Here is a 270959-nt window from a genome sequence, read left to right on the forward strand (position 1 = left end):
ATGGATTTCCTCTGGTACTATCACTTCATGGCAAATAGATGGAGAAACAATGGAGACAGTGACAGACTTTATTTTCTTGGGCCCCAAAATCACTGCAGATGGTGAGTGCAGCCATGAAATTAAAAGATGCTTGTTCCTTGGAAGAAAAACTATGACAAACCTAGACAGCATATTAAAAAGCAGAACCACCATTTTGCTGACAAAGTTCCATATGGTCAAAGCTATAGCTTTTCCAGTAGTTATGTACAGATGTGAGAATTGGACCATAAGGAAGCCTGAGCGCCAAAGAACTGATGCTTTCAAACTGTGGTGTGATTCTTGAGAGTCTCTTGGACTGCAAGAAAATCGAGCTAATCAATCCTAAAGGAAATCAACCCTGAATATTCATTGGAAGGACTTATCCTGAAGCTGAAGCTCCAATACTCTGGCCACCTGATTAAAGAGTCAAATTATTGGAAAAGACTGAATCTGGGAAAGATTGAGGGCAAGAGGAGAAGCAGGCAACAGAGGATGAGATGGTTGGATGACATCACTGACTCAATGAACATGAGTTTGAGCAAACTCTGGGAGACAGTGAAGGACTGAGAAGCCTGGCATGCTGCAGTCCTTGAGGTTGCAAACAGTTGACCATGACTGAGCAACTGAACAACAATAACGAAATGGATTTCCTCTATAAAAATGCAGGTACTAGACTTCCCTGGTGGTCCAGTGGTTAACAATCCACTTGTCAGTGCAGGGGACATGGGTTCAATCCCTGATCCAGGAGGATTCTACATGCCATGGGGCAACTAAGCCCACGCAATGCACTACTGAAGCCTGTGCTCCACAGCAAGAGAAGCCACCACAATGAGAAGCTTGTGCACCACAAGGAAGAACAGCCCCTGCTTGCTGTAACTAGAGAAAGCCTGTGCACAGCAACAAAGATCCAGGGCAGCCGTAAGTAAATAATTTCTTCATGCAAGTATTGATCCTCCATCCCTTTCCTCCATTTTTCTTCTCCCTTTTATTTTTGTCAGCAACACTTTACCAACAAAACTGTTAATATTTATAGTCCTTACTTCAACCACAAAAAATTCTTTCCTACTTTATCTATAGGTTGACTTTAGAAGTTAATAGTCTATATTCTTCCTTTCCAAGGGGACGGCATGAAACAGTGGGGGCAAGGGGAAATTTTACATTGGAGAAACCTGGCCAACATTACCTCAAACAGGTTGTCAAGGTCAGTAATAGTGATGTCATGTTGATAGTATATACCATTGATGTGATGTGACAGAAATGGCACTTGGCCTTTGTGGTCTTCACTACAAAGCCCATAACCCCAGTCTAATCATAAGAAGAACACAACATAAATCCTAAATGAGGGACATTGTACAAAATACCTGTCCAGTATTTTTCAGACTTGTCAAGGTCATCGAGAATAAGGAATGTCTGAGAAACTATTACAGCCACAAGGAGCCTAACGAGACTTGATGACTAAATGTAATGTGGCATCCTAGATTGGATCTTGGAACAGAAGAAGATGGTAGACCAAAACTAAAGAAATCTGCACAAGATATGGATTTTAGTTAATGATAATGTATCAATACTCATTAATTGTTAACAAATTGATGGTATATAAGATATTTGATAATAGGGGAACTCTGAAGTGTCTTTACAATTTTTCTGTAAATCTAAAACTCTTCTGAAACATAAATTTTATTAAAATATAATAAACAATGGAAGCAAGCCAATATACTGCATATATTTTATTGTAATCAATATAAACATTGTTCAATGTTAATATGCTAGGATGATATTTTCCATGGACCCATTGTTATAACCCTTGGGTCTCTCAAATGAAGCTTATTTCCAGCATCAAGGGCAAATAGATTGCTTTTTCTTACAGTCTATCAACTGCTTAGATTCATGCCTAGTTGCAGTTTACTTCATATGTGGTCTTGACTTTGTTGTTCTGAATTTCCTTATCTCTCAAGTTTCTAATTGTCATTTTATCTTATATATTCTAGACTGGGATTTTCAGCCAATTCAACCATTAATCTTCCCCCTTTCTCTTTTTATCTTTTAGAAGTTTGTTGAAATCTCCAGTCCATGAGTTTCTACTGATTTTAAACACCTACTTTGGGGTAGTACTTTTTACTTTTATTTCAGGAGAGTAATGGTGGGAAGTAGGTACATATAGGCTTACTCTCCTATCTTTAGAAAGAACCTTACATTTCATACAGTTTCATCAGTCCTTACTAAGAGCATACTAGCTAAGCTCTGGCTCAAAGAAATGAAAAGCATTTGGAATGGTACTCTGGCCAATATGCAGTCCTTTAGAAGAAATAAGTAACCTTCCCTTCACAAGATATTTCTAGAAGAATATTGCTATGATTAATCCAGTCCTCTTATATTTGTTTTTAAAGAAACATATGACTGTAGGAAAATGAGTTCTTTTAAAAGAAGGGTGCCAGGGTCTTTTTTTAAGAAGACCCCTAGAAAAAGCACATGCAGCTTTGCATTGTCTTAAATGGCGCAAGTATTACTAAAAGAATTACAGAAGAGACTCACAGTGGTCAAATCTTGAAAGGCATTGGAGATCATCTAGCTCCAATCCAAACCCCTGATTTTTCAGATGAGAACAAGGAGGCCTAATGAAGTTCAGGTACTTATCCAAGGTCACTCAGCTAATAAATAGAAGCAACAAGACTAGAAAACGAGTAAGTCTAATCCAAGGAGCTTTCTGACACACCCCTTACCCTGAGTCTTGAATAGCTGTTTTCCGATTGTTTCTCTGCAATCTCCCCACCTCCAACCACATCCTTTCAGGAACTCTAAAAAGAGGTACAGGGAGAAGGGCAGGATGGAGTGGGAGGAGAGGAGGATTACAGCTGGGAAGGGGATCTGTTCCTACTTTTTTCCCAGAAATCTACTTGCCCTGGCTGGGATCAGTGAACAAAACTCTGGGTATATGTTCTTTCCTTACCCCAGAACTGCCTGGGAGAGAGAAAGTACAAATGGCATGATCTGGCTCTAACTGTTTTAACAAAATATGTGCTCTAGGCCTGAGAATGAATGATCACTCTCACAGAGGTAATGGGAGTTCTATTTACATAGTACACCATTCTCCCCAAAGTTTTCTTATTGTCTATGTTCCTGCCGATATGAATGACTAAGGGAAGAAAGGTCACAATGTTATGACATTTAGTTTGGTAATTAATATGAGGTAAAAGGAATTTTTTTCATACCCTTTCATTTCTTTGATGTTTTTTGATTCAGGAAACTGGAGAGGAGAAAAAAATGTTCATAGTACATTCGAGTGTTTACTTAGTTTTTAAAGCACAAAGTGCTGAGAAAGAGGTCCTACAGCTGTCTGCTGTAACTCGACTCAGACACTTTCCCCCAGGGCAACTCTTAGAGAAGCTCAGGAGGATGGAACTGGAGAGCCTAATAGCAAAGCCATATTGGGCCATCAAAAACCATGACACTGATGTACTATCACCACCCCTCTGAATTCCACAGTGAAAATGCATTGCTCCTCAGTCGGAGCCAGCTCTGTGGGGCACTGAGACCTCACCTCCACATGCCTCCACTGATTCTCATTAACTTATCTGAAAATGAAGAACAACAGCTGTGACTCAGCAAACTCTCTTATTTATGAGGTACGGCCCTCGTCTCCCATAGCAACTTCTCTTTCCTTCCAGATTCTTGTCTTTTGAGCTGTACCTTGCCAGAGACATAGAACGGTCAATACTAGAATCTTCTAATTTTTTACTGAAGAATATTGGCAAATGTGACTTCAAAAATTAAGTTTCTACATTGAAAAAATTATTTTTGAGGTTGAAATGAAATATTTGAAAATCTCAAAAGTTTACCCTCAAAACTAATGAATACCAAAATAAGGATGATGACGCAGGTCATTGTCATATATAAAAGCTTTTATATGACATTATATAAAAGCTATTTAAAAATAAAGACTGTATGTTTGAGATGCAATAGCTGGTTATTATAAACCCATAAATAGCATGGAACATTAATGTTCTATGTGTTAAATATTGGCATTAAAAATATTGGGTGACGTATTAGGAAACCAGAGCATAGATTGGGTAGTGAATAATATTAGGGTGCAACAGTTTAGACACATGGTAAAATTAGTGTTATTGATGGTGTACAATACATCTCTTAATGCACAGAAGGAAACACAGAGAATGAATGAAATGTGGGCAGTAGTCAAGGTATACAGGCACATATCTGGGATTTGGGTCTGTAGTAAGTTGAACTTGAATTATTTCTTCATCTATAAAGAGGGAATAAAAATTATGACCAATTCATAGGGTCGTGGTTGTATTAAATGAAATAAGCCATTTAGCACAGTGACTGACATAGTAAGTACTCATTATATGTTTTCATTATTGCTCTTGACGTACTTTTGTAGGTTACTCACTGAGGGGAAAAAATAATTCTGATATAAATGTTCATCAGATATCTGATATATTCCTTTTTCCTTGCATTTCTCAAATAAGTCCCTTTTTTCAAAAAAGAATTTAAGATGGCATTTAAATTTCAGAGTCACTACATGAGGGCACCTAAATACAGCAAATTCTGTTACCCAAAGCAATAAGAAAAAGGGATGTTTTGATTAATACAATACTCTAATTAACATAGTTAGCCATTTCCAAGGAAATGAAATATTGTATGCACTCAGTACCAAAAACAACACTAACCACTATTTAATTTCTCTCACTCTCTCTGTCTCTGATGTTAAAAAAATAATTTGTAATTTGTGAACTTTATGTAAAGTTAAAAACTTTTGCTCTTGGACAACACCATTAAGAAAATTTAAAAAGGCAAGCCACAGGCTGGGAGTAAAAAAATTTCTGAAGCACACATCTAACAAAGGACATGTATTTAGAATATATAAGTAACTCTTACAATGAAGTAAGAAGATAACCTAGTTATTTTAAATGGGCAACATATTTCAAGAGTTGTAACATAAAATAAGATCTATAAATGATTAATGCTTGTGAAAAGATACTCAAAACCATTAGAAACCAGAGAAATGCAAATCATGACCATAATGATATACTATGACACTTCCAGTAGAATGGCTAAAATTAGAAAAAAAATAACAAGTCAAATATAGGCAAAAATATAGGTAGCTGAAACTCTACCACACTGCTGGTAAGAATCTAAAATGGTACAACCACTTTGAAAAAATTTGCAGTTTTTTTTAATAAAGTTCGTACCCTAAAAAAATGAAAACAAATGTCTACACTAGGACTTTTACATAGTTCATATAACTTTATTTTTAATATCCAAACATTGGAAGCAATTTGTTCATCAGCAAATGAATGGATAAGCAGATTGTGGTATATTCATATAATGAAATAATACTCAGCAATATAAAGAAAATAACTCATGATGCAGGCAACTACATGAATGAAACTCAAAAATATTATGCTAAGTGAAAGAAGCCAGATTCAAAAAAATACATAGTACACAAGCCCATCTATATAAAACTCTAGAAAATACAAGCTAATCTATAGCAACAGAAGGCAGAGCAACAATTGCCCAGAGCCAGGGTTAGAGGTGGAATGTGAGGAAGTTTTTTGAGGTGATAGAAGTGCTCCACAGTTTGATTGTAGTTTTGGTTACATAGGTGGATTCTTTCATAAAAATTCATGGAATTGTCCACTTTTAATGAGTTTATTGTATACAAATTGTATTTCAATAAAGTTAATTTTGGAAAGAAATGTTAATATAGTTTATCTCTAAAAAATAATCAGAGAACCACTAAGATGTCATTGCAGACTTTATAATCACAAAGAAAAGGAAGAAACTAAACATTAATCAACAGATATTTAGTAAAATCAAATGAAACTATAGTATAGGAACTGTGCAAGCATTAAAATATTGAGATAGTGCTGTCTTTTTGATATGGACATTTATGACTAGATGTGAAAAGGTAGGCTACTCAACGGTATGCAGAGTATGATCTGATTTCATTTCAGTTCAGTCGCTCAGTCGTGTCCGACTCTTTGTGACCCCATGAATCGCAGCACGCCAGGCCTCCCTGTCCATCACCAGCTCCCGGAGTTCACTCAGACTCATGTCCATCAAGGCAGTGATGCCATCCAGCCATCTCATCCTCTGTCGTCTCCTTTTCCTCCTGCCCCATCCCTCCCAAAATCAGAGTCTTTTCCAATGAGTCAACTCTTCACATGAGGTGGCCGAAGTACTGGCGTTTCAGCTTTAGTATCATTCCTTCCAAAGAAATCCCAGGGGGTGATCTCCTTCAGAATTACATAAATATATTCTATATACACACGTGTATTTGTATGTACGAAAATTTTCTAGGGAGTTACACTATTGAGTGTTTTACTAGGAGGTTAACTATGGGATGAGACATTTACAAAGGGGTTTTCCACTTTCCCATTTTTCAATGTTGAATCTTTATAGTAAGCTAGTTTTACATGCATAATCAGCAGAAACAACAGTGATACTTCCATTGGGAAAAGCAAAAGGCATTTGGGGATGGCCTGGAACTTTCAGGGCATCATTATGAACACCAATCATATTGTCTCCTCCAAGTAAGGAAATGCTGGCTAAAGGGGGATTTCTAGTTAACCGGATACCAATAAGCATGGATTTTACTATATGATTAGGAGGCAAAATATTCTGCTCTGTTCTTCCACCAATAAGCCAAATAAAACATGTCATTGAAATTGTGGAAGGGAAAATATGATGCCCAAACCTGGCAAAGTAAAATGTTTCCATCCTAATCACTTTCCTATTGCTCCAAAGGAATCAATCAGCTATGAGAGCCTCTGCCTCTACCACCCCTCATGATGACTCGCCCTGACAGCAAAACTGAAAAAGAGCTGAACACTGAGGCACAACTTTCTCTGCCGATCCTTGGACTCCTCTTGAGAAAACGAACATTTTAACAACTCTAAATGCTCAGACAAAACATCCAAGATTCCCCTTACATAACAGACAATGTCACGGCAATCCCGAAAAACACAGCTCAGCATAGCAGTGTTCTCAGAACAGGATTTCAAAACGCTACCGTCTTCATGTATCTTCTCAGCTCTGCAATTAAATATATTCTTGCTGCTCCCCATAGTTCCCCAGGTCTAGACACTATAATTATCATGACAATTTCTCCAATGTCCTAATTAACTGAGAACGAAAAACCCTGGAAGAAGAAAGCCAGGACCCCAGGACTTCGATTCAGCAGTCATATCCCCAATGCCAGTGAGGGAATTAGTCAAGTAGAGAACAGAATGATCCATCTGTTTCTTCTCTTCCATATCTCCCCTTGATTATCCTCCCTGTATTCTTCTTGAAAGAGCATGTCAAAACTTTGCTTCTGCTTTTGCTGCCCCCCTGTATAATCTTCCTACTCCCCGTGGCTTTGCACATACTACAGAATTCCACTGGACCAAAACATTCCACTTTGAGGTATGTTTTGGAAAATTGTCTTTATGACTATCTTATGTGTTTTTTTCAGTATGCTTCAGGACATTTCTTTCTTGACAACCTAAATGTGAGCAACCTGAGCCTACTCAAATAGGGCCCCCAGTGTCCAGTCTAGGACAGAAGGCCCAGGAAAAGAGGCCTCTGTGCAGCCACTCTTCCCCTCTCCTCCTGTGCTCCAGTGGGGCACCTGGTGAGCTCAGCAGCAGATTGCTGTCCTTGGCCCAGCGCCCCGCCCCTCATTCAGCTACCTCCGCAGTGAGTCAGGGAGTTCCAGGAGTGCCCTCATGAGGCTCTGCCAAGGTCAGGGCCATGTTTCACACAAAGAGCCTGATATTTGCCCACAGCCACAGGATGTTTAGTTAGGAGCCGAAATTCCCAGCAGTTCAGTTTTGTTGCCTGAACTGTCCAGCCCTTCTAGGCAACTCACACCCAATATCTCATTACTTCTGCTTACTCACTGCCACCTTTCTCTTTTCAACTCTTTTTTAAAAAATTTTATTTATTTTTACTTATCATTGTGTTATGTTTTGGGCTTCCCCGGTGGCTCAGTGGTAAAGAATCCGCCTGTAATGCAGGAGACGCTGGTTCAATCCATGGATCAGGAAGATCCCCTGAAGGAGGGCATGGCAACCCACTCCAGTATTCTTGACTGGAAAATCCCATGGACAGAGGAGCCTGGAGGGCTATAGTCCATGGGGTCACAAAGAGTTAGACAGGACAGAAGTGACTGAGCACTCACACATGTGTGTTATGTTTTGTCTTTTTTTAACTTTTTATATTGTACTGGGATATAGCTGATTACCAATGTTACGATAGTTCCAGGTGAACAGCAAAGTGACTCAGCCATAAGTAAACACGTATTCGTTTTTCCCCAAACTCCCCTCCCATACAGGCTGATGCAGAACATTGAGCAGATCAACATTTTTCCTAAAAAAAGGGTCCTGTCTACTTTTCTCTTTGTCTTTAAAGAAAGGTAAAGAGGTTAGTGGCCAAAGGGGGCCATCAGTAGAGGGGAGGAGAGATTCTGAACATGTAGAAGAGGGTTCCTGTGCTCTTGTTTACTCGTTTTACACGTATGCACGCACGTGCACACACACACAAAAACACACCCATGAGGCACCCAGAGCCTTATGTTTACAAAGCCCTTTCACGTACACATTATCCTGGTTAAGCCTCCCCACAACCCTGTGAAATAGGTTTAAGTATTATCCTGTTTACAGGTAAGGAAACCTGAGTACTGCTGGTCCGGCTAAGTATTCACATGATGAGACTGGACTCAGTCTAAATGCAAGTCCCAGAGTCTATGTTACTAACACATGATTCTGGTATAAACTACCCTGTCCATAGCCCCCCTGGATCAGACAGATTGTATTAGGCTGGTGTCTGTGCATCAGTAGCCACTGAGTGGACTGAGGTGGGCACCTGGCCTGAGGCAGCCTGTCCATTAGCTGCCCAATGGCTTGTGACGATGCCTTTGGCAAAGAACTCTACCCAAAGGGGCGATGTCAATGAGCAGTCATTTGGACTGCTCTTTCTGGCATTTGGATTGAGGAATTGGCCTGTTAATAAAGAGAGAAAAATAGAGCAGACATATCTTGGAAGAAAGGCAGAGAAATCATGAGAGATGGATGGGACAAATCATGAGAGAGACAAAAAGAACAGCCAGTTCCTGTAGCTGACTCGACCCTTGATCAGCTTTCTGGTTCCAGTTTTACATACGTGATAAATTCTCTCTTTCCAAGTTGCCCTCCATGTTTCTCTGCTCCTTGAAACCAAGGGAGCCTTTCCATTTTGCACCCTGCACTGATTTTTGCTGTCTTATCCCAAAGCAGTGACCCCTGTCAGGTACCCAAAAGGAGGAGAAGAGGGGAAATTGGGTCCTTCAAATCCCCCTATTAAAGGTGCTGTCCTTATTTCCAGACTGTCTGCCGTTCACAAGTCCAGGATCTGGCCAATCAAATAAACTCAGTTCACTGCAGTCTCTCCGGTCCAGCTGGTGAGGCAGGCAACACACAGGACAGATACTGAATCCAGGCTAGTCTGGTTCTTTGAAGATCACCTTCACAGAGATCGACATTTCTGAATCAGAGAAAGTAATCTATGATAAAGTCGATATGTAGCTTTGATGTACAAACTCTGGGATTGTATTCCAGCTGGCAAATAAAAGGGCAGATTTTTTCCAGGAAGAAAATCCTTTTGAAATTATACTGCAGAGGAATGCGAGTGCCTTAAAAAATCTGCTTTGTAAGTAGCTCCCTGTTAAAAAAAAAAAAAAAAAAAGCTCCCTGTAATTAAAAGACGTAATATTTGGACAAAGGGAAATATCTGGAGGAGTTTTCTATCTTAAAGAAAGAATTCCCTCAGAAGGATACGATTCCCACCTATGGAGATCTTACAAAAAGAAGTATAATCTGACGCAATACCTAAAACTTGTTTTTGCACTCTCACCTTTGTGTCCTCACTTTTTTTTTTCCTACTTTTCCTTCAGCTATTATTTTTTAAAGTTAATCTGCATCGTCTTTATTGTGTTCAGACTTCGGGGTGGAGCCACCACTCCCTGAATACTTTTTACCTGTTTTAACCTGAAGCCCTGGAATTCCAGAGCCCTAGGTGCTTAAATTGACATTTCAAAAGGCAAGCTGGCTCTGCAATCCCAAGTACCATAGTCTAAACTGTGATTCAGCTTGAATCACAGCTTAAACACATTGGAGGGATGTGGTTAGTAGCACAAATAAAAAGGAGAAATACCTGAAACACCTTAGTCTGAGAGAGTCCCTAGCTTCTCAGAACAGTTAACTCAGGGCACCGGCAGGGCCAATATAACAGCCTGACATGAGCCATGAGAGGAAACAGGCCCTTGCTTTACAATTCTGCATCCCTAGCAAGTGACTGGGATTTCCCGGGTGGCTCAGATGGTAAAGAATTTGCCTGCGATGCAGGAGACCTCTGTTCAATCCCTGGATTGGGAAGTTTCCTTTCAGAAAGGAATAGCAACTCACTCCAGTGTTCTTGCCTGTAGAATTCCAAGAACAGAGGAGCCTGGCAGGCTACAGTCCATGGAGTTGCAAAGCGCTGGACACAACTAAGTGACTAACACAAGTACAAGGAAGTGACTGGGGGTTTCCAGGTGGCACTAGTGGGAAAAAACCCACCTGCCAATGTAGGACACAGGAGAGGAAGGTTCAGTCCCTGGCTTGGGAAGATTCCCTGGAGAAGGGCATGGCAACTCACTCCAGTATTCCTGCCTGAAGAATCCCATGGACCAAAGAACCTGGCTGGCTATAGTCTGACAAAGAGTCAGATGCAATTGAAGTGACTTAGCAGGCACACATGAAACAGATGACTTTCCTCCCTATACTCACAAGATTGCTGCTGTGCTTCCAGTTCATTCATTTTGATTCAAGGCAAGAAAGAAGAGGACGTGGGGAAATGGGGGAAAAAAAAAACAATCTGTCCCTTTTAAAATGTTCTTCAGGAAAGCCCACCCAGTGATGTCTGCTTATTGGCCAGAACTGGACCATGTGACCAACCATTCCTGCAAAGGAGTCTGGGCAAAAACATATTGTGATTTTTATGGCGTTAGTAGTAGAAGGCAATAAGGAAAGAGGCTTTGAATAAGCCAACCTGCAGTGTCTGCCACAGAGTAGCAGGGAAGAGGAAGTGCCCTAAATGACCCACTGAGATAGGAAATTTTCAGGCTTATCCTCTCAAACGTACAAGTCCCATTCTAGATGAGAAAGTGTCGAAACGACTCTCCAGTTAGTGCTCAGAGTTCTAGCAAACAATTTGTTTATGACTGGACAGAGAAAATATGCCTTTAGAGAAAGAATCTACAAGGAAGAAGGCATTATCTGAACTGGAGATGGCCTGACTGAAGAGAGCTTTGTATACCTCTGCTCAGATGACTGCTACCTGATTCTTCAAGTCGCAGTAAGTATAGCAATTTCCCCAGAGGCCTACCCTAATTTCTTATACTAAATCATATCATTTAGATTTTTCTAAATGCTCCCAGGTAACCTTGAAGTTATTTCTCATAGTATCTTTCTGTCTTATTTGCAAGGCTTGTTTGAGACCTTTTCCCACTAGACATGGAAGTTTTAAGAGGGTAAAGTCCATATCTCTCTTGTTTGCCAATATTTCCTAAGCACTGAGCACAATGTCTAGCATGCAACAAGTGCTCAATAAAATTGTATTAAATGAAATTAAACTGATCTGGCTCTCCTACAAATATTATGCTCCTTCATAAGTTATCACATTTATGAGTATATAGTTATTTGTGTGGTTATCTGTTTAAAATTTGTTTTCTTCACTAAACTATTAGCCCCATGGGAGCAGTGAATGAGTCAGTTTGGTTCACTGATTTGTTGCCAACATCTTTTATACTACCTGTTATATAGGTGTGGTTTTGGATGTTTAATAAATTGTTGAATGAACAATTAGTTTTGTTAAGAAAGGTAACCTCTCTGACCCTCAGTTTCTTAATCTGTAATGATAACCCCTGTAAATTACCATGATGATTAATGGTATCTACAGATACCATGCCTGGTATCTGTAGAACTCAAAAGTAATCATTCCTTTCCTCCCCATTTTGAATCCATAGACTGAATCTCTGGGGTTTGCCAGAGAGATGAAAAAGTAGAACAGGGAATTCAAGGAACTTAACTGGGATTTGGGCCCAATGACTTTAATCTGCAAAAGGTCAGTGAAAAAAATAAGGAGGTGTATTAGTTTGCTAGGACTGCCGACTATAGACTGGGTGACTTAAATGCAGGAATTTATTTTCTCGCAGTTCGAGAGGTTAGAATTCCAAGATCAAGGTGTCAGCAGCATTTGTTTCTTCTGAAGCTTCTCTCCTCAGCTTCTTTCTCTGTCTTCACATAGTTTTCTCTCTGTGCGTGTCTCTGACCTAACCTCCTCTTCTCACAGGACACCAGTTATATTCAACTAGGGCTCCACTCTAGTACTTTTGCCTAGTAAATCCCATGGAGAGAGGAGCCTGGTAGGCTGCGGTCCATGGGATCGCTGAGTCAGAGACGAGTGAGTGACTTCCCTTTCACTTTTCGCTTTCATGCATTGGAGAAGGAAATGACAACCCACTCCCGTGTTCTTGCCTGGAGAATCCCAGGGAGGGGGGAGCCTGGTGGGCTGCCATCTATGGGGTTGCACAGAGTCGGACACGACTGAAGCAACTTAGCAGCAGCAGCAGCAGCAGCAGCAGGGCTTACCTCAATGACTTCATTTAACGTTAATTATCAGTTCTAAGACCCTATATGCAAGCACATTCACATTCTGAGGTACCAAGGCTTTGGGCTTTAACATATGTATTTTGGGAGGACACAATTAGTCCATAACAGGGGACACTGGAAAATCTGCTACCACTCTTCTCTCAGTTCAAAAAATATCTTAGGCACAACCCTCTGGTGGAGGTTGGTGGTGGTGGTTTAGTCGCTAAGTTGTACCCAACTCTTGGGACCCTGTGGACTCTAGCCTGCCAGGCTCCTCTGTCCATGGGATTTTCTAGGTAAGAATGTGTAATGGGTTGCCATTTCCTTCTCCGGAGGATCCTCCTGACCCAGGGATTGAATCCAGGTCTCCTGCATTAGCAGGCGGATTCTTTACCTCTGAGCCACCAGGGAAGCCCTCTGGTGAAGGATAATAAGCTTTAAAATGCAGGCAGCCTGCTAAAAGAGTGGTCTACTGATCATTCACACCTTAATATGAATTCCTTCATTAAGTGGAATGGTTCCCTACTAACAATAAGAAATCAGCGACACAGGTGAGAGAGGAGGTGCCAGTAATTTTGATTCATGCATCTCTACTAGGAAGGGCAGAACTGGGTGGGAAGCGCAGAGCTGGGGAGTCCTAGGAATAGTGATAAATAAAACTTATTAGACATATACCATGTGTCGTGCTAAGAATTAGTGATGTTAGCCCATTTCTTCCATTTCTTCCTGACATTAACTCTGTGAAGCAGAGGGACTATTATCATTATCACTTTACAGTGAAGGAAGCTTAGACACAGAATGATGAGGTCAGAACAAGGATCTGAATCCAAGTCTCACTGAGGTCAAAACCTACACTTCTATCCTTAGACTGGGGAAAATTTTCAGCAGAAGAATATAGGGAACATGAGAATAGGAGTGCCAAGAAAAGGTAAGAGTAAGTACAGCAAAAACAGAGTTCTCCTGCCTTATGATTTTCCAAAAATAAAAATTATAATTGAATGCATCAATTAGGCCTTTGTACTGGAAGCTGCTTGGGCTAGGAATAGAGATGTCAAATGCCCTGTGATTTACCTCCCTGCCCCAGGACACTAGCCCAGCTTCACAGGTGCAACTCTTATCTACGCAGGAAGGGCTGGACTCTCTGGGTGTTTCCCATTTTGGACAGCTTGTGGAACAAATCCTATGCTTAAACTACTCCGTGAGTCAGGACTTTCTCTAGGGCAGTGTTTCTCCACCCAGTCAGACCCCACACTTCTTTCTTACAATAAATATTTTGTAACATGTCCTTTGTGAACATGGAATTAAATTCTTACCTGATAAAACCCACCTACACATAATTTCAGAAAAAAAATAAAATAACACTCCCTAGGGTGACCAGCAATCCTGATTGGGATTGGGGTTTTCTAGGACACTAGATTTTTAGCACGAAGCCTTGTTTATGATATATAGGAAAAATAAAAGGTGAGGAATTAAAAATAAATTAACGTGCATTAGAAACCTTTGCCTGGACCACGTTACATTAGAAGACATACTGAAGTCGTCATTTGCTTTCACTTACTTACAGTGAATGAATTGAGAAACAAGAGAATGCATTTCCTATGTCTCCGCTAGGTTAGAAATGCTGGATTTTAAGTCTGCTGATAGGAATATCCAATCTTTTACATGTTTGCCCATGACAGTTACAAAGGCAGATTGATACAGCTGTGTCATTCCAGTGACTCAAATACCACGAGCAGCAAGCGTTAGAGTAGCTATTATAATTTTTCTGAAATGGTGAACATTTCTTGATAAAGTTCCAAATAAAACAGAATATGATATTCCCTCCATTTAGTTGGTGATTGAACTTCTAGTTGCTTCCCCATATCAATAAATTCTCTGACACCACCTGAGTACCTTGCAATTCAGCTCAATTCTGGCACTAACTGAAGTTAGCACAGACCCCACAGGTAAACAGCTCAGTCTGACAACACTGTCCTGACCCCAACTTGAGATGCCAGTTGGAAGTATTGGGTCCCAAGGTTGCAATAGAAGGTCCCAAGTTTACCCATACTTCTGTGTGACTTGGTTACAAATCAGAGGTTCTCAAGATCCTTTCCTTGGATTAGATCATCTGCTAGAACTGTTCACAGAATTTAGGAAAATACTTATGTTTCCTGGTTTCCTTTATAATAAAGGATATGATAAAGGATATTGTTGAACATCTAGATGAAGAGATACAGGGCAAGGTGTGTGAGAAGCGGTGTGGAGTATTCCATGCACTCTTGGGGTACACCACTCTACATGGCCCCTTCATGTGTTCACCAACCTAGATGTTCTCCAAACCCTGTACGTTGGGAATTTTTATGGAGGTTTAATCACATGTGTCTCATCACTCATTAATTCAATCTCCATTTTCTCTTCCCTTCTCGAAGGATGGGGGATGTGGCCAAAAGTTCTAAGTCTTTAAACATGGCTCAATCTTTCTAGTGACCAGTCACCATCCTGAAACTATCCAGAAGCCCACCAAGAGTCACCACATTAGAACAAAAGACACTCCTAGGACCTAGGAAATCCTAAAGGATTTCAGAGCTCTGTGTCAGGAATCATCAGGGTCAGTGACCAAGTATTAGAACCAAGAATGCTCCTAGTGCTTTTATCACTTAGGAAATTACAAGGGTCTTAGTCCCTTGGACTGCAAGGAGAGCCAACCAGTCCATTCTGAAGATCAGCCCTGGGATTTCTTTGGAAGGAATGATGCTAAAGCTGAAACTCCAGTACTTTGGACACCTCATGCGAAGAGTTGACTCATTGGAAAAGACTCTGATGCTGGGAGGGATTGGGGGCAGGAGGAGAAGGGGACGACAGAGGATGAGATGGCTGGATGGCATCACTGACTCGATGGACATGGGTTTGAGTGAACTCCGGGAGTTGGTGATGGACAGGGAGGCCTGGCGTGCTGCGATTCATGGGGTCGCAAAGAGTCAGACACGACTGAGCGACTGAACCGAACTGAACTGAACTAGGAGCTCTGTGCCAGGAGCTAAAACCAATTATATATTTGCTATTATTTCATGGCTTCATATGCATTTGTAAATAGAATTAAGTATTAGGTTCGGAGGTTATAAATAGCTTTTCACCATGTAAACCTTGATCTGGTAGGACATTTGAGAATTACCCATGATGAGGGGTGGTTCTTTGTAGTGTGAGACATCTCACCTATTGAAGCTTGTCTCTCCTCCTTGGTCCCCACCCACTGAATACCAGTAGAGCCCAATCACAAATTTCCAAAAAGTCCTAGTTGAGACCACTTCCCCTAGGGCATCAACACAGAGATGAGGGATCCCCAAGTGTTAATAAAACTGATGACCTACATGTTGTTATTCAGTCGCTAAGTCATATCCAACTCTTCGTGACCCCAAGGAACTGCAGCATGCCAGCCTTCTCTGTCCTTCACTATCTCCTGGAGTTTGTTCAAACCCATGTCCATTGAGTTGGTGATGCCATTCAACTATCTCATCCTCTGTTGCCTCCTTCTCCCCCTGCCCTAAATCTTTCCCAGCATCAGGGTCTTTTCCAAAGAGTTGCCTCTTCACATCAGGTGGCCAAATAATTGAAGCTTTGGCATCAGTCCTTCCAATGAATATTCAGGGTTGATTTCCTTTAGTATTGACTGTTTGATCTCTTTGCTGTCCAAAGGACTCTCTAGAGTTTTCTCTAGCACCACAGTTCAAAAGCATCGATTCTTTGATGCTCAGCCTTCTTTATGGTCCAACTCTCACATTCATACATGACTACCAGAAAAACCATAGCTTTGACTAGACAGACCTTTGTTGGAAAAGTGATGTCTCTGCTTTTTATGGTGCTGTCTAGGTTTGTCATAGCTTTTCTTCCAAGGAGTGGTGATGTAGGGTATTGTAATTAATTAATATGAAATAACATATGAAAATATCTAACAAGGCCCATAGTAATCAAATCAATGAATGGTAATATTGCAACTTTATTATGGTGCTTGTATATCCCCAAACCTACCCAATTCTGAGAACCAATGAGGCTTTCTATTCCCTCTGCCTGGAATGATCTTTCTCAGTCTGGTTCCTTATTATTGAAGTCTTACCTCAGAATGTCTCTTATTAGAGAAGACTTTCATCACCACCAACCTATAGTAACAGATCCCATCCCTTCTTGTACCCTGTCGCATGATCTAGTTTATTTCATTCACAGTGATGACCACAGTGCAATTACCATGTTCACTTGTTTCTCATCTCTTTCTTCCCACTCGAGTATAGATTTGGTTAGACCAGGGACTTGTCTGTCTCACTCCCCACTTTATCACCAACATCTAGAGGAGGGCGAGACTCAAAGCAAAGCCCTCAGTAAATACTGACTGAATGAGTGACCAGTATAATTGTTGAGCTAACACAGATATGGCTTCAGGTTGAAACTGATCTAGTTGAAAAGACCTTAGAAGTAAAAGGTGGCCCTGAAGATCTTTGGTTTAGTCTCTGGAATCTCCCCTTGATACAGATAAGGCAAGAAAGGAGAGTCCTTCATAGCATGGACAAGTTAAGACCTGATCACATCAAATCAACCTATGAGCAGCTGAGCATAAGGAGTATGGTAAACAACTGCTCACATATTTAGCCTTGGATACGGGATGAACTATGGACGGAGGTTCGTGACATTGTACAGGAGACAGTGATCAAGACCATTCCATTGTAAAAGAAATACAAAAAAGCAAAATGGCCGTCTGGGGAAGCCTTACAAATAGCTGTGAAAAGAAGAGAAGCAAAAAGCAAAGGAGAAAAGGAAAGATGTAAGCATCTGAATGCAGAGTTCCAAAGAATAGCAAGAAGAGATAAGAAAGCCTTCCTCAGCGATCAGTGCAAAGAAATAGAGGAAAACAACAGAATGGGAAAGACTAGAGATCTCTTCAAGAAAATTAGAGATACCAAGGGAATATTTCATGCAAAGATGGGCTCAATAAAGGACAGAAATGGGATGGACCTAACAGAAGCAGAAGATATTAAGAAGAGGTGGCAAGAATACACAGAAGAACTGTACAAAAAAGATCTTTGCGACCAAGATAATCATGATGGTGTGATCACTCACCTAGAGCCAGACATCCTGGAATGTGAAGTCAAGTGGGCTTTAGAAAGCATCACTACGAACAAAGCTAGGGGAGGTGATGAAATTCCAGTTGAGCTATTTCAAATCCTGAAAGATGATGCTGTGAAAGTGCTGCACTCAATATGCCAGCACATTTGGAAAACTCAGCAGTGGCCACAGGACTGGAAAAGGTCAGTTTTCATTCCAATCCCAAAGAAAGGCAATGCCAAAGAATGCTCAAACTACCACACAATTGCACTCATCTCACATGCTAGTAAAGTAATGCTTAAAATTCTCCAAGCCAGGCTTCAGCAATATGTGAACCGTGAACTTCCAGATGTTCAAGCTGGATTTAGAAAAGGCAGAAGATCCAGAGATCAAATAGCCAACATCCGCTGGATCATCAAAAAAGGAAGAGAGTTCCAGAAAAATATCTATTTCTGCTTTCTTGACTATGCCAAAGCCTTTGACTGTGTGGATCACAACAAACTGTGGAAAATTCTGAAAGAGATGGGAATACCAGATCACCTGACCTGCCTCTTGAAAAATCTATATGCAGGTCAGGAAGCAACACTTAGAACTGGACATGGAACAGACTGGTTCCAAATAGGAAAAGGAGTATGTCAAGGCTGTATATTATCATCCTGCTTATTTAACTTCTATGCAGAGTATATCATGAGAAATGGTGGGCTGGAAGAAACACAAGCTGGAATCAAAATTGCCAGGAGAAATATCAATAACCTCAGATATGCAGATGATACCAACCTTATGGTAGAAAGTGAAGAGGAACTAAAAAGCCTCTTGATGAAAGTGCAAGAGGAGAGTGAAAAAGTTGGCTTAAAGCTCAACATTCAGAAAACGAAGATCATGGCATCTGGTCCCATCACTTCATGGGAAATAGATGGGGAAACAGTGGAAACAGGGTCAGACTTTATTTTTGGGGGGGCTCCGAAATCACTGCAGATGGTGATTGCAGCCATGAAATTAAAAGATGCTTACTCTTTGGAAGGAAAATTATGATCAACCTAGATAGTATATTCAAAAGCAAAGACATTACTTTGCCAACAAAGGTCCATCTAGTCAAGGCTATGGTTTTTCCAGTTGTCATGTATGGATGTGAGAATTGGACTGTGAAGAAAGCTGAGCGCTGAAGAATTGATGCTTTTGAACTGTGGTGTTGGAGAAGACTCCTGAGAGTCCCTTGGACTACAAGGAGATCCAACGAGTCCATTCTGAAGGAGATCAGCCCTGGGATTTCTTTGGAAGGACTGATGCTAAAGCTGAAACTCCAGTACTTTGGCCACCTCATGTGAAGAGTTGACTCATTGGAAAGACCCTGATGCTGGGAGGGATCGAGGGCAGGAAGAGAAGGGGACGACAGAGGATGAGATGGTTGGACGGCACCACCAACTCAACGGACATGAGTTTGAGTGAACTCTGGGAGTTGGTGATGGACAGGGAGGCCTGGCATGCTGCAGTTCATGGGGTCGCAAAGTGCTGGACACGACTGAGCAACTGAACTGAACTGAACTGAACCTAGAAACATAACATCTTTTCATTCCTTACAGGAATCTGAGTAATTAATGTACAGGGAAGTGAAACAGGAGCAGAACTGGACCAAGAGCTAAGAAGTTGGTACCTAGTTCATGGTAGTGCAATAAATAAAAAAAGTGTTAAAAAGCTGACGGGAAAAGGCATAGGCTGGAAATGCCCATTTAGAGGACCAATTAAAACCCTGAGGCTGCAAGAGGTAAAACAAGCCTCATTTGTCTACCATTAACTTTGACAAACCCCTGGAGAATTGAAATTTATGAACGAATACAGAAAAGGGCAGTTTCTATATGCAAATCAAAGAATGGAAATTAACTGTTTCCAGCCGCTCTTACTCCTGGATTTACCCTGAGGTGCTTGGAGGGCCCTGTTCTTTCATGATGGTAGGATCTCTGGATCTTTGCAGACTCTGGGCTACCAAAAAGCTACTTCTTCTAGAGAAAAGCCCAACCAAACAGGAAGCTGCTGCTTCTGCTGCTAAGTCACTTCAGTCGTGTCCAACTCTGTGGGACCCCATAGATGGCAGCCCACCAGGCTCCCCCGTCCCTGGGGTTCTCCAGGCAAGAACACTGGAGTGGGTTGCCATTTCCTTCTCCAATGCATGAAAGTGAAAAGTGAAAGTGAAGTCGCTCAGTTGTGTCTGACTCCTCGCAACCCCATGGACTGCAGCCTACCAGGCTCCTCCGCCCATGGGATTTTCCAGGCAAGAGTGTTGGAGTAGGGTGCCATTGCCTTCTCCGAAACAGGAAGCAGGAAGTCTTAATCCTCTGCAATTCTGTTTTTATTTTTTTCCCTTAAGGATTTAGATACAGGGAATATTACTGTGGGAAAAGGCATGGGAATGAGCAAGAAGTTTGGAGTCAGGGGGACAAAGATTTGAAATCTACCCACCAATGATTATTAACTAAAACCTTAGACCATTTCCATAACATGCCTGTACTCACTTGTCCATTTTTAACTCAGACTCAATACTACTGAGAGAGAGTTCAGATAAGGACTAAAAAAAAAAAATTGCAAGGTATATAAAATGCTTAGCATACTTTTCAGGGGCTGCACACCAAGGATTTATTTCCTCACCATTTAGTGGGAGGGTGACAATTACCTCTAAGTGAGGGAACATGATGAAGGAGAGCTTCCCACAGCTCAGCTTCCAAAGGAAGATAGGAAAGCAAAGACAAGGGGGAGGATGCAAAAGTGACTAATACAGGAAGAGGTCACAGCTGAGCTCTAAAGTAAGCGAAAATTACCTTGGTTCATAATCAGTAAGAGGAGGCCCCAGTAGAGCTTAGTGAGGCTGCTTGGGTTTTATATTCAGAAAACCAGACTTCCTCTCCCAGCTCTGCTGCTTGCTGGGGAGCTGGGGCAAGTCATTTCCCTTCTCACTTCTTATAGGGAAAATGTAGTGAATAATACCTGCCTTTTAGGTTTATTATGAAAATGTACTGAGATGCAAGAGTTCCAGTAAGACTCTTAAACATAGTAGCTCTTCTCAACCGGTTGAGAGCAGCTGAGTCAGCAACTGATGAGCAGGACTGATGAACAGGAACTTCAGTTACTTAGCATTTCACAGGTTACATTAGGCTGTGTTACAAGTAGCTCTGTATTTTCAGTGACTTAAATTTTAAGATTTATTTCTTCATTCACCTGACTTTTTATCATAGCCAGAAGCTCCATCCCACACCACTGCATCTTCACGCCAGTTCCCAGGCTAACAGCAACCACCAGCAGGAATATGCTGGTTGTTGTGACAGGAAAAAAGAGAAAATGGCAAAGCATCCTGACTTTCAAAGCTTCTGCTCAACGTCATCAGTCAAAGCAAGTCACACAGTGATACCTTCAACTGGGTGGGAAAGTACAACCCATCATATGTCAGGAAGGAAAGAGAAGAGGAATATTTGTGAACAGCCCTAATGACTACCATAGCGAGAGAGCAAAAACTTCAGAAAGATTTAATTATCTCTTTTCCCAAAGAAAGACTTGCCACAAATTAGCTTGTTGAGAATTGGCATGTTTCCAAAGGTATGTTTCTCTTTTCTTGATGAAAATAAATTATCAGCAAATAGTCTTGCTGAGTTGTTGCACTTTTTACAAAATTTTCTGTTGCTATGCCTACTGCTGATTTAACTGCCCTAAATTAATAGCTATAGTCTTTTTTACTGTAATGGAGAAGACTATCTTTTCTTCACCCATGCATCTCTCTTCTCTCCCATTAGTAAAAGTATATCTATATTATACTCTTCCTAATCATGTTTTGAAACCCCAGATTTCTGGCGGCATCAAAAACATGGAACACTATCAGAAACCATGAGTTTGAAACAGTCAGTGTTTGTAGGTGCCTTTCCCACTCTGAGTTTGTTCTGTTTTCTTGTGACTCAGAAGTGCAGGAAAATGTTGCTTCCTTTCCAATTTACAATATACAGGTATGTATAAGATCTTTTTTCTGTAGGGAGCCTTCCTAAAACTCGGGAAGTGTATTTGTTTCTTATTGCTGCATAATAAATTACCCCAATACATACTGTGGAAAATTCTGAGAGAGATGGGAATACCAGACCACCTGACCTGCTTTTTGAAACATATATGCAGGTCAGGAAGCAACAGTTAGAACTGGACATGGAAAAACAGACTGGTTTCAAATAGGAAAAGGAGTACGTCAAGGCTGTATATTGTCACCCTGCTTATTTAACTTATATGCAGAGTACATCATGAGAAACGCTGGGCTGGAAGAAGCACAAGCTGGAATCAAGATTGCCGGGAGAAATATCAATAACCTCAGATATGCAGATGACACCACCCTTATGACAGAAAGTGAAGAGGAGCTAAAAAGCCTCTTGATGAAAGTGAAAGAGGAGAGTGAAAAAGTTGGCTTAAAGCTCAACATTCAGAAAACGAAGATCATGGCAACCGGTCCCATCACTTCATGGGAAATAGATGGGGAAACAGTGGAAACAGTGCCAGAGTTTATTTTTGGGGGCTCCAAAATCACTGCAGATGGTGACTGCCGCCATGAAATTAAAAGACACTTACTCCTTGGAAGAAAAGTTATGACCAACCTAGACAGCATATTCAAAAGCAGAGACATTACTTTGCCGACTAAAGTCCATCTAGTCAAGGCTATGGTTTTTCCAGTGGTCATGTATGGATGTGAGAGTTGGACTGTGAAGAAGGCTGAGCACTGAAGAATTGATGCTTTTGAACTGTGGTGTTGGAGAAGACTCTTGAGGGTCCCTTGGATTGCAAGGAGATCAAACCAGTCCATCCTAAAGGAGATCAGTCCTGGGTGTTCTTTGGAAGGACTGATGCTAAAGCTGAAACTCCAATATTCTGGCCACCTCATGCGAAGAGTTGACTCGTTGGAGAAGACTCTAATGCTGGGAGGGATTGGGGGCAGGAGGAGAAGGGGACGACAGAGGATAAGATGGCTGAATGACATCACCGACTCAATGGACATGAGTCTGAGTGAACTCCAGGAGTTGGTGATGGACAGGGAGGCCTGGCGTGCTGCAATTCATGAGGTTGCAAAGAGTCAGACACGACTGAGTGACTGAACTGAACTGAATACATAGTGATGTCAGAGAACAATGACATCTATATTTTCACAATCTCTATGAGTCTGAAATTTTGGAGCAACTTAGTTGGCAGTTTGGGCTAAAAGTCTTTCATGAGGCTGCAATCATCTGAAGACTTGACAGAGGTTGGCTGGTCTGCTTCCAAGATAGCACCAATGACTCACTTCCAAGTTACTTCCAAGACTCACTTATATAGCTAAAAAGTTGGTGGTGGCTCTTAATAGGAGGCCTTAATTCCTTCCTACATATGGCTTCTCCACATGACCCCCCTGAGCAAGTGATCCAAGGGAGATGAAGACAGAGGCTACCATGTTTTTTACGACTGAAAATCAAAGTCACTCACTGCCACTTCTGCAGTATTCTATTGTGCATACAGGACAGCAGAGAGGGCATTATACACAGGAGCAAATACTGGGAGACAGGAGTCACTGGAGGCTGGCTCCCACAGGAAGCAAGGCAAGCACTCTCTCAATTTACTTGAAGTCCACCACAAATATAAAAATAAAATTACAGGGTAAATGCTATGAAGATAAGGATTTTTTTTCTACTTGTGTTTACACCTTTAGATATTACCTAACACAATATACTGTCAATAAATATTTGTATAATGAATGCTTGTGTAAGAAAAAAAATTAGGGAAAAATTTTTTTTGAAGTGTCTTGGTAAACTTTACAAACACTCTATTTTTCTAGTTTCAATTAAGGCAGACAAATTCCTTGCATATGTGATCTGTGGTGCTTATCACAGTATCAATATGAAACATTGAAAGAAGAAAAAGTCTCATCAAATCCACTACAAGATGGCTCAAATGCATCAGCTTTTAGAAGCATGATTTCATCAGAGAAACCATGTAGCCCAGTGAATAGATTCTGGGTTAAAATCAGGAAAGCTCAGATGTTGTCTAGGTCCTGTCACTGTCTAGGTCCTGGTACTCTGGGCAAATCACTTCATGTCTCTGGGCCACTGTCTCCTTACTTAATAAGAGCAGAGGTTTGGACTAAATGATATCAAAGATAGTTCTAGAATCAACATTCTGACACTCAGTTCAGTTCAGTTCAGTTCAGTCGCTCAGTCATGTCCGACTCTTTGCCACCCCATGAATTGCAGCACGCCAGGCCCCCCTGTCCATCACCAACTCCCGGAGTTCACTCAAACTCATGTCCATCAAGTCGGTGATGCCGTCCAACCATCTCATCCTCTGTCGTCCCTTTCTCCTCCTGCCCCCAATCCCTCCCAGCATCGGAGTCTTCTCCAACGAGTCAACTCTTCTCATGAGGTGGCCAAAGTATTGGAGTTTCAGCTTTAGCATCAGTCCTTCCAAAGAACAGCCAGAGCTGATCTCCTTTAGGATGGACTGGTTTGATCTCCTTGCAGTCCAAGGGACCCTCAAGAGTCTTCTCCAACACCACAGTTCAAAAGCATCAATTCTTCAGTGCTCAGCTTTCTTCACAGTCCAACTCTCACATCCATACATGACCACTGGAAAAACCATAGCCTTGACTAGAAAGACCTTTGTTGGCAAAGGAATGTCTCTGCTTTTCAATATGCTATCTAGGTTGGTCATAATTTTCCTTCCAAGGAAGGAAACTAAAATCTTTTAATTTCATGGCTGCAGTCACCATCTGCAGTGATTTTGGAGCCCCCAAAAATAAACTCTGGCACTGTTTCCACTGTTTCCCCATCTATTTCCCATGAAGTGATGGGACCGGTTGCCATGATCTTCGTTTTCTGAATGTTGAGCTTTAAGCCAACTTTTTCGTTCTCCTCTTTCACTTTCATCAATAGGTTTTTTAGTTCCTCTCCACTTTCTGCCATAAGGGTGGTGTCATCTGCATATCTGAGGTTATTGATATTTCTCCCGGCAGTCTTGATTCCAGCTTGTGTTTCTTCCAGTCCAGTGTTTCTCATGATGTACTCTGCATATAAGTTAAATAAGCAGGGTGACAATATACAGCCTTGACGTACTCCTTTTCCTATTTGAAACCAGTCTGTTTTTCCATGTCCAGTTCTAACTGTTGCTTCCTGACCTGCATATAGGTTTCTCAAGAGGCAGGTCTTGCCATCTGGTATTCCCATCTCTTTCAGAATTTTCCAGTTTATTGTGATCCACACAGTCAAAGGCTTTGGCATAGTCAAGAAAGCAGAAATAGATGTTTTTCTGAAACTCTCTTGCTTTTTCCATGATCCAGCAGATGTTGGCAATTTGACCTCAACTTGAATTTCATCTTACATTTAAAACCAGGCCTTTAAGAAATTATTTCTGGTCAAATTTATTGATTAGATTGTTCTTCCATATGCACCAGGTTTGTCTGCTGGAGGAGGGCAAGGCAACCCACTCCAGTATTCTTGCCTGGAAAATGCCATGGACAGAGGAGCCTGGAAGGCTACAGTTCATAGCGTCACACAGAGTCAAACACTACTGATATGACTTAGCATGCATACATACATGAGGCCAAAATGTATACACAGGTCTGTGTTGGCTTAAGGTCTGTAGGATGAGTTAAGTTTATTTGTATAAAGATTCCAGAAGCCTCCTGGGAAAGAGTTTACTCTAGTGGAAGTGAGAGTTTGGTTCAAAAACAATGTCTTAAGAATTGGAAAGGGAAGGCAATTTTAAAGCAGCCCCATGTTTACCCATCAAATTATTTCCCAGTTCCTGTTTCCTCATGTCTGAGTACCCAAAAGATGGAGCTGGAAATAAAATGGATGCATTAAAGCCTGCAGTAGTTTGACACAGAGAGTTTTTTCATGTGTCACCGAGAACTGAACACAGGACTCCAAAAGTGGTCTGACCACAAAGGAAGCGAATGTAAACATCCCTTTATCTGGAGCACTATGAAGTTAGAATTTTATCATGGAAGAGTACATCAGGTCAACCCCTGATTCACAGTGAGTTGACAGTAATCACGACTTCACATTGTGTTGTAGTAACCACATCCTCACTTGAACTTCATATTAAACATGATCTTGCTAGAATCACTCCATTGTTCTTCCAGCCCAGGTCCTGTTGGATCCTGCTTTATGTTGCTTCTTCACTGGTGGTATTTCAGTTAGCATCCAAAAACTCCTCACTCTTCCCTCTCCTTGGTCTCCTGCTAGAGCTCCCCATGGCCAGACTCAAACAGAAGTCACAGGAGTCTATTGGAAAGTCCACACAAATCAGCCTCTACTGCGAGTAGAGTGGAGGGTGGAGAGTGGATCTGGAGAAGCAAGGGCAAGATATCTAGCACAAGTGGTCTTTTACTGGGTCACCCACGAAATGTAGCCCATCCGAGGAGCACGAATTTCCATTTTGTCCAGCCACTGGAGATTTTCCACTGCATGTGAATCTATTAGTCTGGTCGCTCACACAGTAAAGAGTCTGCCTGCAATGCAGGAGACCCAAGCTTGGTCCCGGGTTGGGAAGATCCCCTGGAGAAGGGAATGGCTATCCACTACAGTGTTCTTGCCTGGCGGGCTATAGTCCATGGGGCCACAGAGTCAGACACAACTGACTGACTAACACATTAGTCTGAAACATGCCATCCAAGTGATATATCTTAACCAGGAAAATGCCTGGTGGTGGTGATTTAGTTGCTAAGTCATGTCCAACTCTTGCGACCCCATGGACTGTAGCCTGCCAGGCTCCTCTGTCCATGGGATTCCTTTTCCAGGGGTTCTCCCTGACCCAGGGATCGAACCCAGGTCTCCTGCACGGCAGGCAGATTCTTTACTGACTAAGATACCAGGGAAGCCCAGGAAAATGCTTAATATACTGTTTTTTGCATGTGCTTTATTGAGATACAGTTCATACATCACACAATTCTCCCATTTACAGTGTATAAAATAAATAGATTTTGGTATATTCAAGAATTATACAACCATCACAATAATTGATTTTAGAACATTTCTACCACCCCAGAGGAACTCCATATTCAGTATCCTTCACACTTCATACCTCCTCAAACATCTCTGGAGCCTGTAAATCACTGATCTACCTTCTGTCTCTATGGATTTGCCTATTCTGGATATTTCATATAAGTAGAATTATACGCAATTTTTTAAATGTTTTGCTTCTTTCACCAAGTAGAATATTTTCAAGGCTCATCCATGTTGAGCATGTATCAGTGCGTCATCTCTTTTTTATTGCCAAATGATATTTCACTGTAGAGATAGACCATGTTCTCTTTACCCATTAATCATTGGATGGATATTTGGGATGTTTGGGACTTTTTGACTGTGTTATATAATGTGGCTATGAATATTCATGTATGAGTTTTTGTGTGGACATAAATTTTCATTTATCTTGCATATATAACAGAAATATATTTGCTGGGTCATATGGTAACTCTATGTTTGAGCTTCTCAGGAACTTCTAGACCATTTTCCAAAGTGGCTGCACCATTTTATATTCCCATAGGCAGTGTTTGTTTCAATTTCTCCATGTCCTCACCAGCACTTGCTGTTTATCATTTTCACTAAAGTTTTCCTAGTGTGTGTGTGAAGTAGTATCTCATTGTAGTTTTGATTTGCAAGTTTGCTAAAGATGTTGAATATCTTTTCATGTGTTTGTTAGTCATTGGTGTATCCTTTGCCCATTAAAAGAATTAGATTATACGTCATTTTATTATTGAATTATAAATATTCTTTAGAATTTTTTAGATGTATGCCTCTTACTGGATATACATGGTTTGCCAAGTTTCTCTCCCATTCTGTGAGATGTCTTTTCACTTTCTGGATGCTATCCTTTGAAGCACAAGTTTTAAATTTTGATGCTTTCCAATTTATCTATTTTCTTCTTCTGTTGCTTGTGCTCTGGAGTTATATTCTAGTGCCATTTTTGAAAGCTATTTTTTCCTAGCTTCCTGTTCATGTCTCCTTTCCTGCCCTGAATTACTTAGAAGAGTAGAAGCTAATATTTGCTAAGCACTTGCTATGTGCCAGATTTTCCTAAGAGTTCAGACACCTTGGGTAATGAGCCCAGAGCCTCCTCAACCCAGCCTGTCTGACTGAGGAGCCCATACTCTCAACCACTTCGCTGTCCTCCTGAATGTGTCTTCCTCGTTTCGATGGTGTTTCATTTTTCCAAAGGGAAAATGGTGTGTCTGCTGTTGGTGTTGGACAAGTTTACTCTGCCCGTGTTCTTTGTTCTCTTCCCTTCTCAGAGGTTAGTCCCCTGCCCTACCCCTTCTAGCACTGCCAGCATCTGCAAACTCTCCAACACACACACACACTCATCCAAAAAGGCAAAACAACCTTTCATGACACAGCATACTTAATGTCTTGATGGCATAACTGCAGTGACTCCCTGACCCTTGCCCCACCCTAACTATGCAGAGTCTTCTCTTTGGTTGTGATACTCTAAGGTTTGACATCCCCCCCCTTTCCTACTGTCTCCAATTTGTCTATCAAATCTACTTGAAACAACTTCAGAAACATCTCTCAGACTCAGCCTCCCTCTCCTATTCCATCCTTCTTGCCACTGCATCTGTTCAGATCCTTGTCATCTCTTAGGTGAATGAACTGGACTCTCTTTGCAGTGTTTTCTTCAACCTAATTGAATTGAAATGAATCATCTCTTCATGGTTGTCTTCCCCAGTAGATTATGAGATCACTAAGGTCAGAGACCAAAGAGAATTGATTAGCCCAGAACATAGATTAGAGTCTGCCATCTAAAGGGATTAAATTAGCATTTGTGAAGCAATATTCAGTGTCATACTATGCCTAGTATCTACAAATCCTTTAGGAGGAGGAAAAAAACCTTTGTAATAATAACAATTAAATGTTATGTGACCCAGATATCCCATGAACCCTTTCTGTCCAGCTATGTACCTGAACTGCTAGCACTTGTAGCGGGATCAAGACAAAGTAGGCACGTTGTCTTCCATTTTAGGGAGTCACCTGCTGGTCTATAAATTTCTGTTTATTTTAATCATGAAAGAGAGTCTGACCCATGTGTCTCTTAGACCTTATCTCCATCAGGACACACCAAGTGATCAGGTAGTTTGCTGTCTTTCTCAAACCCACCCACACCTGTTTCCCTGAGTCCCCTGAACACTGATGGATTAACTGAGACAGGGTGGAACCTGAGACCCTTTATTGCCAAATACAAAGGAACTATCGTTGTTGCTGTTCAGTCGTTTCTGATTCTGTGACCCCATGGATTGCAGCACTCCAGGCTTCCCTGTCCTCCACTATCTCCTGGAGTTTGCTCAGACTCATGTCTGTCAGTGATGCCATCCAACCATCTCATCCCCTGTTGTCCCCTTCTCCTCTTGCCCTCAATCTTTCCCCACATTAGGGTCATTTGCAGTGAGTCAGCTCTTCGCATCAGGTGGTCAAATTGTTGGAGCTTCAGCTTTAGCATCAGTCCTTCCAATGACTATTCAGGATTGATATCCTTTAGGATTTACTGGTTTGATCTCCTTGCTGTCCAAGGGACTCTCAAGAGTCTTCTCCAGCACCACAATTTGAAAGCAACAATTCTTCAGCTCTCAGCCTTCTTTATGATTCAACTCTCACATCCACACATGATGATTGGAAAAACCACAGCTTTGACTATATGGACCTTTGCTGGCAAAGTGATATCTTTGCTTTTTAATATGCTGTCTAGGTATACAGCACCAAAAATACCACAAGCATGGGCAGTTGGGACAAATTATGAAAAATAAGATACAAAAAGACCCAAAACTACCACTTCTGAGGAGCTGGGAACAAAAACAGGGAATTGTACATAAACACAACACCACCAAAGGGGTGGGCAAACCACCTCAGCCACCACTCCTTCCTGAGCCCTGGACTTTCCCCTACCCTCACCCCATAGGATCCAGCTCACCCTACTTGGGGAGTGAGTAAGGCAAGCTGACTTGTTTTCACTCCCTCCTGCTGCAGCAAGAGCTCTAATAAATCCTTCCCTGAATTTCTTGTCTGGCCTCTTGTCAATTTCTACTGATTAAGGAGGCCAAGAACCCAGGCCCATAACATAACCAAAAAATGATAAGTTAGGTAAGTACTGCGGGCTTCCCTGTAGCTCCGTTGGTAAAGAATCCACCTGCAATGCAGGAGACCTCGGTCCAATTGCTGGGTCGGGAAGATTCCCCTAGAGAAGGGATAGGCTACCCACGCCAGTATTCTTGGGCTTCCCTGGTAGCTCAGAGAGTAAAGAATCCACCTGCAATGTGTGAGACCATGTTCAACCCCTGGGTTGGGAAGATCCCCTGAAGGAGGGCATGGTAACCCACTCCAGTATTCTTGTCTGGAGAACCCCCATGGACAAAGGTGCCTGGTGGGTCCATTGGGTCACAAAGAGTTGGACATGACTGAGTGACTAAGCACAGGTATTACGAAATCATTCCTATTAGGAGAACTAGTAGTTACAATCCTACCTTCGTAACCTGCTCCCTACTAGCATCTGGGAATAGGCAGAGATGAGCAGTCGGGACAAGGATTCACAACTGAGGTCTTGGGCAACTATCCCAAATGGATGCTACGTCACTCTCTAGTTCTCTCTCCTCAGACCCCTTCTATCCTCCTTCTTATGTGCTCCCCTCAAGTTTCCCAGATAACATGTCCATCCTTCTATTCTGCCCTATTCTCCCCTAGAGGAAGTGGCTGCATGTCACTGCTGTCCCTTCTTTCTGAAGGCAAAAATTAATGCCGTGGGCTTCAGCTGGATGTTGATGGAAGTTTGCTCTGCCTGCAGCTCTCTCTGAAGCGGGAGGAACCTGGGCTGGTTTTGTAGCAGAACACAGACGTACCTTCCCTCTCAGGCAGTGGAGGCTGCTGGTGGGGGGCAAGTTTATTCATGAATTACCTAAGGACAAATATCTCCCCATGGTCAGAATTACTTTTCTTCCAAAGACAATGCCAGTCAGGAACAGAGGAGCAAAGTACTTTTCAGTGTATTAACGTGTTTTGGGCCTGACCCTTTTACTAAAATTTTGGCATTGTTGTGATAAACTAGTTTTTGTTTCCTTCCTGAATCTATTTCATTAGAAAGGTCCTTCATGAGTGGAGTATGTTTACTTCCTAGGATAGAATTTTTTGATCCCCAAGCTCTCCCCAGATGGAGTGGGAGGTGGGAAGGATCTCTGCTTACCCTGCCACAGCAGTAAATAGAAACTTTAAAGTTCATGTGTACAATTGGCAAGATCATTGTAAATGGAATGTTTACGGATTCGGGGCCTTGATCTATAAAGTGTCCTTAAGAAACTGAAGGTTTCGATTTCAAAGGAAACAGTGACGTTCCTAACCAACATGTGTCTTTTTGCCTAGAAGCTAGACTCTCCACTCCGCCCCCTCTACTTCCAGCTCCCTATCTGCAAGATGAAAGGGACCAATCTAAGATTTCTAGAAGATTCTTGGAACCCAGATGTAATTCAATGAACATCTTCTGAATGTCTGCATCTGCTATGTGCAGTACGGTGTGGTAAAAATGCTATTTCCTATTATCCAGGGAGGTGTTCCCATGGTTTCTACAATCTCGCTTTGAGAAATCAAGCTAAAACAAAGGCTGACACAAAGAGTATTATTTCTTTTGCTGTGTCTACCTAACGGCAAAGGAAGAAAACATTTGTCCAAAATGATTTAGCCTAAAAACCCTGAGCCCTACCGGGAATTCTTGAGGACTAGGTCACTGAGGTTGAGAGTTTATGGAAAGGCATTCCTTCTTCAGTACTTTTCTTCAGTACTTCAGTACTTTTCTTCAGTACTGACTTCACTTAAACTTTCCAGTGACAAAGAAACCAATTAAAGGAAAAACAACTTTAAAATAAAAAAGGGACTTGAACAATAATACTGAATTATTACTGAATATTGAATTATTACTGAACCATCCCTCCTGTTGGAAATATAATCATATTAGTGGTACTAGAAAAACATGTTAGAGGCTCAACTGGAGAAAAAAATGTAACTTTTTCTTAAACTCTTTCAAATGACAGAAATCACTTGTAGAAATCCAAAAGGAAGCAATCTTGAAACACTATGGTTTTTACTAGTGGGTCTTCAGAAATACCCTAACTTTCCATCCATCCCTGTTCTAAGAAATCATCTCCTTTCACTGGAAATTCCAGGCTTAGGCAAAAGAGTCTATTAAACTTGCATCATAATTAAAAATATTGTTTGCCAGAGAACTTCCATCATTTATAACACTTATCAGGATAGCTTCTTTTTTAACGATAATTACCAAATTATTCTAAATTCTCAGATACATTTTCCCTTCTACCTTTATTCTAATGTCAGCTTCTAAATGAAATTGCCTCAGCACACTTACAAACAGACACTTTAGAAGGAAGAGTCATTCTTGATAATTTTCTTTTTCTCATTTACCAAAAATACAAGTTTGGGTTTTTCTTGTTGTTGTTGTTTTTAGTTTCGTATCTGAGGAAATGGTGTTACCTGCTACTTATTGATCAAAACATAAGTCTAGTTGACATCCTTGAGATCTGTTTCCCACCTCCGCTATAGCCAACCCATCCATTTGTTCGGCTGGCTCTGCTGTTAAATCATAACCAAAGTCTTCTTCTCTTATCTCTATTGGTCCAAGCCACTGACATCTTGCACAAGGAGTACTACTCTGGTCTCCGAAAACTTCTTCTCCTTCCACTCTTGTTCCTCGAACATTCATTCTTCTCAGTTGGCAGTTTGGTCTTCAAGATCTTAAATTTGATCATGTTACTCCTTGTCCCAGGAAGCCGCATAGGTATTTGATAGATGAATGAATGTTAAAACACATACTTCATCTTAGTGATCAATGAGATGGTGGAATAGAACAAGGTTTTGATTTCTGATTATCTGGATTTGCTGACCTAACTACCAGCCCGAAAAACTATGAGTCAAATCAGTTATTTCAGCATAAATCACTTGCCATGCCCTAACTGAAGGAAGGCAGGAAAGAAAGAGAGAAGGCTGGGCTTGAAAGATGACATGGTAATGAATGAAATGGCACTGCACAGGAATGCCCAGGACAGGCTTGCACAGACAAGGGAAAGAAGAGCACATTTGGCTCCTTACATGGTATAGCTCAGTTGGTAAAGAAACTGCCTGCAATGCAGGAGACCTGGGTTCAATTCCTGGGTCGGGAAGATCCCCTGGAGAAGAGAATGGCAACCCACTCCAGTATTCTTGCCTGGAGAATCCCATGGACAGAGGAGTCTGGCAGGCTACAGTATATGGGCTCACGAGGGTCAGATATGACTGAGCAACTAAACCAGCACCGTAGTGTAAATTATGTTAGCTTCTCACTTTCTAGAGTTTGGAAAAGACTGAGGCTTGAAGGTCTATAGTCCTCTCTTTTTTCACTTGTTTCTAATGTGATTTATTTATTTGTTTGGCTGTGCTGGGTCTTCATTACTGTATGGGCTTTTCCCTAGGTGCAGTGGGCAGGCGCTACTCTCTGGTTGTGGTGTGCAGGCTTCCCCTGCAGTGTCTTCTCCTGTTGCAGTGCACAGGCTCCAGGCTCACAGGCTTCAGTAGTTGTGACTCCGCGGCTCTAACACACAGGCTCACTAGTTGTGGTGCGTGGGCTTTGCTGCTCTGCGGCACGTGGAATCTTCCTGGACCATGGATCGAACCTGTGTCTCCTGCATTGGCAGGCAGATTCTCTACCACTGAGTCACCAGGGAAGTCCCTGAATTCTTTTTTAAATTTTTTATTTTATATTAGAGTATAGTTGATTCACAATGTTGTATTAGTCTGTGTACAGCAAAGTAATTCAGTTACACATACACAAGTGTCTATTCTTTTCCCATTTAGGCTATTACAGAATATTATGGAGCTCAGTATTTCTTATCATTCTGTCTAGAATACATGACCAATTAGTTGGCCATTCAGAAGGAAAAGGTATTTTAACAATATCTGTGTAGTGACAAACCGCAATTCTGGTTTCTTCTTTACTCCAAACTACTGCTATGCTCGCAACAATTCTGATACAAGATGTGTGAGATTTGTGTGCTGGCTTTTCTCATCCCATGAATTCTATGACATCAGCTGGGTATCCTACAGTTTTATCCAATTTTGACAGTATCACCTGGAGATAGTATCAGAGTCCACAGGTGAAGGCCTCAGTCCCATGAGACCCTACTTCAAATACCAATTGTAAGTTCTAGGTCGCCAGGTAACTCACAACTTCTGTTCGACTTGGCTACAAATTGGAGGTTCTCATGATCTCTGGGAGAAGGCAATGGCATCCCACTCCAGTACTCTTCCTGGAAAATCCTGTGGATGGAGGGGCCTGGTAGGCTGCAGTCCCTGGGGTCCCTGCGAGTTGGACACAACTGAGCGGCTTCGCTTTCACTTTTCACTTTCATGCACTGGAGAGGGTAATGGCAACCCACTCCAGTGTTCTTGCCTGGAGAATCCCAGAGACGGGGGAGCCTGGTGGGCTGCCGTCTATGGGGTTGCACAGAGTCAGACACGACTGAAGCGACTTAGCAGCAGCAGCATGATCTCTGCCCCCTTGGATTCAGTTATTTGCTGGAATAGCTCGTAGACTTCAGGGGAATACTTCATACGTTTACCAGTTTATGAAAAGATATGATAAAGAATACTGATCAACAGCCAGATGAAGAGGTACATAGGGCAAGTTCTGGGAGGGTCCTGAGCGTAGGGAGCTTCTGTCCCAATGGATTTGGGGTGCATTATCTTCCCTGTAGCTTCCCTTGTAGCTCGGGTGGTAAAGAATCTGCCTGCAGTGCAGGAGACCCGGGTTTGATCCCTGGGTTGGTAAGATCCCCTGAGAAGGAAATGGCAACCCACTCTAGTATCCTTGCCTGGAAAATCTCATGGACAGAGGAGCCTGGAGGGCTGCAGTCCAAGGGGTCGCAAAGAGTCAGGCACGACTGAGCGACTAACTCTTACTATCTTCCCTGTAGGTGGATGTGTTGATCAACTGGAAGCTCCCCAAACCTGATGCTACTGGGATTTTATGGAGACTTTCTCAAGTACATGTGCACGCTCAGTAGCTCAGCTCTTTGCGGCCCCATGGACTATAGCCTGCCAGACTTCTCTGCCCATGGAATTTTCCAGGCAAGAATACTGGAGTGGGTTGCCATTCCCTTCTCCGGGGGATCTTCCGGAACCAGGGGTTGAGCCTAGGTCTCCAGCATCACAGGCAGATTCTATACTGTCTGAGCTACCATGGATTAACTCCATTTCCAGCCCTTCTCTCTTCTCTGGAGAATGGAAGGTTGAGCTGAAAATTCCAAACTTCTTACCATGGCTTGGTCTTTCTGGTGATTGGCCCCCATCCAGGAGCCTACCCAGAGGCCACCCAGAGTCATTATATTAAAAGATGCTCCTATTGGTCTTATCACTTAAGAGTTGATAAGGGATTTAGGAGACCTGTGTCAGGGACCAGAGGCAGAGACCAATATCCTTTCTATTATTACACAATACCCCATGAAGAAAGACAACTTAATGTAATGCATGACACTTGATTAGATCCTGGGTCAAAATAAAGTACATTTTGGGAACATTTGGGGAAAGTTTGAGTACAAATTGTCTATTAATTATTGCTGTGTAACCAGTCATTTCAAAATGTGGTGGCTTAAAAGACCAATAATCATTTAATTTCTCACAATTTCTTTGCTTAGGCATTTGGGAATGGGTTGGTTGGACAGATCGGGCTCAGGCCCTATTTTGAGGTTGTATTAAGAGGTTTAACTTGGGTTGCAGGATCCACTTACAAGGTGATTCACTCAAATGGTGTAAGTTAGTGCTGGCAAATTGGCTCCTCTTCATGCGGCTGCTTGGGCATCCTCATTATATGGTAAGCAGCTTCCCCCAGAATGAGCAAGCCAAGAGACCAAGGTGGAAATTGTAATACCCCTAGATTTAGAAATCACAAACCATCACCTCCATCATGTTGTATTCTATCTGTTACAAGAACCAGCCCTGATTCAAAGTACGAGAGAACTGCTGCTGCTGCTACTGCTGCTAAGTCGCTTTAGTCGTGTCCGACTCTGTGCAACCCCATAGACGGCAGCCCACCAGGCTCCCCTGTCCCTGGGATTCTCCAGGTAAGAACGCTGGAGTGGGTTGCCATTTCCTTCTCCAATGCATGAAAGTGAAAAGTGAAAGTGAAGTCTCTCAGAATACCGAGAGATGAAGATTGGGTGCCATCTTGGAGGCTGGCTGGTACAGATTTTATATTAGATGAAGCATTATATTAATTTAAATTTCCTGAATATTATCACTGTAATGTCCTTGTTCTTAAGAGAAATGTGCTAAGGTATTTAAGCTGAAATATCAAAATGTGAGCAATTCTCTCCCAAATGGTTGAGCAAAAGTAATCATAAATAAAAACAACTGAAAACACCCTATTTGGGCTTCCCTGGTGGCTCAGTGGTAAAGAATTTGCAGGAAGATGCAGGAGGCACAGGATTGACCCCTGACCTGGGAAGATCCCACGTTCATTTACGAACCACAGAAGACCAGCAAACTCTACAACTAGGACTCCTCCTCCCGACCTTGCCCCAGAGCCAGTTGTCAAACTTTTATCAGCACACACACACATTTACACACACACACATACATATATTTGCACACATATAGATAGAAAGAGACAAAGAGAGAAAAAGAGGGAAGAAACAAACGAGGCAAACAACAAAAACTGGGCAACCTAGGGGAAGAATACATGGGTGGATTCTTACACTATTACACTATTCTTGCAACTTTTCTATAGATTTAAATTTTTTTCAGATAAAAAGCTGGGGAAAAATTAGAAATATAATCAGGGAAGATACATAGAAATATATCATAGATGAAAAAATATTGGTCATTAGTTGATTTAGTTAAGTTGGATGAAGTGCTTTTATGATTTATTATAATATTCTTCCTGCTTTGGTATATTCTTAAAATTTTTCATGATAAAATATTAACAAAGTGTATACAAAACAAATTAATATACAAAGGTGGTTAACCAGCAAGAAACACTGCCAATACATGACAAATGTTAAGGGCAAAAATGTTCATTGAAATCTGCTAATTATGCTTAGGTGAAGCACTAACAAGAGAAAGTACATATTCAAGGACAAATGTTTGCAAGAAAATCTGAATGTTCAATAATCATACTAGGGATAGGTTGCCTCTACTTTTATAAGGCCTGAACCTTAATCCTTCATTCTACTTGACTTCTATTGAGAGTCAAATTGAACAACTGAACATCAGGAATTTTTGTTTTGTACACAGTAAGCAATTAACATCTATGCATTGCATGAATTAAGAGAAGAATGGGTCCCTGTCCTGCTCTCTTTCTAGATAGGTAACTCCATAAACAAGCACGAACACTCTCCCAGCCTAAGACAGAGAGAGACCAGGTAAAGAGAACTGTTGCTCAGTAGCTCAATCATGTCCGACTCTTTGCGACCCGAGGGACTGCAGCACACCAGGCTTCCCTGTCCTTCACATTCTCTTAGAGCTTGCTCAAACTCATGTCCTTTGAGTCAGCGATGTTATCCAACCATCTCATCCTCTGTCATCCCTTCTCCTTCTGCCTTCAATCTTTCCCAAAACAAGGGTCTTTTCTAATAAGTCAGCTCTACACATCAGGTAGCCAAAGTATTGGAGCTTCAGCTTCATCATCAGTCCTTCCAATGAATATTCAGGATTGATTTCTTTTAGGATTGACTGGTTTGATCTCCTTGCAGTTCAAGGGACCCTCAAGAGTCTACTCTAATACCACAGTTTGAAAGTAACAATTCTTTGGCGCTTAGCCCTTTTTAATGGTTCAGCTCTCACATCCATACATGACTACTGGAAAAACCATAGCTTTGACTATATGGAGCTTTGTCAGCAAAGTTTCTGCTCTTTAATATGCTATTTAGGTTTGTCATAAGTTTTCTTCCAAGGGCTGTCTTTTAATTTCATCACCGCAGTCACTGTCTGCAGTGATTTTGAAGCCCAAGAAAATGAAGAGAAAATAATGAGAACCATGGAGAGCCCAATTGGAAGGATGGGTATTACAGGTCCTGAAGAAACTCTTCTTTCCCACAGAGATGGAGCAAGGACCAAGTCCTGCTTTAAAGTCATGAGACCTGTATGGTCACACCACACTTGATTTAATGCTTTGTTGTTGCCATTCTGAAATTTTTAAACTGCTATTTATTATTATTCTTTCTTTTTGCCTGAGCTGTGCAGCATGTGGGATTTTCTTTGCCTGATCAGGGATCTAACTCATATCCTCTGCATTGGAAATGGAATCTTAACAGCTCCCATTAGACTGCCAGGGAAGTCCCCATTCTGAAGATTTTAATCATTTTATCTTTGGACTTGGATTTTGCAAGTCACACTGATGGAACAAGGGAACTTGTATGAGCAGAGGAGAGAGGTATAATATGAGTTTCTACTCTCTCTTGTTTGCATAAAACATTCTGGATGTCCCATGAGCACAGAGCTCCCACAGATTCTGTGATGCCTGGGAGCCCAGCAAGACCAAGGCAAGAATAAGGTAATTGAGTTCCACCTATTGGAGGGGGAGGGAGAGGCAGGGCACTCACAGTCTTGAGAGGCCCTGCTGTGTGAAGCAGAACTTGATTTGAATGCAGAAAGAAAGAAATGGTGCTCTAGATATCTAGATGTAGGGCAATGGTGCTCCCTGTCTTTATCTATATGTGCATATAGATATCTGTGAAGAAAAATGTTTGCTTGGTGATGCCTGGCTCAATCAGTGGATGGACAGTTGGACATACATATTGCAAAGGGAAAGAATAGAGTCTGTACACACATAGAGTCTATACACACATACATATATTGTTACTGTTCAGTCACTCAGTCATGTCCAACTACTTGATACCCCATGGACTGCAGCACACCAGGCTTTCCTGTCCTTCACCATCTCCTGGAGCTTGCTCAAACTCATGTCCATCAATTAGTGATACAATCCAACCATCTCATCCTCTGTTGTTCCCTTCTCCTCCTGCCTTCAATCTTGCCCATTATTAGGGTGTTTTCCAATGAGTTGACTCTTCACATCAGGTGACCAGAGTATTGGAGCTTCAGGTTTAGCATCAGTTCTTCCAGTGAATATTCAGAGTTGATTTCCTTTAGGATTGACTGGTTTGATCTCCTTGCAATCCAAGGGATTCTCAAGAGTCTTTTCCAGCACCAATTCCAAATCATCAATTCTTCAGTACTTGGCCTTTTTTCATGGTGCTCTAGATGTAAATGTAATTTAAACATTGAGTAAAGAACCCTTTGGATCCTTTCTTATTCATGTTACTTCCCTGAATTAGCTAACCACTATCGTGGAAAGCTATGACAGAGAAGGAAAGGGCAAAATGGCAACCCACAGTTTCTTTTCAAGTGTTTGCTTATTCACCAGTAAACTAAAGGTAGAGAGTTGGGAGAATGTGTGTGTATCGACACATGAAATAAAGCAGTTGAGCTAGTTTTATGCCATGTTTCTACTGTTTTATTTAGTAAGCACAAAATCTGTATGTATCTTTGAGCTACAAAATACAAATTGTGTAATTTCACTGTTCTCCATACACATTTAATGCTCTCAAATTTGTATTTAAAATGGACAATGCACAATAAAAAGATGAATGGTAAAATTGATGATAAGAATCTAAAACTTTTTTATTTACTTAGAATGATATTAAATAGTAAATTAAAAATACTGTTAAGTTGAAAGAATGCTGCAGAAAGCATAAAACTTCCTATTTTAAAAATGATCTCTTTCACCCCTAACTTGCTTCTAGCCCCGTCAGCAAGCGATCTCTCAAGGGGCTTTTCTGCAAGGGGACAAGTCTTTCAATACATTTTTAACATACAGAGTTGTATACTTTCTCCATCTGGTATCATTTCCCTGTGATATTAAGATTTGCTTATTAATCAAACCTCTCAGTGGAACAGCGACTCATTGCTTGAGAGGAGATTGTTTTCTGCTCCCTACAGGCTCAAGCCAAGGTTTATCCAGACCAGAACAGCCTGGCAACCGTGAGTTGGACACGTGGCTTTAAAGTTTAACTTTACACAAACAGTGCGCGCAACCCAGGGCAAGGTCCATAAAGACAGGTCCTGACAGCCTTCCCTTTTAGTGCCTTGATGGCTCTGGGTCATCGAGGCCTTTAAGTTTTGGTTTCTACAGGAGGGATTTCAGAGAGAGTTCTGCTTCTCTTGGCCCTGTGGCTTGTAGCCAGTTGGGTAACTGAAATTATTTACTCTTCATGCTCTCCAAGCATGAAGCCCTGAGGAGGGAAATAGAAGAGGCAGAAAGTACCTTTCACCTGAAAGTTTGCATGACAGTTTGCATGAAAGCCTGGGACTTGATGTCAGAAGCTCTGTTCGTCTCAGCTGTGACTTTGGGCAAGGCCCTCTTTCTGTCTATGCCTCAGATTCCTGATTTGCAAAGTGAGAGCAATGATACTGATCCTGCCTGTTTCTTGAAGTTGTTGTGAAAAGTAAAATGGGATAATTTTATCAGAAAGTTCTTTTTAACAGCAAAAGCACAACCAAAGTTATAAAAGCATTAAGGATGAAGGGTTCCAGAAAACAGCTTCAAATTAATGTCTTCAATGAACTCAACCAATGTTTATTAAGTTCCCACCATGCTAGGTTCCATTCTAAGTGATGGAGATACATCAGTGAACAAACACTTTTTGTGGAGAATTTGTAGTTTGTTATCCAAAGATAATAACTGTGCAAAAGAGGAAGAGTGGAATTGCAATTTTAAATCAGATCATGTGGCAGTTTGCGTTAATTATGAGCACTGACCAATCAGGCTGTCCTGGGTCCACATCCCCTTGCAATGGACTCTGCTGTTCCTGACTTGCTCATCAGGAGCCTGTGCCCTAAGGAGTCGGGAAGCTTCCACTCTTGCCTTTTTGAAATCTTCATGCTGTCATGTGAGGAAGCCTGGACTAGACCATAAAAGAATAAGATCCTCCATGAAGAGTGAAACCCTGCCTTCAGCAGCACTGAGCCCCAGCTGCACGGGTGAGGCAATTTATATGTTCTGGTCCTATTTGAGCTGCCAGATGATTGCACCTCAGGATTATCCTGATGAACCCAGCTGATCTACACAATTGAGAGAAATAACAAATCAGTGTTTTTATGAGGAGGCCAGAGAAAGGAGACGCTTCTCAGAGAAAGCATCTCTGAGATTAGGTGAAATGTAAATAGGAAGAGAAGAAGGAAGAAGCTGTTATGGCCTGAATGTATGTATCCTCCCCAAATCCCTATGTTGAGGCCCTAACCCTTGTGTGGCTGTACTCAAAGATGGGACCTTTCAGGGCGTATCTGAAGTTAAACTAGGTCATGAGGTTGCATGGAGGAAAGGCCATGCGTGGACATAGCAAGAAGATGGTTGTCTGCAAGCTAGGCAGAGAGTTCTCACCAGAAATCAAATTGGCTCAAATCTTGATGTGTGCTTCTGTCTTCCAGGCCTGTCAGAAAATAAATGTCTGTTGTTTAAACTGTCCTGTCTGGGGTATTCTGTCATGGTAACCCGAGTAGACTAAGACAGAAGCCAGGCAGGTATCTGGGGGAGAGCAGGGCCACAGAAGGAACGGCTGGTGCAAAGGCCCTGATGTGATGGCCCGCTCAAATGTTGATGCTGAGCACAGGAAATGGGTAGAACCGGCGGACACGAGATCAGAGAGCAAGGTGTGCAAATCATCAGACCGTTGCAAAGCTTGGCCTTTTACCCTCAGTTAAAAGGAAAGTCTGTGCAGTTTTTTTGGGGGTGTGTGATATGTTTTCAAAGGACATGCATTTCTGAAATATTTGACTTTTATGTAATGATGAACATGTGCTACTTTTGTAGTCAGAAAAAAAAAGACATTAGAACACTTAGAAGGCTACATAAGAATAAACAAGTACGAGCTATGTCCTTTAGTGCCAACTTATAGGTACAGAGGAAGGAGGGGAGGGAGAAAGAGGAAGAAAATGGTAGGAGGAGAGACTGCAGCTGATTAAAATGCTTGTCTTGCTGTACCACTGCCCTTGGATTCTCTGAGGACCTGTGTGTTCTTTGTCTTCCCACTGGCAATTGCATGCCTGTGCAACTGCTGCCTGGCAAGAGATGGGGGCAGAAGGTGGGGCAAGAAGAGAAAACAAAGCCTGGGTTGAATTTTTCTTGAGAGGAATCAAGTACATCTGATAATCCCAGCATTGCGCATACTGCCCAGCCTATGGGGTAGGAGCTAGGTTATTTCTTGAGGAAATGAATGAACAGACCTGAGAAGACTCCCTAAATTATTCTGCACCCCACTCTCCCCATTCTCTCCCCTTCTTTGTTGGTAAAACTGAATTATAAAAGGGATCTTTAAAACAAAGAATGGATGTAGTGGAGGGTTGATCTTTAACATAATAAAACAATATATAAGTCCTGTATACTTCATGACTGTTTCTGGTTTTAAAAATGTAATAAATTGGGCTGAACTTTCAGGATCTCAGAGGTTCTCAGATAACTCTTTACATTAAATCATTTATTTCTAAGTGTGGATTGAGACTGGTAGTGTTAAAAGTAAAGTCATCAAATATAAAAATAAGTTACACACATACATATATTGAAATGAATTCTTTAAAGGAAGCAATGACCAGCTATTTGTGATCACAGAGGTGATTTTTTCACCCTCTTGAATAAATCAGAAAAGGTTGAATAGTTTCAGCCCCAGTGACCAGTCTTAGGTACAAGTTTTAAGTTAATGAGAAGAAATACAAAATACTGATCAGCTTAGTGAAGGGTGACAGAATATGCCATCTCCAAATATGCTACTTTGGCCTGAGGATTATTTTGAGCCAAAGGAAACTGAGAAGAAGCAAATACAAGAAAAGCTCTCTGTCCACCCCTATTTGCCTAAAAGCGAGACTATACTTGCAAAGGTTCCCTGTCCCTCCTCTCTACTGATAAGGACAGAAGTTAATCCCTGGGGACAACTCTAGACCTCTACCAGCTCAGAGATAGCACCAGATGATCTATACAAGTCTGGCCTAACCTAGCCCTTATGTCATGGGCTTCCCAGGTGGTTTAGTGGTAAAGAATCTGCCTGCCAATGCAGGGAGATTCGGGTTTGATCCCTGGGTGGTGAAGATCCCCTGGAGGAGGAAACGGCAACCCACTCCAGTATTCTTGCTGGGATAATCCCATGGACAGAGGAGCCTGGCGGGCTAGAGTCCATGGGGTTCCAAAGAGTTGGACATGACTAAGTACGCACGCAGTAGCACACTAGCCCTTATTTATCATTAGATTCCCCATATATTTGCCTTCCCACAATTTGCCACCTTAGGAGCTCAAAGTCTTTTTCCATTGTCCAAGACTGTCACCTCTCTAAAATTTTATTGTTCTTTTGTTAAAATGCTATATAAGCCCAAGCTCTAACCACTCCTTTGAATTACTCATCTTTAGGTGTATCCATGATGCACTTATTAATAAACTTTGTTTGATTATCTCTTGTTGATATCTTTTCTCAGTCTGATTTACAGGGCCCTGCCAATGAACCTAAGATAAGTAGAGGGAATAAACATTTTTTCCTCCCTTATGCTGCTGCTGCTGCTGCTGCTAAGTCGCTTCAGTTGTTCCCACTCTGTGCGACCCCATAGACAGCAGCCCACCAGGCTCCCCTGTCCCTGGGATTCTCCAGGCAAGAACACTGGAGTGGGTTGCCATTTCCTTCTCCAATGCATGAAAGTGAAAAGTGAAAGTGAAGTCGCTCAGTCATGTCTGACTCCTAGCAACCCCATGGACTGCAGCCTACCAGGCTCCTCCATCCATGGGATTTTCCAGGCAAGAGTACTGGAGTAGGGTGCCATTGCCTTCTCCATTCCTCCCTTATACCAGCAACCAATTCCACATCCCCTGTACACATAAAATAGCCAACATGACTTACAAGGACCCAATAAATTAGCCCAAGACAGAGTTCCTTGCAGCTGTTCTTTGGAAGTCAGTCTTCAGGCCTTTGGCCAGATGGGTCATTGGGTCTGACCCAAGTTTAGAGAACTACTTAGAAACATTCATAACTAACCGAAGAGGATTCTTATTAACACAAAGTCTGGTTCCTCTGACTTGCTAAGTAAAATAAACAGATTAATAAATGTATGAGAAGCTTCTTGTGAGACATAAAGTCCCCAGTGACTTGTCTTTGTTGGCTTTTGAAAGGAGAGAAAGGCATGGTTAGTTCCTACTTGGGAAGTGTCCACTTCCTGAACTCTAGTATAATTCAAATAGCTTTAGTTTCCAGATTTTTGTTCTTTTTTTGCTTATGGACAGATCCTCCAAGTATTTTAGAAACATTATTAATAAAAACCACTAAAATATATTAAGCATTCAACGTGCTAGACATTGTCCTAAGTGCTTAATGTGTGTTAACTCATTGATTCTTCCACACAACTATGCTATGAGATAAATATATCATTAACCCCATTTCACAGATGAGGAAGCAAAAGCACACCCATGTCAAGTAACTTGCCTGTGAGACAGTTCCAGGCGCTTGAACCCTGGCCACTGGGCTGCAGTTTTCCCATTTCAGTGACAAAGAGCAGATCATTGAACTGTTGGCATGAGGCTCTGTCTGAGGCCAAGAAAATTAAACTCACACAATGAGATTTTAGCAACTAAGAAGTCAGTATCAGTAGGGTTAACTGACTCTGTAAGCTTCCCCAAAGCATCTGCAACAGGTCTGATTCACTGCAATTGAGCACACATGTTATTTACTATGTCTTTAGCTCTGGCTGGTGGAAGAACTGAGGCCATACTTAGACTGTGTCATTGGGCTAATTTTATTCTGTAAATAATAGAATAACTGTTTACAATATTTTAGAACATCCCCACCTTTTCGCAGGCCCACAGACTTATTGCTCCAGACACAGAGTTTCTTGGTTGGTACAGACTTGAAATTTAGTCCTAGAAATGACAAGATTCTTCTGCTTTTATTGGTTGTCTGGGAGTTATGTTAGCTCGTAAAAGCTCTACTCACTTTTTACAAGGAGTCCAAGTTATAAAGCATACATTAGTGTTTCTCAAATGGCAGTTCATGTTTTGGTGAAAATTTGTTCCATCAAACTGAGCTGACTTTAGGTAAGATATAAGAACAAATTTAAATGGATAAGGAAGGAAGGCCAAAAAAAAAAATCAAAATACAAATCTGGAGGTGGCAGTTGTAGATACAGGGATATCAGCAGTGGAGTCACGGGGGAGGGCAGTACCTGCTTTCTTCTCCTTAGATTCTTCCATGTGAAACTGGGTTCTTTCTCTACATGGACCACAGATATCCCATTTCTCTTCCAGCCCAGATAGTGGAGTATAGTGACTAACAGAAGAAATCCAGTAAAACTACATGTCAGGAGGATACAGGCACTGGGTGCCTCCTGGGTTAGTAACAGCTTGAGAATCTGGGTCTGAAATGCCAGGCTGCACAGGAAAGTCACATCTGCCCAGAGGGCCTGGCACCTGTTACTGCTTTTGTGCATCCACCTTTCTGGACCTATTGAATGTCTCTTTCTACCACATTTACTCTGCGTCACATAGCCCAGACAGAGCTTTCTCATTTCAGAGTAAATGACCATGAGTAAAGACAGTCATGCCTTGAACATTTAGTGAAGGTAACTAATTCCATTGCCTTGGGTGGAGCGCCCTTTCACAACTGCCAGGCAGCCTAACAGAGGAAAACAAGTCGTAAGGCTAAGGGCAGATGTTGAGACACATCAAAAACTTTTCTCTAGTACTAAAGAATGAAGGAAAATCCTAGCCTGGGGCAGATTTATGTAACCGGATGTCAACACAGATATCAAAACCTTTTTGAACTGCTGACAGAGCCCTAGACATCCGCCGTGTAGTTGGGTGGAAGAGCCGAGCTCTGGTTTGTGACCAGTATCTGCCATTTACAGGGTGGGACCAGAGACAAATCAGCCTCTCTGATACAGTCTCTTCACCCCCTAAATGGGGATAACGCCTTTGCTGTAGTGGTCTTGTGAGGCTTAAATGAGATCAGGTAAGTCACTGTCTGACTTAGCAGAGCTCCTGTCACCTGCTGGCGAGGTGACCTTGGGCAGATCACCTGTCTTCAGTTTCTTCATCTCCTGTTACTGTTGTTCAGTTCAGTCACTGTCATGTCTCTGCGACCCCATGGACTGCAGCACGCCAGGCTTCCCTGACCTTCACTACCTCTTGGATTTGCCCGAACTCACGTCCATTGAGTCAGTGATGCCATCCAACCATCTTATTCTGTGTCGCCTCCTTCTCCTCCTGCCCTCAATCTTTTCCCAGCACCAGAGTCTTCTTCATCTCTATCATAGGGATAATCCACACCTCCCAGGTCTGCATGACAAGTAGGCAATAAATCAGAGTGCGTTGTGTTCATCTAGCATAGAATCCGAGCTATGACCATTCCTACTTATATTGTCCAATCTACTTCCTGTCTTCTTCCACTTTCAGAAATGGAAACTTGAAACATAATCTCCCGAAGAATCTCCTAAAATAACAGCAGTTACTTAGAATTGAGAAGTGGAAGGTAGAAGCCTGATTATGCATCAGCTACTTGTTAGGCAGAGACGAAAGCACTGTCTTCAGCTGAATTTCCTGCCGACCATGATGATAAATTAATAGCGAACTATTTAGGCATTGTTTATCTCTAGGGAGCTCTAGTCATTGTGCTGACACAATCTTCACAACATCCTGGGGAAGAGAGGATGAGTGATTTAATCACCATCTTCAAGAAGATGGAGGGTTATCATCTGGCTGGTGACCAGCTGTTTTCACCACAAGGCTTAAATTGCTGTAAAGATCTGAGTTAAACCCTTCAAGATACGTCTTAAAGAGAGTTCCACTCAGGCAGTACTTCATTTCAAAGTACTGAATCATGAGGCTACTATTTACAGTTTTCCAGTGGCAAAGTGAAAAATGTATTTCTTTACAGTATCTACACAGTTTGGCTTAACACCTGGGTGACTCCTTTGGGCAGGTCTACCCTTGAAACTACTCCAGCCAATTTTCATGACAGGCTCCTTGGCAGTTTCCCAGGGACATTCAGAAAAGGCTCTGAGCAGGTTATCCCACGGCTGGGTGAGCTTCAAGCAGCTAAACCAGACCCAGTCTGAAGGTTAAACAATGAAATGGATTTAGCTACCTGAGCCTGTGAAGGGTATCCACGTGTTGAGCACGAGTGTGTATGTCACTAGAGTGGTTGTAGGACCTTCAAAACCTCAGGTTCTTGGGAGAATGATATGTAACTATAATTATAAGCAGTCAACTATCACCCTTCCTCTCTCTGGTTGCCATGGTGAATGAAAGGTACGGTTGCCTTTCTTCTTAAGGGACTGATTCAGAAATTGCATGTTCCACTTTCATTCCCACCTTCTGGGCTAGAATTAAGTCATTTGGCCACATCTAGTCTCAAGTAAGGTTGGGAAATAATTTATTTTACACAAATTTTATGTTTCCAGGTGTTCACTGAAAATCCCATGACTAAGGAAGTCGAGAATGTATATTAAGGAAGGCTAATTGTCTCTGTCATAGTTAGGGACAAAAATAATGCTAGCTGAATGTTATTGAGTACTTACTCTCTGCCAGGCAGAGTCCCTTAAATCATTCAGTCTTCACAAAAAAATGCCATTGGAAGGCATTATTATTTCCAGGCTTCCCAGGTGGCGCTAGAACCCCCCTGTCAATGCAGGAGATGCAAGATGCTCAGGTTCCATCCCTGGGTCAGGAAGATCCCCTGGAGGAGGACATGGTAACTCACTCCAGTATTCTTGCCTGGAGAATCCCATGGACGGAGGAGCCTGGCAGGCTACAATCCAAGGGGTCGCAATACTTGACTTTGAGTCACGACTGAAGCGATTGAGCACACATGGACACACATTATTATTCCTATTTACAGATAAAGCAACTGAGGCTTAGAGAGGTTAAGTTACTTGCTATGGTCACACAGCTGAGGCCGAGGCAGGATTCAAATCCAGACATTCTCACTCCAGAGCTTGACATCTTGGGAGTAAAGAAAGAACTAATTATAGAGACAGCAAGCAGGATGGGGGCAGTTTTTATCAGAGGTCCTGCACTGTGGGAGGGTGGTGAGTCACGAGTCAGAGATGAAGCCCTGTAGGACTGACCAAGCAAAACAGCTTGCTCATTTCCACCAGCAAGTTGTGGCTTACCTGGGGAAATTTAGCTACTGTATTTTCAGAAGTACGGGACCACTATTCCTCTTTGGAGTTTTAAGACTGGTGAGTTAAGGAGCTTTTCCCCCTGATGTTGGTGGTATGACCACCTCCCCAGCCTAGGCCAGACTTGAGGGGCGAGCGCTCTGGCCTTCTGCCTCCTCCCCACCAGCAGACACTGCTCTAAATATCTCATGTGCTGTCCCAGAGGGGCCACAGCTGGCTAGGCCAGATGGGGCCACTTCTTTGTGTCACAGTCACAAGTTAGAGGATGTTTGAAAACTGTTTTCCAGGTTTTTTTTTCTTTCTTCTTTTCATGAAAGGGGCTTTTTGTTAGTACAGTCTTTGTTTAAGGATGATAAAGGGACCATTTTATTAGAATGAATTACTGACGCAAGCGCTGCCAGAGGTCTGAGGGAGAGGACAGCCCTCTGGCTTCACTTCAGCAGGTGAATGAAAACAGCCAGTGGGCGCTGGTCTCAAGGGCACTTGGGAGCTTGCTCCATCAGCAACTTTGAGTTGAGCTGCTGGCTGAAGCTGAGTCCAGGAGAGGCAGTCAGAGAAAGTACTAGCAATAACACTAATAAGACTTTTTCCTTTGCACATGAAAAATGTCAAACGATCAGGAATGTTGTCCAGGGCTTACAGAGAATGAACTCTTTCTACCTATTATCAAATTGCTAAGAATCACCTGTAGTGCAACAGACCCAGGAGATGTGGGTTCAATCCCTGGGTCAGGAAAATCCCCTGGAGGAGGAAATGGCAACCCACTCCAGTATTCTCCCCTGCAGAATCCCATGGACAAAGGAGCCTGGTGGGCTGCGGTCCATGGCGTTGCAAAGAGTCAGACGCAACTTACAGACTAAACAACAAATCACTACTATGAATGGGGCCCCAGTAACAGTCTTAGCTCGTCTTTCTGAACCCCTGAAAAAGCCAATCCTCTCTGCTAAGCCAAAACTGAATATTGATGGGGAAAACGTCAAACAGCTGAAAATAAGCCAGGTTCTCAGGGATTCGCATATACGTGGAACATTTAAAGATACTTCAAAATAATTTTCTTCAAGTGGTGCTCAAGGAACTTTAGAAGATACAAAAATGCTAGTAAGCCAAACTTGTACATTTTAACTTGTGTTTTCCCCATGTCTAGAGCACGCAGTGCCAACATAAATTTGTGAAGACATATGGGTTGATGGTATATTTGGGCCCATAATCTCATCTGCTGTTTTATTGAAACTCCAAGACCCAGTGCATTTAAAATCTGTTGGATGAATCAGCATTTCTTAGGAAGCCTCTTTTAAAATATGGCTATTTGCAAACAGTGGCAAGGAATGCGGCATTTAAATCAATTGACCGTGAACTCTTCAGAGTTCAAGGAAATCATTAAGGGCTGATAAAGTCAATAGAAGTTTGGGTAAGAGCAAAGATACTCCTTGATATTGTTTGAAGGCATGTAATACTAATCAGTTCTAAGTGACTGAACCCCAAGTATTGATAGAGAAACAGGTGCCTAAGGGCAGCTGCCAGTGGTCAAGCTGTGTGAGGGTCAGATTCTGGGTTCCTCCAGGCCTCTCCTCTGACAAGCATGGTGAGCTGTGGGAAGGCTGTCACCTGCGCCTACAAGAACAACATGCACTTTTTAGAGAGGAAGACAAGCTTCCTAGTCCATAAAGCAAGGGTCCTAAGATCTGGCCTGTTTATCTCACAAGTGAGGCGTCCTTCTAAAGATGTTGTACCAATTTTGGGTGGTGGCCTTACTCTTTAGGGAGAACAGCGCCCTGCGGGGCTGGTGGGGAAGAAATGTTCAGGAGTGCTGACAGGCAGAGTTTCTAAGTGCAAACTTCCCTGAACCTCCACTTGAACCAAACGTGCTCCCTCCCAGCTGTTATTCATGCACAGGTTCTTTATGCCTTCTACATGACAACTATAACCAATTATTTGTATTAGTTGCCTAATTGATATGATCTCACACAGTCTGTTATAAACACAAGGCTGTGACTTATTCCAACAGTGAATCCTCAGTTCCTTGAATTTCCAAGGCACAAAGTAGGTACATGATCAATATCGGTGACTATATCAGTGAATGCTGAGAGAAATGGAAGATGCCTGCACCGGAGAGAACTTGCTTACACCAAAACTCAGTCACGGTCCTCTGATTTTCTAAACCTGGCCTTTTATGTTACTCTTCTACCTCAAGTCTTCTAGGAAGAGAGGGAGTGGCCAGGATGCTGACGATGGGGTCGGTTGCTCATTCAGCCACGGTGGCCACAGCTTCTCCTATCAGTGACAACGCCTCTGAAGGTAAATATTCAGAAGCTATATAGTAGGCAAAGACCACCACCATTTGCAACAGGCCAGCAGCCCCAGAGATCAATTTAGGGAAGGAAAAGCATGCATGCAAAGTCCATCTTTGCACATTCTCTGCAAAATCTTTCAGGCCATGCTAAGGTGTGATGAGAGACTATCCGAGTGTACAAAAGCCTATGAAATACCTGCCAACCTATACACAGACAGGTAGCAGGAAATTTTTTTGATTTTCTGAGATTGATTTAGCTACTTTCTAAGTTAGATAAAGAAGGAAAAATCATCACCCAAAAAGTACATTCTGCTAGCATTTCCCTGAACATGACCCTTCCTAGCTGCAGACAAACACAGGAAGTACAGCCTGTCACTAAAATGAATAGAAATAGTTTTCCAACTCAGTGAACTACAAATCTTACTTTTTCCCCCACAACAGTGCAAAGGGTAAGTAATTTAATGATATTTGCTTTGAATTTCTGTTATCTTCCAAACGGTGATAAACTGGAAAGATGTTAGTCATTAAAACATTAAAATTTTATTTTGGTTGTAATTAAATTTATTTTAAACTAACATTTTCTATTTATTGGCAGCTCTATAGTAGTGATAGAAAAGCATATCATATAATCAGAACTCCAGACTGTGAAAAACAACTATTAGTAAGGACAGAGTTCTTTTCTCTTTGATATTTATTCTTAAAAAAACAAACCGAACTCCCTCAACGATCTACACACTTTTGCTGCATTTCAGGCCTTCAAGAGTATAAAATCTATAAAATGGGATTCTCAGAAGTGGTAGCACCAGTTAAATATTATAAGAAGTGCTTATTTTAGGTGCTTGAAATTAAAACAAAAAAAGAAATCAGCATTTTAGCAAATCTAAATTTACCTGACGTGCCTTCAGTGGTCTGAATTAAAGCCTTATTATACCAATTAAACAAAGTAAATCAAGACACCTCAAAAAAAAGTGGTATAGTAAGAAAATGTCAATTTAATCATTTACTTTAGCAGGCAAGCAAATTTGTAAACATTCAGTAGCGGCAGCATCCAAGTTACAAACAATTTAAAAAGAAACCAAGATTAGTGATTATAATTTTTCCTTCCCTTTCCCCAGAAAAAAGAAAAAGAGAGAAAAGATTTGGAAGTAAATGACTTAAAACACTACAAACGCTGAACATTCAGTTATGTCTTCTATCAGCCTTCTATGCGTCCTCTCTCTGTGTTGTATTTTTAGAGGTGTATCTACTCCTAAAATGCATCATCTTGCAATAACTGGTACGTGAACATCTGCAATCTAGGAAGTGGTTCCTGCACACATATGTGCATGCAGGATCTCAGTTTAAATCCCATTTGCAAAGGGAATATTTATATCTTGATTCAACGCTTCTTTGACTTCCAGGGGAAGGGTGTCAAAAAGGTGATCTTCCACCACAAGCCCACTTTTCTTGAGCAGGCGACACTGGCCCAGCTGGGCTGGCAGGCGGTCCAAGCAGTTCCCCTTTAGCTCCAGCTGGGTGAGCTGTGACAGCTGACCGATCTTCTCTGGGAGGGATGTGATGCAGTTCTGCCCCAGATTCAAAGTCCTCAACTTTACACATTTAAACAGCTGTTTTGGCAGAACGTCCACTTTGTTCCCTGTGATATGCAAATGCTGCAGGTTCTGAAGCAATCCTATTTCTATTGGGATCATGGAAATGTTGTTGTAACTCACATCTAAGCATCTGAGTTTCTGTAAACTAAACACTGCCACCGGTAGGGATTCCAGCTTGTTGTTAGAGAAATAAAGTGACTCCAAGTTTTTGACGTGAGTGATGGAGGGTGGAATGGTGACAATTTTATTATGCCATAGTTTTAAACAAGTAAGTCGTTTTAAATGCTGGAAACTGATGATTTCTTCAATTGTGCGGATGTTATTTGACTTTAAATCCAGTTCCTGTAAGTTAGAGAGGCTGAAAATAGCATGTGGAATTCTCTCTAGCTCACAGTTTTGCAGTTCAAGCTCGGCAACATTCATCATTTTCTTAAGGCTGTTCAGTACCAGGAGTTTAGTGCCGTCATTATGAATGACTAACTTGGTGAGATGTGGGGCCACATCAGTAATGTTGGAGGGGACTTTGGTCAAATTGCTCTTCACGTGGAGGATCTTAAGGTGCCGCAACTCTCGGAGAGATTCGAGGCCTATCATCTTATTGTTTTCAGAGTTCAAATTGCCTATTAAGTACAGTTCGCGAAGGTTTTTGAGCAGATACACCCAGGCAGGAATTTCTGCCACATCAGTGAACTTCACGTGAAGGCATCTCAAGTGATCGCGGAGAAAGCTGAAAGCAGTCTGCTCCACTTTTGCAGGGCAGTGGCACAGGTGAAGCTCTTGGAGATTAGTCATCTGAGAAATCTTAGCAGGAAGTTTAGCTTCTGGAATCAGCTCAAGTTTTAGCACATCCAGGTCTGTGAGGTCAAAGACAGCATCGGGCACACCTGACAGCATAAACAAATGGAGCTCCTGCTTGTCCTGGGCGTTGCGTGACACGTGCTGCCTCAGTTTTTCAAATGTCCACTCGTGGTTCAAACTAATTTCCCGAAGCTTATTTTCACTGACTTCTGACAAGAACACCCCAAAACGCTTGGAATAGAGCTGGTCATACTGGTCTACCATGTGGAGAAGGAACGCAAAGTCATTTTTGACATCTGGAATGTCACTGAAACTGCTCTCTTCTCTGACTTTTTCAAAAGAATATTCCTTCAGAGGAATCCTGAATAACCAGAAGAGAGTGTAGAGGCAGATAAAACCATACACACAAATAATGGATATGTAACTGATAAGCAGCTTTTTCAGCATGTACGCCATGTTGTGGGTACACTCGAACACCTCATAACCAGTCAGGTGCTCCACTTTGGGCTTGCAGACATGCTCAAAGCTGATTGCGTTGACAAAGTTTGCTGTGTAGCAGAGAATAAAAATGAATTTGGCCGTTTTGATAACTGTTTGGACCACATAGAGTTTATAGATCAGGTCACTGTCTTCCACGTGAGCACGGAACTTCCGCACTTTCTCGAACAGGGCTTTGGCCTGTTCCCCGTCCTTTTTATCCAGGATGGTCATGCTGGGGACTTCGATCACGGGCTTCTCGGCTGAAAATTTGAACCCAGTCTTGTTGATCATCGGGGTGCTGGCGCTGGGGCTCCCTTCATCACTGCTGGTAGACACATGCTTTGGTAGAGTCTGGGCACCTGTTATTCTCTGCTTGTTTTCCTCCGAGTCTTCACACGCTGTCTCAGACAATGCTTTAGTAGTCCAAGGAGATTCAAAGCACTTTCCTAAGATCGAAACGAAATGCTCTACTTTTGAGCATGTTTTAGGATATTTGAACCAAAAGTTGCTACTGACCATGAGAATAATAGTATGTATAAGAGCAAGGTATGGAAAGTACTTGGAATACCACGGAAGGGCCAGATGGTAACACATCTGATTAATAAATACATATTGCTGGAAATCCAAGTTTGTTTTTCGGCCTGTTGGGTCTTTCTTCTCTTTCTTGGCCTCCTGATTTGGAGCCGTGGAATCTGCATGAGGATATGTGGCTCTGAGAGGTATGTCAGGTGTCACAGCAGATGCGCCAAAGGAAATCTCATTTGTCATCCGCCCATCTTGGTCTTGGTCTGTGGCTGATTCCGTCTTCGGGATGTTGGTGGTAATGTCGGCATTTCCTGGTGTAGCGTGTGCCTTTGAATTTATAGGAGCTGGCAATACTGGCAAGCAGACCACCTGATCTTTGGTAAGTTGCATGGTTCCTGCAAAGATGGCTACCATCAGCATAACAACAGCCAGGTAATCCATAAACACGTCCCACCATGGTTTCAGGATTCGGTAAGTTGGCTGAATGTCATTAAGTGAAGCAACTTCCGCAAGGGTAAACATTCCTAGAAAACAGGCAAACAAAAGACATTATGACACAGATGCAAATGAAAACATGAAGCGGCAAAATGCTTTCTATTTCTAGCCTCTTCTTCCAGCTTCTCCAGTTAGCCAACCTCCCTGGCACTCTACTCCTCCTCCACAGTTTTCTATGCGTGGAATACTTCCTCCCCACCTCCCTTCACGAGGCTATCAGTTTATGTTGCCTTTCCCAGGAAGCCCTCCCTGATTCCTAGTCTGGGTGAGGTGCTTCTCTGATGTGCTCTCACACAACTGTGTACCTCTATCCATCACAGCCCTTATTATATTAGTAGAACCAACTATTTACTTGTCTGATCCTCCCTAAGATTCTAGGTTCCACGGGATAAGGATCGTGTCCATCTTCCTTACTGTTATACAGCCAATGCTTGACACATAGTTGATGCTCAATCAATGAGACACTGTATTAGTTCTTGATCATCACCCTTCCTCACCATCATCACAATCATCAAAATTCCTCAAGAACATTTATTCATGGTCTACATATGGCACTGGCAGAAGAGCATTTTATTAAATTTAATTGCCACCACAAGCAACCTGGACCCACACGAGAATAAGAACTATTAGCCAGTCCTCAACATAAACGTAGTTAAAGGAACACACAGCAAAGAAGCTGTGGGATCCTTGTAACCACTGACATTTTGCAGCTATCAAAGCTTCAGTGGTGGTTTTCAAGCACCTTGTACTCGGGACAGGTTTTGATCCCGAGAGAGAGAAGAGAAGGCTGATTGACGAAGAAAATAAAAGATGTAGGGTGGAGAACACAGCAGCAGGGTACTGTAATGTCACACGGACCCCGAATGGTCACCAGCTCTGCCCCATGCATCCTAGCAAGGGTGACAACCCCTGAAAAACCAACACCAGCACACAATGATTCCAGCCTCAGATGGCTCTTCTCTTCTAGCATGCTGCCCACAGCAGCCACTCCCCACCAAGGGTTTTGTGCCCCTGCCATTTCCTTTTTTTTTTCCTGTTGAACTCTGACTTCTTCAAGTCCCAGCTCAAGCACTACCTCTTTCTCAAGTTCCTATTGTACCCTCTAAAAATAATCTATTTCCAGTGCTGGCCTCTTCAACTAGCTCTTGAGCTCCTATTGGGTAGAGACTATGTCTTATTCACCCTTGGATCTACCGTGTCCTACTCTCTCCTCTTAAGAGCAAAGAAGGCAGTGAGTAGTGATGATGATGATGTCAAGGAGGATGATAATGATAGCAGCTATCATTTGTCATCTTCCTTCCATATACCAAGCACCATAGCAGGAGCTTTGTATCTTCACAATCCCCTGCTTCTGTACACAGCACATTCCTGAAAATGAACGTATTAAAGTTGAAGCTTTGGGGGCCAAGGGAATGATTCCACTTCCAAAATGCTACACAGTCTTGTAAAATCCACCAGAACTCCTAAAATTAAAAATACAGATAATACTGAAGATGTGAGGATGTGGAGCAGTTAGAACTCAAACACTTCTGGTGGGAGTATGAATTTATACAAACATGCTGGGAAATTTTTTTTAATATCTACCCAAACTGAATATATGCACACTCTATGGCCCAGCATTCCCACTACTAAGTATACACCCATGAGAAATACATATACCCCTCAAAAGACATGAATAAGCAATCACAAGAGCAGTCCACAACACCCCTAAACTGTAGGTTATCCAAACGTCCATCAGCACTAGAACAGAAAAATCAAATGTGGTGCATTTACAAAGTGGAACATCGGGCAGTAATGAGAATGAATGATCTGGTTACGTGGGTGTGTTCAGTTAATAAAATGTGATCTGTACACTTAGGCTATGTACCTTTTTTGGTATGCATGCTTTAAATTCAATAAGGAGCTTCAAAAAGAAATGGTAAAAGAAGCTGCAGTAGAAACAGCTGCCCTAGGAATGTGCTGGGACACCACACTGAGGCTTTGCCTCATCCCTGTCCCAAGGCACACCCAGGCCAGCTGGGGTCACAGGCCGGGAGAGTCAGTAACTTCCTCCAGCAGCCTGCCCTTACTGTCCTCTCCCTGGCCTGAGAGGAAGGCCCTGCTCTCCCTGGGGTAAAATCTGCCACAGAAAAGAGGGTGCAGAGGTATGAATATACAATGTGCAAAAGCGCTGGTTGCTAACAGTTGGACACACACAGATGGACTATAAATGGAGTGTTGCCTGGATTCCATCTAACCTTCACAGCATTACTCTAAGCTGCCTAAGTGTTACTGCTTTCCTTTGACAAGCAAAGACATAGGCTCTCAGGAGTTAAGTTGTGCAAGTCAAATCATTAGTGGTGGAGTCTGGGCTTAAAATCTGATTTAAGGCCAAACCACCTGTTCTTTCTACCAGATTTGAAGGTCTCTTCTCATGTTTGCAAGCTACTTTTCCATAAAATGTCTCAACTGATTCTCACAATAACCCAGTGAACTAGGCATTACTATTTCCCAAGGATATGAGGAAACCTGAGGCACAAAAATCTTAAGCGACCTTTCTGAGCCACTTAAGTGACAGAGCTAACAGAATCTTTCATCTTGAAATCTCTTTCTCTATCACACTGTTATCCAGTGACTGTGCTCTTGGTTAAGCCTTGGCTGTTGAAGGAAGGACCTTCTCACTGTTGTCCTTGGCTTTGAGGAGACAGAGGAATGAAATTATGTAATCAACACCTTCTCTAGAACAACCTTTCATGACATTCACTCAGAATTCAAAATAAAACATGCGTCAGGCACCATGGAGGAGCAGATAGAAATGGTCCTTCAAGGAGCTCCTGCTCAAAAGGTAAATGACAAGCAATAAGTGTATTATTATGACATGGTAAGAAAATCACTCTTGCCTGGTTAATGCAAAGTATAGGGGAGGCACAGAACAGGGCAAACTTACAGCCACACTGGGCAAATGGGAGGACGGCAGAGATCTGGTTTTTCAGAGACCGGAAGGATGAGAACTTCCATGGGGTTGTGGGGAGTAGAGGAATATAATTTTGGCAGAACAAATAGCAAGTCAATGGCATAGACACATGGGAGAAATTATGTTACAGAAACTATAAGGGATTCTTGTTGTTCAGTCGTTAAGTCGTGTCCGACTCTTTGTGACCCTATGAACAGCCAGCACGCCAGGCTTCTCTGTCCTTCACTATCTCCCTGAGTTTGCTCAAACTCATGTCCACTGAGTCAGTGATGCCATCCAACCATCTCATTCTCTGTTGCCCTCTTCTCTTGCCCTCAATCTTTCCCAGCATCAGGGCCTTTCCCAGAGTCAGCTCTCATCAGGTGGGCAAATAATTGGAGCTTCAGCGTCAGTCCTTCCAATGAATATTCAGGGTTGATTTCCTTTAGGATTCACTGGTTTGATCTCCTTGCTGTCCAAGGGGCTCTCAAGAATCTTCTCTACCACCGCAGTTCAAAAGCATCAACTCTTTGGTGCTAAGCCTTCTTTATGGTCCAGTTCTCACATCTGTACATTCTAATGTTATTCTGTTATTAGTCTAGTATGTCTCTATACAGATATCACATTTAATGGGTAAGTCAAGAGATGGAAACCAAGGATGGTTTCAATGAAGTTATAAGGAAGTGCCTGGGCCATAGGCAGGAAACCAGTACTTTTTTGCAATGTCGACCATTGACTAGGTCTTATCTTGAACACAGGACTTAATTAATGTGTCCATTCTCCAATTTTACCTACCAAAAACTGGGTGGAAAACTGGAAGTGTTTCAACCACTACCCGAATTAAAGATGCAGTGGCACTTAGAAAATAAAAATTCCTCTTCATATATAGTATACATGAGTGTGTACAAAGTACATTAACTACATATTCATATAACATAGTTTATTAAGTCTCTTATGATCCTCAGGTGACTTTTTTCTAATCTAAAAGTCAAGTTAACGAGGGAAGAGACTGTATCTAGATATCTTGAGGCTTGATCTCCTTAGCCATTAGTCAGAAATGGCTATCAATGGTTATTAGAGGATTTTTTTTCTAAACCTGAAGAAGGCACATTAATAAATACTAATTACATACATGCTTTGGGTTCCCCTTTATATGTCTTCAAGAATTACATTATGAGGAAGTAGATGTCACATTCTAAGACTTCTCTATGGCACATATGAAAATCAGCTTAATATCCTATAAGCAAATATTTCTCATGGATGGTGACGAAGCTTTTTGTACTAAAGTTGAAAGAGGGAAGTTACTGGACTTTGGTTGGACAAAGATGAATCAGAAAACTATAGAGACTGGGTCTACATTATTTTATGATATATGATTCTATTTCTTATCTTACGGCCAATGATAGTAGAATAAACCAACAACAAACAGTCAGATTCAGAAATTAGAAATTACGATGGTTTGACCACCCTGTGACTATAACTAAATTAAGCACTGAACTGTACACCTTAAAGGGCTTCCCTGTTGCCTCAGACAGTAAATAACTTGCCTGCAATGTAAGAGACCTGGGTTCGATCCCTGGGTTGGGAAGATCCCCTGGAGAAAGAAATGGCAACCCACTCTAGTATTCTTGCCTGGGAAATTCCATGGACTGAGGAGCCTGGAGGGCTACAGTCCCTGGGGTCACAAAGAGTCAGACATGGCTGAGTGAATATCACTGTACACCTTAAATGGGTAAATTTTATAGTATATGAACTATATCCCAGTAAAACTATTAAAATTTAGAAGTTAAACCTCAATCTTTGTTATTTTACTCCCTAAACCAACTCTCCGGAGAAGGCAATGGCACCTTACTCCAGTACTCTTGCCTGGAAAATCCCATGGACAGAGGAGCCTGGTGGGCTTCAGTCCATGGGGTCGCTAAGAGTCAGACACAACTGAGCAACTTCACTTTCACTTTTTAGTTTCATGCATTGGAGAAGGAAATGGCAACCCACCCAGTGTTCTTGCCTGGAGAATCCCAGGGACGGGTGAGCCTGGTGGGCTGCCGTCTGTGGGGTCACACAGATTTGGACACGACTGAATCAACTTAGCAGCAGCAGCAGCAGCAGCAGCAAACCAACTCTCAGCAGAAAAAGGAAAGTGAAAGTAAATAGGAGTACAGCCTCATTGTTGGCTGCTGCTGCTGCTGCTAAGTTGCTTCAGTTGTGTCCGACTCTGTGCGACCCACAGACGGCAGCCCACCAGGCTCACCCGTCCCTGGGATTCTCCAGGCAAGAACACTGGGTGGGTTGCCATTTCCTTCTCCAATGCATGAAAGTGAAAAGTGGAAGTGGAGCCGCTCAGTCGTGTCTGACCCTCAGTGACCCCAGGGACTGCAGCCTTCTAGGCTCCTCCGTCCATGGGATTTTCCAGGCAAAAGTACTGGAGTGGGGTGCCATTGCCTTCTCTGCATTGTTGGCTGGACTACATATATTCTAAGTGCAAATATGTTTTTAAATGACTGCTAAGCTATTATGGTTGAACAGAACTGGTTCTGGAGAAATATCTTTAGCATTTTACTCATTTCTGAGCACCCATGCCTCACATATAAAATCTTGATATCAACATCTACCTCTCAGGGTCATGTGGGGCAGGTATTGGAAATGCCTAATTCAGGGTCTGACACAAAGTAAGACCCAAAGACACCAGCTAAATCAGAATGCAGAGCAGAAAGCAAGGCCATCTTAGTCTTTAATGAAAATGATTAGGCCAAATTCTTGAATTTTGAACTTAGCATGTAGCACTATGTACACAGAATTCATTCTAAAAAAAAAAGACAAAATTTTGCATTCAATTTCATTTATTCATTCAAAAAAATTTCATTTAAAATTATTTATATTGGGAGGTGGCAAATTATCCTAGAAAGAACACAACTTTTCTTATCCAAAGAGACCAGGGTTCAAATCCTGCTCTTTTTTCCTGTTTATTAGCATGTAAATGTGGCAGTGTTTGCTGGAAAACTTATATTAATGAGATTATTCTTACTAGCATAATAAGAAAAAGTCTAGCATTAAAACAGAAAAATATAATCATCTACTCTTATTAAAAAGAAAAAAAGTGGGAGAACGAGATGGCGGAGGAGTAGGTGGACGTGGAGTACATCTCTCCACATATACATCAGGAATACACCTTCAGACACAGAAGTGCATGCAGAACACCAGCTGGGAGCGGACAGGAGGACCTGACCAGTGAAAAGAATATATAGATCCACGCAAAATTCAGTAGGAGGAAGGAACTAGGGGAAAAAACATGAGTATTAACAGGACTGGACCTACCCTCAGCTAGTGGGGGAACTGAAGCAGGGGTCCAATCTGCACAGCGGGGCAATTGTCTGAGTCAGAGGAAAGCCATTTAAGGCTGATATTGAAACAGTTGATCTGTGGCAGCCTAAATGGAATGAGAATCAGACTGTACATGCTGCAATCATACATATGCCAGGCAGGAACGCAAGTGTCCTGGAAGGGGCAGCGGCTGGGAGCCGGAGTTTAGGGATTGTGGAGCAATCCCAGTGCGAGGGCTGCTGTTGACTGTGGAGAGACCGATCAAGGGGATGTGAGGGAGGAGATCATGGTGGGAAATGCCTGTGGAGGAAAGCCAGGCAGCCATGGAAGCAAGGCGATACTGCTGAGTCATGCGTAGTGGGCGAAACCATTACCATAGCCTCTCTCCCTCCACAGGCCAGCATCAACAGCTGAGCAATAGAGAGGCTGGGGCATCAAACACCTGACACACTGAATTACAGAGCAGGACCCCACCCAGGGGGCCCCTTTAAGTGCCTGATGTACCGATCTACAAGGCAAAAAGAAAGAAAGAACTTTGTGACCTCATAGACTGTAGCCTAACAGGCGCCTCTGTCCATGGGATTTTCCAGGCAAGAATACTGGAGTGGGTTGCCATTTCCTTCTCCAGGAGATCTTCCCAACCCAGGGATTGAACCCAGGTCTCCCACATTGTAGGCAGATGCTTTACTGTCTGAGCCACCAGAGAAGTCTTCAGGATCTACAGGGTGGGGCCCTCTATATGCCTGATGTGCCGAACAGCAGAGAAGGACCCCATGCAAAAGATCCCTCTAAGTGCCTGAACTGGCGGAGCTATGGAGAAAGACTGGCCAAAGAGGCCTTCTGATCGCCAGGTACAAGAGGCTCGGAAAAAAAGACTCTGATAGGGCCATAACTCCTGCCGTGGAGGCAGTTTGTGTTCCTGAACACTTAGCGCCGCCAGGGTCCCTGCAAGCCAAGCAGCTGCACCACCTTCACACTCAGCTCTCACTGGGGCAGAGCTGCCACAGGCAAAAAACCCCCCAAAATGTCTTGTTTATGTATGCAGGCTCGCATCAGTCCTGTCCAACTCTTTGTGACCCTGTAGATTGTGGCCTGCCAGGCTTCTGTTAGAGAGGGGGTTCTCCAGGCAAGAATACTGGAGCATATTGGCCAATACTGGTTGCCATACCCTTCTAGGGCACTCTATTTCCTGCTGCCCTAGCCACCCCCCTGAGTAGCTGGTGCTGCCAGAACCCCTGCGACCCAAGCAGCCGCACCACTTCCACAGCTGGCCCTCACAGGGGCAAACCTAAGTGCTCCAGGGCAGTCTTAGGAGCTAAACCCCAGGGGACAACCCACATGTAAACGTGGAAATAAAACCACAATTGAAACCCAGGGGCAGTGTGGCTAAGGAAGAAGACCCAAAACCTTCCTACAAGCTGTACAAGCTGCAGATTAAAATCACATGATCAACTAAGCAGATTCTGTGTCTATGGAATATATAAAAGGCCATTGAGAGCTCCCACAAAAGAAAACGCACTAGCTCTGATAGCTGTGGACACTGGAGGCAAGAACATACAGATGTAGGACCAGATTAGAATCTGAGCTGTCCAGAAATCAGTAATGTTGGAGGGCATCCGAGGGAGGTAAGTCCCAGCACAGGAAAGGACTCTGACAGCAAAGGCTCAGGAAAAACATTTATTATTCTTATTTTTTGACTTGTTTTTTGGATTTATTTTTTCTTTTTTTCCCCTCTCTGTTGTACTTGTCAATTTTATTGGCACTAAGAAATCCAATTAAACTTTTGAGTTTTTTTTTTTTCCTCAGTCACATTTTTAATTGTTGTCATAAACCTCTACGTTGGGCTTTTGCAGTTCTGTGGAGTTTTCCTTTTTTTCTTTCTCTTTTTTAATTTTTTAAACCTATTGTTATTTTTTCTACATTTATTTCTTTGTTTGCTTTTCCTACTGTTCTTTTCCCCTTGCAGTTAATCTTTAACGGATATACATCTTTTTTATCTACCTGTTTAACTTTGCATATCTATTCTTTCTTTCTTTTCTTTCTCTCCTTTCCTCTCAACATATTTGTTAGTTTTATTTCCATTGCTTTATTCCCCAGTTGGCACCTTGCTTTGTTTTCCAGTTTATGCTTTAATTAGTTTTGTTCTGGTAGATATAATTTTTGTTTTCCTTTGTTTGCTGGGTCAATCTACTGTACTTAATTTTTGTTGGAGTGTTTTGATTTTGCTTATGGGTGTATATGTATATGTGTTTATTCAGCCACACTTTCTATTGTTGTTATAAACCTCTGTCTCTACACTGGGCTTTTGCAGTTCTGTGGAGTTTTCCTTTTTTCTCCCCCTTTTTCTTTCTTCTTTCATTTTTTTTTTCTTTTCTCTTTTTTAAAATTTTAATTTTTAATTTTTTAAACCTATTATATTTTTTAGACATTTATTCTTTCATTTGCCTTTACTAATGTTCTTTTCCCTTGCAGTTAATCTTAAATGTATATAAATCTTCTTCATCTACCTCTATTTAACTTTGCATATCTATTCTTTCTTTCTTTCCTTTCCTCTCAATGTATTTGTTAGTTTTGTTTTCATTGCTTTATTCCCCACTTGGCACTTGGCTTTAGTTTTGTTTTCCAATTTGTGCTTAAGTTAGTTTTGTTCTTAACTGGTAAATATAATTTTTGATTTTCTTTGTTCACCGGATCAATCTACTGTACTTTATTTTTGTTGGACTGTTTTCACTTTGCTCATGGGGGTATATGTATATGTGTATATTCCATTAATTTAATTATTATTTACTTGATTTTGTAACTGCCATTTGTCTGGGGTTCATCTTTGGTTTCTCATTTTTGGATATTGGTTTTATTCTCCCTTAATGCCATAACAAACCACTTGTGGAATCTTGATTCCTGACCAGAGATCAAACCCTGAGCCTTTGGAGTAGGAACACTGACTCCAAGACCCTAGACTACCAGAGAACTAACTCTAGGGAGTATCAAATAGTGAGAACTCACATAAAGGACAGCACTTGGATACAAGACCCGGCATCACCCAACCACCAGTAGCAGCACCCTGTGCAGGACGCCTCATCTAAACAACAAACAAAACAAAAATACAAACCCAATCATCAACAGACAGGAGTACCACCTCACTCAGCCTTCCCATCAGAGGAAAAACAAAGAAAAACTCAGCACAAATCTCACCCTATACGAAGCTCACACAAACCACTGGACCAACCTTAGGAGGGCAGAAACCAAAAGGAAGAAAGAGTTCAACCTTCTTCAAGGAAAGAATTCAACTTTCCTTGAAGCATGGGAAAAGGAGACCTCAAATACAATAACTTAAAAAAAAAAAAATGAAAAGGCAGAGAAATACTGCACAAATGAAGGAAGAAACTAGAAACACAGAAGTCCAAATAAATGAAGAGGAAATAGGACAGTTACCTGAAAATAATTCAGAATAATGATAGTAAAGATGATCAAAAACCTTGAAAACAAATAGAGAAAATGCAAGAACCAATTAGCTAAGACCTAAAAGAATTAAAGAATAAGCACACAGAGACAACACAATTACAACATGAAACAACACAATTACTGAAATTAAAAATACTCTAAAGGAATCAACAGCAGAATATCTGAAGCAGAAGAACGAATCAATAAGCGGGAAGGTAAAATGGTGGAAATAACTTCTGAAGAGCAGAATACAGTAAAAAGAATGAAAAGAGCTGAGGACAGTCTCAGAGACTTCTGGGACCACATCAAATGCACCAACATTCAAATTATAGGGGTCCCAGAAGAAGAAGAGAGAGAGAAAGGGTATGAGAAAATTTTTGAAGAGATTATAGTTGAAAATTTCCCCAACATGGAAAAGGAAATAGCCAATCAAGTCCAAGAGGCACAAAGAGTACCATACAGAATAAACCCAAGGAGAAACACGCCAAGACTCACACTAATCAAACTAATAAAGACTAAACACAAAGAAAGAATATTAAAAGCAGCAAGGGAGAAGCAAGAAGTAACATACAAGGGAAACCCCTAACGATTAACAGCTGATCTTTCAGCAGAAGCTCTGCAGGCCAGAAGGGCATGGCAGGATATATTTAAAGTACTGAAAGGGAAAAATCTACAACCAAGATTACAGTACCCAACAATGACCTCATTCAAAATTGATGGAGAAATAAAAAGCTTTTCAGACAAGCAAAAGTTAAGAGAATTCAGTACTACCAAACTAGCTTCACAACAAATGTTAAATGGATTTATACAGTCAAGAAATACAACAGAAGAAAAAAGATCTACAAAATCAACCCCAAACAATTAGAAAATGGCAACAGGAACACATATATCAGTAATTACTTTAAATGTACATGGATTAAATGCTCCAACCAAAAGACACATACTGGTTGAATGGATACAAAAACAAGACTCATATATATGCTGTCTTCAAGAAACCCACTTCAGACCTCAAAACACACAAAGACTAAAAGTGAGAGGATGGAAAAATATATTCCATGCAAATGGGAAGCAAAAAAAAGCTGGAGTAGCAATCCTCATATCAGACAACATAGACCTTAAAATAAAGAAGATTATAAGAGATAAGGAAGGACACTACATAATGATCAAGGGATCAATCCAAGAGGAAGACATAACAATTGTAAATGTCTATGCACCCAACATAGGAGCAACTCAATACATAAGACAAAACTAAAAGACATAAAAGGAGAAACTGACAGTAACATAATAATAGTAGGAGACATTAACACCCCACTCACACCAATGGACAGAGCATCAAAAGAGAAAATCAATAAGGAAACACAAGTTGTAAATGGTACATTAGATGAGACGGATCTCATTGATACCTTCAGGACATTCAATCCAAATACAGAATACACAATCTTCTCAAGTGCATATGGAACATTCTCCAGGATAGACCACATGTTGGGTCACAAATCAAACCTCAGTAAATTTAAGAAAACTGAAACTGTATCAAGCATCTTCTCCGACCACAATGCTATGAGACTAGATATCAATTACAAGAAAAAAACTATAAGAAACACAAACACATGGAGATTAAACAACATGTTTCTAAATAACCAACAGGTTACTGAAGAAATCAAAGGGAAATAAAAAAATTTCTAGAAACAAATGACAATGAAAACATGACAACTCAAAACCTATGGGATGCAGCAAAAGCAGTTCTAAGAGGGAGGTTTATAACAACATAATCCTACCTCAAGAAACAAGAAAAACATCAAATAGACAACCTAACTTTACACCTAAAACAACTGGAAGAAGAAGAAAAAAACCCCCAAAATTAGTAGAAGGAAAGAAATCATAAAGATCTGAACAGAAATAAATGAAAAAGAAATGAAAGAAACAACAGTAAAGATTGATAAAACTAAAAGCTGGTTCTTTGAGAAGACAAGCAAAATTGACAAACCTTTAGCCAGACTCATCAAGAAAAAAAGAGAGAAGAATCAAGTCAACAAAATTAGAAATGAAAAGGAGAGGTTACAATAGACAATGCAGAAATACAAAGGATTATAAGAGACTACTATGAACAACTATATGGCAATAAAATAGATAACCTGGGAGAAATGGACAGATTCTTAGAAAAGTTCAATCTACCAAGACTGAACCAGGAAGAAACAGAAATTATGAACAACCCAATAACAAGCACTGAAATTGAAATTGTGATCAAAAATCTTCCAAAAAAACAAAAGCCTAGGACCAGATGGCTTCACAGGAGAATTCTATCAAACATTCAGAGAAGAGCTAATGCCTATCCTTACAAAACTCTTTCAAAAAACTGCAGAGGAAGGATCACTTCCAAACTCATTCTATGAGGCCACCATCACCCTGATACCAAAACCAGACAAAGACAATACAAAAAAAGAAAACTACAAGCCAATATCACTGATGAACATAGATGCAAAAATCCTCAACAAAATTTCAGCAGACAGAATTCAGCAACACATCAAAAAGCTCATACACCATGATCAAGTTGGGTTTATTCCAGGGATGCAAGGATTCTTCAGTATGCCCAAATCAATCAATGTGATACACCATATTAACAAGTTGAAAGATAAAAACCATATGATCATGTCAATAGATGCAAAAAAAGCCTTTGACAAAATTCAGCACTCATTTGTGATTAAAACTCTTCAAAAAAAGGGCACAGAAGGAATCTACCTCAACATAGTAAAAGCCATATATGATAAGCCTACAGCAAACATAATTCTCAATGGTGAAAATCTGAAAGCATTCCCCCTAAGATCAGGAACAAGACAAGGGTGTCCACTTTTGCCACTATTATTCAACATAGTTCTGGAAGTCCTAGCTACAGCAATCAGAGAAGAAAAAGAAATAAAGGACTCCAGATCGGATAAGAAGAAGTAAAGTTCTCATTGTTTACAGATGACATGATACTGTACATAGAAAACTCTAAAGATAGTATCAGAAAATTACTAGAGCTAATCAGTGAATTTAGAAAAGTTGCAGGATACAAAATCAATACACAGAAATCACTTGCATTTCTGTACACTAACAATGAAAAATTAGAAAGAGAAATGAAGGAATCAATTCCATTCATCATTGCAACAGAAAGAACTAAATATCTAGGAGTAAACTTACCTAAGGAGACAAAAGAACTGTACACAGAAAATTATAAGACACTAATGAAAAAAATCAAAGATGACATAAACAGATGGAGACATAGTCCTTGTTCCTGGGTAGGAAGAATCAATACTGTGAAAATGACTATACTACCAAATGCAGTCTACAGATTTAATGCAATTCCTATCAAATTACCAATGGCATTTTTCACAGAACTAGAACAAAAAATTTCACAATTCATATGGAAACACAAAAGACCCCAAATAGCCAAAGCAGTTTTGAGAAAGAAGAATGGAGCTGCAGGAATCAAGCTTCCTGACTTCAGATTATACTACAGAGCTACAGCTATCAAGGCAGCATTGTACTGGCACAAAAACAGAAATAGAGACCAATGGAACAAGATAGAAAGCCCAGAAATAAACCCATGCACCTAAGGGTACCTTACTTTTGACAAAGGAGGCAAAAATATACAATGGGGCAAAGACAGCCTCTTCAATAAATGGTGCTGGGAAAACTGGACAGCTACATGTAAAAGAATGAAATTAGAATACTTCCTAACACCATACACAAAGATAAACTCAACATAGATTAAAGACCTAAATGTAAGACCAGAAACTATAAAACTCTTAGAGGAAAACAGGCAGAACACCCAATAACATAAACCAAAGCAAGATCCTCTATGACCCACCTCCTAGAATAATGGAAATAAAAACAAAAGTAAACAAGTGGGACTTGATTAAACTTAAAAGATTTTGCACAGCAAAGGAAACTATAAGCAAGGTGAAAAGACAAACTTCAGAATGGGAGAAAATAATGGCAAATGAAACAATTGACAAAGGATTAATTTCTAAAATATATAAGCAGCTCATATAACTCAATACCAGAAAAACAAATAACCCGATCAAAAAGTGGGAAAAAGACCTCTACAGACATTTCTCCAAAGAAGAAATACAGATGGCTAACAAACACATGAAAAGATGGTCCACATAGTTCATTATTAGAGAAATGCAAATCAAAACTACAATGAGCTATCACCTCACACTGGTCAGAATGGCTCTCATCAAAAAGTCTACAAACAATAAATGCTGGAAAGAGTGTGGAGAAAAGAGAACACTCTTGCACTGTTGGTGGGAATGTAAATTGACACAGCCACTATGGAAGAAGGTATGGGAATTCCTTAAAAAACTAGGAATAAAGCCACCATATGACCCAGCAATCCCAATCCTAGGCATATGCCCTGAGGAAACCAAAATTGAAAGAGACACATGTACCCCATTGTTCACTGCAGCACTATTTACAATAACTACAACATGGAAGCAACCTAGATGCCCATCAACAGATGAATGGATAAAGAAGTTATGGTACATATACACGGTGGAATATTACTCAGCCATAAAAAGGAACACATTTGAGTTAGTTCTAATGAGGTAGATGAATCTAGAACCTATTATATCGAGTGAAGTGAGTCAGAAAGAGAAAGATAAACCATATTCTAACACATATATACAGAATCTAGAAAAATGGTACTGAAGAATTTACTTACAGGGCAACAGTGGAGAAACAGACATAGAAAATAGACTTATGGACATGGGGAGAGGGAAGGAGAGTGTGAGATGTATGGAAAGAGTAACATGGAAACTTACATTAGCATACGTAAAATAGACAGCCAACGGGAATTTGATGTATGGCTGAGGAAACTCAAACAGCCGCTCTGTATCAACCTAGAGGGGTGGGATGGGGAGGGGGATGGGAGGGAGTTTCAAAAGGGAGGGGATATATGTATACCTATGGCTGATTCCTGTTGAGGTTTGACAGAAAACAGCAAAATCCTGTAAAGCAATTATCTTTCAATACAAAATAAATTAAAAAAAAGAAAGAGCTTATCAAAAAAAGAAAAAAGTCAAATAGCCTTGAAATGTCATTTAATGAAAGAGTTTAATGTATGAAGAAGCAAATAGCTTAATTACTCAGCCTGATACATGTACTTTTCACTTAGGCATGAGTGCACTACCCAATCAAATACCAACTTTCATTTTCTTTCCACAATGTTCTGGGAGGCTCCCCTTGAGGCTCAGCTGGGATTCATGGTGAGGTTTGATAGAAAACAACAAAATTCTGTAAACCAATTATCCTTCAATTAAAAAATAAATTAATTAGAAAAAAAAAGAAATTACAAAAAAATAAATAAATAAAAAGTGGGACATGAATAAAAAGAAAAACAATCAGCCTTCTTAGTCAAACTGGGAAAATGGGAGAATACTCAAGAGACTGGTGAGGATAAAATTCTCAAACCGTTCACTGAAACAAGTCAAAGGAAAACAAATTAAAGTTCACAAGAGGTAATAAACTATAACTATCATTACTAATTACCCTTCTTCAACACCAAATATATACATGTGCATGGACGCACACATACCATACCCAATTCAGATCCCTAAAATTCATACGGTTAAAGAAAATAAGTGCTTCAGATACAGAATGAGAAAGAATGATTCAGTTTCTTTCCAACCGAGCTCTGTTTCACTGGTATGACATAAATGTTGCTTGAAATTTTATTTATTTAATTTTTTTAAATTTATTTTTTAATTGAAAGATAATTGCTTTACAGAAATTTGTTGTTTTCTTTACAAAGAATTTTAGAATGTTTTCTGTCAAACCATCCCCCTGCCCCATCCCACCCCTCTAGGTTGATACAGAGCCCCTGTTTAAGTTCCCTGAGTCATACAGCAAATTCCCATTGGCTATCTATTTTATATATGGTAATGTAAGTTTCCATGTTACTGTCTCCGTACATCTCACCCTCTCCTCCCCTCTCCCCACGTCCATAGTCTGTTTCCTATGTCTGTTTCTCCACTGCTGCCCTGCAAATAAATTCTTTGGTACCATCTTTCAAGATTATGTAAGTGTTAAGAGACATAGATTATAATGATACAAGATACTCTATAGCTGATATAATTCTATATACAAATAAAACAAATCACTAGTGTTACTCCCTCAAAGATTATGAAAATAAATTATGCTTTTAAGAATATTTTTCTTCTAATACTACCTTGGATTAGATGCCTCAAAAATAACTGAAAAGAGTATTCAAAAGAAAAAAATTCCAGATTTTTCAGAAAACTTCTTTTATAAACCCTATCAAAATCAGATTCCACATTGGGCAAAACCCATCCATTGAATACCTGAAAGAAGAGGATTAGAGAAAATTCAGAACTTGTGAACTATAAAAAAACTTTACACAAAGTATATTTTAGTATCTACTGGAATTTTTTCTCTAGAGTACTGCTATTCACAGAGAAAATTTACTTCAAAGCTCTTAAGCTGAGAAATATAACTCTAAATACATTTTAGCAGATCTAAAGCAAAATTTTTTAAAAAGTGTTAATACACTGTTGTGAATTGTTTTGCTTTCTCTTTCAGCTTTTAATTCTAAAAGTCAAGGTCCATGTTTGTGATCTTATTCATGAGATCTTACTCATGGAACAATTTTAAAAAAAGCCTCTAAACCAATGGCTTTCACATTTTATTCCACACAGCATCAGAGTCTCTTCTACAAGTTATCACTCGTGTTCCCTAAACCACAAACTCAGGCTAAAGGATTTCAGAAATGCTTCAGGACCTACAGGACTCCCTTAATGTACCTTCTACTAGAAGCTTCATTTCATTCAACAAATATTTTTGGAATACACTCTGCATGCTGGATATAAGTCCTAGAGATAAAAAGGGAAATAATCAAGCAGCTGTCCTGCCTAAGAAAGCAGCCTGGAGAAACACAAACAGAAAAAGAAATAATGGAAAAATGGTCTGATTAGCCCCTAAAAAAAAAGAGCCAGCAGGACATTAATAACTTATTGACCAGAGACACATTAATACATCTTGTTACCTGATCACTATTGACCAGACATTTCAACATACACTTACATAACAAATTGCCTGCCACAGGCGTCAGCTTGGGCAAAAACCTCCCAGATAATAATGTGCATAAGGGATCCAGAGAAAGCTATCCCAAGTTCAGAACTAAGCGTTTGGTCAAACCTCGATAATCATAACCCCATCCAGTTTACTAGGCAGCCAGTGGGACTCCTAAAGGGAGCTTTATTCGCACTTCTGCTGCTTCTTTCCATCTGTAAGATGGAAACTTAGACCCAAAATGATCTTTTTCCTTTTAAGGTCACTCACTTTCAATCTTGTTTCTCTAGAGTATGGCTGGCACATGCCTGAAACTGGGCTAAGTAAAGTGAACTAGGAGCTCCCTGAAGCCCTAGCAGCTTTCTATGGTCCTGGGAAATCTGCCACATTCTCTTCTAGCTGTGACTGAGACAGAAAGCCCTGCTGATGACAAACTCATGGATATCTGCTCTGGATGTGAACACCTAGGAGCCTAGCGGTTTTTAATTCCTGGTTTGGTAATAAAGACTGCTAGAAACCATCTGAGTACCTCACTCTACTTACCTCAAACACTTCTCAAAGTCAGGAAAAGATACTCAGATGTTGATACAGTGTACCTTGGATACGTAACTTATTTAGTTGAAAAAGGCTACTCTGCAGTTTATTAGGTGATCTCAACCATCAGTACTAAAAATATACACAGAATTAAGACAATGGTTGCTCATGGAGACATTTCAATATACACTCAAACCTTCTGTCTGTCCAGCTCCCTTTCTTCCTCCATCTGGGTTTGAATCCCTAACCTAAAGGGAGGAGAGTTTCTTTCATCTGCATTCCCCCAGGGGCATGGCACAGGACAGCCACCTGATAAAGGTCTGTAACTGAATGAATCATACAGCCCGTAACAGCATTCTAAGAGGGGGCTCAGAAGGCCCTGAACCTGGGAGCCAATGCTGCCACTATTAATTACAGAGACATAGAAGGTCACTATTAAGGATGCCAAAGTCAAAGTGAGCAGCTCTGACAGGCGTTCTTCAATGTCTAGATGGATGGCATGACCCAATTCTTTGGAACAAGTTGTTTTGAAGGTAATTCACTCTGATAGACCATCTGCAGGCAGTTTGGTTCATAATTAAACATTTTACAGGAAAACAAAAAGACAAAGGTTAAGTCTGGGCACACCCTGAGCAGGACAGAATCTGATTCCTGATGGAGTGTGACAAGTGAGTGTGAACTCTGGGCAGAGGCAAAGGAGCACCAGTTAAACACTCAGCCAGGTGATGTAAAAGGTCAGGAAGGAAGAAGCACAAGAGAGGCAGACTCCCTGAGATAATGAATCTGCCAGAGCCTCAGGCCTTCCTTCTCCTTGTCCTTATGGGGGTTCGCTGTCCTTCCCCACAGGCAATGGACACAGAAGTTCTGACTGTGTGTGCACAGTTTACTAGGGTCAATAAACATTTAAATAAAAAAAAACTGTGTCAAAGCACTAAGCAAGTGCCCAGAACAGAGTAATAAGTGCTTAATAAAATTAGCCTTTGTTATTATTCACTGTATTGAATAAGCTGCTTTATAGAAAGAACCCTATAAAAATATATCTTCGCTACTAGGTGCGAAAAGATTGTCTCTCATGATTACTGATATAAAGAGCTATGGAGGGACTTCCAAGGTGATCCAGTGACTAAGACTCTGCATTCCCAATGCAGGGGCCCTGGGTCCGATCCCTGATCAGGGAACTAGATTCCACATGCCACAGTGAATACTGAAGATCCCACGTGCTGCAATTAAGACCCAGCGCAGCTCCCCCAAAAAGAAAGAGAGCTGTGGAATGCATATGTTCTCCACTTAGCTTTGGCTTCCAAACAATTCGGCTAAATTTTATATATGCATTATATACATTAACTCTTAGCCTGAGCTTTTACTTAGCATTATACACATTAACTCTTAGCCTGAGCTTTTACTTACATTTACTCATACCTCCATCCATTAGAAACATACTGTAAACTCAAGTGTTAACATGACGCACATTCCTGGAGAAACCTTAGTGAGAAAATTCAGACCTACTTCCTTTGATAACATAATCTGTGTTATAGTGGAATTCATTATCAACACTAGAAACCATCCTAGAGTTGACTAAAAATTACCCCAAAGGGTTAGCCTTTTAGAGAAATGCAAACAAAGCCTTATTTTAGAATTAGTCGTGATAAACTGATAAGTTTGGCAGAATACCACTTTTTTCCTCTTTCAAAGAAATGCTTTAGTCATCTTCAGTTTGCTAAATCTTGTTTCTTAGATTTAGTCCTGTTTCTAAGGACTTACCATCTATTTGTGGAGCTCTTGTGAAAATTAATAACAATATTTAGAAAAGCAGGTAGGTAGGACATTTAACTGGAAAGTCCTTTCACTGGCCAAAATGTGCATGGAGTTCATGCTCCTCTCCTTTGCCCCCAATTATACAAACTAGTGGAGCTTTAACAGAGAGCCACAGTCATGAGGTTATGAAAGTGAAAGTGTTAGCTGCTCAGTCGTGTCCAACTCTTTGCAACCCTGTGGACTGCAGCCTGTCAGGCTATCTCCATGGAATTCTCCAGGCAGGAATACTAAAGTGGGTTGCCATTCCCTTCGCCAGAGGACCTTCCCAACCCAGGGATTGAATCTAGGTCTCCCATATTGCAAGCAGAATCTTTATCATCTGAGCCACTAGGGAAGCCCTATGATGTTATAATATTTATTTCCCCCAGTCATAAAAAAATTAGTGGAGCTATAAAATGAAATCACAATTGAGTAGTCCACCATCTGTAAAAATCCCTAAATGTTTTGAATTGGGAAGGTACATAGTTACTTTACTTATACATAATCACTTTAATTATAAAAAAATAATTTCTAATTCTGTATGCTGTAAGTTACCTCAGATGAGATGCTTCTTTGAAAATTACATGAAGACCTTTGACCTTGGAGATGTGGGGATATTTACTTTCTGCTAAAGAATGACATTAACTTAACTCTGGAAAAAATGGCTCAAGATAACATTTTTGAAAAACCATGTTACATACTTGAGTATCAATGGTAAGTATCTGCAATTCCATTGTAGAGATCACTAATGGTATTTCCCAACCTAGTTAATGTCATGGGCCAAGAGAAGAAGACGTTTTTACATGCCTTTGGGTAAACTAAAGAGGATGAACACAATCAGGCCTAAGGCTTTTGGCTCTGCCTGAATGAACTTACGTTTAACCCATCTGGTACCCATTCCTAGAACACCCACTGGGAATTCCAGACTAAAGTATCAGATATTGGATGTAAACTAAGGTCTAAATCTTTTAAGTGATAGAATTTATCCTTCTGAAGTATGGTCATTTTGGGAGTGATTAAGTATCATTTCCCTTTCTTTTCTCATGAGAGGCCAGAACAGTAAAAACAAATCATTATAACCAAGAAACAACTGGGTCATTTGTGTAATTTACATGCAACACATTAGAACTATAATCATAATGCCTTCTGTCTTGATGGGCCAATATCATGAGGTAGAGCGTGTCAGTGTTAAGACCGAGAGTAACTGTCAGTCATTCAGCGATTCATTCTCAAACACCAGACATTGTGTTAGGTAATAGGGATTTGTAGTTGAAGATAACTTATCTTACCCATCAGAGACCTTAGGAAACCTCTGTTGTCATGAAGTCATCAAGTCTGTACCATTTATATTTTCAATAAATATTTGGCTTAGGTGATGTGACAGTTGCTGAGAATATATACATCATGGAATAAGATAGATAGTCCTGTGTTCCTAGAGCTTAAAGATCTGTCGATGCCTACCTTACGTATTCTGCAAAAGATGAACCATGAACCACTACACCATTCTGTCCACAATTGTTTAGGGTAAACAGTCCTAAAAATGACATCAAAGTTAAGTACATGACCATCAAGGAAACTGCCAATAACTCAGACCAACTATAGGCAACAAAAGCAAACATATAATACACTCTCTGAACTGGACAACTCTTGATAGTGACAGATGCTAAACAAGGTGAGATGCCAGGATAGGTATAACTGGGATTTTTCCAGGAAAACCAGAAGTTGTTGTCATCCTAAGTACGGGCCACATGGCTAGATTTACATGATGCCACTTTGTAAGGCTGATGTATAAATAAATCTAGATCTTTTAGTCAAATAATCTGTAGACACATTCTATCTTAGGTATTTCACACTACAGCTAATTCAAAGTAGTTGATGTCTCACAGTAGTCTTTACTGCTTCATGAATGGAGACACCTTTTATCACGGGAGCATGTTACATATTACAATTACTGACTTGGCCAAAAAGTTAGTTTGAATTTTTCTAAAGACCCAAATGAATTTTCTGGCCAACGCGATATTTTCTAATAAGAAATCTAGAAACAAAAAAAAACTTTTAAGGGCAGAAATAGTCTGAATCTATCTAAACAGCATTTCTTACACTTTGCCCCAACAGGATATACAAAGAAAATGATAATATTTGTACTGTACAAAGTGGAAAAGTGCTGAAGTTGCTCCTTGCTGGAGTGCCCCAAACTGTGGGCTAAGAGGATTTGTATTTTGACCAACAGGTACTTAGGCTGTTACCTGTGTGCTATGTCATACCAGGTGAGAAGCTGATTCAATGTTGCAACACACTGATAGGGGACGTTTATAGACAGATCTGAGAGTGAAGAATACAAGACGGCAGGACAAATGATAACTCCACTGAGAAAGAGAACTTGTCAACATTACCTTTCAGAAAATGTTTTGAAGATAATGATAAAATGCTACCAAAAGCTGTACTGAATGCAGAAATATAAACGGAGAGTCTAGAATGAGATCCCAAGCCACCAACATTACTTTGTATGTACGCTCATGTTACCAAGTGCCACAAATTTTTACCACAAATGCATTAGTTGAAGTATTAGTTGAAGAAATGAGCAGCTGACATCTGCTCTTTTTGTTCATATATTCTTAACTTAGAGAAATATATTTTTTTTGGAAAGGGAAGGAAAAAAAGGTAAAAAGTGTTGAATGAATCCTGTAACTTGTATACTGCAGCTGCTGAAACCTTCCAGAGTAGATCTAACTGAGCTTTTTAAAAAACCATTCATTTTCTGCCCATTTGACTTTTTAATCAACTTAGTTTTTTTTGTTCCTGTGATAGAGGCAACTAAGTATCTTCCAGAAAAACCATTCTCCCTTTCCACTTTTTGGCAGTAGACAGGCAGCTTAGCTGGGTGCACTCCTGCCCAGCTAGAACATTCCCTAACCTCATCTGCAACCAGCGATGGCCAAGTGACTAAGCAGGGCAAACAGGCTTGGAGAAGTAACTGTACACTTCCTGGTCACCTCCACAAAGACAAGGCTACTGGACTTGGCCTTCCTTTTCCCCATTCCTGCAGGCTAGGAAACGGGGAACTGGGCACAGTCTTAGAACCCACATTATTTCATGGCAGAGCTGTCCTGCCAGCCTTGGGCAGCTGGCACTTGGGCTGTTACATGAGAAGGAAATATGGTATCTTACTTAAGCCATTCTATTTGGGGTCTCTGTTACAGCCATTTAACAGGTAACACAATTAAATTTCAAATTATTAAAAAATACCTCTTAAATAAAAGCATCTAGAAAGATCTGGATAGACTCACTTGTGAGCACTCCACTTTGTTGTTGCCCAGATCACAAAAGTGTGGGGGATTCTGCAGGACAAGGGCTCAGGGGAAGTGTCATCAGATCCAAAGTAGAAAGGGACAAAAAGGAACCCCTGAAGGGTCTGAACAAGGTAAGCAATGAGGTCAGCACTCAAGTTGAGAGAGAGTTCTATCCAGAGTAAGGGAGGGGGGCCAGAGGGAGGAAAGACTCAGGCAGGAAATGTATTAGAAAATTTACTAGTCAAGATGATTTCCAGATAAATTCAATTTTCCAGCTTGAATAGTTTGTCGTTGTTCAGTTGCTCAGTCATGTCTGATTCTTTGTGACCCCATGGAATACAGCTCACCAGGCTTTCCTGTCCTTCACTATCTCCCAGAGTTCACTCAAACTCATGTCCATTGAGTCAATGATGCCATTCAACCATCTCATCTTCTGTTGTCCCCTTCTCCTGCCCTCAATCTTTCCCAGCATCAGAGTCTTTTCCAATGAATGGGCACCTCACATAAGGTGGCCAAAGTATTGGAGTTTCAGCTTCAGCATCAGTCTTTCCAATGAATATTCAGGGTTGATTCTCTTTAGGATTGACTGATTTGATCTCCGTGCTGTCCAAGGGACACTCAAGAGTCTTCTCCATCACCACAGTTCAAAAGCATCAATTCTTCAGTGCTCAGCCTTATTTATGGTCCAACTCTCACATCCATACATGACTGCTGGAAAAACCACAGCTTTGACTATATAGACCTTTGTCAGCAAAGTGATGTCTCAGCTTTTTAATATGTCTTCTAGGTTTGTCATAGCTTTTCTTCCAAGAAGCAAGCATCTTTTAATTTTATGAAGAATTTCATTGAAGAGTTAGAATTGGTATAATATATTTAAGTAGAGATGACTAGTAGTCAGTGGGCCTGCATCTCAAGAGAAGGACCTGGGATGAAATTATATTTTATGATTAATTAGTATATGGTAGATGAGACTACCTTAGCAGAGTCCATTTAGAGCAAAATGCCAAAGAACACTGGAGATGAATAATATTGAGACAACAGGTAGAAGAAAAGAATTTAGCAAAGGAGTGTGAGAAGAAAGGCTCAGAGAAGGAGGAAGAGAACTCTGTCCTGGAAGCTGAAGGAGGCAAACACTCAGCGAATGAGAAGCAGTATCACTTATCACAAGCTAGTCAAGGAAGTTCAGGAGAGATAAAGAACGACTGCTGGATCTGGCAGCTCAGAGTCCCCTGAGACCTCGGCCCAAGCACTCTCCATGAAGTCTGGCCCACTGCAAGCAAGCAGTAAGTGGGAAAGGAACGTTCACTTCTCAAAAACTGGGGAGAAAAACAACAGGCTGGGCAAACAGCAAGAAGGGGAGGCTGGCTCGATAGAAGCATGTATTTTTTAGGATGAAGAGGAACAGGGAGATAGAAGTTAAAAATAACAAAGCAAGAAAGTACAGAGATATTTTCACATGTCTGTTTCTTATTTCAAGCATAAAGTTAAATCATATACAGTAAACATATTTCCACTTGGGAGCTCTCACCCAAGTTGGTAGCATGCTGTTATGGCTACATAAGGGTGTCAAGATAAAAGAATTCATAATTCTATGGACATTCTTAAACAGAGTTTGGATATATATTGTTTGCTTTTCCCTTCAGCAAGCTGGTAAACATTAACCTTGCTAACCACCCTATTACTTATCCGGTCATAAAACTTTAAAAGGTCCTTTTTGGGGAAAGTTTAAAGGAAAAAAAAAAAAAAAAAGCTGTCTCACAAAAATAATTCCACAACTCATATAACTCTGAAAAGAAAATACAACCTGTGGACATAGGACTGAGTAGCTCTGTATATGTTCAAGGAAGCCAAACAGTGTCAAGCTTTCTCACCCACTGAAACTCTCTTTGAAGGTCAAGCATTGAAAGAACCCAAGTCAGATTACACTGAAAGGAAGAAGGTGGGAAAATAAATATTTATTATTCCTAAGGAGAGTGTCAGTGACCTAAAGTGGCTTTATTTTCTTCTCATTTCCCTGGCCATAATATGGAGGGGGAAATATGAGGTGAGGGGGCCGCCTGGAGGTGGGACCCTTGGGCCACATCTCATCATGCAACACTGAGGCTTGTGCAAACATCTGAGAGGAGATGAGAACACCATCCTGGCTGAACGACCAAGCACTCGCACGCCAGACCTCGTGAAACTGTCACATCCTTTCTGAGCAGTCGCATTACTGCTCTAGTTTTATTGAGAGAAAACTGAGGTTTAGAAAAGCCGAGCTTGACCAACAACGTGCAGTTAAAATACTGTCAGTCAGGATTCAAACCTGGACCTGACTGACTCTACCAAGCCCACACCTGCCCACTTCAGCTTGTTTTAAATTCAAGATTGTTGCCTTTCATAGTCGCTAAGTTGTGTCTGACTCTTTTGACCCCATGAGCTATAGCCCGTCAGGCTCCTCTGTCCACGGAATTTCCCAGGCAAGTATACTGGAGTGGGTTGCCATTTCCTTCTCCAGGGAATCTTCCCAACCCAGGGATCAAACTCAAGTCCTGCATTGCAGGTGGACTCTATACCACTGAGCCACCAAAGAAGAAATTCGATATTAGCTCAAATTAAATTGACTCCTTTCCCCCCCCCCCCCATTCACAAGTTATTAGAAGGAACTCTTAAGCAAAGGAGACAAAACCCCGGTGTTCAAAGGCTGTCTCAGGATACAAGGAGCAAAGTCTGAAATGTGAAATTACAATTTACAACCCAAGTGACATTTATTAAGAGTATTACCTCATGTCCTTATCATCAACTCAGTTTTTAAAAGCATTTGCATGGATTCTAACTAATCTGATCTTTACAAACTACTAAGAGATGAAGAAATACTGTCAATTTCACTTTTGGGGCCAAGAAACTCATGCAACAAGGAAACAGCATAGCTGAGATTAGAACTGGAGTGTTCCATAGCATCAAGTGTACTCGAATGGGCCTCTAGCAAGTGTTGTGGGCTTCCCTGATGGCTCAGACAGTAAGAGTCTGCCTGCAATGGAGGAGACCCAGGTTCGATCCCTGAGTTGGGAAGATCCCCTGGAGAAGAGAATGGCAACTCACTCCAGTATTCTTGCCTGGAGAATTCCACGGACAGAGAAGCTTGGAGGGCTCCAGTCCATGAGGTCACAAAGAGTCAGATATGACTGAGCAACTAACAGCTTAACAGTTTTTTCTCACAATTTATCTTCAGAAGGAGATGTTAACAAAGCCAGACCAAATATCCTGTATAAACTTACCTTTAAATTTAACTCAGGAAGATTTTTTAATTCTAAATTCATTTAATATAAACTGTGACTCTAAAGGTATAAAGTGGTGACTTGGCCAGCTGGTTCCTAAAATGCAATATCTAGTAATTACCCATCATGAACACAGTACAGCCATAGCTAGGATTTTAGGACTATTAATGGAAGTGGGGGCTAAGGGCTTAAATAAGTGGTAATATCCTTACTCAATAAGGGGACTGGTTATATTTATTTATTCTTATAATTCTACTCTGCCAAATAAATTTCCTTCTCAAAAGATGTACCACAGTTGCTCCTATACACATTCTCTTTCTCTTAAATTAAAAAAAGAGACATTAGGGAAAATATTTCTATCTATTATTTTTAGTTATGGAGTCACTAGTTACACAGTCAAATCCACCAAGTTGCAGCCTGGTAATCTATACCAATCTAATGTCAACTTTCCATAAACTATGGCATATGAAGAGGCAGTATATTTCTTAAATGACTCAAGTCTTCATTCTCCAATAATACAACCACAAGCAGAAGAAAAACAAGACCTAAATTGCACAAGCATGACTGAGAGATAGTAATACCACTGATACAAATTACAGGCCTCCTCTAAATCCAGACTGTCATCATTCTCACATTGAGCTTCCTGCCCAGTAAAATCTGCCTTAATTGGTTTTCTTTCTGTTGTTGTTGAGAAACAGAGTCAGCCAGCTCAGGCAGTATCATGGGAATTTCAGACACACACACACACACACACACACACACACACACACACACAAATACACACATAAGCATACCCTTTAAAGCTCAAGTGAGTAAATCTAGTTTTTAAGGAAATACTAACAAGGAACAGGTTGAGGGTATTTTCCACTGATTTGAAAATAAAGCATTCTACCCATAAATAAATAAATAAGTAAATCTCAGAATGATAGGAACAGGAAGCAGCAGCTGGATTTATCATGCTTCATTTCCTGAGAGTGGTAGTAAGGAGCTCCCCGAGACCTAAGCGATGGCGGGGTTTAGCCTCCTCCTGCCCAGCCCACCCGCCTGTGCCACTGGCTTCAGTGCTGGCTGATCATTTCAGAATCACCCCGCTCACTGCATCTCACAAAGCTTTCTCTGCCCCAGCCCTGCATTTGAGACAACAAGAAATCTGACTGGAATTTAAGCACACATAGATAACTGTCCTAATTCTAGAACAGGCTGGCTCTCATCTCTCTAGGGCTCACTCACGGAGGCTTTCGTGGGCTTGCGGGGGTGGGGCACGCCACCCTCTGAGGGACTCTGAGCCTTCTGCAGGTGGCTGTGTTGGAAAGAGCAAGAGGGTTGGGTTCAGGCATCCTCCAGCCGCTCGTGATTGTAGCCCCAGGACTTCACTTTCCTCAGCTTCATTGTCTCACGTGAGAAACGAGACACCACCTGCTGTATTTCACAGGGGTGTGGTGAACAATAAAGGAGACTAGGCGTGTGAAGGTACTTTGTAAATTGCCTATGCATAATAATAGAGTCCTCACTCCTCTAAGTCCCTGTAGGAACGGTTGTGGGAGGGGGTTTAGGGGTTCCAAAGCTTTCACAGACATTACCGTTTTGTTTCATCCTCAAAATGATACCCGAAGATGCAGCGGCAGTGGAGGCATCCTCCTTGACACGGCCACTATTGTCTTATACGTGAGCTAGCCTAGAGAAGCACAATGGGAAAACTGTGTCCTCCCTCAGTCTGCACGTGAGCAGGCGAATCATCTGAAAACATTTCTGGCAGCACGTGAGTGGTAAGGCCTAGATGAGGAGTCACGAAAGGCCTTCACATTTCAGGTCGACTGGGCAAGTCCCTTAGCCTCTCCAGGCAACATGATTCATCCATTTGTCACCAGGCTGATGGGAGATGAAAACTAATTAGACCTGGTTCCAGCACTTGAAGCACTCACTTGGATACAAGGGCGGGGGGTGGAAAGAAGTGACATATAAACAGATTAATTACAAAATAGGATTTACTTAAAATATAGAGCACGAACAAAGTGCCTCAGGATCACAAAGCAGGAAATGACTAACTTTGTCTGGAGGGCTCATGGAAGAATTCCTCTCATTTATAAACTGGGAAAAGAAGGAAATCAGATGACATATTTATCAACGTCCCTTTTGTGGCTGAAACTCTGAAAAAACTAGGCCTAGAGAGATTGCCTGTAAAATTAATACAAAGCACAACTCCTGTCTGTTTTTGTATTGGAATGTAACTGCTTTACAAAGTTGCATTAGCTTCTGCTCTAACCAAGTGGACACAGTGTGGAAGGGGAGGTTAGGACAAATTGGGAGACTGCCATATATACACAGCACGACTCCTCTTACACGTTCACTCAGCCAACACATCAGTGAAAATAAGTTGGACAGCTTAAGCGCTAGATAACTGTATCCTAGAAAATGCTGAAAAACAAGGTTTTTCAGAATATTACTTAAACACAAATCACACTTGTAAGTCTGTGGACACTTGTGAAAGCTGGGTCTATAGTAGGCCCTACATGTAGTAATTAGATTAGATCCTAGAGTTAGACTATGTGGGTTAAACTCTTGACTTTATTAGGTACTAGTTGTGCTCTATGGGGTCACAAAGAGTCGGACGTGACTGAGCGACTGAACTGATACCGACAGCTGTGCCACAAGGCAAGTTACTGGATTTCTCTGTGCTTCAGTTTTCTCAGTTAAGAAATGGTAGTGCTGGCAGAAGTAGTGTGCTGAGAGGAGAAGGGAGAGTAATGGTGATGATGATGACGGTGATGACAGTGATGACGCCACTGCCTTCCTCACTGTTGTGAGGATTAAATGAGCTAATACACATAAGTACTCAGAATGGTTCTTGGCACAAAATAAGAGCTGCTTGAGTTAGCCGCTATTGTGATTTGCAAAAGTGTAATAACCAGCATTTTTGAACCGCTTCTCTAAAAACATTCTCTTAGGCCGGAAAATTTCCAATTTGATCTCAATCCACAATTTTCATTTTTTAGAACTGTATGGAAGATTCAATGAATCAGTGATGAAATGTAGGCTGTCTGCTTCAGAAACAGACAAGCAGAATTTGGGGAGATGTACACTAAGTATGATTCTGAATGATATTTTGGAAAGTACAGAAAAGCAGAAATAAAGAAGGTGGAAAGCTCATATTTTCACAAAATTTTTCCTATTGTTTTAGATTTATATTTAAAATATAATTTATGGTACTTGAAAATTATCAGCAATTGAAGTAATATTAAAGATGCAAACTTAGTCACCCACTGAAAATCATAAGCATTTAAACAACAAAATTATTTTTACTTATCTCATTGAATTCCCATAGAATTTTAGGAAATGATTTGGTTTGTTAACAGTATTTTAGAATCATCCTATAGTAACAGTCAAGTGAAATGGATTGTATCCAGATAAAATTAAACTTTGTAAATCAAATTGTATGTTTTAATTGGTAGCATTAGCAACACTCACCAAACCCAAAAATTCTGCCTTTAATATTTAATATATTAAACATCATTCATCCATTGGCTCTCAACCAACATCAATACGTACTGACTCTTGTGACCTATGGTTTTTATCTCAGTCATTAATGCCTAGGGGTTCAGGCCTTAAAATTAGTCATTACAATCTGCTGCAAAAAAAAAAAAAAAAAAATGTTCCCCAGAAATCCGAAAGAATAGAGAAAGGCAGGATATTTATCATATTCTTATTAATGTTCTGGAAAGAGTAGGACATTTTTTCTTAATACAAAACAAGTTTGCTCTGTTATAGTCATAGGAAATGAAGCAAAATAATTGAGCCATAGTTCAACGAGATTCAAGTATGTGCCAGGCACACTGGGGGAGGTGTTTTACAAAAACCACTTAATTTCATTAATACAACTCCTTGAGACAAATTATTTCCCTAATTTTACAGGTTAAAAAGAAAAGTTTAGAAACTTAGTTAACATCCATCATAAAGTTCATGAAGTCACAGATTTAAAAACCAGGAGGCAAAACTAAACACATACACCCTCTTACGCAGGTTGTCCAGGTAATCATTTTAGAGAAATACAAGGAAGGAAGGTGTTCAAATGATTCTTGATGAGGGTATTATACTAGACTATTTACTTCTACTAGTCAGGAATTGCAAATGATGTGAAAAATAAACTTATAAGTGCTTTGTGGATATATGGTCTAAAATTTAGAAATCAACTTTACAGGAACAGAAATTTTAAGCAGCCCTGAAGGTCAAAAAGCCACTCTCTCATCTAATCAGTCCTTATAATCAGAATCAGTTAAAACAAAAAGAAAAATAGTGGTATTTTAATAATTTTATAGAAATGGTTTATTTAAGATAGGATTCAACAGCCAAATAACTTGTTTAATTCATTAAATTTCTGGTATATTTGGTGCAATGATTTATAGCTCCTAGATTACCTGGGGGCCACAGACTATTCCTATTAGAAAGTTTCCAGACTTCCTTGCTTTTTACTGTTTTTGTAATAGAATGTTAAAATAATGCACCTGTACCAGGAAAACTGTTATTTTAGATTCATACAGTTACTTAATCAATCCTTCTAAGACAGCTTTTTGATAAATGTGACTTTAAAAACAATCAGTTGTTCCAGGAGAAACTATACTAAAAATCAATCCCATTTTCCCAAAACAATTATTTCCCTGGATACCTTGAGTTCTATTTCTAGAAGAAATAGTAAAGTTCTGGTGAAACTCTAGACACTGACTAGCTATTGTACCATGCTGCTGCTGCTGCTGCTAAGTTGCTTCAGTTCTGTCTGACTCTGTGCGACCCCATAGACGGCAGCCCACCAGGCTCCCCCATCCCTGGGATTCTCTAGGCAAGAACACTGGAGTGGGTTGCCATTTCCTTCTCCAATGCATGAAAGTGAAAAGTGAAAGTGAAGTCGCTCAGTCGTATCCGACTCTTAGCGACCCCAAGGACTGCAGCCCACCAGGCTCCTCCGTCCATGGGATTTTCCAGGCAAGAGTGCTGGAGTGGGGTGCCATTGCCTTCTCTGCTATTGTACCATAGCTATGGCAATTTGAATCTCTAGGTCTCCAGTTCCTTATCTGTAAAATGAGAAGATGGTACTAGATTGTCTCTTCCATCCTGATGTAAAATTCTAAGATTCAGTTCACACTTAAAATCCAAACTCCATTACATCCTTCAGTGCAAGTCATTTGTCTCCCATCTGTACTCCAAGGCTGAGTAAGCTACTCAGAGTAGCTGAGTCCCCACGCAACTTTATTTGCAGTTATTACAGTAATCATTAGGATATAATTATATGTCTACCTAATAGACTGTACTGTTCATACTGTTCATGGGGTTCTCAAGGCAAGAATACTGAAGTGGTTTGCCATTCCCTTCTCCAGTGGACCATGTTTTGTCAGAACCCTCCACCATGACCCATCCATCTTGGGTGGCCCTACAAGACATGGTTCATGGTTTCATTGAGTTAGATCAGGCTGTGGGTCCATGTGATCAGTTTGATTGGTTTTCTGTGATTGTGGTTTTCATTCTGTCGCCCTCTGACAGATAACGATAAGAGGCTTATGGAAGCTTCCTGATGGGAGAGACTGACTGGCAGGGTTGGGGGGCGGGGGTGTGGCGGTGGGGACTGGGTCTTGTTCTGATGGGCAGGGCCATGCTCAGTAAATATTTAATCTAATTTTCTGTTGATGGCCAGGGCTGTGTTCCCTCCCTGTTGTTTGACCTGAGACCAAACTATAATAGAGGTAATGAAGATAATGGTGACCTCTTTAAAAAGGTCCCATGCACGCACTGTGGCACTCAGTACCCCTGACCCTGAAGGAGGCCACTGCCGACTCACGCCTCTACCAGAGACTCCTGGACACTCACAGGCAAGTCTAGGTCAGTCTCTTGTGGGGTCACTACTCCTTTCTTCTGGGTCTTGGTGCATACGAGGTTTTTCTTGTGCCCTCCAAGAATTTGTTTCCCCAGTCCTGTGTAAGTTCTATAATCAAATCCCGCATAGGTCAAGGCTGTATATTATCACCCTGCTTATTTAACTTATATGCAGAGCGCATCATGCGAAATGCCAGGCTGGATGAAGCACAAGCTGGAATCAAGATTGCCAGGAGAAATATCAATAACCTCAGATACGCAGATGACAGAAAGTAAAGAGGAACTAAAGAGCCTCTTGATGAAAGTGAAAGTGAGAGGACAGTGAAAAAGCTGGCTTAAAGCTCAACATTCAAAATACTAAGATCGTGGCATCTGGTCCCATCACTCCATGGCAAATAGATGGAGAAACAATGGAAACAGTGACAGACTTTATTTTTTTAGGCTCCAAAATCACCGCAGATGGTGACTGCAGCCATGAAATTAAAAGACACATGCTCCTTGGAAGAAAAGCTATGACCAACCTAGACAGCATATTAAAAAGCAGAGACAAAGGTCTTTACCGACAAAGGTCCATCTAGTCAAAGCTATGGTTTTTCCAGTAGTCATGTATGGATGTGAGAGCTGGACTCTAAAGAAAGCTGAGTGCCGAAGAATTGATGCTTTTGAACTGTGGTGTTGGAGAAGACTCTTGAGAGTGCCTTGGACTGCAGGGAGATTCAACCAGTCAATCCTAAAGGAAATCAGTCCTGAATATTCATTGCAAGGACTGATGCTAAAGCTGAAACTCCAATACTTTGGCTATCTGATGTGAAAAACTGACTAACTCATTGGAAAAGACCCTGATGCTGGGAGGGATTGGGGGCAGGAGGAGAAGGGGACAACAGAGGATGAGATGGTTGGATGGCATCACTCACTCGATGGACATGGGTTTGAGCAAGCTCTGGGAGTCGGTGATGGACAGGGAAGCCTGGCATGCTGCAGTCCATGGGGTCACAAAGAGTTGGAGATGACTGAGCATCTGAACTGAACTGATCTGAATAGACTGTAAGTTATTTCAGAGGACAGACTGTCTTAATGATCTTTCTATATTTGTCATTTAACAGATAGATTCTAATTGCCTACTATACAAAAGAAATACAATAAATGTTTTTAGAATAAATTTTTCGAATTATCCTATCAAACAGTCATTGGATACTTTGCTTGCACCTAAAGCACATTCTGCAGATATACCAAAGTTCCCTCCCTTTTAAAGTATTTGCAATTTAGAAACAGGTCAATCACATGTGATGATAAATAATAACACAAATTTTATGCATTTTAATTCATTTTTGAGCTCTACAGGAAAAAACATTCTCGTGGCATTTAAGAACTCTAAGATCTTTGAGGCTTTACCATTTTGTGACTGGCTTGCAGGGCTTTACAACTTTTCCTCCCTCATGTTAGCAGCATGAATCTGTTCCATGCTTATTTTTAATGACTCAGTTTATGGAGAAGAAAGCGATCTCAAAAGAAGAAAGGCTGATTCAGAGGTAGAAAAGGCTAAAACACTTAAAGATCAGCAAGAGGAAAAACAGGTTAACAAAAATTTTTCATGGGGTGGTTTAAATTAAGAGTGAGGTTACATCAGGCCAGGGCAAGGGGAAAAAAAAAGAAAGACATATATTTTTTGGCCTGAGAGTGTTTAGCTTTCAAGTTCCAAGAGAAAATTTCATGCAGTACTTGTCTGTTCTTTGGTATTTATTTTTCTTGTCCATGCACATCCCTGGCGATCAGTAACAAAGGGAGTGAAGGCTGTTGGCACCTGTGCATAAAGGCTCAGTGGAAGACAGAAAGTCCAACACATGAATGGTGGCCAAGAAGCCCTTGGGGACCCTTTGTGTTCTGAATGCCCAATCATAGTAACCTATCTGCATGAGTAAATGCTGAAAGGTTTGTATGGAGGAACTGGAATTACCCTCTTCTCTGTGTTTCTTCTAAAGTAACACCTGAATCAAGATGAACGATTATAAATTTAGATTCCTTACACTCTAACTGGGGCTTCCCTGGTGGCTCAGAGGTTAAAGTGTCTGCCTGCAATGTGGCAATTTGATCCCTGGGTTGGGAAGATTCCCTGGAGAAGGAAATGGCAACCCACTCCAGTATTCTTGCCTGGAGAATCCCATGGATGGAGGAGCCTGGTAGGCTGCAGTCCATGGGGTCGCAAAGAGTTGGACATGACTGAGCGACTTCACTTCACTTCACTTCACACTCCACCTTGGGCTTCCCTGGTGGCTCAGCAGTAAAGAACCTGCCTCCTAACGCAGGAGAAGCAGGTTTGATGCCTGTATTGAGAAGATCCCCTGGAGAAGGAAATGGCAGCCCACTCCAGTATTCCTGCCTGGGAAAACTCTCAGACAGAAAGAGCCTGGCAGGCTAAAGTCCACGGGGTCACAAGAGTCAGACATGACCTAGCAACTAAACAACAAGAAAGATCCACCTGAACCTAATCTTTCTAAGGAGCCCCCACTGATCGGAAAAGAATTCTTGGCAGGTTGGAATGAAGTGAGCAGTAAAGCAAACCAATGCAGCTGGGGAGCCCTTGCCAGCCAGGCTGAGCCAAGATGACTCAGCAGGCTAGAGCCACGACCCTTATCTTCTGGAGTCATTATTCTGGCTCTTATTCAGTGGTTGCTACAAATGCACACGCACGGATCGGTCTTACTCCAGAGCCCATCTGAGAACACCATGCAGTGACTACCACAGCTGGGCACAATCCACAGGCAGGTTTTTTCACAGAAGTCAGTCCCAAGTCCTGGTTGACAACTGGGTTTGGCTGATAACACCAACAAAAAAATCCTGGTCTACCTTAAATTCTGTAAAACTCTGTTCTTTAGAAAGGGCACCGAAGTTGGGGAAAGGAGAAAAGAAAAGCTGGTTGTGATTGTGGGGTTCTGTTCAGTTCAGTACTACAAATTCAATTCCCAAGCTAGGAAAAGAATCACGGTAATAATAACGATGATGATGAATTCCCTTCAGCAATAATAGTGACTTCTTTTTTCTGTTCTTCAGCAGATTTAAGACACTTGCTTCCGTTTGAGCCCAGTGTCATCAGGCAGACTCTCTATCCTGCTTAGATTTAGGGTAAAATTAACCTTTGGGCTAAGTTACATATACCACCAGATGTTTGAAAGGCAGTACCTTATAAAGAGGATCTGTTCCTCTCATCATTTTTCAGTCAAGTAATGGATTTAATTTTTTTTAATCCTAAAGTGGTGACTGAAAGAAGCCTCAGACGTCAAAAGGGGGCCGGTTAACATGCCAGGGAGAAAGGCAGCAGCCACATAAAACAAGCTCTTACTCCACATGTAAAACTTTAGCCAGAGCTGTGCAGAATGGCAAAGAAGAGCCATCTCGGGTTCAATCACAGCTGAACCGATGCTCTGTCTCCCCTTCCAATCCCAAAGAAAGATGAGAGAAATGAGAGAAAGACCAGGACCAATCCACCTTTGAAGACCCCACTGCCGGTGTTACGAGAAGACTTTTTATTCCCTTTCTTCCAACCATCCCCTGGCGAGAATCCCCTACAATAACAGACCTGGCCTCTCTCCCCCTCCTCCTCCCTCCCTCTGCCTGCCTGCAGAAATGATGCATTCTAGACTTTTCTTCTGCTGGGTGCCAACTTTCATTGCTCTGAAGTGCCAGAAAAAGAGTGGGTAAACCTATCTAATTCAAGGATGAAATTTCAGAAGGCTCACTTGGCTGCAGATCCAAAGTCACATTCTCCAAAAAGCATTTTCAGTAATAAAGATGGCATTTTCCTGTCCATTTGCCTGGCTCCTTTAGCTCTCTCAAATGCTTTTAAATTCAGGCATGGAGGAGGGCTTATTTATGGGCCTCCTCAAATCTCAAGACACGGTGGGTCTCCTTGCCTTGGATGTCTATGACAGTTTTTAATGACTACTTACTGAATGCAAAAATGTGGTGAGAAGGAAACTAAATAATCTGATTAATCTTACTTGTTCCTGGGTGGCTACGGGACTATACCCCAAACCACCAAAAGCTGGGCTGCTGCTGCTGCTAAGTCGCTTCAGTCGTGTCCGACTCTGTGCGACCCCATAGACGGCAGCCCACCAGGCTCCCCCGTCCCTGGGATTCTCCAGGCAAGAACACTGGAGTGGGTTGCCATTTCCTTCTCCAAGGCATGAAAGTGAAAAGTGAAAGTGAAGTCGCTCAGTCGTATTCGACTCTTAGCGACCCCATGGACTGCAGCCTACCAGGCTCCTCCATCCATGGGGTTTTCCAGGCGAGAGTGCTGGAGTGCGGTGCCATTGCCTTCTACAAAAGCTGGGCAAGATAGTCTAAAACATGGTAGCCAATTTCTGTGTGAATTCTGAGAGGGAGATAATTCATCTGAAATATACTCAAAAGAGAAACAATCCTATCCAAATATTGCAGGCAGACTCTTTACCATCTGAGCCACCAGGGAAGCTTATTGATGGCTTAGCACATGGAAATACTTTTCTGGCCTATGGAAAGTGTTAACCACCTGGGAAGTTTCTTTCAAATTTCTTGTAAGCCAAATGACATAGGTGAACACTTAACCCTTGGGATGATTTCTTTGCGTGTGATGAAATAAATCTGAAGAGCACCATGAAATGTCTTCACAAGTTCTTCCTCATTTTCCAGGCAGGTATTTTACACTATCCATCCTTTATAAAAGTGTTATTTAAAACCTTCAAAATAAATGTTTCCATGTAAACATTCACGTAGTGAGCCACTGCCTGCAACTAGAAAAGGCAGCTCTGGGTAGGAAACATAACAGCAAGGATCAACAATTCGGTTGTTCAGTCATGTCCAACTCTTTGTGACCCCATGGACTGCAGCTTGCCAGGCCTCCCTGTTCATCACCAACTCCCGGAGTTTACTCAAATTAATGTTCACTGAGTCGGTGATGCCATCCAACCACCTCATCCTCTGTCATCCCCTTTTCCTCCTGCCTTCAATCTTTCCCAGCATCAGGGTCTCTTCCAATGAGCTGGCTCTTCACATCAGGTGGCCAAAGTATTGGAGTTTCAGCTTCAGCATCAGTCCTTGCAATGAATATTCAGGACTGATTTCCTTTAGAATAACTGGTTTAATCTCCTTGCTGTCCAAGGGACTCTCAAGAGTCTTCTCCAACAACCAAAAGCATCCATTCTTTGGTGATCAGCTTCCGTTTTAGTCCAACTCTCACATCCATATATGACTACTAGAAAAATCATAGCTTTGACTAGACAGACCTTCGTTGGCAAAGTAATGTCTCTGCTTTTTAATATGCTGTCTAGGTTGGTCATAACTTTTCTTCTAAAGAGCAAGCGTCTTTTAATTTCATGCCTGCAGTCACCATCTGCAGTGATTTTGGAGACCCCAAAAATAAAGTCTATCACTGTTTCCATTGTTTCCCCATCTATTTACCATGAAGTGATGGGGCCAGATGGCATGATCTTAAGTTTTCTGAATGTTGAGTTTTAAGCCAACTTTTTTACTCTCCTCTTTCACCGTCATCAACAGTCTCTTTAGTTTTTCTTCATTTTCTGCCATAAGGGTGGTGTCATCTGCATATCTGAGATTACTGATATATCTCCCAGCAATCTTGATTCCAGTGTGTGCTTCATCTAGTCCAGCATTTCTCATGATGTACTCTGCAGGTAAGTTAAATAAGGGTGACAATATACAGCCTTGACATACTCCTTTCCCGATTTGGAACCAGTCTGTTGTTCCATGTCCAGGTATAACTGTTGCTTCTTGACCTGCATATAGGTTTCTCAGGACACAGGTTAGGTGCTCTGGTATTCCCATCTCTTGAAGAATTTTCCATATTTGTGGTGATCCACACAGTCAAAGGCTTTGGCATAGTCAATAAAGCAGAAATAGATGTTTTTTTTAATTCTCTTGCTTTTTCGATGATCCGATGGATGTTGGCAATTTGATCTCTGGTTCCTCCACCTTTTCTAAAACCAGCTTGAACATCTGGAAGTTCACGGAAAGCTTGGCTTGGAGAATTTTGAGCATCACTTTGCTAGCAGGTGAGATGAGTGCAATTGTGCAGTAGTTTGAACATTCTTTGGCATTGTCTTTCTTTGGGATTGGAATGAAAACTGACATTTTCCAGTCCTGTGGCCACTGCTGTGTTTTCCAAATTTTCTGGCATACTGAGTGCAGTACTTTCACACCATCATCTTTTAGGATTTGAAATAGCTCAACTGGAATTCCATCACCTCTACTAGCTTTGTTCATAGTGATGCTTCCTAAGGCCCACTTGACTTCGCATTCCAGGATGTCTGGCCCTATATGAGTGATGACACGATAGGTGCCCAATATACTACTGCAGATCAGTGGAGAAATAATTCCAGAAAGAATGAAGAGATGGAGCCAAAGCAAAAACAACACCCAGTTGTGGATGAGACTGGTGATGGAAGTAAAGTCTGATGCTGTAAAGAGCAATATTACATAGGAACCTGGAATGTTAGGTCTATGAATCAAGGCAAATTAGAAGTGGTCAAACAGGAGATGGCAAGAGTGAACATTGACATTTTAGTAATCAGTGAACTAAAATGGACTGGATGGGTGAATTTAACAGCAAGGATACCAGGCAGCTAACAACGTGACTTTAATATATTTCATCATTTTAATTTATCCTGAGGCTACTCTGGGAAATAAGTGCTATTATCAACCTCAAATAGGGGAGAAAACTGTATTCAAGAGGTTCAGCTCCTTGCCCAAGTTTACTCGGCCACTTAACAGTGGTAGCACTGGGACTCAAACCCAGGTCTTGTGATAAAACAACATAAGTGCCTTCCATGCAGTCTTGATTAGAACTGGGATGGGCACTGCAGGATGGTAAACAAAGCTCCAGTAGAGCATGCCAGCAAAAACAGAGAGAAGGGCAAGCTAGCTCACTGAGTTCAGATTCCCCTTTTGCATCCCTGCAGAATCCTTTTAAGAAAGAAAAGGGAATGAATTTGTTTCATTTTATTTCCTTCCTTCCTTCCTTCCTTCCTTCCCAGGGGCCTGATCCACAGACACAGCCTAGGAACTAGCCCAGTGGCAGCTGACATCTCTAAAAACAGTTTCACATCTGTTAAACTATAGATGCTCCATTAACTCCAAAGAGAACCTGAAGGTCCAACTTCCCTGAATCCCCAGTGGTCAGATGTCATTTACAGCTTCAATGCACAGCTGAGGCTGGAGACTCCTAAGGGACCCAAAGTAAGGGTGAAAGGTCTTTGGCTTTGATGGAAACAGGAGGTGGGTGGGTAGTAGAGATCTTTCCAGAGTGCTCAGAACGATGTCTTTATTGTTAAGTTTTCATCCCACCTCCTTATTTTAATTCTTTAAACTCTACTTTCTCTGGTTTGTCCTTGGAGTACAGCAACAGTCTTGAGGTCTGAGTAGGGGGAATTTGGGTAGTCTCAGAATAAATTGGGAATTCCATAATGATTATTATTCTTTGGGGTGAAAACAATAAATAACTGGACTCCCTCAAGCCACTAAAACCATTTAAAAAAAAGTGACAAGTGGGCGGTAGATATCAGAACTATGAGAAGAATCTTAGAAGTGTACTTATGCTTTGGAAGAAATCAATTCAAAGCTAAATATAAGGTTTCTGGGCTCAGCTCAAGGCATCAAATTAGTCTTAAGAACTCTATTCAAGGGAAGTAGTAGCTGACTGAAATGTTCATAAAATGAGAGACACACTTTTTTATGAACCATGGTTATCACTGCATTTAGGAACATCAGTAAACACCCCCCATAATCAATGTGGTAAAAAAGCAGAGGCATTATTCTACAATTAGCCAAACAAAGAAAGAGAAACACATGGTATCACAATATGCAAGATCTAACGAGAAGTTGAACTCATAGAAAAATGGTTACCAGGGTCTGGGGGATGGAAGAAATAGGGAGATATTGGTAAAAAGGTACAAAAGGTGAATATGTTCTGAGTTCTCTATTGTATAACATGGTAAGGATGGTTCACAACACTGTATAGCATAACTGAAATTTGCTGAGAGAAAAGTTAAATATTCTCACTAGAAAAACTAAATATATGAGGAAATGGATGTGTTCATTAATTGGATGGGAAGAATCCCTTCACTATCTAACATATATGAAGTCATCACATTGCACACTTTAAATATCTTACAATGTTGCCAATTATACGTTAGGAAATAAATAAATCAAAATGTATTATGAAAATAAAGGAGCAGAGGAAATAATGTTTAACTTTCTGAAGGACCCCCTCCTTCTTAAACAAACCAGTCAACATCACCAGGATCCTGAAAAGACACACGTCCATGTACGAAACTGAGCTTGCTTGTTCAAGGAGAGATAAGACACCTAACGCCACTCTTTCTGACTAAAGATGCTGTTTCTCTCAGTGGTGAGAAATGTGTCACCTGAATGGAAATTACACTTGGCAATGTGATCCTGTGGACCTCATTAAAAAGGCATCCATATCAGATAACTTTTATTTTGATCAAATACTAGTAAAAAAAAAAAAAGATGAGGAGAATCAAAAAGATGGCATTACAGATACTAAAGATATCTAACATATTTAGAGGAGGCCCTTTCTGGAATTTCCTCTTTTTGAACAATTCAAATGCCTTTCAATTTGCTGGAAAGAAACCCAGAATGAGTTTCTCCTCCTTCATCCAAACATTCCCCAGCCCACCCTGCTGCCCAGTTGCTTGTCCTCTGAACACGTAGCACAATCAGAAGAGGCTGAGAGCAGGGGCTCAGAATCATAGTGCTAGAATAAGAATCCTGGCTCTGCCATCAGCTATGACCTGCAGGTATATCAACAGCATCCCCTTCTTTCCAAATCAGTAAGACAGACAAAGCAGCACTCATTTAAGAGGCTGTGATGAGGGTTTAATGAATCCACACGTGGACTGCCTTGAGCATGGTGCCTGGCACACAGTCCCACGAAACAATTAACAATGACAATGACCGTGACATGGGCTTAATCAGCCTGTGGTGAAAATGAGGGACTGGGGGCCACTTACTAAACTGAAAGTCTTTCAGTCCTGTCTGACTCTCTGCAACCCCGTGGACTATACAGTCCATGGAATTCTCTAGGCCAGAATACTGGAGTGGGCAGCCTTTCCCTTCTCCAGGGGATCTTCCCAACCCAGGGATCGAATCCAGGTCTCATGCACTGCAGGCAGATTCTTTACCAGCTGAGCCACCAGGGAAGCCCGAGGATCACTTAGGGTCTATGAAAAAGCCAAATGTTCTCCTAAGCAATGACACAGAGTCTACTAGAAAAAAAGCTCTCTCACCCTGTGGGCCCAAGGGACTCAGCTTGGCTATTCTTTTCAGTGGCTACAGCAGCTTATCTGAAGGGACAGGCTCAAAGGACCAAAGACAGGCCAGGAGAGATATGATGAAGGGACAGAGACAGACAGTCCGAGTCTGGGGGAAACCAGTTTGGAGCAGTTCCAAGAATGGGTAGCAGCCAACAGTCCACAAGCATGGGACTCAGAATTTAGAAATAAAGTAACAGGCCATTCAGATAGGCACATGTTGGTATTATGGTAAAACTCTCCACCACTTTTCCTTCAAGGTCCCTCCAGCAGGGAACATCTTTCAAAAACTGCTCTGCCTTTGAATTTCTGTAGCACTCCTTCAAATATTTACAAGCACATGTGGCATTTAATTGTTGCAGAGAATAACTTAGGTCTCAATTTGATGGAAAATTTTGGAGGGCATGTCTTACAGTCAGATGTCTCTCTTCCTGGCCCATCTCTGTCCCAGAGCTGAACTCCCCCCATGGAAATGTTCAACCAGAAAATACACAATAAAATGGAAAGCTCTGAGTAAGCCAGGGCTATAGAAATATTAATACATGCCACTGTACTAAAATAAGCGCACATGGCTTGTACAGAGAAGAGGGCACAAAGCAAAGCAACGTGCTTGTCCCTGTCTCTGCAAGGCTGTAACGAAAAGGCTGAGCCCAAGAAGTTTGCAGGCAGAAGGTGAAGCCTTGGGCAGCCCTAAGTACTGACTAGTTGATACCATTCCTTCGAACAGAAATTAAATTAACAAACCATAAAATAATAAGGAAGTCCAGTAAAAGTCTGCAATTTTTTTCCCCCCATGGTGACTGTTTGGATATTTTCTAAAGCAGTGAAGATTAAATTCTCCTGAAACCATTTTCTCAGGGTGCCTTTGCTTTGCAGGTGCCCTAAGCACACATTTAGTCTGTCTATCTGGTAATCTAGCCCTACTTGGGCACCAAAGGATTCCCTCTCGGTAGAAACAGGCAAGCATGAAAGAATGGAGTCAGGAGGGGGCAGCAGGTGGAGAGGGAAGTGAAGGAGGTGGTGAGAACCAAGGTGAGGGGCCAAGATGAGCAGAGTTGGAGGCCAGGCAGTGACGCAGTTAGAGTAAGGTTAGTGCCTTTGATTCCTGCCAGCTGAAGTCCAGAGAGAACTTCAGAGATGATCTAAACCCAATCTTCTCCTTTCACAGGGGAGAAATTATAACTCATGGATGATGACTCACTCAAGGCCAAAACTGCTGCTCTGAGGCCAGAACTGAAATCTGGGTCTCGTGACTGCCCGCTTAGAGCTCTTTCTACTCAGCACATCCCTGTTTTACACTCCCAGGGCCTGGGGAGATCAGGGTTCAGCAGATAGCTCAGAACTCAAGTAGCCATGAAAAAGCCCTCGCAGCCTCCCCAGCCTCAACACCACACGCTGGCAGAGTCAACAGAAGAGACGGGAGAGGTTAGGCCCCTCGTCATCACACTGCCTGCGATGAAGCCGCTTGGCCTTCTCGGAGGAGTCACTGGGCTAGGAATGCACGGGGACAGTCTGTTTCCCAGCCAGGAGGAAGTCTGGCTGGATCAGGCTTGACAGTTTGTGGCATGAAAGTGTACAAAAATTACGTACCTCTTACCTTCCCTGACCCCCCTTGCCCCCACCAATGGTTGCGGGAGAAAAGAAATCCCCCCCGGGGAGCTGACTTTCTTGCTTTCTGTGATTTCTTGATTCTGAAGAGAGCACAACTGTGGAGAACACAAAGGGTGGAGACAAGACACGTAACTGAGGTGGCTACTGTAAGACCACCCTTGAGGAGATGACACTGCGATTTTGCTGGCTGTAAAATCAGGGCAAACATGATATTACTCAACAGAAGCCCCTGCTCAGCATTCTGCATGGTTTGGGGACCATCTCTGGGTTTAATTACAATTCAGATCGCCTGAGCTATAAAGGCTTTCTTTATGAAAGAAAGTCTTCTAGCCCGCTGAGCTTCAATGCTTACCTCGAGTGTTCAACATATACTACGCCTGACCTGAGCGAAGTGTTCTTTTTAATCATGGGATTTTGGCGATGTATACAAATCACTCATCCTCCTTCCTGTTCCATATCCCTAACGCCTACACAAAATCAGGCAAATAAAGAGGAAAACAGATGACTGTTTTAACCTATAACCTTTGCCTCTCCTTCTCTGAATACTTGCCAATGTACCCTACTCAATGACAAGTCATTTCTCTCAAGGGAAAGCAAGCAAGCATTGAATAAAACACCTCTTAGCATGAGCGTCACAATATCCCTCCTCGGTGTTCTTACCCACAAGCCTTTGCCCACTGTGTTCCCTCATTCTCCAATTCGCCCTGTTAACCTCCACTTTGTCCTCCACTAGGATCCGTAGGAAGCCTTCCTGAAATCCCCATCTCAATAACCCAGTCCCTCTAGTTCTTCCTTAATGCCCCTAGAGGAAGTATCCTGGGCATTTCTGCCCCTCCACACTCTTTTTAAACAGTCACCTGATTTTGAGCCTATTCTACTAACCTGTCAAGTTCTCCAGGGCAGGAATCAAAACTTATTCATGTCAAGTTTCCCCAGGGTCAGTACAACACTTGGCACACAGCAGGAGTGCAACACTTATAAGTTGTAAGGCATAATCACACACGTTTCTCAAGCAGATTCTTAAACGGACACTTAGGCAGGAACTATCAGTCTCGTTTTACAATGAGGCTCAGAGAGGTGCCAAGGCTCTCCAAGGCCACCAATATCCATACCATCTGGCTCCCTGAATAGATTTTCACTGGACCACATTATAATCAGTTAACTATACAAGCTCCATATAGAAGATAAAACAGAAAGCACTGATGTTCTGATAGAGGCATATATGCAGTGACCCATATATACATGGGGTCATAAACAACTGAAGAAAAGATACACGAAAACTTTCAAATATAGGTAAAAACCACTATTCTGAAAGCAGAGCCCCCGATCAGATTTTGGGATGCAGCTGACACTGATTCTTTTCTCAAGGACCTTTGCATTCTAAAGGTCTGCAGAAATGTCTGTGGACATGACTTTAGATACAAACAAAGGTTTCGCTGGGCTGGTGACAGGTCATGAAACAAACCGCCTCCAGTTAAACTGCCAGCACTGCCTTGGATGTCTTGAAAGAGCTGGACGTGGGACAGCAGCAGCTGTTGCCCAACAAGAAGTGACTCGGATGTGGCTGATTCACCATCAGGGCGCAGAGAAGGAACAACATGCAGAAACCAAGGGCAGCTGGCAGGACGGGGTTGGTTTGGGTCTTTGACTCTTCATGACCCTCTGGGAGCGCTTGAGCCTTTCCACTGAGGAAGCAGCTTTCAGCACAGCTGCCTCTAGCAGGTATCTGACGCCGAGCCACACCCCGCAGGTGCTCACTTAGCTGGTTCTGGGGTGTGGCCCTCCAATCTGCCCCTGGAGTGTTCAAAATCTCCCTGTAATTCTAGCGTGCAGCCAAAGTTACAGTGACAGGCACAACTGGAGCATCTTCTGGGCCCTTCCACTGCCATGTATTCATCAAAGTTTAAAACACCTAAGTGAACAGCTGCTCAGCACTCTGGGGGTAGTGGCGCCACTTTTAAGTTATTTAAAACCAGCTTTTCTAGAGATGAAAGCAGGACGTTCCTCTTACTCTATCCTTGACTAAGAGATTTTCCAGCCTCTTCTACTTACGCAATTTCAACAATAGGAAACTGGCAACCTTAAAAGGCACTTTGGAATTGTTACTTAGAATATATGAATGTTATAGTTTATAAATTATATCTCAGTAAAGTTCTTTGTGTGTGTGTTTAAGGCACTTTGTTTTATTTGGGGAAGGCACAGTGCTTGTTATGAGAAAGTGTTTTGGATTAACCTGTGAAATTAACCTCATGCGTGCATGCCAAGTCACTTCAGTCACGTCTGACTTTTTGTGACCCCATAGGCTGTAGCCCTCCAGGCTCCTCTGTCCATTGGATTCTCCAGGCAAGAATACTGGAGTGGGTTGCCATGCCCTCCTTCAAGGGATCTTCCCAACCCTTGAATCAAACCCACATCTCTTGCATCTCCTGCATGGGCAAGTGGGTTCTTTGCCATTAGCACCACCTGGGAAGCCCACAAAATTGACCACATTATAGCATATACCTACTAGTTCTAGCTTTGTTGCTGAGGCCACTCAGGTTTAGTCTAACTCCTCTTTCACTTGGAGCGGGAAATGGCAACCCACTCCAGTATTATTCTTGCCTGGAGAATCCCATGGACAGAGGAGTCTGGAGGGCTATGGTCCATAGGGTCACAAAGAGCTGGACATGACTGAAGTGACTTAGCATGTACACACACCTCTTCCACTTGACTTTGGATTCAAGGACAACAGGGTTTGAATTCATTACTAGCTGAGTGGGGCTTCCTAGGTGGCTCAGTGGTAAAGAACTGCCTGCAATTCAGGAGACACAGGTTCAATCCCTGGGACGGGAAGATCCCCTGGAGAAGGAAATGGCAACCCACTCCAGTATTCACGCCTGGAAAATCTCACGGACAGAAGAGCCTGGTAGGCTATAATCCTAGCTTCACAAAAGAATCAGATACGACTTAGTGACTAAACAACAACAGCAATTAGCTAGGTGACCCACAGCAAATGATCTCCCTCCAAGCTTCAATTTCCTTATTTACAGGAAATGGGAGTGTTACCTCTGTGGGACTAGTGAGGATCAGAAAGCACCTAATATTTGGATCACTGTAAGATGCTCAGTGAATTCTTTCCTTCCCTTCCCCATAAAAGGAGACTACAGGTCTTCCCCCAAAGTTCTCCTTTTTCAGGCTAAACATCCATGAGGTGTAGCAACCCACAAATATTTAGTGAGTCCTCATCAAGGTAGGGTTTTTCCATTCTTCACCATCTCAGCTCTCCTCCTCTGAACAATTTAAAATTTAGCAATGTTTGTGGTCACCTTGCTTCCATAGCACCAGCGGATTTTGGTACAGTGAATGTGGTATACCATAAACTGCTTACTGGCTCATGTGAAATGTTTTACAAGTTCTAGGAGCCCAAGATTTTCCCTCCCAATTAACAGTTGCCTATGGGCACTAAACCATATACAGAGGTTCAGTCACATTTTGGAGGCAATGAGTCATTTTTATTTAGCTCCTCAGGGGTAAGTGTGAGAATTAGGTAGGAACTCCTTCTGTTAGCCACTGTGCAAGGAGAGGTGACCTTCATTTATTACAGCCCAGAAATGCTGTTCCTTTGCTGTACGCCTTCAGGACTGGGCACACACCAGGCTGTACTTCCGCCATGTCTAACCTGTCACGTTTGCCAAACCCTTCTTTGAAAAATCATTTACTTATTCATTTTTGGCTGTGCTGGGTCTTCATCGCTGCCAGGTTTTCCTCTAGCTGTGGAGAGTGGGGGCTACTCTTTAGCTGCAGTGTGCAGGCTTCTCGTTGCAGGGGCTTCTCTTGTTGCAGAGCACTGGCTCGAGGGCACACGGGCTTCAGTAGCAACACATGGGCTCAACAGTTGCGGCTCCCGGGCTCTGGAGCACAGGCTCAATAGCTGTGGCACATGAGCTCAGCTGCTCCGCTGCATGTGGAATCTTCCCAGATCGGGGATCGAACCCGTGTCTCCGACATGGGCAGGAGGATTCTTTACCACTGAGCCATCAGGGAAGCCCCATCCAGCCCTTTTTTATTTGTGATTCTGGCTTAGCAGAATTGAACTGCAGAAATCCAAGTGATCTGGCTAAGGTAGACAGGTTCAAATCATGGCATTCTCTCCCAGATGAGTTATGTGACCTTGCCCATGTCATTTAACTCTGAGTATCAGCACCCTCCTCTGTGAAAATGGGAACATACTGCCTTCCTACGGAAGTTACTATGAAAAATAATGTTACAATAAAATGCACAGCCCAACATCTAGCACATAATAGATAGCCAAAAAGTAAATGAGTAATTATTATCACTACCATGGTGTGGCAATTTTCCGTTCCTAGACTGGACTCAGTCCTATATGTTGATCTATTAATACCTGGTGAGGGTCCTGACCACCCTGCTTAGTTCCTGCCATCTCTGGCCTCCTGAAGAGGTAAAACCTGATCCTCATACAGGAGCTTGCCCCACCCCGTGTCCTTCTTCATAGCTCTCTCTCTCCAAGCCCCAGGGTGTGACTTTTCTATCAGCCTGCATGAAACAAGGGGGGAATTAGGAGACCTGGGCTTTAGGTCCTGCTCGGCCACTAGCCATGTGACTCAGGCTAGTCACACACATCTTCTGGATCTCTGCTTTCCCTTCTAATGATGGCATTAGACAACCTGATCTAAGATTATGCAGCTCAAACCTGTGCACATCAAAGTAAAATAAAAGATAGAAACTCAAGATAAGTCAAGGAAACAATGAAGAGATACAGCTTTATATAAAAATGTCAAGTCAGCAGATACGCTTCTTAGAAGATACATGTACTACATAAAAAAACTTTCTATATAATACATATATTTATATATAGTCTTCTGAGCTTGCTCATGGCTAACCTAAGTTGCCTTGGAAATTTAAAAGATATCTGGGATAAAACCATGTGGCTATGAATTTTTTCTAAGCTGTCTGCCTGTAATAATCACTTGAAGAAAATACACCAAGTCTGTCAAGTGGGTAAATACTCAGAGATTTAAAACTCTTGTCAAGTAAGAAAACAAAAAAAAAATGAAATTATCATCTAACAGACTTCATAATTTATGGATATAGTAGGCTTAGCTTTCAGGAGTAGGAATGTAAAAAGTCTACATATGCTCCCGAAGTATTTGGCTATCATTTTAGGTATATGTAATAATTTGGTTTCTTAAACATTTTCACTATACTATCACACATGTAGCTATTAATTATCCAGCATGCCTATCTGTCCTCAGACAAAGCAGGTGCAGGAGTCAGTTGACACTGTTCACTGAAAACCCACCTGTGCACTCACTGAGGATGGGTGGGCAGCGAGGAGGACATATTCGGGTCCTGGGGCTCACAGAGAAAGAATATGAGCTTGTAGCAGGGAATACGGCTGCTGTTTTTGCCAATGCAGGGTTCTTTTTTTTTTTGGTTGTGCTACACAGCATGTGGGATCTTAGTTCATGGACCAGGGATCCAACCCACACTCCCTGCATTGGAAACACGCTGTCTTAAACCACTGAACCACCAGGGAAGTCCTTGCAGGGTTCTTTCTGAGCTCGACAGAACCTTCCCTAACATGTAATCAAAGAGCTTCCTCAGCTATAATATAATACAATACACAGAACACCTTGTGTCCTGGAGAAAGGTAAGAGACAACTTTTTAAGCAGTGACTTGTGACTGCCTTTGTGAAAATACACTTAAGTCACTCGCATCCAAATAATGATTAAGTATAAACCATGTTTCTCTCATTCAGCTTACTTAATATTGTACTGAGGATGCACCTGAACTTTTTCAACTTGGCTTACCTTGTTCTCAATTCACTTTCAGCCCATCTATGCCATGTGCTTAGCTGCTCAGTTGTATCCTACTCTTTGTGACCCCCATGGACTGTAGCCCGCCAGGCTCCTCTGTCCATGAGGATTCTCCAGCCAAGAATACTGGAGTGGATTGCCATTTTCTTCTCCAGTAGATCCTTCCCAACCCAGGGATCAAACCCGGGTCTCCCACACTGCAGGTGGATTCTTTACTGTCTGAGCCACCAGGAAAGCATCATTAATTATACTAACTACCTCTGAACCCCAAAGAATCTGACTCTGTCCAATTGACTAAAAGCAATTAACTTACATCTCTTTAAATTTCTATCTACAAGAATGTTCAAGATAAGGGACTATTTGAATTTCCTATGTTCTGAAAGCTAACACTCAGAGATAAACAGGACCCAGACATTTTGGACTCCACACTCCATTCATCGTCTCAGTGTTTCCTCTCATACTTTTGGCCATCAGTGCTGAGAATGCTATATACTTGGCTTACTCTGGGACAAAGAGCGGATAAGTAGTGAGATGACATGGAGATACGGAACCCTCTGCTCCCCGCAAATACTGCTCTGCTGAGAGTTATGAAGGAACATTAAGCACATATTAATCTGAAGTTCATTTGGAAAGAATTTATCAAAAACTCAAAAAACCAATTATTTGCAAATATCAAAACACAACAATCCAAACCAAGAAATTACTGCAGATATATATCCAATAAAATTATTTTTTTCCATTATGCTCTACTGAAAAGACTAAGAAAACAACTTATATTACTTGATTTATATCAAGTCTGCAACCATCAAAACATCCACAGTCTAAAAGCCAAGTGCATATTTCTAGGCAGTATTTTACAACAGATATTAATACATCCAAAACAATAACCAATTATAGTCCAGTGGGTTTTCTGTTTAGGAAATGTCACTGTACCTACCCTAGGGAGAAATGTGCATTTGGAAAGATAGGAGCATTCTTCCCAACTCGCAAACATCTATAATTTCCAACATTTTGTTGTGTTTTTATTTTCAGATGATACTCTGTTCCTGGGGAAAGGCACTGATTCTCTTCTTGCAATTCTGTTCAAACTTTTTTCCAGTCTAGCTGAGCAAACAAGATTTTAAGCACAAAATTAGATGATTTCTAGGGGAAAAAAGGAGTAAATCTGTCTTTCAAGTAACTGGAAGTTGTAACATTGTTCTAGCTCACTGACTGACCTTCTGTGCTTTGAGTATGACAAAATCATCCATGCCTCAGGACTTCTGCACTTGCTCTTCCCTCTACACAACTATTTCCCCCCCAGATCTTCTCGTAGGTCCTTTCTCACCATTTAGATCCTGGCTCAACTATCAGCTCTTCACTGAGGCCTTTCCTGACAAGCTCCCAGTCTACTCTATCATCTTCATAGCTTTGACAACTATTTGAAATGTGTTCTTGCTTACATTTCTGTTTGCTTTTTATCCATAAACCAGGAACTCATATATTTTGTTCACATCAAAGTCTTATAAGTTAGAGCAGTGTCTGTCATATAGTAGATGTTCAATAAGTATATGTTTCATTAATGAATGAATGAAAAAAAAATTAAACAGACATCATGGAAAGATCATAAAAGACATGTACTTAAAATCAACTTGGTCTCATCAAATTTTACCTTTCTGCAGTAAGGAAAACCAGACAGTCTACTTTATTTTCAGAGAAGTCTTTCACTGTACCTGAAGAGTGTTATGTCAATGTCTCTGTATACTTGGTCCTATCTTATCTCACACTCTATCAATCATTCAGAAGGAGAAAAATGCTTAGACTGCACAAAGCTGAAAAGATAGCAAATGGGCTAGAGAACAGAATCAGGTATTAGAAAGATCTCCAGTGTTGAAAAGACAGGCTAAACAAACAAGATGGTATTTATAGGGATCAGCCCAAAGCCTTGAACTTAATTTAAAAATTCAAGAGTAGAGCGATGGAGTTCAGTATACCTGGCTTAACAGCAGCAGTGCCTGTAAAAAACGGTCCAATTTTTAATGGATTGTGAACTTTATATGGCTTAGCTACCAAACAGTCACTACAAGCATGTGAAACAGAACAATGTAACATGCCAGGGAGGATGAACCAGGGTTATAAAGGCTCTAAAACCACATTATATCATTCAAGTTTCTGAGCACTTACAATGTGACTGGTTATTACACACAGAACTGGGGATGCAAGGATAAGAGACCAAAGGTCTAGTGCTGGAGAAAGCCCAGAATTAGCACAGAGGGTGGGGAAGGATGGTGGCAGATGGGCAAACTGTTAAGTTATAGGAAAAAGAGAGTTATTCAGTCTACACAGAGAGGCTGGATAAGATTCTGCAGAAAAGACAACACTTGGGGACAAACTATCTAATCCAGAGGGTATTGTGAAAACGTGAACTTAAGAGCTTAGCACAGCACCAGGCATATAGCAATTCATAACAAGACTGGGCACTATGACTAACTCTACCCAATTAACAGTTGCAGGCAAGATCATGGACTGGATGGCAAATATGCAAAAGTATGAGAAACAGAGTATCTGCATGGTGTCAAAGTATCTATAAGACACTTATTACAAACAGAAAAGTGGTAATTTTACAGTGGAGAATCCTGGTAGATACCACTCTGACGAAGAGATCGAAGTTAACATTTGCAGTGATGACATGTATCAACATCATGTGGCCCCTGGGTATGATAGGCTGGGAAGAACACACTCCTGTGATTTTCTGGCCAACAATGCATAACCCCGATCCAATCATAAGAGCTGAAAACCCAACTGAAGGATAACATAAAAAATAACATAGCCAATATGCTTCGAAAGTGTCAAGGTCATGAAAGACAAAGGAAAACTGAGAAGCTGTCACAGAAGGAGGGTAAGGAGTGCCATGTGGGATACAGGGTTAGATCCTGAAGCAGACAAAGAACATCAACAGAAAAACTGGCAACACTCAAATAGGTTTATAGATTAATCGTATTGCATGAGTGCTAATTTCCTGGCTTCTTCAATTGTTCTGCATTCCATAAGACTGACGTTAGGGGAAGCGGGGTGCAGGGTATTTGGGAAATTTCTGTATTATTTTTGTGACCTTTTCTTTTTTTAAAATTTTCTTGGCTGTACCGTGTGGCATGTGGGATCCTAGTTCCCTAATCAGGGATGGAGCCCAAGTCCCCTGCAATGGAAGCTCAGAGTCCTAACCATTGGACCGCCCCGGAAGTCCCTGTGAGTTTCTTAACTCTAAAAATGCCTCACAATAAAATGTTAAGAAAAAGTGGATAAGCCAGAGATTCTTCCAGGAGATAAAAGAAGTGAGGAAAGGCTGCCTCAGATCTGAAGTTTGACTATGAGGACTACTAGCCCAAACTACAGGAGAAGGCAATGGCACCCCACTCCAGGAGCCTGGTGGGCTGCAGTCCATGGGGTTGCTGGGAGTCAGACGCGACTGAGCGACTTCACTTCCAATTTTCACTTTCATGCACTGGAGAAGGAAATGGCAACCCACTCCAGTGTTCTTGCCTGGAGAATCCCAGGGACGGGGGAGCCTGGTGGGCTGCTGTCTATGGGGTTGCACAAAGCTGGACACAACTGAAGCAACTTAGCAGCCAGCAACAGGCCAAACTACATCACAGAAAGATCGAATGGATGACAGACTGAATATAGAACCCAGGGCTAGAAATATCAAAAAGTTGGTTCTGACCAAGAAAATGTAGTGAGAACCACTCTGAGTTACAGTGGTATGTGGAGAACCGTTGAACCTGTGCTTGGTGATTCAGCTCTAACATAAAGAACATCAATCAACACGGGGATTTTGTAACAGGAAGGCCCCAAGGCTCATGGGGTGTGGTGTGCAAGAACTCTAGCAATGCTTCTGCAGTCCTGCCACCTTTTTCTTTCTTTAAATAAACCCTTTATTTTAAATTAGTTTCAGATCTGCAGAAATGTTGTGAGGCTACTACCAAGAGTGAGAATATAACTCACACTTAGTTTCCCCTGTTATTAATATCTTACATTAGTATTACATTTGTCAGAACTAATGAACCAACATTAATATATTATTATTCATTAAAGGTTATGCTTTTTGCAGATTTCCTGTTTTTTACATAATGTTCTTTCTCTGACCCAGGATAGTAGCATTGTGTCCTTAGGCTCCTCTTGGTTGTGACTGTTGCTCAGACTTCCCCGGTGTTTAGTGCCTTGACAGTTTTGAGGAGTGCTGGTCACAGATTTGCAGAATATCCCTCAGTTTGGATTTATCTCCTTTTTCTCAGGATTACAGGATTACACTAGAACTGTGGGCCTGGGGGAGGAACACCCCAGAGGTAAAGTGCCATTTTCGTGACATCATATCAAGTAGAAATACTACAGTGACTTGTTACTGTGTTGTTATCAACTGTGACCAACTGGCTGAGATGGTGTTTGTCAGTTCTCTCCCTCTTTCCCACACTGTACTCTTTGGCGGAAGTTACCCTGCAAATCCCACACTGGGGGAGTGGCAAGGATGATCCACCTCCTTGAGGGTGGAGAACCTCTAACCACTCCAGCATTCTTGCTTGGCAAATCCCACGGACAGAGAAGTCTGGTGGGTTACAGTCCATGGGGTCACAAAGCATCGGACATGATTGAGCGCCTAACACTTCCCTCCCCATACACACACACATATATATATATAATATACATATAGTGGTTTCAGATTCATTAACCTTACCCTCACTCTCATGGGAAATGTTCTTCAAGTTGAGTTGATAAAGTGCTTTCATGCATCTCCTTTGCCTTTAGTCTTGCAGTCCCCACTCAGATCCAAACCAGTGTAGATCAGTATCCTTTTCATCTACTCCCTTCAGTGACTTCACTGCATAATGTGTAACACAGTTGGATCCTTCTGTCATAGGTTAACTTCCATCCTGAGATCCTCCAACCCCCTGAATGTCATGTATCCCTCAGGCCTCCTCTTTCTGTCTCCTCTGGAGGCATCAGACCATTATTTCAGGCTACGGTCAGTACACTCATCTCTAAGAACTCTCTTTCCCTCTTCAACTTGTGGCTCCTTATCTGTCATTAGCCAAAAAACTAAATAGATGAATTTTGTTAGCATCAAAATTAATACAAGAAAAAGCCAGCACAGAGTGAGAGGCTTAGATGTTCATCTATGCCAACCTACACTTTTTCTACAGGGAAGTCTTGAATGCCGGTGCCCAGGGCTCTATGTCCTATTCCTGTCCTGTCCCACATTTTAAATCAATAATATAGTTGCAGAGAAAGTTTTGATTGCACAAAGCTAAAGAGGATAGAGAATGGAACAGAATAAGAATTAGTAACAAAAACATATCAACAGTCTGAACCTTGGGTCAAAATAAAATAGGTTAGATTTAGCAGGGATCAAGTTAAATATTTAATTCAAGAGCATGGATTAGGGTTAGAGAACTGGCTTAATAGCTACTGCATCCATAAGAAACACTGAGATGTTTTCATAAATGGGCTCAATATGATCAAAGATGAGACATGGCCCCAAACAAACATTACCAGAAGGACAATGATCAGGACAGAGGAGGAGAAGGACCCTCTAATCTTTGCACTTGTCAGATCACATCTGCCATGCCATGTTCTGCCAAACTGGCAAAACTATTAGATGAACCAGGGTTGTGAAAGGTCTTAGAAAATTAACCCAACAATCATTTAGTGAGTACTGGTGGCTCAGACAGTAAAGAATCCACCTGCAATGCGGGAGACCTGGGTTCAACCCCTGGGTCGGGAAGATTCCCTAGAGAAGGGAATGGCAACCCATTCCAGTATTCTTGCCTGGAGAATCCCATGGACAGAGTAGCCTGGCAGGCTACAGTCCATGGGGTTGCAAAGAGTCAGACATGACTGAGCAACTAAGCACGGGAACAGTGACTTATTTGAGGGCTTCCCTGGTAGCTCAGTGGTAAAGAATCCACCTGCAATGCAGAAGATGCGGGTTTGATCCCTGGGTCAGGAAGATCCCCTGGAGAGGAAATGGCAACCCACACCAATATTCTTGCTTGGAAAATCGCATGGACAGAGGAGCCTGGGAGCCTACAGTCCATGGAGTCGCAAAAGAGTCAGATACGACTTAGCAACTAAACAACGACAATGACTTATTCGAGCTGTTATGAGATGTGCTAATGTTCAGGGGTGATTATGATGAAAATAGTAACAGGAAAATAACCATATTCCAAGAATTGCTCTAAGCACTTTTCATATATTAATTAATTTACCCAGATGACTGACTTTGCTTCTTGGTAACTTGTCCAGGTAACTGAGACTTTTAAATCTGCCCCCGTGAACAATCACTATATCCAACAGGTTGTATTTAATCCCTTATTCTCCCACATTTTATGCCACGTTTCCCCTCATTTTTCTTCTTTTAAAAAAATTTAATTAAATACCAAATTGGTACATAGCTGTCATTGTTTAGCATAATCTTTAAAAAGTGACTTTATAAAGTTAATAACACTCACCAAAGAGAAGCTGGACAATACAGACACAGAAAAAGAAGTAAAAGAAATGAAACAAATCACAATTTTCTGACCACTGTATCCATCTGTGGTGTTCCCCTCTGCTTTTTGCTATAAATACATGTATGGTTTTCATTTTACACTGAAGCTATACTGTATATGCATATTTATATTTGACCTGGTTAACCTGATAAGCATTTTCCCTTTTACTAAATGAGCTGTGTTACTGTGAATTTATGGGCTGTGAATATACCATATGTTCTGAGATAAAAACTAGAGAAAATGTTTCCTCCTACGCCCCATTTTAAATCACTTATTACCGAGTGATGACTTTACAGTTTCTAAAAAGATGTCCTTAGAAATGAATGCAGTCTCTTAATTGTTACTATGACTTAAGGCCACTTATCTAACTGGACAAAGGGCAATTTTACTGAGTGGGCTACACTACGAGAGCTACTAGATCCTACCCCCATTTCTTATACCTTTAAGAAGAAATTTGGACCAAAAAAAAAAAAGAAAATTCTAACTGCAACTGCTATTTCTTAGGCAGTTACAAATTATTACTTGGCCTGAGCCTCTCAAGAACAGTGTTTTCCATCTTAAGGTGTCTCTTCCACTCTTCACAGATGAATTGGCAAAAGGAGAAAATCTTGGGATATTTAATTTCCTATCACCTGCCATGGATGAGGCACTAGACTCTAGAAGATGGGGGAGAGAATTTCAAAGATTAATGGAATTCATCATGGATGAGGTGTGACATGGGAGAGATTCTCCCATTAATGCCCCTCTCAGCTTCTCCTTATAAAGTGAGGTAAAGTGTCTTAACAAACCAGAATAATAAGTTCAATTGTAAAGACCAAGCAAAATAGCACTTGTCTCCAGGGAAGGTTCCCTGGAGAAGGAAATGGCAACCCACTCCAGTATTCTTTCCTGGAGAATCCTATGGACAGAGGATCCTGGTGGGCTACCGTCCACGGGGTCGCAAAAGAATCAGACACAACTTAGGGACTAAACAAAAACAACAACAGAAAAAGAAGACAGTAAATACTAACAATAGCAAAATAAGGATTCTCTGAGGAGTTTAGAAAGAAATGTTTTTAGTGCACATAAACCAGAAACTTACTGTCTTTTTGCTCTTTCCAATGCCCTAACTCAAAGACATCGTCCTCTGCAGTTCAATACTCTCATACTAATCTTACAAGGATGTAGTGATACCATTATGAAGCTAATGTATCCCAATGCTGTCAGAAAATTATCAAGGCCCATGAAAAATAAGTTTCTAAGCCCTCATGTTTCTTTCATGACTAATGATACATGCATACATACACATATGCTTTAAAATGCAGACAATGCTATATGCAGCTTTTTAGGCAGGAGAAATGGCCTGAGCAAAGGCACCTGAGCAAAGGTCTGAGTTCACTGAACGTCTAAGCTTAGGCTGCCTGATGTGACTGTAGCAAAAAGTCCGTACTCAATAGTCCTGCAAAATAAAGTCAAACGTTATGGTTGAGCTAGATTTCCAAGGATGCTGAATTCCACAGGGAATTTGGTTTTACTTAGCAGGCAGTGGAGAGAGAACACAAATTCACAGTAAGATGAAACAGAGCTTTAGGAAGCAATCACACCACGGTACATGAGATACGAGGTGAGGACATTGTGGTGGGGGGGATGGGAAGAACGAGAGGCACTGGAGATAGGCTGGGAGGTGGCTGCCATCACTCGGCTGGAGATGAGGTCCAATAGAGTACCAAGGGGACCCAGGCAGAAAGGGCACACAGGTGAGAGAGACGAGGGACACAGGTGGGAACTGTGACCGTGTGAATAGAGAGGACAAAGGTGAGGGATGTTCAGTAACGCCCAGCTGGAACAGCATATACAATCTAAGTAAGGGGTTCTTGGTGTTTATTATCCGTCTAGGCACCTCTCTGGTTCAGGCTGTGTTTGCAAGCTTTATAAACCCAACTCCTTTCCACTGTGATACCAACTCTAAGAGGAATTCTCATTCTAGTTTACCAAGAGGAAGTTGGGATTTAGAGACACTCAGTAGCTTGGGATTTGAACTCTTGTTTGTCTAATTCCATGATTCTTATCCACACTACTGCTTCCCCTGTCAAGGCATGAAAAAAAAAAAGAAAGAAAACAGAAGCAGCCTGCCCTCCACCAAAATTCTTACTTCAATTAACACAGTCCCCTATATATCCAGTTCCTCTCTTTTCTTTCTTCAATTTACAGTAGAACATCACATATATGATTTCTGATATTTGGATGTGAATAGACACAGCATCAGGGAGCTCTCAAGTGCGGAACAGATGTTAGGTATTATTTTTATTATTATGTGGGTGTTTTCCTTCAGTGACTAATGGCAGGAAATAGAAAGGGCTCCATTACACAGAGTCTACCTCATCTACAGCCCACCCTGAAGACTAACTTATTAAGGCTTACTGTGAGATCATTTTCCTTTATAGCAAGATATATAGAACACACAAGAATATGCATTCACGGGTTTGAGAATCTTGCAGAAAGGTCCACCTGCAAATTTAGGTACAGGCTGCGGCACAACCAGCTGCTGTTCAGACAGCATGCCCTACTTTCTTCAACACTGACAGAGGGAAAAGCGTTAGCATGAAACATACTCTACCCTAGCTGATGCATTTCCTTATAAACTTTACCTACAAAGCATTAATAACAATGAATAAGCAAGCAATAGATCAAAGTAGCCACACTCTGCCAGGCCCAGATGTCCTCTCTGAGCTGCATGCTGGCGGAGGGTGATTGGCCCAGCTTTCAGAAGGCACCCAGGTCTTCTCGAATCCCTGATGTCTCCAGTGACAGATTCACAGACTGCTAGTGCTGACCAGGATCTGACGGGTTAATCTGACAAAGGAGGTAATTGAAGCCCTAAGAGATGAATGCTCAGTGTCCCACATGTTCTGCCCAGGTGTCAGTATCCCAGTTATACTACTGGTGCAACAAGTTAGGACACCTTGAAACATGCAAGGGCACAGGGTGGTGGGGATGGAGGGTAAGGTAGCATGAGCTCTTCTGGTTTCCCTCTCTTGTCCCTGTGCCCAGCTGAAACCCCAAGGTGAACCATTTTAACAGTGGCCCTGAAGGCCCAGAGTCTGCAGCCTTGGCCAGCTCCTCCAGGAGCATCTCTCTCCAGCAGGGGCTTTGCTGAGGGTGTCCCACCCCTGCAGTGACCACGTTTCCAAAAGGTATGCTACTCATCTCACCCTCTCAGACTGACCGTGCACCTCAGAAAGCCTTCCCCTTCTCCTATTGCCCTTTTCCCTACCCTCCAGTCCTGTTTAGGTCTCTCCATTATTTAAAAAAAAAAAAAAAAGAAAAAAAAAACAGCAACAACAAAAAACTCATATCTCAGTGACGCCTGGAAAAAAAAATCCCTATTTTGATCCTGTGAAAGTGAAAGTGAACTCACTCAGTCGTGTCTGACTCTTTGCAACCCCATAGACTGTAGCCTACCATGCTCCTCCGTCCATGGGATTTTCCAGGCAAGAATACTGGAGTGGGTTGCTATTTCCTTCTCCAGGCCCAACCCAGGGATTGAACCCGGGTCTCCCGCATTGTATGCAGACGCTTTACCGTCTGAGACACCACGGAAGTCCTGTTATGCCCCATCCTCCAATCCAAATCCACCCATACCACTGCCATCAAAGGTAATTTGTGAAAGTACCCACTGGAACATCTTAGAGTTCTCTTTAAGAACTCTGTTGCTTACTAACTGAAGTCTAAATTTACCTGACATAGCCCCTCCACCTTTTCTCACAACCCCACATTTCCCCACAAGCCTGGTGCTCATCACCAAACAGAATTCCCTGTGGTTTCCCGGGTTTATTGAGTGGCTCGGGCCATTTTTGGTGTTTGGAATGCCTTTGACCATCTCCTTTTTTCTTCTGTGGAACTGCCACCTACTGTCCCAGGTCTGGTTCATGTGAATTTGCTCTCTGCTAAAGTGACATTAATTTCTGTCTTGCAACACACTTTGTTGTTTGTTAATTCAACCAACATTTATTCAGCACTTAAGCACCTGGTACTCTGCTGGGAATACAAAGATACCTGGAGTCTGAGATACAAATGATCAAACACTGAAAAACTTAAATAGCGGTATGTGCTTCTAGAAGTACAATGCAGCGGCTTCTCTTCTCCTGAGTTGACTGTATACTGCCTGAGGGCAGGGGACGTGCCCTTCTCTTCAGCACCTTCCTCATGACTGGACACCATGTGTGATGCACAGAACTCTCAAGCTATCTCAATCACAGAGTACATGTAAATGTACCGTCATTTGTCTGCTTACCCTTGAGCAGACTGACATTAGTATTTTTACATTCCCAATAGCCAACTCAGTGCCTGGCATGCAGCAGTCACTCAGTAATTCTGAGGATGAATGAGTGAAGGGAAAGAAAGAAGCAAGAGACAAACCACCATGACAGCAGGGATGTCTGCCCTGTTCACCTCTGTGTCCCTGGGGCTCAGGACCGAGCTTGGCACATCATGGGAATATAACACACACTGAGCAAACGACCACAGCCACTATCCTCGAGGAACCTGTCTCTCAACCAACTGTTGGGTTTCTATTCTCTCCCACTGCACCGTCAGAGAAAACACTATGGACAGGCTTAGGACAAAAAAACAAAAGTCCTGGTCCCAACTCCAATGGGAGTAAGACCTCAGCCTCGCTTTGTCCTCCCTGGCAGCTGCTCTGTTGGGCAGAACTTAGCACCCAACCCTCCCAAGACATCACTCTACCACCTAAGCAGGGCATGGACTAAGACTTGAGAACAGCTCATGGAGAAGCTTGAAGTGACCAGACAGTTCACAGCCGGGGGTACCCCTGTGTGGCCTTGCCTCTCTTAAGGCTCATTAAGGCCAATGACCAGTTTGCTCAGTTATCAGTTTGGAAATGAAAAGCAGAAGCTAAATATAATGTTTAGAGGAACTGTTCAAGGTTAATGGGATGGAAACCACAAAGAATTCATGCCTGAGGGCAAGGCCTGTGGCCTGGGGCGATAGCACACAATCAGCAAGAGGCTGGTCGGCCCCTGCAACCTCCCCAGGCCCCTTCTTGGAACTGCACTAGTGGCCGGGGCCTGCAGGGCACAACTCACTTCATTTGCCTCCACTCACTGTGGCTTCAAATTCTTTCTTGAATAAGGTGAAGTACAGATGCAATTCCATGTGTAAAAACTTTATTTCCCTGACAAGAATATCCTCAAGGGAAAAAGTGGTGGTCTGGAGGTCTAACTACAATTTACCACTGTTGTTTAGTTAACAACAACAACAAACGGTAGTCAGCATTTATAAATTGGGAAATGGCAGAACAAAATTCTGACTCTACCTTTTCGAAACTGAAAGGTCTAATAGTCTGGGATCCACACACCCAGTGTAATAACTACAGCTGAGCTGCCCCCCTTCAGAAGGACCACGTGCCTGCTGGGTGCCCACAGTCTCCACCCACTCCTTATTTTTTGCTATTCTTACCTGCCTGGCCTTGTGAACACCTGAGCTTGGAAACCACAATTATCAAGTCAACCCAAGCTAAGCTCTGAGCATCATCTCTGACTTCACTCTTTCCCTCACTCCCCACATTGTATCAATCACAAGGTTCTACTCAGCTTTTAGACTTCTGAAACTCTGAATTTTCCAAATCATTCCCTTTGATTTCACTCTAATAATCTGTTAATCCCACTGGGACTAAATTCCATGGATCCTACACTTTCTCACGGTCACTCAGCCACTCATAGCCTCTCTTTCCACACACCTGCTATTTATAAACACTGCCTTCTTTCCTCATTTCCACCTCTGCTCCCCTCACCCCTCTTTCATCCTGCCCATCTGAAAACCCACAGCTCTCATTACAAATCTTAATCTCTGCTCATTCTGCACCTGTACCCAGGCTGCTAAACGTGGCTGGAGAAAGATACTCATGGAGACCAACAGTATCTATTTTATACTCATGACCACTTATCTCAGGTGCCTTGGGTCAGCCTTGCAATCTGACTAGATGTATCAGTCCATCCCGCTTCCCCATCCTAGGTGACTATTCTATACATGTGCTGCCCTCTCTTTAGTAGCCTCCTGCCCACCCACAGCTGAAAAACCATGTGCTTTGTGTTTCACCGAGAAACAGAAGTGACAGGAGAATTTCCACACACTTCCACTTTCCCCAACCTCCCTGCACTGATGCCCCAGCTCTCAGTCTTTCTGTTTCTGTGGAGGAACTATCTGCCCCTATTTACAGCAACTCCTACATCTGTCTCCTAGACCCCACTTTGTCTAACTTCTGCACCACCATCCCTCCAGCAGCAGTCTCTTCCTCTCCTTCATCACCTGGCTTCCCCTCAACACTGGGTACCACCTGTCAGCAAACGGCACACTAGAGTTTGCTTATATTAAAAAAAAACAAAACCAACAACCTTCCCTCACCCCACATCCTCCTCTGGGTTCTATTTTACTCCTCTGATCCCCTTTGCAAGAAAACTCCCGAAAGAGATGTCTGCACTCATTCCTTTGTTGTTGTTCAGTTGCTCAGTCGTGTCTGACTCTTTGCGACCCCATGAACTGCAGCACGCCAGGCTTCCCTGTCCTTCACTATCTCCTGGAGTTTGCTCAAACTCATATTCATTGAGTCCATGATGCCATCCAACCATCTGATCCTGTGTTGTCCCCTTCTCCTCCTGCCCTTAATCTTTCCCAGCATCAGTGTTTTTTCCAATGAGTCAGCTCTTTGCATTAGGTAGCCAAAGTATTGGAGCTTCAGCTTCAGCACCAGTCCTTCCAATGAATATTCAGGGTTGATTTCCTTTAGGATTGACTGGCTTGATCTTCTTTCAGTCCAAGTTACTCTGAGAGTCTTCTCCAGCACCACAGTTTGAAGGCATCAGTTCTTCAGCACTCAGCCTTCTTTACAGTCCAACTCTCATATCTGTGCATGACTACTGGAAAAACCATAGCTTTGACTAGATGGACCTTTGTCACCAAAGCAGTATCTCTGCTTTTTAATATGCTGTCTAGGTTTGCCCACTCATTCCTACTCTGTAAAAGCCATATTATCAGGCTCTCATCTCTTCCACTTCATCAGAAACAACAGGCCAGCTCCCCAGCCCCCAAACATTCTTCTGCACTCGAGGCTCAGCCCAGGGTGGCCTTCTGCTTGGCTCACTCCTGCTCCAGATATAGCCACACGGCTCCTGCGTTCACTTCCCCCAGGCTTTCTTGACTGCTGCCCTCTCACACACACATCTTGACACTGTTTAGCCACCCCTCCCCGACCCCTTTCCTGGGTTTTGTTTTTCTCCACAGCCCTTACTGCCACATGACGTATTCTAAAATTTGTTCAGTTGTTACCCATCTCTCTCCCCTCTCACTGGCTTTCTTGGTATTAAGTTTTCAATATGACGTTTGCAGGCTTTTATTCTATATGACCTGTGGATATTCTGAGATCACAGAATACTCCTTGGGTTATCTGGAGTCTGGTAATTCAAAGCACATAATGTACCCTCTTCAGCAGTGTCCCTTCCTCAGGGAAATACGTCTGCATCTCTCGGATGGGTGCCTGGGAAGACTGCTAGGAAACACTTAAGGTGCGTCATCCAACGGTAAAAAGCTATAACTCACCGTGAGTCTTTAGACATCCTGATGGGATGGGTTACGCATAAACTTGCCACTTACTAAATCACATACAAGTATGTACTGAGCGTAAAACTCTATTCAATCATATGCTTGTCAACAGTGTTTTCGAGATTATTCCATAATCCTTCAGAGGCTAAAGTCACTCAGCATAAAATTTTTATAGGTGTAAAACTTCTTTTGTCCAAATCACTCAAAGCTGGGGTCAGTGTAATATGTTCGAACTAATGTTTGGTTAAAAAGATGCCATGATTTATTCATGTCCAGGGAGAGGACAAGTAAAACAAGGACACACTGTACTTTGAAAAACTATTCCATCAAATGGTTCTGCTGTTACTTTTAATATTAGAAAGACAAGAAGAGCCATTTTGGAAATCTCACCTAAGGAAATAGGCCAAAATCTAGGAAAAACTACAGGCACACAAAAATCAGTAATATAGATTATGTAGCATTTGGCATTACAGTAAAACACTGCAAAGAACCTGACTTTGGACCATAGTGACATACAGTCATAGAATAGCAATGACTCTATATTAATATGCAAAAAGGTATCTCAAATGCTCTGTATACCACAACTCCATGTTTTTAGAAATACTGACAGGAAAGACAGGGAGATATTAAGAGTAATTGTGTGAAGGTTCCTTTTTCCTTTTCTCTATATCCCCCAATCTATCATATTACTTTTTTAATTTAAAAGTGTATAACTAAAATTTAAAATTTAGAAAATATAGGCATTTTTGACACACATGTATTAACCCGAAAAAGCTCAAGTGCATGTTCTTTTCTGACTACTGGGTCTTGAGACTTGAGTTCACATCCTGTTTCAAGTCCCCACTCATTCCTAACTTCCTCGTTAAATAGTTTCAGACAATCTTCTCTACTTGATAGTGCTGTTTTAATTTCTACGTAGTTTAGACCTCTATAAAAAAATATAGAACAGAAAGTCGTGTCCGACTCTGTGCGACCCCATAGACGGCTCACCAGGCTCCGCCATCCCTGGGATTCTCCAGGCAAGAAAGAACACTGGAGTGGGTCACCATTTCCTTCTCCAACGCATGAAAGTGAAAAGGGAAAGTGAAGTCACGCAGTCGTGTCCTGACTCTTCGTGACCCCATGGATTGAAGCCTACCAGGCTCCTCCATCCCTGGGATTCTCCAGGCAAGAAAGAACACTGGAGTGGGTCACCATTTCCTTCTCCAACGCATGAAAGTGAAAAGGCAAAGTGAAGTCACGCAGTCGTGTCCTGACTCTTCGTGACCCCATGGATTGAAGCCTACCAGGCTCCTCCATCCATGGGATTTTCCAGGCAAGAGTACTGGAGTGGGCTGCTATTGCCTTCTCCACAGAAAGTAACAGATACCTTAAACTGTCATCTCTCTGAACAGACTGAGTTATATAATATACAAGTACCTATCAATATAACTTTTTTTGAAATAACTATTTCCTTTACTACCCATATTTTTAATTATGAAGGAATGATATACTCATTTTATAAATGCTAAGATGAAGAAACAAAGTAAGCAGTTATTGTCCCATTAAAAATTCCACAGTGCCTTGAGAATTTTATACAAGAAGCTGGAATAATTTTGTCAAACTAATCTTTAATAATTTATACAACCAATATTTAGATGTCTCTAATGTTAGTTGTCTAGTGCTATATAGAAAAGTAAAAACATGTAGTTCAAGTTCTCAGGGTGCTTATGGTTTGGAAAGTGATATGCACCCTTGATACCATCACTAGGTGATGAAATTGGGATGTAACTCCATCTTACTTATCCACCGGGTGATGAAAACACAAAGTGTGTCACCATTATCAGGTGCTCAATAAATGCTGGCTGAATTGATGATTGAATGAAAAATGTCACAAGAAATTATAAAGAGCAATAAAGGAAGAAGAAATCCACTGAACCAGCAGAACTAGGGACAGAATTAGAGGCAGAAATGAGAAGAGGCCTAAGATAGGCAGGTGAGAAGGTGAGATTAATGTTGGAACAGTTGGAGCCAGTAGGTAAGAACCTGCTTTTCATGCTTCGTGATGTGGAGTGTGATTGAGGACCTTTAAACAGGAAAGTCACATGATATATACAATACTTGAAAAAGTGAACCTGACCTTCTACATTTAGGATAGCAAGTATGGAACTTGGTTCAGAGGCTATTGCTGGCTACTGCAACAGTCCATGCAAGAAAAAATAGGGTGCTAAACTCAGGAGGTTGAGGAGGATAGAAAGGAAATAGGTGCAGGGTATGTGGCTAACCAGGCAAGAGCTGCTGCTTTAAATACCACTTTATATTTAGATTCAACTAATACTAAGTTCTTCCTGTACAAAAGTGACAGGCTTCCCAGGTGGCTCTAGTGGTAAAGAACCCGCCTGCCAATGCAGCAAACATAAGAGATATGGGTTTGATCCTGGGTCAGGAAGACCCCCTAGAGAAGGGAATGGCAACCCACTCCATTAGTATTCTTGCCTGGAGAATCCCATGGACAAAGGAGCCTGGCAGGCTACAGTCCATGGGGTCATACAGAGTCGGACACGACTGAAGTGACTTAGCATGCATACATACACGTGACACCCAGACCAGGACTGTCATATACTCAAGGAACAGTACTTTTGCGCTCCATATGATGGATGAAGAGACTGTCTCCATAAGATACTCAGCAAGTAAGTGGTGGGAGGGGAAAAAAAAAAAATCAAAGCCAGCTCTCTTAACTACAGTGTTCTTGGTTTATGATGAATGTTCAACCTAATGAGATTTCTGTGCATTATACAATCTAGAATTGGAATCTAATGCTCTTCACTCCAAAGCCAATACATCAGCCTGGAACACTTTGCCTCTTATGGTCCTAGACATGACTCTGGAGAGTTAGTTAGCTTTTCATTAGGATTAGTTAATTTGACCCAATATACCTTTCCCCTCTCTTATCTGGGCTTCCCTGATAGCTCAGTTGGTAAAGAATCTGTCTGCAATGCAGAGGCCCCGGTTTGATTCCTGGGTCAGGAAGATCCACAAGGGAAGGGATAGGCTACCCACTCCAGTATTCTTGGGTTCAGCTGGTAAAGAATCCACCTGTAATGCGGGAGACCTGGGTTCAATCCCTAGGCTGAGAAGATCCCCTGGAGAAGGGAAAGGCTACCCACTCCCATATTCTGGCCTGGAGAATTCCATGGACTGTATATTCCATGGGGTCACCAAGAGTTGGACACGACTGAGCAACTTTCACTTTCTCTCTCACCCAGTTCTCTGTCCTCACACACCCTACTTTCAGCTACTCGACACCTCCTCCTTCACAGACCCTAAATAACTCTCTCCTTGCCCCTAAGCAACTTCTCCATCTGTAGAACGACAGTTAATAGCACAAAACAATATAGAGACAAGAAAAGTACATAGAATAATGTCTCACAGCAGATACCAAACAAATGTTAATTAACTGCACCCACTCCTTCCAATCTTACTTGTCTTTTAAAGTTCAGTTCACCTCAACTCCCTGGATTACTCCAGAAGAGTTAATGGCTTTCTCTTCAACTTTGGTGATTTAAATATTCTTCACAGTCTCAGTTTTGAAATTTATGTCTTGACTCAAGTACACATGCCTATTTCTCCAATTAGAATGCAAAGGCAGTGTCTCATTTATATTTTTATCCTCAATGAGGCTAGCACAGTGTGATGGGTAGAGACGGTCCCAAATAAGTAACTGCTGAATTTATTCATGTATACTCTCATTAGTGGATGGCTAATTAATTTTAAAATAAATCTGCACAGAAGACGATTATACAACACACATAATTAGAACAAATATATCTATTAGTGCCACATTCAGTAAGCTAGTCTCATTCACCTACAACTTTGGAAAAAAGAAATAATTCTTTGAACATAACATTATAAATTAAGCATTAATAACATCAAGGGTTTAATGCAATTTGTTTTCATTAAAATATCTTTGAAATATATGACATCATGGCATACAACACTATCTCATCCAGTTTCTTATCCATGTGCACATCCTAACAGAATCCTAGCAGACTGCTGGTCAGCTCTAGTGCTTAACAGACGTTCCCTTATACTGAGCTTAAGTCAGTTTTTTCACAACTTCTACTCATTAATTCTAGCTCTGCAATTTATATTAATAAGGTTTCTACCCCGAGGAAATCTAGAATTGGAACCCAGCCTTTTAAATTGCAAGCTGTACCCTTTCTCTACAGTTCAAACAAAAGAAGAAGAAAAACTATCAAACTTAGGACAGCAGGAAGAAAACTTCTCATTGCTTACTGGACAACCTAACCCATTATGGGCCACACCCCATCAGACTTCAATGCTTCCAATCCTCCCATCCTACAGTGACCACAGTTTGAAGCTATACAAGCTAGAGGATATAAAGAGATAAGCATTTCCTCATTCTTTCTGCTCTGTCCAGTGAGGCCAGGAAAACTCTCAGCAGGTTCAATGCATCTCAGACACATCCAAATGCAATCTAGAATTTGAAAATAGAAAACAAGCAGAATATTATGGCCTAATACTCTGTGCATAATGAAACAGCCCCTGCAGTCTGGATCTAGCTTCCTTCTCATATTATTTGCTTATCGAGCGGTATTGCAACATGATCTTACAGATCAAAAAGGCAGCCTTGAGGAGCAACTGCTGAGCACATAAACTCTGCTGAACACTGTTGTTCCATCCTTGGAGGACAGATCTAAGGACTGCCGTATCATTACTATCTCAGAAAACCTAAAAGTTGATTTTCAAGAGGCCACATTCATTGGTCTCTGAGAAGTTTTACAAAGTGATATTGTTTAGTCACAGCAAATACATAGCGCTGGATTATCAGCAGATGACACTGAAGATGAGAAAGTTAATAAATGAACATGCAATTTAAAAACTTACAGCGCTATCATTCTAAATACTTTTTTCACTTATGGATTCCTGCTACTGTTGTCATTTACACAAAAGATACTCCCACCTCCCAATGTGTTCCTGCCAGCCCTGCTCACACTTCTATAAAAGCGGTGATGTCAAGCTTACTCATGTGAGGAGACTCCCACATGTCTTAAGATAAAATGGAAACATATTTCCTTTCAAACAGTACTAGGATTTCTTCAGCCTAGGAACAAGCACTAAACGTCCTGCTTCTAATTAAGTATTCCTCATTTACTTGTGAAAAGTTTCTACAAAATAATGTGGCCATCTTTCAACGTTTGCAGTGACCACCTGTAAAACTCTGGCAACAGCATGTCACATATGCCACATGCTGGACCCAATCAGGTTAAATGTAGTGAAACTACTGATACATGGAAGGATATGAAGCAGAGCTGGTCTCCAAGTTAGGAACAGACTACCCTAGCCAGGTTAGTGTCATGTTATCCTGGAATTCAGAATCAATTTTCCTTAAACAAAAAAAAAGGTGGGCGGTGGTAAAAATTACTTTCCTAGACTAAGCTGTAAAAATGCATGAAATAGTGGTAAAAGCAGAAAACATTTACAATGTTTTTACTATATACAAGGCACTGTTAAAGCCTTTAAACTGCACAACAATCTTGCAAGTTAGGTACTGTCACTCTCCATTTACAAATGCAGAAACTGAGGCAGAGAGAAGCTAAGAAACTTGACCAAGGTCAAAAAGCTGATAAGCAGCAGAGGGGAATCCTCCCACAAGTCACACTTAAAACTCACAATGGAAAAAAAAATGGAAAAGTTCTAAAATACACTCTTTTGGCATGATCCTTTCTCCAGACTCCCTCTTCCCAGGGGCCTGAAGTAAACAGTATCTAAGACACCCCAGAGCCAACTCCAGTCTGAAACCTTCGCACTCATCCTGCAAAATCTGTTATACTAGCTATTAGCTAAATTAAAACTAAATAAAATGAAAATCTCCATTACTTGATCACATGAGCTACTCTTTAAGTTCTAGTGGCGATCCTACTGGAGAGCAAATAAAATGCTTCTATCTTTCCAGGAAGTTCTATTGGTTATTCAGTTGCCTGACAAACTTTTTCCATAAAGGGCCAAATAGTAAATATTTTAGGCTTTGCAGGCTGTATAGTCTTTGCAGCCGTTACTCAATTCCACCAGTATAGTGTAGTCATAGACAAAACATAAACAAATAAATGTGGCTGTTTCCCAAAAGTAGACAGCTGCCCCATGGGTCACAATTTACCAACCCTTCTTCTAGATAACTGGAGCATACATGTATATTTCCTCTTAGTTTTTTTTTTTTTTTTTAATTGGAATGTAATTGTATTACAATGCTGTGTTGGTTTCTGCTGCACAATGAGCTGAATAAGCTATACTTATACATCCATCCCCTCCCTCTTGGATTTCTATTCCACCCCACCCTCCTTTTTGATCTGCAACTTCTCTTCCCTAACCAAGGGAAAAAAGAATGGTAGTAGGATTATAGATTTGCCTTCTCTCTCTGCGGAGAGAAGCATGCATCACACTGTCTCCTTGTCAGTCTCATCTCTTCCCCTCACAAGGTACAACTGCATGTTCTCCAGCCCAATAGTTCTTAAGAAGCTGAAAATCAGATTTGGGGGCCCCATCTGTGAAGGTTGATTTAGCAGATTTAAGGTGAAAACGGCTGTCTGAGGAGACCTTACAAATAGCTCTGAAAAGAGGAGAAGTGAAAAGCAAAGGAGAAAAGGAAAGATCTACCCATTTGAATGCAGAGTTCCAAAGAATAGCAAGAAGAGATAAGAAAGCCTTCCTCAGTGATCAGTGCAAAGAAATAGAGGAAAATAATATAATAGGAGAAGCCAATGGCACCCCACTCCAGTACTCGGAAAGACTAGAGATCTCTTCAAGAAAATTAGAGATACCAAGGGAACATTTCATGCAAAGATGGGCTCAATAAAGGACAGAAATGGGACGGACCTGACAGAAGCAGAAGATATTAAGAAGAGGTGGCAAGAATACACACAAGAACTGTACAGAAAAGATCTTCACACCCCAGATAATCACGATGGTATGATCACTCACCTAGAGCCAGACATCCTGGAATGTGAAGTCAAGTGGGCCTTAGGAAGCATCACTATGAACAAAACTAGTGGAGGTGATAGAATTCCAGTTGAGTGATTTCAATTCCTAAAAGATGATGCTGTGAAAGTGCTGCACTCAATATGCCAGCAAATTTGGAAAACTCAGCAGTGGCCACAGGACCAGAAAAGGTCAGTTTTCATTTCAATAGGCAATGCCAAAGAATGCTCAAACTACCGCACAATTGCATTCATCTCACATGCTAGCAAAGTAATGCTCAAAATTCTCCAAGCCAGGCTTCAGGAATATGTGAACCATGAACTTCCAGATGTTCAAGCTGGTTTTCGAAAAGGCAGAGGAACCAGAGATCAAATTGCCAACATCTGCTGGATCATGGAAAAAGCAAGAGAGTTCCAGAAAAACATCTATTTCTGCTTTCTTGACTATGCCAAAGCCTTTGACTGTGTGGATCACAACAAACTGTGGAAAATTCTGAAAGAGATGGGAATACCAGACCATCTGACCTCCCTCTTGAGAAATCTGTATGCAGGTCAGGAAGCAACAGTTACAACTGGACATGGAACAACAGACTAGTTAGTTCCAAATAGGAAAAGGGGTACATCAAGGTCGTATATTGTCACTGTGCTTATTTAACTTATATGCAGAGGACATCCGGAGAAGGCAATGGCACCCCACTCCAGTACTCTTGCCTGGAAAATCCCAGGGATGGGAGAGCCTGGTGGGAGGCCATCTATGGGGTCACACAGCGTCAGATACAACTGAAGCGACTTAGCAGCAGCAGCAGCAGCAGAGGACATCATGAGAAACCCTGGGCTGGATGAAGCACAAGGTGGAATCAAGATTGCTGGGAGAAATATCAATAACCTCAGACATAAATACCACCCTTATGGCAGAAAGTGAAGAAGAACTAAAGAGCTTCTTGATGAAACAGAGTGAAAAAGTTGGCTTAAAGTTCAACATTCAGAAAACTAAGATCATGGCATCTGGTCCCATCACTTCACAGCAAATAGATGGGGAAACAGTGGAAACAGTGGCTGACTTTATTTTTTTGGACTCCAAAATCACTGCAGATGGTGATTGCAGCCATGTTATGATGAACCTAGACAGCATATTAAAAAGCAGAGACATAACTTTGCCAACAAAGGTCCATCTGGTCAAGGCTATGGCTTTTCCAGTAGTCATGTATGGGTGTGAGAGTTGGACTATAAAGAAAGCCGACTACCAAAGAATTGGTGCTTTTGAACTGTGGTGTTGGAGAAGACTCTTGAGAGTCCCTTGGACTGCAAGGAGATCCAACTAGTCCATTCTGAAGGAGATCAGTCCTGGGTGTTCATTGGTAGGACTGATGTTGAAGCTGAAACTCCAATACTTTGGCCACCTGATGCAAAGAACTGACTCATTTGAAAAGACCCTGATGCTGGGAAAGATTGAGGGCAGGCGGAGAAGGGGACGACAGAGGATGAGATGGTTGGATGCCATCACTGACTCAAGGGACACGAGTTTGGGTAGACTCCGGGAGTTGGTGATGGACAAGGAGGCCTGGCGTGCTGCAGTCCATGGGGTCACAAAGAGTCAGACACGACTGAGCGACTAAACTGAACTGAACTGAAGGTGGAGCCCAGAGAGTGGCATGTTAAATGAGACCCCATGGTGGTTTTAATCTTGGTGGTCTATGGACCACAATCTGAAAAGCCCTGCTGTTCTTTCAAACACTAGGTGGGAGAAGGGATGCAGATTAGCTGCTAAATTCCCCTCTGGGAGGTGTAACCACCAATCACAGACAGAAATCTATCATTTAACCCCAGCAGTTTCAGGAGTGTCCAAGAGTCACTTGAGCAGATTAGAGGGCAAAGGAGGCCTCAAGTATCTCTGGCAGAAAAGAGCTCGGGGTAGGAGGAGGCATTCGGAAGACAGGTGTCTGCCTGGTTTGGAAGGCAGGGGACAAAGAAGCTTTTCAAAAGGACCTCAGGCACCGACACGCTCCATGCCACCATGCTCCCAGCCGCTGGGGACCAACCCTGTCTGCTGTTCCTAGAGCCCTTAGGCAGCACAAGTAATCTTCAAGAACCTGTCTTTATTTTTTCTTCCTTTATAAATGGATTCATTCACTATTAGCTGTAACCATGTGCAAGTTTCTCAACATCTTGGTGCTTCAGTTTTCTTATAAAATGAAACAAAGCATACAAAGGGTTCTTGTGAAAATCAAACGAACCAACACTTGCAAATCACTCAGAACACGGCTTGGCACAGAGTTAAGTGGCTTTATAAGTGTTCATTAAAGAAATACAAATGCCATTTAACATTTAATTATCACCTCCTGTGTGTCAGGTATAGGGTTAGATGTACAGATACAAAAATAAAGAGCACCTCAGAGGAGATGGAAGTGGAAACATTGTCTGACACCGTGTTTATAAAGCACACAGTGCTGTGGGGACTCAAAAGATACAGTTCTAGAGCTCTGCTGCCCTACTGTACATAGTTCAGGGGATTCCCAGGTGGTGCAGTGGCAAAGAATCTGCCTGCCAATGCGGGACCTGCAGAAGATGTGGGTTTGATCCCTGGGTCAGAAAGATCCCCTGGAGGAGGAAATGGGAACCCACTCCAATATTCTTGCCTGGAAAATCACATGAACAGAGGAGCCTGGCGGGGTACAGTCCATGGGGTTGCAGAGAACTGGGACACAGGACTGAGCACGCATGCACTGCACTATGCACGGGATTAAAATGGCAAATTCACATCATGTGTTTTTTACCACAGCAGTAAAAACATCACAAAAGGAAATTAAGGAGAGAATGTGAGGAGACAGGGGAAAGGAAGCCGACTGGGGTAGCTCAGGGCTGCACAGAAGCAGGAGGATGCACTGGGGGTGGAACAGAAGACCCAGTTTCTAAGCGGAAGACTGAATTTCATGCACTAAGGATGGCGCCCAGAGATGCGACTAGGAGTTGGGCTAGTGATCTGAGATAGTGTATATATATATATATATATATATATATATATATGTAAAAAACTACTTGCTTTTGTTTAGTCATTGTGTTTGACTCTTTGCAATCTCAAGCATTGCAACAAGTCAGGCTTCCCTGTTCTGCACTATCTCCTGGAGTTTGTTTAAATTCATGTCCATTGAGTCGGTGATGCTATCTAATCATCTCGTCCTCTGCTGCCCCCTTCTCCTCTTGCCTTCAAACTTTCCCAGCATCAGGATCTTTTCCAATGAGTTGGCTCTTCACATTAGGTGGCCAAAGTATTAGAACTTCAGCATCAGTTCTTCCAATGAATATTCAGGGTTGATTTCCTTTAGGATTGACTGGTTTGATCTCCTTGCAGTCCAAGGGATTCTTAAGAGTCTTCTCCAGCACAATTTGAAAACATCAATTCTTTGACACTTAGCCTTCTTTATATATAGTTAGTAATACACTACTGTATATTTGAAACTTGTTAAGAGAAGATCTTAAAAGTTCTCATCACAAGGAAAACAAATGTAACTATGTGTGGTGAGGAATGTTAACTAAACTGATTGAGGTGACAATTTTGAATATATACAAATATCGAACCATTATGTTTCACATGTGAAACTAATATAATATCATATGTCAATTATATCTCAATATAAAAATACTATCAATCAGAAAATTGGTGCCTTTTTTTTTCTTAAAAGGAAATTGAATGTTTGGCCTTCCCATTTTCTCTCCAGGATAAAATGATTTCAGAAACACTTTTTAGTAATGACTTTCACTGTAGATTTATATGACTGGTATATTTTGTGATATGTGGTAGTATCTTCCTAGAAGTGAGAATTTGTCATCTTACAGAAAAATAAAAATCTCATCACTATTCTAACAAACAAACCACCACCACCTAAATGTCAAGAATGTAGTCAGTGGCCCAGAAGGCCTGAGGCCGCCTGCACACTGGCCTGCACCCTCCTCTGAACTGCATCCTCTCTCCGCCCCATAGCTGACTCGGCTCCACCAGGGTGCCCTTCTCCAACTACACAGCTGCTGCACGGCTTCGACACCTGTGCTTCCTCTAACCAGAATGTTCCCAATATCCCACCTGGCTTGTACCTTCACTTCCTCCAGGTGTCTGCTCCAGTGTCATCTAAACAGAAGGGCCCTCCATGACCACCAGTGCCCACTTCTCCCCCTTCTCCGTCTCCTTATCACACCTAATTTTTCTTGTTAGCACTTACTAGAGGAGACCTAACAGGTTTCCACACTCTATGGTCTCTGGAAGGATCAGGACTTTGTTATACTCACTACATTTCTTCAGCTCCCCAAAACAGTGTGTGGTGTTCAGCAGATGATCAAAAACTATTTATGACATGAAATAATAAGAATATGAAAAACACTTAACGACCCTTACATTACGGTATTTTTTGTAAAAGCCAGGTACTCACATGTTTTGCAGTCTCTCACTTTTAATCACTAGCATATTTTAAAAATTATAATCTAGCAAACTCCTCTCATATTAAAGAAATCAAATAGCAATATCTAACACTCAAATGGAGAAGGAAATGGCAACCCACTTCAGTATTCTTGCCTGGGGAATCCCATGAACAGAGGAGCCTGGCGGGCCACAGTCCATGGGGTCCCAAGAGTCGGACACAACTTAGCGACTCAACCACCACCACCACCACCACCACTCAAAAGGACGTTTGAATTTTGAATCAAGTCCAAAAGATTCTACCTGGTTATTAACACACAAATGAACACTGGTTTATAGCTTTATTTAGGTATTTCAGTTATCTTTATAATGTTCTGAAGGGATAAAGATGGGATAGATATTTCCACCACTTAATAATGGGAAAATAGCCAAGAGAAGTTGCCTTGTCACAGACACCCAGATCAGCAACAGAGCTGGAAATAAAGATAACTTTTCCTCCTCACAGACTCTGCTGAGTCATTAGGAGCAAATGATTCAAATTCCAGTTATGAGATAACCCAGTAGTTTTATGGAAACTACTGAGATGACAGTCATGGCAAAGTCTTAGTAGAATCAGGAATTAAATGGCTATGTGAATAAACACTCTCATAAACTAATTCAGCCAGCCTCCTCTTCTACCAACCTCTCAACATCTTCAGCCTATTTCTTAAGGCATTATCCTTATGTTTATCTGCGGACATCATAGATTCTCTTTTGCCATCTTTTGGCTATAAGACAAATTAAACTTCCACGATCAGATTGCTGCATACTTCATCACTACTAGACGATACTGACATCCCATGTCAGTACATACTGAATGGAGAGGGAGGCAGGATCCATAAACAAATGTAACATGTAGACATGTGGCCCCAATGCTGGTAATAAAGTTACCAGCATTGGGGTAATAATTTTTTCAGGTAATAAAGTTACTGCTGTAGAAAAATAGCCCTCAGTACTCTTGATATAGTGAGGCATATCCAAGCAGAACACCTCTTCTCAATAAAGAAAAGTTTTGTACTTCTAGAGGAACAACGAAAGAAAACAGATTTATCACTGAGGGGCATATGGCCCAACTTCATCTTGTTACAGATAAGAAAACAGAGATCCAAATAAGTTAAAAGAGTTGCCCGAACCCACACAGCTACTTTTTGAAAGAGCCATAGCTAAAACCCTGGCCCCCTAACTCCCAATCCAGAGTTTTACATTTACAAGCTAGGTAATCCATACAAACTGGACTTTTTCCTCTTATTTCCCCCTTGAATGATCTGTTAGATTTTGTGCAGAGGAAAATTAGTCACGAAACAAAGTCCCCCAGACTTTCTGATCATTAAATCCCTTATAAATATTTGAGTGAATTGAACCCAGTCTGGATATGACTTACCCTCATAAGATGCAGAATGTTTGTGATTTAAAGGCTATACCCATTTGTGATTTTTGGTTTCCATAGTGATAAGTAACATTTACTGCTCCATGTGGTCTGTCTTGCATCTATGAGCAAGTATTTCCTGATGAATGGCAACTCCCACATGATATAGTTTCCCAAATATTTTAGACAGCTGATGAAGGGAAAACATTCCCCATAGAAAAGATTAATAACTGATTAGGTCATCTGACATTGAAAGGTGTTCTAAATCTGCTATGATATAGCTGGTACTCTGCCCTCATAAATTAGTTTTAAGAATGTAAGGGTAAACATTTGGCCTTTATTAGAAAACTTAACAGACAGGATTATAAAATTTAGGACTACAAGAATCACACCATAAATTCAATAGTTTTCAATCCTATACAATGACAAAGATGTATTTCATATTTTAGTGGTTCAACCATCATTTTCAGCTTTATAGAGGGTTCTATTATACATAATGGTAACATTCTTCTTCTGCTATATCTGGCATATTTAGAACATAACAATGTGGTCAGTCCATTCTGGATGTAAATATGGGATGATGTTCAAAGGAGAAGCCATGGAAAGAAGCCATGAGCTCCAATTGAATCCTTCACTGCCTTCAGCTGCCTATTACGAGGGGTAGTTCTGCAAGAACTAAACTTATCAAAAATGTTCCAGGTATTAGGTCATTAAAAATACAAGAGGAACCTAAAAAGGGTATATGTGTAATTATACTCCCCCCCCCCCCCCCACCCCGCCACCAACATCATCTTCCAGAAGGCTGTAATACACAAACTGATTCTATTTCCTTATTTGGCAACTTTGTGTTGACAGCTTTCAGGGGTGCTGAGTTAGAGGGAAGGGGTCAAACATTCCCCAAAGAGGACAGGTTGAATCAGTATCTTGATGTTCCCTGCATCTCTATGATCTCTCCCCTGTGCAATTACAGAAGCCTATACACACTGTTTCTAAGAACATTTCAACAAAATTGCCTTTGGTGAGAACAAGACAACTGTTCACAGTCTGGAAAGAATAAGCAAATCTTCTGCACTAGGAGCCTCATTTTAATATGGCTAAAAAAAAACATCTTTACTCATCTAAGGTCACAAACTATTTCCACCTAAAATTTCCAAGATTTGACTCCAATTTTAACTCTACACTAATCCTCTCCCAACTTGTGGAAATTAACAAGCAAAATGTTGTTACTTAAGAGTAAAGCCCGCTTGAAGTTTTCATTCATGCAAGCTTTGAGTAGGCATCATAAGCACTTATTATATACCCGGCATAGTGCAGAAGGTAGAGTGATGGGGGCCTTTAGTTATTTACATTCACCTGAGAGGGGAGGCTCAAAGTTGGGGAAGACGACAAAACAGACCAATATTCACTTCAGGGAAACCCAGTTGTATTAAATAGGCAGACAGAACCCAGAGAAAAGTTAAATAGTTAAATACAGTTTCTCCAAAGGCGAGCAGAGAGGTCTTTCAATATCAATTTCTAATAATATGGCCATCCTTACAGAAATTATCTTGAAAATGTGGAATGAAGAAATTAAAGCTGGGGAAAGCAGAACAGACCGTGAACGTGTTTGGTACAAAATATGTTTGGGTTGACTCATGTCTTGCCTCTTCTATAACAAACAACTGAACAAAGTTCTGATCACTATCACAGAAGGACCCCCATAAAGAACAGAGAAAGGAGACTGACTGCCTCTGGGCAGTTTCAGACCTCATGTCTTAGTGATGAGTCATTTGGCTTGGTAAGGATATGCAGCATCTCTGAAAGCAGCTAGCAGAATACTCTATGTTCTCCTTCAGGTAATAAGCCATCCATTGTGCACCCAGGGCAACTCCATTCAACCAGGTATTACCAGGAAAGTACCACACGGTTAGCAACATACTCGTTGCTGTCTATATTTCAATTAGAGTCCTTGTCACTAAACAACTATCATTTAAACTGGAGACAATATACTCCTAGAAAAATGATTGTGTATACCTTATGTTTGTGATTACCTAAGCCGCCTTCTAATTTATAAAATATAAATTTGAAACTCTACAAGAGATTGTCACATACTGCAGAAGAGATCACTCAAGGAACTGAGCTATACTAGGTAAAGAGAGGTATAACGTTCCCAAAGCCAAATGAATGTAAAAGCTATAGATGCCCAAGAGCAAAACTGGACAAATATGAGATAGCATCCAAAGCAAATAAGCAAAAGTAAATAAATAAATGAAACTATAAAAAAAAAAACAACCTCATAATAGTTTTCAATGGATTTTTACTACAGAAAAGAGCCACTGAGGGTACTGAAATAAATCTGCCCACCAACTGTACCAAGCCACGGGTAACCAGAAATTATGAATCACTGACATGGTCCAACTGCAAGTCACCAGAAAACTTTAAAGTGAAGCCAACTGACATAAACCATTAACTCTCAAGATGATAGTTAAGGTGTCTTGTTAGTATTCCTATAAGTAGCAGAAAGAAGCAAGAGTGTTAATGAAAACTAGAATTCCAGTGCTATCAGAAACTTAAATTACTAAAGGTAATTATGCCTTATGTAAATTAATGCAAATAGCCTAACTCTGTTCAAATATACTTTAAGTCTAAAAGTCAATATATTTTTTAGGAGTGGTAAGAGGATCTCTTCTGAATATCTCAGCTGCTAAAGACCATTATGTATAGGCACTCAGAAAAAAAGTGTACTTCTGTGTATTTTTATGGGTTCCCTGATGGCCCAGATGGTAAGGAATCTGGCTGCAGTACAGGAGACTTGGGTTTCATTCCTGGGTCAAGAAGATCCCTTGGAGAAGAAAACTACAACCCACTCCAATATTCTTACCTGGAGAATCCCATGAACAGAGGAGCCTGGTGGGCTATACAGTCCATGGGGTCCCAAGAGTCGGACACGACTGAGTGACTAACACTTTGTGTGTATTTTCAATTAATCATTAATAAGGCTCTAAATACCAATTCAACCTCAAGCAATCATCTACTCATTTTCTTAAACAAAATACAAAATAGAAACTTTGTTTTACTGTATAACCCATGAAACTGCAACACTTAACCTTAGGCACATAAGATAATTTAACTCTGTACACACAGGACAGCTGCAATAGAAGACTAGACATTCACCATACTAAATGCTTGGGGTTTGTACTTCTGGCAGGAGCAAATGAACTTTTCTTTACTAGCATTTTATCTGTAAACAACTTACAAAACTTTGCAACCTTGAGGCACTAAACACCAGAAGCAACTTCATCCTCTATCACTATAATACAATAATACCAAGTATCTCATCTCAGAAATAGATTTTGAAGTAAACTACTGAGGTTCAATTCTACGCATTAACTGAAGGCACAAGTCTGAATTTAATTGTACTAAGAATAAAACGCTGCAACTACTACTGGTTCACTTAAAAATGATCAAATATTCATAAGGCTGATTTGGAAAGGGTACCTAGTTCCACCTTGTCCCTGCTCCATACAGGGTCTATTTCCCTTAAACTCAAGATTTATCTGAGGAATCTTGTAGCTAAGGATGGGATGGATGTAGGACCTACAACTGGGAAAACACCCCCATTATCAGATGGGATTCCTCTGGGGCGGAGCAGAGTTTAAAATGCCTTTCACCAGCTTAGTTACAAAATGTTGTTTCTTGAGTTTCCTTCGAAATACTTCTACTTAAAAGAAAATTTTGCAAAAACCTAGGAAAAACTTTAGTAGGAGCACTAACAGTTTAACTAAATGCTTTTCTTCCCTTAAAGAACTATTTGATACCAGGAGAAATGCTAATGTTGATCAATCTTCTAGATAAACTAAAAGGCAAACAAACACAACTGAACTTCTATCTTCTAATTAAGTTGACTAAAGTACCCAACAGTCAACAAAAACAAGACCAGGAGCTGACTGTGGCTCAGATCATGAACTCCTTATTGCCAAATTCAGACTCAAATTGAAGAAAGTAGGGAAAACCACTAGACCATTCAGGTATGACCTAAATCAAATCCCTTATGATTATATTGGAGAAGGAAATGGCAATCCACTCCAGTACTACTGCCTGGAAAATCCCACAGACAGAGAAGCCTGGTAGGCTACAGTCCATGGGGTCACAAAAGTCTGACACGACTGAGCGACTTCACTTCACTTATGATTATACAGTGGAAGTGAGAAATAGATTTAAGGGACTAGATCTGATAGATAGAGTGCCTGATGAACTATGGACTGAGGTTCGTGACATTGTACAGGAGACAGGGATTAAGACCATCCCCATGGAAAAGAAATGCGAAAAAGCAAAATGACTGTCTGGGGAGGCCTTACAAATAGCTGTGAAAAGAAGAGAAGTGAAAAGGAAAGATATAAGCATCTGAATGCAGAGTTCCAAAGAATAGCAAGGAGAGATAAGAAAGCCTTCCTCAGCGATCAATGCAAAGAAATAGAGAAAAACAACAGAATGGGAAAGACTAGACATCTCTTCAAGAAAATTAGAGACACCAAGGGAACATTTCATTCAAAGATGGGCTCGATAAAGGACAGAAATGGTATGGACCTAACAGAAGCAGAAGATATTAAGAAGAGGTGGCAAGAATACACACAAGAACTGTACAAAAAAGATCTTCACGACCCAGATAATCACGAAGGTGTGATCACTCACCTAGAGCCAGACATCCTGGAATGTGAAGTCAAGTGGGCCTTAGAAAGCATCACTACAAACAAAGCTAGTGCAGGTGATGGAATTCCAGTTGAGCTATTTCAAATCCTGGAATATGATGCTGTGAAAGTGCTGCACTCAATATGCCAGCAAATTTGGAAAACTCAGCAGTGGCCACAGGACTGGGAAAGGTCAGTTTTCATTTCAATCCCAAAGAAAGGCAATGCCAAAGAATGCTCAAACTACCGCACAATTGCACTCATCTCACACGCTAGTAAAGTAATGCTCAAAATTCTCCAAGCCAGGCTTCAGCAATACGTGAACAGTGAATTTCCAGATGTTCAAGCTGGTTTTAGAAAAGGCAGAGGAACCAGAGATCAAATTGCCAACATCTGCTGGATCATCCAAAAAGGAAGAGAGTTCCAGAAAAACATCTATTTCTGCTTTATTGACTATGCCAAAGCCTTTGACTGTGTGGATCACAATAAACTGTGGAAAATTCTGAAAGAGATGGGAATACCAGACCACCTGACCTGCCTCTTGAGAAACCTATATGCAGGTCAGGAAGCAACAGTTAGAACTGGAGATGGAAAAACAGACTGGTTCCAAATAGGAAAAGGAGTACGTCAAGGCTGTATATTGTTACCCTGCTTATTTAACTTATATGCAGAGGACATCATGAGAAACGCTGGACTGGAAGAAACACAAGCTGGAATTAAGATTGCCAAGAGAAATATCAATAACCTCAGATATGCAGATGACACCACCCTTACAGCAGAAAGTGAAGAGGAACTAAAAAGCCTCTTGATGAAAGTGAAAGTGGAAAGTGAAAAAGTTGGCTTAAAGCTCAATATTCAGAAAACGAAGATCATGGCATCTGGTCCCATCACTTCATGAGACATAGATGGGGAAACAGTGGAAACAGTGTCAGACTTTATTTTTGGGGGCTCCAAAATCACTGCAGATGGTGATTGCAGCCATGAAATTAAAAGATGCTTACTCCTTGGAAGAAAAGTTCTGACCAACCTAGATAGCATATTCAAAAGCAGAAACATTACTTTGCTGACTAAGGTTCGTCTAGTCAAGGCTATGGTTTTTCCTGTGGTCATGTATGGATGTGAGAGTTGGACTGTGAAGAAGGGTGAGTGCTGAAGAATTGATGCTTTTGAACTGTGGTGTTGGAGAAGACTCTTGAGAGTCCCTTGGACTGCAAGGAGATCCAACCAGTCCATTCTGTAGGAGATCAGCCCTGGGATTTCTTTGGAAGGAATGATGCCAAAGCTGAAACTCCAGTACTTTGGCCACCTCATGAGAAGAGTTGTCTCATTGGAAATGACTCTGATGCTGGGAGGGATTGGGGGCAAGAGGAGAACGGGACGACAGAGGATGAGATGGCTGGATGGCATCACTGACTCGACAGACGTGAGTCTGAGTGAACTCCGGGAGTTGATGATGGACAGGGAGGCCTGGTGTGCTGCGATTCATGGGGTTGCAAAGAGTCGGACACAACTGAGCGACTGAACTGAAAGTACCCAAGATCAAGAGAACCACAGAGATTCTCAGACCATCGAAAGTGGAGCCTTGAACTTAAGTTTACCACTGGCTTTGATATTCCTGACTTCATCAATCACCCATTCCTACAAGTCTGCATCAATATGATACCTTTCCCAGGTTTTCTAAGCTAGAATTCTTGAAGCATCTTCAAGGCCTCTATCTCTCAACTCTCACATCCACAAAGTTACCAGGTACTAATGGTTTCACCTTAGAAGACTTTCACATTGGTCCTCTCTTTCTCATGGCCTACACTGAAGCTTTAACCCAAGGTCCCCGCCACTCATCTCCACCTTCTTCAGCCTATCCTCCACAATGCCACCAGTTACATTTCCTTAGAAAAGAAAAGAGAAACCTAATCATTACTCTCCCAGGTAAAAATCCCCTGCTGGCTCAAGAATCAAATCCAAACTTCTTAAGTGTGCGCAAAGCCGCAATATCTGCTTCAGGTGCAGCCGTGGCAGCACACTCTGCAAGGTTCCTGCCATACTCAACTGCACCTGCAGTGAGCAGGCCAGCGAAGCAATGATAAATCTCCCTCCAAATAACATGGCGTAGGTATGTACATAAAATTATCATTCCACATCTTGCCAATTCCTGCTGCAAAGACTTAGCGGGGTAAGGAAGACTTTTGTTTGGAGTTGAACATTCTGTGACTTGTGAACATACCAGACTTGCCTGTGAGGGTCCACGAGTCTCCGGCAGAGGCGTGGGTCGGTGCTGGCTTGCTGCAGGGTTGGGGGCACTGAGTGTAGGGGTACATGCATGGGATCTTTTGAAAGAGGTTGCCATTATCTTCATGACCTCCACCATAGTTTGACCCCAGGTAAATAGCAGGGAGGAAACACAGGTCCACCCATCAACAGAAAATTGGATGAAAGATTTACTGAGCATGGCCCCGCCCATCAGAACAAGATCCTGTTTCCCCCTCAGTCAGTCTCTCCCATCAGGAAGCTTCCATGAGCCTCTTATCCTTCTCTGCGGCTACTGCTGCTGCTGCTAAGTCGCTTCAGTCGTGTCCGACTCTGTGCGATCCCAGAGACGGCAGCCCACCAGGCTCCTCCATCCCTGGGATTCTCCAGGCAAGAACACTGGAGTGGGTTGCCATTTCCTTCTCCAATGCATGAAAGTGAAAAGTGAAAGTGAAGTCGTTCAGTTGTGTTCGACTCTTAGCGACCCCATAGACTGCAGCCTACCGGGCTCCTCTGCCCATGGGATTTTCCAGGCAACAGTACTGGAGTGGGGTACCATTGCCTTCTCCGTATCCTTCTCTATCAGAGGGTAACAGAATGAAAACCACAATCACAGAAAACTAACAAATCTAATCACATGGACCACAGACTTGTCTAAGTCAATGAAACTATGAGCCATGCCGTGTAGAGCCACCCAAGATGAACAGGTCATGGTGGAGAGGTCTGACAGAATGTGGTCTGCTGGAGAAGGGAATGGCAAACCACTTCAGTATTCTTGCCTTGAGAACCCCATGAACAGTATGAAAAGGCAAAAAGACAGGACACTGAAAGATGAACTCCCCAGGTTGGCAGGTGCCCAACATGCTACTGGAGATCAGTAGAGAAATAACTTCAGAAAGAATGAAGAGATGGAGCCCAAGCAAAAACAACACCCAGTTGTGGATGTGACTGGTGATGAAGCAAGGTCCGATGCTGTAAAGAGCAATATCGCCTAGGAACCTGGAATGTTAGGTCCATGAATCAAGGCAAATTGGAAGTGGTCAAACATGAGATGGCAAGAGTGAACGTCAACATTCTAGGAATCAGTGAACTTAAATGGACTGGAATGGGTGAATTTAACTCAGATGACCATTATAGCTACTACCGTAGGCAAGAATCCCTTAGAAGAAATGGAGTAGGCATCATAGTCAACAAAAGAGTCCAAAATGCAGTACTTGGATGAAATCTCAAAAATAACAGAATGATCTCTGTTCGTTTCCAAGGCAAACCCTTCAATATCATGGTAATCCAAGCCTATGCCCCAACCAGTACCGCTGAAGAAGCTGAAGCTGAATGGTTCTATGAAGCCCTACAAGACCTTCTAGAACTAACACCCAAAGAAGTTTCCCTTTTCATTACAGGGGACTGGAATGCAAAAGTAGGAAGTCAAGAAACACCTGGAGTTAACAGGCAAATTTGGCCTTGGAGTATGGAATGAAGTAGGGCAAAGGCTAATATTTTGCCAAGAGAATGCACCATGGTTATTATTAGCTCTTTATTTCTGCAAGAACTGATGTGCTTTATGTGGGGGGGTGGGGAATAAAGTGAGACATAGAGACATACATTAATCTCATTGGTATCATGGACTCCATAAATACTTTCAAGTCTGTGTGGTAATAGTCATGGAAGATATTAGGCAGGTATTTTTGAAGGAATCTGTGTAATCTGAGGAGACCTCGTAGAATTTACTCTATGGTTACTTCACATCACAACCCCACTTTATGCTGTATAAAACTTCCATTTCTCATATTTTATAATTCTAAACTCTTGGTCTGTCTGCTATACTTAAGGATAAACCCTCTCCAGTGCCAAGAATAATATTTTGTGCCAAACACCAAACAAGATACTGGAGAATATAAAGATGACTTCTGTATTTTCCCACAATTTGAAGGCCATTCTTTGGCTCAGTTGTGTGGGTAACTTAGGAGCTTGAAAGGGACTCTCCCACACTTGGGCCCATTTTACAACTTCTCTTTCCTTTGCTTGTTATGGACAAGGATTCCATATGAAGGTCCCTGACAATGTGACGGTTCAATGGCTTCTACTTCAGTTCTGAATAGTCAGTCCTTAACACTAAGGGCAGTTATTTTCTCTCAATCTTCAAATCCCCAGAGGTGTATTTGCTTCTTAAATTGTAACCCCAGGAATAGAGGGAAACTTTAAGAAAAAAACGCTTTAACTAAATTTTTTAAACTTCACATGAAAAGATGTTCTACATCATTAATCATAGGAGAAATACAAATAAAGATCACAATGGGATACTATTTCACACCTACTAAGATGGTTCTAATCCAAAGACAGAAAATAACAAGTGCTGGCCAGAATGTGGAGGACTTGAATCTTCACATGTCGCTGATGGAAATGTAAAATGGTGCAGCCACTCTGGAGAACAGCTGGGCATTTCCTCAAAATGTTAAACACAGAATTACAATATCACATCAATTCTGCTCCTAGGGATACACCAAGAAAAATGAAAACATACGTCCACTCAAAAACTTGTACACAAATAGGCAAAGTGGGAAAAAATGCAAATGTCCATCAACAAATAAGAATGGATAAATAAAACGATGAAGTATACCTGGTTTCAGTTTCGCAAGATGAAAAAGTTCTGGGTATGTGATTCACAACAATGTGAATATAACACTACCGAACAATACATTTTAAATTTTGCTGGCAAATCTACATAATGAAATATTTGGTGATAAAAAGAAATGAAATACTGACACATGCTATAATATGGCTGACCTTGAAAACATTATAGTCCGTGAAAGAAGCCAGAAACAAAGGACCTGATAATATATGATACTATTTATATTAAATGTCCAGAATAGGCAAATCTACAGAGACAGAAAGTAGACTGGTGGTTGCCAGGGGCTAGGGAACTTGGCAAGAATGGGAGTGACTTATAATGGATACACGGTTTCTCTCGGGGTGATGAAATATTCTAAAATTGTCTGTGATGATGGTTTGCACAAATCCGTGAATGTACTTAACACCAGTGAATAGTACACTTTTATTGGGCCAACTGTATGTATATGAATGTTATCTCAATAATGCTATTAAAATTATATATGCAAAAAAGTTACTTCTAGGTCCTTAGGCTAAAGCCATAATGTAATAAAGTGCCTTCAACTTTGGGGTCTGTATCAGCAAGATATTAAGAATAAGAATCTGATTTACTTGAAATCCTCATTGCCTTCCCTACCTGCTCTGCTATGTTCTTCTATGCTCTCTCAACAAGTGCTCCGTGCTTCTGAGTGATAGGCCTGCAGAGTTACCTAGGGAACCACAAAGAGCCAGAGAGAGACTCCAACAGAGAGCCTCTGAGGCCTCAGAGAGACCACAAAATAAGGCTTCTCCATCGTTCATCAAGAAGGGGCTTGGTTAAGATGCAGGAACAGGGTAACAAGCTAGAGAGACGTAGAGAACCAAGGGGATGACCCCCATGAACCAGAACATTTTCATAAACACAGTGATCAGGCTATGGTTTGTACATGGTCTGCTGCAAATGCTCTCAGCAAATATCCTCAATTGGGGGTCTCAGGATCTCTAGAGACCCACAGATACACTCAAGAATCTGTGACTTCTCCAAAATAATCTTTCAATTCTCTGCTTTCATCCTAGTGTTCATCCAAAAGAAAGTGATATAAATCCAGACCAGATCATTTTAACCACCCCTTTACCAACACAGTGCCCAGGTGTGCATTTATTATTCCATTGGCGCTGAGTGATCCTCATCACAAAAACACAGTCTGCAGGCAGGCACACACATGACAGTGACCAAGGCCAATTTTGAGACGTTTACTGACCACTAAGACTTTGATTTCACGACGCCAGAATGACAGGCACTGGAGTTCTGGGTTCACTGCTTCACCTAATAAGGAAAGGACAAAGGCAGACTGGATACATAATCAATGGAGACACACCAAATGAAGGTCAAATGACATTAAGGCATTCATAACAATATCTTCATAATGGCATGAAGGTACTATAGAACGAAGGTTTTGTTTTGGTGATTCAAAAATTTACAAAGAGAAGGCAATAATAAGAAAAGGATTTATTATGTTCAAGTTGTTTTCAAAACAGTGTAAATGAGTCATTTCCCTATCTATTGACTTCCTTCAACAGTCTGACACTTGGCTGTATACTGAAACTGTAAAAATCTGTAAGAACCAAATTTCACAAACATTGTGCTCCTTTTCCTGACTCTAGTAATCACTGAATTGGATGTATGTTTGATGTCAATTTCAGTACCTCTGAATACTAGTCTTTGAATGTACAAGACACTAACTACACTAGCAAAGAAATTGGAAATCATTAAAATCATTAAAACTGTAATTCAAGGACTGCTCACTGACACAGCTGCAGTCTGATGGTCCTGAGATAGCAAGCAAGGCCTTCAAGTCCATAATGTGATTTTGAATAATATATTTATTGCCAACAGGTATTTTCTGAATTACTATTATCAAAATCAAAAGGCTGTTATGCATTAAGCATTTATTAGGACCCAAGGCAACAACTTTATATTATTTAAAATAAATAAACATAAGTGATTAAGACTCAGCAAAAAAAAATTCATTAATTTAAATTTTAATTGTTTAATAGTGTTTGCATTTATTGGTGATTTTTAAAAATGTTTTAACAGCTATATAAACACTATAAGCATAAGGAGTATATATTTTATTTCATGTTTATATATAGTTAGTACAATTAAGCAAAGCTAATTTAAGTCAGCAAAAGGGGATGGCTGAAATGCATGTGTGGCTGGCAAATACTAATATGGGGTTGATCTGAACATGTTCATTCATTCAAAAAATATTCACGATCCTACTGTGGGCCTGCTAATTACGATACAGTGTAGAACAAGACAGGCACATCTATGCCTTCATGGGGCTTAGACTTTATTTAAAAAGGCATGCGAATGTAACAAGTGAAATGCCAAAGAGATAGGAAGTATTACAGAAAAAAATAGCAAGGGGACTTTACTTAGTTTATGGGCTAAAGAGGACTCCCTGAGAGGAAATTACATTTAAGCTAAGAAAAAAAGAAGAAATAGGAGCTAGTAGTAGCTGAGACAGTAAAGAATCTGCCTGCAATACAGGAGAGCCAGGTTCAATCCCTGGGTTGGGAAGACTCCCTGGAAAAGGGGATGGCAACCCACTCCTGTATTTTTGTCTGGAGAATCCTATGGACAGAGGAACCTGGTGGGCTCCAGTCCATGGGGTCACAAAGAGTCGGACATGAATAAGTGACTAACACAAGTTCAGAGAAAAGTGAAGCAACAGAGGGGGAGAGTAATCTCGGCATCAGACTTGTCAGGAAAGCACAGAAGTTTAGAGGAACAGAAAGAAGTCCTGCAAGGCTGTAAGTGGCGTGTGAGTCTGGTGTATGCTGGTGGGGGTGGAGGGCTGGCCATGGTGGGGGTAGGGTAAGAGCTGTTGATTCTACATAGAGGCAGGGACTTCCTCTTGCAAGGTCCTGAAGACTTCTTAAAGGGTCTGACTTTTAATTCGTTAGGGAGGACTTCTGAGGGTGATGAGAAATCACTGGAGGGTTTTACACAGGTCACACACATTGAGTTTTATTTTGTAAAAACCCCTCAGACTTCAGGTGTACAGAGCACTGGAGGTCAAGGTCAGAAAGGACGGCTGGAGGCAGCTTCAGCAGGCCGGGCGAGACAGGAAGGCGGCCACCTGGGGCTCCTGCACTAGAGCAGCATATGGGAGAGTTTTAAGACATATCGGATGAAATTTAGGAACTTAAGTTTAAGACAGAATTGAGACAGTTTGATAACTCATTGCAGGTGGAAGTTAAATGAGAAGGATATATTGGGTTGACCAAAAAGTTCATTCTGGTTTTTCGGTAAGCTGTTACAGAAAAATCTGAATGAACTTTCTGGCCAACCCAATATTATGGAAAATGGCCAAGTGGTGGATGGTGTCTTTCACCAGATGGAGGAAGAATCCCAAATCCTTCTAAGTTGAGGACCACCTGGATTCAAAGCCTGCTTTGTACAAGTTGTTGGAAAAAAATACTTTTGTTTTTCTTGCAATTTCATACCTCTGTATCCATTATGAATATTTTTAAAAAATACTACTGACTTGCATAATCACTCACACCCAGAGGCGGCAATATTCAAAACAAGCCTGTGTTCTTTTGGGAAAGTCTTGGTTCAAAGACAAAATCTGAAAACAGACAAATCTTTTGATCCTTACTATTGACATGGTGTTTCAATGCAAACCCGAACTACTTAAAACCTTCCTTTGATGGGACAAAGAGCAACAGCTCAACATAGGCACTTAGGTTTAAGAGGCCCCCACTCTCCACTTCATGCCTGAGAAACATGGATTTAAATATCAAAAGAACTGGGAATTCAAGTTCAAATGACCATTGCACCTGGCAGAATTAAACCGCTCCATGCAAATTCACAATTTGCTAAGGACAAACAACTCTGGGAAAAGTTTTCCCATGACCCACTCCCTCATGAACATTTTTAATATTTCAAAAATGCTTAGAAACTAGAACAAAGCAATTTAAGACTCTCAAAGGGTCAGAGCAACTAGAATTAGCTGAAGATTGCATTATACATGAAAGACACCAAGGCTCTATAAACAGGGCATCTTCTTCACACCAAAGCACAAGAAAACAAAGGAAAAACTAAACTAACACAGACCACAGAAAACATCACATGAAAGGAAATTCACGTCTGGCCTAGTGTACAAAAGAAGAAACTCAACAAACAGGCTTGGTTTCTGTGGGCTCCCTGAAAGCAAGGAGCAGAAAGAGGAGAATCATTTCAGTCTTGAAGGTGAGACTCTCAAGGATTTCTAGGATTATGAAGGAGGCACATAGAGGCAGAGGGTCCCCTGCCTCCATCTCCACACGTCTCAGTCCACTATCCGTTCACCGCAATGCACGATCTAAGCTCTGTGTCTGCCTCTAGTTCTTTCTCCAGGGGCCAAAGATGGGAAGACTATTGACATGGATGATCATTTATTTCATCAACACTTGTATCACACTTATGTGTCAGGCACTATTCTAAATGCCTCACAAATAAGAACCCACTTAATCATAACTACTGCACAAATAAGGCACCCTGAGTTTTCTTGCTTTACACACAGGAAACTGAGGCGTGGAAATGTCAGCTATAAAATTTGCTCAAAGTCAAACAGCACTAGTAAGTGATACAGCTGAAATCTGAATCCACTTTTAATCATCTGAGCTACAAAAAGCTATAAAGACTATGGCAATTTTCTTCTTTATTTCTTATATTTTCACATTTTCCTGCAATGAGGATCTACTACTTTTATACTAATAAAAAACTAAAATATCATTTTTACTTTGAAGTATCAAATCAAAAAAATAAATAAAAACAAGGCTTTGAATAGCTCATGTATGAAATCATACCTCATCTATCAGAAGCCAAGAGGTTAGGTCAGATGATCCTCTTTGGATCATTTGCCACAAGATTTCGATTCTATGCCCTGTTTTCCATTACACAGGCAGTAATGGCTGCAGAAAATTTAGACAAGGCAGCAATTATGAACACATGGTCTGGAAAAGTGATCTGAGATCTAGTTCCAGTTTGCAAACTACAGAATCTGGAATAAATGCTTAAGCCCTATAAACTTCAGTTTTCTGATAACTGAGTATAGATAACTATACCTGTCTGCCAGAGTTAGCTCATGTAAACTACTTAAAAATGAAATGTGCCTGGCATGGAGTAAGAGATCAAAAAATTGTCAAATACAAGAAAACTAAACTGTCCAGATACTTGCCTATGATAGATTATTCCTGGGCCAGAGCAATTAAATAAACCAAATAAAGTGAAAGTCGCTCAGTTGTGTCTGACTCTTTGCAACACCATGGACTATACAGTCCATGGAATTTTCGAGGCCGGAATACTGGAGTGGGTAGCCTTTCCCTTCTCCAGGGAATCTTCCCAACCCAGGGATCGAACCTGAGTCTTCCGCATCACAGGCAGATGCTTTATCCTCTGAGCCCTAGTAACCTGTATTTTTTTAAGGGTATAGCCACATCTCTTTTAGACAAGATGTACTAAAGAGTTTCCACCACATTTCTAATGGCTATCACTCTGTCAAGCAAGTGGTCTTCAAATAGCACATAATAAATAAAATTTTTATATTGCCCCTTTACTACCCACAGCAATTCCCTAAGGTTATGTTAAATGTTCCTGTTAAAAAGAATGCTTCTGGCTCTGTGGTCCTGATATTCTTCTTCTCTCTAAAATATAATACTCACAATTAGGAGCCTGACTCCCTAAAAGAGACTTAAATAAAGGAAAAATTAAATGCTGCCAGCACATTTTTACTTCATAACGCTTTGTATAAAAATTTTTTCTCTGTCCATATCCAACTCCATTCAGGGCTTTCGTGGCCATCAACTGTGAAGCTGCAAGTGCCACAGTGAAAGCTAACGCAGCAGTGTGTCTTGGCTTTATTAAGATCGCCAGTGCTGTCCCCCATGCCAAATCTAAAGGACACAGAGGAGCACCAGTTGTTCACTGAGTCGCCTAGGAATCGGACACTGATGGTAAAGTTGCCGAAGGAGCTCAGGGCATCCCTGGCACCATGGGCAGGCCTGAGGACACAGGTAGAGAACTGGAGAGAGAAAACAGAGACTGCAAAAGAGTGAATGTGAGGGCAGAAAAAGAACAGAAAAGGGGCAGAGAGTGACAAGCTACAGAATCAGAAGGAATGACTACACCAAGTGCTTTACATTCATTATGTTCACATGAGCCTCACATCATTTTGTTCTCATTTTAAGAGCAAACTGAGGCTTAGAGAAAGCAATCTAGATTACTTTCCTAGAGCTGCACAGCTAGTACACAGCAGAGCTGGTACTTGAACAAAGTTCTTCCAGCACAAAGCTTATGACTGAAGATGCACTTCGTGACCTTGGAGGACATCTCTGATCCCCCTCCTCCCATGGGAGGTTTCAGGTCTCTCTACACCCTCGGCCAAGGATGGACAGCCCCTACAAGGCGCCCTCAGGGCTGGGCCCTCGACAGTGCCAGGCAGTTGAGTCTGGCTCTGCATTGTTTAAAGGAGATCTGTCCTCTTTATTAAGCTGAAATCTGTCTCCCACCAATTTCCACCTGTCTTTTTCCCAGGAGATAATCATATCTGCAACAAACACAAGGCTTCCTGTCAAAGCCCCCATCCATAACTAAATGGAGGGAGGGAAGATGTTAGAAAACTTTCAAGGAAAATCTCAAAAAATTATATAATTTTTTTAATCTCAAAAAATTCTGTAAATTTTTTTTCTAAAAATAGCACTTTTAAGGTAAGGGTAACAAGTTCTGGGATTAGTAAACTTATTACAGAGAAGTAAGCTTATGACAGTTGAAAGTGGGCTTATCTTTGGTTAGTTATCTTCACATTCACAGAGGAAGAAGTAAATTTATTTCTGTTAAAGAAATTAGTTGCCTTAAGTTTTAGCATAATATTTAGCTTAAAATATGATGAATTTGAAAGAGATTAGAGTACAGAGGTGTTTATTTCTTCCAGAAAAGCTGAAAATGTACATTCCCTTAATTTTGTATGGTTCCGATAAATCTACTTACTCCTTAAGTTGGAGATTTAGAAGCTCTCTTTCCCAGCACTGATGAAAGCTTACTTAGGAAGAACAGCTCATCTACTGTGTGGCCTTCAACTTCAACTTACTGCTTGGTTTTTAGGTTCCATCCAGAAAGTGAGAATACTACTTGGTAAACTATATTTTAAGACTGTTGTAAAAATGTTGCTCGACGGACGTGAGTTTGGGTGAACTCCGGGAGTTGGTGATGGACAGGGAGGCCTGCCATGCTGCAGTTCATGGGGTCACAGAGTCGGACAAGACTGAGAGACTGAACTGAGCTGAGCTGAGAAATGTTGCTTTGTTACTATGTCCTAAAATGTAAGAATCACTCATCTAGAATTAAACACTAAAAAAGGCGGGGAACTTCATTTTAGCAAATAGGTAAAATATTTTCATATATTTTATTCATTATATGTATTTATAAAATGTGTATCAATCTGGCAATTATATAAGGATTATTTTAATGCTCAGTATTTTTGCAGGTTACAGCCACAGTCATTTTTGCAATTTTTACATCTTCACTTTGCTGTTTACAACCACCTCCTGAAAGCACAAAATGGGAGTCGGCCTCTTTGTCAATGCACTGCTCTAGAATCTAGATCCCATACTGGGCATCTGTGGCAGGGCTGATTACAAGCTCATACTTCTTTCAAAGAGCAAATAATTTAGGAATCATACAGAGGAATCGTCACAAAGTAAAAGGATGAAAAGGTACCTCAAAATTAGTGCCTCTTGACTTTTTCCTAAGAGTAGTTATTAAAGCATTACGGTTTACATTTATAAAAGCTAAGACGACCTATTTATACTATCAGTTCTTCTGGGGTAAAAGCTCAGGATTGCAGATAATCCTCTTTCCTTGTATTTAAATAATGAGCGGATTATTTCTTTTCTCCATTCACAGTTCTTACCCCCAAACCATTTCTCACTTAAGTAATTTTCACAGCTGTACAAGAGGAACAAAAAGGCAGAGAAACTGTTACAACACAGACTTTGACAAATTAAAACCAGAGTGAAGGGACCAGCAGCAGCAGATCAAAGGCACCAAGCCAACACAGGTAATGCTTAGATAAATGAGCTAACCTAGTAACAAGCCCTGGATTTGTCATTGTTGTTTCTCCATTAATATTTCCATTTATCAAGTCGTTCATTCAGAATAGAGTTTTAAAAAGAGGCAAATTACTTCTCTACTCCACACATCTATTAAATAGTTTGCTAATATACTTAATACTGCAAACATAAAAACTCAACAACTTTTCCAACTAATCTTAGTAAGCACCCCAGAAACTTGACTTCTGACTTCTCTACTTCCTGTACAATATCTAACATAAGAATTTACACAGAAAGTTTGTTAAATTTTACTCATAATTTCTTAAATAGCAATATTCAGTTAAACAGCAAAAGATAATAGTCCCAATTACACAGACTAACAAACTGCAGTCTTTACAAAATTTATGACTTTCTTGAAAACACCCGGCAGGTTCAGTTCAGTTCAGTTCAGTCGCTCAGTAGTGTCCGACTTTGCGACCCCATGAACCGCAGCGCGCCAGGCCTCTCTGTACATCATCAACTCCCAGAGTTTACCCAAACTCATGTCCATTGAGTCAGTGATGCCATCCAGCTTGGTACTAAAAACCATTAAAAAAAAAAAATCTACATTGTATCTGTTTGCACTGAGCCATGCAACCTTAATTGCGTTTGGTTCACATGCACAGGTAAATTCAGAGGATATAATTAACATTTCTAAAACCGTAATGATAATTTTCTCTAAAACTTCACTAAGTGAGACTGAGTGCCCCCCCAAATCCAGACAGAACATCAGCCTCACATTAGTTACACTATCTTCACCTATTACTACAGATACCAGAACCAAAGAACTATTACAAGTTTTACATGGAAAGCTATACTTTAGTTTTTGAGTGCTCTTACTCTCCTCATTATTTTTTGAAAGACAGTTAAGAGGCATAAAGACATTCCAAATAGAAGAAAACTTAATTACGTAGAAACAGAGGTTTTTGGTTCACCGTGTATTAAATGGAAACCTGTCTTATGCCACACTACAGGGGGAACTGATGCTAAGGAATTCGGAGGCTTTGATCTCACTGTATAAGCACAGAAGGTGCAGACCAGGAATTGACAACCTTCCCAGGGCAAGGTCTTTCCCATTTCCTACCCAAGGAGTGCTGGTGGAGTGGGACAGTGTGCTTGCCTCAAGTCAGAAGCAGAGAAAGGGTATAAATTTCAGAACCATGGGAGATTTTTCAGCTTGTTTTGCTGTGATTTGCCTTTTCCTTTTCTTCAAAATAAAAAGAGCCCTGTTGCTTCTGATTATAACAATACCTACTTGTTACTTAAAAGAAAATCAGATAATACATAAAACTATAAAAAAGAAAGAAGGAAATCATCTATAATCCTACCGCTCAGAGATTGTTGTTATTGTTTAGCCGCTAAGTCGTGTCTGACTTTTTGCTACCCTGTGGACTGTAACCCACCAGGCTCCACGTCCACGGGATTTCCTAGGCAAGGATACTGGAGAGGGTAGCCATTTCCTCCTTCAGGGGATCTTTCCAACCCAGGGACCAAACCTGTGACTCCTGCAGGTGGATTTTTTAAATCACTGAACCACTGGGGAAGCCTACCACTCAGAGATAACTACTCTTAATGTCTGGGTATAGATGTTTCCAAATTGTTTCCTACCTATACACACAAAAATGGGGGTTTTGTTGTTGTTGCTATTGTGTTTTGTTTTTGTTTTTAAGAAAGTGAGATAAATTGTAAGCTCCAGGGTCAGGACTAAAACAATTTTGCAAAGGAAATATATGCTTAAAGAGGAGATAAAACAGAACTATATAAAGTGTTTACTTAAAACCACAGAAAGCAAAAGAAGGGTAAAAAACAAAGAAGAAATGCAATGAGCAGAAAACAGCTGGACATTAGTAGCAGATTCCTTCTTCAGACATTAATCCAACTTTATCAATAATCACATGTGAATCATCTAAACATACCAACTAGAAGACAGATTGTCAGAGAAGATTTTTAAAAAGACCTCGTATTTGTTATCTACAAGAGATTCGCTGTAAATGTAAAGACTTAGGTTAAAAATAAAGAAACAGAAAGAAACTGAGATCATGGGTTGTCTACTACTTTGAGATTTACCTTTTTACCATTTTTTTTGGAGTATAGTTGACTTACAATGCTGTGTTAGTTTCAAGTGTACAACACAGTCAATCAGTTACAAAAATACATATGTCTACTCTATTAGGTTATTTTCTCATATAGGCTACAGAGTACTGAGTAAATTTCTACTTTTTCTTGAAAGACAAAGAAAAAAAAAACTAGTCTATTGAGAAATTCTATAAAGTTCTCAATGCAAACATAATTTCTCCTATATAAACTGTTCAATATTTCAAAACGTTAACCTATTTTTAACCTATTTTATACTATTTGAGAAATATAAAATTCAGCTCAGAAATGAACTGTAAATGAATACTTAACACATATATTTCTCCCTAATCTTGCTTATAGCTCAGAAAGAAAAATCTGGCAACATAACACAACTAATTTCCTCTCTTTATAATATGCTCTCACTCCTTGTTTCTAGAAGTAGAGAAATACTAATAAATGTCCCTATTCCTGCCTGAGAAGTCAGATTACTAGCAGATTCCTTCTTCAGTGTAGTTCCATGTTCAACATGAGCTGCTAAACTTTTCTTACTAGCAAAGCTATGAAATAATTCACTGACCGAGCAAGTTTTAAGTTCAAGTTTAGATGCTATATGGATATATAGAAACTCAGTTGGTTGTTGTCTATTCTAAGTTTAATGCTGAAGGACACTTTCTGTTGTTGCAGGTCTAACATGCCCATACTGATCAAATACATCTTGGAAATAGACTCTCCTAGACATATGAGATAGTCACTTTAGAGTACCACAACTTCGTGTATGCCAAAGGTATATTCCTAAATGGTACATACACCTCTTGGTTCCTTGTGTTTCAACAAAAAGTATTAGACTTGATTTTCTGAGGTTAGAAAAAAATGACTGAAAATTTCCCATTGTATGATGATGCTGGAATCTCTGATCTCTACTACTCTGAGTTCACAGTCAGGCTACTTAGTTTATTTTGAGAGAGCAAATCCTTCCTGCTGTTTCTCAGGAAATGGAAGAACACATTTATAGACTATGTTTTAATTTTATGTTTCAATGGTTTTAGTTTTTTAACTATGTCTCACTTTGAAGAATATTTAATTATGTGGAGATATTAACACTTTCAAAAAGAAGCTAAAGCAGGGTGAGGGGAGGGTGGGCGGTGGAGAGAAGAGTATTCTCAGAAACTTAAGCTAAAAGAGTGACTTTTCAAAAAATGTCTCATACAAGCTGTTACACCCTGTTTCTTCCTGTGAAGAATTTTCCAAGCATTAAGTTGTGCAATAGCTTAACGAAGAAAAAAGGAAATGCCCAAGTTTCTCTCAAATATGTAATATCATAGAGAAATTAAAGGCTTAATTTTAAAGTGCCCTATCACCTGCTTAGGCTTGTGAAATCACTACAATAATCTCTGAGTCACTCAACTCATCTGGACTCACCTTTTCATGCTAGCCATATCCTCCTGGGCTTTCGGAGGCCATCACTGCTCTTAATAGGGGGCAGAAACAGTTAACGGCCTTGAAGAATAAATCTTTCAGGGGATTAACACAGCCAACCAAGAAGGCTGATGAAATGCTTCCAATTGTTTCTGACTTCTCTACGGGCAAAGACAAGCAAGGCACAGTGAAGGAGATGGAAAGGAGACAGGCTGTATAAGCTAAAATGCTACAAATAATGCTCAACCTTCTGAAACGGTTGAATTCTCCCCTACGTAGAGCATTTTCAAGGAAGAAGGAGACACAAATGCAGTGAAAATAAAATGCAATCATACAGGGAAAGAAACAACATAGACAAATGCAAAGACTAGGAGCACCCTTATGAAGTGACCTGTCATGTTTCAGGGAGCTGTGGCACACAGCAAACCCACCTTCCTGTCCAGCCCTTGCCCAGCTCCCCCCAGGCTCTGTTCCCCCTTTCCTGACTTGTTACCTCTCTCCCATTGCCAAGTGCAGCCCAGAGTCAGAGGCCTGGGCGCAGTCACCTGGCAGCTGTCCTGCTTTCCTGCTGTCAATACTCCAAAGGCACTGGCACCCGAGCCTTTATCAGAAGGACTCATGAATGATAACTACTCTGATTTTGTCCAATGATGTACAAGTCTCACAGAAGCTCTGAGAGTTACAAGAGACGTGGGGGACATGAAGAATAACTTCCTCCAATGAAAGACGAGGAAACTGAGGCTCAGAGGGATTAGCGGACTTCCCTAAGCCCATCCTCTGTTAATGGAAGAACTAAGACTAGGACACAAGTTCCCTAAAGTCAATTTTTGTTCCCTCTCTTATTTTTCCTTCCCCCCACAACATCCTTAAGCTTCCTTAAATCATCACCTAAACTTAACATTTCAGGCAAGGCCTGTGTGTTTTATTTTTGAAGGTCATTCATGGTATTCATTTTAGGGTATCAACCAAAAGAAAAAATTAAACAAAATTCACTACTGGCATTTAATCCCCACTAACAAAATCCCAACAAGGCCCTCAGTGATACAGGACTATTATTATACTTGTCCTAAATCAATGAGTTCCTTTTTCCAAGTTAACTATTACTAACTTTCAACTGTCTTCTCAAGGCCTCCTCACTTTCAGATTTCATTTGCTCCTACCTCTCTGTGAAAACCTAAGCCATGAGGAAGGAACTTTCTCAACTTCCTCCCTGCCTCCACCTGCCCACTCATCCACAGTGGCACGTATCTTTCCCACCTCCTCTCCTGTCTCCAAGGTATGAATGTCCTTATTCCCTCCTTAGACAAACTTGTGCTCCAGACCCTGGCCACCCTATCTTTTCTGGAACTTTACTCCATTCTACCTCAGTCACTTCTCCACTCTTCTCAACAAAAATATAAGCTCTAGCTATCATGCCACACAAAAAATATTCTCATGGACAAATGTGCACACAGACACACATGCACACACGCACTCCCTGCAATGCCCCCGCTTCTCAACTCCTACTCTTATCCATGACTAGATTTAGACTTCAGAACATCTAGGTTTAGACGTTAGAACCTCTACCTATGAAACACCTGATCGCCAAACCCGATCTCCCATTTTCAATCTTTTCCTGACCTTCCTGTGGCCTTGGTCACACCTGACCGTTTCCCCTACTTAACACATGGGCGATTTGGTAAGCTGCTCAGCCGAGCTTTCAAAATAATTAATCTGTAAAGGATAATAACAATAATTATTTCAGGGGGTACTATAAGGATTCTCTGACATAACATATGGAAACAACACCAAAAAACCCTGGTGCTTAATATTACTACCATCTGTACTTGTGGATTTTCCTGGTCCTTTTTCCCTCTCCCCTTTTGCCTGTTCAGTCTTTGGTCCTTGCATGGGGATCTCAACTGTATGTGTGGTTAGAACCATCAGTTCCAGTCACTCCCCAACACACATCTCCAGCCCTGACTTCTCTCCGGGGGTCTTGGCTTCTCAAGATCAGCTGAATGCCCCAGAGACACCCTAACTTTACTTCAAACTGAACTCACTATTCTCTCTCCAAACTTGCTTCCTTTCTGTTTTCCATCCTGATGAATGTCATCTTGAGCCAGTGAATTTTCCCAACCAGAAACACTGAGTTATTTTCTTCTTCTTTTTTCTTACTCTTCTCCCATTTTTCATCAACTTGGCAACCAATTTTTTCTCCTAAATGATTCTCAAATCCATCCTCTCCTTTCCTTTCCCACCATCATTACCTTAGTTCTGGTCCTCATTATTTCTACCTGGACTATTTTAACAGCCGTGGGACTTCTCTCTGCTTTCTTTTCACACACCTTAGGGCATTGATTTAAGCATTTACTTCACTTTTGATGATTCCACAATGCTGGTATGCATGATCCTAGACAGGGCTGGACCAAGAATCCAAACCAAGATGCACCTTCTGCTCTCCTCCCCTCTGCACCATGACCTCTCTGTTTCACTCCCACAGACTTGGTGTTCCTCACAAACTGAGCTCTTCTGGGTTCTGAACCTGGGCTTTCTTCTGGTTTTTGTTTTTTTTTTTCCTCCTGTTGAGCCTGGTAAATAATCCTGTCCCTCCAATATTCAGCACCAAAATCACCTCCTGCATGAATTCTTTCCTCCCAAACAAGAAAGAAAAAAAAAAAGAGAGAGAGAAAGAAGAAAGAACAAATTACTCCCTCCTTGGTTCCCCACTCTCTACTATTATTTATCACAATGGACTGCTGTAAAGTGTTTCATATTCTAGGTTCTGATGAATGATTTGTGTATCTTTCTGAGGTCAGGCACTGTGTCATACTCCACACTGTAACCTATTTGCAGAGCAGAAATAGAGACACAGATACAGAAAACAGACCTGTGGACACAGGGAGGGCAGGACGAACTGAGAGGAGCACTGACATATAAGAAAAGGATCGGCAGCGAGAAGCTGCCGTGCAGCGCAGGAAGCTCAGCTCAGGGCTCTGTGAAGACCCAGAGGGCTGGGATGGGGGGTGGGGAGGAGACTCAAGAGGGATAAGGTGTGTACACTATGGGTGATTCACACTGTTGCACAGCAGAACACAACACAACGCTGCAAAAGAAATCATGCTCCAATTAAAACATTGAAAAATTAAAAAAAAAAAATTTACCATGAAGACTACTGGTATACAGCAGAAACCTTTCCCCATCTATTTGCCATGAAGTGATGGGACCAGATGCCATGATCTTAGTTTTCTGAATGTTGAGCTTTAAGCCAACTTTTTCACTCTCCTCTCTCCTATATACATAAAGCACCTTCAGAAGAGCAGACAAAAGAAAAATACACCTGTCGCCCATTCGTGGACCAGAAGGCCTAGATGAACCATGTCATATACTATCTGAGACCACAGCTTGTCCCCTACAATAATTTCCAACTTATTTATAATAAGCCGTGTTATGCACAACACAGTTTCATCCCATGTATACTAAGGAAAAAGTACACTTTACTCTTCAAAGGCATGTAAATACCCACTTATCAAACAAAGCAACCTAGCATTTGGTGTGACATATATAGGAAACTGGAGGAGGAATGAGACCCCATGAACTGGGAACAGAGTGAAGCAAAGTAAACTTGGAGAAAACCTGAGCTGCAACTGGCAGTGTCTTCCCAATAATAAAGGCACATCTATAATTAACGGGCTTTCAAGAGTGTTCAGCCAAGTATTACGGCATCACATCTCATAAAACATTCATTCAAAAGCCAGATCGGTAATGCACATCCCAGCTCTATGAGCGTGTGCAGGGCACTGAAGAAGAAAGAGGGGACTTGGAAGTGAGACACCCACTGCCCCACAAAGATGACCAAGCATGAACGGCCGCCATCAGTGCTAAACAACAATAATAATAATAATAAAACTGAAAAGAAATTGGAATGTTGGGAACGTTAGGATTAAATTAAATTGTTACTAAATAAATAATGTTCCCAAAAGAGTAAACGTATTTCTAGAAAATGTTTGTAGATGTAAAGGGTTACGGTGAAATTGCTAGTCGCTCAGTCCTGCACCAAGTCTTGGCAACCACATGGTCTGTAGCCTGCCAGGCTCCTCTGTCCATGGGATTCTCCAGGCAAGAATACTGGAGTGGGAAGCCATTCCCTTCTCCAGAGGATCCTTCTGACCCAGGGATCAAACCCAGATCTCCTGCACTACAGGCAGATTCTTTACCTTCTGAGCCACCGGGTAATACACATGAGAATACAGGCAAGAAAGATACCTAAAGTAATCTCAACTACTTTTGAACTTTCAAAGTTATGTCAATTATGCTAATAAGATCAAGTCATAAATGTACATATAACAAGATAAGGCATATTTCAAAGCCCTAGTAATTTAAAAATCAATGACCCAGGAACACACAAATAAGCCACCCGAACAAGATATAGATCTTAGAAAGTGATCCGTATAAATGTACATGTTCATGCTAGAGGTGGCACCAAAAATGTGGACAAAGAGTGGATTATTTGGTAAGTAGTGTTGAGGAAACTGAATAGCCCACAATATGAACATTTTTTAAAAAATGAATTTACACCTCATATCTTAAGCTCCAAATTATTTAAAAACCCAAGAGTAAATCTATAAAGCTAAAAAACTGAAAAGATGCCATGTGAGCCCAGAATACAGAAGGGTTTCTTAAATGACTCAAAATGTATAATCACAACTAGTACTAAAAATTGTGAGTTCAACTACATTATAATTAAAGATTCTGTAGTCGATGTTAATAAAGGGCACCACAGACAAAGTTATCAGACAAATGACTTACTGGAATAGAAGTATTCACAATATCCACAGCTAACAAGGGATTCATTTCTAGAATCTACAAGGAACACCACAAGAATTCTTTCAAGGAACTTCTTACAAGAAAAGGGCAAGAGACCCAATTCACAGAAAAGGGAAATTAAATTAAGTAAATGAAGAGATACGCAACCTCACTTATAATCAAAACAAGGCAGAAATGAACCATGGGCCACAATGAACAGCTAATGGATAGCAAATTCAGGAAATTAGTTAATAAAAAAAGGAATCACATGCAGTACTGGCAGAGATATAAAACTGACAATATTCTGTGCAGTTCATTGTAAAATTAGTACAGTTATGTCCTAATATTCCTTGTGGACAATACTGCCTCAAGAACACTCACCGATAAGATTCAATATACTTATGTTCCTTGGGGGTAAAATAGCACATATATATTGCATGGAAGCCAAAAACATTTATAAAAATGTTGACCCTTTCATGTCCCTATTTCTACAGTCTGCATATGTGGTAGGATTTTAATGGAACCTTTGCTAAAAAGGTCAGTCAGTTCAGTCACTCAGTTGTGTCCGACTCTTTGCGACCCCATGGACTGCAGCACGTCAGGCCTCCCTGTCCATCACCAACTCCTGAAGTTTACTCAAACTCATGTCCATTGAGTCAGGGATGCCATCCAACAATCTCATCCTCTGTCATCCCCTTCTCCCCTTGCCTTCAATCTTTCCCAGCATCAGGGTCTTTTCAAATGAGTCAGCTCTTCACATCAGGTGGCCAAAGTATTGGAGTTTCAGTTTCAACATCAGTCCTTCCAATGAACATTCAGGACTGATTTCCTTTAGGATGGACTGGTTGGATCTCCTTGCAGTCCAAGGGACTCTCAAGAGTCTTCTCCAACAGCACAGTTCAAAAGCATCAATTCTTCGGCGCTCAGCTGTCTTTATAGCTAAAACGGTGGGTAAGACTAAATAAAATGTTCTCATTTCTCTTCACAGATGAGGATAAGGACAGAGAAAGAAGCAGATTTAATGACACAAATGTTTTAGCGTGTGTATGTGTATGTGTGTGACTTGCTCAGTCATGTCTGACTCTTTGCGGCCCCATGGACAAACCTGGATCCAAGGCCGGGCCTAAGCTTGTCCATGAGACCTGGTTAAGTTACAGTCTCCACTTGCCTCAGTTTCTTTACATAAAAGACATCAATAATACCCACCCTGCACCACACTAGGATGATTAGAGATAATCCATGTAAAGCATTCAATAAATAGAAAGTGATGTTTTTTTAAACCAGAAAAAAGTGCATCATGCACTAACCCTAATAGATTGTGGTATCCTGCCTAATCCATCTTAGAACACCAAAACCTCAGCAACAGGCATGAAAACCAGAGAGACAGATTCAATATGAACTTAGATGTCAGCTTTTCCCACTACAGAACAGGGTAAATTATCTCTCTTCTTCCATATACTTATTGAAAACTGTAAAGGTTAAGGTTCAGTTCAGTTGCTCAGTTGTATCTGACTCTGTGACCCCATGAATCGCAGCACGCCAGACGTCCCTGTCCATCACCAACTCCCGGAGTTTACCCAAACTCATGTTCATCGAGTCGGTGATGCCATCCAGCCATCTCATCCTCTGTCATCCCCTTCTCCTCCTGCCTCCAATCCCTCCCAGCATCAAGGTCTTTTCCAATGAGTCAACTCTTCGCATGAGATGGCCAAAGTACTGGAGTTTCAGCTTCAACATCAGTCCTTCCAGTGAACAGCCAGGACTAATCTCCTTTAGGATGGACTGGTTAGATCTCCTTGCAGTCCAAAGGTTAAGGTTAGGAAGTCTCTTTTAGCTCCTGGGAAATGAATATAAGGCTGCTTCTGATGGCAGCTATGACAGTGATGACCCTGGGACTGGTGTCAGAGTCCCGACTCCACAAACACAAGGAAGTCCACTCCAATATTCCTGCTTGGAGCATCCCATGGACAAAGGAGCCTGGCGGGCTACAGTCCATGGAGTTGCAGAGTCAGATGTGAGGAAGCAACTTAGTACGCACGCACGCACATGCTGGACAATGTCGGAGAACGCTTAGAAGAACTCTAGCTATCCATGACTGACTGCAGGACCTCAAAGCTTGACCATGAAAACAATTAACCTGGAAACAAGATCAGATCCAAAGTCAGGATTTTACACATCAGCTCCTGAACGTTCAACAAAGAGGAAAAACTCTACTTGGGAATCTTTATAACCTGATGGCTAACATGCTATATACGTCACCATTTTGGCATTTTCAGCCTGGAGCAGTTGTTTTACTTTGGTCCTCAGTTCCCAACCTATGGACTCTAGGATCCTGGCAGAGGTCTGTATACTGAACCTTTGTCTCACTCATACATGAACTGCTGCTGCTGCTAAGTCACTTCAGTCGTGTCCAACTCTGTGTGACCCCATAGAATGCACCCCACCAGGCTCCCCCATCCCTGGGATTCTCCAGGCAAGAACACTGGAGTGGGTTGCCATTTCCTTCTCTAATGCATGAAGGTGAAAAGTAAAAGTGAAGTCACTCAGTCGTGTCTGACTCTTAGCGACCCCATGGACTGCAGCCTACCAGGTTCCTCCATCCATGGGATTTTCCAGGCAAGAGTACTGGAGTGGGGTGCCATCGCCTTTTCTGCATACATGGACTACTATTTTACAAATATGGAAGATGCTGTGGTCGTTCTTTATAATACATATCCAGTTAAGTAATACTAAATAGTAACGTTGTCACTAAAAATTAGCAATTATCAGAAATGAGAAGAAAAATCTAAAGAAGCAAAAATCTTTAAAACCTTTTAGTATTAAATAAACGTGTCCCAACTTTTATAAGGGTTGAGAATCACTGATTTAAAGTTTACGATTTCTAACTGAAGACAGTTTGTATTTATAATAGACATGAAGGAAAAAGAGAGAGGGTTTCAAAAAACTGAAAATCCTAATGTACATTTATCTCCATTCCCAGTCCTCTCCTGACCATAAACTTTCCCTTGGCATTTAACATCAAAGGTAGTTACCCTTTCATTCTTAGTTCACAAGCCATTGCAACCGTTCAAAGACAGAAAAGGCACTGCATTGTGTATTAAGAAAATATACATGTATCATTCCATTCCTCCCTTAAAACAGAAAAGATCACTCAGTTTATTTCTTCTCCCCCCTCTTCCAGCTTCTCTTCCTTCTCCTGACGCTCTGACACAACTCTACAAAGGGGAAGTTATAGATCACTACAGATACTCAAAATGTTCAAGAGAAAAAAAAGAAATATTTTATCCAGCATTTCCCAGTGAAAACGTACTCCAGATTTTAATTTATATTCTTCTCAGTGTAACATAAAAATCCCAGCTAAAGACAGCCTCAACATTAAACACTGCAAAAATAAGAAAAATAAACATTTCTGTCTAGGGAGTATTATAAAAATATTTAATACATAAGGTGTATATGGATTTGGCCATGTCTTTCTATAATATAAGCTTTTCAGCAACTTATTGTGAACTGGGGATAGGGAGGTTAGAGAGCTATGTAAGGTAGTCATACTGTATGTAGGGTAATGCGGTGTGGAGATTGTCATATACATTGTTTATTAATTTATCACTTCTTTTCTGGGATGTAAACTGTGTTCTAAGGGTAAACCAGAAGTGTTTTTTTTATTCTAAGAAGTTAAAATATGCTAATCTGACCTTTCAAACTAGGACCTGACAAGATATCTGTAAATTAAAACCTGCCATTAGAATTATGGCAGCATAAAGCAAGTCACAAAGATGCAAACACAGCTAAATCTAGTCACCAACACAGAGGAAGTGTCAATGTAAAAGATGGAAAAAACCAAAACAATAAAACCTCTTAAACTCTGGGTAGAGAGCAATGGGAAAAGACCTAAAGATTTAGAGAAAGTTAATCTCAAGTCAGTGTTTATCAGCTCTCCTTTAGAAAGGTGAAAGGTCATCTGAATCATCACCGCCACCTCTGCCTTAGGCAGCAACTTTCCAGATTTCAAGGGAGCCAAGCGTTATAAATCGTTAAGACCCCTGTTCAAGTCCCAGCATGTCCGTTTACTACTATGACCATTGACAAGTCACATTTTATCAGCCTCAGTTTCTTCTCTCCATGGAATAAATGAATGGAATAAATGAATCCTGTTTCAGACTGTCAAAAGAAAAAATACATTACAAATGAGATAGAGAAAAATGCTCTCTGTAAACAGAAAATAGGGGGCTTCCCTGGTGACTCAGCGGTAAAGAATCCACCTGCCAATGCAAGAGACCTGGGTTTGATTCCTGGGTCAGGAAGATCCTCTGGAGAAGGAAATGGCAACCCACTCCAGTATTCTTGCCTGGGAAATCCCATGGACAGAGGAGCCTGGTGGGCTACGGTCCATAGGGTCACAAGAATCAGATACGACTTACTGACTAAACAACAACAAACAGAAAATGAGGATCTAAAGGCCACGTATTATTATTCCTGGGTTATTATTTAGTTATTATTAAATTCCACTAGAGTGGAAATAAATCCTGTTCCTAAGTAGGGGATAAGTTTGAGAGGTCACCAAGGCTGTTCTATTTTACCTGAAATGGAATGACAGATGCTGAGGAAAGTCCTCAAGTAAATTAATGAACCAGAGGGCCAAGAATATACCTGGGTATAAAAAATAGAGACAAATGGTTGAACAGGTCTTCCCTTTCAAGAGTCTCTCTTAATGACTTGTTTTCACTTTTAATTTCATGATGCATTTGGCAAGAAGAGGCACAAACTCAGACATATGAAAATCAAATTTAAGAAGTCCACATCTATCTAGAAAAAGATAAAATTAATTGCTCAGTGCTCATAGTGTATCTTGGTTACTTAATGCTAACACAGTTATACCAATTACTGATAATATCACAATGCTCAAAGCAGCTGTATTTTAAGAGATTAAAGTTCTGAAGGATTATTGGAATAATGGGATCTTATCATTCAAATTACCTCCATGTTGCTAAAAAGAAAAAGTAAGGGGAAGGGAGGGGAAAGTACAAATTTACCAGGCTGAGAAACTACCAAAGATTTTCCTTTCAAAGCAAAATCAATTATGTAATAAATATGTTTTACTAAAAATTCAGCATTGTCGGGGGAGGGTATGATGAACATAGAACATCATGAATTTAGGCTCTGCTTTCCGAGGAAGCTCAAGTACCCAATATGATGAAGGGGCTAAGTGTACACAGTTCTGCGATTGTGCATTTTCCCTCGCTGCTACAAAAAGAGACCCCTCTGCGGAATCTCCATTTTCTCCCTCCAGTCATTTGCTTGGATCCCTTCTTCCAAAAGAAAGTGAAAGACGATGTCACTGGCTTAACATCATTCAAACATTTAATTTGAGGCTACAATCTTCCTACCAAACTGACTCTCCTCAACCATCACACCTCCCCTGGTGTCCCTCTGCAAGGCTGGAATTCAACCAGACAGATAAATAAAGGCAGGAAAACAAGGCTGGGCTTTCACTGGGGGAGGGGTGGGGAGAAGTCCATCTGATTTAGTCCCTGGAGAGAGGAGCTGCCAGAGAAATGAAGAAGCAGAAAGTCTGTGCAGAAAACCAACCTTTGCTCTAGCATTTTGTTCTTCACCTCTGCACTTCTGAGATGGAGCAAGACAAGCATGTGAATTGTAATCCACCTAGTGAATTTGAGAAAACTCATTCTCAGTTTTACTCTGATGAAAAATGGCATTTAATGAATAAAGATGTCAGGCTCCTACCTTTAAAAGTACCTCTGTCTCAGTAAGGGAGCCTGGCTAAGAAACCACGACTGGAGTTAACAAACCAGACACCAGACTAAACATCTCACAACTAGCTGCCCCTCATTCTTGGTCACTACCTTTCCGGTGTGTGTGTTTGCATCACCAATTCCCTTAGGTCCTGACAGTCTGGCTCTCCCAGAATGGAAAGCAAAGAGCCTGGACTCCTCTGTTACACCGGCTGAAGAAGTAGGATTTCTGAGTCTGGACACCAGGGCTCTTGCTTCCCTCTCCACCTTACACATCACCCTCAACTCATCCTCTTTCTCCCTTAGGTCCCCACCCCACCCACTCACAATACTGTTTATAACCCCCGGCCCAGGGAACAAAGTGAAGAACAAAGAGCCGCTGCTTCAGGCGGCAGGAGGAAGACAGGCAAGGGAGGAGAGGGCAGCTGAGGACTCAGGAAGCCTCCCAAGCACAGTCAGCCCTGCCTGGAAAGCTCCCGCCTAGAGTGAGTGGGTGAGGAAGCAGGGCAGGTCCCCGGGCGCCGCGTGCTGCCGCGCGCGTTTACGCCCGTGTCCATTGCACCCCGCCGGGAGCACAGCCACAGAGTTTGGAGAGACCCTCCGAGAAAGCAAGCAGCCAGGGGCGCACAACGTAGAAAACGCACGCGAGTGAGGCTGCAGCACGGAGCTGCAGATCGGCTGAGTGACAGCCCAGCGCCCAGCCCGCGGGCTCACGACCCGGCCTCGCACCTGGACCAGGCGGCCACCCTGCACCCTCAGGGCGCTCTCCTCTCCGGGGACTGGCTGCTGGCGGGCTCCGAGAGCTGGGACCGGCGCGATGCGGCGGGGGCTTCACTCCTCCATCCTGGGACCCGGCAGCACGTTACAGACGGCCGTGCACTTCCTGTATGAAACACACAGGGGAGAGAAAGAACGAGAGAGATCCGAGCGCCCGCCGAGCGGAGGCAGGGAGGGAGGCAGGCCGGCGGGGAGGGCGGCCGAGGGGGCTGCGGGTTGCATAACCGCTGCCGCCCGCCTCGCACGGTCGGCGGCCCCCAGCACTCTCCTCGGCGGGCGACCCGCCACCCGGCGGCCCGCGAGGTGGCCGCCCCGCGGCCCGGCCTCCCCCTGCCGGCCGCCTCGCCCGCGGCGCGCTGGCAGCCCTTCCGTTTCCAGCCCCCGCCTGGGTTCCCCTCCCCGCGCTACCTAAGTCAACTCCACGCTGTCCGCCTGCCTGCCTGCCTAGGGGTTCCTCCTTTCCTCTCCTCTCCTTCCCGCCCCCGGGGCGGGAGTGGGGGTTGGGGGTAGAAATCCGACGAGGGGACGGTATAAAGACCAGACAATCCTTACCAGGGAGAGGAAGCTGGATTTTAAAGTTTAAGAGTCACATTCCCGTATATCCATTCCAGCTCAGCAGCCTAAAGAGCTTCAGGATGGGAAAAGACTTGTCTTGCGCCTGGCTGACTCAAACGGGAGAACGTGCCCGCAGCAGACACGAACTGCCAGAAAAAGAAGGAAAAAAAAAAAAGTATTCTGGGTTCCTAGGCTCCCTCTCTCCTGAGACCCTTAGCTGCACAGTGTCCTAATGCTTATATATACCAGTTCCACATGAAAGATTATACAGTGAAGAAAGCATATAGTGCATTCTTCCAAAAAACAAGGATTTCTCTGGGCGTACAAATCCCTAAGCAGTTCCCAAATTCTGGGTTTATGTCCATTTTGTTACCCTCCGACTTAGGTGAACCTCAGGGTCCTGCTAACAAATGGTTTAAGAATCTGCCATAAGCAGAGTGTGCCAGCGCTAGGAGTGTTCAGTGCCCAGTTTCTGGGCTTGCAAGTGAGAACAATTTCATCCCTACCGTGCCTGCCCTTGCCCAAGAATCTATCAGGTTGCCAGGCACTTAAAGCACTGTCTCTGATCAACAGCTTCTTTTATCATCAAGGTGATGGCTTAAATAAAAGTTATTCTCGCTTCAAAACTCAACATGGTGAACAGTATATAATGAATGATTATTCTACATGAAAAGTTCAATTTTGAGTGAAGTAGAAAGAAACTGATGGACATTAAGCTCCTGCTCAGTGTTAGCATCTCATTTTAAACTCCCTTAAATCTTAACATTTCCCAATAGATCTGCAAAAGTCCTATTCTCACGTTCCCAATTGAGGAAACTGGGTCAGAAAAGTTAAGTATCTATCCCGATGTCTTAGCTAAAAAGTAGTCAAGTGGAGAGGTCTTTTCTAAGTATAAAGTCTGCACCACTTCCTCTATACTCTAATTCTCAAAACAATCATGAATTCTCAGGGAATAATCAAGCCCAGTGACTATCCATGATCCATCCCTTTGCCTCCCACTGAACCTGCAAGTCCATACCATCACTCCGTCACACTAGCTGGGCTCCTTACCCACCTGAATTATATGTACCTTGATAACTCAAGCAGAGGACACCGTGCTCTTTACCATTATCTACCACTGGCTCTGTCAGCCTTTTCAGAATCATTCAGTGGCAAAAGTTCAGAAGGTTATGGGACAGCCACTTATATGCCAAGGTACAAAGTCTGTTCAGTTAAGAACCTAATCTGCTGACTAATATTTGTTCCCTGAATTCTTTTACTCTTAACTGGGCTCTTTTAAGAAGAAGGCAAACAAACAAACACACAAACAAAAACCACACCCACACAAAAGGAATGAAACACGCATGGACTCCACTCTTGATGAAATTTGAAATTCTCTCACTTTTCATTTCCTTCTGTTTTAGCACTGAGTTCACACTCACCCATCAATAGCATGCTGCTATTAGCCTCTTGACAAGCCAAGAAAGAGTATGTATTAAAAGGAGATCAAGAATCGTGGCAACAGTGAGAGCCCAGACATTTGAGGGGGAGAGTGAGGGAGAAAGTGAGTGCCCTTCCCTGCCACCTTACTCAGCAGCACAGACTCCGGGAACTCTAGAGCGGGTAAGTCAAGGCCAAGGGCAGTTCAAGTGTGCCAGTAGGAGTTGAGCAGAAGCAGATGCATTCCCATCCTTCAGGTCCGCACAGTGGCACGAGGGCTAATACTTAAAAATCTCCCGAGGGCTCTTAGCATCCTCTTAGGGTCCAGCTCCGCCTCTGCTGCTGTCATTTTCCTTCTCGAAGTCCCTTGTTTATCCTGGACCTGTCCACTTTTCATTTCCTTTCACAAACTTAATGGTTCGTCCCAAAGCCCTGCCATTTCTTTCCCACAAAGTACCCGCTGGGAGAGAAGGGGGACAGAGAGCAGTTAACTCAACATTTCTCTCAATTCTCTCTCATTAAAAAAAAAAAACAAAAAACATAATTACCATGTTTGGGACACAATTCTATTTTGAAATACTTTTTGGTATCCCTGCCTTCATTGCTGTTACTTATTAATCCAAGAGCCTTGAAGGAAAAACCTCTAAAGAAAAATTAAACTCTTGAGACAAAGCAAAGGAAACATGATCAAGTTAAGCTATATGGATCCCAAAGTTCATAGTCTGGATAATTCAAGGCTCCTAAGATTGCATCTGTTGCCAACGTATGTGTATCCTAACCATCACAAGGCGTAAGCATCATATCGCACATTCCCATGGCTCAGCTATTCTCCTGCCCCTTCTGTATTTCATGGAAATTGTTTCTTGCTTGACACTGTTAAGTAGGGAAAAAAATATTAAAATAACAACCTCATAAAAAGAGGGAAAAAATGCTCCTGGGTAGGCACAAATGACACCACGGAAAATAAAACTGATTCTGGAAGAATACTGGAGGTTAATTTTTCAAGTCTCCACTCCCTAAGTACCACAATCCATGGATGAATACAGCAAGGGTGTGAAAGCCATTTTTGAAGCTCCAAATTAAGTGACAAGAGACCGCCTTCCTCAGGACTAACGGGTGTGGAGGAGGAGATGATAAGCTCACATTCAAAAATGATGTTCCTTATCTTTCTTCATCTTCAAAGAGAAAGTCCTTACTTTGACGATTAAAAATGTCTGCTATGCGATTTCTCTGTGTGAGGATTCCTGGCCATTATTACAGGATTTTCTGCAAACAAAAAAAGAAACATGACAAGCCATCTGGTTACCTAAGAGACTGCCTCTCTGTAGCAGCAGTCTTCACAGTGGCATCCCTGCCTCTGACTCCACTTCCAGGGTAGCACATGCAACAGGCTCTTCTGGGAAGGAGTTCTTTGGCACTCACACTCACTTCCCGGCCTCTGCAAGACCAGGACCATGGTTTTCAAGCAAGATGTCTTCAGAGCCAACTGGCTGGCTTGATTGGCATTTACCCACAGAGGGTTATTAGCCATTTTCAAGGAGCCAAAGTATCATTTCCCATGGCAAAAATGTAGCAAAAAAAAAAAAAAAAGGTCTGCCTGCAAGATAGTTTAGGCTCCCTTTTGGGCACAGAGTTCCCTGGTTTTAAGAAAGCTAAGAAGGAAAGCATTACTTAGAACACCTGCAGCCTGACTTGGGAGACCCAGCTGCAAGTCAGAAACACAGGCCAGGATGGCTACAGGCCTGAGCTGGTATGTGTACTTCAACACACACACATTTTGAGCAGAATTAGTACTGTTTACATAGGACCCACAGGTGTACTGCCTCACTGGATTCTCAAAACTGCCTTTGCAGGGAGGACCCATTACCACCGAGTAAAAAGCAGCAGAGCTCATAGGTGTTAAGTCATTTTCTCAAAGCAGTAGGTAATGGAGCTAAAATTCACCCTGGGTCTGTTCTTCCTCTTGAGGAGACATGAGTAGGTGCATTTTGGCTGTGGGATTTATTATTCTGTGCTACACATCCTTTCCTCAGAAGACTCTCACTTTTAAAACACAACGTGGAATGTTCTCTCTCAACTACATCCTGTGACTGCATCCCCTTGCCAAGTTTTCTGAAAGTGTAAACTATAAATGTATTCTGCAATGGGCCACTGATTTTTAGCAATATGTCAATATAAATTAGGTTCAATCTGATCTAGTTGCAGCTGACAAGTGTTTAATAAAATAATAAAACAGATCCACTGGTCAGTCAAATTGTGATGGACAAAATCTTCATACACTTTTTCCAACTTAGAATGCAAATATATATGTAAAGTGGGTCACAATGACTGATGTATTGTGATTTAGTGAGTATAAATATGAAAGATTAGCAAGGGCCCATGAAGGCTTAGCTTAGATGCAAATACTTGTACATAAGTTAAAGTATTCAAACTGCTCCTGGCACAGACTGTGAGCAGGAACAGCCTTGAGTTATTTACTGACTGTTGACCATGATGTGCATTGTGTAGACTAAACAGTGTCCTGTAAGATATTTTTCTTTGGAAGGCATGTTTTGTCTATTCATCTTTTGTAGTGGGTATTTCTGCCTCCTTATTAAAAAAATTTTTTTTAATTCTCTTTTAAAAAATTAAAGAATCCAACAACTTAAAATAATTTGTCTTAACAGGTCAAATGAATATAGTACTTATTACTAACAACGTTCTTAAAAGGATTTTAAAAATACCTAAATATCTGCACAATTACACATTGGGAAGTTGCATTAGGTGAGTTGATAGGGAAGAAGTCACACATATCACTGTCCACTGATATATCAATTCTCAACTACCTATTAAAATGGAGCCTTACAAGGTGGCAAAGTTGGACAGCTTCATCTTCATTTCCCTTTCTTTGCCTGTAGTGGCGTGACGAAGGCCAACAGCAGGGAAGAGAAACAAAGTGCCTGGAAAATCCAGAAATGTTATTATAAACTTTTGAAAGATTATTCATCAAGTTTTAAACTAAACCTAGCTAAACAAATTCCGACCACTTTACACATACTGACTCAATTATTCCTGACAACACCACTTTGAGGCAAGAACTACCATTACCTCCATATTACAAACCAGGAAACAGACACAGAGCTATTAAATAATTTGCCTAAAGTAATACTACCTAGCAAATACCAGACCATGGGCAGCCTAGCCAGCCAGATAATCTACCTTTAACCAACACATTTTACTACCAAGGAGACACAATTGGCTTGGACTTGCCTTCTCCAGCATTAAAGTTCATGGGGAATACTCCCATGATAAGGCAGAAGGAGAGAAGTGAAAGGCTCAGAGGTTTCCTTTTCTGCAGCAAGAATGTAACCAGTAGTTATACAGGGTCAGGGATAGAGCACCTGCTACATGTTGCTGAATAAATGAATTCTGGAAAGAAAGGAAAATATATTTGTAGAACAGTAAAGTTGGGAAGATCAGCCCTGGGATTTCTTTGGAAGGAATGATGCTAAAGCTGAAACTCCAGTACTTTGGCCACCTCATGCGAAGAGTTGACTCACTGGAGAAGACTCTGATGCTGGGAGGGATTGGGGGCAGGAGGAGAAGGGGACAACAGAGGATGAGATGGCTGGATGGTACCACTGACTCAATGGACGTGAGTCTGAGTGAACTCCGGGAGCTGGTGATGGACAGGGAGGCCTGGCGTGCTGCGATGCATGAGTCAGACACGACTGAGCGACTGAACTGAACTGAACTGAAAGTTGGGAAGAAGGGCTGCTTCCTTACCTTGACCAGAATCCTGGATTTTAAGGCTCCAGGATTGCCTGCCTCCAACACAACTGAATGAGCAAGGGGAGGGAATGAAGTGCACTCCCCCTGCTTTGATCTTGATGAAGCATTTGATACAGTGTCCCATACAATCAGGATCGCCAAATCAACTGAAACTTCAGTGGCTACAAGATCCACACAGGAGTTAAGCAGGCTGGAAAGAAAAACACCGGATACATCTACCAGTGTGATGAAGAAAAGAACCACAAGGAACAGCATTCAATTTGTATTCATAAGTAACCTAGGAATTGTCCACACTGTTATAATCAAATTTGCACATACCATTAATTTGGGAGCTGTGAAAAGGGCAAATGAGGGCAAGCCAACTGACTCAGTTAAATTAACAGAGAGGTGAAGAAAAACAAGAAGTTTGGTTTTATTTTTGTGCTCCCTTTAATTTTCAGGGAGGGGCTGAGAGTGCCCATTGGGTAGTAACCGCCTCTAGACCTGAAATGCCAAGACTGAACTAAGTAAAGTAAGCAACAGTAAATTGGATATGTTTAAGATTTTAGGGCCTTCCATCTGAACTTCAAAAAGCATGATCCTATTATTGCACGGACCATCAGTAAGGTTCCATGGGAAATGATATTCCTTTCAACAAGAAGACTTTGTTAGCAAAACTCAAAGAAATGAAGGGGCTCAGAGGCTGAATTTAGAGGTCAGATGAAAAAGTCAGTAGTGTATGTATAATCTGGCCCTGCTACAAATATGCCGCTCCGGCAGAAGGTCATGAGAATGGTTTTCAAACACACGGCAGAATAAAGAACAGTGGAGAAGGAAGAGGGAAGAGAGCAAAAAACTTGGACTAACATTATTTTTTTAAGCATAAATTATCATTTCTAATTTTTTTAACGTTGAGAAATTGCTTTTCCCTTGGTAGAACTGTTTGCCTTCCTGGTAGATTTAGAAATCAAGAAACGGAAGTAGGAGAGGTCCAAGACATTTGGGGGGGGGGGGCGGGGGGGGGCGGCGGCAAGGCCTAATTCACGCTAGGTCCCAGGAAATGTACAAGTGAGCATCATTTCATTTAACTCCTAAGAGACTGAAGAACTGAACTATTAGCTCTGTAGAAACCATGCCCCACACAGTGGACTCCACAGCTCATGAGAAACTGTTGATGAAGGGACAGTCACCAAGGAAATGCTACACAATCCATTTCCTTCGAAATTAAAGAAGAGGTGGGGAAGGGTAGGGTGGGGTAAGGGTGGGGTATGCCTTAACACAAAGGCATAAAGATTAAAGCCATAGTGCATTCTCGACATGGGTGGGAAATTCATGTGAAAATGCTGATATTCTGAGATTATTTAATAGAATAACAAGCAAATGATAAAACCTAAATAGATCTTCTCCAAGGTTTGATTGCTGGCCCCGTCCTAAGGTTTAAAAAGCAGATTGATGACACATAATAATATGATGACAAACTCACAACTGGCCCCAGAATAGCTAAAGGCTGCTGCTGCTGCTGCTAAGTCACTTCTGTTGTGTCCGACTCTGTGCAACCCCACAGGCGGCAGCCCACGAGGCTCCCCCGTCCCTGGGATTCTCCAGGCAAGAACACTGGAGTGGGTTGCCATTTCCTTCTCCAATGAATCAAAGTGAAAAGTGAAAGTGAAGTCGCTCAGTCCTGTCCGACTCCTAGCGACCCCATGAACTGCAGCCCACCAGGCTCCTCCGTCCATGGGATTTTCCAGGCATGAGTACTGGAGTAGGTTGCCATTGCCTTCTCCGAGCTAAAGGCTGCTGCTGCTGCTGCTAAGTCGCTTCAGTCATGTCTGACCCTATGCGACCCCATAGACGGGGGCCCACTGTCTCTGGGATTCTCCAGGCAACAACACTGGAGTGGGTTGCCATTTCTTTCTCCAATGCATGAAAGTGAAAAGTGAAAGTGAAAAGTGAAAGTGAAGTAGCTCAGTCGTGTTGGACTCTTAGCGACCCCATGGACTGCAGCCTACCAGGCTCCTCTGTCCATGGGATTTTCCAGGCAAGAGGACTGGAGTGGGCTGCCATCGCCTTCTCTGGAGCTAAAGGTAGAGGTGCCTTATCTGACTGCATTCAGAATCACCTGCAGGCTCTTAAATACTATGTCTAGGGGTATTCCCATTATCTGTACATTTCAGGAACTCACAAGTGACCCTATATTGCAGTCTGGTTGGGGAACTTTTGCTGCAGACATTCTACTCCCTTCTAGACTCGACCACCAGAACCAGTCACGATAGAGACTAAATGATTTCCTTTCTCAAGAACCTTTAATGGAATAACCTTCAAAGGCAACGGAATGAAGTCCAAATTCCTTAGCAGGACACTTGAGGCCCTCTGTGATGTGTCCCAAACTACTTTTCTGCCCTCCTTGGCCCCCACACCCCTCACTCTGTGACTGCACCATTCCCCAAGCACATCACATCATCCCTCACTCTGTCACTGTACCGTTCCCCAAGCACGCCACATGCTTCTTTTATGTCTTTGGCACTCACTGCCCTAATGCTCCCTCAGCTCGCCCACCCTTTCCCTACCAGTCACCATCTTCCTCATCGTTCAAGTCTGGGCTGCTCAAGCTATTTTTCTCCTGTGAAACCTTTTCTGATCTTTCCAGCCAAAATCAGTCTCCCCTTCCTCTGAGCAAATGTCCCCAAAATGAACTCGTGCAGAACTGACAGCATCTACTGCGTGCTGCGCTGACACTGAACTGCCTGTGGACTGGTCTCCCCCAGAGAGCAGGGCCCCGGATCTCACTCGCGTTTCATGCCATGGCTGAGAGTCAGACAGCTTCAAAGTTTACTTTCTCAGTTACTCAGAAGCACTGTAACCCTTGGTAGGTTATTTAAACACTATGAGCCTCAACCTTATGATCTTTGAAATGGGACCTACAAAGAAGGAGCCCTACCTTCATGACTGATTTGAGCATAAAACAGGAAATGTGTTCAGCCCAATGCAGACCACATAAAATGTACCAAGATGATAGCTGTTAGTATTCTCTATCAACTTTTGTTTCCCTCCCTACTAGAACACATCACAGACACATCACAGAAGAGCTCCAAAAGCATGTGCTTCCACTCAAAAATAGATAAATAAAAAGAATTTGTTTTCAAAGTGATAAAGAGTGATTTCTTAAAATTCCTTAAAGCCCTTTCTCCTTGCCCAATTTTGTTCTGTTATGAAGGGCATTTCATAATATTTCTATTGAGAAGTCATCTCTTAATCTCCTTTCTTTCCTTCAAAAATCAATGTACAAAATTCTAACGAACAAGCCCTGTCTGTCCCTCCTACTCCAGCTTGGCTTTCTGCTTTGAACTACAGTAACTGCCTGTAGCCACAGTGTCGCTGCCCAGAGAAATGCCTGCTTCACCCTCACAACAAACAGCACTTTGTAGGCAAACTGGAGGCGAGCCCAAAGTAGGAGGGGGGAAAACCAAGGCAAAGGAGTTTGGGCCAGAAACTGAGTCGACACCCACATTATCGTCACTCTGGACACAGGTAAGGAGGGAACAGGAAAGGAGAGAAGCTCAGATCAACGCCAACCTTCCCAGTAACTCCCAGGCATCCAGCTCATCACCACCCACCCATGAGAGAGACTCCGAGACACAAAGAACACACTGGTTCCCAAATGCCCAACACACACAGCCACTGCTGTCGGTAAAATATCATCACGTGTAGTATGCAGCTTATCCCACACAATCAATCCTGTTGCTGTTATCAACCTCTCCACCAGTAACTGGGGATGAAACCCAAGTCCCGAGAAGTCCAGTCAGTAGAGAAGCGTGACAGGACCAATACTCAAGTCCTCTAAGCTCCAAACCCTTGGCCCTTCCCACTGTCCTTTATGAAGTGTGAAAAACAATTTTTAAAACATTCTCAGAAGCTCACCAAATCCCTAAGTTGTAAAGGTAAGGTAGTTTTTGTCCTCTTAAAAACAATTCCGGTGCAAAGAGTGAAGACTGTCACAGCAAGGAGGACCCACCTGCAGCCCTTAGAGGGATCAATCCAGTGTCTCAGGACAGTGCTCCAGGAAGACCCTTTAGTTTTTGTGCCGAGATGGAAAATGTCTCCCGACAATGCTGTTTGCTCACTTGGTGTAGCGATGAAGTGTTAGGGAAGGAGTATAATTTTTTTGCCTTTTGTTTTCATCAAACCCTGATCTTGATAAAGGTGAAGTGAGGGGGAAAGCAAAAGAAGATTCTAAGGCCTATTTGTGATCCTTGATGAGAGAAGAGTACTAGAGTGGGTAGCCTTTCCCTTCTCCAGGGGATCTTCCCAACTCAGGGATCGAACCCAGGTCTCCCACATTGCAGGTGGATTCTTTACCATCTGAGCCACCAGAAAAGCCCAAGAATACTGGAGTGGGTAGCCTATCCCTTCTCCAGATCTTCCTGACCCAGGGATCGAACCCGGGTCTCCTGCATTGCAGGCAGATTCTTTACCAGCTGAGCTACCAGGGAAGCCCACGAGAAGAGTACAAGAGGCTGTAATGCAGTCCTCAGACCATGAATGCCTGGGTTCCAATCACAGCTCTGCCACCTCCAGCTCTGAGGTCTTGAGTCCCTTGGCTGCTCCCAGAGATGGGAAAGCGCAGCCAGACAGGGAACTGGGCCTTGCCGTCCTCTGCTACAAAATGGGCTGTTGTGAGCAGTACATGAGCTAAAAACACATAAAGTGCTCCAACAATGCCAGGCACGTGTAAGTACAAGGCAAGTGCTTCCTATTATTATTTCCAGAATAGATTAGTCTCCATGATTGTATTCTTTTTTTAAGTGTATTTCAGAAGGTTAAAGATTTCTTAGACCAGTTGTTAATCCATAATGCCCCAAAACAGCACAAAGATTTATGCACAAGTTTCACTTCCTGACAGGATCCTCCAGGATTTCCATCTGTGGACTAGAGTCCGTGGAAGAACAAACAGTGGAATCTGAAGAATTTTCCTTCTTCCCAGCAACAGTGCAAGTAAATCTGCACCCATTTTCTCAACACTACAAACGGGCTTCCACACTGAGGAAAAAAAAGACACTTATAGCATTAAGCTAACTAACACGGGAAAATTTTAAAGTTCACTTTATATCTGAAAGCAACCAAAGTGTTAAAAATTGAAAGTTATACCAGTTGAGAAAGACATGGTCCAGATCACTTTGGGATGACAATCCTAAGGACTGGGATAAAACCTGATGAACCAAAAGATTATCTTCCCCATAAAATACTGGAATTCCAGGAACAATGGGCTATCCCTGGGATGATTGAGAGAAAAAATGATTTTAAAAATCCCCTCTCAGGCTAAGTCTAAACTCAGCTAGACACAGAGCTCTGCTAAAAATCACATTTTTACAACAGGGCGTTATGTACAACAGATTAAACAATGGAAGGATTTTTCCCCAAAAGAGCAGATAAAACTAAAGACAGCAGCACTAGAAGGAAGGGTCACAACACTGGTCTGGGGTTGTGTCCTGCCCAGGGGAAGAGAGGCTAAAACTCAGCCCTCACTGGTCTCCAAGCAGCGTGCCTTGTGGAGCAGACGTGGCCCCCGCTGCCACTAACTTCACAAGGAAGGGTTGTGGGGGCAGTGTCAAGCGGTGCCAAGCGCACCAACTCCCCACGAGCAAAGCAAGCTGGTGTCCAGAGCCATCCGGGAGCTGGAGGCCATCGTGCATACCCCTCAAACAATGCTGTGCTCTGGAGAGGGGCAGGGAAGAGTCTTGGCTTGTCAATGGAAACATTTTCAATTTTCCTGGTCTACTTGATGATGGCAGCTGTTCTATATCCCCCTTCCTTTCCTCACTCTATACTCTCCTTTCATTTACACTCCAATTCTCCTTCTGCAGAAACCACAAGTTGACGTGCACACTAGGGATGGCAAGACAATAGCCCCCGCCTACCCACAGAGGTTCTGCACTACTTCTAAATGTGTATCAGACCACAATTTTCCCTTCTCAGGTAAGGACTCCTCTTTTTCGTTTCTCTCTTATTAACCCCCAAATCAATTTTAAGATATAAAGAAATCTTCCTCTTCTCTTCTGGGATAGGTGATCTTTCTTCACCTCCAGCGGCTCTTACCCTGTGCTCTGTATTTCTGGGGCCGCTTGCCTCCCACAGCCGTATCTTCTACCTGCTCTGCTCCCATACTCTACATATTTCTCCCTCAATCATTACTCCTTAGGAAGGAAAACCCCGTCAAATACATCTACTCTGGACTTAATTCAAATTTAAAGAGCAGAAATTATTACATTGACAAGTATGGGGATTTTGGTTTGCTTTGTTCTGCTTTCTGTGTGTATGTGGCGGGGGCAGGGGGGTGTTATACAAAACAATGACATCAAGTTTTCCTTTGTTTCAACTTTTAAAAAGTGTATTATGCTTTTTGTTGAATCCTCTACTTCCATATACCCGGTCACTAAAGAGCTATCTAAGGGCCTAAAATCACAGGCTCTATCCAACCGACAAAGCTATTTTATTGGGTCTGCAGGAAGTTCTTTTTCAAATGTTGAGCTTAGCCAATCTTTCAAAATCAGGAGATTTTTAAGTAATCCAGATTTCTGGCTTACAGTGAAGATCTGTCAAGACTGGCCCACATTCCCATATGGCAACAGTTGGCTGCTGAATAGACTGGCTGAACAGGACCCCCTTTACAGGACATGCATTTTCTGGTTCAGTCCAGGCCTGCCCCCCACTCCCCCACCCCCATCACTCTTCCCTGAGGTGAGTACCAGGTGCTATAAGTCACCTCACATGAGGCCCACTTCAGGCAGTGTTTGGTATATGCCTAAGACCATAGCTAATACCCAACTCCAACTCTCTCTCTGGTTAGTGCAGAACTTACAGGGGTAATCAGAAAGTTTCTCCTTGGTACAGAATTTTCCAGATACAATTCATAAGGAAAAGAACTCACAACTAAGTAAAAAGGAAAATGTCCCAAAGTAAAGAAATATTTGAAAAGCACTAAGTTAAAGAGAAAGCTGTATGTGTGGTGTGTGCATGTAGGAAGAGGATTCGTTGCATAAGCTGCGTAACACTGCAGACCATTTTACAATTTGTACTTTATTATTGGCTAAACATTAATATGAAAAATAAAACCATTAAAGTAGAAACTGAGTGAATTCACTCCACTGAAATGACTATACTTGAACATAATTGATCTATAAATGAAACAGACTATATATATATCTCACATAAATATATGGATATTTATTGATTCATTATTAACTCAGAGGATATGGGTACGATTGTCTTTAATTGCATATACTTGTGATAGCATTTATTCAGCAAACATTTGCACAAAACACCTTCCAAACAGTAGCTACATCCTTTTATGTTAATGTACAGTTGTGTTGTAGAGTCAGATCTAATTAGGAGGAGGGCACTTAGTGTGTGCTATTACAAGTGCATTCTATTACCAATATTGATGATAAAAGAGAACAGGGCTAGAGAAAGGACCAAAACAAGTGATTTTAAATTACCCTCTCCATTCCAGGATCAACTTTCATTCAAGTGATTTTACTGACGGGCTGGTATTTCTAAAACCACTGTGTTGATGAGAGCTCTGGCCTGCAGAGTAGGGTGGCCCACAGCTCCCCTCTTCTCAGCTGTGTGCCCACGCTTCAGATATGGTCCATAAACAAGGAGCAGGAACCAGACACGCTGTAAGGTGTCTTTACGACTCAAAATCAGATTCTCTTTTTTAACAGAAACATTAATAGTATTATAAAATGAAGAAAAACGAACCTAAGAGAAATGAGAGGAATGCTGTGCATAAGAGAATGAGCTTGGAAATAAAGACTAGTTTCAAATTCCACTTCCTTGTGATTTTTTTTTTTTGGAAAATCACATAACCTCTCAGGCCTCAGTTACCTCATCTCTAAAGTGGGAACAAGTCCATCTTCCACTCAGGACTGTTTTGCAAATTAAATGAGAATGCATGTAAATTCCAGGGCATGGGTTTGGAATTATCAGTAAATGCCTAATAAATGATGGTTGTTATTACCTATGAGTATTCCATAAACTGTCCAATTACGTCTTGACCTAAGTTTAAAAAACTAGTTATAGATGATAATAAAATGATCTTAAAAGCTTATGAAGTAGGGTATTATTGCAAGAATCACAGGGGTCATTTTTGAAAGAATTTGAATATCCAAACATTTCTTAGAACTGGATTGGGAACAACCTGTAAAGAGAATGTGACTGATGGTACTTCACACCCAATGTGAAGGGCATGAATCTGTCTGGTCTCCGTTGAGTGAGCTCGGCAGAGGCAGCTTCTTGGAGGCTGACACCCTTGAGGGAAGGGCTGTCTTACACTTCTTCCTCCTCCCAGATTTGTAGACTTCACTGCAGTCTTGGTGATCTGTTGATGCTGAGATTTAGCAATGGGATTTATGAGTTGCTGTGGAACTGTAGTCTTCTCTGGCAAAGTTCCTAACTCTTACCAGCAAGCACAGAAGGAAAGTAAAAAAGCTTTTTAAGAAAAGAAATGTTTACGATAGAACTGAACATCAGTACGTGTGCTCTCTTCCCAACAGCAGGTGTCAAGAGGAGGAGATGGACATCTCAAACATCTCAGGAAAGCAGTAATTCCCAGACTTTTGATATCACAGACTAGTAAAATTTCAAAAGAAGACTGTCATAAAATTGCCAGATTTTAGAAGAAATAATACCAAAGACAAACCATCACCAGTCTTTCATAACATATCAAAGTAAGCAAGATATCCCAACCAAGATTTTTTTAAAAATCCTTTCAACCGAATAAACTTAGCACTAAAATTAAAACTGAAAAGTCTGCTGCACTGTCTTTATTCTTTTTTTTTTTTTTCCCACAGGCTGGTGTAACTGTCACTGTGCATTCAGGATGGACCACAGGATGATCCCCTCATGCCATCCAGTCCAGGATACAGTATCTCATGCAGCACCAAGGGCCACACAGTGGACCATCTGCTGTATTGGGCATCATCTTCCAAGGACACAAATGTATCCTTAAAGCTCCTTGTTTGTCTTAAATACCAAGTGTGCGCTTGTCAGCCACTAATGTCTCAAAGCTTCTCTAAGGTGTCAATACCCATCCTTTCTGTACAACTATGCAAGACGGTGGCTCTCAGTCTTGGCTACACACCAGAATCACTTTGGAGTGATTTGGAGTATGTCATTGGTATAGTGTCACACTTAGCAGATTTCACATATCTTCAACGAAAAGACATTAGGAAATCACCATTCTTGGATGTCTTTTGAAGCAGATAGGACAGAAATCCTATGTAACTTAATGCCAGGTTATGCAAATGAAACTTCACTCCCAGAGACTCTGACCCAAAAGATGTGGGGAAAGATCTGGGCTCATTTAACTTTAAAACATTTCCCAGACTGATTCTGATGCCAGCCAGGGCTAAGCAAAACTTTTTACATTATTTCCTGAATTTATGTCTTGTAAGGCTTTAAGGAATGCACCTCTTCATGTACTCCTTCAGGTGTCAAATATCAACGCAGGGCCTGCTGTGTGTTGGGCGGGGGGGCGGGTAGGCACCAGGAAATCAGTGGTGCACAAGACAGATAAATCTCTGCCTTCAACACACTGACAGCACCGGAGCAGGCAGACAAGGAAGCCGGCGACTGAAACAGTAGTTCATGGGACGAGGGGGAACAATCCAAGTTTCCTCTGTCCCTCTCCTAGCGGTTTCATGGGCGTCAGAATCATCTCCTCCTGGCTGTCTTCTGTCTTCTTTCCAGACACTAGAAACTATATTTTTATCAGAAAAACAGATGGGCAAGGCTCTGTCCTCTTGGAGCTTACGTTCTGGCAGGACTGTCTACTCTTTCTAGGTACATTACATTGGTCATTCCAGCTCTGCTGTCTCACCTAAAGTCAGAGGCCCATGCTTTGAACAAAGCACAGTAGAACCTCAATTATGACTATGCTTTCTGTTTTGTTGCCAAAACCTTTTTGATGAAGCTTAGCATTTCCCGTTCTTTTTAATCTGCAACAAGTTGGGAAAACACTGTAAAAATATTTTTGAAGCCCTTTCCTGGATCTTCCCACCAAAAACCATCTTATGACAACTCTGTAATTCCCCCCTTAATACCTGACCTCATATTTGCCCACAAAGAAAAACACCTGCAAATCTTCTGATGACTAACATATCCTGGTGCAGTTTCCCTGGAATAAATCCCCGTTGGTTAGCTATTTCATAATTCAGAAGAGCGCACTGTCATCTGTAAACCTAGAAATTCCGCTGTGTATTCCTTCTTTTGGATCAATTATGTAAATAAGTCCTAAGAGACCCCACTGTTTACTCACCTCCAAGGAGAGTAATCTTTATCCTTAGCCTGTATCTGTGGTCTTTCATACAGGTAGATTCTAATGCCTGCTCCAAGACTACGTGTGTAGGCTGCCACTAACCACACCACCTCCTTAGGCCTCAATTTCCTCTTGTACCAAATTCAAGCGCTGATCATTCCCATCTATTAAAAATTCTCTCCTTCTACTCAAAAATGATACACTGCACACTTAATTCCAAGGTGACTTCAACTTTGATACAGCCTTTGAAAGTGTAAAAGACAATTTCTAAGGATTTTCAAATATGTCCCCACTCAAGAAATCTCTTAAATTCACAAAACACTAGCTCTTATAGGAATAGTTTCATCTCCAGAGAATACAGACAGGTTTCCCACATGGGCCACGCACAGAAGTGAGAGCAAGCAGACTGTACCATCTGGACAGGCACGACACCTGCAATGGACTGGGCACAATGGACATTCCTAACGAAAGAGGTTACATGTGTTGGCTACGAGATCTGGAATTTTGTTCTAGCACTCTCAACACTACTGGATGGTGACCACCTGAACCAAGTAATTTACTTAAATCTAGTGTGCTGGGCAGATCTAGAACATTTGGATAACCTGGCATTAGGTTACCTAGGATTTCTGTCCTATCTGCTTCAAAAGACATCCAAGAATGGTGATTTCCTAATGTCTTCTCATTGAAGATATGTGAAATCTGCCAAGTGTGATGCTACACCACTGACATACTAAAGCTCAGTTCTAGGAGAAAGGCCTGTCTCTAAGACCCCACCTCTCTCTCCTTCCCCAAAACTAAATCTGTCACTAATTAAGTTATTTCAGGCATTCTAGCACAAAAAAAAAAAAAAAAAAAACTTAGCTTGAGTGGGAACAAACCTCATACATGGTTTTTGCCAATACCAGTTATTACCCTATTTACCTCTTCACAAATTTCAAAAGCAACTCTGATTTGGCAAGCTTCAGATTTGCAAAGAACATTAGCAATTCTCTTCCAGATGTCTAAATAGAATTACAAAGACCCCAGAGGATGAAGTACGGATTTCAGAAGCTTGCAACAGACTCAAATAATATCAAAAGGGCACTTCAGGTGCAAACATTAGCAACAACTGAACTCACTGTAGCTTGGTCACAAACACAGATTTCTCAGCTGCCCTAAGCTCGGGGTTCATCAATCCCTGGAATTCCCCTCCACCACCCAGAACTCCCAGCTTTCAAAAGGACAAGCAGCGCCAAACAAAGTACTGGGTTTCATGAAGTATTAATATTAAGTGACTACAAAGCTTTTGGCAGAGTCATCCTCCACTCCTCTCTCATATGATTAGAAAGCAGAATTAAGATTTTAAAATCTCAAAAGACTTGAAGACTGGACCAAAATAAATAGGACAGTACTGAACAGGGACAAAAACAAAACAATAAACACCCACTCAGCTTCTCTCTCTCTCTCACACACACACACACACACACACACACACTTGCACAATGAACACAGGATGCAACAGCTAATATGACAAATACCTGGAGTTCTGACTGTCCAGACCCTAAACACGAGTCTGTGCTGGGCCGTTTTGTAAGCTTAAGCTGCAAAAAGTAGATGTTTGTGCCTTGATCTCAGGAAACAGCTGTCCTACTATACTCTTTGTGGACCAGGTCAGGTCTCCATTACCACATTTAATTTCAGTCACCATAACTCTCCATAAAAGATGCTGACAAACTCAGGAGGCAGAAACCATGTCCCATGTAGGACTGTGAAAAGAATTAGGACTATTTTGCTTTGAGAAAAGTTAATCAGCTGGAGTGGCAAGAAGGAAACATTATTCTGTCTTTGCGCCTTCGCAGGACTGTCTGAGGAGGTAGGTCATTCCAGAGGAATGGAATCAACAGAACAAAGTTTCAGGGAGGCAGTCATCAGCTAATGAGCATACACACAGTCCAAAGGTATGATGGCATGTCATTGTAAGTAGAGAGGTCCCTGTATCTGGGGGTGTTTAAACAGATGCTGCCTCACAAGTGTAAGAGTTTACTGAAGAAGTTGGACCAAGACTTCTCTAAAATGCCTAGTCTAATTCTGTGACTTCCCCATCTGCCAGGATCTCTCAAAAATGCCTTTTTCTCTGATTAGAATTTGCCCAGATTCTAATCCCTTCAGGCCTGAGTGTAGCAGAAGTCCCCTCGACTGGCTTCCCAACTCACGGTCCTTCCTCACCTTTCAAAACCAGCTTCCTCCGAGGCCTGTTCTGAGATGTCACTTCACAGTGGCTTCTACCTTCCCTATCTAGGCAGAGTTTCTCAACTTTGGCACTACTGACGTTTTGGACGGGATTGTTCTTTGTAGGGGGGAACATCCTGCACACTGCAGGATGTTTAGCAAGATTCAGGGTCTCTGCTCACTAGCTGTCAGCAATGCCTGCCTCCTAGCTAGGACAAGCAAAAATACAACTGTGTCCGGATATCCCAAATGTCTGCTGGGAGGCAAAGTAACCCCCTGTTGAGAACCACGCTTCTTGAAGCAAATAACACCACTGACTTGTGGTTCAAGTCTTCCACTAACTACATCCTCTCTACCTCCCTCCATCAGACATGTTCTCTGTCCCAGCCAGGCAAACCTATTTTTGACCCATGACACACCTAAAAGCTTCCCCTAACACATGTGCTCTCCCTCTTCCACAATACACAAACACTCCCAGCTGGCTCCATCCCCGTATTCCTTGGCCTCCTAGACAAATGCAATCCCTTGCTTCTGGTGGTGGTCTCACATGGACTGTCTTACTTGCTTTCTATTAGTACAAGAATCCTCTCCTTCTTGACTAAGGCACCCTAACACCCACTCAAGTTCTCTGCTTCCTGCTGGTACTCAATAAATACTGGCCGGACTTTTCAGAATGTCAGTATCAGCCCCAATGATACATGAAGAACAGGTGAAATCCCTTACCAACTAGCATTTCAAGAACATATGTGATCAGGAGCACACGGGTTTGACAAAACTTTCATGCTTTCACAGTCAGTGCCAATTTAATACCTACAGTACTGAGACTGAATCAAGTCTGACTTCCAAAATACAGCTATCAAAATAATTTTACTATTGGGACATTAAAGACACAGCAAACTTTTTAAAAATAAAAAAAGTTCTGAACAATGTAAAAACTAGGGGGGAAGGTCAAGTTTTGACCAAGTTTTTAAAATTCTGTAAACCTTGGCCGAAAGAGAAAGATAGGAATATGGCTCAATACTCTAACGGTTGCATCATACACCACTCCACAGGATCATTAAGAGAATGGGGGACTGGGTCATGTAAGGACAGCTTCCTCTCCAACTTTCTAATGTGTCAGGTTTTAATCAACAAAGTACACACTCAGACGCCCTCAATAGAAATGAGACAAATCTAAGATAAAATGTTCAAATATATAAATAAACCATGCCAATTCAAGATTTTGGATTGCTTTTTGCCCAGCTCCATGGATCACCTAATCATTTCATGGGCAGCTCCGTTACTAACCGACAGAGACCTAAGACTTTGTCGGCACCTTATTCTACCTGATTTTATCTCTGGATCCTTCCTATCCTGTTCTTGTATTCTAACAGGGTTTTAGTCAGTGGGTATAGAAGACAGGAAACGAGGATTCTCACCCTGCACTAGCTGATGGGAGGTGTCTGTCCAGTCTTAATGAGATGTAAAAATAAGTGCTGCCTGAAGACCCCATTTATTGGGTATGGTGAGAGTTCTTCCCACAGGTCTGTACCATGAAGAGGCCCCAGAGCCCAGGAGGGGAAGGTCTGAATCACAGTCACTCTTGGCACTTGGAAGCGCCCTTTGGTTGTTTGTGCGGTAAACAGCCCTCCCCAGAACTGCAGCCGGGAATTCCCTGGCTGCCCAGACTCTTCCGACCTCCAGCGCAGAACACATAATAGTTGCTCAACAAACGCAGCCGGACTAGAATTTTATTAGCAAAGCTGCTAAAGAAAGTTTCCAGAAGCCAGCTCTCTCTTTACTCCTGAATCTCTTTCAAAATATGTCCTCAAAGCCTTCTTTGCCCAACAAGACATATTTTTTTTCCTAAGTCAAGGAGAAGGAAAGGAGGAAATCTGCAAAACAGAAGTCCAAGGGGCTCAAGCTGGGCCCCATGGTCGGCTAGGACTCCCCAGTACCTATTCGCCCTCCTTCTGCCCACCTCCTGAGTACTCCACCCCTCTCACCTTTGCACTTTTTCTTTCCTGAAACCCCACCTCCCCACCTTCTGACACAGACACCCCAACTGCGTATCCAAGTGGGGCCGCACACCCCACCTCTCCAGCAGGGACCTACCTCTCCTCCCCTCGACCTGGGGCAGCTCTTCTTTACTGCAGCTGGCTTTTTAAGAAACTAAAAAAACTCATCTCTTTATCCGTGAGGGATACCCCCAAATAAAGGGGGAGAGAAACAGGAAGGCCCCTACGAACCCTCCAGTCAGCGGAGGTGTGATTCTCTGAGCAGCCACCCCCAATCCTCCTCCTGTCCAAGCCCCTGGAAGGGATTCGCGCAGAAGTCCGGCTCCCAAGTGCCCACGCTTCCAAACAAGCTAGAAGCGGATTATACCGGTACCCAACCCGGAGATGGCCCGCGGCGGGCTGGGTGCACCTGCGGGCCCCCGGCTCCCTCCCCCTCGCGCTGGGGGCGGGGCGCGCCCTCACTTCCCAGCCCAGCCCACCCCGCGCGGGAAGGAGGCGGGAGGGGAGGCGTTTCTGGAGAAGTTGAAGGGCTCACCTTCTGGGCAGCGGGCCAGCGAGGCCAGACACCAAACACCCACCTCCGGGAAGAGTCAGCGGAGCCGTAACCGGGTCTCCCCGCCCTTCCGATGGGGCGGAGGGAGGCGAGAGGAGGGAGCGCGCGTGGCGGGGAGCCGGAGAGAGGCGGTCGCAGGCCGGCACGGTCCTCTCACCGGGCCCACCCCGCGGCCCGGGCGCCCGCCGCTCAAATTGCCGAAAGCGGAACGATCTTCGGGGACCGAGGCTAGCGCTCGGCCAGGCCCGCTCGCCGCCCGCGTCCCCCAGCCCGCGAGGTCCCAGCCACAGCCTCCGCTCGGGCCGCGGCGCCGCGGGGCAGGTCGCCGGCGCCGGGGTGGCGCGTGTCGGCTGCGGCGCGGCTCCACTGGCACAATCCCCGGGCCCTGCCCGGGAGAGGCGCGCACCAACCTTGGGGGGCAGCCCGGGCAGCTTTGGCCGCCTAGCCCCGGCTTAGGCGGAGGCGGGAGGTGGCGGCATCACCTGCGGCGTGCGGCTACTGCTGCTCCCGGACGCGCCGGGGCGGCGGAGGCGCGCGGCGCCCTGCACCCTGCTCCCGCGGCCCCGCCCGCGGCTGCCACCTCGAAGCGCGGCGGAGGAGCCGGGGCACCACGGGCGGCGGCAGCGGCGGCGACGGGAGCAGCAGCACATGACTCTGTAACGGGGGGAATTAGACAAAGCGTAACATGGACTCCGGGCCCGTGCAGGCGCTGCAGCTTCGGGACCAACCGCAGCCGGCGAGCGCCGCCACTGGCTCGGCCGCAGCCAATGGGGGCGGGCCCGGGCCTCCATGTGATGGCGAGCTCTCTTCCCCCGCGGCTCTCCGGTGCCTGCCGGGGGTCGGGGCGCTTCCGCCGCCGTGCGGGCTGACTGGAGGGGAGGGGTGGCGAGTTCGGTGGCCCGGGGTCGGGCACTGGCGGCGGGAGGCGGCGGCACCGCGCGCAGGTGCACCCGGCGGGGTCGGGGCGGCTGCCGGAGCTCGCCGTCCCCACAGCTGCTCATCAGTGAGATGCCCACCTGGGCCGGGCACGATGCCCGGCGGCCAGTGTCGCCAGGCTGGCGAGAGTCAATCTCAGGAACCTTCACCCTTCCTGGGGCTATCCTGTCAACTGGAACTCTGATAGTAAGACGGGTGTGGGGCTGGGGTATGCCATGAAATGGTAGAGGGAAATTTGCCGAAAAGTCATTTCAGCGGCTTCCAACTGTACTTACCTGGGATATAGGGCACACACAACTTTATCTTGGCGCGAATTGCGTCCCTGCCTAATTTGTTCTGTCTCTGCTATTAAAGATGCAAGAGAGAGTCACTTATTGTTTTTATCTGAGTCTGCTCTCCCCGATTCCCCCCACCCCATTCTTTTCTGCCAAAGATGTCTTGTGTCTGAAGCAGGCAGATGAAAGTTTGTCCTCCACTAAACCGTGTTCCCCAACCTGATAATTTTCCCTCTTGTTTTTGTTGCAAGATCAAAGTATATTTGAAGTCTTTTTCATGGGTGGGGAGAAGCAGGAATCAAGAAATAACGTCACGAGGGATGTTTGGAAGTGTTGGTGTTTAACATGGCAGATGGTTCCAGCCCAGTATCACAATATCTCCTTTTATCTGAATCTACCTGTTTCCATGAACAATGAGTCTATGTGCTCAGTCGTGTTTGACTCTGTGCACCACAATGGACTGTAGCCCACCAGGCTCCTCTGTCTATGGACTTCTACAGGCAAGAATACTAGAGTGGATTGCCATTTCCTTCTCCAGGGGATCTTCCTGACCCAGGGATCACACCTGTGTCTCCCGCATTGCAGGCAGATTCTTTACCCGCTGAGCCCCATGAAAAATGGGAAATCTCATCTCTTCTACCAAGATGTCTCCATGTCAGTGAATGTTCAATCAACGTTTCCTAAGCATCTAAACGTTCTTCATGAGCATGTTGCAAAAATGTTACAGGTACTCAGGAAGGTGGGAGTTCAGATACAGTGAGAAAGTAGAGATTCGTTTTTAGGGTTTCAGGGAAGACTTCAGAGACAAGGGAGTAGAACTGACCCTCAGAGAGTGAACACTTGTTCCCCTGACCCTGGAAGTAAAGAAGAGCAGCCCTGAGGTTGAGTATGAGCAGAGCTCCAGCACACACTCAAGGGACAGTCCTAGACTGCTTGCAGGATGACACTAGACTTTGAGCCCTTCTCACCTCTTGCTCTCTCACTCTCCCTGTCCTGGCCTTGGTGCCAGTAGCCTCTCCGGTCCACACACTGAGCCAAGAAGGAGGTGTGTAGGCAGGAGCTGTGTGTCCCGTGATCTAATTACAGTACCAGATTCGCTGATCTGGGAGGTTGGTGCTGTTTTAAAACTGTTAACATCTAGTGGTGTGATATTTTGATGGAAAACACCTCACTACTATGATTAATTTGGAATGTTTTGCTATTTGTAAAAACACTGTTCCACGTTTTGATCTTCCCTGAGTTTTAAAGTATGATTTTAGACTTGAGAGAACTGTGATTTCAAGAATGGGATAAATTGAGAAAGGAAAAAAGTAGTGCTCAAAAAACAAATGTAGAGAAACAGGCACGTATTCTCATAAATGTGAGTGTTAATTGAGTAAATCCATTTGGAGGACAATTTAGCAATTTTGGATGAAATTAATATGTGAGGGATTTTGTTTCACCTCTAGGAATTCCTACTTTGGCCATATGTGTGCAAAAATCATATATTGCAGAAGCATTTACAAGCGTGTAGAAAGCTGTATGTACAGGTATATTTATTGCAGTATTGTTTATGACAGGAAACAGAGAAGGGTGTGTGAGTTTAATAACAAAATCCCAGTAGGGGACTGGTTAAGAAAATTTAACCTGTTTTATAAAAATTAGAGACCTATTTGTACTAAAATGAAAGAATGTCCAAAATCTATACATGAAAAAATCAAGTTGCAGAACAATATGAAAAGTATGATACCATTTATAAGCATATTTTGTCAAAAATAGACATGTTATTAAATGTATGCTTAGGGCAAATCTGGTAGCATATATAACAAGCAGTTAACAGTGGTTATCTCTGGATGTGAGATTATCAGGGTCATTGCTTTCTGTTACAAGTTTCTCTGTGCTTGAATTGTTTTTATGTTGAGTACCTATTACCCTGTTAAGAAAATAATTAAAAAAATTAAAATTGCTAAGTCCTGTACCAATGACAAATAATGAGGACCACTCTGAGGATCTAGGAAGCAAAAATGTCAGCTTCCCCTAATCCCTAAGAAAAACAAACAAGTAGGAGGCAGCAAAGGAGGGTAACTAACTTGACTTTGGATTGCAAATGAAGAAATATGATAGAAGAGGCATCTGAGGCTGGTCAAGGCCTGTCAATAGGGATCAAGTGGGAGAAACACAATAAGGCCTCAAGGAAGTTCTAGTAAACAGCGACTTAACACTTACTGTCCTTTGTTGAGTTATGGTCACAAATTGGCAACTCTTTCAATACTTGTTAAATCTGTATCACACAGATCGTGACTACAGCCAACACAGTGCTTGTGATGGGCCAGGTGCTGCTCTGAGTACTGTACATATGTCCACTTTTAGTCCTTGCAGAAACCTTATGAGAGAAATACTATCCTCTTTTTTGTTTTTTGTTTTTGGAAGGGGGACTTACCAGCTGGCATTAGTGGTAAAGAACCTGCCTGTCAATGCAGGTAGACATAAGAGATGTGGGTTCGATCCCTGGGTTGGGAAGATCCCCTGGAGGAGTGCACAGCAGCACACTTTAGTATTCTTGCCTGGAGAATCCCGTGAACAGTCCATAGGGTCACACAGAGTCCAGCACAACTGAAGCAGCTAAGCACGCATCCTCATTTCTTAGAGAGGCCTGGAGGAGTTTATAAGCAGTGCAAGATCACACAGCCTTCAAGTGGCTTTACTAGATTTTTAAGCCCAGCGGTCTGGCTCTAGAGATACAAACAATACTGAAGACCATGTAAGATAAGGGTATTTATATGTGCGCCTTATTCTACCAAGTGTTGTAATTCCAAGTTGATTTGTGTTTAGTAGCATTTAGAGAAGGTAATGGCAACCTACTCCAGTGTTCTCACCCGGAGAATCCCTGGGATGGGAAAGCCTAGAGGGCTGCCGTCTATGGGGTCGCACAGAGTCGGACACGACTGAAGCGACTTAGCAGCAGCAGCAGCAGCATTTGGAATGCCCTAAGGCACTCAACAATACTGATTGAATGAGTGAATGAATAATTGAGTTTCCTCCTAAAGAAGAATGAGAACTCCTTGGAGGAGTGAGTTTTGCATTGTTCCCGTGTGTGTCACCTAGTGGTGTGCCCAACATGTGGTAAGCAATGTGAATTTCAGTAATCTGTAAACATGGTTTTGAAACGTTGTGCAGAAATCAACCTTTATAAATTGATCCCAAATACACCAGAGGAGCTTCTGAATCATATCATGATGGATTCCTCATAGAGTGAAGAATAGCCCCGAAGGGATGGAGCTAAATCTGCTTGTACCTGTATAACCATACACAAATAAATGGAGAATATATTTGCTTGGAAAGTGGCAGTAACGCTGGAGAGCTGCGGAATTTCAAATTATGTGAGTCTCTCTCTCTTTCTCTTGCCTCTCTTAGTTTCTGAAGGAGATAATAACACCTATATCCAGATAGTGTGAGACCAAGGATTCATTCACATATGGAAAGGGCTTAGCCAAGTGCTTAGAACATAGGTATTGTTCAGCAGATGTTACCTACTGTAAGTATGTCCACATATTGTAAGTGTGATCAGATTTCTGAGTCTATGGTGATTCTGTAAATACTACAGCTTATATAACCTGTGACACCTGGGAGCTCACATACATATAAGGCTTAGAAATTACATAGAGGACATTCCTGATGATCCAGCGATTAAGAATGTGCTTTGCATTGCAGGGGATTTGGGTTCCATCCCTGGTCAGGTAACAAATACCCACATGCCTGGGAGCAACTAAGCCCACAGGGCCACGACTAGGAAAGATCTAGGCCGCTGCAACAAAAGATCCCACATGATGCAATGTGTGGCATCTAAGACCTGAAGTAACCAAATAAATAATAATAAAATAAAATTGAAAAAATACATAGTCTGTGCTCAACCTAAGCACGTTATAAGCAGTAGACTTCTCATCTTCTCCTTTGCTACCTCCCACTAGCCTCTTTTATGTTTTACATGGGTTAAAACCGTTTCACTTCTTGGACTTATTTAAACTCTCAGCCTATTTGAAGGTAGGAGGCAAACTGTCTCCCTTCTTCTCAGCTAAGGAAATGGAAATGCTGGAGGCCAGACTAGAAACCAGGAGGTAAAGGGTGTAGAACAGCGTAGAGAAAATGGAACCAGTTAGGCTGTGTGGGGTAACTCTCCATGGGTCCTGGCGTAACATAAGGTCCAAAGGGGAAGGGGGATTGCCAGACTGCTATAGTTAGAAATAACATGGTGAAATTGAAACTAGAAAAACTCAGGGTGCATGTCTTAATCAACCGCAATGAGAAGAAAGAAATGGACCTCTGCCTTTTAAAATGGACTCATAGGCAGATTGAATCAGGAGTGCCTATCTGGTAAGCCAGTTTCTTCATTAGCAGCCCAGGACTAAGTGCTCCCTTCACTGGGGAAAAAAATTTTTTAAAGCAGAAAGAAACACCCAAATCAACCACTTGAGAATCTGTGCCCATATCCTCTGCCTTTCTGCCTGCTACTATTACAGATGAACTTACCCATGTTCTTTCAGAAAGCCAGTCCCTTCATTTTGCACTAGGTCTCATTCAATCTCAAATGATAACAGTAGCAATTGACCCCTGTCTGCTATAGCCTTGACTTTGCCTCCCTACTGAATGACTGCCATCACCATTTCTACCATCATTAGGAATAAAATTTCTCTTGACCCTTTCCCCACTCCAATTCTTGTTTCTCTTTTGCATCTAAACATCTCAAAAGAATTATTTATACTTATGATCTCTAATTCAGTTCTTTCCATTTTCTCTTCAACTCAATCTAATCAGGAGTTTACTCCCATTATTGCATCACTGAAATTGATTTTGCAAAGGACACTGACAACTGTCATTTTGCTAAATACAGTGATCCATTCTTGGTCCTTAATTGACCTCTCAGCATCACTGGACACCACTGACTACTCCATCCTCTTTGGTAAGCTACCTCCTCCTTCCTCCCAAAACACTGCACTCCCTCCAGGGAGTTCATCCAGTTTTAGAGCTTTGGATTCCCTCTCTATGCCAAGACCTTCACATTTACACATCCAGCATAGTTCTCTCTCCTTCACACCACGTTGTGTTTCTAACTGCTTACTTGATTTTCCCATTAGACCTCTAATAGAGCTTAAATTTGAGTTCAAAACCAAACTCTGATTTCCCCCTAAAACCTGTGAAACCCACTCAGATTTCCCAGTCTGAGTAAGTGGCAAGTCCAACGTTCCACTTCCTCGGGCTAAAAGCCTCTAAGTCATCTTTGACTCATCTCTCACAAACAATGTCAAAACTGTAGGAAGTCCTGTTGACTTTACCTTCTAAATACACACCCTTCAATGCCGCACTTTGGTTTCATCCACCATCCTCTCTCTCCTGGCCTAACTCAAGAGCCGCTTCACTAGTCTTAGTGCTTCCGTTTCACTCTCCTGTCCCATCCCTCCCTTACAGGCTATTCTCCATGGCGGCCAAAGTAATCCTTTAACCATGTAAGTCTAGTCACCTCATTCCTTTGCCCTATGGTAGATAGCTCTCCATTTTACTCACTGCTGCTGCTCAGTCGTGTCCGGCTCTGTGTGACCCCATAGACAGCAGCCCACCAGGCTCCCCCATCCCTGGGATTCTCCAGGCAAGAACACTGGAGTGGGGTGCCATTTCCTTCTCCAATGCATGAAGGTGAAGAGTGAGAGTGAAGTCGCTCAGTTGTGTCTGACCCTCAGCAACCCCAGGGACTGCAGCCTACCAGGCTCCTCCGTCCATGGGATTTTCCAGGCAAGAGTACTGGAGTGGGTTGCCATTGCCTTCTCCGATTTTACTCACAGTAAAGCCCAAATCCTTACAGTGGTTTGCAAGGTTCTTGATCTGCATCCCCTAAACACAACCACATCTAAAAATTAAAATTCCCTTCCTACTTCATTCCTCTTACCTTGCTTTATTACTTTCCTCTGAGGATTCATCATGTATATATATCATATATACATATATATATATTTAGTATCTGTCTCTTCTAGCCTATAAGCCCTTTTTATGATCAACTTTATTTGCTAGTGTATTTTTAGTTGGCTGTGTTTCATGGCAGGTGGGATCTTAGTTCTTCCAACAGGGGTTGAACCTGTGCTCTTGCAATGGAAGCATGGAGACCCAACCGCTGAACCACCAGGGAATTTTCAGAATATAAGCCCTTTAAAGACAGAAAGTTTTTTGTATCGTGCTCACTGCCATATCCCAGATATTTAGAATAGTGTCTGACACATAGTAGGTAATGTTTTAATAAATGAATGAATTTATTACAGATTTTTAATCAATATAAGTATGGGGAAAATTTTCCTAGGAAGAGAGTTTTTTCATATCATGCTGTTCTCTATTTGTCAATTTGTTAATATGAACGAAAGGCATTAATATTCAGAGTCTCCAAATCCAAATCATTTACTAAAACTAAACCTTGTAGTGTGTGTGGCAAAATATTCGTAGAAAATATTACCTTTTTGTTAGTTCTCTAGCAAACAGGAAGAGGAAAACAAGCTGATCTGATTCAACAACAACAAAAAATTGCAAAATAATAATTCCAAAGTCCTAAATTATAGTCTTACTAAGGAAAATATTTAAGCGAAGTAACACAGTAGTGAAAAGAATGTTAGAGAAAATTAAACATTCACTTCCTCCTAACGTATTACTTACTTCATCTCTATCCTGTTGTGTAGGAAAGTGGCTGTGTAGTCTAATCTGGCTAAGAGAAAAAGTTTAAGTGAAAGAAAAGAGCATTGATGTGACATAAAATAACAAGTGGGGGCCTTCGTGACAGTTTTGGCAGTTGAAAGTTGAAATGACACAAAAATCCTGAGAAAGAGCCCTGTGAAAAGGAATCAGGCAAGACTGCAAAACAAAACAGAACCAGTTCCCAGAGCAAACTGATTTATATGGTCATTTGAAAAGAAGAAGGAAGAATGATTGCCATTTCCAAGTGGTGAGTTGAATGTTTAAAAACCCACACAGAAACTACCCCACCAGGACCAGGACCCCATGTGGGATGTCTGCTTAGAGCTGTGTCGCAGGAAGAGACAATGAACATAGCAAGAGACCTGGCCTGTCAAGATGAGGCTGAGCAGGGCTCGGGCTAGAGAGAGGAATGTGAGCTCAGGAATAGAGAAGCCAGCCTGGGGGTTTTCTTACTCAAGGGTGAAATGCTAACATTCTGGGTTTAAAAGATTATTATGTCCGATTACATCTGAAACTTCATCTTACAGCTCTTCAAAACAGTATGGCCCGGGAATAACTTAAAGTGGAGGATGGAGGTAGTCACAAAACTAAAAGTCCCCTGTATCCTGTGGTGAGGGGCTCCCTGGCAGTGTGGCAGAGGAGGCAACCATCCTGGCTTCTGTCCTGATCACTCTCCCAGCCCAGGCAGGACACATGAGCCAAAGGCAAGCTAAGACCTTGAGCCTAAGTCTAAATCTGTGTCTGAATCCCTGAGACTAGGTGACTAGGGACCTCTCATTCCCTCATCGCCCCTGGAAGTCTATCTCCAGGTTGCTAATAGTTCCTCTTGCCACTTCCCTCCCTGATTTTCGCCTCATCTCCTAAAATCTCTGGGCTTCCTTGGTGGGTTAGCGGTAAAGAATCCATCTGCAATGCAGGAGACTCAGGTTCCATCCCTAGGTCGAGAAGATCCCCTGGAGGAGGAAATTACAACCCACTCCAGTATTCTTGCCTAGGAAAGCCCATGGACAGAGGAGCCTGGTGGAATACAGTCCATGGGGTCACGAGGAGTTGGACCTGACTTAGTGACTGAACCACCACCACCACCACCACCTAAAATCTCTCTTTCTCATGCACTGAGAGTTCTGTGGGTAACCATGTTTGTCCCCCTTCTATTTTTGTGATGCCTATGGACCCATAGCCTGCAGATGTTTTAACTGCAGAATGTTTTCTAAATTTTTTTTCAATTGTTAATATTTAATAATCAGGAAATGTCACATAAATATCCAGATTTCCAACACTTTTGACAACTAGAACAACCAAACCTTGCTTAATTTCTGCACAGCAAGCTTGTGCTGGGCTGAGCTGCTGCTGTCCCCTTCCAGCTGCTTCTCACTCTGCAGTTCACAAGCAGCCAGGCCACTCCTGATAGTCTTGGGTGATGGCATGGGGATGGGAAGTGGGGGAAGGGTGCTGTTGCCCTTTATTATTTTGTGCGTGTTGTTTTATCTATAACAGAGGGAAAGTTCTCTGTGTGTGTGCTCCTGCTAAGTTGCTTCAGTCATGTCCAACTCTTTGTGACCCTATGGACTGTAGCCCACCAGGCTCCCCTGTCTATGGGATTCTCCAGGCAAGAATACTGGAATGGATGGATTGTCATACCCTCCTCTAGGGGATCTTCCTGACCCAGGGATCGAACCAGAGTCTCTTGCATTGGCAGGCAGGTTCTTTACCACTAGTGCCACCTGGAAAGCCCAAAGTTCTCTGTACCACATCTTAATATTTTCTCCAAAAGTGCTTCATGTACCTTATACCAGACCCACATTTAAAGTACCTATCTACTTGCTCTAGTCTCTCGAGGCTGTGATCCATGGTTTACATTATCTGGCTATACGCCCAGGTATTCAACTAGGAAACCTCTAAATAGAATTCAACAATGAGGTGATGGCATGCTTTATGCCCCAAACAATCCAAGGCAGTATGTAATCATTGGGTGGCTAGGCTAAGGACACGCTTTCAACCAGTTCTCTGAGAGGCATACCTTACAAATCACTATAAAGCAATTTTTCATAGGAGTGTGATCCTAAGGCAATTCTGTGAGGTATGACTCACTATCCCCCTTTTAATAAATGCAAAAACCAAGACAGAAAAGTAAAGGGGTTTTCCCTAACCACACAGCTCCTAAGCGCTAGGAGCCCAGCCCGGGTTTGTCAGGCAGGCCCAGTGCTCTTTACAGCTGCTGCCTCACGGCTGCTGCACATCATCGTGGAAGATCAGTGTGCTCTGATTGGGAGAAATCTCTAGGATGCTCTTTACCATCAACTCAATAACATGTTTCAATGCCTCACAGCCCAGCTAGCGAGGAAAAATCGTGGAATCATCTTTGACTTATACCCCTCCAGCCCCCATATCTTTCCAGGTAAATGGCCTTGTCTATTTTGCTTTTAAAATAAGTATTCTACCAAAATGTTTCTTTCTATTCTTTCTACACAATCCCTAACCCAAATCCATTGACTCACTCTTGAATGAATATAACGGTCTCCAGCTCAGGCCTTCACATAGCACTCTCTGTTCCTTGAGTCCCTCCCACCCCCACTGTTCCCACCAATCTGTATTTACAAGCAAAGAAGATGGCCTTGTAACACAGCTTTTTGGTGCCATTGCCTGCCTCAGAAACTTGCAGTGGTTTCCTCTGCATTAGCTAGAAACCACTGGGATGATGTGCAAGGTCCACAGTTGTGGTAGCTCAGACATTGTTTCCAATATCTGCTATTCTCCTCTGTGGGAAATGTATGCTTTCCCAACCAGCAACCCCAGGCTTGGCCACACGACTTGCTTTGCCAATGAAATGTGAGCGAAAGTGGCATAGACCATTTCTGAGCAAGAGCTTTAATAGCCGTTGTGGCTGCTCACCATCTCTCTCTTTGTTGTTTCTGGAGAATATTAACACGCCAGATTAGAGCTGCTCTTTCAGCCTGGCTCTTCAACTAAAAAAAACATGGTGCAGAGTTACCACCAGCACGAAGGCTGAGCCTGGGGCAGTGCATTGCACACTTACCGGAAGACTCCTGTTTACGTAACATATTCACCTAACGTGAGCAAGAAATCAACCTCTGCTGTTGTTTGAGAGTTTGAAGCTATTTTTCACAGGGTAGCCAGAGAAAGAAAATGATACAGCCTCCATGAGCAGTCTGTTTTCTTGACCCCACACACTAAGAGCTGCTTTCCCAGGGCTCTTACTAGGGTTGTTCATAGCTTTTCTAGTTCTCACTGAATTAGAGCCACTTAACTGGAACTATCATTTTCCTTGGTATCAACTTGGTCCCCAAAGATGTGCTTAAGATAGAGATTGCTGAATTAGTCCAAGTTCTCTAGAGCAGGGCAAGAGGAAATTAGAACCTGGTAGATATTCTGCTAATATGCACAATAGAATGATCATACAATCTGACCCTTAATACCAAATGGATGGTACACGAATCAAACAGAGCTCTTAAATGTCTGGCTATTTGAGATTGCACATAAGGTTGCAAGCTTCAGAATCCACAACTTCTTTCTTAGAGATGTATAAATAAAGTGACCAACGACTTGCTCAAACTTAGATGGTTTCTGTGATTTCTTGTACTCTAGCTGCTGCCTTGGTGGCTGGTTTTTGCACACTATAGTGCCCCTAGTTTGGTAACAGCATTCTCAGGTTGCCTGAATAGATGTTGGGAAAGGTCCTGGGGAGACATACTATAGCAATGTGGAGCCAAAGGTCTGGTGAAACCCTGAGGTAATTGTCTTAGGAGTGCTGTATCCCAAGGCTGCATCAAGGTGGCAAGGGGATGTTCAGACATTTCCAGAGACAAATTAGGGTCAGAAGCCAGGGACACAGAATTGAGCATCAGAAAGCCAACAATAGGGCTTCCCTGGTGGCTCAGACAGTGAAGAATCTGCCTACAATGTGGGAGACCTAGGCTCAGTCCCTGGGTTGGGAAGATCCACTGGAGAAGGGAATGGCCACTCACTCCAGCATTTTTGTCTGGAAAATCCCCTTGGATAAAGGAGCCTGGTGGGCTACAGTCCATATGGTCACAAATAGACACAAATGAGCAACTAACACACCCTTAAGCCAACAGTGACATTAAGCTATGGGCATCAAGCGTAATAACTGGCCAGAAAAGGACAAAAGAAAAGTGAGAGCAGGGATGAAGCGATGATTAGCAATTGAAGTGCCAGGTCTGCAAATTCTGGGTTTGAGGCAGAACCTTTCCCTGTGTGGAACCTAGAGAGCATGGTGGGGTGGGGCAGCTCCTTTTTCAAAGATCTTCCATAACCTCTTTGGTCCCTATAGAAGATCTCTAGTGCCAAGGAAAGGCTGCACACTAGACACTGGGCCAACCCCTTCAGGTCTGCCCTGACTCAAGAGTGAGGGCTCTGGTGGGTGTCAGTCTGAGCAAGGGCAGCCAGGAAGGAGGAGAGAAGTCACAGGCTAGGAGTTGGTGAGGGGGGTTGGATTTGCAGACTATTCAAGGGCAAAAACAGGAAGTGGGGTGGAGGCTGGGGAGATGAGAAAGGGGGTGGACTGTTCAGAAAAGCAAAGTAGAACAAGGTGTGAGTGTAAAGTGGGGTCAGGAACAACCCAGAAAAGGGACTCAGAGAGCTATTTGACTTGTAAACATTGGTCTGGGGTAATTCTCTTGGGTAGGGGAGTACCTTGATATTATCAAGCTCTGAAAGCCCCCTCCTACCTGCTCTGAACCATCGACTGTGAGATGAAATCACAGATCGTGTCATGATTCCCCTGCCGTTTCAAGGGTGTTTCTCTGAGTCTCAACCAGGGTCTAGCCTCTGTCTTCTGTTTCTTCCGTCTCTCCCCCGTCTTGCACAGTGATGAGCCAATGGTTATTAATTTATGAATTATTACCTATCATCAGTCCTTTTTATTATCTGTTCTTCTTGCCATTGCCAGACATGGATTCCTTCAACAGGAATTTATTTTTATACATTATAAATAATAACAATACTTATTGCGTACTTATTAGCTGTGAATCAAACATCGTGCTCATACATCAATGGGACACGGGACAGATTCTGGATCCCTGAAGAGCTCACAGTCTGATGGGGCAGAGAAAGAAATGCAAACAGAAACATTTTACGCTGCCTAGTGTATCAGGGGAGGCTTCATAGTAGAGGTGATCATTTTGCTGGGTCCCAAAGGATGGATAAAAGTTCTCTTGATAGACAGGGCAGGGAGACTTCCACGGGCAGAGGGAGTAGTTGAGCATGGACAGAGGTGTACTCTTCATCTTCACTCTAGTCTGTAGCAATAGGACAAGTCCTTCAACACCTAAGTTCAAGTCCTTGAATAAGAAAAAACACAATTTATTCTTATACTATGCCTGAAGTGAATACTGTGGCTTTAGTCTTCGGCCTCATTAGCAAACACGCGACTGAAGTCCTCAGCCAATTACTTTTCTGATGGGGCTGTTGAGTTTTTAAAATTGCTCATCAATTTTAAACACACAATTTAAAGGCTAAACACAAGATTCTTAGCCTTTTTCATTATAAGCACTAGACTTGAGTGGCAACTCAAAAGATGCACTCTTTTCCTCTTGTCTGCTTTTGATTAATTAATTGATGTTGTATACAGCATGAATAAATAGTCTATGTTCATTCTGACTACAAACATTCAGTAATAAATTTTAAAGTGACTCCCATTATCTGCAAATTTCTCCTTTATTTCTCAGCATCCTAAAAATCTTTTCATTTAGCTAAGATGGTCCAACAGAACTTTACTCAGCTCTGAGGGGACACTTTTATCTTCTGAGATTCCATGGAATGCTTGAAATAACCTGGATTCTAAAGACTGGTCCATTGTAACACTAACACAGTTCAGGGAGGGTGGGCTCTTTACCCAAGGAGAAAGTTCTTTCTCTGCTGAAGGCAAGTATTTCCCTCTCTTCTCCCCAGGCTTTCAAATCACCAGCAGCAATTACAGACTCAACTTATTATGCATATAACAGCGTACAGAAAGTTCTGGCCACTAGGCCACTTACTGTGAGTCCACTCAATAAAGCCATGGCTGAACGAATGAAGAATGCAAGTGCTGGACTGAGAGGGTCATCAGTGGACTTTGGATCAGTTGCATGACTAGTTGTGAGCATCCAGGAGATGGGAACTGTCTTCACATGCCTGGAAAGGCCTCCATGATACTTTAACTTGAAAGTCCAAAGAGCAAATGTCCTGACTTTGTTGACCCTGCTGGTGGCAACACTGTAATTTGTGAGTTATTTGTAACTTCATCCTGCAGAACAGCTGAGAACCTTTGCCAAAAATCAGCTTTGACCCAGATGGACTCCTGGGTTTGGGTGGGTGGACGGCTGAGATGTTTATTGCCATAGTGTCTTAGGCTCTGAAAGAACACCTGTGCTCTTTTTTGTTGTTTTAATTGTTGTTTTTAAAAATAATTGTATTTATTTATTTTTGGCTGTGCCGGGTTTTTGTTGCTGCCTTGTTTTTCCTCTGGTTACAATGTGAGGGCTTCTTGTTGTGGTGGCTGCTGTTGTTGTGGAGCACAGCCCCTATGGCACACAGGCTTCAGTAGTTGCAGGCTCCAGAGCACAGCTTCAGTAGTTGCGGTGCATGCGCTTAGTTGCTCTGCAGCATGTGGGATCTTCCTGGACCAAGGATCGAACCCTTGTCTCCTGCATTGGCAGGCAAATTCTTTACCACTGAGCTGCTAGGCAAACCCTAGTTGTTGTTGTTGGTGGTGTGTGGGGGGTGTGTGTATTGGTTTTACATGTTCAGAAACAAAGATCTGAAATCTCACTGTGCTTCCTATCCTTTATACCGCTGGCTGTTAGAAGCACAGAGTCATGTCGGCGAGAGGTGCTGAAAGCAGCTTTAAGCAGCAGGACTTCCCATCCCTCAGGAACTCTTCCCTCCTTCCCCCAGCTCATCCTCTGCAGCCCTGAGTTCTTTTCCTGAACCTCTCACCCAAATCTCCACTTCTTTTAAGTTCGTGATGAACCCTATGTGGCATGTTTGTGATGTCATGTGGAGGCTGCTGTCCAAATATAAACTCCTGTATTCAGGAGAGGAGAGGCTGGTTTGAAGAGGCAGGCCAGCCAGCCACGGTGTTCAGTAGCACTCATTGGTTAATGTCTGCAAATTTTCTTTTCCGACAAGAGGCTAAATGGGGCTTATTAAGCTCCTCTTGGTGTAATTTTTTTTTAAAAGGACAAGTTAAAAATATCCTAGGAACAAGTCTCAGAGACAATGAAAGCTTTGGTTGTTAGGAAGAACTGGTGATGAGGTCCAGGGAAGGTTTTCACATTTGAAATTCAAATCTCTGCAGGGGCCGCACCCCCACCCCTCAGGAGGGAAAGGTTAGAGGGCTGAGTGAGAGAGGCCTGGCTCACTTCTTGCTTGCATGCTAAGTCACCTCACTTGTGTCCCAACTCTGCGACCCCATGGACTGTAGCCCGCTAGGCTCCTCTGTCCATGGAATTCTCCAGGCAAGAATACTGGAGTGGGTTGCCATTCTTGTCTCCAGTGGATCTTCCTGACCCCAGGATCATACCTGGGTTTCCTGCATTGCAGGCAGATTCTTTACCATCTGAGCCACCACGGAAGCCCAGGCTCACCCTCAGATTCAATTCGATTTCACATTTTCCAGCACCTGTAAACATACCGGTTACCAAATGGTAATAATCATAATTCCTGACTCATGTCTGCCTATGAAGTCAGGATCCTGGTACAGTTTCATGAGAGAGTTGGGACCCGAAAACTGAAGGGCTGCCCCAGCCCTTTGAGGAAGACAGCTGTCCTGATTCATAATGGCTGACAAGGCCTAGCCTTGCCTACTGTAAGCCAAGAGCAAGCAGACAAACAGGTAAGTGGTGGGTGAGTATAGCCAGAAGTGGGGTTTCAGTTACTGCTCCTCACTGACGAGCCCCGGTGCTGACAGCTGAGTGAGGAGGCTTCCAGGGGCAGCACATTCTGTCCTGATACCACCCTCCCCAGGCTTTCTTGTCGGTGAAAGGAAAGGTGAGGAGAGCCTTTCAATGAAAACTGGAGTAGTCAGTTGAATCTGAGGGTGAGCCTGGGCTTCCCTGGTGACTCACCTGGTAAAGAAAATGCCTGCAATGCAGGGGACCTGGGTTTGATTACTGGGTTGGGAAGATCTCCTGGAGAAGGGAAGCCCAACAGCTTTAAAAGGGGCCTGTGAGTGCTGGCTTGTGTGGTCCTGCCCTTCTGAGTACTGGAGTCCGAGCCACTCTCCTCTGCCAAAGCCTGCCAGCTCTCACCCTGGTGCCCACCTCCCATTTACCCAGGACTGAAGAACTCTCTAGCCTGTACCATTAAAAAAAAAAATTTTTTTTTTAATTGAAGTCTAGCTGATTTATAAGGTTGTGCTGATTTCCGCTCTGCTATGAAAAGACTCAGTTATATATCTCTAGATATTCTTGTTTATATTCTTTTCCATTATGGCTTATCACGGGATAGTGAATGGAGTCCCCTGTACTAGACAGTAGGACCTTGTTGCTGACCAGCGTTAATCTGGACTCATGCACACACGAGCTCCCTGCCTCCTGGAGGGACAAGGGCGAAAGTGGGAGGCAGCAAAGCATGACTCATCCCGCAGGAGGGAGCCCGGAGCTCCAGGCTCTTTTAAGGTTCTGTCCCTACCGGTCCCCACTCCAGGCAGGGCATAGGCGGGACACCCAGGGTTGACTAAGAAGATTCTGAAAGTGTTGTCCGGCAATGACTTCTGGTGCTGGGGCTCTGTGCCCTGTCGTCCTTGCTGGAGAGCAATGAAAAGGTGGCATTCAGAAGAGGGGTAAGGCTGAGACAGCGATGGAACTGGAGACAGCCATTTAGTGATAGGGGGTAGGGGGAGGCATGCACCAGATGGGGACCCTGACTGGGTGACCCGCGAGGTCTCTGTAATCCTAAGATGCAGTGGCTCCCCAGGAATGGGGATGGCACCTGAGTCGGGAGTTGCAGCATCCCTGGGAGGCCAACTGGCACCTTTTTTGGTCTCCAGTTTGTGCCATGTACGCAGGAGCCCAGGCCTCTTCCCTAAATGCTGAATCGTCCACATACTAATTCACCCTGGAGGCAATAATTCTGTGGGCCCGGACTTCTTGACTGTGTAATAGGTATATTGGAAGCCTTTGATTGAAGGCTTATCATCTGCCAGGAACCACACCAGGCTTATTCCTACATTATCTTACTTATTCATCAGCCAGTCCCAGATTCAAGTCCCAACTAGGCCATTTGTTATTAGATGTCACTTAGGCAAACTACTTAGCCTCTCTGAGCTAGTTTTTCCAGTAGCAAAATGTGACTAATGAAAACACTGAGATAACTGAGAAGATTAAAGAAGTCAGTGTGCACAAAGAGCTTAGCGGAGTGCCTGACACAGTGCTCAGTAATGTTATTATTTGCCAGGGGTGTCATTATTATTATCAGATCTATTTTATACATGCAGCCAAGGCTCTCCAACCTGGGCTCACTGGACTTGAAAGCTTGGCTTTTTTCCCAGTCTGCCTCACTGCTTTTTAAGACTTCTCTTAAATGTTGTGGCAATTATAAGACTCAGAGTCATTTGAACTCTCTTGCGAGTGGAACGGTGTCGTTTCTGGTTTCTGACATATAGATCACAAGATGATTTCACTTTAAATATTACACCTGCAAGTTCCGGAGCTGTGTCTCACACATTTTTGCTTCTCTAGTGTTTAGCAGAGTGCCTGTCACATCAAAGGCACCTACTACATATGTACTGCGGTGAACTGACTTGGATCCAGAGGGAAAATGAAGCTGGAGAAGTAACTAGGGAATCACAGCTCCACTTGACCACTCCCTAGGTGCCCTGTTTGGCTCCAAAGGTTATTGTCTCCATATTTCCCAGTCTGTTGTGAAGTAAGGTGTATATATTTTTAAGTTTCTTCTCCTATGTTTCTTTCTTCTTAGCCATTCTTGTCAGTTTATTCATTCACTTATCTACAAATAATCATGAAGTGCCTAGTATATGTGAGGCTTTGTGCTTGGTGCTGAGATATAATAATGAGCAAGAAAACTAAAGTTCCTGCCCTCACACAGCGATCCAGGAGGTATTCAGTGGGTGAGGTTGGAATAAAGTTAGTAATGAAACGCGTAACAACGTGTACCTGAAATAGAAAGAGGTGTGCCCTGTATCCATGCCCTGGTGGGAGAGCTGTGGGCTCCCATGAGAATATGTGGCCGGAGCATCTCACCTGGACTTGTGGTCAGTTCCTGAGGAGCAGTGGGAACTGAGCCTTGAAGGGGAGTGGGTGCTGCCACAGGTAAGGGAAACAAGGGGAAGTTGTGTTTTTGGCAGGGAGAAGTGCTGGGAAACCCAATAGGGACCTGGTGGGTATGAAAGGGGGGAATAGAGCTTTTACTCTTGAGAAATAAAATGTATAGAAATGAGGCAACCTGGGAAAATGTCTAAAGTAATCGCAACAAATGGCAAATCACATCTGATGAATATATGAGTGTGAATTCATCCAGAAGAATACAGTAAAAGCTGTTTTGTCGAAGTGAAATTCACAGGCTACCTGCTTCAGCGTCACCTGGGATGCTTGTCAATCATGCAAGGACACTATCTCGGACCTCAGGAATCACAGTGTCTGAGGTAGGGATGGGGTCTCTGCAAGTTGAACAAGCACCATGGTGCCTCTTAAGGTTTGAGAATGACTCTGAACCAGCATTTGCTGGGCAACTCTTCAGCCTCAACAAACCCCAGTAGTCAGGATCAGAGAACAGGGATCTAAGGGCCAGAGGAGGTGCTCTGAAAGCATGGTGGACTCAGAGCTGAATAAAGAAAAGGGAGGATGTAGTAGATGAGGTCGGAAGAAAGTCACTGGAGAGTCCAAAAAGATGTGTACACGGGACAGCAAAGATATTGGACCGCCTGGAGTGAAAGAGCCAGACTGTAGAGTAACCAAGATTTCACTAAACAATTCCTAAAGAATTCCGCAAATGAAAGATATTTAATTAGAATGTAGGACATTATTAAACTGTCTTCAGCAGGAAAACACCCTATGAGGTGGAAATGCTACTTCAAAGGTGGTTAATAGTGAAATACTTTTGCATTTATGACCTTGATTTCTTCACCTTTAAAGTGGAGAAAATAATACCTACTTTTCAGAGTTATGAGGACTGAATGGTATACATGTGAAAAGTTAAATTTATTCTGGACCAGGGGTATACTGAAACAATAACAAAAACTAAAATACAAACTTTTCTTAATACATTGTTGTCACTTGTGATGTCTGCTCCCATGATAATGACTGTACCTGTTCACTGTTTATGGACTTCCCAGGTGGCACAGTGGTAAAGAATCTGCCTGCCAAGCAGGAGGCCCAGGAGACACAGGTTTGACCCCTGAGTAGGGAAGATCCCTTGTAGGAGGAAATGGCAAACCCAGTCCAGTACTCTTGCCTGGGAAATCCCATGGACAGAGGAGCCTGGTGGGCCCCAGTCTGTGGGGTTGCAAAGTGTCAGACACAACCGAGCTACTGAGCATGCAGGCAGGTTAACTTATCTCCTCTCTTTCCTGTATGCTTGTGTCTAGCCGCTTCCTGGGAGTCCCTAGAGCCAGCCTTCTCATGGTGCGCCCTCTAGTGCCAGACACTGTAATGACTCATTCAGTCTTGGAATTGAGGATCAAGTTTTCTAATCTCACAAGAAATTGTCCTTTAAAGCTAATGTAACCCTGGTAGCTCAAATGGTAAAAAAAAAATCTGCCTGCAGTGCGGGAGACCTAGGTTTGATACCTCGGTTGGGAAGATCCCCTGGAGGAGGGCATGGCAACCCACTCCAGTATTCTTGCCTAGAGAATCCCCATGGACAGAGGAGCCTGGCAGGCTACAGTTCATGGGGTCGCAGAGTCAGATACAACTGAGCGACTAAGCACAGCACAGCAACCTAAATCAGGAGCTTAAGATTTCCAGATACAAACTACTATATAGAGTGGATAAACAACAAAGTCCTGCTGTATAGCACTGGTAACTATATTCAATTTTCTTTGATAAAAGGAAAGACTGTAAAAGAATATCTACATATGTATAACTGTATCACTTTTCTGTACAGTAGAAAAGTTTTTTAAAATTTTATTGCAGTATAGTTGATTTACATGTACAGTAGAAATTAACACAACATTGTAAATCAACTATATTTCAATTAAATAATTTTTTTAAAAAAGCTAATATAACCTACATAAAAATACATCTTTAGTAGGATGCTGTACACTGACACCAAAGAAAAATTACTTTGTAGTTTTATAGCTATAACATCAATCGCCGATTAAGGGTTTTTCTACTCTAAACAAAATCTCTTAGTAAATACTGAGGATTTGAACTAAAGAGACAAAGTTTCTTAATTCTGAGGCTTTCCTAGCATGCTTCCAGCCATCTTGGGTAGAGAAGGTTTTTGTAAAGAGTCTAGGAAAATGCCACATGGGAGCTGGCTGGATTTATTTGTCAACAGCATTCTGAGGGCCGAAGGGAGAGAAGCCCCTTCGACAACAACGAGGCAGCTTCATATCAGCAATATTTCCCTGTTTTTTGAAAAAACAACTTCTGTTTTCAGGCTGCGTGACTGAAAGGGAGGGGGCAGGTTGCAAAACAGTAATGATAAAAGAGGCTAGGCGCCTCTCTCCACTTCTTTTGGAGCCCAGTCTCCCTGACTACGGAGGAGTCGGAGGAGGGCAGCGGGGACGGAGCACGTGGGCAGACAGGTGCGGAGAGTCTGGGAGTGCTGAGGAAGCCGGCTCCTTCCTCCCCGCTCTCATTTTAAGAAGACTCCTGCCAGCAGCATAGTTAGCATGATGGGCATTCATCTCAGAATCAGTGACAGTGATGTTTTATAACCACGCGGCTATAAAGCTGACATCCGTCGGCGTGAGGAAGCGGAAAAGCCATGGCTAGGTTTTCCCTGCCCTCCTTCCACAAAGGAAATCAGGGCTTCCTTGCACACTGCCCCAAACCAGTCAACTGAAGTGGGCTTGTCTGCTTTCTGCAACACTCCTCACTTAGTTTGCAACATCCCAGGAGATGGGTTGGGGAGAATGGGGGAAAGGAGACTGTCACTGAAAGGGCCCACGTTCTGCATTTCTAAGTCCCTTGCTCATATAATTATGAAATCAAACACTTTATAACAATTCATGCCAAACTCTTATGTCTAAGGAATAAGAAAGAAGCCCCTTCATTAACGAGTACATCTTTTCTGCAGAGACAGACCGAAATCATAAAACCTAGATTAAATGCCAACTCAGTCACTTATCCTCAAGGACTATAAATAAAGAGAATGTACCCTATCTTCTCTATCTAGCTCAGAGTGGTTATAAGAATGAAAATTAAAATGTGATAAGGTTTATGCAAAGCCTCTGGCAATGAGAAGGGGTATTTAGACATGCCTGCCTGGCCGCTGGATCATACCCAGCAAGCATCCGCTGGAAAGAGCTGTGTGGCATGTCTGGCATGAAACAAGCAAAACTGATGGGAAGGTATCTGGGCCTTTGTCTTGGCTACTCCCTTCAATCATTTGGGCTTCCCTGTGGCTCACCTGGTAAAGAATCCACCTGTAATGCGGGAGAACTGGGTTCAATCCCTGGGCTGGGAAAGGCTACCCATTCCAGTATTCTGGCCTGGAGAATTCCATGAACTGTATAGGCCATGGGGTCACAAAGAGTAGGACATGACTGAGTGACTTTCACTTTCACCGTCTTTTCACTTTCAATTCTTTATTTCATCTGTCCATACATGGAAATGGCTTCAGTTCTCTTCGGCCACACTATCCCCACCAAACTGCTGTCCGTAAAGGGTACACAGTGGGTCTGATTCTCCAATACCATCACAGCATCCTGGGCCCACCCACATGTGACTGACCGTGTGCCTGATGGCTCATCTGTAATGCCACCTAACATCTATCTTCATATAACAGGAGCCCAGCGTGTCAGTCTCCTGTAGACCTAAAGGAAAAGAGTATCCAGAAGTGTATAATCACCTTGCTGGGTCCCTTCTAGGCCACAGCTGAATTATGTTTATTGAACCGAAGAGTGCCGTGATCAGTTGCTCAATTGTGTCTGATCCCTTGTGACCCCATAGACGAGAGTCTGCCAGGCTCCTCTGTCCATGGAATTCTCCAGGCGAGAACACTGGAGTGGGTTGCCATGCTCTTCTCCAGGGGATCTTTCCGACCCAGGGATTGAACCCATGTCTTCTGCACTGGTAGGTGGATTCTTTACCACTGTACCACCTGGGAAGCCCATTGACTTCAAGGACAGAGCTGCTCAAATGTGCATGGAACTGCCTGGGGAGCTTGTAAAATGTGAATCAGATCCAGATGGTCTGGGTCAGGAACTGGCACCCAGCCCTCAGGGGTGTGCTGGTGCTGGTCACAGAGCAGACTTGGACTGGTAAGACTGTGGGAGACTAGCAAGGACGGAATCCTCTCTACCTCACATCCCTGTTTGCTGTGGTTGACCCAACCCACCCTGTGATTTCAACCCCAGCAAAGCATGGGGTTGTTCTTTCTCCTCCATCTCAGTGGCCACTGCTCTCTGCCATGGGCAAGTGTTCAGAGTGGACTCTTGCGCACACAGGCTGCTCTGAGACTCTTTGGACACCCAGACCCTGGGGTCTTTCACCTGCACATCCCAAATTCCATGATCTACTCACAAACTGGCTGCTTGAAACCCCCTTTTAAGCTTCCGTTCTTGGGAGCTGAACTCTCTGTTGAAATTCCTATAGGAATGGCCCTTTGGGGCAAAACCTCTTTAAGGAGGTTCCAGGTCAACTGACCATTGCACCCTCCCAAACCGCACTTCTGTTTCACGGTAAACATGCACCTTTGCCCTGCTGTCAGTGGCGTGAACTTACTTCCTAAATGACACCCTCTGCCCTGTTGTCACAGGCTGCTTCAGCTAGACTCCTGATCTTCAGGTTTCGCAGGCCTGGGGCTGATATGGTCCACGTCCCACCTCCAGGGACACAATTCAATTGCTTAAGAAGGTCTGCATTGTGAGGACTGGGGGTGAACCGCACACCATCCACTGACCAGCTCTTCTTTCTGCATGTTCCAGTCTAGCTCTCAGACTCCTCAAGCTCTCTCAGGCTGGGACTGGATAGTAAGCTAAGGCCTCAAACCATTCTTGGCTCCTCCTGTGCAAGTCCTGCACAGAAGAGCTGGCAGCCTACTCTGGGAAATGGGAGCACTTGCCACCTGCTGTCCTGTGTCCTCAAAGGCCATCCCAGGATTCTCTGCCACTGTGATCTTAGATACGCTAACAGACAAGGAAGCGGGGTTTGGGATCGCAAAAATGCTTGCTTTTAACTGAGAATAAAATGCAGCCCTTGCTCCCTAAGCTCCTCGGGTGTTTGAAAAAAAATCTGTTCGAGTTCTTCAGCTATTTGATGTAGTAGAGAGTGACAGGTCCTGTCACCCAGCTTCCCAGCGAGCCTACCATCCTGATATCACCCCCCCACCCCGCCCCCCTGCAACAGTACAAAAGAGCTCCACTCCAGGGGGTGGAGGAAAGCACAGACTGGGTGACTCTACTCACTTCCCAGCTTGGGAGAAGCTGGGGGATCCTGGGCAGAGTGGGCAGCAGCTTTGAAAGTTAGATATTAAGAGCCTCAAGGTCAGGGAGTGGACCCGTCCCCTTCATGGTGCCAGTGTCCCGTCTGGCCCACATGGAAGTTCATGGGACATCTGGGGAATGAATGACCAGGAAAGCTGGTGGCCAGGTCAGCCCATTTCTCTGTGTTGATGGTCCTTCCTGAGTCCTGGATTTTTTTAGAACAGTTCCTAATCAAAATATGTCCAGATTTGGAATCTAGAAATTGTGGTGACTATTTCAGGAAGGGACATGCTCAGTTTGGATGCTCTCTGAGTCCTTGTGTGGAAGGTACCATCCACCCACCTTGGAAAGCAATGTGGCAGGAAAGCCTGGACCTCAGACAGCAGGAGGGACCCTGGGGACATTCAGAAGTTGGTGTCTACTGGGCAGAGTGGCTGACCGAATGTGTAGTGAGGGAAAGGGTGGAGTCCGTGACTATTACAATTATTTTGTAAGCCGTACCATGTTAGTCCCAAATGCATTGGACGACCGTTTAAATGATTAATGAGAGAACTGCCTTCTACATGTATAAATTTATTTCACTAAAATATCAGGAAAAAAAATCTAAGTGTAAGTCAATTGTAAAGCTTGATGCCAACTTGCCTCTTTTGTCTGGGGTAATGCTTGGTGAGAGTACCTATTTCTCCCCTCACCTCCAGAAATCACACATTCAAAATTCATTAAGAAGAGATGTGTTTATAGGCATCATCACCTCTAATCCTGTGGTAAACTAGGGAGCATGAACGAATTTCCATGGAATTAGCCTATTTACCAGGGGAGACAGGCTGACTATTCTAGCATATGCTACAGCACCTCCCAAGCCCTGTATAAAGTAACATACCTAACATATCCAATGAGTGTACCAGTTATCTGGACTGCAAACCCCAACTTTAGTAACTCAAAGCAACAAGCATTTATTATCTCAGTTTCCATAGGTCAGGAGCTGGGAGTGACTCATCTAGGTGATTCTGGCGCATGTCATGTCTCATGAGGCAGACGTGATGTCTTCTAGGGCTGCAGTCACCTGGAGGTCTAACAGATTTACAGGAGGATTTACTTCCACGCTCACCTCAGTTGCTAGCTGGTTACTGACTGGAGGCCCATTGTAATCATTAAAATGTAATATTTACATAATACATATTATGTTTGTACATATAATTTTATCTCACTGGGTACTTTTCTTTCCTAAAGTCTAGAATTATTGTCATACAGGAGACTGTGACTTTTTTTAACATTAAAAAGAACTATATTTGAATTCTTGGCACATAATAGGTGTTCAGTAAATATTGTTTGACTGGATTAAATCAAATGTAGGACACCATTGAATAAGATGATCACTTCGGTTTCTGCCAACTCTAAAATCTTATGAATTCTTTACTTTAACTCTGAGGCAATTTTCCAGTTTGAGTTTTACTGCAACCAATCACTTGTACATAATTAAAACCAGCTCTGGTCCACTGCATCAGTTCCTAAACACGGGGAGACTCTTCCATTTCACATACATATAATGGCACTACTCCCTTAGTATTCACGTCTTCAAAATCCCTTCCTGGAAATAATCTTCCCCTTTTGTATAAATGAAGTAGGTGAAACTTACACTCCATTCTTTGAAGGTTTTGCATTATAAATTCATTCAGGAACACGGATTGTCTCTGCTTCTGAGGGTAAAATTGGGAGACAATATGGCAAATCCCCAATAGCAGAGTGGCGATTTCCAAGGCTCTTCATAAACCCCAAATTTATTATTTTATGCTGTGTAAGGTTATTAAGTTCTAAAATGTTTAATCAAAACTATGAAACAGAATATGTTGGCTTTCAGGGAAAGGAAACTCCTGGTGCTTCCCTCATCTACCTCTGAGGTCAACCCCAAGAGGAGGGATGTTTCTACAGATTGGTCACGTTCCCATCCAGTGTGCAGAGATATTCTTGAGTCATGCTTTCTAAGGCGTGGGGTATGGGAGGCGGAGCTTAAAGAAGACTTCCGTCTTTGCAGATGATTTTCCTCCCGAGGGGAAGGAAGAAGGCAGAGTCCTGGCTAATTTACTATTCTCTTTCTTGAATCTCTTGATTCTTTCTTCTCTCGCCCTCTTTTCCGGCTCTCCGGATAAGTCAGAAAGGCAGGACTGAGTTCATCTGAGGGCTGGGGTTGGCTGCCCTGGGGACTGGTACACACCAGGCTCACTGCTTTTCTTTCTTGGCCCCCATTCCTGATTGTAGTTGACTTGTTTTGCCCTGCCATCCAGTGCTGGGATGAGGGCACCGAGATGAGTAGGGCCTAGACTAGGAGGGTTAAATAGGCTGTGGGACCAGTTTTATATCTAGGCTCTGGGCCGCTTTAACTGGTTCAGCATCACTTGCTTGTGGAATACAGTGGCATTGGAGGCCAATGCCCAAGTTTCAAAGTTTCCCTTAGCACAGCACAGTCTTCCATATATATGTCGACCTCCAGAATTTCTCAGAGGGTTAGGAACAAGTGGAGCATGAGATTGAAGGGTTCTGATCTTTTATCCAGGTCATCTATTTTTGTTTGCAACATTATGTCATAAGTTAAGAGGGAGATTTTATGTACAGAACATAGAAAATGCACATTAATTCAGACTGTTCTAAGTTTGATTTTATAAAACTGGAGATTGTTTTGAAATGTAACAAATCACAAATGTAAAGTTAGAAAACAGATTAAAATCCGACTGTTATATTGGCTAAGATGTTTGATCTCTGGCTTCTTGGAAGGGTCTGTGTTATACATACATCTTATAGAAGAGTTAGTAGTAAATAAGCTATCATATATACTTATACAAATAGTAGGTGCTTGGTAAGTACTTCTTGAAATTCTATAGTGGTTCAAATACATTTACTGAATTTAAAATTTTGAGGTTATTTCTTCTGAGTATTTTCCAAGACTAACTTATAAATTCACAGCATTCTTTTATTTTCAAAGCAAGGGGTAAAAAGCTTATGTTTTTCACTACGCAGTCTATTTTGGGAGTCAGCAGTTACTTCTTATATTCAAAGAATTGTATGGTCCTGACACTCTACCATTTTAAACTATAACTTTTGTCATTTAGTTAATTTCACTTAATTTATTACATTATTCTGATGTAAATTATACATATTTTACCCAAAAGGATTAAAAACACTTCACAAAGAATATTTTCCACATTGTGTGCTTTCATTCTACAAATAGATATTAGTGATTTTGGCCTAGATTTCTCTATTATTCTAATTGAGAGAGATTTTCTTAACATAGAATCAACTTAGTATGTAGCCGAGTTTTTAAATAAACAATTTAGGATTTTGTTTTGTTCTTCCCGCCATGTAATGACAACATCATAGACAAGATGAATCAGTTCTTTGCCCAAGGGCACACACGCAATAAGTGGGCGCAAGATAGTAGCTAGTCTGGACAGCCTGGCTTCCCAGGTGGCTCAGTGGTAAAGAATTTGCCTGTCAATGCAGGAGACTCAGGTTTGATCCCTGGGTTGGGAAGATCTCCTGGAGAAGGGAATGGCTACCCACTTCAGTATGCTTGCCTGGAGAATTCCATGGACAGAGGAGCCTGGTGAGCTACAGTCTGTGGGGTTGCAAAGAGTCAGACATGACTGAGTGAGTACGCAACAACAACTGGGCAACCTGACCTTAGAGCCTGAACTCTGAGCAACTTGCTACCCAGTCTCCTAATTGATGTCTTAACCACAGTGATCACCATGAATTCGAATTGTCTTCAACGGTCCTGGCTTCCGCTATTCTGTCCCTTTAGTTTATGAAAATGCTCTAACTTGTTGAATCGTGTGTCCCATTTTCAGGTAAAATTTTAACATAGGTGGCAATCACATATTTATTAAACAGACACTTGCATTGTGCTTACTAGTCTAAATGCTGCGTTAAAATTAACTTAATCCTTATCACAATTGTGTAAATTATGCATTCCCATGTCACCTCCGTTTTATCCATGATACAACTGAAGAACAGAGAAGTAATTTGACTGAAGTTGCAGAACTAATGAATAGTAAATGGCAGAGCCAGGATTCAAACCCAGGCCACCTGCAATGCCATATTACCCCTGAAGTGAAGTGAAGTGAAAGTTGCTCGGTCATGTCTGACTCTTTGCGACGCTATAGACTGTACAGTCCATGGAATTCTTCAGGCCAGAATACTTGAGTGGGTAACCTTTCTCTTCTCCAGGGGATAGTCCATATTGCCCCTTCATTTGTGATAACACTGTAGAGGTACACTTCCTCTGCACTCAATTAGGGGGATACGGACAAGGACGCTACCCTTCATTTGCACACAAATTACAATACTAAATAGTTGCCCAGAGAAAGGTAAAGTTGAAGCAGGCTCTGAAGTTGCAGCCGACACTGATGGTTGTCTGTGTCATCTTCAGGCTCTTCCTCTTCCTTTTGACCAAATGCCAGATTTGTTCAGGATAGCAATGTGCCCAGGAAGAGGTGGCCATGCAATCAAGTTCTGGCCAAGGAGATGACAGAGGAAGTCTGCTGGATGGGGCTTCCTGGAAAGTGATTCTTTTCCTAATACAAAAGCACAGATTCAGTTGGCCTGTACCTTTGACCCTTTGCCTTTGTCCTTGCCCTTTGTTTTTACCTGGGATCCAGACGCAATAGTAGCTCAGTAGTCTGCTTGCAGTGCAGGAGATGCGAGTTTAATCCGTAGGTTGGGAAGATCTCGTGGAGGAGGAAAGGCAACCCCCTCCAATATTCTTGCCTGGAGAACCCCATGGACAGAGGAGCCTGGTGGGCCACAGTCTATAAGGGTCACAAAGAGTCAGACACGACCTAGCAACTGAACATACATGCACAGACGCAATACCTGGGGTGGAGCAACTATTCTACAACCATGAGGACTGAAGCCAAACACTAAGAATGGCAGACAAGAAAGTCAAAAGCAGCCTTGTCCTTGATGATTTCTTTAAGCAGCCGTAGCAATCCTGGACTGCTGACCTCTGGACTTCCTGATGTGTGAGAAAAAAATAAACCTTTATACGGTTAAAGTAATACAGTCAAGTTCCTGTTACAAGTAACTGAACGAAATCCTAACTTATACAGAAAACTTCATGGAATAGTCTTTTTGTAAGCTCTGAAGGTCAGGCATATTCAGCTCGGTTGGGAAAAGAGAAGCATACTAGGTATAGAGTACATGTGGCCCAAGACCAGAAGCAGAACCAACAGAGTGGGTTCAGGGGGAGGTGGGAAACCAGCAGGTCTGGGGAGACCATGGTTAACACATCTTTTCAGTACCTGAAGAAAAGCAAGGTAAAGGGCTGATGTATGAAACAGTGTGGAAGGGGCTGAGACTCATTGAGAGATGAGCCTTGGGCCACATCATGGATTTGTAATTAAGAGTTTGGGACTTAAGAATACAGAGGTGGGAGACACCGAAGAGTTTGGGGCAAGAACAGGATATTAAAAAGCCTGCATACAAGTGTTCTGTAAGTGCTACTGCTTCCTGCAGTCAGTCCACAAATATTTTTGGACATTCTTCTGTGTGCCAGTCACTGTTCTAAGCCCAGGTGAGAGATCAAGTTTCTGTAAGACTTGATCTCTTCAATGAGTTCAATGTCTGGGTCCGTAAACAAACATTTTAGAAAAGGGGTCCCATTATTCCTTTTTTAAAATAATAAAATATGGAGTGTTTTGAGTGGGACTGGGTGAGCTCAAATCCTGGCTTTGTCACTTTATACCTCTGGCCTCAGTTGCCTTATGCATCTAATAAAAGTACTTGCTTCATTGTTTGATTATGAGGATTCTGTGAGGCAGGACTGACCTGGTGGTCCCTGTCTAATAGCTGTTCAAACGTCCCATTGTTCTGGCCCCCAATCATGGAGTACCCCTGACCCCTCACATCAGCAAATCCTGGTGGATTTAACTTTGAAAATATCTCCAGAATCTCACTGCTTTGTAGGACACTCACTGCTGTCATCTGGTCATAGCACCTTCATTTCTGCAGTGGTTATGTTGTGCCTGTTTTTCCCAGATGTCCTAGTGTGCCCATCCTCCACCCGCTGCCAACACCACTGGGTGTTGAATGCACAGCTTACTTCACCCAACGTGTACACACTCCTCACAGGGGCAGCCGTGTGAATACGTTAGGAACACATGGCAAGGGGGAACCCTGGTGGCAAGTGAACTGCCATTTAAATGGGGAGCTTACCCTGATCATTTGGGTGGACCCAGTGAGTGTAAACACAAGGGTCCCTATAAATGAAAGAGGGGGTAGAAGTCAGTGAAGGAGATGGGAAAAGGGGAATACAGCTAGAAGTGATGGATTCCCAGAAATGGATTTTTCCCTAGAACCTCCAGGAGGACGGCAAGCTATGGGACAAGACGTTTGACTTAAGTCGCTGTGTTTGCGGTATTTTGTTACAGCAGGCACAGGAAATTCACGTGATTTTGGACAACTCTGTAGGGCCATGCCAGCTCCAAGGGCTTCCCTAGGAGTGGCTGAGGCCTCCGTTGCCACCATCTTGCAGGCTGGCTTCTCCCTCTGCCCTCATCTGCCTTCTTCATGTCTTTACAGGTGTATTTCCAAACACATGGCCCAAAAGCCTTCTGCATGCAAGTTCCCATCTCAGAATTCATTGCCAGGGAACCCAAACATAGGCAGTCTCTCGCTTGAATTGTTGGAAGAGCCCCCTGAATCGTCTCCATGCTTATACCCTGGACTCTTTGCAGATTCTACTCAACATGTTAATAGTAGATGCAATGACTCTGTGAAAGAATAATTTAAATCAAAACAGCCAAAGCTTTCCTTTTCAATCAGAGTTCAAATTCCTTAAAGTAACCTAAAGGCCCTTTCCTAATCTTTCCAGCCACCCGGCCAGTACATCCCCTGCCTCATCTCTCATGACCCTACCCCTTGTTGACTCTGCTCCATACACACTATTCTTGCTTTTCTTGAACCTGCCCTGCAAATTCCTGCCCTTGGACCTCTGCGCTGACTCTTTTCTCTTTTCAATGCCCCATTTCCAGTGGGGTCCCTGATCACTGTGTTTAAAAGAGCAATTGTCCTTCATCCTACACTGCTACTCCCCATCCCTCGCATTTGCATTATTTTCCCTATGGGCCCTGAACTTCCTATTATACAATTTATTGATTTATGTTTATTGTTTTTGTACTCCCGCTAGATTATGCCCTCTATGAAGATGCTTATTTGCTGCTATATCCCCAGCGCTCAGGACTGTGCCTGAAAAATAGTGGTCCCTCAATAAAAATTTGTTCAGTGAATAAATGAACAAATGCAGTTACAGTACTTAGTGTTTGACACATAGCACATACTTAATGAGTGTGAACTATCGCTTTTTGGTAGTGGAGAAAGGGTCATGAGATTCCCGGCATTTCAGAGACTGCGTCTACTGGTGTTTGGCCCTATGAGACTGCAGGAAAAGGAAGATGAGTCACATGCACATCAGATCAGGACCCTCATTTCCTCGCTTTTATGTGTGTGATCTAACCTCAGGGATGAGCTGAATTCCCCTTAGAATAGACTTATAAGCAAAAGTCTGAGTCTCTCACATGGACTGAGGGGGTGATCAAGGGCACAAGAGAAGGATGTGGGCTGGAACTCTTCTGGGAATTGCAATTTGGGCCCAGGGAACAGAGGTCAGGAGAAGTCTGGTCTGACTTGAGGTCAGGTCTGATTCATCCCAGGACCTCTTTGGGAAATGGTGACAGTTCAGCAGTTATTCTGAGACAGGAAGGTGGATGGCAGTTTATTTACGTATTTGTATAATTTCATTTATTTATTATTTTTTCCTGTGCTGGGTCTTTGTTGCTGTGCAGGCTTTTCTCTAGCTGTGGCGAGCCAGGCTACTCTCTGGTTGCAATGCACAGGCTTCTCATTGCGGTGGCTTCTCTTGCTGTGGAACATGGGTGCTTGAGCTTCAGTAGTTGCAGCATGTGGGGTCCAGTGCACAGGCTTAATAGATGTGGCCCAGGAGCTTAGTCACTCAAACACATGTGGGATCTCCTTGGACCAGGGATTGAACCCACGTCTCCTGCATTGGTAAGTGGATTCTTTACCATTGAGCCGCCAGGGAAGACCCTGATGAAAGTTTATACTGAGTCTAAATTCTTTATTTATTAGAAGGATTGCTCTGTCTTAACGGGATTTCTGCAAAGAAAAGTCTAGAGGTCTATTTCAGATCCTTGTTCATGAGCGCTATCCTTTCTTGAATTGAATGTGCTATTGACCTGGGGTACTAGCCAAAGGTGAGATTTTTTTCTTTTGGTAAGTTCTGGTGAAAGAGGCTCAGAAGTGTACTTTGAGGTGAGAAGGAGCAAGAGTATATGCATGTAAATTTGTAAGATATGATTCCTAGGGAAATAGACACGCATCTTTAAAATATACCTGTTCTGCTTCATATATAGATTTATATTAAATAATAAAAGAACAGCATAGCCAATTCTGCCATCTGTTGGTTGTGGGAGCTTTTTGAAGACAAGCTCTTGTGTATGAGGTACTTAAAATCATTGAGTCCCTGACTCCAAAATATAGATAATGCCTAAACTGTTAAGAACGGGAGGGGATTGGTCCCTTCTTAAAGATCTTTTGAGATAGACTTGATAATTTCTGCTACTGGTCCCATCCCAAATTAGAATGTCTTGGAATATCTTTATAGCACTTAAGCTCAGTTCTGTTTTGACCCCAGCTGATGATGGTAGCTCCTAATCAGATGCTAACCCTGGAAGTTGCATACTTGACATATATATGAAGTAACTCTTGTACTTTTTTCCCCCAAGTAAGGTCAACTCCTAATTCTTTGATAGTTCCTTTTAAAGAGATCGGATGGGGGAGCTTTCCTGAAACTTGTGTAGTGCCCAGATCATGTCAGAGGGTCTCTGGGCTTGCACTCTTATCATACAGTGTTTGCTTTGTAAAAGTTGAACCCCTAATTTCTTTATGAACTAACCCATCTTTAAATATCTCTTCTAAGTAGTCAATAAGTAAAACACAACATGGAGAAGGCAATGGCATCCCACTCCAGTACTCTTGCCTGGAAAATCCCACGGACGGAAGAGCCTGGTAGGCTGCAGCCCATGTTCACTTTCACTTTTCACTTTCATGCATTGAAGAAGGAAACAGCAACCCACTCCAGTGTTCTTGCCTGGAGGATCCCAGGGACGGGGGAGCCTGGTGGGCTGCCCACTATGGGGTTGCACAGAGTCGGACACGACTGAAGCGACTTAGCAGCAGCAACAAAACACAATATAGACAACAGTATGCACATGGAGGACTTGTTTTAGGTCTTGAATAATATACATCTTTGTCGTATTTCTGCTGATAGAAAGTATGAGCTCTATCTCACATTTCTGTGTCTTTAGAAAAAAATCATTTACTTATTTATGGCTTTGCTGAGTCTTTGTTGCTGAGCACAGACTTTCTCTAGTTGCAGTGACCAGGGGCTATTCTCTAGCTGCTGTGTGAGGGCTTCTCATTGTGGTGGCTTCTCTTGTGGAGCACGAGCTCTAGGTGTGTGGGCTTCAATGATCGGAACACGTGGGTTCAGTAGTTGTAGCTCGTGGGTTTAGTTTCCCTGATGCATGTGGGATCTTCCCGGACCAGGGATTGAACCTGCATCCCCTGCACTGGAAGGCAGATTCTTAACCACTAGACTGTGAGGGAAGTCCCATCCTTGTGTCTTAAAAACTTTTGAAGTAACACACATTACTGAAGTAAGATTTTTGCTTAGAAAGTCATAGTTCTTCTTTCATTGCCCTTTTATTTAGTAATTTATTTTCCATCTTGTCCCAGGACAAGATGAATTGGACCAAATATGCAACCTCATACCTTCATTCTTGCTGTTTGTATTTCATCTTTGTTTTAGTGGGCCACATTATTAACCTGCTGGTGCTGCTGCTGCTAAGTCGCTTCAGTCCTGTCTGACTCTGTGTGACCGCATAGATGGCAGCCCACCAGGCTCCCCCGTCCCTGGGATTCTCCAGGCAAGAACACTGGAGTGGGTTGCCATTTCCTTCTCCAATACATGAAAGTGAAACGTGAAAGTGAAGTCGCTCAGTCATGTCTGACTCTTCACGACCCCATGGACGGCAGCCCACCAGGCTCCTCCGTCCATGGGATTTGCCAGGCAAGAGTATTGGAGTGGGGTGCCATTGCCAATTTTGAATAATAGTCTAATTTTCTAAGGTGTGATAGTCCTGTCCAGAGCTGCCTACTCATTCTGCCAGCCTTTCACACCTCACCCTTATAATCGTGGATCACCTTGTCCCTGCTCCATTGACATGGATTGATGACTGATATTTCTAGCCATCTTAGTCTTCATCAAAATGATTTTTTAAATATAATTTCTTTAAATATCATGTATTACAAGACTGTGTCTGAATCTTCAGATACCTTGTTGAAAGGAAATGTCAGTGGGCAAATTGCAGTCAAGTGTTCTCACTTCCTGCATTCTCAAGATCACCTCTCAGTCTGTATTAATGTGACACATGGTTGAACTTACACTTGTATTTAAAAAAAAATTCTGCATCATCCTTTTCAGTCTTGTTTCTTGGTACCTAATCTAATGTGTCTTAGCAACATCATCAAGCAACAATCAAGGGCATAGTTTCCCAAAACTACAGCATTCAAAACATCCTACTTGGTTCTGTGCTGATATTTTCCAGTCAACCTCTTTTTATTTTAGGAATCTAACATGAATCTAGAAGCTAATGATTTATTGCCTTTCTGTCTTCAAGGTAACACTTCCTGTTGCAACCATATTTCTAAGACTCTGACAGCTTAAGGAGCTTCTATTCGCTGCTAACACTCCATCAGCTATTGTTTTTAAGCTTCCCAAAGAAGGCCAAGCATTTTTGAGGGTTAATTTAGACCGTGTCCTGATGGAAAACACTACCAAAATCTTATACTCACATGAATCCTGCGAACCTCACCATTAACCAGAGATTCCAATTTTTTTTATTGTTATAGAATATAAACAGTAAGTGTACAAATCTTGTGTAAACTTGAAAATTATATATACACACACACAATGTAATCACTGCCTAAATCAAGACATTCATTGTTTTCAGCATTCCAGAAGGTTTTCTTGCCTTCTTTAGCTCTCCCTCTTCTCAGTTAATTCCTTACCCGTTAACTAGGAATCTGACTTCCATCAGCATAGATTAGCTTTGTCTGTTCTCTAACTTCATAATAAATGGATCCACATAGTATGTGTACTTCCATGTCTGGCCTCTTCCTCATTAGTATATCAGTGAGATCATTTATGTTTGTATTTGCAGTAGGACTACAATCTTTCTTTCTTCTTTTTCTCCTACTGTTGTGTCTTACTCTATCGATGTTCCACAGTTTATTTTTCCATTCTACTAATGATGGACATTTTGATTGTTTATAACTTTGGACTATTTTGAATAAAGCTGCTTAGTCAGAGATTTTTCATCTGTAAAAAAAGTCTTAGCTCCACAAATATTCTGGTATTTGGGCAGTTCTTTATATCATGATAGACACTGAGTAGAAAACCAGCTCAAGAACCCTAGGATGCTTTCTGTAAGACTTTCTGTAAGTGTCTATAAGACACTCAGAATCAATGCGTCATTCAGGTTGAATCAACTCTAAGAGCACAGGCAACAAAAGAAAATAAAAAGGTACAATAGGACTTTATCAGTTTCATGGAGATTTTACCAAAGCAAACTATCAGGAAAGCAAAAATACAGCCTCCTGAATGGGAGAAAATATCAGCAAATCATTTATCTGATGAGATTATTATCTAGAATATATAAAGAGCATGGAAAACTCAACAACAAATAAATAACTGAATTTTTTTTAAATGAGCAAAAATTTTTGAATAGACATTTCTCCATAGAAGATATACAAATGACCAATAAGCCCATGAGAAATGCTCAGTATCATTAGCGGTTGCTGTCATGTTGTTGTTTAGTCACTCAGTCATGTCCAACTCTTTTTTGACCCCATGGACTGTAGCCTGCCAGGCTCCTCTGTCCATGGGATTGCCCAGGCAAGAATACTGGAGTGGGTTGCCATTTCCTTCTCCAGGGATCTTCCCCACCCAGGGACTGAACCCTCATCTCCTGCTTGGCAGGTGGATTCTTTACCACTGAGCCACCTGGGAAGCCCCTGTCATTAGTCACTAAAGCAATGCCAATCAAAACCATATTGAGATACCCCTTCACAATTACTTGGATGACTATAATTTTATTCAAAAAGAAAAAAGTGGAAAATAAATGTTGGCCAGGATGTGAAGAAACTGGAAACCTCACGCATTACTGGTACAAAGGTAAAATGGTGTGGCAGCTGTGGCAAAGGCTATGGCAGTTTCTTAAAAGGTTGAACACAGAGCTATCATATGACCCAGTAATTTCAGACCTAGGCAAGTGTCCCAAAGAACTTAAAGCAGAGACTCGAACGATATTTGTACAATGATGTTAATAAGAGCATTATTGACAATAGGCAAAAGGTGAAAATAACGGAAGTGTCCATCAACAGATAAATGACTAAACAAATGTGGCATTAGACACAAAATGGCATATTGTTCAGCCACAAAAAGAACTAACTTTTCACATATACTACAACAGGAATGAAACTTGAAAACATTATGATTAATGAAATAAGCCAGACACAGAAGGGCATCTGTTGTTTGATTCCCCTTATGAGGTACCTAGAATGGGCAAATTCACATCTCCTGTGTAATCCACAGGTAACTAGTGTGTGGAGTACCTACAGGCAAACCAGAAACCCAGAGAGATGTGAATTCTGGCATTAGCATCAAAAATAATTATGAAACAGGCACAGAGAAGAGACTTGTGGTTGCCAAGGGGGAGGGCTGGGGAGGGGTGGAGTGGGAGTTTGGGATTGCAGATTCAAACCATTATATATAGAATGGCTAAATAACAAGGTCCTACTGTATAACACAGAGAACTATGTTCAACATCCCGTGATAAACCATTATAGAAAAGAATACTTTAAAAACATTTAATACACGTTTATATATGTGTTTTACGTAATTTATATTTTTATATACATTTTATATAAATGTATAAATGAATCACTTTGTTGTACAACAGAAATTAACACAATATTGTGGACCAACTATACTTCAATTACAACATAAGGCCAGGTTAGGTAGGCCAACTTAACCAAATACTTTTATATCTCAAAATAAAAACGGGAGCTTGAGAGACCTAGGAATAATGGCAGCCTGGCCCTGTGATTCTCTTACACACACAATGCAATGTGGCTACAAGTTGGGTTGTGTATTAGTGTTTGCAGGTGGTGCTAGTGGTAAAGAATCCACCTGCCAATGAGACATACGTTCAGTCCCTGGGCAGGGAAGATCCTCTGGGAGAGGGCATGGCAATCCATTTCAGTATGCTTGTCTGGAGAATCCCATGGACAGAAGAGCTTGGTGTCTCAAAGAGTCGGAAACCACTGAAGCAACTTGGTACCCAAGCAAGCACCAGTGTTTACAGTTGCTCTGATTTAGCCAAGAAATAACCTCACCAGCATTTTCATGTAAATGGGCTGCTAATAAAAACAGCAAGACTCACTACATCTTTTGATGTAAGATTTTTTTAAAGTGACATCTTTGTACCTTCAGTAGCACCAAAAGGCACTTTCCCCTCACAAAAATGTGAACTGGGATATACTTCTCTCCAGGTAGATGGAGAGGTGAATGCAGAAGTGTTGTGTTTTTTACCTCCAAAAATGTGATGCTGTGTTTACAGCATCACAGAACAATGCTGCTGAGCATCCAGGCATGTCCAGCAATGGCCACCGTGGTATACCTCACCAACCAGTGTGCTTCCGTTTCGCCCTCCATGTTTGTCATTGAATAGATTAGTCCACTGGGACTATAATATGTGCTCAGTAAGTGTCTAATAAATGCATGAAATAGGAATAAGCAAATGACTTCAGGTACCTAAAACTCTTAACCCAGGTCTAGGTTGTGGTTTTAAAGGATTATACCTCTGTGATCACACCCATTTCTTTGCAATGACCTCATGTCTACACACATCCTTGTTTGGTCAATTTAAGAGACTTGTTGCCAGTCTGTGTGAACTCTACCAAGAAAAACACATTTAAGGATATTAGAAAAAATATATTTAAAGGTTGTTTTATAAAAATAAGAAACATTTTTATTAGCATTTTTGCCTTGGTTAAAGAAAAACATTACTGGGTCTTGCTTTTGTCCTGCTCCAAGATGACATCTGAACCACCAGATGAGGTTGGCTGCTTGGGGCCCAGGAGTCCCCTTTCTCTTCTCTACTCAGTGACACAAAGGAATAGTAATAATAATCACTTTCAGCTGGGGGATCAAGGGCTGCAAGGCCCAAAGTACTTCACTGTTTACCCTGAGAGAATGTTTGGGAGAGTTGCTTGTAAATCTCTAGACACGGCCAACGTGACACCCCAGACTCATGACCCCATTAGAAATGGAATGGATTCAAGGATGTATAAAGTCCTCAGGAAATTAGATGCTCCATCTTTGCTTAGATCTGGAGTAACATTTTATGCCACTTTCTCTTTCTCTTTTTCCGTCTATCTCCTCCCTTCCACTTATTTATTAATTCAATAGCTAGTATTGAGCACCTGGTGGTGTAGACAGTAAAGAATCTGCTTCTGATGCAGGAGACCCAGGTTTGATCCCTGGGTCGGGAAGATCCCCTGGAGAAGGGAATGGCAACCCATTTCAGTGTTCTTGCCTGGAGAATTCCAAGGACACAGGAGTTTTGGGGGCCACATTCCACGGGGTCACAAAGAGTCGTACATGTCTGAGCGACTAACAGTTTCACTTTTCATAGTGTGTAAGGGATTAATTATTCAGCTGGGGATGACAGAGTGGTTCTTGATTTTATGTGCTAGGGAGAGGGTACAGTCATGAACAAGGGAACTAAATGATTAATGAAATATCGTCGGACTATAGGTATTAGGAAGGCAGCTAATAAGTTCTGTGATAGAGAATTATGGCAAAAGCGTTTTATTTCTTATGCACTGAAATATGTGTAAATGGGCAATTGTCTGCAAGTGTAGAATAACACTGAACCAGCCTTTTTTAGGGCAGCTTCTAGAGGAGAAAGCTGTGTTAGTCTTCCTGGTAAGGGAGGAAAATGAAAACTTAAAATACCAGGGCAATTTATCTTGTGAGAAACTTAGTAAGGGACATCCATCTTGTTTATCATATTGTGTCCAGTGTACAGTAGTGTGCATACAGAAACTGCTCCAAAAGTAATAGTTTATGGAAAAAAGAACTGACGCTGCAAAAAGTTCTTTCTTTGGTTCTAGGTAGAAGAAAATCCAGCAGTCTCCAGTGATCCTTAGACATCTTCCCACATATGGCAGATTTTCTGGGAAGGCGCTTAGTAAAAAGTGGCAACAGGCTCAGGGATGCAAGGAGAACTTTCTTCATAGCCTTATCCAGGAGGTCAAACCACAGGAGGAGATCTCCTGAAATTATCAAGATGCTGATGGTGGCTGATTGGATGTTTGGGTAAGCATTATCTCTCAGGGCTATTTACCAGAAGAAAATGGTCACTCTTGGCCTACCCTGGGAAAGGTTCATTAGGAAAACACAATACCCAATTAAAGCATTTACCCTCTAGTACTTTGTTTAATTGTGTGCACATCAATCTCTCACTCCAGTAGACCATAAGCTTCTCTTGTGACAACTTAAAAGGGCTGACAGCAAGAAGGGGTCAGCCTTGCCTTGAAGCTGTATTTTCATTATAAGTATGTGCGTACTTAGTTGCTCAGTCGTGTCCAACTCTTTGCAACCCCATGGACTGCAACCTGCCAGGCTCCTCTGTCCATGGGGATTCTCTAGGCAAGAATACTGGAGTGGGTTGCCATGCCTTCCTCCAGGGAATCTTCCCAACCCAGGGATCGAACCCAGGTCTCCTACGCTGCAGGCAGATTCATTACTGACTGAGCCACTGGGGAAGCCCAATTATAAGCATATGTTTTGAGACTACAGGTTTTATTTACATGAATAAAAATTTTCATTCGATTTCACATTTTTTATTTACCACCATCACCATCATGTTACTGGGTGGCTTTAGGGTGGCTGCTAAAAATCAGAGTCAAGCCAACTCCTGCTTCCCCTACATGTACCACAGATCACCCCATCAACCAAACAGTCTTTTCTTTAGATTTCTGCAGTTCAGTTCAGCCGCTCAGTCGTGTCCAACTCTTTGCAACCCCATGAATCGCAGCACGCCAGGCCTCCCTGTCCATCACCAACTCCTGGAGTTCACTCAGATTCATGTCCATTGAGTCAGTGATGCCATCCAGCCATCTCATCCTTGGTCGTCCCCTTCTCCTCCTGCCCCCAATCCCTTCCAACATCAAAGTCTTTTCCAATGAGTCAACTCTTCGCATGAGGTCGCCAAAGTACTGGAGTTTCAGCTTTAGCATCATTCCTTCCAAAGAAATCCCAGGGTTGATCTTCAGAATGGACTGATTGGACCTCCTTGCAGTCCAAGGGACTCTCAAGAGTTAAATCCTCAATATTTAGCATATAGTAAGTAATTGTTGCCTTGAGTTTAAACACTGAGAATAAAAAAGTAATTTTTTAAAAGTATACTTATACAGTATTCATCTTATTTCCTAATACTTATATTTTGAATGTGTTTTTCATTATTAGTTATTTTTAACATTTTTAATGTGATAAATAAGAACCTGCAACAGAATAATCATACTTAATTTTAAAAAATTCATTTTAATGCCATCTCCAGCAGGATAGACTGGAGACCACAGGGGAGTAGAGAGGAATACTGTCTCAAAATATTTAAATTTAACATTTAAATATTATTTTAAAAAACTTTTTATTTTATATTTATATTATATTATTTATATTTTTATTTTATATTAACAGTGTCGTGATAGTTTCAGGTGAACAGTGAAGGAATTCAGCCATACATACACATGTATCCATTCTCCCTTAAACGCCCCTCCTATCCAGGCTGCCACACAATATTGAGCAGAGTTCCCTATGCTATACAGTAGGTCCTTGTTGGTTATCCATTTTAAATATAGCAGTGTGTACATATTAAGTGTATGAAGGCTTAATACAAAAATGAAGGCTTAACAAAAACACCTTACAGGCTACGTACAGGTCAGATATTTATACCTACTGTCCCAGTAGGTATTTATACCTCCCTCTCTCAACTAGACTGATTGCCGCCCCCCCCACCCCCTGCCCCAAGCCTCTAAACCTTCTGTCAGACCAGGTGCAAGAGGCAAGAGACCAGAGAGTCTCCAGGGATAAACTGTCATGAAAGCCGCATAAGCTTTCCTTCCCTAGGACACAGCATTAGAGAAGTGATTTGAGCTAAAATGATTATCACTGGGCTGCTGCCAACAGAGAATATTGTATTCCCAGCATATTAGTAGAAAAAAAAAGAAGATGGAAGTTGAATCCAAATGAAATATAATTTTATCTGCTTTTTATCCAAGTGATTTCAGTGGACAAAGGATAATGGCTCTGCAGAGAGCAAATTGAATGAGTCCTGGGATATATCACAGAGTGGTTTTCAGGGTGGTGAGAAGGGTGGGCTGGAAAGGGAGGGAAGGGCATTCCCCCCGCCCCAAAGGCAAGTCTCTGAATGTCTGAAAAGAGAGGGAGGTGAGGGTGGCTCGAGGCCCTATGTTAGTGATATTACTCCCCAGAGGCGTGTTCCTCCCTTGGAAAATCACTGCAAGGGGGAGTTACAGAAGATTCTTGAGTAGGGGAGGGGCAGGACCAAAGTAGCATTTTAAAAGCTGAATAAATATTTTTTTAGTGAATGAGTGATATGAGTGATTCATAAGTGACTCTGTGGACTGTAACCTACCAGGCTCCTCTGTCCATAAGATTGTCCAGGCCAGAATACTGAAGTGGATTGCCAAGCCCTCCTCCAGGGAAGCTCTACCCAGGGATGGAAGCCAAGTTTCTTATGTCTCCTGCATTGGCAGGCGGATTCTTTACCATTAGCACCACCTGGGAAGCCCAAGACCAAGACAGAGACATGAATTTGGCTACTTCTGAATACGTATTTCAATAAAGATTTAGAAAAGAAGATTAGAAAATAATATCCAATCAATATCATAAGTATAGCTTTAGGTTATTTACAGTTTTCTAATTGTTTATTCTCCTGGGTGTTCTTTGGAAGGAATGATGCTACAGCTGAAACTCCAGTACTTTGGCCACCTCATGCGAAGAGTTGACTCATTGGAGAAGACTCGGATGCTGGGAGGGATTGGGGGCAGGAGGAGAAGGGGATGAAAGAGGATGAGATGGCTGGATGGCATCACCGACTCGATGAACATGAGTCTGAGTGAACTCCGGGAGTTGGTGATGGACAGGGAGGCCTGGTCTGCTGTGATTCATGGGGTCGCAAAGAGTCGGACACGACTGAGCAACTGAACTGACTGAACTGAAGTTAATACAACAAGATAGTTAGACAGATGTAACTTATGGATGTGATAAGACACAACTCTATTCTTGTTTTTATTGATGAGATTTGTATGGCACTTTTTGCTTGTCCTGGATAAATATGATTCACTGACAGGTAATGGACCGAATCCCTTGGACTGCAAGGAGACCAAATCAGTCAATCCTAAAGAAAATCAATCCTTAATAGTCACTGAAAGGATTGATGCTGAAGCTGAAGCTCCAGTACTTTGGCCACCTGAAGCAAAGAGCCAACTCATTGGAAAAGACCCTAATGCTGGGAAAGATTGAAGGCAGGAGGAGAAAGGGGTAACAGAGGACGAGATGGTTGGATGGCATCACCGACTCAATGGACATGAGTTTGAGCAAGCTCCAGGAGATGGTGAAGGACAGGGAAGCCTGGCATGCTGTAGTCCATGGGGTCACAAAGAGTCAGACATGACTGAGCGACTGAACAACAATGGACGGTCAGTCCCGTAGTCATTTTAAGTTGCAAACACAGCCTAAGACACGTTAAAACACATCACCCTGGGAACAATTAAAACCCTGAATTCCATTTAGTGACAAATCTCACTTTCTCTGGCCCCACATCTCTCCTATCTATTGTTTCTTGCTCCTCCCTCACAGAGAAAGGGAGGGTTGGAACACAGAGAAAGGAAAAATGGGAGCAGGAAATGATCTGACTCCTGCTTTAGTCGCCATTCCTTGGCTTTGTGTTGAATGAGTCCATTGTGCCTATGTGCTCAGTCATGTCTGACTCTTTGGGACTCCATGGACTGTAGGCACCAGGCTCCTCTGGCCATGGGATTTTCCAGGCAAGAATACTGGAGCGGGTTGCCATTTCCTTCTCCAGGGGATCTTCCCGACACAGGGATCAAATATATGTCTCTTGTGTCTCCGGCATTGAGAGGTGGATTCTTTACCAGTGCACCATTAGACTCGTGTTTAAAGCTGGCATTTTCCTGAGTGCACCTTTGGGAGCCCTTGAATCCCTTCTGGGATCCTCTGGAAGCGCCTTTGTTGATGCTCCTCTGTTAGCTGGCAGCCCACCCTCTTCTCTGAGCTTCCACCCACACGCTGCTGGAATCCCATTGCACTTTCTAGGTGGTCCTTTCAGGGGGATTCTAAAACAGCCTCAGAATGGCAGACCCTTGATACTGGGGGATCTGTACTGCAAAAACGTTTGGTGTCCTGCTGCCATAGGGGCTTGAAGTTAATTTTCCAGGCTTTAAAGCGGCTACTTGCATTGACTCCATCACCCCCAACACAGCTTCTCTCCTACCTGGCGTATGTTCTGGGGCAGAAGTTAGTCCTCAGCTCATTATGACTCCCAATCTCTGGACAACACCTGCCAGACTCTCAAAGTGGCCGTGTTAAACACCTCTAAGGCTTGACCTCCTTCATTTCCTCATGGGGTGAGAGGTTTTGAGGTTCTTAGGACAAATTTCTCCAAAAAAAGTTCTTCTCTCTTGAATTGTTTGACATCCTTCCCATTCTTTCAAAACATGTTATACTTCTGAGATTCAAAAGCCCCTGCATAAATACCCTGGAGTTTTGAAACCAAACCTTTAAAACCTCCAGATTGTTTTGAAGTGTCTCTTGTGGCCCTCCATGTCATATATCTGGTACATGAGAGCTGTAACATCAGTTCCTCTGAAGAAATTGAGGTGAAAAATGTTCTATTTAATATCAAGTTACACTCACTTAGATTCTAAGTAGGGCATTCTATACAGCAGCTTTAATTTTTCTCACTTAATATTCTTGTCCTCTCAAAGCCTGAAGCTAAAAGAATTTCCAAAGTTCCCAGACAGATTGGTAAATAATGGTAGAAATCTTTTTTTCATTCATAATTGACTAGCTTATTAAACATAAAAATTAAAAGCATAATAAGGTTCAACTTTTCATCTGACAGGTTAATAAATATTAAAAAGTAGAATACTCCAGTATTCTTGCCTGGAGAATCCCAGGGATGGGGAAGCCTGGTGGGCAGCCATCTATGGGGTCGCACAGAGTTGGGCACGACTGAAGCGACTTAGCAGCAGCAGCAGCAGCAGAATAAAACAGTGATGATATGAAGAAATTTTCATAAACTGTTAATGGAAGTAAACATTAATGCAAGATTTTGGAAGGTAATTTATTAACATATTTCCAAATTTAAAATGCAGTCTCCCCAGCAATCCCACTGCTGGGCATACACACTGAGGGAAACCAGAATTGAAAGAGACACGTGTACCCCAATGTTCAACGCAGCACTGTTTATAATAGCCAGGACATGGAAGCAACCTAGATGTCCATCCGCAGATGAATGGATAAGAAAGCTGTGGTACATATACACAATGGAGTATTACTCAGCCATTAAAAAGAATACATTTGAATCAGTTCTAATGAGGTGGATGAAACTGGAGCCGATTATACAGAGTGCAGTAAGCCTGAAAGAAAAACACCAATACCGTATACTAACGCATATATATGGAATTTAGAAAGATGGTAATGATAACCCTGTATGCGAGACAGCAAAAGAGACACAGAGGTATATAACAGACTTTTGGACTCTGGGAGAAGGAGAGGGCAGGATGATATGGGAGCATGGCATTGAAACATGTATAATATCATATATGAAACGAATCGCCAGTCCAGGTTCGGTGCATGATAGTGGATGCTTGGGGCTGGTGCACTGAGACAACCCAGAGGGATGGTAGGGGGAGGCAGGAGGGAGGGGGGTTCAGGATGGAGAACACGTGTATACCTGTGGCGGATTCATGTTGATGTATGGCAAAACCAATACAATATTGTAAAGTAATTAACCTCCAATTAAAATAAATAAATTTATATTTAAAAAAAATAAAATAAAATGCAGTCTCTGTTGATTGTATCCACTGCCTGACCAACAGAGGCAGCTCTGGGTTATGTAGAAGATTTCACAATTTGAGGAGCATTGTTTAAGGAAAAAAATGTAGGATTAGGAACACAAACTGGATAGGAAAGCAAATATTTACTTAGAAAAGAATTTATAGCAAATTACAAATTTTAAAATGCTAATACCAGAAACATCAAAAATCCAGAAAAATTACATGTTTTTGTGATAATTATATACATATATATATACTTCTAGAATTTCTTTTGAATTTTGATATGATTCAAGAATTCTGAATAAATATAGAAAATTATCTGAAATTAAACATGTGCAGAAATAAGTAAAATGTGTTAAAACACTCTTACATTGTATTAAGCTAATTAATTATATAATCATATTATTTTTATATACATTGATTTATTTATAAATACATATAGTGATTCTTCCCTTGGGTTATCTCTTTAAGCTGTTATGCTCCATTGATGGATAACTTTTCATCTTTTTGTCTAAAACTGCTGATTTTCTCCAGTATATAATGTGATCCATTATGTTGGATGGATGAGATGGTTGGATGATATCACTGATTCAATGGACATGAACTTGGGCAAAGTCCAGGAGATGGTGAAGGACAGGGAAGCCGGATGTGCTGCAGTCCATGAGGTCTCATAGAGCTGGACATAACTTGGTGACTGAACAACAACATGTTGGATGTATAAAGTATGTAACCAAACAAGTAGGCCTGGTCACAATGGAATTCGCACTGATTTGTACCTTACAAACTCAGGAAATATGATAATTTCTATTTTATGCAATTTACACCAAAAAAGAAAAAATATATTGTGGGTTTATAATTGCATATAAATATGGAAACATATTTTATAACTGCTTATGAAATATATTCATGGCAGAACTGAACTTTTGACTAGACATTTGTGAGAATCAAATGCCTTGCTTACAATAGTACATACCTGAAGACTGGCAGAACTTTCATAGACCAGCTTCTGCTTCACACTTTTGAAAACTTGTTTCTCCTTCAATACCCACATACTTCCAATGCCTTGTGAATAGGTCACATTCATTTCCTCTGGCATTGCCAAAGCAGACAATGGGAACACTGCCGGAAGCCATTCCTGCACCAGAATAGCTAATAGCTTAACTTGATGTGAAAGTGAACCCCATAAATAAAACCTTCTTAACATAAACTCTGTGTGTCTTCAACTCAGCTTCCCCCTAGCTGAATCCCAAGCAGCCCGTGGTTTCTAACACCAGTCTACAGAAAGGCAGGTGTTAACAGAAGGTAAGTTGGAGATGAAAGAGACTGAGGTCCTAGCTGACTGTGGCTGAAATAGCCTTCACGTTTTACAAAAGCATATGATCGTGTGAAGATATTGCTTGGGCCCTAAACAGGGCCAGGAAAGGGGCACGTGCACATTGAGGGACCTAGATGTCATTAGCTTCAAGGTCAATCTGCCTTGCCAACCAGGAAGGAGAGCCCTGTTTGCATGATCCATCTATTCACATCACACTTATAATCACAAGTTCAGCACACCGGGGTGTTTGTGGGCAAATGCAGTTAGGAAATGTTTAGCAGCCGGCCAACCTCCGACACGAGTCAGCAATTGAGTATTTTCCTAAATCTTACTTCCTAGCCTCAAGCCCTGAGGAAAGTTACTGACCTCATTATGGTGATCATATACCATTGAAAAGTGTTTGACCTAGGAAATGAAGGTATCTGATAAACTAGCAAGGAGGAGGCTCATGGAAGGAGTGGGCTGTACTCAGACATTGGGAAAACTAAAGAGAGCATGGGAAGTTCCCTTAATGATCAGTTTAAGGACTCTGTTTTTTACACATATTCTGTAAGGGAATAGTCAGGAACAATTTGAGCTGGAAGTAACAGAATACTCAACCAACGGCAGCTTGAATAATCAAGATGCATAATTAACTCTTAGAACAAAACATCTGAAGGTAGGAAACCTTATATTTCTGCTATTTGGGGACTTTGGGTCCTTGTCTCTGTGATTCTCATGGTTAAAAGACAGTTGTCACAGCTTTATGAATCATTTATCCAACGGCCAAAAACAAGAGGCAGCGGGGGAGTATGTGCCTGTCTCGTTTTACCGAGGAGGAAAAGCCTTTCTAAACGGTTTTCCATCAGAATTCCTCTGTAGGTCTCGCTGGCCAAAACTGGGCGTATGGGCAACTCTAGGAGGAGAGGGAATTGGAAAAGTGGGTGTCTGGCAAAGGGTCATGGGAGTTCTAGGTTTGGCTTAGTCATGCTTCATCTTTATGGGCTAAGCATATGAGTTTTCTGAATAAAAACAGGGATCCTACTGGTAGGAAGAAAATGGGAACAGCTATTTGGAAGAAGCCAATGTTACGTGCAGTAACATTGGAACTTTTGGGCTGAATATCATAAAAGTATCCTTTACTTATCAATTATTAAACTGACATGAATTGAGAATATAGATGAATACAAACTATATTATTTACTCAGTATTCTGTGCCAGATTGGGACAGAATCTGTGCTATTCTGTGCTAGCTGTTAGATATGCTATCTGCAATTAGCCCAGCCCTGCAAGATGAATATTATTACTATTATTTTCAGAGAGATTAGTTTACCTTCCCATTGAGGAAGTAAGTAGCTCTATTTGTCTTATAGCATTAAAGTCTTTGCCTTTCTTGAACTTTAAATGAATTAAATCATATAAAATGTTCTCCTTTGTTTCCTGCTCAATAGTAGGTCTATGATTCATTCATGTTGGAAAGAGTATCAGTAATTCATTTTTTATTACCATGTATTATCCCATCATTTGAAAATATGACTATTTATTTATCCTTTGTACTGTAGGTAGATGGGGCTTTCCAAGTGGCACTAGTAGCAAAGAACTTGCCTCCCAGTGCAGGAGATGTAAGAGACCTGAGTTGGACCCCTGGGTTGGGAAAATTCCCTGAAGGAGGGCATGGCAACCTACTCTAGTATTCTTGCCTGGAGAATCCCCATGGACACAGGAGCCTAGCTGGTGCAGTCCATAAGGTCGCAAAGAGTTGGACACATCTGAAGTGATTTAGCATGCAATCAAATGGGTAGATACTTGGGTTGTTTCCACTAAGGAGATATTCTGAATAAAGTTGCTATTAATGTTCTTAATATGTGTCTTTTGGTGGATAGAAGCCCTTCTTTCTGTTGGATTTACATCCAGGAGTAGCATAGGGTATTTGTAGCTTTAGTAGATACTCATTAAACCTTCAAAGGATTTCCAAAGTGGTCATACCAGGTTCAGTTTGGTTCAGTCGCTCAGCTGTGTCCAGCTCTTTGCGACCCCATTAACCGCAGCAAGCCAGGCCTCTCTGTCCGTTACCAACTCCCGGAGTCCACCCAAACCCATGTCCATTGAGTTGGTGATGCCATCCAACCATCTCATCCTCTGTCGTCCCTTTCTCCTCCTGCCCCCAATCCCTCCCAGCATCAGAGTTGTTTCCAATGAGTCAACTCTTCGCATGAGGTGGCCAAAGTATTGGAGTTTCAGCCTTAGCATCATTCCTTCCAATGAACACCCAGGACTGATTTCCTTTAGCATGGACTGGTTAGATCTCCTTATAGTCCAAGGGACTCTCAAGAGTCTTCTCCAACACGACAGTTCAAAAGCATCAATCCTTCGGCGCTCAGCTTTCTTTACAGTCCAACTCTCACATCCATACATGACCACTGGAAAAACCGTAGCCTTGACTAGATGGACATTTGTTGACAAAGTGATGTCTCTGTTTTTTAATATGTTGTCTAGGTTGGTCATAACTTTTCTTCCAAGGAGTAAGTGTCTTTTAATTTCATGGCTGCAATCACCATCTGTAGTGATTTTGGAGCCCAGAAAAATAAAGTCAGCCACTGTTGCCACTGTTTCCCCATCTATTTCCCATGAAGTGATGGGACCAGATGCCATGATCTTCATTTTCTGAATGTTGAGCTTTAAGCCAACTTTTTGACTCTCCTCTATCACTTTCATCAAGAGGCTCTTTAGTTCTTCACTTTCTGCCATAAGGGTGGTGTCACCTGCATATCTGAGATATTTCTCCCAGCAATCTTGATTCCAGCTTGCGCTTCTTCCAGCCCAGCGTTTCTCATGATGTACTCTGCATATAAGTTAAATAAGCAGGGTAACAATATACAGCCTTGATGTACCCCTTTTCCTATTTGGAACCAGTCTGTTGTTCCATGTCCAGTTCTAACTGTTGCTTCCTGACCTGCATACAGATTTCTCAAGAGGCAGGTCAGGTGATCTGGTATTCCCATCTGTTTCAGAATTTTCTGCAGTTTACTGTGATCACACAGTCAAAGGCTTTGGCATAGTCAATAAAGCAGAAATAGATGTGTTTCTGGTACTGTCTTACTTTTTCCATGATCCAGCAGATGTTGGCAATTTGATCTCTGGTTCCTCTGCCTTTTCTGAAACCAGTTTGAACATCTGGAAGTTCACGACTCATGTATTGCTGAAGCCTGGCTTGGAGAATTTTGAGCATTACTTTACTAGTGTGTGAGATGAGTGCACTTGTGAGGTAGTTTGAGCATTCTTTGGCATTGCCTTTCTTTGGGATTGGAATGAAAACTGACCTTTTCTAGTCCTGTGGCCACTGCTGAGTTTTCCAAATGTGCTGGCTTATTGAGTGCAGCACTTTCACAGCATCATCTTTCAGGATTTGAAATAGCTCCACTGGAATTCCATCACCTCCACTAGCTTTGTTCGTAGTGATGCTTCCTAAGGCCCACTTGACTTCACATTCCAGGATGTCTGGCTTTAGATGAGTGATCACACCATCGTGATTATATGGGTAGTGAAGATCTTTTTTGTATAGTTCTTCTGTGTATTCTTACCACCTCTTCTAAATATCTTCTGCTTCTGTTAGGTCCATACCATTTCTGTCCTTTATTGAATGCATCTTTGGATGAAATATTCCCTTGGTATCTCTAATTTTCTTGAAGAGGTCTCTAGTCTTTCTGATTCTATTGTTTCCCTCTATTTCTTTGCATTGATCGCTGAGGAAGTCTTTCTTATTTCTCCTTACTATTCTTTGGAACTCTGCATTCAAATGAGTATATCTGTCCATTTCTCCTTTGCTTTTTGCTTCTCTTCTTTTCACAGCTATTTGTAAGGCCTTCTCAGACAACCATTTTTCTTTTTCTGTATTCTTTTTTCTTTGGGTTATACTCCCACAATTTACGAGACAACCATTTGTTAGTGTTTGATTTTGTTATATAGGAAGTGGTAAGAGGAAAAGTTGGGCAACACAAAGAATTTTTAACACTGGAGGAAAGTGGGGCTGGTTGAAAATTTAAATACAGTGGTTAGGATAAGCTTTCTTTTTTTCTTTTTGAGAAGGTTACATTTGAGAAAAGTCACCAAAGAGGTAAGGGAGTGATCAATGCAGGCATATGGAAAATGTCCTGGGCAGAGGGAAGAGCCAGTGCAAAGGCTGTAGATAAATGCCTGATGCATTCAGGTGAAAGAAACAGGTCAACGTGGAAGAAGGAGTGAGAGGGAAAGCAGTAGATTACATACGAGAGGCGGATAAAGCCAGAGCAGGGGGTCTTGTAGGACATGGGGAGGACTTTGGCTCTTACCCTGAGTGAAATGGGGAACCGCAAGAAGGTTTTGAGCAGTTGAGTGACAGAACTAACTTACATTTGAAAGAGATCTGATTTCTTGGTTGAGAATGGACCGCAGGATGCATGTAGTAAACTACTGCGGGAGGTGATCATGGCCTGGGCCAGATGGTTACAGAGACATGTCAAGACTAGTTAGATTCTGGACGTATTTCTAATGGAGAGCCATCCTTATTCTTGGCATAACCGGCTTTAGTATTAGCAATGCTATGATAATAATAATAATCATTTTCAGCCCTCTTACTATGTCCATAATCTCTGTTTTATTATCCTCATAAACTAAAGCTCAAAGACATTAAGCAACATCCCTAAGGACACATATTTCATAAGAGATAATCCAGGGGTTCAATCTTAGCTCTAGCAGATTTCAAAGTTCTTAAAACTGCTTTATCACTGGATTCCGGTTTCCTTTTTGCCAAGGCCACTCAGTGCCTTATTCATAAAAAGTGATCAATATCTTTATATTGAATTAATTAATGACACCATTCACTTTTTTCTGTACTTCCTGAGATTAAACTACATGTTTGCTTCTGAGGCTTTTTTAAAAGTACTGTTTTATTTTATATTTCTGTACAGTAAATTTCACATTTTTGATATACAGTTTAATGGGTTTTAACACATGAATAGATTTATGCAACCCCTACCACAATAGGATACCTGTATCAACCTCCCCATAAATTCTCTTATGCTGCGTTTTAGCCAAATACTATCCTCACTTCTAATTCCTGGTAAATACTGATCCTTCTTTGTGTATAGATTATGGTGCACAGGTTTTTGTTGCACATAAGTGTGCATTTTTCTAGAGTAAAAGCCTAGGCACGGGTTTGTTGGTTCATGTGCTCATTGTTTGTCTAACTTTATAAGAAACCACCAAGCTGTCCTCTAAACGGCTGTGCCACTCTGCAAGTCCACCAGCACTGTATGAGAGTCACAGGTGCTCTGCATCCTTGTCAGCGCTTGACATGGCCAGTTTCATTTTTTGTTTTAGCCGTTCTAATAGGCGTGCAATGGTATCTCGTCATGGGATACCAATTATTTTTGAAATTCATAGCAAAATGTTTTAGGCTCCAGAATTTAATTCATAGGCTATACTCCAAGTAAACTGTGACTAAACATGGTATGTGTGTGCGTGCTACTTTAGTCGTGTCTGACTCTTTGTGACCCTATGGACTACAGCCTGCCAGATTCCTCTGTCCACGGGATTCTCCAGGCAAGAATACTGAAGTGGGTTGCCATTCCCTCCTCCAGGGGATCTTCCCGACCCAGGGATCTAGTCCGAGACTCTTATGTTTCCTGCATTGACAGGAGGGTTCTCTACCACTAGTGCCACCTGGGAGGCCAAACAGCATAAGCATTCTTACGCTAAAAATTGACCCCCTGTAAATTTTGACCCAGATAACCTTGCCATTTGGACACTGTGTTATTGTGATGTTGCTTAAATATAAATAATAAAACTTGTTTGCAAGATTTTTTTGGCCAATAAGAAACTGTTTATGAAATAGGCTTAAGCTTTGCTTTTCTTTCAGGGTTGTTATAGAAGATAATCAAAGGTCATGAGACAATGAATGGAAAATTGCCTCAAGATACAAGAACATACATTAATACTATTATTAGAGATGCAGTCACTAAATTAAAGATGCAGTCACTTAATTAAGTGAAGGCAGTGTTTACTAAATAACTAATATAATGAAGGTATTATGCTAGATATGGTCTATGGAGACTATATTAGAAAACAGAGCTCTTATCTTCATGACATTTATAGTCTACCTATGGAGAGAAGGAAAACGTGAAAGATTTTAAATAACTAATTTCCATAACACATCAGTATGCATTAAAGGATTTATTTAGCTTTTCAAAATAATCGTACAGTTAATAAAAATATCGTACTTATCTATTAAACATCCATATATATATTTATATGGTGCACTTAAATAAGTATTTGAGTTTTCTCTCACAATACATAATGTGTGAGATTTACAGGACCAAAGTTATTGAATTAATCCCTAAGGTCTGCTGGGCGTGAGACAATAGTGGAATCTTGGTATCAGAGAGGAGGAAGAGGGCATTCCAGGCAAATCAAGTGTCAGGAGCTAAAGCCCAGAGTTAAATAGTGCAAAGCCTGTGCCAGACCTGTAATGGGGGAGTGATAATTAAGCACTTACCATGTGCAGATGACACCACCCTTATGGCAGAAAAGGAAGAAGAACTAAAGAGCCTCTTGATGAAAGGAAAGGAGGAGAGTGAAAAAGCTAGCTTAAAACTCAACATTCAGAAAACTAAGATCATGACATCCAGTTCCATCACTTCATAGCAAATCGATGGGGAAACAATGGAAACAGTGAGAGACTTCATTTTCTTGGGTTCCCAAATCACTGCAGATGGTGAGGGCAGCCATGAAATTAAAAGATGCTTACTCTTTGGAAGAAAAGCTATGACCAACCTAGACAGCATATTAAAAAGCAGAGACATTACTTTGTCAACAAAGGTCCATCTAGTCAAAGCTATGATTTTTCCAATAGTCATGTATGGATGTGAGAGCTAGACTATAAAGAAAGCTGAGCACCAAAGAACTGATGCTTTTGAACTGTGGTGTTGGAGAAGACTCTTGAGAGTCCCTTGGACTGCAAGGAGATCAAAGCAGTCAATCCTAAAGGAAATCAGTCCTAAATATTCATTGGTAGGACTGATATTGAAGCTGAAACTCCAATACTTTCGCCACCTGATGGGAAGAACTGACTCATTGGAAAAGATCCTGATGCTGGGAAAGGTTGAAGGCAGGACGAGAAGGGGAAGACAGAGTATGAGATGGTTGGATGGCATCACTGACTCTATGGACATGAGTTTGAGCAAGCTCCAGGAGTTGGTGATGGACAGGGAAGCCTGGCATACTGCACTCCACGGGATCACAAACAGTCATACTTGACTGAGTGACTGAACTGAACTGAACTATGTGCCCAGCACTGAGCTAAATCTGATCCATGGGCCAGCTCATTAAATATCTTAGTTTCTTAACAGTAAAGAAACTAACAATTTAGAAACTTCCACACAATTACAAAACTGATAAGCTTCAGACCTGGGACTCCAACCCAGATAATCTAATTCTAGCCCTAACTTAGATATTACACTGTAGCATTAATGTTAGGCAATCTGAGGTCAGATTTTGGAGGGCCGAGATAATTGAATTTTTTACCCAGAGAACTTGTGATTCTTCATCTTTTCACCACTTTTCTAGGTTTGAGGAATTTCCCCTCAGTAAGAGGGATTCACTATGAGCATGGTTTGAGGGAAAAGCATCCATACCGTCAGCATCTATGTGGGCATGCTGCTCACTTGTCCTGAGACACTGAGATGCCTCTCTAGAAGGGCATCTCCCTTTTGAGAATCGGCACTTTAGGAAATGGGGAAGCAAGGAAGACTCTTAAAAAAAGAACAAGGAAGGCAAAAATGAATGTCTGGAAGACAAATTAGGCAACAAGGTGTGGAAAGGATTAGACACAAGAGATGGAGGCAGAGAAGCAGGAAAGAGACCAGGGCAGCATAACTCAGCATGGGTGATGAGGCCAGAGCTAGGCTGGGGCAACAGGAGAGTTGTTGAGGGAGCAAATTGATAGGACTTGGTGCCCAGGGTCCTCCGGGGGCTATGGAGAGGGAGGAGTTAGGCTCTAAATGTATCATTACTGTGCTTTTCCTTCCTGAGTCTTCTGGGAGAGCTGACTGACCTGGGCACAGAGTCCCTGAGCCCTCAAAGGCTATTGTCACGTCAGCCACGGCCACTAGAGGGCTTCCCCGCCTCGCCGGCTCGCGCCCAGGGAGGGCTTCTCTGCTGTTTAAAATCCAAGTCAGGCTGGCCCTGGAACGCTTCAGCGGAGCCGGGGTTTAGAGCAGTCGATCTTCACTGACACGGAAACTTAGAAGGCCTCCCACTTGATCGACAATGACTGGAAACTGAGTCTAACATGTAGCGATGAGTGCAGGTGGGGGACCAGGAGGTGGAGGGGAGGAAACAGCTGCCTACAAAACTCCAGAGGCAGCCCTTAGCTGGTCTTGGCCTCAGGGGCCTGAGGCTCCAGAGATTCTGAATCTGCTTTCCATGGTCACTCAGCTGGGCCAGCAGTTGTTGTATTCCTCTCTCTGTCCCAGGTTTGAAGTGTGTGTGAATGTGTACACGTGTGGATGCATATGTATAAGGGTGTATATATAAGTGAGCGTTGTTTAGTCACTAAGTTGTGTCCAACTCTTTTGCGACCCCATGGACTATAGCCTGCCAGGCTCCTCTATCCATGAGATTTTCCAGGCGAGAACACTGGAGTGGGTTGCCATTTCCTCCTCCAGATCTTCCTGACCCCGGGATAGAATCCAGGTCTCCTGCATTGCAGGCAGATTCTTGACCACTGAGCCACCAGGGAAGCCCCTATATAAGTGAGGACATGTGTACATATGTGTATGCACATGTGTGGGTGAGTTCTTGTGTGCACACACGTGGGTGCAGGTGTGTTAGTGTATGTGTATGCCTGATTGGGTACGTGTGAGCATGCTTGCGTGTGTATGTGTGTGCCTGCCATGCAGGGGGAATGTTAATGTTTTTTGCTTGGCTTCAGCCCAAGAGAGAAACAAATAATGAGATGAACGGAAGTGAACTCCAGTCTGGGCTTCAGCACTAATTAGCCGCTATCAGTTTTGACAAAGAGGACAGACAATAGTGGCAAATGAGCAAAGGATGGAAAACCCAGGGAGCTGGGTTGTACAGGGAGCCGGGAGGACACTCAACAGTCCCCTTGGGCAACAAGGCCATCTCAGAAGCCCAGGTGCCTTGGTCAGGCAGGAGACCCTTCCTGCCCTTAGGTGCAGATGAGTTGGCCAGCCCAGCATCTCTTTGGGCTGATTTTGATCTTACTAAGTGATGCTTCACTTTTTCAGGTACCCACTTCACCCTCCCCTGGGTGGTTTTTTCTTTTGTTTGTTAGGCTGGCCCCCGTCCACATTTCCCAGAGATAAGGTCACACCCCTCTTACTCACCAGTTGCTTAGAGGGCCCTGGCTTCAACCTGGGTCTGCACTGAGTCATGTTGTTCTGCCTTCAGGCTCTCCTTTTGCTTCCTGCGGGGCTTCCCTGGTGGCTCAGAGGATAAAGCATCTGCCTGCAGTGCAGGAGCCCCGGGTTTGATCCTTGGGTTGGGAAGATCCCCTGGAGAAGGAAATGGCAACCCACTCCAGTATTCTTGCCTGGAGAAGAATCCCATGGACAGACGAGCCTGGTGGGCTATAGTCCACGGGGTCACAAAGAGTCGGACACGACTGAGCGACTTCACTTTCTTTCTTTCTTTTGCTCCCTGTGGAGGTTTGGAAGAAGAATGGTGGAGGCAGAAGCGCGGACTATTTGTTGGGTTGTGAGAAAGAGCTGCTCCTTAACTTCTAGACCTGAGTATGTATTTTTGTGAAATGGGTGGGAAAAATGGTGGTAGAAGGTGATGTCAGACCCCTCCCACCCCCAGGTAAGCCTTTATCCATCATCAATAGCTGGGCCCCTGTCTGTGGGTTTCCCACAGGCCCAACTCACACGGGCTTCAAAGAAAAGGGTTCAGCTGGGGAATAAGTGTCTCCCTTGCCACTGCAAGGGCTTCCCTGGTGGCCCAGAAGGTAAAGAAGCTGCCTGCAGTGTAGGAGACCTCGGGTCGTTCCCTGGGTTGAAAGATTCCCCTGAAGAATGGCTACCCACTCCAGTATTTGTGCCTGGAGAATCCCATGGACCGAAGAGCCGGGTGGGCTACAGTTCATGGGATGGCAAAGAGTCGGACACATCTGAACGACTAACACTTTCACTTTTTCAAGTTGCCAAAAGGCCCGCCCCACCCTCAGAGAACAGATTTTCTCCTGGGCCTTCACATCCCCTTGGAAACACAACCAGGGGGCACCATGCCCCTTGAGCAGCAGGACTGCAAGAGTGTTTTCCAAGTCTCTCCATACACAGCACGTTCTCCTCATACTTGTGTGCTTGAGCGTGTGTGGAAGGGAAAGCGTGTCAGGGAGGGTCTCTGCCAACATTTCATTCACACCCTGATAAACCTCGGGAGCGGTTGCTTCTTCTTAGAACTTTTTCATAACACTTCCTATTTGTTGATTATCTTGAAATAATATTCCCTGTTCTTCGTTTGCCCCTTCAGGGCACATGTGGCCCAGTCCCAGTTAGTTTTTCCTTCTCATGTGGTTCTTCCTTTACAGTCTGCTAGGATGAACAGCAGTTGGAATTCTCAAATTTTAGTAAGAAAAAAAAAATCTGCAGAACTTTAAATGCAGATTTCTCAGGCCCTGTCTAAATCAACACAGGCCCTATAGAATCAACACAGGAATTTGCATGTTACCATGCCCTCCCCTTGTCACTCACTCCCCACTCCCAAGATCCTAAGTCAGGTGGTCTACAGAACATATGCTGTAAAACATGGTGCTAAAGGATGTATTTATTCTTAATGTTGAGTTCTGAGAGTTCTAAGTTTCTAGACCCAAAGTCTTTGTCAGATTTGATTTTTCCACAGGCTGTAATTTGTCTTCTCACTTTTTGTACAGGCTCTTTCACAGAGCAAAAGTTTAAAATTTTTATTAAGTACAATTTATACACTTTTCCTATTATGGATAATGGTATGATGTCAAGTCCAAACATTTTTCCTAGTCCTAAATCAGGAAGATATTCTCCTGGGTTCTTTTCTAGAAGGTTTATAGTTTTGTTTTTATATTTAAGACCATGACCCATTTTGAGTTAATTTTGTGTGTAGTGTCAGGTTTAAGACCAATCATTCAAGCACCACTTACTAAAAAGGCTATTTGTCCTCCACTGGTTTGCTTTTACTCCTTTGTCAAGAATTAATTGGAGATATTTGTGTGGCTCTGTAGCTGGATTCTCTGTTCTTTTCCACTAATATATGTGCCTGTTCCCTCCACCAGCAGTACAAAGTCTCAAATTTCAGTTATATACTAGACCTTAACATTGACAAGAGTGATTTTCCCACTTTATTCTTGTTTTTCAAAACAGCTTTAGCTGGTCCAGAGCCTTTCTCTTCCTATATAAGTTTTGGAAGCTTGTATAGGCCTACAGGAAAACTTGCTAAGATTTAGATGGGAATTACATATTAATGGGTCAGTTTTAAGATAATAGTTTTTATTTTTCCCCTTGTAGCAGAAGGTTTTTAAAAAACAGCCCTAAAGTCTTACCTGGTTAAAGGTATATTTTTACTTCCAGCCAATACAATCTCTTTTTTGGTTATAGAGAAGAAACTCTGTGTGGAAAAGTTGGGGGGCTGTTGTTGGTATGAGATTCATTAATAAATATTGTTCCATCCTAGAATCTAGAAATTAAGAAGATTTGTAAGTGTTCAGAATAGGTGGTGATGGTGCTTTAGTTACTAAGTTGTGTCCAACTCTTTCAACTCTTGGACTGTAGCCCTTCAGGCTCATCTGTTCATGGGATTTCCCATGCAAGAATACTGTAGTGGGTTGCCATTTCCTTCTCCAGAGGGGTTCAGAATAAGCCTCCTCCAAATGTGTCACTTTTATGTAAGAATTATTTTGAGTTAAAGGCAGTTGAGATTCTGGGAGTTCAAGAGAAACTACTGCTCCTCCCTTAGCCACCTAGAATAATTTGAATTGGGGATGTTCCTCAGAAAAGAGTCATTACCAGAGATAAATTTTATTGACATGGCCCCATCTGTATGGCTGAACAAACATCTAATTACCAAACATCTGCTCTTCTTGTCCTGTGAATAACCCTCCTTGGTTATTCCTTGTCCTTGGATCCCAAGGCCTCTATCCCATTCTTTAGCTCAGGATGGCATGCATACCTCATTTTATTTGTCTTTGAATCAAAGTATGTGGGATTTCTGACCCTGTCATGTATGTAGGGTTCCCATGAAGCGGAGTCGCTCAGTCGTGTCCGACTCTTTGCGACCCCATGGACTGTAGCCTACCAGGCTCCTGAGTCCACGGAATTCTCCAGGCAAGAGAACTGGAGTGGGTTGCCATTTCCTTCTCCAGGGGATCTTCCCAACCCAGGGATTGAACCCAGGTCTCTGGCACTGCAGGCAGACTGTTTACTGTCTGAGCCACCAGGGAAGCCTCAGGGTTCCCATATGTATGAAATTAAGTTTGATTTTCTTTTGTTAATGTCCCATGTCAATTTAATTCTTAGACCAGCCAGAAAGAACCTAGAAGGGCAGATGAAAGATTTCTTCCTCCTCAACAGACTCAGTGCTTCTAATTGGCTTCTTTAGTGCCCACTGTAGCTTCTTAATTCGTACATTGTCTTAGGAACACAAAATAGAGGTGTCTTAAGGGAAGTAGGTTATACTTCTTGAGTCTGTAAGAACCAAGTGTCTCCTTCAGCAAAATTGATCCTCCTCTCCACTCTGATGGAGAAGGAAGACTGTGTGGACTTATTGGAAATACATCTCTAATCAGCACCGTCAGGAACTGTTCTGAGGGCAGGGGAAGAAGTGGTGTTGGTGCAGGAAAGGGAAATTTTGCTGAAGGCCTTCCAACTTCCCATCACTGCCCTTGTTCTGCTCCTGTATTCTCCTCATGCTTCTTACCCATGAGGGAACCAGCTCTGGCATCAGATCCTCCCGTCTTTACACCCTTCACTTGGGTCTCACCACATCCTCCTTGTCACAACTTTAGTTCTCCAATCTGTTATCTTATTTTTAGCCAGTGACCCAGATACGTGGTATGTTAACCTTCATTTTTATTGTTATACTAACATACAATTCACTTGTTTTTACTTGCACAATTCAATGATTTTTGATATATTTATAGAATTGCCTACCATCACGACAGGCATAGAGGTGTGTTTTTTTTTTTTTTTTTCTTTTTTGGCCTGGCAGCATATGGGATCTTAGTTCCCTGACTAGGAATTGAACCTGTACTTCCTACATTGGAAGACTGGAATCTTAACCCTTGGACCTCCAGGAAGTTCCTAACCTTCATTTTAGTTAACATCAAATGAAATGAACTCAGATTCCCTTCTGTCCTCATCAATAAGTTGATCCCAAACTAGTTTTAAAAAAATAATCTCTAAATTCACTGTGGGCAAGGCTGAGTATTGTGAGCTCCTTTAGTGACATTATTTATACTGGGTCTGTGATGGGCATCACATCAGACCACTGCAGGCATTGCTGGGGAAGCATTTGATAACAATGACTACTTGTCCAAACTTTGCCCCCGGACTGTGGGCATCCTGACTGTGGACAACAGTTTGGGGCATCCCCAGATGCTTTTAAGGTGTTCACTCTGAATTTTATAGAAATCAACAATCAAAAGACCTAACGTGAAATGAGAACTGTATCCAGTTAACTAAACAGTTGTTGTATCAGTTAACATTTAAATGTGATACCAACACAGTAAGCTTCAAGTGGCGCTAGGTACATTGTAACTTGAAATGCCTGCATCTTAGGGAATTAATGACAGCCTTCATGGAGCTGGCCTGTGAGCTCAGTGGTGTCTGACTCTTTGGGACACCATAGACTGTAGCCTGCCAGGCTTCTCTGTCCATAGGGTTATCCTGGCAAAAGTACTGAAGCAGGTTGCTGTTTTCTCCTCCAGAGGAAGTTCCTGACCCAGGGATCGAACCTGCGTCTCCTGCGTTGGCAGGTGGATTCTTTACCACTGAGCCATCTGGGAACCCCCGACAGCCTTCATTTGATGTGGCTAAAGAAATGACTTGATCTGAACTCAAAGAAGACTTCTTTGCCCGCTCCTTCCCCCTCATCCTTATTCTGTATTGCTTACACAGCCTCTCACATGTCCTCTGCCACGCTCTATTGCAATGGCTCCTTCTGAATGCAAACTGTAGCTGATGTGGTCATTGTGCCCACTGCCCCCCAAGAGCTCACCTGTGGTGAAAGGCATGTCCAGGGCCTGAGGGCAGGAACCCGAAGGAAACAAAGATGGAGCGTTGCTGAGCTAAACAAGCAGCTATGTGTCTTCTTTGTTTTCTCTCCTTGGACTATGAGAGCACACAGCTGCCTTGCTTGGGATACAGATGCTGTGGGGCGGGGCTTGGGGCCATGGAAACAATAACACCCAATGAGACTAAACCATCACTTGTCTTCCTTGCTATGCTCACTTCCATCACTGCAGCAAAAACCATGGTCATCCTTCTCTCCCACCATTCCTGTCTGGTCACCTTATAGGCACATCACACTCTCACCTGACTTGCCAGAGAAAGAGAGGGTCTCTATTGGGAGGCACAGAGGAGTCCTGAGTTTTATAGTGACATTACTCTGTCCTTCCTGACCCAAACTCCTTCTGCTGATTATAGAGAGTTCTCAGTTCACGGGGGCTCCTTCTTTCAGTTTTGCTGTCTGTAGAAATTGGCCCAGCTGCTATTTGGGGGATAGCATTTCCGCCTGAGGGGTTTCCCAGCGGGCCCTAGCATTAAAGAATTTGTCTGCCAACGTAGGAGAAAGTATAAACTATCAGCTAAGGGAGCATTTATCAAAAGCTAGACAAGACAAGGCTTCTCAGGTGGTGCAGTGGTAAAGCATCTGCCTATCAATGAAGAAGATGCAAGAAATGCCGATTTGCTCCATGGGTCAGAAAGATGTCCTGGAGAAAGGAATGGCTGCCCACTCCGGTATTCTTGCCTGGGAAATCCCATGGACAGAGAAGCCTGGCTACAGTCCACAGGGTTGCAAGAGCTGGACACGACTGAGTGACTGAACACACGTGCAGACAATACTTACATCACAGGCAAGTTCAAATGCCAGAAAGTGGAGTAGAATCTTTCCCACCCAGTCTTATGCTTAGTCTTAAATCTCTCAGTTATCAGTGTCATATCTAGATTTCTAGAAGCTTTCTATTATTTAACTCCAGGAATCATTTTCCTTAACAGGCTGCCTGTCAGGACCATCTTGAATGGTGAGAGGTGGGGGAAGGTGGTGGGGCTGTGCCAAGGTGTTCTGTGCCTAACACTTGAGCTATACCTGGTTATAGAGGCTGCTTGATAATGCGTAAAAAACTGTAGGCCAATAACAAGAAATTATTTTTGTGGCTTGTGGAGGTGGTTAAGTCCAGCAGAATAGAAACTGGAGCAATGAAGATAGCAGGTGAAGGCAGAGAGATTGAGGGAAATCACATCCACCCAGACCCTTTAAATGCACCTTGGATGCTTCACTAGACAGGGGACGTGTCCTTAAATGGCTGATGCTAGTAATCTGTTGGTCTGTCTTCTCTTCTGAGAAAGACTCTACTAGTGGGACAGGATCAGGGTTGGGAGCCCTTGACCCCTGCCTGCGCTCAACACTCTCGCCTTTGTCTGATGTATCCCCAGGGGCATTCTGGGGTTTCTCTAGAGGGACTTACTGGCAGGCATCTGATTGAAGCAGGTAGATAGAGGGATGGATAGTAGGGGATCTGTTTCAAACTTCCTGGCATGGTGGGCAAGCTGCTTTCCTTCACAGGAAAAGTGGGAGAAAAGTGTAGCTCCTAGAGGCAGACTACATGAGTTCAAGTCCCAGGGGCATCACTTAGCTTTGTGATCCTGGACAGGGTTCTTAACCTTAACATACCTCAGTTTCCCCACATGGAAACTGAGAAGAATCATTTGGGACACTCATTTGGGAGACCTGTCCTCAGAGCTTAGTGGCCAAGCCACCAGACCAGGGTCTGGAGTTAGGGGTCTTCCAGAAGAAGGACTGGCAAGGGTGAAGAAAGAGCAGACCCCTACCTAGATCTGTTTAAGGAAGGGGCACCTGGGAACACCAGGCAGCCGAGTAGCCCACTGGGAGCACTGGATCCTATCTGGGGCTAGCAGTGGACGCGAGTCTGTCCATTCTCAGGTGTTGTGCTAAGGCCATGGAGCCAGGGAGGAGAATAAACATCACAAAGTGAGTTAGGCCCTCCCTGCTACTCATGCCTCAGAATCACTTCTATGGCTTCATGAGAGTCAGACCTGAGACTCCACCTTGGAGTTACTGAGATGAACAAATCTTGAGGTCAGGCCTTGAGTTTGCAGCTCTTTCCGAGGCTGACCCCAGCCTCTGACAGGAGGAGCTAAAGTCAGCAAAGCCAGGGGCAATGAGGTGGAACTCGCGCTGGAATCAGCCTACAAACTCGCACGTCTTTGGACTGATTCTGACTACTCATTTGCTAGGGCTGCTGTAACAAAGACCCACAAACAGGGTGACTTACACAATAGAAATTTGTTGTCTCACGGTTCTGGATGCTAGAAGTCTAAGATCAAGATGTGAGCAGCTGTGGTTCTTCCTGAGGGCTTGGAGGAAGACCCTAACCCATCCCTTTGTCTTGGATCCTGGGGCTCTGCTCACAATCTTTGATATTTACAGGCTTGCAATGCTTTGCCCCATCTCTGCTTACAAGTTCACCTCATGTTCTCTCTCTGGTGTGTCTGTCTCTGGGTCCAAATTTCTCCTCTTTGTTGGAGATAAAGATACCATTATTATGGATTATGACCTTAATTTAAATTGATTACCTCTATAAAGACCTTATTCCCCCCCCCCCAACCAAAAAAAGGTTACATTCTGAGGTGCTGGGGGTTAATGTTTTAACACATCTTTTTGAGGGAAAAATAATTCAACCCAAAATCTTGACCAGGTGGGAACTGGATGATAAAGCGTAAGAAGGGGAGGAGGAATCATCTGAATTGCTCGGGAAAGACATCTGGGTTCCTTGGCATGCTCTCAAAACTCAAAATCACATTTGAAAATTTCTGGGGGAAAAAAAGAAAAACTCACAGTATAATCAAGAGATCTAATCTGGATAGATAAGTAATGTTCAGAAAGAATTCTGGTAACAAAAGCGGAGGCAATGCTGAAAGAAGAAATTATTGTGTCTGCAAAGAGAGCTCTTTGGTAAGTTCATATCTTAAAGGGTCGTTGGCAGAGGAATAAATAATAAAAAATATAACCTGCAAAATGAAGCTGAAAGTGAAAGGCATCTTACCAAAAAACTTTAGGTGATGCAGTGACCTTTGTTACATAGGTGTAGAGCAATGAGAACAAATGGTAAAGAGGTGATGGATGGTAACTAAACTTACTGTAATCATTTCACTATTCAGACATATATCCAATTATTGTGTTGGGTGCCTTAAACTTCTACAATGTTCTATGCCATGTATCACAATAAAACTGGAAAGAAAATAAAATGTAAGTGAGTAATTTAAAAATGAGAAAAATAGTGCTTTCTGCCTTAAATAAATGATCTTTACTATTAAATTGCCAAATGTAGAAGAGACACTGCATGGGGCAGAAGATACATGTCAACAGTTGATAATAGGCAGCTATTTTATTTTGAATTCTTTAATAAAAAGAATATATATCAAATTGTAAAGGCAGAAGAAAGATGGCTAAAGAGGAAGCATATCCAAATATAGTCGAGCTGACAGAAAGAAATCACATAGTCTGCCTCAGATGAGTTCAGACATTTACCCTAGACCAGGAGTTGGCAAATAGTCTTCTGTAAAGGTGATATTTTGGGCTTTGTGGGCCATGTGGTCATGGTCGCAGTTACTCAAGACTGCCTTTGTAGTGTGAAAGCAGCCACTGATAATTTGGAAATGAATAGGTGTGGCTGTGCTCTAGTGAGCCTTTATTTATAAAAGCAGGCGGCTAGCCAGATTTGGGCTGGGCTGTCGTTTGTAGATCCCTGCACTAAAGCAATGACAACCCTGGAAAATGAAAAAAACCACTGTAGGTCGTCTTTGAGGAGAAGAGCTGAAAACAAAAAGGGGAGTTTTTTTTTTTTTTTAAGTATGATTGATTTACAGTGTTGTGTTCATTTCTGCTGCACAGAAAAGTGACTCACTTATACATATATGCACATTCTGTTCCATATTCTTTCCCACTGCGTTTATCACAAATACTAAATGCAGTTCCCTGTGCTTTACAGTAGTACCTTGTTTATCCATTCTGCACATAATGGTCTGCGTCTGCTAATGCCAACCTCCCACTGCACCCCTCCTCCACCCCACTCCCCTTTGGCAACCACACGCCTGTTCTCTATGTCTATGAGCCTGCTTCTGTTTCACAGGTAGGTCCATTCGTGTCATAGTCTAGGTTCCACATGTAAGTGACATCACATGGTATGCACCCTTCTCTTTCTGACTTACTTGGTCTGATAATCCCTAGCTCCATCCATGTTGCTGCAAATGGCCTTATCTCATTCTTTTTTATGGCTGAGTAATACTCTATTGAGGCGAGCAGCTGACTCATTGGAAAAGACCCTGATGCTGGGAGATACTGAAGGAAAAAGGAGAAGAGGGTGGAAGAGGATGAGATGTTTGGATAGCATCACTGACTCAATGGACATGAAGTTGGGCAAACTCTGGGAGATAGTGAGGGAGAGGGAGGCCTGGTGTGTCACAGTCCACGGGGTTGCAAAAAGTCAGGCATAACTTAGTGACAGAACAACAATATTTTGTTGTATGTATATTTGTGTGTGTGTATACACACACACACACATATATATATTAATATAGGGTTTTTCAGGTGGCGCCAGTGGTAAATAATCCACCTGCCAATGCAGGAAACACAAGAGACGTGGGTTTGAACTCTGGGTCAGGAAGATCTCCTGGAGTAGGAAATGACAACTCACTCCAGTATTCTTCCCTGGAAAATTCCATGGACAAGAGGAGCCACAGGGTTGCAAAGAGTCAAATACCACTGAGTGACTGAGTAAACGAGAGATCTGGACTTGAATTTCTGAAGTCCTTTTCGACTTGAAATTATGCTATCCCAAAACAGCTGAAAGAATCTAGAGATGCGTAGCCTAAAGCAGGAAGTAACGAAAGGGAACAATGGGACCTCTTTCTAATTATCCAAACGACTGTCTTGAAGAAAAAGTATTAGATTTGCTCTGTAAGTCGGGTCAGAAGGAAGACCACCTCTTAATGGTGAAATGGGCTTCCAGGTGAGGCAGTGACCATTTAGCAGAAGTAGGATACAGATTCCCCTCCAGCCTCTCTGAAAGTACTTGGCACAATCGTACAAATGTGTGTGAGAATTGTATTAAAATTCCCATCATAAGCACTCACACAAACCCTTGGGAATTTCTCTAGACCCGCTCACCTCCAATTCACCTACTCTCTATTTCTCCTCCACCAGCATCCCGTGTATCTGCTCATGTGGCTCTATGCCCTTTATTCTGTCTTTTGCTCCAGAGATTAGCAAGTTTATTTGGTGTTCCCTTTCCAGGCTGTGACTTTCTCTATCTGCCCTTTGGCCCTTCAGACCATAAGTCAGTAGGTACCACCACCAATGACCTTCCCAAACCAACAGAATGGTATATAGTGAAACTGCCATCGTCTGGCCCCCATCTGACATAGGAGGGATGGAGAACACTGCAGGACTCCCTGTCGGAGCTGCATAGAAGCATCTACATGGGGTGGAAGATTGGACTTGATGGCCGCTAATGTTCCCTTCTATGCCCAGATTCTACAACTTTCTCAATTATATTTGTCACTGTTCACAGGGCGGGCGACAAATAGAAAGTTTAAAATGATTCTTTTCAATGGTAGTGCTTATCTAAGAATGCCACCATTCAATAAGCCACTTTAAGTATAGACGCTTCTCCTTGATTTTGTCTTTGAACTACCTGCGGCAAAGCACAGGCAGCTCCTGGGGCAGAGGAGACGAACTGATGTTTCTTCATTTACCTTCTTTTGTCTGGGTCCCGTATGACCAAAGGGAGCCTGTGAAGTACAGCCAGATGTAGAGAGGAAGAGGGAACCCGCATTCATCATGGAACAATCCACCGCTGATGGCCCGTATGGCCAAACTTTGGCCTTTCGGCCCTGTGAGCATAACAAGATTAAATGCTGTTTGAAAAGCTTGCAGGGAGGAGAGTAGGGACATGATTGTGTTGACCCCCAAATAAATCAATTCCAGTGTAAAACAGCAGTAGACTGGAACCCTGACCCACAGATATCCTGTATAATGGCTCTTCCCCTTCACGGTGATCTGATTTAAAACAAACAAATATGATCACATCACTCCACCAATACTCTCCAAACGTCTTTATAATAATATCCAAATTCTAGATCATGGCTTAAATGGTCTGATTCTTGCCTCTCACTTCAACCTCATCTCATATACTTATTCTAATATTTACTTCTTAAAGGCAGAAACCTTTTCTTGTGCCTTGTTGCATCAGCAATGCTGAGAACAGTACTTGGCAGATACTTTAATAATTATTTGCTGAATAAATGAGTTCAGACTTGACTTCCAAAGAACTTGACTGAATTCATATAATGGAACCTCTCATTACTAAATTCTTAAGAATAATCCCCTTTCAGAAATTCCATTTCCATATCCCCATCACTCGGAAAAAAAAAGCATCACTTTGATTAATAAGAGCACAACCGAGAAAGTGAAGAATGATATCGTGTCTAGTTCAAAGTCCTTGGGGAAATTTGGTTGGGAGGATGGAATTACCCAAGTTGGACTCTGCCCAGCATACCAGGGTTAAGTTATTGGGTAAGAGTACATTAGAAAAATGAATTTTGGCAGCTGACAAAATATTCTCTTTATGTGGAAGTAAGTGACCTTGGATTTAGTTTCTCTTAAAGACTGGCTTTTTCTGGCAGGGGCAAGAGATGATACTTTGAAGGAGCCAGCCTTTTGCAATGACAGCAGCAAGTACCAGGAAACTTGTGGGTGGTTGTACTGCATCCATTTCTCAGCATCCATTACAGTAGGAATGTGATGGTTCAGATTTGCTTTTTGTTTTGGCAGTGTTTGGCCTCTTCTTTGGAGAATCATCCATGACTGTAACTGACTGTATTCCAAGATTCATAGCCTTCGCGCCTGAATCAGATACCTATAGATAAAAAGAAACCGTTTATTTACTCCTTTTTTCTTTCTCCTTTCTTCCTCCCCTATTTGACTGTCCCAAGTTGTCAGTGAATGAGTCAAGTATTCAACACTTTTTCCCAGAGACTGGCTTTGGAAACGCCAATACAGTCTATCATATGGTTTCTCAATGAGTTCATCGTGACATTCGGGGACTTTGAAAAGACATATTTTCTATGTCAAGTTGTCCTAGGATAGCTTATACCCTTTTGTTCATTTTTGGCAAGACAGATGGAGGACAGGGTGACAACACAGCAAGATGAAAAGAAAAGAGTGGCAGGAGGAAGGCTGTAGAAATTGACGTCAGGAGTGGAGGGTGCAGATGGAGCAGAGGGTGAAATAAATGGCAGGGAGGGGTGAGAGGCATCCTTGTCGGAATTGCTTGGTATTCCAGCATGTTCCTAAGACTGGAAAAGAATTTAAACACTGGAGGCCTTCTTTGAGGTATTTATAGTCTCTGCTAATAAGATCATAAATAATCACCTTTATTGTGAATCCAAATACAGTATGTAATGCCAGTCGTGGTGGGGTTTGGAGGAAACCACCCCAAACACTTCCCTAACCAGTCTGGTCTGGTGCCTACCAACTCTGCTCCCAACCTTTCTTTGCTCAAAAGTCCTAGCTCTCAAAGCCCCTGAGAAAGCGCTGGCATTTTACCTGGGAGGGGAGGAAGGTCAGCTGACAGGAATGGGGTCGTTTTATTTAGCTGTCAGCTAAGAATGCAAGCGACCTTAGCTCGAAAGTTTGGAATGCGGTCATGGAGGTGGGGCGGCAGCTGTGGCTGCTCTCTCACTGGAGAGCTCTGGGGAGGCAAGAACAGCAATAAAAGACACCTGCTTGGGGCCAATGAGGCGACTCAGAAGATTAGTGGCAACACGTGTGAGCTACAAAATGACCACTGTTTTGCTTCTCCCCTTCAAATCCCCTGCAAGAATATCTCCTGTGGCCACTCTAATGGGACACGTGCAGGGGAGGGAGCTCTGGGAAAGGCAGTTCATCCTTACCAAGTTGACACTATCAAGCCACACTGCCAGGCCAGCTGCTTCCATGGCCCTGCCATGACATCACATCGCCCTTCTCCGAATATTCAGCCTACATTAAGTATCGATACCATAGGCTTCTAGCAGGGCTGGTGCTATTGGTAGCATGAGGAGAAAGACTGGGAGGTTAGCATCTTCAAGAGGAGATCCAACCACAGATTAAACTCCAGCTGCAAAGGAAAAGGATCTCATCGCTTCGTGACCCCAGCTCTCCAATACTCCCTTCTTACACGGCCAACCACCAAGTGTGCTTTTGCAGTTTCTATCTTGCACAAAGATATCCAAGCAAGGAGAAATATAGCCCTACTTCTCTCGCAAGTGCTCCAACCTTGAGGAATAAAAAATGTTTTCAATCCAAGGGCCTGGAAGAGGCAACTTTTTACAGTTTGCACAAAGGCACTGGGAGTGTAGCTTTGCCCCTTGCATCACCTGCTTGTAGCTGTCTCCCATGCTTTTTTCATTTGGGACAGGCGAGGCAGGGTGGTGTACCCAGACTTTGCAGATTAACCCCTAGAGGAGCTCAGCTCCTGGCCCTCCTGTCTGGGGCCTGAGTGCACCTCCATGTGAGGAAGGTGGGAGCTGAGAGGAGCAAAGTTCTCCCAAAGCACTCGGACAATGGTAACTTCATCATGATTTTGAAGAGTTTCTCCTTTTCCCTTTGAAGATCAGCAGAGTATTTCAATGAGAAAACTGAGCTTGATAGAAGAGGATTTGTGGTCTCTGTGTGTGTGTTTTACAAAATGAGATAGAAGCACATTTTGAAAGAACCAACTTTTCAATAAGATGGGAGGCAGGCTGTTCACTGATTTTGGCCACATACAGTCTGTGGGCTCATAGAACATAAATGTGCCAGGTCAGGATGCCCTGATAGCTTGGTATCTATTGAGGATGCTTCTTTCTCTCCTGTGTCGTGGCTCAGATCCAGCTGCTTTAGTACCTCCAGCCTTCTGCTTTGATGTCACTTTGAGCTTTTGCTTTGGTACTTACAGCCAAGCACACTCCTGATGGTGCTATTGTGGGATGGATAATGAGCTAGTTTTGAACAATTCTTCATATTTCCTTTTAAGCATCAAATGAAATACTGAAAGTATGTAATGCTTGTGATGAAAATTGTAGTGAAAATTCCAACTGGCCCAAAGCAGATTCTACTCTAAAAATCAAAAAAAGATGAACTAGTTGGCTAAAGAGCACACATATATTGTTTTCTAAGCTCTCTGAGATAGACACAATCTCTCATCATCATATGGTGGGCACTTTGTGCTGTTTAGGGGGCCAGGCCTGAAGCCATTCACATATCCACATCTGTAGACCTAACCCAAAGCAAACCTGTGCCATTCAGGAAGTCTGTTTTTATGTCCCCGAATCCTAATTCTCTTTTATTTGCATCTCTTTTTCTCCTCTCTGGAACTTCATCAGTCTTTACTGTTTTGCAACATGGAAAATAAAATAAAGATAGTTAATGTGTATTACACACAGGGCATATGCAGGGCTTTTTGCTTAGCACTTCACATAAATTGTATATTATCCAATAAATACTTATATAGAACTTACTACATATTAGAAAATGTTTCAGGTACTGGGGATGTGGAATAAAGCAGACAAAAATCCTTTCCTTTATGAAATTTACATCCCAAAGGGTGATAAAGAGAATTTAAAGGGTATGAAGATAATGGTAAATGCATTGTAAAATAAATAAATACATGCATTGTAGAAAAGTAAAATGAAGGAGGGTGCTAGGAAGTGCTGGTGAGCATTGAGGAGGGGAGGATGTGGCGATTGTAAACAGGGTGGATGGCACACCTGAAAGTAGGTCCGCATGACATCTCTGAAGACAGACAATACTGTTATCCCCATTTCACAGGTGAAGAAACTGAGGCTTAGAATAGAATAACTTTTTCTCAGGAATAGATCTACTAGCTATTCTTATACCAGAGTCTATCTCTTCCAGAAGCATTTGCTATAACTTTCTTCCTAGCTCTAGAATGCAAAATTATTGTACAGAGTTAAGGAATTATGTCAGCAGGGGCTATGCTCAAAGTGTGAGAAAGAGGAAAAATTCCATTGTTTGTGGCTCCTATAGTCAGGATGGCTTAGGCAGCTTGCTTACCGGTCTCCCTCTTGAGCTAGAATGGACCTCTCTGCATGATGCTACCTGGGGTTCCATGGCCACAGAACAGATTAAGAAAAAAAAAAAAAAACCTCAGTCAATTAAAAAAAATAGACTTTATTTTTAGAGCAGTTTTAAGTTCATAGCAAATTGAGTGGAAAGTACAGAAAATTCCCACCCCTCCCCATTCCCACCCACCAGCCTTCCCCACTATGGACATTCCATCTTTTATTTACAATCTTTTATTTTCTTCATATTCTGTTCCCTTCTTCTGTGTGAAATCTGGGCTGCAGACTCAAACACTATTGTTCCCTGGGTGCTGAGGCCCTGATGCACACTTAGGCTGTCCTGTCCTTCTTGGGGCTGTCCTTCTTTGCAAGGAGGACCCAGCACCTGCACAGGAGGTCAGAAGGGCATACAGAAAACTGGACCGAAAGACGGCTGGCTTCCTGAGTGCTGGCAGAGCCGTGAGCTGATGCAGGTCTGAGGCTGCCCCTGCCTCATATTCCTGTCAATTCAAGCACCCTTCTCCTGGCCAAGGTTACGCTTTTTTTTTTTTTCCTAGGAATTTCTGAGTCCTGGGTTTCCCCTTTTTGCTTTTCAGTTTCTCATTGTGAGCTGGCTCATCTGGCCCTCCAGACTTGCCTGAAAACTCCTTATTGGATGTTGAGCCCTGAACAAATTCCTGTCTGCTGCCACGTGCTGAGTCATGGTTCGTGTGACTCCTCACTGACTCCTGGCTGCCTTCTAGGCAGACGGGCCTGCCCGGGACCGAGAGGAAGCAGCGGCCAGCCAGACACCCACACCTCCAGGCAGAGTCACTTCTGAGGTGCCGTCTTCCGTCCTCGGGGTGAAAACGAGTCATCGGCCAGCCGAGTGGGGGTCGGCTGACATCATGCCTGATCTTTCCTGCCGGGTTTGAAGGAAGGTCATGCTTACGCTTGACTTTTGAGGGAAAAGGAGGTGACGTCATCGATGAGCTTTCTCTGCTTGAGCGTCAGGGGATGGAGTCACTTCCGGGTTTGTCTTCTTTAGAAGAGTGAGATCATGCTGCTTTTCCCCATATTTCAGTTCGAGGAGTGAGGGGAGAGTGTATACTGGACTGGGGTGTGCCTTATTTAAGAGGCCGGGGCTGTTCTGAAGCCCTCTCTGCCTTCCTACAGAAGAGCGGGCTTCTCTCTGGGAAGGTGCCTGAGGGACCAGCCCTCCCAGGGCAGCACAGGGCTTGGCGAGTCTGCTTTCCTGCTCGGCACTATGATCTTCATGGACTCCTTCCTCCATTAAAAAAAAATTAAGAATGTTATTTTATGATTGTGTTGGTACAAAAATAAGTATAATGAAGGCTGGAATCATTATTGAAGTGAAGTGAAGTTGCTCAGTCGTGTCCGACTCTTTGCGACCCCATGGACTGTAGCCCACCAGGCTCCTCAGTCCATGGAATTTTCCAGGCAAGATTACTGGAGTGGGTTGCCATTTCCCTTTTCTTCTGATTTTAAGAGAAAATGAAAGCATTTTCTGTGGGTCTCTAAAAAGTTTCATGGACCTTAGGCCCTCTCTGTCTGATGGATAAATTGGCCATGAGGTCGGGGGTCTTCTCATTTTCAGACAGGAATCTGGGCCTGGAGCAAGAACAGATAGGACACCAGCAGCTCCCTGCCCTCACTTTGCCTGCCTGAGATGCTCTGCTGGAACTGGGCTACAAGACTGCCCAGAATGCAGCCTGTCTTCTTCTCCAGACAGGGCTCTGAGCAGAAGCAGAGTGGTCCATCAGACAACAGCCTTGCTTAAAAGGACTGACTTCTGGTGAACGGCCCTTACAGTAAGTAACTAATTCACCCAAGAGCAGATATTACTCATTTCCTCAGGCAAAGGTAAACATCAATGGGGGCAGGGTTTGGAAATTCATGCCAGGTGATCAGTGTCGAGGAAGCCATATAAGGTAAGAGTGATCACATACATTATTCACGTTCATTCGTTCAACAAATACTTATTGAACATCAACTATGTGCTAAGCATCAGATTTGGGGGGATGCAAGTTCTGACATTCATGGAAGTTACATGAGTATTATACACTACAAGGTATCTATAGCCACAGATAAGTTAGGAAAAGAGGTAGGGAGAAAGGCATTCAATTGTGAGAAGCCATGTCATTTATTACCTGCCAGCAGCCTGATAAGCATTGTCCCTTTATCCTCCTCTCTACCCATGAAGCACGAATGTGAAGGCAGGTCTATACCTCTGGTTGAGATACTTGCAGCATCAATATGGGTACCACATCTGAAGTGTGACTGCCTCACCCAGACACACTCAGCTACTGGGCATGGCAGCTAGTAGAACATGGAATTAGGAGAAGGCTGAGCAGGAAGTCAGGTTTCCAGGAACTAGTTGGGGTCAAAATCCTGGGATATACAGAACAGGAATCTCAGATTAGCCAAGTCTCCTTCAGGGGAGCACCAATGCTCAGGGCACATCCAGCTCAAAGCAGGGTGTCAGAGACCATAGCACCCGAGACCTGGACCCAAGGAAGGTGAATGAAAGCCAGTTCTCCAGAGAGAGCTTTTTTTTTTTTTTTGGGCCCCATGTTAGGGCTGCATGCATGTGTGTGAACATCAACTGGTTTGATAAAAAAAAAAAAAAAAGAACTGGTTCCAGGTATTCTTAGGAGTCAAGAATCTAGCAGTTTCTAAATGAACTCTGCTTAGATTATTGTGTTGGTCTCTCAAAAATGTGAAATTGCTCATTCATTTTACACTGCCTCTGCCATAGCATCTACTGAATGAAATGATCTAAAATGTACTTATTGTAAGCAGGTATGTTTCTTCAACTCTGATACTGTCCTTGTCTTTTCTTATACACTGAGACTCATGTATAACCCAGTTCTGGTCCCACCCAGCCTTGGTTACATAATAGTAACTCAACAGAATAATGTGCTGAGACCCATAGTTGCCATCATTTGCCGGTCAACTATCCTTCATTTCTGCTTCTAAGCTCAAACCCCGTTACCCACTCACAACACTTTAGAAATAGATGATTTTTTCTTCTTTCCACTCTTAAGTATCTGACCACAGCAGGAATATGTCGTTCTTTGGATGAGATCCAATCTTCCCAGTCTAATATGGTCTCCCCACCTCCATCCCTCCCCTCCCTCCCCTCCCTCCCTCCTTTCCTTCCTTCCTACCTTCCTTTTTTCACTTCCTTCTGAGCAGTAAGTAGAGTGTATAGAACATTATTGTGTCTGTTTTGGTTGATAATGAAAATACTTCTGGAATTCCAAATTCGCCGTTAGGCATTGTTTTCATTGGATAGAATGACAAATACCAACGCGGGAAGTCTGCAGACTAGTCTGAATCGATAAATCCTTGACAAATGTACTGAAAGTTAGTTATGAGAAATCCTCAGTTGACTATTTAAGGATTAATAGTCACTATTTTTGTGTGATTTTCCATTTTCTCCTAAAAATCAAAGGCAGATAAATTTCTGATTAACTGAAAGTTCTGGTTATTTGGTCTGTGGTTAAAGCTTTCTTTTCCACTCTCTTCTTTTCCAGATGTGTCTGGGTTAAAATTTTAGGAAGAACCTAACAAGGGGGTAGGGGCTTCCCCGGGGGCTCTAGTAGTAAAGAACCTGCCTGATAATGCAGGCACCCATAAGAGATGTGGGTTCCATCTCTGGGTTTCGAAAATCCCCTGGAGGAGGGGAACCCGTTCCAGTACTCTTGCCTGGAGAATCCCAAGGACAGAGGGGCCTGGCAGGCTACATGATAGGGCCCACATGGGGTCTCATTGTTAAGATGGCTCATCATGTTAACCTCACAAACAAAGAATAAAATCACAGTGATCCTTGAAGCTGACCAAATTGCCCAAATGACATTCTGTTTTCTCACTGACGCCTATCTTCTCAAAGCTTCGAGACCACCAGATTCCAGACCTCTGGCTATGTGACCAAGGATTCAATGTCAGGCTAAAAATTAAGCATCCCTTCAGAGAATTTTTCATTGATGGGGTATAACGAAGAACCTGTCAAAAAGTGAGGATGATGGTTCTCATTAAGAGCCAGTCATCCTCTCTTTTCCCTCTAATAAATTTCCCTTTCCTTGCCTGACTGCCCACCTCTCTCTTTTTTTTCTCTGCACTTGCCTTACACTACAGTCCATAGAGTTACACAGAGTCAGACATGACTGAAGCAACTTAGCACGCATGCAACAACAGGAAAATCCCTTCTTTTTATAAACCAACCACCTATTTGGCTGCAGGATCATCTCATGTTCATAATTGTCACTGGTTGAAAACATTTTATCTTGATTAATCAAAGCACTTCTGCTGCTACCAACAGCAGGGAAAGCTTCTGGAAAGGACTCCAAAATCACTCAGCCTCTTTAAAATCTCTACTGTGCATAAGTCTAGACTAGTACATGCCTGCCAGCACTTTAATTGTTTTATCTAGCAAAGCCCGGAGTGTGGCAATTACATTCTTTCAATTGCTTCTGTCACAATTGAACTCTACCCACCTAATTAACAGCTTCAACCTAAAAAATGTTTTTCTATTTAAATGCTATATACTTTCATTGTAGAAGATTATAAAATATAGAGAAACAGAAAAATACAAAGACCACACGTAATCACACTACTAAGCGATAAGCTAACACTTTGGTGACTATCTGTCAAGTATTTTTTCTAGTTACACAATCTTTTATATTCAATGTAAATCTTCCATTTTAATAGAGAGTTGATATTTTTTCCACTAAAAATAAATCACAGACATTTCCTCCATGCAGATGAGTATCCATACAGAAAGTGGCATTTAATGGCTATGTAGTGTCCAGTTTCGTGTAGATGTAACATGATTTAGTTAATAAGTCTATCATGATTTAGTTAATAAAACCAACCTACATGGCCTTGTACATATATCTCTGCAAGAAACCCCAATTCCTGCCTTATGGCAAATTCCCAGAAATGGGATAGCTGGCTGATGAGGCTTAAACTTTTTAAGTCTTTGGCTAAAATACTGCAAAACTGGCTTCCAGAAAGAATGTACCAATTCATATTCCTAAAACGGTTAAGAGACCAATTGTTTATCTACAATGATAGACAGTCTTCAAAATAAAACTTCACTAGTTTGGTTGTTGAAAAATGGGAACCTCATTTTCATGGAAACTTGCTTGAATACTGGTAAGGTTGAGTGCTGTTTTACATGTTTAATTGGCTATTTGTATGCGAGCCCTAGGGAATGGCTCATTAATGCCATCTACTCAATTTCCTATTGAGATGGCTATCCTTTTACTTATTGGTTTGTAGGTGACCTAATTGTTTGGCAGTTTCCACTGTCAGATCATTTCCAAAGATAAATTTTATGGCTATGTTTGTTCAACGCGTTTCTTTTCTGTCACCTTCTCTAAGAGGGTCATGGAAAGTGAATGCATGTTAAAAACTGTCGGGATTAAATACAAACCATATTTGAAACATTGAATATAAAAGAGAAACACAAATGGCAGAAAAAAGTGTAAACAACTGAAAGCACTATTCTCCCCGCCCCTCCCAAACAAAGTCATCTGGTTAAATATTTTAAAAGAAAAAAGGAATCAAGGAAGTCAGATAATCATATATTTTTTAACAACATAAAGTTATGTTTCTTTAGACCTATATGAAAGGTGAAATTACTTTCCTTCCAAATTTGCATATAAAGTTTCTCCTAAGCAATTATTCCGTTTTGAAATGTTGCTGTGACTCCTTTTTACCTTCAGGATGAAAATGAAATTTACTAGAAAAAAGCAATGTACACGGCCTAGCAGCAGATTTCTTCTAGAGCTATGCTGCTCAATACACACTAGACTTTTGGTAAAGCATTCTCACTGCCTACACAAAAGACTAATAAATAGAGAACAGATGGAAATTTTAGGAGGTGATGGATGTGTTTACGGCATAGATTTGTGGTGATGATTTCACAGATATACACTGCTCTCCAAATTTTTCGAGCCGTATACATCAATTATGCACAGCTTTTTGGATGTTAATCACTCCCTAATAAAGTGGTTTAAAAATCACACTAGCCACAGGTGGTTATTTAAATTTAAAAATTGAAATAAAATTAAAATTTCAGTTCCTCACTTGCTCGATATCCACATGTCACCTGCAGCTACCTTTTTGAACAGCCCCAATATAGTAACTTTCGCATCATCACAGATAGTTCTGGACACCAGGGATCAACAGATTTAGCTTTTTCCAGTCTCTGGATCTGCTCGCTTCTGCATCTTCTAACCTCTGCTTGGAATGTCCTTTTCCTTTTCTTTAGCTAGCTCCCACATATCCTTCAGCATATAGCTCAGATACCACCTACTCTAAAGAAGTGTCTCCTGACCACTCACAACCCAGACTGTCCTTCTGTGACCTGGGCATAGAATGCCCACAACAGTCAACAGCAATGTCAGTTTGGTGATCCTTATTCCCTACCAACTCACTGAGGGAAGAGTGGATGTCTTCCAGTTCTGATTCCCCAGGCCCCAGCTTAGTTTCTGAAAAATGGACAAAGTTCAGTATATGTTGAATAAGTGGTTTGCCCATTTGTCCCACCCCGTGCAAATGTGATGGTTTACTCTTAAAAATTATCAAGAATTAAAAAGATATAGTGCCGAAGAATTGATCCTTTTGAACTGTGGTGTTGAAGACTCTTGAGAGTCACTTGGACTGCAAGGAGATCTAACCAGTGCATCCTATAGGAGATCAGTTCTGGGTGTTCATTGGAAGGACTGATGCTAAAGTTGAAACTCCAATACTTTGGACACCTGATGTGAAGACCTGACTCATTTGAAAAGACCCTGATGCTGGGAAAGATTGAGGGCAGGATGAGAAGGGGACGACAGAGGATGAGATGGCTGGATGGCATCACCGGCTCAATGGACATGAGTTTGAGTAAACTCTGGAGTCAGTGATGGACAGGGAGGCCTGGTGTGCTACAGTCCATGGGGTCACAAAGAGTGGGACATGACTGAGCAACTGAACTGAACTGAAAAAAATATATCAATAGAAGTATTTAAGAAAAAATACATTTATTTCAGGAAGAGTAAAATTATTAATTATAATAAAGTAATGAAACAAGTGGTCATGCCTTATGAACCGCCTCATAAAAGAGAGTTACAGCAGCAATACTGTAACCCTTCTCTTGATAGAGATATGGATATATTACTTTCAAACTTCAACAAATATACATGGTTGGAATAATTGCAAAGCACTTCCTCTTAATAATTCTCACCAAAAATAAAAGTTTCTCTGTTATCCTTGATCTTCCAGAGTGTCTCTGGGATCCTTATCTCTGGTTTCTTCTAAAATGACAGAATAATGCTGGAGAATGTGAATTTATGAGCACCAGGCAGGCCCAGGGTACTTTTTTTCTTAAAAAAAAAAAATCACAATTAATTATGTTTCTTAGAGGAAAAATTTAAAATAATGATACATATAAAAAACAAAGGAGAGACTTCCTTGTAGTCCAGTGGTTAAAACTCCACTCTTCTAATGCCAGAGGGGCAGGTTTGATCCCTGGTCTGGGAACTAAGATCCCACATGATGGGAAGTACAGCAAATTAAAAAAGGAAGTGAAAGAAGAAGGAATTTTCAAGACAGCTACCCAGAAACCCTACCTGAGTTTCCAACCATTAGACTCGAGATGGCAACATCAGCTCTTACCTGAGTCCCCTTCCTAAAAACTTGCTGGACTCCATTACTATGTGAGCCAGCTTCTTTAAAAAAATTTTTTTAAAAAGAACTCACCCACCACCAAATGACAACTTCTGTTTGCATTTGACATACAACTTCCTCCAGCTTTTCTCTACAAAGAGAGAATCTTTTTTTGTTTCTTGCAAAAGTGAGATTACACTGTGCTTAGATCTAATTTTTTTCAATTAACAATCATAAATAAGTTTGTCAATAAATGTCTGCAACATTATCTTAAATGTCTATTTAGCATTTAAAATAACACTGTCCAGTTTGGGAAGCTTAGATTGTTTCCACTTCTTTTCTCCCCCTCTTGTTTATAGTGCTGTGATGGCCCTCCTTCTGACCAAATGCTTTCCAGGGATCTACACATCTGAATGTGTTCTACTCCAAGACAGAAGCAAGAAATAATCTTCTTTGGGGTATTAGAGGGAAGAGGTGATTAAAACCTGCCCAGGCCAACTTAGGAAAAAACGAACCAAATTAATGGGTCAGTGTTATTCCCTAGAAAACAGCGTGAGGTAAAGCGTACCTGCTAATGTTTCTCTGGGAGGTGCAACGGCAGAGCTGTGAGAGTGAGAGACAAAGAAAAGCAAGGCAGGGAAGGAGGAAAGTGAGTACTTGTTAACGAGTTGGTCACAGCTTCACAATAAAACTTGACAGGTTTCTTGGTGACATGGCACAGCTCTGGCAGGGCATACCTAAAAACTGAGCCTCAGAGTGATCCACAACAGGGGGGATCCCTGGGTCTACTTTGGTTCAAGTAAACCCTGCGGGCATAAGCTCCTCCCCACTTCCAAGCAGTGTCACCTGGTCCCTCGGTTGCTGTGGGAGTAGAGTCGCACTCAGAGGGGTGGTGCTTCCTCTGGGCCTGAAAGTGGTTGGAAGAGCTGCTGCAGGAGAGAGATGGGCTCCAGGTTAGACATTTACAACTAGCCTTCTGTTTGCATTTCCTGAGGTAAGAGTTAGATGGGCTCCAGTTGAGGCATTTACAATCAGCCTTCTGTTTGCCCTCCAAAATGGAATTAACAGCACAAAAAAAACAGGGTAAATAGTCAGTGTTTGTCTCTTGTAAACACCTGAAGGTAATAGTCATAGCAAGGAAAAAGAGAAGCAAAACCCTGTTTGAGTAAAAGATTAAGGGATCTCCACTCTCCCCTCTTTTGGGACAAGGGAGATGCTATACATGCCCAGAAAGGCTCTTCGTGGGTCAAAAGTCAGGGGATAATGCCAGACCAGGGGGCTTCCCTAGTAGCTTAGTTCAGAAAGAATCTGCCTGCAATGCAGGAGACCTGGGTTCGATTCCTGGGTCAGGAAGATCCCCAGGAGAAGGAAATGGCAATCAACTCCAATATTCTTGCCTGGCAGGCTATATAGTCTCTGGGATTGCAGAGTCAGACATGACTGTCACTTTGTAGCCAATGTCAGACCATAATGAGGCTTGCTTCTCTCAGAAGGCTTCACTTCAAGATCCATCTTGGCTGAGGGGTGCATGTGCACCCCAGGGGAGGGTCCCAGGGTAGGTCAGGTGTGGAAAAAGAAACCAGATAATTGGCCTGAAGGAAGACAAAGACCCAGAAGAACTGACCTATATAAATGACTTAACCGCCTCTTTGCTGGGCTTCCCAGGTGGTGCTAGTCATAAAGAACTTGCCTGCCAATGCAGGAGATGCAAGAAATGTGGGATCGATTTCTGGATCAGGAAGGTCCCCTGGAGGAGGGCATGGCAACCCACTCTAGTATTCTTGCTTGGAGAATCCCCACGGACAAAGGAGCCTGGTGGGCTGCAGTCCGGGGATGGCAAAGAGTTGGACACGACTGAGTGTGCGTCTTTGCTGCACTCCTCCTCTTCTCACTGGGTGTGTATCTCTGCCTCGCTCCTCTCTTAACTAAACAAACTACATCTCTATGTGCTCTCCCACTTGTTGTTGTGCTGTGTCTCTAATAATAAACTTTGTAGCTGCATTTCCGGTTTCTGCCTCCATAATAAACACATTTTTCACTTGGGGCTGAGATCCAGGGCAACAATAGCTTCTATCCTCTAGCCCTTGCTGGTCTAGTGGCTAGGATTCCTGGTTCTCCTCTAGGCTACCCAGGTTTATTTCCTGGGCAGGGAATTAAGATCTTGCCTCATTCCACTGTTCGCTGCTGCCTTGCCAGCTGAGATCAGATTGGGGGCTCCCCTGGTCTAGTCAGGGTGAACACAGGTTATGAGATGCTCCCACTGTGGCTGGCTTATGGTGACCTGCCAGAAACTGAGCCTCACCCTAAGGGAGGAAGGAAGTGCAAAGACACTAAGAAATGGAACCAGCAGAGAAGGGGGATTACCTCTGGCTTTCAACGTGTAGTCTTCCCAGTAGGCCCATCAAAGCCCTTGGTTTTGAGCAAAAGGGGATTCTGCAGAGTGCTGTCCATGTGAAACACCAAATCCCATTCTCCCCAAGAGGTGGGACAGGAGTACAGCGTGGTAAGGAATGGGGAAATGGAAATTAAGTTCTGTGGGCAGGAAAGCACCACCTTTCCTCTGGGGACAGAAAAAGAGCAGAGGTCAGACAAGGACGCTTGGCTGAGTCTAACCACGTTTTCCTCCGCATCTCCTGGTCTGGGCCATTCAGCCCAAGTGACTCAGGCAGGCAGCCTGGGCTCAGCCGGGCGCTGGCTTCAGAGAGGGTGGGCAGGTACAGCTGTACATCCTGTTGTGCCCTGAGACCAATAGCACCTCCAAATGAGCATCCCCAAACCACAAGGGGCAGAGGCACAGGGAGAAGTTTTGCCCTGAGAATACTACTCAGAGTTCAGTTTAATTGAGTGGTTTCCGTTATGACTTTCCAGACTCTGAACAGGGCAAGTTTCCTGCAATCAGCTGGTCTATTAAAAAGAAAAAAAAAAAAAAAAATGGCAGCAAAGCAAAGGAAGAAATTAGGGTGTGAAAGGAGAGGAAGAGGCAGGGACAAAGGAGATTGAGTCGGCTGGGTGGTTTCCCTGAGGTCTCCCAGTGCCAAGGACAAGTTAAAGCAACACATTACTGCTTATGAGTCTCATTATGCTAGGCCAAATTTGCTCTGGGCATTGTCAGTCTGCCCACACTTGGCTTCTCCTTGCAGTCTTTGGTTTTCCTCAAGACCAGATGGTAGTTTTTTTTTTCTTTTCACAAGGATTTGAAAACAGAGAGGAAGATCTCAGTCAGCCTCTGTAAGATTGTCCAGGCTTGGAATATAACTGAGGGTAGATTAAATTCCTTCCTGTTTCCCACCACCTGAAGGATAAACCAAAGAGCTCTCTGGTGTTGGTGGCATATCCAGGGCATCCTCAAGCTAATCTATCCATCCTTACTTCCCATCACTCCAAAGGTTCTTGATCCTTCCCTGCTCCTAAGCCCTCCAATGATGTCATGTGTCTCTGAGACCTCCATGCTCACTTGGAAATCTCTTTCCCCACAGTGCTCTCACTTCTGCCTGGGCATCACCTGCTTTTGGACCCAGTTCAGATTCACCTCCTGAAACCCTTCCTATCATCAGGTGAATCTGACTGCATCTTCTCTGTGCTCACATGTAGTGTGAATGGACATCTAGGTGAGATCTCAGTACACACTGTAGCTATTGGAAACAATCCAGTCATTTCCTACTGGATTATGAACTGTTTAAACAGAGGAATCATATTCATTTCTGATCCTTCAGCACCTAGAATAATGTCTGGTCCCTGTAATGTACTCAGAAAATGCTCATTGTTAGAAAAAGTGCCTGTGTTTTCAGAGCAGTGCAGTTGGTTCTGTGGATACAGAGGGCAAATTAGTCCACATTATTTTGTATAAGGGACTTGAGCAGCCACAGATTTTTGTATCTGCAAGGGGTCCTGGTGCTGTGAAAGGAAAATCAATATGACACCAGTGTTGCTAAGGGAGGACTTCCCTGGTGGCTCAGATGGTAAAACGTCTGTCTACAGTGTGAGAGACCTGGGTTCGATCCCTGGGTTGGGAAGATTCCCTGGAGAAGGAAATGGCAACCCACTCTCGTACTCTTGCCTTGAAAATCCCATGGATGGAGGAGCTTGGGGCAGGCTAAATGAAGCTGTGGAGCCACTGAGGAACTGTGGCTTGTACTCATCTCTCCTAGATAGAATCAGACCTTTTGACTACTACTGTCTTAATGCAGGCAACCAGAACGAATGCCAGAAACTCAAGATGCTTACTCGACACTTACCTTAAAACAACTGGTGTCAGCCATTAAGGACAAATATTTCTTTTCTTATGTCAGAATACAGCCTCATGGCTTTTGTCTTTATGAGCCCCTGACTCTCATTTCCCTGGAATACTCTTTTGGCTTTACCTGAATCTGTGTCTCCTGAAATGCAATTTTTCAGACCCCAAATAAACCCTTTTCCTATTTGCAGCCTTCTGGGCTTTTATGGTCCACAAACCCAATCCCCTGAAGATAAAAAGGGGTGACTAGCTGCATTTACATGCCTGCTACACTGCTCAGCATGTTACCTAATGGTAATTGCTTATCTGCGGTTCTTCTGGGATGCTCCAGGTCCTTGAGGGCAAAGGACAATGCCTTTAAGACAATGCCTAGCACATTCAAGATGCAAAATGAGTGTTGACTTTAGGAAAGTGTGCAGTATTGTAGACTACTTTTTACATTATCCAGAGTTCAGTCCATAGTCATTGTAATATTAGCAGATTTCTTGAGTATAAGCACTGAGCTAAGCGTGCCTTACACATCACACACTAATCATCACAACAGCCCTCAAGATGTGTACCCCTCCCCCTAACATTCACCCATTTTTTGATGAGGAGACTATGACTCAAGGAGCTGAGGGATTTGCCCCAATATATACATCCAGACAGTGGCCAAGATGAGATATAGACTCTGGTTTGAATTCACATGCTATGAGGCTGCCAGCCTTTGAACTCTAGCCCTTCCTTCCCATATCTCCAGTTACCTTTCTGCATCTGAACTTTCTAGAAAAGCAAACAAGCTTTCCTTCCCTAACTCTACCCACTTCTTCTCACAGTCCCTGCTAATTGCTCCACCATGTAGCTAACCAGTCATTTGGTTGACTGCAATATTACTACGTTGTCATTTCATTTTACTTTCTGGCTATCAAACTTTAGTTTGTATCATAGAGACCTTGAAAATAGCTATGATTTGTGGCTGCGGGTGCAAGTAGAATTTCAAATGTGCAAGTAGGATTTCAGGAGTACAGATTGTCTTTATCTTGATTGGAACCAGGTTCAGTGAGAACCTATGAAGGATATTTACTGGATAAAGAAGACGTGGTATGAATATACAAAGGAATACTTTGTTGTGGTGGTTTTTCAGTCACTAAGTTGTGTCCGACTCTGTGACCCCAGGGACTGCAGCATGCCAGACTTCCCTGTCCTCCACTACCTCTTGCAGTTTGCTCAAATTCATGTCCATTGAGTTGGTGATGCTACCTAATCATTTCATCCTTTGTTGCCTCCTTCTCCATATGCCCTCAATCTTTCCCAGCATCAGGGTGTTTTCCAATGGGTCAGCTCTTCCCATCAGGTGGCCTAAGTATTGGAGCTTCAGCTTTAGCATCAGTCCTTGCAATGAATATTCAGAATTGATTTCTTTTAGGATTGACTAGTTTGATCTCCTTGCAGTCCAAGGGACTCTCAAGAGTCTTCTCTAGCACCACAATTAGAAAGCATCAAGTCCTCAGTGCTTAGCCTTCTTTATGGTCCAAGTCTCACTCATGACTACTGGAAAAACCATAGCTTTGATGATATGGAACTTTGTTGGCAAAATGACGTCTCTGATTTTTAACATGCTGTATAGGTGTGTCATAGCTTTTCTTCCAAGGAGCAAGCATCTTTTAATTTCATGGCTGCAGTCACTGTGTGCAGTGATTTTGGAGCTGAAGAAAAATAAAATCTGTCACTGCTTCCACTTTTTCCCTTCTATTTGCTATGAAGTGATGGGACTAGATGCCAGCGTTATCACTCTCCTCTTTCACCCTCATCAAGAGGGTCTTTAGGTCCTCTCACTTTCTGCCATAAGGGTGGTGTCAGCTGCATATCTCAGGCTGTTGATGTTTCTCCCAACAATCTTGATTCCAGCTTGTGAGTCATCCACCCAGGCATTTCACATGATGTACTCTGCATATAAGTTAAATAAGCAGGGTGACAATATACAGCTTTGTTGTACTCCTTTCACAATTTGGAACCAGTCTGTTGTTCCATGTCCAGTTCTATTACCTCTTGGCCTGCATACAGGTTTCTAAGGAGACAGGTAAGGTTGTCTGGTATTCCCATCTCTTGAAGAATTTTCCACAGTTTGTTGTGATCCACATAGTCAAAGGCTTTAGCGTAGTCAGTGAAATAGAAGTAGATGTTTTTCTGGAATTCCTTTGCTTTCTCTGTGATCCAATGAATGTTGGCAATTTGATCTTTAGTTTCCCTGCCTTTTCTAAACCCAGCTTGTACATCTGGAAGTTCTTGGTTCACATATTGCTGAAGCCTACTCAGCCACAAACAACAATGAAATATGCCATTTGCAGCAACATGGATAGAACTACAGATTATTTTACTAAGTGAAGTAAGTCAGAAAGAGAAAGGCAAATATCATATGATATCACTTATATTTAAGCCTAAAATAGGACACAAATGAAATTATGAAACAGAAACAGACTCACAGACATGGAGAACAGATTCATGTTGCCAAGTAGGAGAGGGAGCTGGAGAGGAATGGATTGGGAGTTTAGGATGAGCAGATGTAAGCAATTATATATAGAATAGATAAGCAAGCTCTACTGCATAGAACAGGGAACTACATTCAATATCCTGTGATAAAATTATAATAGAAAATAATACAACAAATAAAGTGTGTATATATATTTGAAATATATAATATATGAATCACTTTGCTGTACAGCAGAAATTAACATTAGAAATCAACTATATGTCAATCAAATACATTTTAAGAAAAGAAATTTACAACTTAGTAAGGACAGAATTGGTACCAGCATTGTTATGTAACATTTTAGAGCTTCTTGGGAAAGACCAAAATATGGATATCTTTAACACAAACAGACATCAGAGAGCTCACATTCACGTTCCCAAAGTCATACAGCAGGTCTACGAAGAGTGACAATTTGAGTTCACATTGGATAACAGGGCCTGTGTTGGAAATACAGGTGAGGCCTGGATTGTGTTAGATCATGAAAGGAATTCTATGACTGTATTAAGAAGACAGTGAGAAGATTTTTGAACAGAGGGGCAATAGAATCAGAACCACACTTTGGAAAACTAGCAATGTAGAAGAGAAAGCAAGGATGGAGGGATGAGAGGTTTGTGGGGAGACCCATGAAGGAGGCTGTTGCCCTGACCAGTTTTGCTTCAATGAGATTTGCTCTAGATACATTTAAGACATGTCTTCAGTTGACAGGACAAGCAGAAATGCCCAGAAGGCAGGTGGAAGTGAGAGACAGAAGAGAAGGGGTAACTAGAGGCAGAGATCTGTGAGTGGCTCTAGAAGACCTGCAAAGCCCCGAAAGTAAATGAGATCGCTGTGGCTGAGGTAAGAACGAAGAGGGATGAAGGAGTGAGGATTAAACTTGGAGATTTGGGATCTTCAGAGGGAAGGAGAAAGGCAGGACCTTTTGAAGACCGGAAGAATAGTTAAAGAAGTGAAGCTCAAAGCAACGATTCCCAACCCAGGGATTGAAGCCAGGTCTCCTGCATTGCAGGCAGATTCTTTACTGTCTGAGCCACAAGGGAAGCCTACCAATGCAGGAGATGCAAGAGACATGGGTTCAGTCTCTGGGTTGGGAAGATCTTCTGGAGGAGGGCATGGCACTCCACTCCGGTATTCTTGCCTGGAAAATTCCATGGGCAGAGGAGCCTGGCGGGCTATAGTCCATGGGGCCACAAAGACTTGGACATGACTGGGCACACACATAACCAGGGAGAGCACAGATCTTAAGGCAGCAACACATAGACAGTTCACCTCAATTGCGGCAGGGCAGGCTGCCCAGCTGCAAGTCATTAGCTTAAACTGTCTGCTGGAGAACATCTCTGAGACTTTTCTGGTCCCTTTGTTCATGAGTAATTAATTCCTAGAAAACTTTTCCAGCCCCCAAATGTTCCTCCTGAGCTAGAAGGGTGGGACCTAACAGAGACTGCTGCTGCAAGCAAGAGGTCAGAGGCTTAATAGACCTGTTTTTGCTGCCTGTCCTGCAGTCACTGTGAGGCTTTGTCAGGCAGGGAGCTAGGGTGGGAGGAAGGCTTCGATGCCTGGAAAAGAACATTAACTGAGAAACTTGACAAAGGGAGCACGTTGCCTTCTCCCACAGAGTGAGAGGACTTTTCCTCTTAAGAGTTTGTGTCACAGACCAGGGGTATGTGCGTGTGTAGTGTACACACGCATCTCTGAGGAACAGAGGAACTTTTGGCTAACATTGGGAGAAACATGTGATCTCAAATAAAATTTCTGAATGCACTTTGCTTATACTCGGTCAAAAAGCTGATGATCTTTAAGATCGATTTCAATAAAATGAAATGATGGCTTTCGTCCAGTTATTTCATAGTAGAAATTCTGCCAGGCTCTCCCAGCTTTCCCAAAGAAATTAGAAACAAAGAAGTGAAGAAAATGCCAGTTTTCCAAATCAGCAGTAGAGAGGTGCTGCCCAATAGTTGAAGAGGATGGTGTGGGTGGTGTGTCAGATTATATTTTTCTCAGATTTGTCTCAACAGTATCTCCTGTTCCATGTATGTGGATAGACATAGACACTCCTCCCATCGAAAAGTGGGGTTCTATGTCCCCACTCCTCTGCCCCTGATATGGACAAGATTTACAACTATTTCAACCAAGAGAAAAGACCCTGATGCTGGGAAAGGTTGAGGGCAAGAGGAGAAGTGGGCCACAGAGGATAAGACGGCAGGATGGCATCACTGACTCAATGGGCATGAGTGTGAGCAAGCTCTGGTAGCTAGTGAAGGACACAGAAGCCTGGCGTGCTGCAGTCCATGGGGTTGCAAAGAGTTGGACATGAGTTAGCAACTGAACAACCACCACCACCAATAGAATATGGCAGAAGTGAGGTCAGAAAAGGTGATGCTGTACTTTCTGCCGGTTGAAATAGCAACCTTGGAACCCTCAGTTTCCATCTAAGATCTCTTCATTTCATAGAAGTCAGAACGAGAAGCACTTAGAAAAATACAAAAATAAATTAGGTCTTGGTTTCCACAATCATTGGAACTACAACTCTGGAAGAAGAGACATGGTAAGTCTTAAAATAATCATAGTACAACTGGTAAGTGTGCTGGATAATGAGGCATGTAGAAAGTGTTGAGAGAAATTCTTAATGTCTTAAATTTCTTTTAAAACATCTCTGGGATCTTAGTATTAGAGCCAAAATTAGATTTGGATGGATAGGATTGAAGATAGAAGGGGCATTTTTATGAATATTTAACAACCTGTGAATCCCTGTCTAATCAATTGCTGTTGTTCAGTTCCTCAGTTGTGTTCAACTTTTTGAGACCCCATGGACTGCAGCACGCCAAGCTTCCCTATCCTTCACCAGCTCCCAGTACTTGCTCAAACTCATGTCCACTGAGTCAGTGATGCCATCTAACCATCTCATCCTCTCTCCTCCCCTTCTCCTTCTGCCTTCAATCTTTCCCAGCATCAAGGTCTTTTCTAATGAATCTGCTGTTCACATCAGGTGGCCAAAGTATTGGAGGTTCACCTTCAGCATCAGTCCTTCTAATGAATATTCAGGATTGATTTCCTTTAGGATTGGCTGGTTTGATCTTCTTGCAGTCCAAAGGACTCTCAGGAGTCTTCTCCAACACCACAGTTCAAAAGCATGAACTCTTTGGTGCTCAGCCTTCTCTACGCTCCAACTCTCACATGCATACATGACTACTGGAAAAACCACAGCTTTGACTAGATGAACCTTTGTCAGCAAAGTAATGTCTCTGCTTTTTAATACGCTGTCAAGGTTTGTCATTGCTTTTCTTTCAAGGAACAAACGTCTTTTAATTTCGTGGCTGTAGTCACCATCTGCAGTGATTTGGGAGCCCAAGAAAACAAAGTCTGTCACTGTTTCCACTGTTTCCCCATCTATTTGCCATGAAGTGATGGGACCGCATGTCACCATCTTTGTTTTCTGAATGTTGAGTTTTAAGCCAGCTTTTTCACTCTCCTCTTTCATCATGAAAAAGCTCTTTAGTTCCTCTTCACTTTCTCCATAAGGGTTGTGTCAGCTGCATATCTGAGGTTATTGATAACTCCTT

The 270959-nt window shown here is 42.3% G+C and overlaps 1 protein-coding gene across 2 annotated transcripts; it reads right to left on the reverse strand.

Moving 5' to 3' along the window:
- Positions 1-51181: 51181 nt before the first annotated feature.
- On the reverse strand, positions 51182-182974 carry LRRC8D (leucine rich repeat containing 8 VRAC subunit D). Of its 2 annotated transcripts, none has more exons than XM_068964416.1 (2): positions 182944-182974; positions 51182-54174 (listed from the first exon to the last, which is right to left on the reverse strand). In XM_068964416.1, exon 2 carries the CDS (start codon positions 54170-54172, stop codon positions 51596-51598), a length of 2577 nt encoding a protein of 858 aa, XP_068820517.1. In that variant the 5' UTR covers positions 54173-54174; positions 182944-182974; the 3' UTR covers positions 51182-51595. The 2 variants fall into 2 exon arrangements, with proteins under 2 accessions (XP_068820517.1, XP_068820516.1); XM_068964415.1 differs by lacking the exon at positions 182944-182974 and adding an exon at positions 161689-161866.
- Between the last annotated feature and the right edge of the window lie 87985 nt (positions 182975-270959).

Source organism: Capricornis sumatraensis, chromosome 2, assembly GCF_032405125.1.
Source record: "Capricornis sumatraensis isolate serow.1 chromosome 2, serow.2, whole genome shotgun sequence".
In the NCBI taxonomy this organism is placed as follows: domain Eukaryota; kingdom Metazoa; phylum Chordata; class Mammalia; order Artiodactyla; family Bovidae; genus Capricornis; species Capricornis sumatraensis.

Excerpts from the sequence above, each read along its gene's own strand:
- LRRC8D (XM_068964416.1), bottom strand. The coding sequence starts at position 54,172 with ATGTTTACCCTTGCGGAAGTTGCTTCACTTAATGACATTCAGCCAACT.